This window comes from Pleurodeles waltl, chromosome 5 (assembly GCF_031143425.1).
Source record: "Pleurodeles waltl isolate 20211129_DDA chromosome 5, aPleWal1.hap1.20221129, whole genome shotgun sequence".
In the NCBI taxonomy this organism is placed as follows: Eukaryota; Metazoa; Chordata; class Amphibia; order Caudata; family Salamandridae; genus Pleurodeles; species Pleurodeles waltl.
Genome location: NC_090444.1, coordinates 86,049,399 through 86,337,756, shown reverse-complemented (window position 1 = coordinate 86,337,756; position 288,358 = coordinate 86,049,399). Strand labels below are relative to the sequence as shown.

The 288,358-nt window shown below is 45.3% G+C and overlaps 2 protein-coding genes across 3 annotated transcripts; one reads left to right on the top strand and one right to left on the bottom strand.

Moving 5' to 3' along the window:
- Positions 1-68,371: 68,371 nt before the first annotated feature.
- On the bottom strand, positions 68,372-171,775 carry HADHB (hydroxyacyl-CoA dehydrogenase trifunctional multienzyme complex subunit beta). Of its 2 annotated transcripts, none has more exons than XM_069233660.1 (16): positions 171,666-171,775; positions 170,282-170,359; positions 165,913-165,954; positions 151,725-151,824; positions 146,534-146,578; positions 145,533-145,632; positions 141,684-141,771; positions 138,979-139,166; positions 125,933-126,113; positions 121,647-121,768; positions 106,599-106,678; positions 106,473-106,520; positions 92,757-92,844; positions 90,205-90,279; positions 89,298-89,462; positions 68,372-68,848 (listed from the first exon to the last, which is right to left on the bottom strand). In XM_069233660.1, the coding sequence occupies exons 2-16, from the start codon at positions 170,349-170,351 to the stop codon at positions 68,813-68,815; spliced, it is 1,428 nt and encodes a 475-aa protein (XP_069089761.1). In that variant the 5' UTR covers positions 170,352-170,359; positions 171,666-171,775; the 3' UTR covers positions 68,372-68,812. The 2 variants fall into 2 exon arrangements, with proteins under 2 accessions (XP_069089761.1, XP_069089762.1); XM_069233661.1 differs by having other exon boundaries at positions 171,373-171,723.
- An 81-nt stretch (positions 171,776-171,856) lies between these two features.
- Positions 171,857-280,970, top strand: HADHA (hydroxyacyl-CoA dehydrogenase trifunctional multienzyme complex subunit alpha). Its single transcript, XM_069233659.1, has 20 exons — positions 171,857-172,067; positions 183,018-183,059; positions 183,164-183,234; positions 190,753-190,886; positions 194,183-194,321; positions 195,749-195,868; positions 197,036-197,138; positions 209,972-210,094; positions 228,064-228,182; positions 229,161-229,217; positions 242,379-242,488; positions 246,277-246,411; positions 246,589-246,760; positions 247,627-247,713; positions 249,136-249,276; positions 250,038-250,106; positions 266,347-266,542; positions 273,414-273,528; positions 274,166-274,311; positions 280,372-280,970. Exons 1-20 carry the CDS (start codon positions 172,025-172,027, stop codon positions 280,515-280,517), a joined length of 2,268 nt encoding a protein of 755 aa, XP_069089760.1. The 5' UTR covers positions 171,857-172,024; the 3' UTR covers positions 280,518-280,970.
- The last annotated feature ends 7,388 nt before the right edge of the window (positions 280,971-288,358 follow it).

The window sequence follows — 288,358 nt, the reverse complement described above, 5'->3', positions numbered from 1 at the left end:
TGATGTTTTATCATTCTCCTTCAACTGGGGCCTCTAAATTATCAGTGGATAGGTCCTATTCCATTTTTAGGTCTGGCCTGACAGCAAAGTGGCCTGACGACATACTGTTAATAGTTCTTTAAAATAAGCACAAAGTAGGATTTTGTTACAACCCAAGGAGTATTATTCTCTCACCTCATGCCATTGGCTATTTGGTGCATCATTTCACCTTCCAGGAAGTGCTTCCATTGCAATGCATAATTGGCTATTTCACACTTGAAAAGTATAGTCAGTCATCATGCTGTTTCTCGCATTCAATACTATGGCCCTCATTTTAACATTGGTGGAAAATTCCGCCTACCTCCACGGCGACGGCCTCCAAAAGTCCATCGTCGTTGCTACCTACCATCCACCATAATATAACCATAGCCGGACTTCCGCCAGAAGGCTGGCGGAATTCCGGCTACGGTCCTGGTGGCGGACGGCGGTAAGGTGGCGCACTGCCAGCAGCAGCGCCACACCAGGACAATGCCGCAGACCGTGTCATGACCCATGATACGGCCTGGCGGTGTTCCGCTGGCGTACGCTGCTGCTGGCAGCAGCGCTGCGTCCTGCCTCCTGCCGGAGGACCCCCTGCAAGCAGATAAATCGGGTTGGGGGTGTTGTGTGTGTGGGGGGGGGAATGTGTGTGTCTGTTTTTGTATGCGTACATGTGGGTGTGAGTTGTGTGGAATACATGTGTGAATGAATGAATGTGAGTGTACGTGTATGTTTTGTGTTGTGAATGCGTGTGTGCTTTACTGTATGTTAGTGTGTGTTGCGGAGTGTGTATGTATGTATGCATGCATGGGTGGATGTGGGTATGCGTGTGTGTGTATGAGTGTGTATGTGTGCACATGTAGGTGTGTGTATGTCGGGGCGGAAGGGGGAGGGTTAGGCTGGGGGAAGACTCAGGGAGGAGAGCGGGGGAGACCCCTATCAGTGCCACCAGTGCCAGGGAAGGAATTCCCTGGCACTGATAGTGCCTACCACCATGGCTTTTGTGGCAGTAAGATTGCCATGGAAACCATGGTGGTAGGCAGGGCCATAATCCTATGGGTGGGATTGTGACGGACACCTGGCTGGAGACCGAAGACTCCAGCCCGGCGGCTGCTACCGTCCTGGCAGACGGAGTGGTACAATGGCGGTTTAGCTTGAGCCAAACCGCCAATGTCATATTTTGGGGAAAGGTACCGGCAGCCTGTTGGCAGTAACTTTCCCCCAAAATACCGTCGCCCGCCAGGGTCGTAATGACCCCTTTTATGTCTTATATGCATTCTATATAGACATCTATCATTGTTGCTACTTTTTTCCAACCACTGACAAGGCAATAAGACAGGTTTTAATGGAATAAACAGCACTTGTACATTTAATTCACATTCTAACACCCCGCCTATCAGTTTCTAGGTGCCTTTGTCAATCCATATTCTTATATGAATTTGAAGGGTGCAAGGATTTTCTGCGCAAATATTAAAACGCAATTTTGATGATTTGACGAGTCTCTTCCTCAAAAAACATAGAACTGTATTTGAAGCACCCATCTGCATTCTGGTGCCATCAATCTGCTGCTTTGCTTTTTCTTGTGGTGGAGACTGCCATGTGCCTGAATGATAGATTTTTCAATATTATTTATTTTTCTAATGTTTGTAGGACATGATTAATCAGGAATGCATTAAGCAAGGTTTCTTATACTACTTCAATACTATTGAATACCTATTAAGGCAAAGGTTTCCTTCAAAAAGAAGGCTTCATCATGATGTACCAGATCGTTGCGCAACATGCAGGCAGTCGATATATACGTATTTTTTTGCCAATTTCATTATACAACATTCATTTTACTCCTTTTTTCTGAAGGTAAATATGTCTGCTTGGTAGTCTATAAGAACTTCCAGTGGGAAGAAAGCCAAGATATCAGCCTGCCCCTGCTTCCAGAAGAAATCATAAGAATCCCAGCACAGATAACGATCCAGTGCGCATCCTTCTCTGGAATGACTCTACAGTGCTGCATCAGAGACAGTGGGAAACTCTACAGCATCTCGTGGGATCCTGCTACTTCCTCCTCAGGTTTGTCCTGGAAAAGTATATGCCAAGACATTCTCTTAGATTGGGATCCTGCCTTAAAGGGATGCTGAATATATAAAACTACTTTAGGAAGTTGTCTCTGTATGTACTATTTCAAAGTAAGAAATAGTGTGCACAGAGTCCAAGGGTTCCCCTTAGAGGTAAGATAGTGGCAAAAAGAGATCATTCTAATGCTCTATTTTGTGGTAGCGTGGTCGAGCAGTAGGCTTATCAGAGGGTAGTGTTAAGCATTTTTTGTACACACACAGGCAATAAATGAGGAACACACACTCAGAGACAATTCCGGGCCAATAGGTTTTTATATAGAAAAATATATTTTCTAAGTTTATTTTAAGAACCACAAGTTCAAAATGTACAAGTAATACTTCAAATGAAAAGTATTTCACTTAGGTTCTCTAAGAACTTTGAATAATCACAATATCATGTACAGTCTTTGTAAAAATGGCAATAAGCTATTTTAAAAGTGGACACAGTGCAAAAATCAACAGTTCCTGGGGGAGGTAAGTAAAAGTTAGTTTTGCAGGTAAGTAAAACACTTACAATTGTCAAAGTTGGGTCCAAGGTAGCCCACCGTTGGGGGTTCAAGGCAACCCCAAAGTTACCACACCAGCAGCTCAGGGCCGGTCAGGTGCAGAGGTCAAAGAGGTGCCCAAAACACAGAGGCTTCAATGGAGAACAGGGGTACCCCGGTTCCAGTCTGCCAGCAGGTAAGTACCCGCGTCCTCGGGGGGCAGACCAGATGGGTTTTGTAGGGCACCGGGGGGGACACAAGCAGGCACAGAAAGTACACCCTCAGCTGCACAGGGGCGGCTGGGTGCTGAGTGCAAACAGGCGTCGGGTTTCAGATAGGAAGTAATGGGGAGACCCGGGGGTTTCTTCAACGATGCAGGCAGGCACAGGGGGGGCTTCTCGGGGTAGCCACCACCTGGGCTAGGCAGAGGGTCGCCTGGGGGTCGCTCCTGCACTGGAGTTCGGTTACTTCAGGTCCTGGGGGCTGCGGGTGCAGTGTTGGTTCCAGGCGTCGGGTCCCTTGTTACAGGCAGTCGCAGTCAGGGGGAGCCACAAACAGTTTGGAGCACACCTGCCTAACATCCCAGCAAATGATAAATGTAGTTTCCTCAAAAAACGAACTCTGTTAATTTTAAATATTTCACCTCTAAATAGGTGCAGCCTTTGCTGTGCGTCTCTGGACACATATATGTGTTTCTGGGTTAATCCCTTCTTCAGCAGAGAACAAATAAAGCACATTTGCGGGGTGCTGGAAATGCTGCCATTAATCATCCGGTTTCAATACCTCTTCACTGGCATGCTGGTGCCTGCTCCAGAGCTCGTCAGCCCAGTGGCTCAAGGGAGCCTTTTTAAAGTCACAAACAGTTTGGAGCACACCTGCCTAACATCCCAGCAAATGATCAGCCCCATTGCATCATGATAAATGTAGTTTCCTCAAAAAACGAACTCTGTTAATTTTAAATATTTCACCTCTAAATAGGTGCAGCCTTTGCTGTCAGTGCGGTCAGGGGGAGCCTCTGGATTTCCTCTGCAGGCGTCGCTGTGGGGGTGCAGGGGGGTCGTCTCTGGCTACTCACGGGCTCGCAGTCGCCGGGGAGTCCTCCCTGAAGTGCTGGTTTTCTGCAGGTCAAGCCGGGGCGTCGGGTGCAGAGTGGAAAGTCTTACGCTTCTGGCAGGAAACGTGAAGTCTTTAAAGTTGTTTCTTTGTTGCAAGAAAGTTGCAGATTGTTGAACAGGGCCGCTGTGCACGGGAGTTTCTTGGCCCTTGGTTGCAGGGCAGTTCTCTAAGGCTTCAGAGGTCGCTGGTCCCTGTTGGATGCGTCGCTGTTGCAGTTTTCTTCGAAGTTGGGAAACAGGCCAGTAGGGCTGGGGCCAAAGCAGTTGTCGTCTCCGTCTTCACTGCAGGGCTTCAGATCAGCAGTCCTTCTTCTTGTTAAGGTTGCAGGAATCTAGTTTGCTAGGTTCTGGGGAGCCCCTAAATACTGAATTTAGGGGGGTGTTTAGGTCTGGGAGGGCAGTAGCCAATGGCTACTCTCCTTGAGGGTGGCTACACCCTCTTTGTGCCTCCTCCCTGTGGGGAGGGGGGAACATCCCTAATCCTATTGGGGGAATCATCCATCCACAAGATGGAGGATTTCTAAAAGTAAGGGTCACCTCAGCTCAGGACACCTTTGGGGCTGTCCTGACTGGTGGGTGACTCCTCCTTGTTTTTCTAATGATCTCCTCCAGCCTTGCTGCCAAAAGTGGGGGCAGTGGCCGGAGGGGCGGGCATGTCCACTAGCTGGGATGCCCTGTGGTGCTGTAACAAAAGGGGTGAGCCTTTGAGGCTCACCGCCAGGTGTTACAGTTGAAGCAGGGGGTGGTGAAAAGCACCTCCACCCAGTACAGGCTTTGATCCTGGCCACAGAGTGACAAAGGCACTCTCCCCATGTGGCCAGCTACATGTCTGGTGTGTGGCAGGCTGGCAGAAACTAGTCAGCCTACACTGGAAATTGGGTATGTTTTCAGGGGGCATCTCTAAGATGCCCTCTGGGTGTATTTTTCAGTAAATTGCACACTAGCATCAGTGTGCATTTATTGTGCTGAGAAATTTGATACCAAACTTCCCAGTTTTCAGTGTAGCCATTGTGGTACTGTTGAGTTCGTGTTTGACAAAATCCCAGACCATATACTCTTATGGCTACCCTGCACTTACAATGTCTAAGGTTTTGCTTAAGAGAAACAATGAGGCAAATACCCTCTAACCCTTATAACCAGGGTGATGAACGTGTTTTGATTGCACGGTCAAAAACAAGGGGGAAGTAACCTAGACTTCAGCGGTAAATAGATAACGTGAGAAATCTCCGTGCACAGTTAATGTAACATCGAAAGGAATTTATTACATCATATATTTCTTTGAACTTGTTATTCCAGACATGTGCATGTAAATTTCCACTTACTCCACTGACGCCTGCCAGCTGGATGTTCAACCAGTAATCAATACCCGAGCCCATGATTGGTTTGGCGCTCATGGTTAGGTGGCCAACAAGTGATCCTGAGACTAGCGCTACACTTACAATTTGAACCCTATATAACATTGGCACTCCATGGTTCTACGACCACACACTTTCCATGGGGTAAGTTTAGACCCCCAGACCCTGGGACTTTTACAATTTGTGTAGATGCCCCTGACCACCTAGATGCTTTTTCACACACTGGAATTTGGGTGCTACCAGTCGGAATTTCGTTGTACCGATGATGACCCCTCTTTGACTCACCTCAAATACGGGGTCGAAACGTTGACATATCTCTAGGAGTGGATTATACGAATAAAAAATTATTTGTGAGACTCCAGGGCTTCCTGAATCGCGGGAGCTACTGTGAATTCCACCCAAAAAAAAGTCTGACCACTTCTCGCACTCATTATATATATCACCTTCACTCACCTGCACTACAGTACCTTCACTGTTTGTAGTAGGAGCACCTATCTAGACGTATGCAAATTTGATATATAGAATGACATGTTTAAAAGAAATTTACATGCAAATGTCTGGAATAACAAGTTCAAAGACATATATGATGTAATAAATTTATTTCGATGTTACATTAACTGTGCACGGAAATTTCTCAAGTTATCTATTTACAGCGAAAGTCTAGGTTACTTCCCCCTTGTTTTTGACACTGCAATAAAAAAAACATAAGGTTTTGCTTAGACACTGTAGAGGCATAGTGCTCACGCACCCATGCCCTCACCTGTGGTATAGTGCACCCTGCCTTAGGGCTGTAAGGCCTGCTAGAGGGGTGACTTACCTATGCCACAGGCAGTGTGAGGTTGGCATGGCACTCTGAGGGGAGTGCCTTGTCGACTTAGTCATTTTCTCCCCACCAGCACACTCAAGCTGTGAAGCAGTGTGCATGTGCTGACTGAGGGGTCCCTAGGGCATAAACCATGCTGCAGCCATTAGAGACCTTCCCTGGCATCAGGGCCCTTGGTACCAGGGGAACCAGTTACAAGGGACTTACCTGAGTGCCAGGGTTGTGCCAATTGTGGAGACAAAGGTACAGTTTAGGGAAGGAACACTGGTGCTGGGGCCTGGTTAGCAGGGTCCCAGCACACTTTCAAGCCAAAACGTAGCATCAGCAAAGGCAAAAAGTCAGGGGGGTAACCATGCCAAGGAGGCATTTCTTTAAAGCTACCCAACACATTGAGTTAGGCCTTAGACACATTGTAACAACTTGGGCAAAATGCAGATGAGGTTCTCCTGTGGCTACAACATTTTTTGTCTATTTTCTGCCCTCTTTGTAGATTGGACTCTAAGTTTTACTGGAATTTGTTTACCACAATTTTTATAGACTCATAATGAATGAATAAGAAAACTTCATTGCAAAATAAGGCCTGGCCTCCAGTGTGCAGTTCAATACATTAACAGACAAGTTTCAGCACATTGCATGATGCATGCCTCAGACAGTAAATTAAACACAGTAAGTTTCAGAAAGCATTGAACATTTCATTCCCCTTCCCCAAGAACCAAGAAGCTATATTACTGGGAGCACGCTGTTGGAATTTACCCTTTTTGCAGGGCCATCCCTAAACTTTTTGCCTCCTTCCTCCTATTTTTTCTGAACAGTTTTTGTTGGTGTTAGGGCTCTGGGAACTTTAAGATTGCTAACCAGTGCTAAAGTGCATGCATATGCTCTCTGTGTAAATTGTATTGTTGATTGGTTTATCCATGATTGGCTTCTTTGATTTACTAGTATGTCCCTAGTAAAGTGCACTAGAGGTGCCTAGGGCCTGCAAATCAAATGCTAATAGTGGGCCTGCAGCACTGGTTGTGCCACCCACATGAGTAGCTCTGTAAACATGTCTCAGACCTACCATTGCAGTGTCTGTGTGTTCAGTTAACCGGCCAATTCGACATGGCAAGTGTCTCCAACCCCCGGTGTGTGTCTGTGGCCTGGCCTGGGCGAGGCAGGATCTTGTGAAGAACAGAGACTTTCCTGTGAAGTAGGCCTACTTCAAAGGCAGAAAGGGTTATAAGTATTGGACCCAAAACCCCTGGAAAGGAGATTACTTCAAGGATTCAAGAGGAACCTCGGCCTGGAGAAGAGCTTAAGAGCTGAGGAAAAGTGTTGCCCCGGCCTGGGACTGTGCTGTGTTGGGTTTTCCTGAAGTTGTTGCTTCTGCCTGTGCAAAGCGACAGAGACTGGACTTTGTTGTGCATTCCTGCTTAGGAGGTATCTCCAAAGGCTTGGAGTAGAGCTTGCCTCCTGTTTTAGAGCCTCAGAGACAGCAAGGCTTCACCATCCAGTTCTGAGTCTGCCTGCTGTGAACTCTGACTTGCCGAAGGGTGCCATTCCAGTTCCTGGGCCCCTGGAAGTGAAATTCTGGAGAAAAACATCTGACGACACCAGACGACACCATGCGACTTCGTAAAGGTCGCCGCTGCCCCGAACCACAACACCGCCTGCCCCAAGGCCGTGGACCTCGCAGAAGTGTGACGACTCCAACGACCCTGTAGGCTTTGTGTCGCTGCAGCCACTGATCCTGCCCGACATAGTTGACTTTGGAGTGTCGTAAGTCCGACGTCCGTGACATCCGATGCCATCGCAGGGCCAGCGGCGTTGTGACGTCATTGCAACCGAATGAGGTTGGCCCACAGCACTATCACTTTGCCGGACTTCGTACCTGCCGGAACCAAGGGACCGACTTTGCAACCAATGCCGCTTCATCTCCACCGCTCTGCCATAAGGACCCGACACCGTTGCGCAATGCCTCTGTCCTTCTGCCCCGTAGCACCGGAACTGACGCTGCATCGGATCCAGCGACGCCGCTCTCCCTGACTCCATGCACCGGCCTGTTTTCTACTTGTTTGCTAAGGTACTGTACCTGGGGGTCGAACTACTCAGTAAACGGTGCAATTGGCGTTGCATTGTAGGAAACGACTCCGTCATGACACCGCTTAATACCAACTTGCAGTATTTGTGCCTCTAGGTACTATTTTTGTGCTTTTGAGTGTTAAATTCATATTTTTAACTGTGTATTGTGGATTTTTATTGCATTTGGTCTTGTTTATTTAGATAAAATAATAAATATTTTTCTAAACGTGTGTTGTGTCATTTTGTAGTGGTTCACTGTATTACTGTGTGTTTTTGTACAAATAATTAACACATCATCTCTAACGTTAAGCCTGCCTGCTCATGCCAAGCTACCAAGGGAGCTAGTGGGGGTTAACTGAGTGTGATTCTCCTTTACCCTGACTAGAGTGAGGGTCCTTGCTTGGACAGGGGGTAACCTGACTGCCAACCAAAGACCCAATTTCTAACACACACCATTTAAAACGTTCAGCCTAAAATTAAATTACGCATAGTTATTTTTTTTTAATATAGTCAGATTCTGCCAATCAGCTTTTCTTAATGCACTTCACTGAAACCGACACTGCCCATGCTGACTCTGCCCTTGCAAACTCCTACATTGACTCACCCCTTGCTAATTTCCAGACTCACCCCTGCAAACACTCAGATTGACTCGACTCTTGCAAATTGTACAGATTCTGTGTACACCCAACTCAGCTTTCTATTGCTGTTGCCTGCACTGACTCACCTCTTGCATTTGTCCACACTTACTCAGCTCTTTCTCTTGTTAATTCTGGCTCAACACATTACTTAGCGAGCGTAGGGGTTTGCTAATGTGACCCTGGTTACGTTGGGCCAGTAGGACCTGGCACAGAGGAAGATTGAAGTATTTATGGGTTTTCTATGTTATATCAGATGGTAACTTGGCTTTCTTTGGCTCTTCCAGACGCACTCAACGTAGATGGTCACTGGTGTCACTCTCTATCCCTGGATGCCTCACAGTGTCCTGAACACGATGTTATGTACCATTGTGGTTTTGAGAACAAGTTTGAAAGCGTACAAGCGGCAATCCCTGTCTCTGTGATACAACGTAAGTACAGCTTGCAGTAGTAATTTAGGATAGAAAGTTTTTTTTTCTTCTTACTCAGATAGGTTTGACATATAAAAACTACAAGTGCATACAATTATGCTCCAAATGATAGAAGTCATGAAAGGGACTCTGCCTAGAAGAAAAGTTGCACTTTCTCCACCACATGATGTCAAATTCAAGGTCTAGTCTAAAGTGTAAAGGAACCTAGTGGTCTTGAAGAAGAACCTTCACCCAAAGGGGCGGTGAAGGCAATCAGCAGCATAAACTGAAGTTGAATCTTGGGAGCTGTTTAGGGACAGGCAGATGAAGTCATGGTTATAAAAGCATAAGTCCAGCTAGAGAAAGAAGGTAGCATTTGTCCTGCTCTGAGGAACACAAGCGCATTTACTGCTTTTGGCGATGTTTCTATGTTCGCAGCACATGAGCGGTTCTGTCCCAGTGAGTACCACGACGGTGTATGGAATGCTACAAGAGCGAGTGATGAGGCGATGATTCCATGTCCTGATGGTAAGATGGGGAGCCTGTGCAGAAGTTGCTCCCTGGATGGAGTCTGGGGCCATGTGAGAAACCACTGCATGGATAAAGGACTCCTGGAATCGCTTCAACTTGCAGAGGTGTGAGTTGCATTTGCAGACATGTCTGTCTGTTGGCAGCAAGAAAAGATCAAGGACTGTCAGCACTCCAGGCAAAATAATATTTACTCTCTTATGTATTTGTTTGTTGTTTTTAAAATGTGCTATCTCAGTGATTCTCAACCTTTTGACTTCTGCAGACCCCCACCGAGTCATTATTGGAATCCAGGGACCCCAATACTGAGTCATTAATGGAAGCTGGGGGCCCCGGCCTAAACATTGTCGATGATTTGAAACTCAAAACAATACAAAACAAGCATTCATCGAACACATACACAAATAATAACACATTTTATTTAATTTGCAATCAAATAGAAATAAACAAAATTAATAGGAAGGTTGGAGCTTTTCTAAATTTAATTGAAGCCACCCATTGGCCAAACTATATTCTGTTTGACACACCTGCACCGCTCCCACAAATCAACCTAAGGATGCCAATTTAGTTTTTAGCCTCCAATTTCAAATTCCTTGATCTTTTCAGTGTGTTTTAAAAAACATTGTTGTACATTTAGCCACTTTATTTTGACACACTTTATTAATCAGTTAATATTACTTAATTTTCTAAGCAGTCGCGGACCCCCTGAGGAGGCTTTGCAGACCCCCAGGGGTCCCCAGACCACAAGTTGGGAACCACTTTGCTAGTGTGTAACCAGAGGCCTCTTCATACCTTTGATGATAACAATGAGACAGATTTTTGTGACAAAACTAAGGGGCCAATCGCAACCCTCAGATTCAGCAAAATACACGGTTTACAACCACAAAACCCCTTCACCTCCATTTTGCAAGTCAGCAATGATTTTCCAAATTGCAAAATGAGTTTAGAAATGATTACCGAATCGCAATTTGGAAGCGGTGTGTTAGGAGCATCTCTTCCGAAATGCTGCTTGGTATCCTATGTACCAATGATTTGCAACTGTAATTCCAATCGCAAATCATTGCTCAATTACTGATTCCCAAACTGAGTTGCTAACCGACTTGCAAAGGGGAAGGGGGCTTTTTAGGACTCCTTTGTGAACTGGGGTGGCAGCCTCAGGGGGAGTAGGTAGTGGTCCAGGGGACAACTGTCTTCTCTTATCAAAGATATCCAGAATGGAAAACTTTTTTGTTTTAAGCTTTTGTTTTTTAAAGTAGCCCTTGTTCCTTTAAGGAACGTGGGATGCTTTAAAAAACTAAAAGTCTTTTACTTAAATACAGTCACAAGGATGGTAGTTTTCTGTTTCTCAAAGTCCACCATCCATGTTATTACAGCCAATCACAGGGGATTCCGCATTAAATATTAATTAGGCATGTTGCTTTCCAACCTCCTGTGATTCATCATGTTGGAAGATGAGAACCAACATAGAAGCACAGAGACCAGGCTGCAAAATAAAACAGTGGTCACACAAAAATTCAATACGTCATTGGTCGCAAAAAAATCAGTACCTCATTTGTGAGCGCTTTTTGTGATCAGTGTTGTAGTATACCACATCCTGAACTCTAACTCACAAATGTGTGTGTGAGGGAGACGGGAAGAGAAGGCTAGAGAGAGTGTATTTCACAGACTGCACTATTCATATTCATATTTTGTCCTTCTGTGACAGGGACATTATTTATATAAACATCCAGCATATGGCACCCAGCCTGTCTGTTCATATGGAATTGTACACCGGTGTCAAAATCTCATTGGAAGCTTTTTCGACCCACTGGCCAGAATGGTGTCGATATAAACGTTTGCGATTGATGACGCTTCACATTCCAATAATAGAAAGTGCATAGCCCACTCCGGCATAGGTGAGCCCCAGCCACTCATAGATGACATATACGTAACCTAGAGAAGGGAGATATTACACATGTGTACAAACCAAGGCGTTGTGCGTCGGTCGCTTTAAGCCAAGCAAAACATTGGGTGAAGTAAAAGTCGCATTCTTCTTCTTCAATCAAAACTTTTTTTGATTTTAGTACAGGTTGCCATGTAAACCACAGAAAGCAGACATTCATATGAAGCAAATAGACAATGCTGCTGTCCAACTTGAATTCAGTTCAGCAAAGCTGTTGAAAAGCCAGATCTTCAATGCCTTCCTGAACTTAAATAAGGAAGGCGCAAGGTACCTCAGTCAAGGTAGCTCATTCCCGAGCTTTGCCGCTCTGACTGAAAAGGCTTTGTACCTGATCCAGCCTGTTGAATCTAGACACAACCAGCAGCTCATACAGCACAATGGCACATACTTCTAAAGTTTCTAAATCAAATATTCTGGAACACTGAGATGAAGGTCTTTGAACACAAAGCGGAGGCATTTAAAAAAAAGTGTTTTTCACTGGGAACCAGTACAAAGTTTTTAAACTCTCAATGGTGGAAGACAAGCGAGGGAGCCCCCAAGGCCAATGTTGCAGGGCATTTTGTATTCTTTGAAGCTTCTTAAGGAGACCTTCGTCCAGCTCTAAGAATAGAGAGTTCCAGTAGTCCAAGTGACTTCATATAGTCACCTGGATCACCACTTGGTGAGCAGATTTGGAAAGGAAGTGAGAATCTGTGTAGGCAGTTTTAGAAGCACAAGCCATCGCAGCCACCAACTACACCCTGCTGGGAGACCTCAAATTCCACCTTGAGAAACCACAAGACCCCAACACCGCATTCCTCCTAGACAACCTCCACAACATAGGACTCCGACAGGTTGTGACAGAGCCAACACACTCTGCAGGACACACCCTCGATCCCATCTTCACTACAGGAACCTCTGCTACCTTCAGCCACACCACAGAACTCCCATGGACAGATCACCTATGCATCCACTTCACCTTCAACACACCAACCATCAGCAGACCCCAACTCCACCATTGCACAGAAACTGGACAAGAATAACCGACGATCAGCTCACAGCTGCCCTCGCCGCCCCCACCATTGCACGCAACGATGACCCAAACCCGCTGCACACACCTACCACAACTGGATCACCGACTGCACCAACACCATAGCCCCGCTCAAAAAGAACAACAACACCCACGCAAAGAGAGCCAGCTGGTTCACCTCCGAACTCCAGGAATCAAGACGCACCTGTCGCCGCCTCGAGAAAATCTGGAGAAACACCAAATCCCCAGAAGCCCACAGCAACTTCAAAGCCGCCAACACCGCACACCACCAAGTCATCAGAAACACCAGAAAGAAGGCTATCCAAGACAGGATCTCCTCACAAGCAGACAACAGCAAGGAACTCTTCAGCATCATCAAAGAGCTCGCCCAACCCAACAGTGAATCAACCGACATCCCACCCTCACAGGACCTATGCGACAGACTCAACACCTACTTCCACCACAAAATCAAGACCATCTATGACAGTTTCAACAAGGACAATCCATGCGCAGACCCCCCCTTCCAACCCCTGATACCAGCAAACCCACAATCTCCACCTGGACACCTGGACACCCCTCTCCACCAAAGATACATTGAAAACCATGGAGTCCATTCAGTCTGGGGCCCCCACAGACCCATGCCCCCATCACATCTTCAACAGAGCTGCAGATACCATTGCCCCCAAGCTCCACCTCACAATCAACTGCTCACTAGCTGCTGCCCCCTTCCCCAATGACTGAAAACACGCCGAGATCAACCCCCGCCTCAAGAAACCCTCGGCTGACCCCACCAACCTCAAAAACATCAGGCCCATCTCCCTACTTCCATTTCCCAACAGCCAACCACGTTTTTAGAAAGCCACAACATCCTCGACATCTCCCAATCCGGATTCAGGTCAAACCACAGCACCGAAATGGCCCTCCTGTCCACAACAGACGACAACCTCTCCCTACTGGACAAGGGAGAGACAGCGGCACTCATCCTACTTGACCTCTCAGCAGCTTTCGACACTGTCTCCCATCACACCCTGATAAGAAGACTACACGAAGCCGGTATCAGAGACAAGGCCCTCGAATGGATCCAATCCTTCCTCTCCGGCAGAAGGCAATGAGTGAGACTTGCCCCCTTCCTTGCAGAACCCACACCCACCACCTGCGGAGTGCCCCAGGATCCTCCCTCAGCCCCACGCTGTTCAATGTCTACATGGCCCGCTAGCCATCATTGTCAGAAGCTATGGAATAAACATCATCTCCTACACCTACGACACCCAACTCATCCTCTCCCTCTCCAAAGAACCAGACAAGGCCAGACACAACTTCCACGAAGTCATGAAAGCAGTTGCCAACTGGAAGAGAGACAGCTGCCTTCAACTCAACACAAACAAGACCGAAGTACTCATCCTGGGCCCTCAACCCAACGCATGGAGCGAGTCCTGGTGGCCCCCCACCCTCGGAAACCTGCCCACCCTCACCAGCCAAGCCTGCAATCTCTGAATTATCCTTGACCCCGACCTTAGCATGAACCATCAGATCAACTCAGTCACCTCCACCTGCTTCCGCACCCTCTGCCTCCTATGCAAGACCTTCAAATGGATCCCCCTCGAGCATAGAAAGACCGTCACACACGCCCTCATCACCAGCAGACTGGACTACGACAACACACTGTATGCCGGAATCAACAAAAAACTCACCCTCAAATTGCAAAACATTCAGAACGCCACCACCAGATTGATCCTCAACCTACCCCGTCACTGTCAAATCTTGCAACACCTACGCCCACTGCAATGGCTCCCCATAGAGAAAAGAATCACTTTCATAATCCTCACCTACTCACACAAAGCCCTCCACAACACCGGACCTGCCTACCTTAACCAGCGACTCAACTTCCACGTACCCCACAGGACCCTACGCTCAGCCCAGCTCTCTCTCGCAGAAGTAATCCACATCCGGAAAACCAGAACAGGAGGATTCTCCTTCTCCTACCTCGCCGCCACCGGCTGGAACGCTCTACCCATCCACAGTAGACAAACCACCTCCCTCCCCAGCTTCACAAATGAACTGAGGACACAGCTTTTTTAATCCAACTCCGGTACACGCTACACTCCCCCTCCCTCCCCCCAGCGCCTTGAGACCCTAACGGGTGAGTAGCTGCACTTTATAAACACTGATTGATTGATTGAACCACTTAAATGCCTGTCCTCCATTGCGGATGTTCTGTAGCCTGGTCAAAATGATACAGTGAGATATTGTGTCAAATGCTGCAGACAGATCTAATAACACCAAGGCTGAACATTCTACCTTATCCGTAAGCATTAGAAGGGCAGCCACCCTGTATAATGGGTCCTTCTCTGTGCTAGGTAGTGGACAAAACCCTGCTTGAACCAAGTTAACTTAGTCATTCATTGGCTAGCCATTCCAACAGGTGATGATTGAGGTTTGTATGCAACCCTACTAGTATTGTTTTCTTTCCATGATTAGCCCAACAGCCTAACAGTGGACCTCAGCAAGTACAGTACATGTCATGATATGTTATCTGGTACTTAGAAAGCCCACAACTGCCACTGCTGGGGCATCGCTGCCCTCAAACCGTCTAGAGCCATCCCAAGCCGACCTGCATGTTTGGTTGCATAAGTGTGTGGTTGTAGTATACCCAATGTGAGACGAGTGGGTCAGGTGCTTGGAATTCTGGAACGTAGTCTGGTGGTGTCACTGCAGATGTGGTGCTGCTTGTATATGTGCTCATGTAAAAATGGTATGGGAAAGAGAAAGATCACACTTCGGGGAGCTTTACTTTCCCTCAAAGCTGTAGAGTTCTTGCCTGAAAGATGGATTATTCTGCTTCCTGTTGTGGTTCACAGGCTTCGTGTCTGATTGGTATTTTCTTGGTGGCTGCTTCATTATCACTCATGGCCCTCAATTTCAAAGAGTAAGGTATTTATGTCCTTCTGAAAAACGAGGTGGTTTTCTATTTTCCTCATCAGGGTGGGGAGGAAGTTCCATAGGTTACTCGCAAGCCAGGCTTAGCGGGGCAAACTAGCTCTAACGGGTTGTTGCAAACAAGACCTATCAATGTCTCTGTAAACAAGTGATTCACCTCTGCATCGGTACTCAGCCAAATCTTTATTTTTGATGCAGCAGGCATTCATCATTCTACTGCAGGATAAAAGTCTCAAGTTCAAGCATGAAAGGTTTGGACAGGTTTTAGTTGTAGAAGCACACAATATATGCTCCTTGTAAAGCCAATGACCAAGGCACATTCTGACTCAAATTTGGATGTATGTCAAAATATGGTCGACAAAAAGATCTGCATGAAACATTCTAGGCTCTAAAATATCAACCTGCACAACATCATCTGGGTGAGCATACATACGGAATGACAGCTTCACTGTTCTAACTTCACATCTGCTTACCTTGATGATATAATGCAGTCAATGTACTGGAGTGGATATTGTTGCACGGTGATATTTTTAAGTTAATATTTTGGTATCACATCTTCTAAAGGTGTTCTCACATGTAAACTACTGACCTTTCTCACAGGGTCTCGCTTCACACTCCTTCAGGCATTCCTAATCTGAAGGCTGTTTAAAGTCAGAAAAAACTAAAGTAACAAATCACTGTAAAAGTTTTCTTTCCTTTCTTGTCTCTCACTTTATCCCTTCGTTGGGTGCTAGTGGCTCCACTCTGGGATTGGAAACCCTCATAAGGAAATTCCATCATTAATCAAGAAGCTGAGAATCCATACCATGCCAGGAGATCTAACTTCACCCCGAGATCTCAACACCGCTATGGCGGCCTTGGAAACCATCACCCGCAGAGCGACAGACACCAGAGTGTGGCTCAACAGAAGCACTATTGATGTGAGTACCAGGAACTGCAACAGCACCCATTAAATGAGCCAAACTGTTGGAACCCTGCCACCTGGTCCCAGAAGTACAGGGTCTGAAAATCAACTCTAAATGAAATCAGAATAGCATTACTTCATACATGATGAGTGTAGTCTTTGCTCAATAATACTCAGATCCTCACTGGAAGGTTTTGGTTTTGCACTCATGATGGTAATGTGGGGCGAGTGCAGGGTAAAAAGCTTTCCCTCATTTGCATGGGGACCATGATGGGGCATTCGTTAAGCACAAGTACAGGGCCTCGGGTACTGAGAACATAGCTTCTCTCTGGCTCTGATAGGTTTGTTCAGAGAGGTTTGTCAGTATCCACTGGTTGAGTCTGTTAACATAAAGAAACATCATCATTGCTCTTGCCCAATGCCTCAATTTGTTGCCTACCCATTGCAATAAAAAAAGCACTTGAGGCCATTTCTCACAGAAGAAGCCTTAACTGTCTCACCTCAGACATTCGCTTGTGAAACATTTTGTTTACTTGCAGGGTGTTTAGAGCCCACCCATTGCTTCCAATGGTTGGCTTCATCGTCAATTCCATTGCTTCTCTTTGCTCAGCATGTACCGGCTTCACGTCCTCTATATGTGCATGTGCCTCTCATGGAGCATGGCAAAAGTACTGTTTCCTTACCCAGTGTCATTCCACTGCTCGCACTTTTAGAGGTACCTTTTTTTAGGTGCATCATTCCATAAGAGTGCATGTGTTTGCGAGCTGTCTCCCGAGGTATTATTGTTATCTTCCTCCCATCCCAATGCTTACCACTCCTGTTTTGTAGCTTGTCTGTCCCACTTATCCCCCTCCCCCATTGTTGTTTGGTGGCTCCATACCACCCACCACTCCCCCACTGGTTTGCTTGCATCTTCTCAACCCGCTCTGCTCCCAGGCTGTTGCTTGCTTGCTTCGTTACCACATTGTTGCCTACTTGTCCCAGGCCCCTCTCGCCCCACTTGTTTTGTTGCTTGCTTTCCTTGCCCCCTCCTGCATGGTTGTCCGCTTGCCCAGTCTCTCCTGCCTCTATCCTGCGTTGCTGCTTGCCCACCTTCCTCCAGTCCCCTACGCTGTTGTTGCTTGAATACCCTGTCCCTCCTGCCACTCTTGCATTGTTGCTTGCTTGCCCCATCCCTCCGGTCCCTGCATTGTTTTTATTTGCCTTGTCCCTCCTGCATTGTTGTAGCTTACCCCGTGCCTCCCACCTCCTCCTGCATGGTTACTGCTAGCCTCTCCAGTCCGCAACTTTCCTACTCTCCTCCCCTATTATTATTCGTTCTGATAGTTTTCCAGCACTTGATATACAAATGTTATATGTTCACAGGATTTCCTTGCTGTTGCCAGTCAAATCCTTGATGCTGATTCTGAAGATCTATGGTCTCCGGGAGTTACTCAGTCACCACTCACAGGACCTGCACTCTTACAGTCAGTTGAAAATATCACCAAACGTCTCCACCTTGATGAGGATAATATTGACATCACCCAACCAAATGTTGAGCTACAGGGTTCTGTCTTTGGTGTCAATACAGTTAGAGACTACAACAGAACATTTAGCACAAATCCAAAGATTTATGTACACATCAGTAAGAGTACATTGGCAGCTCTTCTGCAAAATGGAAATATCACATTGACCAGTGTGATATTAAAAAACCTTGAAAGAAAACTGCCTTCAAACTTTGGGGATAAAATGGCTAGCTCAGACTTCTTCGTCAACAGTCTTGTGTTAATCAACACCATAATGTCCAACAATTTAAGTGTCGGTGAGACAGATATTGAAATGATGTTTGGGCACAAAAACACATCAGAAGAAGACAGAAAGGAGGAGGCCCACCAGTGTGTATTCTGGAACCACAGTATGTTTGAAGGTAAAGGTGCATGGTCAGCTCAGGGGTGCCAAACGTTCCAACAAGGCACGAGCACTGTTTGCAGATGCAAGCACCTGACCTCTTTCTCCATCTTGTTGTCCATGGCTATCATAACCCCTGATGTTGGTCTAGAACTTCTCAGCAAATTTGGAACCTGTATCTCCATTTTAAGTTTAATCCTTGGCATCATAATAGACATAAGAGGGTGGAAATTAGCTGTGAGGAACAGACTATCTAATATCCGTTACATAACTTTGATCAATGTCTCTGTGTCTCTGCTCATAGCTGACTTGTGGTCCTTTGCATCGTTTTACATGACTAAGGGCCACAAGAGTAATCTCTGTGTGGCTGCGACATTCTTCAAACACCTCTTCCACCTTGCAATGTTCTTCTGGATGTTTCTTCAAGGGCTTATTTTATTTCACCAATTTCTATTTGTCTTCCACGAGCTACGAACACGATCCGTCGTACTCATCATGGTGACAGTTGGGTACCTGTGCCCACTTGCCATTGCTGTAGTTACACTTGGAATTTACTACCCTCGTAAGTCATACATCCAAGGTGGAGCTTGTTGGCTCAATGGAGAAAGTGGAGCCTCGTATGCATTTGTTGTGCCGGTACTGATCACTGTCCTGGTGAAAATGCTAATACTGCTGGTGGTTATCATGAAGTTGTTTAGACCACAATTGTCTGAGGAGCCTGAAGAAGAAGACAAAAAAACTTTGATGGCCATTCTGAAACCCCTTCTCATCTTCACAACAATTTTTGGCTTGACATGGGTTATTGGTCTTGTGACTATCATTATCTTAATCCCCAAGTTTTTCCTCTACCTGTTTACAATTCTAAATTCGTTCCAGGTTAGTCAAGTACTACTCTGATAATTTCTATTGTTTTTGCAGTGTCTACCTACTAGTGGAAGAATGAAGACTGTCTGGGCTTACACAAAACAGATAATGCAATTCATTGTTTAATTGATCATCATGTCTCTGAGTCTACTTCAAAGACGAGGTACATTTCAAATTCAAGTAGATAAGTTTTAGAAGATTGGCCTTTGCGTGCAGTAAATATTGCCCCAGATCAGGTACTGCGGAATGGGGCTGATGAGCCATTAGAGGGTGGAGGACCTTGAGTCGGGGTTGACCACTTCTCATACATTTTGAGGAGGTTCCCAGAGAGCTCTGGCCATGCACTTCACTGTCTGACTGAATCATCCCATGGTTGTTGGGTTAAGTGGGAGCACTTTTACAGAACCTAGAGATAGTTAGAACTGTTTGACAGGGGCTGAGTAGTACCAACACAAATCCTAAAAACTGAAAATCTGGAACAGGTAAGGTAGTATAACCATACCCCTAGCTCACATGCCATCATTAGAACCCCAAACAATATTTTAAAAATGTAGTACTACATTATAAAATCTATAATTTCTGTAAAGTCATAATAGTAATTAAGATGGGTAAAGAAACACCAATTATTTGTAGTCCATACAAATGGCAGGCTTGTGGTATGCACAGTATGAAAAACATAACAATTCAATTTTATGAATAAAAAGAATCACACTTACACATGGCCACTATGAAAAACAAAACATGTATTATACAGCCTCATATGAGGAGTCATTCATAGTAAATAAAAACAGAAAACCAGATCTGAACTTCGATTGCTTGATTTCAAATTACCTTCTTTTTCCATTCGGACATATGAATGACTGCATTCAACGTGTCAAAATGGGAGCAACACACACTCTTAAGATGCCGGTGCTATATGATTGCCCCCTTTTACACATGAAAGATTGTTTAACACTATATTGAGGTCAAAGATATAAACTGAAAGCAATTGGAAAATTATTTGGGGTGGGTGACTACCCACCTCAAAGACTAATCGCCACCCTTGTTAGGGTGAACCCTCAAAGTCACTAAATTAACGTGAATTCGGTCCTTGGTCAGAGAGCAGACAGGCTTAACTTACGGCAATGTGTAAAGTACTTATGTAGAACAGTAAAAATCCACACCCAAATTAGAAAATCAGAGTAAAATTTTGTAAACAAAATGACACCAAAATTACAAAAAAATCAATAAGATGAACTGAAGATATGAATGTTTAAAGTTTTAAGTAGAAATAGCGCCGCCAAAAGATCACAGAGCTATAATGATAGTGAATGATCGTTGTAGACTGGGACCTACATGGAATTTGAGGCTGACCACGATGGAGCCTGGGTCAAATACAACAAGCAGGTTAATTCTTGTCAAAGATTTTACCTTTTGACTTAGGGCCTGATTTATATTTCGTCAGAAGAGTCACTACGTCACAGCGGTGACGGATATCCCGACCACCGAAATGTAAATTCCACTATATTCTATAAGGCAGTGCTTTAAATGGAAAAATAGAAGTGCAGGTACTCTGTACCAGAGTACCTGCTTCTTTCTGAGAAGTGCCGGTGCTCTCCAATTAAAAGTATTACGTTTTTCTTGAGATATGCCGGTACTCTCCCTCTCAAAATAAAAAAGTGCCGGCACTCAGTACCGGAGAGTACCAGCCCATTTAAAGCACTGCTATAAGGGTTATATTTCTGTGGATGAGATACCTGTCACTGTTGTGCTGGAGTAACCCATCCGCTGAAATATAAATCAGGCCCTTAGTCTCTTAAGTCCCAATGAACTTCAGGAGTAGACCTCCAAAGCCCCCAGAACACCAGGAGAGGCGTTTGAAGCGGTTGTACGACTGAACACCGATTTCCTAAACAACTAGTGCCTTAACAACGAGGTCGGAACACCAACCTCGTTGCTACTACTAATGATTTTACCACGAATGCCTTAACAACGATTTTCGTTGTAAAGGCATTCCTGATAAAAGCATTACTAATAGGCACCATTGACCCTACATCCCTCGCCCCACCCCCACACCCCCCCCAAAACCAAAAACTCCCCACCCCCCCAACCCCGTCCCAAAACCTAAAACCCCCTTACCCCCTCCCCAAAAAACAAAAATGACCCACCCCCCCAACCCCGCCCCAAAACCTAAAACCCCCTGACCCCCCACCCCCTCCCCAAAACCAAAAACGCCCCACCCCCCAACCCTGCCCCAAAACCTAAAACCCCCTGACCCCCACCCCCTCCCCAAAACCAAAAACGCCCCACCCCAAAACCTAAAACCCCCTGACCCCCCACCCCCTCCCCAAAACCAAAAACGCCCCACCTCCCCAACCCCGACCCAAAACCTAAAACCCCCTGACCCCCCACCCCCTCCCCAAAACCAAAAACGCCCCACCCCCCCAACCCCGCCCCAAAACCTAAAACCCCCGACCACCCACCCCCTCCCCAAAACCAAAAACGCCCCACCTCCCCAACCCCACCCCAAAACCTAAAACCCCCTGACCCCCCACCCCCTCCCCAAAACCTAAAACCCCCCACTTACCTTAGTCGACCCCTTGTCACCTGCGTCCTCCTCCTTCACCAACTCCCTTCTTTGTACCTTAACCACGCATGTTCGTAGTTCAGAACATACGTAGTTAAGGCACAAAATAACGGAGTCGTGGTTAAAAAAAGCGTTGTTGCGCTTTCGTTAACCACGACTTCATTAAAAAGACTTCGTAATAAAGGATGTTTCCCGTTTGAAGCATCACAGGTTGTCAGGCAGAGGCCAACAACAGGGTTCAGTCTAGGTCCAGTTGCCACTGGTCAGGTCCAGTCTTTTAGGTCTCCTCTCAGGTCACAGTCAGCAGGTGTTGTCCTTTTCTTTTCTTCCACATGCCCACAAAGTGTTCTGAAGATGGTGCCAGGGGATGCAACATTTATGCATGGCATTATCTTGTGGGTGGGGATGACTCCTGACCCCACCCTAAACAATAGGGCGAAATTTCACAGGGGGAGACCTACCCACTTTTGTAACAGTTCTTGTCCATCCTACTGTAAACAATCCCACAGTGCCCCTCACTCCTAAAATTCAAAATGGTGAAATCCTTATCCCTTTGTGCAGAGCGTGTGTGCCCAACCACAGGAGTGGTCAGGGTAATGAGTGTCCTCCTCTGTGGTCACTCTAAACCAGTTCTGAGGAGCTCTTCTCCCACTGGAATTGGTGTCTGCTTCATTAGCTGAACAAGGGAAGAGAGCTGCCCAGGTGCCAGCTAACAGTTGCCTGTGAAAGGGAGGCCTCTTTGAAGAAAATTAAGTTCCTTGTTTCACCCCAACTGGCCCTCTGGCCAGGGGATCAAAAACATCTCCCCACACCCAGACCTTTGTCTCTGCTCTAGGAGCAATTTTCACACCTTATTCAGAGCCATTCACTAGCTGGCTGACAGTTAGAAGGTTCATTTAAATTAGCCATTAGGAGTTTCAGGCAGCGGATAGGTACCATTCTGAAAGTAACGTCTTCTTAATATGCATTAAGAATCTGACTTCGTAATTGAGCTTGGCATTTAATAAATATTTTTAAAAGTTATTAAATCATTTCTCTAGTTGGTCCCTACACTGAGATGGCAAAAATAATATTTAATTTAAGAACTGTGGACCATCACTGACCGGGGGTGGGCGGAGTGGATCAGCAGTGATGATTATGCTGGATCGCAGTGCTTCTTTTCATAGTCTCCCATACTATTCTGATCCAAAGGCTAAAAATGGCTGGTATTAAAGACACTGCTCTTAAGTGGATCCAGGATTTTCTTCGAAACAGAAGTTTTCAGGTTTATGAAGAACCCTTCTTCTCAACTATTTACTCGGCGGAATGGGGGGTTCCACAGGGCTCTTCTTTAAGTCCTACTTTATTTAACATTTATGTCCTTCCACTAGCAAGAATTGTGCATTCGCATGGCCTAGATCTTGTTTCTAATGCTGACGACACTCATCTGATCTTGGCCCTCCCCCCAGAATCTCAGCAGGCTTCCATTGAACTAAAAAACTGTCTGAAGGAAGTGACTGAATGGATGTCAGCTAGTAATTTCAACTGAACGGGGATAAGACAGAAGTGCTGGTGGTGGGCAAGAATCCCTCCTGCTGTTATTCGGCTCTGACCCCAGTGCCTTTGTCAGTGGCCAGTTCTCTCTAAGACAGTAAAGAGCCTAGATTTCTTGTTCTATAGCAAGCTGAACATGGAAACTCAGGCCAAAAAGCTGTCCTCATCCTATTTCGGACTACTGCGCACACTAAGGAGAACCTTGCAATGTCTACCTCCTGTCTCTAAAAGGATAGTCATTCAGGGACTGATCAATTCCCGGCTAGACTACGGTAATCAGGGCCGGCTTTAGTGCTGGTGGAGTCCTGTGTGACAGTCTTTTTTGGGACCCCCCCTCCCAATGGCCACCTCCTCGGACTCCCTTACTACCACCCAACAAATGTGCCCCTCATCTCTCCATAGCCCCCCTTTCTCATACATCCATTTCTTTTAAAGCGCTTGTAAAGGCTGGCTTTACTAATCCACTCAGCAATCCACATAAAATATAATTCAGTTTTTTGCAACAGGCAAATTAACCCTCTACGCTGCTTTATGGCAAATCAAAGCTGCCGCTAAACAAAACTCCCATTTCTCTCCCCAGCAGGAACATTAATCACAAGAGGTATCTTGACATTTTATTTGCTTCCTAAAGGCTGGATGCACAAGAAACTTTTGAGCACGTGCTTTTAATTTGCAAAGTTTGTAAGTTATTGCTAAACACAGCACCCCCTGAGGTCAGCACCCCCCCCAATCCAGGTCAGCACCCGGTGTGGCTGCACCGCTCTCACTGCCCTAAAGCTAGCCCTGACGGTAACACCTTGTTTCTGGGAACCCCTCATTATGTTATTCGGCAGTTACAGGTCATTCAAAATGCTGCAGCCTAGTCACTTTTTAATATCCAGAGATACCACTTAGCAGCCCCGGCGCTGGTGGCACCCCACTGGCTGCCAATACAGAAATGGATTCAGTTTAAGGTCCTATGTTTGGCCCACAGAGTCATGCTGGGCAAAGGTCCTCTTTTAATTCGAAAATTGCTCTGTCCATATGTGCCTAGAAGAGCACTACACTCTGAAAATTCTTTTTTACTGACTATCCCAAAAGTCGAGAGAGCTAGGGGTGGCGGTCGCTCGTTTGCTTTTTTGACCGTCAAGTTGTGGCATAAGCTTCCCTCAACCTAAGACATACACAGCCAGAACTTTCATTCAGAAAACTCCTAAACACCAACCTATTTAAATTTATGTTGCGTTAGGCAGTTTCTGTAGGTGTGGCTCTTAGCGCCAGGAGGCCTCTTGGGGTAGCTCTGTGCTATATAAAACACGGAGAATAGAATAGAATATTTCTTCCCAGTTTTTCTCTATGGGCCAGCCAGTCTTCCTACAGTGAAAATAGCTTTTGCAAGCTAGAGTCTATAATGGCATGTTAACATTAGATTTCTACACATCCTACTTTAAAATATCATGCACCCTGACTTGTCTACCAGGCTACCAGGCCTAGTTTGGGGTGACGTAATAATATTTTAAAGGAAGGATTAAAAGGGTTTATTTTGACAAGTCGCATTGTAGTTTTTTCACTGCTACAGTCGGGCTTCAATTTTAGGCCTGAAGCAATGTTTGCACTCCCACTGTAGTGGATGGCACAATAGTGCTGCAGTCCATTTGTAGCATTTCAATTCCATGTCCTGGGTACACTCTGCAACAAATACTAGGGATCTATTGGCAAATCATATATACCACTTATGAGTATGCTAATTCGACCATGTTTAAAGGGGGAGCACAAGCAATTTACCACTGGTTAGCAGAGGTAAACTATAGAGTTCTAAAGCCAGCAAAACAGAGGGACAAATTTGGGAGCAAATCACACAAAAGATGGCCATTTCCCTACATCAACCTGCAATAATTTTGCATCCAGCACTCCACCTACTATTAGATTAATAGGTTAAATATATGATCATTATCACTGCCAATTTGCCTATCAAGCATTATTAATTATTAGAACATTGGAATGTTGGCATGTCCATTGAAGACAATGGAGTGCTGCGGGCTTTTACTGGCCGGTAAAAGCCCGCAGCGCCAACATTCCAATGTTCGCTTTGTTCACAGCAACAGCTGTGAGCAAAGCCTCACGGAGCCCGAGGGGATTTTAATTGCACTTTATTTCTGTATTGCTGTAAGGTAGAGGAGGGACAAAAATTGTCATAAACTCATTCAGTGGACCGCGGGTCAAGAAGAAGATACTGGTCCAAATGTGGGAGCTGAGATATTTTACTCCTAATATCCCAGGGCCGGTGCTACTATGGATTGTGAGCAACTGGGCCGAGTAACCCTTCAGGACTTGACTCTCAGAGATAGCATGGGTCGAGCAATCCAAGGCTTCTCAGGGAGAGGTAGACACAGGGGGAACAACATGGGCTCACAACTCAAAAACATTCTATAGCAGCAATAAATGATTGTCCAGTCAAATACTTGCTTTTTTGAAAAAAGACACTTTCATATGCAAACACAAAGTAGAATACTACATTCAGAAACAATGCACACAGCCCCATGACGTCAGGTTTCTAGTGTTTTCATAGGTGGGTTCCTGAGTTCCACTCTCACTGAAGCACTACGCGGCAGGCACATTTACGCGGGGCCGTCCAGCTCGTAAACCCGCACCAACAGGACTTACACGACTGGAGTCTCCCAGTGCAATCTATCTCATGGGCGCTGAAGCTGCAGTGGCTGCCTCCAGTAATTCCTCACACATGGCCCTGCAGGAACAGCATTCGGGTGTCCTCAAGTTCCTCACGCAAACCTGCAGAGGCAGTGGCCTGCGGGCCCCTTGATGCTCCTCCGATAATGGTACGTTTCCTTGAGTCCTCCCCACAGGTGATGGGGGGGGATTTGATTCTCCTGCCACTAGTCTTCAGTCAGGGATTGGATCTGCACTGATCACCATGGATGAGCCATCTCCATCTCGATGATGTCTCATCCAGAGCATAGTCCTTGCCTTTCCCTGGTGGCCCCCGTCATATGAATCACCGTCCTTATACTGTACACAGGCTACGACCCGCTCAAGACAGCTGCAACCCTAGCAGCTGCCCCACCTGGCATACAAGGTCACTGCCTTTGTCTGCACACGGGCTGCGACCAAATCAGGACAATAGTGATCTTCACCGAGGCCCCAACTTCAAACCTGAACACGGACAACGTGATCGATGTCGCAACTCTCATGGCTCACTTCATTGCGCCCCACCTCTGTCATACACCGGTTACTCACACACGGTTGGTTACTGGCTTTAACCTGCACTCGGGCAATGACCTGACAGGGGCAGCAGCAGCCTCCTCACACCTCCCGACAGGGATCCAATCACTAGGCTTCCCCCTGGGCCCCGCTCCCTCCAAAGCTGTCCTCTTCCTCACAGGGCACACTGCTCTTGGCAGGCAGGTGGGCACGGGTGTTGCAGGCTGGAGGGGCAGGTAGTCTTGGATTCCCTGGGTGCTATCCACTCACCCAGCTGGGAGACTGGCAGGCCTTGGCACCTATTCCTAGTCACAGACAGAAGTCTTGCAGAGCTTCCCCTCCTCGCACAGCGTGACTTGCTGCTTGCCTTGAGCCCCCTTCTCATAGTCCATTTCCAGACACCAAATGTGATTTAGAGTCTGAGATATTCAAGTTTATGTTGGGGTTCTGCTTCCTGTTAAAGTGCCCTGCCCTTCCTCCAGAAAGCAGTCTGTCCCAGCAGGAGTGTCTCCAAATCTGATACCCCGACAACACAGGCCATGGGTGTGACTAGAGGTCCACGCCTGGATGTCAGCCACAGTGAAAGGTAATCCAGGGACCTCAGCCCTACTCTTTATGACACTCTTATCAGCTCTGTCTTCTTTCTGATGTGTGTCCAGGCCCCTTGCCAAAGACCTTTCTAAATCCTGAAGCCTGGCTCTCCAACTCAGCACCCAGGAATGCGACAATCCACAAATTTGTCTGGGGAGACTCCTCTGGCTCCTAATGTTCCTGCACTTAAGCCTAAGCCTTCCAACATAGATGCAGTGCAAAGCACTACACAACATATTCTATGTATTGTAGCATTCATAGGCACCCTTACACCCAGCACATCTACATAACACACATGCACTGCATCATTCCTACACTGTACCATTCTCAGGCACACATATATCCAGCACATGTCTAACATACAAGCACGGTGCAGCACTATACACCACATCAATATAGGCCAAGTGTGAGTTAAGAACACAGCAGCAGACATTTAGCTACATAGCCCTGTAGGCCTCACTCCAGTGACGTAAGTAAAAAAGGCTTGTTCACTTCTACTGATCACTACATGGTATGTTTTCACCACTGCGCTCATGCTCCTTAGCTCCTGGCAAAGGCCTTTCTCCACTATGGGGGGAGAGCTTTGGGCACCCCACCCAGTCCCAAAAAGGCAGCATTCTATGAGACAGGCCTTTGTCAAGGTGCACAGGCATGATCCATGTTCACGCATGACAACAACAATCAGTATCAGGGATCCAGACATCATTATAGTTTGGTCACTCAGGGCAGGGGGTGTGTCCATTACCATGCAAGTATTTTGTCGAAGGAGCTAAAAATACTTGCAGTTGCCCACGTTCAGGACTCAAGTCTATATAGGTAATTAGAGCCTTAGAGCATTTGAATGTTGAGAGCTCCATTGAAGAAAATAATGGGTGTTATAAGCCCAGACCTTCAACATTCCAATGTTTGTCTTCATGTTTCTCCCTTTACAATTTAGAACATTCTACACGTAGTGGGTGGAATGGTCTAAAAGCCTTATAGCCCTTCTGCCTTTGGCTAAACTGGATTTTAAAAGCCCTCGCCCTTGTTAAAGGTCCTCGCCTGTGGCTGAGGCCCATTACTCAGATTTAGGGCATATAACAACCAGTATAGCCCGCAGCAGCGGGCTATGAGGCTATAACAAATAAACAGAAGTAACTCCACTCATGTTTTGACCATACATAGCTGGATGAAGGATGTGGTGGGCAGGCACATGGATGGATGGGTAAATAACAATGTGACATCAGTGCGAGAAAGAAACCAATGAGTGTGAGGTTGTATGAATTAGTAAGTGTGAAGATTGATGGATGCATGGATGGTTACACAAAAGTGGAAGGGTCAGTGGACGAGTGAATGAGTGCGAAGATGGGTGAATTGGTGGGAGAACGGTGGGAGCTACAGATGAATCAATGGAATAATGGGAGTGTAAGGAACGACACACGGTTGGTAATGCTAGTTACAACTCCCTGAGTTTTGAAACTTTCTGGCTAGGATGTATTTTACTAGCCCTAGGCCATTAGACATTCCTAGGAGCGTCAGATAGGCTGTTTGTGCATGCACATAGAACACTACTCACTATCTACAAAGATGACGGTGCAGTGCATGAATTATATGAAGAGCTACATTTCTTACTTCATTTAACTAAATATTTAGTTGAAATCATACATTGATAAAAGACATTGATAAAAGATTAATAAGAGGTTTATTCACTGAGCACGTTGACTCTCCAATCTCATTCTCTATCAGCAGTCATACCAGAACTCTGGAAAAAAGATTCCATCAGTCATCCTACAGGGTTGGCATGTGCCAACTGATGAGGGGAAAGAAGGGGAAGGTTAAAACAAAATAACCGAGGAGCAATTTTACTAAGGAGTAAGGATAAAAAGGGAGGTAGTAATTACCAGGAATAAAATAAATTAAAACAGTTGCCCTTCACTCATTTTGAAAGCTAACATATTTAGAGCACAGCTTTGACACAGCCCTTCAAATGGTATTTATCTCACAGAGGCCAACATTGTCAACACAGGCAAATTAACACATGACATTTGCATAACCAAGCCTGCAGGATGAGGTGTATTTCTTTATGATGTTACTCTCTGTGTGATCTCATCATAATAAATGTGCACAACACTATAAAGTACTGACTTTCCTCGAAGAGCTATATGGTCACCTTCAGTAGAAGGCAGCACTTCGGTCAATTATAAGTTCTTGTGTTTTTCTATGTTGGAATATCAATTTTCATGAGATCATGTCATGAGACATTGCACAAGTCTGGGCTAAACATCAGTCTATCAATCAATCACTGGATTTGGCTTATCACCCCGGGGGTAGCCAGATGCTCAGGGTTGTTGCTGTGTGTCTAAGGTACTCCTCAAAGAGCCATGTCGTGAGCTTTTCCCGTGAGTTGAGGAGGGTGAGTTGAGGAGGGTGTGTGAGGTGCAAAGGTGGGGGGAGGGGGTCGTTCCAGTTCTTGGCAGCGAGGTAGGAGAAGGAGTGTCCTCTGTGAGAGTTGACAAACGGAGCTCCCTGGTTGGCTGGTGGAAGGAGAATCTGTGGTTGATTAGCTTGGGTCCGACGTTGTGGAGGGCTTTGTTTGCGATGGTGAGAACCTTGAATTTGCTTCTCATGCTGAGGCAGCCAGTGTAGACTTCTGAGGTTGGGGGGATGTGGGACCTTCTAGGGAGTTCTAGGACGAGTCTCACTGCTGCATTCTGGATGGTCTAGAGGCGGTGGAGAAGCTGGGCAGAAAGTCTGATGTAGAGGGCTCCTCTGTAGTCTAGTCTGCTGATGATGATGGCTTGGGTGACCGTCTTTCTGGTTTCAAAAGGGATCCATTTGAAGATGATGATGCCAAGGTTACGGGCGTGGTCAGTCGGTTTAGGGGGTTGTCCAAGCGTGGAGGGCCACCAGGAGTTGTCCCAAGGGGAGGGGTTGCTTCCAAAGATGATCTCCGTCTTGTCATGTTCAGTTTCAAGCAGTTGCATTTCATCCATTCAGCGATGTGTGTCATGGCATTGCTGAAGTTGTCTCTGGGGGAGGTGTGGTCTTCAGAAAGGGAGAGTATTAGTTGGATGTCATCGGCGTAAGAGATGATTTTGAGTCCATGGGAACAACCAGTCTCAGCTAACAATGTCACATAGGCGTTGAAAAGGGTGAGGCTGAGAGAGCATCCCTAGGGGGCGCGGCATATGTTGCTCTCAGGTTATGAGGTTAAGGGTGGGAGGCGGACCCTCTGATTGCAGCCTGTGATGAAAGCGTAAATCCATTTGAGGGTGTTACATTGGATTCCGATATGGTGGAGTTTTGCGGTGAGGGTGAAGTGGGAGATGGTGTTGAATGCAGCTGAGCGGTCTAGAGCGGTTTAGGGCTGCTGTCTCTCCATGATCAAGGAGGGGCCTGATGTCATCAGTTGCTGTGATAACAGCGGTCTCGGTGCTGTGGTTGGAGCAGAAACCGCATTGGGTGGAGTCAAGTAAGTTGTGTCTTTCCAGGTTTTTGGAGAACTGTTTGTTGATGGCTTTTTCCAGGATCTTGGCTGGGAAGAGGAACAGAGAGATGGGGCAATAATGTTTGAGTTTGCTGGGGTCGGCAGAAGGGTTCTTCAGGATTGGCTTGACCTCTGCTTGTTTCCATGCTTTGGGGGTGGTGCAGTCCTGATGGAGGTGTTAAAGATGGGAGAGAGGATGCTGCTGATTTCCTTCTGGCCCAGGTTGAAGATGTAATGTGGACATGGGTCGTTGGGTAAGCCGGAGTGCGTTGAAGTCATGAGGATGGCTATTTCCTGGATGGATAGTGGCTTTCAGTCCATGATGAGGTGGCAGGGGGAGTCCTCAGACAGTGTCAGTAGGTGTTCGATGCTGGTGGGTTGGGGGGGAAAGTTTCTGTAGATGGCTGTGATTTTGTCATGGAAGTAGTCAGCTGGTGAATTGCAGAGGGTCTGGGTGGGTTGAATTGTGTTTTTGGTGGCTGTTTGGCAGGAGAACTCTGACGATCTTGAAGAGTTCCTTCAGGTAGTTGGTGTTCTCCTCAATGCGGCTGGGTAGGACAACCTTTTTTGCTTCTCTGAGGTGGAAATGATATCTGTTCAGCGCATCTTTGAAGGTGGTGCGGTTTGCAGGGTCCCTTCTACGCCACAGTTTTTCTAGCCTTTTGCATTGTCTCTTGTGTGTGCGCATAGTTCAAGGGTGAACCACCTTGCTGGTTTGCCAGATCTTCTGGAGGCGGAGCTCCTTGCAGTGGCGACTTTTCTGGTACCATTAAGGATCCATTCAAAGAAATTGCTGGCATCTTGTTTGAGGTTGCCGAGGAGGATGGGTTTGCTGAACTGGAGGTTGGTGGTCCATTGGGTGTCTGTGACTTTTCCCCATCTGACGGACAGAGGGGGTGGGGGTGTGTTGGATGGCTCGGTCTGCTGGTTATAATGAAGTGTACCAGGTGGTGGTCGGTCCATGTGAGCCCCGTTGTGAGGGTGAACTTGAGTTTATCGCTGGCTGTGAAGATGGGGCCCAGGGTGTGGTCCGCAGTATTGAGGGGCTGGTTACTAGTTGTTTAAATCTGATGTTGCTTAGGTTGTCCAGGAAATTGGTGGTGTTGTGGTCACTGGGGTGGTCTAGATGGAAATTCTGGTCTCCTAGGAATAAGAAGTCTGTCAAGTCAATGGCTAGGGGGACGATGAGGTCAGCGATGGCCTTGCAGAATGTGGGGCAGGGTCCTGTGGTCTGACTTCAGAACACAGCTCTGTGATCTCAGTCCATTTAACAGGAAGGTCCCACATTGAGCTTGCATAACTGTCAGGGAAAAGCAGAAAAAACACAGAAGGAGACTGCACAGTGAAAAACACATAGGACAAGATTGATTTCCATATACAGCTACGGTACTTTGGGGCTTTCTTCTATGCCCCAACGTTAGTAGAACTATCTGACTAAATGGGTTAAACCTAGTGGAGCCATCACAATCACATCCATCCCTAGAAATCAGACATAACTTTTGAGATCTCGCTTAGGGCAGTTTCAGGTCTACAGACCAACTGAAACCCCTTCATTTTAGCACCTATAAGCATGTCCAGAAAACCTCATATGGGTGGACCCGGTGACTGGCACATGGAGTACATGAGTCACATGTACAGGTACAGTGTTATGGATTTAACAATCTCACCAAACTTCACTAACATGGTTGTATACCTGTTAATAGCAGCTGCATCTCAATTGCTTCATTGTCTCTATGGGTATGTCATAAATAAATGCTATAATACAACAAAACACAACAGTGAAACTCTTTCTTTCTCCTGTGCAGGGTGTATTTATTTTGGTTTTTGGCTTGCTAATGAGCGAAAAGGTAAGTCCCATCTGCTTCATCTTGGCATCTCTTAAATGGCCTTGTTTGTATGTAATTATGCACATGTTTCTGTTATAATGTGCAAGTGGATGTATTTATTTATTTTGTTTATAAACATTTTTATCAATATGTCAGAATCAAAGAGCCACAGAATCATCACATACAATCTCTTCATGATCTTAGAAATGTATAAACACCAGCATAACAATATGAGAACAATCCTAGAAAGTCTAGGTGCATGCCCCAGAAGAACGGTCATTAAACAAAAGTGGGAAACCAAGTCAAACAATGCCTACATGTACAATTACCAACCGGCAAGGGAGGAAGTTACAAAGTCCAGATTTGTAAAATAAGAAATAGCTACTTACTTTTCAAGGTAGATTGTAAAAAGTGTTACACACACCCACAGACCATAGGTTGAGCAGTAGAAGATGGTGCCTCACAGGTGGGCTCAGTGGGTAGCGAGGGCTGCACCAAAAGTGGGGCGGCAAAGTGGGGGCACAAGAAGCCACCCCTTATATCTAAGAAAAGCTATGTCAGGTAATTTAGTCTGTACATCAGTTGCTTATGGGCTACCATCATCACAATACATTCCATACAGTCCACAAGAGTAGGGGCCATAGGTCTCGACCAGTACTGAAGTATACACATCTTCCTGTTGCCAAGGCAGCAGAGAGACAACGTTTCTTGTGTCTAGTAATGGTACAGGCAGTTTGGCTGTCGTGCGATATGGTGAGGGACACTGATGGAGTGCAGTCCAGGTCGCAGGAGTCCATGAGAACTCCCCATGTCTGGGTCCAATAGGGCTGGAGCGTAGGTCAGGACCAGAGGATATGTAGAATATCACTGTGTGGATGGGCGCATCTTCATCAAGCAAAGGTTCACAACAATTTTGCATAGAAAAGTCTTTCTGGGGTTGAGTGCCAATGATGGAGGATTTTGAAGCAAGTGAATTTCGTCTGCGCCTCCCTAAGATCTCTGTCATGGTCAGCCTTGAGAAATGGTGGGTCGAGAGTAAGGAAGGTTGAGTCACTGTTGCCACTAGCGAAGGAGGAGACATTCCAGCTGGGCTGAAAACTGCTTGGTGAGTAGAAGATCATAGGGTCCCGTAAAAAAAAAATCTGTAATGACCCCAGTGAGTAAAATACGTATGTCAAGGTGAGGGAATGTGACGCCATTTACATGTCTTTTGTATCGAGCGGAAGCAGTGCCAAAGTTGTAAATATCTCCAGAATTGAGATCTTGATAGTCGATATGCCTCAAAGAGATCCACAAAGGACCTCATTAACTCATCTACCAATAAGTTGTCTGTCGCAGAGATATCGCTAAGACACCAGTCCTGCCATAGGAAGGCACTAGAGTCAATGGTCACGGCAGCGTTATGCCACAATTGGGCTTTGAGGTCCATAAATTCATCGTCTCAGAGAAGTCTGTGTCGCTGCACAGACCTTATGAATTTCCAGTAGAATAGAATTGTGTGGCTCCATTGATGACTTCAGGTCAGCATATAGAATCGACAGACTTTGTGTGCTCATTTTCTTCTCAAAGTAGTTCTCTCACCCACAATTATGTTGGATGCTTTATCCTAGAGTCTGCTGGCTAGACAAGAACGCCTTGTTCTGGGTGAATTCTGCTACCCTGTTTTTGATGTGGGAGTCTGTGCTCTTGTAAAAGGTATAGTGTCATATATGCTGTCTTCGATGGCAGGTCAATAGACCAAAACATACAGCCACATCAGATCTTGATCTTGACAAGCACTGTAACTGGAACGATTTAGGGATCATTTCTCCCCAAACCCAGCAGCAAATTGGCTTACATAATGAAAAGGATTTGTGAAATGCAATGAATGCAAAGCATGTAGAATGGGCCAAACGACAAAAATATACCTTAACAAGGATCAAGTTGGAATACCAATCAGACATAGAATCACTTGAGACATGAAATTTGTAATCTGAATTATTGAATGTCATTGTGGTCTAAAATATTGGGAATACTGTGTGCAAGCTCAAGAAAAGGATATTGGAGCACATCAGTGCTATTAAACATGGTGACCTCAGTTATGCAGTAGCAAAACACTTGCTAACACATCAGACAAAAGATTGGAAAATGCTCAGATATTATGGCCTAGACCACGTACCTGAACATGAAAAGGGAGGCGACAGAATGAGGAAACTTCAATAAGTAGAATCCAGATACATTATCCAACTGCACACCAAGATTCCTTTTGGTTTAAATAATGATGAGGAGCTTCATGTTCATTTATAGAAGAAAAGATCTTTAGTTTTTTTAATATGACACAATATTATATGACATCAAAACTGGTTACTGCTATCAGTTGATTATGGTGCTAAATAGAATGTTGTCACTGTTGAGAATTGGGAGAATTGCTGCCAATTGACCAAAAATGTTTTGTTGGTTTTTAAACGTATGCATGTACTAGTAGGGGGGGTTTGTTTGTGAAATTCATCGAATGGAGGACAACCCATAAATATCTAAGTGAGCATATGATTTTGGATCCATGAAATGGCTAGAGCTGAGTGCCGTAACTAATTGAAAATACGGGTACTAGACCATCCCTCTTTCTAAACGGACATATCTCTTTTCTGGACACTAATGCAAGGTTCCATTCCGTTGTGGCATACGATACATACGAGATGTCATCTGGAGCCAAATGTTTCTATTCAAAATTAGCCATAAGATTAGGACATCAATGATATTGTTGAAATACAATTGATATTGGGTTGTCCACTCAAGAAATAACTATGCTATCAACAATGCATATAAAAGAGATGCACAAGAAGCTATGATATTGCCCCCATTACTGCATATAGGGTGCCAGGTGAACTGTTGTGTGTTTTATACATTTTTCATTTTGTTTTACCACACTGGTTAATGTGAAACTACAGGTTCCATAAAGCCTCATAATGGGCAGCTTAGACAGATAGTATAAGGAGAGACAATATAGTAGGACTTGCCAACCGTGAACAAGACCATAAGGTCGAAATGCGTCGGTCAGTTGCCTTGATCTTTGCTTAATAAAAAATACTTTGGAGTTCAGAGTGTTGCACGGCTGTTTCTTTGTAAAGAAGATAAGGTGTGTGTATGAGTATATATATATGTATATACCTGTTTTCTGCCAGAAATTCACTCATTATGAAGTTGCAAGCTTTGCTTTTTGACAATTTTCATTGGTTGCTGGTGCATAGTGTTGAAAGTTTAGGAAACTCCGCCAAATGCACAGAGGTTCTGATTAACAAGAGCATTCTTTTTGTGCTGAAATTTCAACTCTGCATAGTTCTCTGCGCTTCGGTGCCTAATGAGAGAGGGCCCCGGAAAATCCCCAGATTCCCAAACATGGCTCTCCCTTTTCTGCATTGGCACCAAAGCTGCAGAACAGCCTCCATGAGAATATTTGAAAGAACTGGATCATATCTGTTTAAAGAAAAAAATGCCAAGTGTGCTTAGAAGCATGACGTAACAAATCATGCACACCATCAGAATGGTGATGCCACCACGTTTGCATCTAAACACTAGACCAGCCATAGTAGATGCCCAGGAAACCACACACACAGTTATGTGCCGCCATCTTAGTAGTAGATGGTAAACAAATGAAGTAGTACTTCTCATCCCACACCAGTGAACACTACATGGACACCCACATGGGGCTGGAAATTCTTGCTAATTTCTTTAGTTATACTTGTGTGTGCGTCCCATTTTTAAACTCTTCAGAGGATAAATAGCTGCAAGATGCATACAGTGCATAATTCCATTATATGACTCCTGTTTTATCTTTTAATTGTCCTCTTTCCCTCTTTCTCCTTTCCTAAGTATTGCTATAAATTACATATATTGCTTGCATGAAAACTAACTTTTCAAAATGGACGCACTCCCCGGTGGCTGATATAACCGCAACCACCCAGAAGAGTCTGCATATGCATATCAACATTCAGGCCTTCTTATGAATTATGTTTTTTTTTCCTGCAGGTGAAGGAAGCCCTGCTGAGGTGCTTCAGGCAACCCTCGCCTCCCATCCTTCTCCTGTCATTTGTCAGCGTGGTGAGTTTCTGTGGTACACTGGTCATCTTAAACGGTTTGTGATTAGCCTGGATTTTGTTGCCATATCAAAGCAGGCATCATGGTACCCAATTTTAACAGCACCCAGCACCACTATCATCAGGCTGTGGAAAGCTCTTGTGAAAGTGTGAGACATGCATGTCCTTGCCCAGGAAAGCTTTGACAGGCCTAGTGTGCCTGCTGCATGTTTCAAACAAGCATTTGCAATGCAATGGTCTTGCGTTTGCACAAGTTAGAGCTATTGCATGGTAAATTCATAACTGGACTTTTCTTGCCACGTACATTGAAAATGAAAGGAAAAATGAAAAGTACAACTGTTGACATAAGCGAGCCGTTTCAAAGTGCCACGGCCGCCACGAGCATGTTCGCAAAGGAGACACACAAAAGGAAAAAGAAGTTCGCTCGCAGTCAAACATGTCGGAAAAATGTGCATTCATCCATGTAAGAGGGTCGATGGCCAAGGTGGTAACAAAACCATCCCAAGGAGGGACAAACACAAAGCAAATATCAATGACAACAGAGTATTTTTGAAAGGCAAGCCCATGAACGAGTGATAGTGTTGGGAGTGCCATGGGCGTGGTTAAAAACCCACATAGATACCAACACGTCGGAAAAGCAGCGCTTGCACGCTGCTATGTTCGACCTAAAAATCCTGGATTATAACAGAGCGAGGAATGGCCGGATTTGTCCTGACTTGCCAAGGAACACACATGGTAAACAGGGACTTGGCAGGTTTTTTGAAAACGGGTGCATTAATCTTTGTTGTGTGCCTGCTATTGCCAGTGCCTCGTTGAAGGTTGTTTTACTTAATCTCAGAGTTCTCAGCATGTACATATAGTTTTATAGATCGAAGATGACGGCCATATGTGGCCTTGAGGAGGCTGGTATGTCGATGAACTTGGTCAAGATGGATGCTTGGATCTTTGTCTGAGCATAAGTAGGAGTTGTTGCAAGTGCTGGATCTAACAAACCTTGGGGCAGGATTGTGCTCGGGGCTCTTACTATATTCAGGTCAGTACATTGCAAGCAGATATCACTGCTGGGTCAACCAAGGGCCTACATCTACACTTGAGTTAACCGTGTGCTTCGAAGAATTGTATTCAATGCTATCAAAGGCTCGAGACAGGCCATCATTGCCTGTTACTGACTGAGGCCTGAATCTGAGGTGAATTTCATATTGATCATTCCCATGCAGGCATTACGGAATCTTATGCCAGGGCTGGACTCCAATGATACCCAACATGAGGGCAGTTCTAGGGCGCACACAGCTCATTCTACTGCTTAGGGCTGGAAGCCTCGGTGTGGTATTCAGACTGAGTGTGGAGTGTATTTTACTGTATGGAGCTCTTGCTGTATACCCCTGGCCTTTGCTGCCACTGTTGTGGCATTACGAAGCACAGCTGCCATCTCAGTGGCCAAGAGCATCAGGGATGTTGGCATTGAGAATGTGCAGTGGTGGAGATGCTCAGAGGACTGACCTGGGGACCAGCATGTGGGAGTGGAAAGGACCTCAGCGGGGCCATCTGCACAGGAGCTGGAGTACATGTGAAGCTGGGCTACAGTACTGCAGATACTGCAAGGTATGAAAGGTGCAGTCCCATGGAGAGGGCATTAAGCCTTGCTCCCATGACCTTGGGACTATTAACTGCAGTGGACACAGTCTGCACAACAATGGTCTTCCTGTGCCGCTATGGGTTCCTTGCACAAAGTAAACTCCACGCATATGTTCAAACACAGTTACCCTAATCCTCTTAACTATAAGATATATGTACAGCTAAGTTAAAACATAGAAAACCCCATCAGATCTGGGTCTCTTTTCTCTAACAGCTACCGTTGTAAACTGACTGCAAGTGTAAAACACTCAAAACACTTTCTTACACTGCATTCTCTACGTCATGGCTTACTTGCATAGAATAGACACACTAGCCTGTGACAGATTCCTTCTTTACACAAACGTCACCATATACCTCCACTCCAACAAGGTGATGGCAACACTCATTCCATAAACAAATACCTCACTGTGTGTCCCCTAGACACATATGAAAAATATCAGGAAATCATTCAACCCTTTTACCAGAAGAGTAACCTGGAACCCAGTGAGTATGGTATTTGGTACCCATGCACAATCAGGGTATTATACCACCCTTTAACATCCGTGGGTCTTGCAATTGACTCAATAAACGATATAGAAGTTCACACAACATGCTGCCCTGGAGCCCATTCACTCACTCAACATGCTGCCCTGCAACCCATTCACTCACACAACCTGCTGCCCTGCAACCCATTCACTCACTCAACATGCTACCCTGCAACCCATTCACTCACACAACATGCTGCCCTGCAACCCATTCACTCACTCAACATGCTGCCCTGCAACCCATTCACTCACTCAACATGCTGCCCTGCAACCCATTCACTCACTCAACATGCTGCCCTGCGGCCAATTCACTCAACTTTCTATCCTGCAGCCCATTCACTCAACATAATGTCCTGCGGCCCATTCACTCAACATGCTGTACTGCAACCCATTCACTCAACATGCTGCCCTGCAGCTCATTCAGTCAACATGCTGTCCGGCAACCTATTTATTCAATATGCCGCCCTTCATCCCATTCACTCAAAGTGTTGTCCTGCAGCCCATTTATGCAACATGCTGCCCTGCGACCCATTTACGCAACATGCTGCCCTGCAACCCATTCACTCACTCAACATGCTGCCCTGCGGCCAATTCACTCAACTTTCTATCCTGCAGCCCATTCACTCAACATAATGTCCTGCGGCCCATTCACTCAACATGCTGTACTGCAACCCATTCACTCAACATGCTGCCCTGCAGCTCATTCAGTCAACATGCTGTCCGGCAACCTATTTATTCAATATGCCGCCCTTCATCCCATTCACTCAAAGTGTTGTCCTGCAGCCCATTTATGCAACATGCTGCCCTGCGACCCATTTACGCAACATGCTGCCCTGAAGCCCATTCCCTCAACATGCTGCCCTGCAACCCATTCACTCAGCATTCTGCCGTTCAACCAATTCACTCACATGCTGCCCTGCGGCCCATTCGCTCAACATTCTGTCCTTCAGCCCATTCATTCAACATGCTGCCTTGCGGCCCATTCACTCAACATGCTGCCCTTCAACCCATTCACTCAACATGCTGCTCTACAACCCATTCACTCAACAGTCTGTCCTGCAACCCATTGAGTCAACATGCTGCTCTGCAGCCCATTCACTCAACTTGCAGCCCTGCAGCCCATTCAGTCAACATGCAGCCCTTCATCCCATTCACTCAAAGTGTTGTCCTGCAGCCCATTTATGCAACATGCTTCCCTGTGACACATTTATTCAACATGCTGCCCTGGGGCCCATTCACTCAACATGCTGTCCTGCACCCCATTCACTTGGCATGCTGTCCTCGGCCCATTCAGTCAACATGCTGTCCTGCAGCCCATTCACTCAACATGCTGCTCTGCAACCCATTTACTTTAAATGCTGCTCTGCAACCCATTCACTATACATGCTGTCCTGCAGCCCATTCACTCAACATGCTGCTCTGCAACCCATTCACTATACATGCTGTCCTGCAGCCCATTCACTCAACATGCTGCTCTGCAACCCATTCACTATACATGCTGTCCTGCAGCCCATTCTCTCAACATGCTGCTCTGCAAACCATGCACTCAAAATGCTGCCCATCAACCCATTCAGTCTACATGCTACTCTGCAGCCCATTTACTCATCATTCTATCATGCAGCCCATTCACTCAACATGCTGCCCTTCAGCCCATTCAGCAGGGTGTCTGACAACCCGTACAACATGCGGGTACCTAGCATCTAACTCACCAGAGTACTACACAACCCATCCAACACCAGAGCATCCCACAGCCCTTTCAGTATCTCAGTACTCTACAACACATTCACCAGCATCTCTAGTCACACAGTCAACATCCGAGTATCCAGGCAACTGAAAGGGACATACCTAGGGAAATTTTCAGTTGCAAAAGAAACTTGTTATATTAAAGTGATAAGATTATGAGACTGCCAATGCAATAGATGCTGAGATGGTGTGAAAACAAACTTTAGAGATCAAAATGTGAATGGAGGGTTGAAAGGGTGAGCAGGCATGAGACTGTGTTGAAAGGCTTAGCGCTCATACATGTGGAGGAAGCAGATGTTTTTGCAGTTCTGTGTCCAAGGGAGGCTTACGTGTGAACCCTAAAGTGACTGGACGTAGCATCCGTGAGAGAACCACGGCCAGGCCAGGCCAGGGCGGGGGGGCGGTGAAGTGGAGGCTACACAGGGGCTGGGGTTCGAGTGACAAAGCCCCATTGCTGATGCTCTGCGTGACCCTCAACAACCTGCTTCCACATGTAAGAGGAGTAATGTCCCCTGGAGGATAGTACTTCTGTGTAAGGCCTCAGACTGCCAAACCTGCGTAACATGAGAGATAGCTCTGCTGAGTCATCCGCCTGAGAAGTAGCTCTGCTGCCCGAGGGAGGCCTGAGCTTGTAACATCTGTGTTATATGGGGGGTAGCTCCGGGGTCTGAGTATGTTCTGTGTAGACTGAGAGATAGCACAGCTGTCTGAGGCCTGTATTTTCTCTGTAGACCAGGGGTTAGCTGTGCTGGCTGAAACCTCAACCTTGGTTTGTGCATTAGCTCTGCGGATGAGGCCTGTAATGCTTGAGACATCTGGCTTAGAGTTCTGTTGTCTGAAAGCGACCACCTGTAAGATATCTGATGTCTGAGGGACTGCTCGTCTGTGTGAGGCCTGAGCTTGTAAGATGTGTGTCACCATATTGCATCAATTCTTTGGTTTTCTTGTAAGAGGTTCATAGGGTGAATAGAGGATGGCAACCCCTGATAAAATGTGTCTTTTCCACACTACCTTTGATATCAGAGGCCCCTCAGAGGTACATACCAACAATAACCACTCGACCATCACAACATTACTGACCTGAATGATACTAATTTTAGCAACAACAGAAGAATGAAAGATTACACCATGCACACATGCCACAGACCAACAAAGTGCATGCCATTTCTGTATTCAGAATTGTGTCACAAATCTCTGCAACAGGTGCATTGATCGACTTGGAATCTTGCTGCAGAGTTGAGTGTGTTGTTTTAACTAACTAACTTGCACTGTACTCTGTCTCCTCACATCCTCCGTTGCCATAACTCTCCTCATATTCCAACAGTACAATTCATCTAGCAATAATGCCAAAATCGTCCACTTTCGGCACCTTCATTAATATCCAACAAGGTAATAACAACCCTTGCTCCAGTCATCATAATAATAATATATTAAATATGAATAATTTCCTGGCAATGACGGGAGCAAGGGTTGTAATTACCTTGTTGGATATTAAGGAAGGTGGAGGATTTTGGCATTCTTGCTAGATGGATTATATTGTTGGAATATGGCAAACTGAAATGGAAGGGACTGAATAGTCCTGAAGAAGTGCTCTTTCAAAGGACGAAACGTGTTGGCTATCTGCTATGTAATGAATATGTGCTGCCCTATAAAAAAAAAAAAAGAATAAAGAGAAGATTTCAATGGACTCAAACAAAAGAATTGGACTTTTGAATACGGTTTGTGTGGTGCATCATCATTTGTATTTCTTTAATGTTTTTCTTTTATAAGGAATGCATCTTGGCAGCAGGTGTGGGTATGAGTGCACACAATTTCCTATCTCCGAACTTTTTGATATATAAGGAAGAAGTAAGGGGTTAGGTGCATTGAGTTATAGCCCGCTGCCACCTGTTAGGATATCATTACACTCGGCACAACTGTTTCATTAGTCACCTAATTGGCGAGTGTAGCGTTAAATGCTGACCCTTCAGCTGTGCTAACTCTGGAACCGTGCAACCAAAGTGGGAAATCCAAGGTATCAAACAACTTGTTACATTAAGCGTGAGTTGTTTCTCAAGTCGAAATTAATGTAACTTGTTGCAGTGTGCAAGTTTAACGCTTCCACTTTGTTGCCTTTAAAACTCCTGTGCCTTCTCGAACACACATGAACCCTACTCCCCGAGACAACTTTCTGCCCTCTGGGACAGATATGCTATCTAGTCTCCGGAAAGAGAACAATGAAGGATTGCAGGCCAGGCAGGCATCACCTCCCTCCTGTAAGAAGCCACTCAGGTGTTACCCCGAAAAGGCAGGCTTCAAAAGTGAAGCCGTCTTTGAAGAGAAGATGTGGGACACCAGGAGGGAGGGCTGCCCCATTGCAGAGGTAGAAATGCGGGCACAGGGAGCAGAGTGCCAAACCAGTTTCCACAGGGCATGTACTCCTGAGGTCACCACACCCCAGGGGTGGCTGGGGAGCTCTGAACACCGATAGAGGGGTCTTATCATCTTGGGAAAGGGCAGAATGGAGCATCCTGGGATAGCCACAATCAAAAGGAATTGGTCACTAGTTGGAATAGCCCATTGTCTAACAACCACATCCTGCCCGGAGACCACTTTCCAAGCATAAACAGGGCACCCATGGCACCCAGACCTCAAAACCCGACTGACTTGGAAGAAGTACAGAGGAAGGGCTGCCGTGCTGCACTGAGGGACCAGCAAATAAAGGCTGCACTGACAGGGAGTGCACCTGTTGTTGCACCTGGTGTTGAGTATAGGGAGGGACTGTGCTTGCTGTGAAGCTGTCTTCAGAGCCCAGTCATTAAAGAGAACTCCAAGGGTCGGCAGACTGGCCTCCTGTTTGCAGCACAGGGACGCAACAGCTGAAGAAGCCTGCTGGGGCAAGTTTGAAGCCCAAACTCTTCTAGTCGCTACCACCGCCGCTGTGCAGCCCGAGGACCAAGATCCAATGTACAGAGTTACCCCGAGTTTGCTGAACTGGAGAGTACTGTCACAGAGTTGCTGGGACCCTCAGAAAGTGAGGTATCAACTGAGGAAGGATTGGGCTGTGGCTGCGACAGTGGGTGACTGGTAGTTCATTGGCGACTGGACTTCGACCAAATCGGAGAGGACTACTGGGACATCGACCCTGCAGCCAGGACATCCTCACCATCTTCGTGGACTGAGGAAGCCCTACAGGAAGACAGCATCTTTCATTCTTTGCATCAGGACCACTCCATAGGAATCCATTACAATAGTGATAGAGTGCCTGGAACCATTGAAGGACTGCTCCCCCTGTGAAAGTAACTGTTCTTGAGGATCTTGCTGGTCCCCTCTAACTCACTCCCTACTGGAGTTGTTCACCCAAGTACTTCTAACCCACCGCAGTGACACTTAACTAAGTTTTCTTTGAAAAAACTCAGTGTCAAATTTGTTGACTTTGCAAAGGCCTGTTTGCAGTTCAGTGAAGTTGGACGGATTTATTATTTTTTGCTATATCTATATCTACGGAAAACCAACAGTGGATCTTTCTCGTTCTAGTGTCTAAATTGTTATAAAAATGCAACCTATTTTTATAACATGGCATCTGATTTCTTTAGTGTCGTGCAGATTTCTTCTTCAATTATTTTCTTCAATTATTTTGATGCTGTTTTAATGCTTAACACTTGCTCCTCCCTGTAACCCTTGCTGCTCTGTGCCACAGCTACCCAGGATTGAGCCGAAGGCTGGGCAGATGAAACCCAAGGGCCCTAAAGGGGTTGGTAAGTGTATTACACAGCGAGGTTGCACAACCACACAATATAATACACCTCATGTCCTCACATAGTAAACCAGTTTCCAAAAAGTTCCCACATGATTAACGGCTAGGTGCAGGGTATGCCAAGGTATAGCTAAGCTATGCACCCCCGAAACAGGGTTTTGAGAAACAAGAGCAATTGTTCCTTCTGTGAAAACTAGACACTATGAGTAGCTGGGAAGGAGCAGATTTACTTCTTGTAAAAAGGGGGTGTGAGGTGTAGCGGCTGCCACCTCTGTTTTTTCTTAGGTACCCGATTATTGCCCTGACCACCTTTATTTTCCAGGTGCCATGTCACATATGCAATCAGTGCTCTTGTTAGTGATTTTCTCAGTGCAAATGTCAGGAACCACAAAGCGCTATTCGATGGATCAAGTTTCACAACTGGACTTAGTCAACAAAGCAATATATTTGTTAAATGTGAAGCACATTAGGCTCCACAAAGGTTAATGACTTACAGAAAGCAAAAATCAGATTAATATTGACTAATAATCAAAATATGAATGCATCAAAAATATGGAGTTCAAATCAAGCCAAAGTCTCATAAATCGGAGTACAAAGCAGCATGGACTTGCCTAAAAAAGATGGACAAAGGAAAGTCAGTTTTCTTGTTAATAAAGTGCTCTAAATCTCTTGCTCTGCTCCGAGCTGCATCGAAAACCAGTCTGAACTGTAATCTACTCTGGGCTAACTTAAACACACAATTGTAGCAGTTTACACACTTGCATAGAGTTCTCGTGAGATTATCCAATCACATTAAAGGAAGATTATACAATAATGTGCTTTTTAGGTCTTCAGGACTCCTCACAATATGGGCTTCACTCAGGGTCCTCCAAACTTACACAATCTGTAACAAGAGGAGATACAGGGACCAGCCTATACTCTGCAGGTGCCTCCATGAATGTACTACTCATTAAAACCTTCCATGAAAAGAAACCATTTATTCACATGGAAAAAGAGAAAAGAACATTACATTTGATAATTAGAACTCCAGCTTCACCTAGAAATAAAAATGTTCATGTGTCACACAGCAAGATAGCAAACAATGTTAGTGATTTTAGAATGCAGGCCTACATTAGGAATAGTCAAGCTAAATGTAAAGGGACCGAATTTACTCTACAGATTGCATTAGCATGTCTATGCATTAATATCATATTCATACAGAAAATTTTATATAAAAAAACACGTCACCACTCTAAGAGCCATTTTCACTTTAAGCAGGCCCAATTGAGTTACGCAGAAATGGAAGATCAAATAATGCAGCCCGGTTGACATAATTACGCGGCAAATTATTTTGCATATTATGGCACAATCTATATCAGTATTTTTGCGTTATTGTAAAAAGTACCTGTTAAACACCTGAACACAAAAATAAGCAACTAAAGTTGACTGGTTAGCCTTTAGAAAGGGTCTTCCAGTGTGCAAACCACTTGTTGTGTTTGTTTTGTAGTAACATTTGATCCCTTTAAGTTAGAAACATTATTTTGGTAAAATCTGGAAAATATGCAGCAAATGATGGAGTATGTGGCAAATGATGCAAACCCACAACTATGCAGAAAATGTCACAGCCACAAAATCACAGAACTCCAGTGGCTCTGCCTTGAAGACAGTGACCTACCTACATACACGACATGAGCCAAAAGTTGGTATGCATGGCTGCTAAAATTCTTCCGACATGCACTGGTGCCCATCACATGATCTGGACATAATGGGATGCATAAATGTCGTGTCACACAATGTCATGGATATATTTGGACTTGCCTGCGTTGACGGTGTTTGCAGATTTTGTGTTGAACTCAGTTTGTGTGCCTGTGTCTGCCAATGTATTTGGTGATTGTGCTCCCTTGCCTTCAGGTAACCCTCAAATATTTCTTCTTCTCTAGCCGCACCTCCGTGTTCCTTCGGGTCTCTGGACACCCCAGCAGGCTGCTCTTCCACCGACTGTGACCATGGGAAACACCACACACAAGGTAAGATACATGAGGGAAACAATAATTCACGCAGGAAAGTACCTTTGGGCAACGAGTTATAATTTGTTGACATAAGTATAACTACAACTGCTGAATTTCTATGGTTTTGTATGGGTAAAATGTCAACCTCACTATAACATCCCTGTAACTTTTTTTTTTTTAGTGAATAATATATATATTTGACACTTACCTGAAAATACTTACATTTTCATTATACAGGCACGCATAGTAAATGTATATGATTGGTAAAATTTTGCATGGTAGAGCCATGCATGGCAAACGCATTGTAATGGGTGCATAGTAAAAGTATTGCGTGCTAAGGGCTGCGTTGCAAAGGCTGTTTTTTTCCGCTAGAAGAATGCCCGCCAGCAGAGCGTCTGGATAGGTCTTTTCTAATGTGGCCCTTTTTCAGCATCTAGGGCAGATATATTTAAGTTGTCTTTAATCTTTAGCCAGTTGGCCAGAGAGATCCCAGCATGTCTAGAAAAGGACAAATCTGTGTACTTTTTTTCTTGTGTAGGATGTGTAATTCCCATGACAAGTATGGTATTTATAAGTGCTAAGAAAGGGTGGTAGAATGTGTGAAAATCTCAACTCTTGTGAAGATGCTCATCAGGAGATGCTTATTCTCACCATCTGCTTTGTAGTACAAATGAGCTTGCGTATGTTGTGATGATGACTGTCCGGCGTCTATCTCCATTCTATGTACATCCATTCTGTCCAATTTGCTTGGAAACTATTCTTTATGAGCATTTACATCTTCCAATAAAGACTCACAGTCCACAAGTACGTACAATGTCCAGCAGCAGGAGGGGCTCATAGGAGGACACAAGTAAAATACAATGTAATGCAAGGTGGAGCAGAAGCAACAACCTCAATGGTCAGGGGTCTCAGATCTGCGCGATACGTCTAGTCGACAAGTAATCCAGAGCCACAAAATGTACGAACACTATTAAAGCCACAAGAATCTGGGAGTCCTACAGTTCACTCCCAGAGGTAGTTTCAGCCAGTTGGTACATTCCTACAACCATTCTCCCTCCCAGCATGTCAATACCCAGGCCATCATTTTTCAGCAATCCGGGAAACCCAAATCACCCACCGCCAGCAGCCACAGGTGTAATATCTCCCTACACATGCATTATTCTCTATGAGCTCTAGGCAGAAACCCCCAAACTCTTGATCCATGTCCAAAGTCATCAATCGCCCAGCACGGGACATGTACCCTGGGCCAAGTAAATAGACGAATAGGATATGTCAGAAGAGCAGGAATACAGAAATATGGAAACCTAGAGAAATGCAGATGGGTGGAGGAAGATATGAAAGTACTCATGCTACAGTAAAGATGCCTGAGAGGGTGGGGGCAAGTAGGCAGTACAGGGCCTACGTTTATGCCATACCACATTCTGCCAGTAGTGTACTCAGAAGGAGGTTGTAAGGAGGGCTTCACATAGTGCATCAATCTAGCCATATATATTGTTCTGGATATGCAAATCTACAGTGTGCCTGGCTCATCTCCTGGTCAGGAAGGTACTGAGGGTCAACCGTGAAGTGATTCCAGATGCCGATCAAAACTTGTTGCAGTGGCCAGCAGTCTCATCCTGACAGAGTTGATGTGTTTCAGTGAGGATTTCACATCAAAAACAAACTGGCTATCTATAGGTGTTGTGTAATAGGTCGACGTGTTTGTGGGGGCAGATCCAGTACACCTGGGATGGTGTAGGGTGTAGTCGCACTATCAATTCCCCCTTTCCACCTCCTCCACACATGGTGCCCATACCTGCTTAAAACCTGGCATATGGTCTTACAGCCTGTGTATAAGGGAGAAGGCAATGTGGCCTAGCAGCCAGAGCTGATGACTTTGGAGCTTGGGAACCGGTTCGTGTTTTGGGCATCGGGTCAGCATCCTGCGATTCTGGGCAAATCACTTAAAATACCCGTGCCTAAATAAAACATAAATAAATAAGATTAGCTTTGTGTAGTCTGCCGGGTGTCCAGTACCAATGAAGTAGTATCCTTAAATAGATACAATTATGTCTAGTCACACATAAGCCTCTGTGATAGTGTTCTAAGGGGTCCCAAAACACCTGCTCCCGCTCACCAACAGTTGTCTGGCCGGGGAGGGGAGAGAAAGAATGTCAGGATATAGGATACAGCCTCCCTAATCAAATACTTATCACAACAAGGTAGTCTACAACCTATGTACAACAAGGAAATTCATTGGAATAGAGGAATTAAAAATTAAATCCATCCACAGAAAACCTCTTTAGGTTTTCTTTGTTGGTTGCATTTTATTTTTTCTTCCTCAATTCCAATGTATAACCTCTTTGGTTTTTCCTGTGGGTTGCATTCCCCCTTTTCTTCCTCGATTCCTTCAAATAACCTCTTTAGTTTTTCTGTGGACTGCATTTTATTTTTTCTTCTTCGATTCAAACGAATAACCTTGTTGAACATAGGTTCTAGGATACCTTGATGTGATAAGCATTAAACAGTCAGACCATTCTTCTTCCTGGATGTGGAGGTGCAGCTCCTCCTCCACCGGCTTGGCAAAAGAATGAGAGACAATCACTCCATACAAGTCTGACACTGCCTATCTATAGTTACCCCACCTCTGTACATGGTCGTGAATGGGGCAGTCCTGAACAACATTCGGTGGTTGTAGGAAGTTGGCTCTGTATGTGCTATTTCAAAGTAAGGAATAGCATGCACAGAGTCCAAGGGTTCCCCTTAGAGGTAAAATAGTGGTAAAAATAGATAATACTAATGCTCTATTTTTGTGGTAGTGTGGTCGAGCAGTAGGCTTATCCAAGGAGTAGTGTTAAGCATTTGTTGTACATACACATAGACAATAAATGAGGTACACACACTCAGAGACAAATCCAGCCAATAGGTTTTTGTATAGAAAAATATCTTTTCTTAGTTTATTTTAAGAACCACAGGTTCAATTTCTACAGGTAATATCTCATTCGAAAGGTATTGCAGGTAAGTACTTTAGGAACTTTAAATCATAAAAATTGCATGTATACTTTTCAAGTTATTGACAAATAGCTGTTTTAAAAGTGGACACTGCAATTTTCACAGTTCCTGGGGGAGGTAAGTTTTGGTTAGTTTTACCAGGTAAGTAAGACACTTACAGGGTTCAGTTCTTGGTCCAAGGTAGCCCACCGTTGGGGGTTCAGAGCAACCCCAAAGTCACCACACCAGCAGCTCAGGGCCGGTCAGGTGCAGAGTTCAAAGTGGTGCCCAAAACACATAGGCTAGAATGGAGAGAAGGGGGTGCCCCGGTTCCGGTCTGCTTGCAGGTAAGTACCCGCGTCCTCGGAGGGCAGACCAGGGGGGTTTTGTAGGGCACCGGGGGGGACACAAGCCCACACAGAAATTTCACCCTCAGCAGCGCGGGGGCGGCCGGGTGCAGTGTAGAAACAAGCGTCGGGTTGGTAATGGAAGTCAATGGGAGATCTAGGGATCTCTTCAGCGCTGCAGGCAGGCAAGGGGGGGGTTCCTCGGGGAAACCTCCACTTGGTCGAGGGAGAGGGACTCCTGGGGGTCACTCCTCCAGTGAAAGTCCGGTCCTTTAGGTCCTGGGGGCTGCGGGTGCAGGGTCTCTCCCAGGTGTCGGGACTTAGGATTCAAAGAGTCGCGGTCAGGGGAAGCCTCGGGATTCCCTCTGCAGGCGGCGCTGTGGGGGCTCAGGGGGGACAGGTTTTGGTACTCACAGTATCAGAGTAGTCCTGGGGTCCCTCCTGAGGTGTTGGATCTCCACCAGCCGAGTCGGGGTCGCCGGGTGCAGTGTTGCAAGTCTCACGCTTCTTGCGGGGAGCTTGCAGGGTTCTTTCAAAGCTGCTGGAAACAAAGTTGCAGCCTTTCTTGGAGCAGGTCCGCTGTCCTCGGGAGTTTCTTGTCTTTTCGAAGCAGGGGCAGTCCTCAGAGGATGTCGAGGTCGCTGGTCCCTTTGGAAGGCGTCGCTGGAGCAGGATCTTTGGAAGGCAGGAGACAGGCCGGTGAGTTTCTGGAGCCAAGGCAGTTGTCGTCTTCTGGTCTTCCTCTGCAGGGGTTTTCAGCTAGGCAGTCCTTCTTCTTGTAGTTGCAGGAATCTAATTTTCTAGGGTTCAGGGTAGCCCTTAAATACTAAATTTAAGGGCGTGTTTAGGTCTGGGGGGTTAGTAGCCAATGGCTACTAGCCCTGAGGGTGGGTACACCCTCTTTGTGCCTCCTCCCAAGGGGAGGGGGTCACAATCCTAACCCTATTGGGGGAATCCTCCATCTGCAAGATGGAGGATTTCTAAAAGTTAGAGTCACTTCAGCTCAGGACACCTTAGGGGTTGTCCTGACTGGCCAGTGACTCCTCCTTGTTGCTTTCTTTGTTCCCTCCAGCCTTGCCGCCAAAAGTGGGGGCCGTGGCCGGAGGGGGCGGGCAACTCCACTAAGCTGGAGTGCCCTGCTGGGCTGTGACAAAGGGGTGAGCCTTTGAGGCTCACCGCCAGGTGTCACAGCTCCTGCCTGGGGGAGGTGTTAGCATCTCCACCCAGTGCAGGCTTTGTTACTGGCCTCAGAGTGACAAAGGCACTCTCCCCATGGGGCCAGCAACATGTCTCTAGTGTGGCAGGCTGCTGGAACTAGTCAGCCTACACAGACAGTCGGTTAAGTTTCAGGGGGCACCTCTAAGGTGCCCTCTGTGGTGTATTTTACAATAAAATGTACACTGGCATCAGTGTGCATTTATTGTGCTGAGAAGTTTGATACCAAACTTCCCAGTTTTCAGTGTAGCCATTATGGTGCTGTGGAGTTCGTGTTTGACAGACTCCCAGACCATATACTCTTATGGCTACCCTGCACTTACAATGTCTAAGGTTTTGTTTAGACACTGTAGGGGTACCATGCTCATGCACTGGTACCCTCACCTATGGTATAGTGCACCCTGCCTTAGGGCTGTAAGGCCTGCTAGAGGGGTGTCTTACCTATACTGCATAGGCAGTGAGAGGCTGGCATGGCACCCTGAGGGGAGTGCCATGTCGACTTACTCATTTTGTTCTCACTAGCACACACAGGCTTGTAAGCAGTGTGTCTGTGCTGAGTGAGGGGTCTCTAGGGTGGCATAAGACATGCTGCAGCCCTTAGAGACCTTCCTTGGCATCAGGGCCCTTGGTACTAGAAGTACCAGTTACAAGGGACTTATCTGAATGCCAGGGTGTGCCAATTGTGGATACAATGGTACATTTTAGGTGAAGGAACACTGGTGCTGGGGCCTGGTTAGCAGGGTCCCAGCACACTTCTCAGTCAAGTCAGCATCAGTATCAGGCAAAAAGTGGGGGGTAACTGCAACAGGGAGCCATTTCTTTACAGTGGTGTACCATGTTTGGACATTAGACATTAACCAAGTTGGTTTGATTGCCAAACTGATCAGCACCAAACTCCTACTCATCCTGGATGGATTAGAATGGCTTGCTACTTTCCTGCATAAGACGGTGGTCTATCTCACAGATGTTCACAGACTTCCATTGTGTAGGACCATCTTTAATGTGGAGAGTTGTGTTCCACCACTGTGAGGCTTTGCTATGCATCCAAGGGTTTATTTGTAGGTGTCTATGAACAGGCAGCCACAATTGCGTGGTCAAGCACATGAAGGTCTAGCACATCCCCTTTCCCAGGTCCCTTCTGAAAGTGATAGCAGGTGGAATGCCTCCATGTCCATCAGATGAGAAAGCTGATGGGCTATATAAGTCACTGTGGGAGGCAGCTGTAGGCCTCCTGAATACTTCTCAGCATATAGCTTCATGGACTTCAGTGAATAGTGGTTGTTAGAAATGGGGTCTCTAGTTGGCAGTCGGTTTGCACCCTGTCCAAGTAGGGACCCTCACTCTAGTCAGGATAAGGGAGATACCCGCTCAGATAACCCCTGCTCACCCCCTTGGTAGCTTTGCACAAGCAGTCAGGCTTATCTCAGAAGCAATGTGTAAAGCATTTGCACATAACACACAGTAATAGGTGAAAACACTACAAAAGGACACCACACCAGTTTTAGCAAAATAGCTAATATTTATCGATATAAAACAAGACCAAATACGATAAAAAATCCAACATACAGTAATAAAAATATGAATGCTGCAAGATGTACTTAGAAATACAGTTCCTTGAAGTCGATAACTCCACCTGGGGCTATCACGGCGTCGTGAACAACAAAACCAAAAGTTCTGGCTTGCCTCGGCGTCGCGGACGAGCTGCGGTGTCGGGAAGACCCACAAACAGTACCTTGGATTCGCAGGGCGTCATGATCCTCGCAGTGAGCTCTGGAGAGCGGCATCGCTGCCGTCGGTGCAGGAGTCGTCGGGCCCTTAAAGTCACGCACCTCGGGGATCAAACTCCAGGCTGATGAAATCAGGTGCGCTGGTGGGGATGGCGTCGGGGATGCGGTGCGAAGCGGGACGATGCGATGTGCGGTGCCCACAGGTCATGGTGCAGGCAACGGCTCGGTGACGGCGTCCAGCAGCGTCGGTGAGACCAGGGCTGCGGTGTGAAGCGGGGCGGTGCAATGTGCGGTGTCCACAGGTCACGGTGCAGGCAGCGGCGGCGTCGTTGAGGAATCGCTGTCGTCTGTAGGCCCAAGCCAGCGGTGCGGGACGGGACGGTGCTTCGTGACCCTCACGAGCGGTGTCCACAGGCCACGGTGCAGGCAAGGATGCCTGGTGACGACACTGGAGCCGATGGTGCTGGCGTCGGTGGACCGGGGCTGCGGCTCGGGACGGGACGGTGCTTTGTGCTCCTCACGAGCGGTGTCCACAGGCCACGGTGTCGGTGTCAGCAGGAGCGACGTCGTCGGGGATGCCCAGGCTGCGGTGTGAGCAGGTGACGCCAGAGTGCGGGGCCCACAGCTCACGGTGCGAGCAGCAGCTCGGTGAAGTCATCCGATGACGGCATCGGTGAGACCAGGGTCGCGGTGCGAAGTGGGGCAATGCGACTCTGTGCGGCGTCACGAGGTCACGGTGCAGGCCAGCAGCGTCGTTGGCGGCGTCACAGTGGTTTCTCCTCTTGAGCAGCACAAAACACACAGTTCCCAGTGCTGCAGGTTGAGGATACTGAAGTCTTTGGTGCCCCTGAGACTTCCAACAGGAGGCAAGCTCTACTCCAAGCCCTTGGAGAATTTTCTCAAGCAGGACACACAGCAAAGTTCACTCTTTGCACTCTTTTCAGGCAGAAGCAGCAACTGCAGGCAAGTCCAGCAAAGCAACACAGCAAAGGGACAGTACTCCTCCTTCAACTCTTCTCCTGGGCAGAGGTTCCTCTTGATTCCCGAAAGATTCTAAAAGTCTGGGGTTTTGGGTCTGCTTCTTATACCCAGTTCTGCATTTGAAGTTTGCAAACTTCAAAGCAAAGTCTCAAGTGTTTGCAAGATCCTTCCTTGTCCAGGCCAGGCCCCAGACACTCACCAGGGGGTCGGAGACGGCATTGGGTGAGGGCAGGCACAGTCCTTTCAGGTGAGAGTGACCACTCCTCCCCTCCAGCACAGATGGCTAATCAAGATATGCAGGCTACACGCCAGCCCCCTTTGTGTCACTGTCTAAAGGAGAGGTGTGAACAGCCCAACTGTCAAACTGACCCTGACAGGGAATCCACAAACAGGCAGAATCACAGAATGGATTAAGCAAGAAAATGCCTACTTTCTAAAAGTGGCATTTTCAAACGCACAATCTTAAAATCAACTTTACTAAAAGATGTATTTTTAAATTGTGAGCTTAGAGACCCCAAACTCCACATGTCCATCTGCTCCCAAAGGGAATCTACACTTTAATCAGATTTAAAGGTAGCCCCCATGTTAACCAATGAGAGGGACAGGCCTTGCAACAGTGAAAAACGAATTTAGCAATATTTCACTGTCAAGACATATAAAACACATTACTATATGTCCTACCTTAACCATACACTGCACCCTGCCCTTGGGGCTACCTAGGGCCTACCTTAGGGGTGCCTTACATGTATGAAAGGGGAAGGTTTAGGCCTGGCAAGTGGGTACACTTGCCAAGTCGAAGTTACAGTCAAAACTGCACACACAGACACTGCAGTGGCAGGTCTGAGACATGATTACAGAGCTACTTATGTGGGTGGCACAACCAGTGCTGCAGGCCCACTAGTAGCATTTGATTTACAGGCCCTGGGCATCTCTAGTGCACGTTACGAGGGACTTACCAGTAAATCAAATATGCCAATCATGGATAAATCAATCAACTGTACAATTTCTATAGGGAGCAGTTGCACTTTAGCACTGATTAGCAGTGGTAAAGTGCGCAGAGACAATAAACCAGCACAAACAGACCTGAAAAAGTAGGAGGAAGAAGGCAAAAAGTTTGGGGATAACCCTGCAAAAAAGGGCCATTTCCAACAGTGGTCAAGAGAGGTGCAATGGGAGCAGAGTAACCAAGGAGTGACCAGCATTTTCACAGTTTTTGCCTTGTTGGGATAGCTGCAGCTAGGACAGCAGGTGCAGTTGTTCTCGGTTTTGGTGATCAAATGTTCAAAGTCACCCTCTATCATTGATCTAAGGCTTCAACTAACAAGGATGCTCACCTACCTGAGCTTTGACTGCTTCCACTGAAAAGGTGGGTAGTCCTCAATGGACACTATTGGATTGTGGGGAAAAACATTGTAAGAGCCTCATTTTTGTCCCAGTTCGCCTTATGTCCCATAAATTGGGAGAATTTGGTGACCAGAAGAAATAGGCAGGCTAAATACAATTCCACATCAGAAAGAGGGAACAGGATGTTCTCAACATGCAGGAAAAATGTGGAGGTCTCCACATCTGTGTGAATGTCCTTGATGCCATCATGGTTGCTGCCATCAGAGACTCTTGTGCCAACAAAAAAAAAAGCGGGGGGGGGGAGGAGGATAATGGATAAACCTGGTAAGCGTTTCTGGAGATGCTAAAAGTGTGTGAGAGAAAGCTGCCTAAATTAACCTAGGCAGTAGCATCAGAATAAAACTTCTTGTGACCTAATTAAGAGTTTGGCGGTCCAAGGACCACTAAACCCATGGTGGCGGTCGGACCACCGCACTCCTGGCGGTCCAACTGGCAGGTTACGACCTTGGTGGTCGGCCCACCAAGGGACCACAGCCAGGATCCTGGATCCCGTCAGGGTGGCAGCAGTCGGAGTCATGGTCAACGATGGCGGCACTGAACTCAGCGCCCCCATGCTGAACTAGAGTCCTCTTTCCACCAGCCTTTTCATGGCGGGGTCCCCATCATAAAAATGATGTCAGAAAGACAGTGCTGGCCCCCCTGCCATTCCCGTCCATTGGTAGAAGCCAGAAATTAGTCCATTCTCGAGCAGGTCTCCTGTAAGCACGATCGAAAGGTAAATTCCCCTCCCACTGAGTGTAGCAAGGGACACCCATCTACCAGTCCATGGTCCTGTAATATGTGGATCCCTAATGCTGTCACTGTGTGAGCCTAGTGGTCCAGAGCTGTCAAGGAAGGGATCACTAGCTAAGTTCCAGCCCCTCGTATTGGAGCACGTGGATCTGAATTTTGTCAGTACTTTAAAGAGATAGGATAAGAAAAGCATCTTAGATGTATTTGAGGCATAGCATAGCAAACACTAAGCCAATTATCTGGAGTCTCTTGCGAATACTTATCCTTCCAGGTCAATCCAAGTTTTAGTGAGCCTCACGGTTGTTGTTTTTTTTTTTCTCAAATAAGTATGATCACCCTACACTTCTTGGAGTTCAAAGACTAGGACCTCTGTGGAACTCCTGAGACAGGAGCAGTTCTTGGAGCAAAGTTATATCTGTGCCCTTGGAAGAGAGTTATGAAAGTATTTTTTTATGTTTAAAATAGTGCTCTACACCTTTGGCATTCAACAATACAATGGTGATGGATTTAGGGGTGAAGCCCATCTGAGTCCTGTCAAGACCTCAAGCAGGGTCGCCCAATGAGTCAGCAGAGAAGGAAAGGAAATAAAAGGGAGAGGTGGTCTATCTCAAAGATGCCCACCATCTCGCAGGACTTCCACTGTGGTGTGACATCTCTAGTGCAGAGAGATGTGCTGTGCCACGGCACCAAAGGGTGTATTTGTAGGTGTCTATGTACAGACAGCCACAATTGGACGGTCGAGGACATGAACGGTTTAGTTTGTTAAGGTGAGGTCACCTCATTTGCTCTTTGCATTTGTTAAAGCTCACAAAGCATTAAAACATCTTGCCTACAAATGCATTACAATGAAAGATAATCTCAGGTGTGTTTTCCAGTGCATGCACAGTTTCTGAAAACACATAGGATCGCCAGACCTGCGCTGGAGGTGTGACTGCTAGATTATGACCCTGGTGGTCGGACTGCCGCCTGGGCTGGGAACAGGGTTCCCGACAGCGGTCAGACTTGTAACAAGCCAGGGCGGCGCTGAACTCAGTGCCGTTTGGCTGATTACAATCCAACTTTCTGCCAGCCTTTTCATGGCAGGCGCCCCCTCCCCCCCCAGCCAGCACCGTCAGAATGCACACTGTTTGCTTTGCAGACAATGCACATTCCGAGGGTGCTGGTGGGCCCCTCTATGCTACGGTATAGGACTCAGCCCCCCTTAAGGGAGCAGACTTCTATATCTTAGCCCTGTTCCTGCCGGACTGACCAGTGGGAACACACTATTACAATGTATCTGCCAGTCAGCCCAGCGGGAACGTTGTAATAGGGCGGGGGGGATGCCACCGATATGACGGTGGCGTCCTCCCCGCAGCATTGGCATTCAGCTGGTCCGACCGCCAATGTTGTAGTGAGGCTCAAAGTCTTTTATCACATACTGAGCTCTTACAGACAAGTCATCGATATGTCTAGAGATTATACCCATCCTCAATTTCAAGCACATTTTGCTGTCATCTATATTGGACACATGCAATAATAGTTGTTGAATCCCTTCCTTCAATACTTTGCCAAATAGTGTGTCCTCTTTGGTTTAGAATTGTGTTTGCCTCGTGCTTCCTTAGTAAAGTGGCCATTGTTTTCCTTTATATAAAAAAAAATACATTTAAATGAAATGTTTTTATAAAGATATCCGAGTTCAGATAAATTGATAGTAGTCAACTTCTGATTAAGTTTACAGATCAATCTATTTCTCTATTTTCCCTATTTGCAAGGATCTTGTATATAATAAGAAAAGAAGTAGTTTAGTTTAATGGATTTATAGAGCTGATGGATACCCGAAGGCTTCCCAGCGCTAAGAGGAAGATTAAACTTTAAACAAGATCTATGCTGTGAACAGGAATGTCTTCAGCTTCTTCCAGAATACAGATTCTAATTTCTCTTGCCGGAGATCCAGAGGAAGCGAATTCCACAGATATGCAGCTTTGACTAAGAAAGAACTGCCTCCCCAGGTTACTTTCTTGAAACGTGGTATGGTCACCAAAGAGGAAGAAGAGGACCTAAGTGGTGCCCTCTGAGGGACATACGGCGGGATATTCTTCCTAAGAAACATGGGACCTTTATTATGAAGAGCTTTGTGTGTCATGCAGATAGCCTTGAAATTGATCCGATGCTTAATTGGGAGCCAGTGAAGAGAAGCCAATGCAGGTTTGGCTGATAGCCGTCTGGGTGTGTTCATGAGCAGGCGTGTGGCTCATTCTGCAGAACCTGCAGTCTCTTTATTACATAATTTGGAGAGCTGAGGAAAAGGGAGTTCCCATAGTCTAGGCGAGACAAAAATCAAAGCTTGAATGATAAGTCTTCTGGCAATAAAAGGGAAAATTTCAAGAATTTTCCTCAGGGATCTCAACATGCCGAAACAAGATGCAGCAAGATTTTTAGATTGACAGTCCATCCGAAGGCGCGAGTCCAGCCAGAAACCCAGACTTTTTATGTTTTCGTTAGGTGAAGGATGATTTTTTAAATCTTCAAGAACCAGAGAAGGAGATTTCAAAAGGGCTGGGTTTCCAACTATCATTATTTCAGATTTCTCATTGTTCAATTTAAGCTTAGAGATGGTCATCCATCTGGCGATATCTGCAAGACATGCAGATAGATTAGATTGAGAGGTGAGGCTGGTATTAGAAAGGGATACTAATACCAGCCTCACCTCTCAATCTAATCTATCTGCATGTCTTGTCTGCGCATGACACCAAGGAAAGACCATGGGGTTCCACAATTTTGGCTGGAGGAGCATGTAAACATTAAAAAGAGTGTGACTCAACGAAGAGCCCTGAGGGACCCCGGTGGTGAGAGGAAGCATATTGGAAAAGTATGTCCGCTCCAGAACTTGGAAGGTTCTTTTTTCCAAGAATGACTTGAACCATCTTAACATTGTACCCTCAATTCCTACAGCCAGGAGTCTTTGAAGTAATATATCATGATCCACCGTGTTGAAAGCAGCACTGAGATCAAGTAAAATGATGGCTGCAAGTCCGCCTGAATCCAATAGTTTCCTAGTATCTTTCACAACAGCTAGCAGTGCCGACTTAGTACTATGCTGTGGTCTAAATCCCATTTGTGAAGGGTGGAGAAGCTTGTGATCTTCCAGAAAGCCTGTTAATTGCTTATTGATATGTTTTTCCATTATCTTTGATACAATAGGAAGGAGGGTAATTGGCCTATAGTTCGAGAGGAGAGAGGGATCAAGCTTGAGTTTTTTTTAATAGAGGCTTAACTGCATGTTTCAGGAACTGTGGCACAGGACCAGAAGTTACGATCTGGTTCAGAATATCATTTAAAACTGGAGAAATTATGGCTGAGACCAAGGATCAAACATGCGGGTGAGTGGGGTCCAAAGGGGGATCCAGATTTTATAGTACACAGATAGTTGATGACTAAAGCTTCAGTTGTAGGCTGGAAGGAGGCAACGGTAGCTCTGAGGGGTTGAGAGTTGATCTTTGAATAACACTCTGTATTTTGGGAGTGGTTAGGCAGAAAGGTTAAATAAATATCAGCAATTTTTTGGGGGGGAAAAACAAAAAAATTTGCCAAATCATTACTATGGGCTATAGAAGCCTCCACCAGATTATCTACTGAGGGATCCTGAGTCAGTTCTTTGAGGATCTCTTTAGGAGAGTTGGCGGACTGCTCAATTTTAGATGTGTAGAATACCGCCTGGGCTGATTTAATTTCCCCACGGAATAGCCAGATTGCCTCCCTATATTGAATTTTAGAAGTGATGTAGTTCTTTCTCCACTTTCTTTCAAGTTGCTTACACTTCTTTTGTTGAAGCAATTGGGGTATGAGCCAAGGTTTAATCTTGTGACTGGCCTTCCTAATGACCATCTTTATGGGTAATACAGCATCTAAAGAGGTCGAAATTCAATTATTAAATTCTTCTATCATGCAGGAGCCAGATTCATTACAAGTGGGTTGTGATAAATATTAACATATTTAGCCAGTCTGTATGATTGAGTTTGGACCCTTGACGGAGAGACGCTTTTCTTGGAATATGATTTAGGGGGGAATGGGGAGAGGAGAAAGGAGAGAGGGGAAAGGAGAGCGTAAAAGACAGCAAATAGTAGCTTGTGAGTGCCCCAATATACATAATGATATAGTACCTTCTCTCATTTTTCATGAGGTCCGTCTGATCCGACAAAGTCACCATTATCAAAATGTGTTAACCTACATATTTGGGATGTTGATCTTTAAAAATCCTGATGAAATGTATACGTTAGCACGTGCAAAATTACAGAACCATAAGAAAACTATAATAGAGATGTAGGTAGACATCATGCGCAGCAAATCCTTTGACATACGATATGGGCTTTTTGTACACTTAAGATGTAATTAAAAGAAATAGTTTATTTTTTTTAATCATTTGGGTTAGGCTACTTGAAAGATGGCTTTACGCTGATAATTAGAATGATTCATGTACGCCACGAGTTGTATGTTTTGGATTCTCACGAGTGGTTGAAATCTATCATGCGGCTGTAAACTGAACAGCATATGTACTGACACCACACGGCTTTTTCTTTTACTATACTCATGAAAACATACAATATAATAGTCAAAGAATACAGAGTGGTGAATGGCATGTAACACAGGATACGAGAGGGATACAGTGATTTTAAACGAGTATAACATTCTTTCAGGATTAATTCCTTTAAAGGACGGTTTGACGTCAGTGTTCTCTTTTCAAAAACAGTTAAAAAATGTCTCTCATTGGAAATTTATTTTCACCTAGGAGTTAAATAGGTCTGTAGGGGTTATATATAATCCCCCAAAAAGTAAAATTTCAACGATCAAGGCACTTGTACTACTATTCTGGGACTTTAATTAACTGGTTCTGTATAGGGTTTTGGTTGAGTCTAAGTCGTAGTGATTTGTGCAATTCCTAGTTCGTTAATAGTTCTTGCTGGTTAAAGGAAAAATACTTTGACCCCTACTACGATTGGTGAATTATGTCAATGGATGGATGTGCCAAAGTTCTTCCATGTTTTTGTTGAGAAGGGTGGTTGGTTGTTCACTCCTAAGCCTACAAAGACTGTTTTGTAGACAGCATCGCTACCCAGGTATATGACTATAACAGGTTGTGTCCATCATGATATGCTTAAGCTAACATTATCTGAATGGTTCTGAGATGTATGCTTGTTAATCTTCTACAAGGAATTGCATTTTCCCCTAAACCTTTGCTTCTGTGCCATAAGATTAACATAAAAAATAATGATGCAAAAATATTGCAGCAAAAATACTGGGGCCCTAAAAATTTACATTACATAGGTAAGTGTTTTTAAAAAATAACTTACAAAAATCACATGTTAATACTATAAAATTTTAATTTAAACAAATACATATATAATACACAATGATTAGGGAATTTGTTTATTATTCCAAATACTAACAAACACTTAAAAAAAAAATCAATATCTATTTATAATATACATTGAATACAAAATTGCAACTATACAATATAACTACATCATTCAAATTACTAAAATATATATTAAGATAAAAGTTAAATAAAATAAAATACAATAAAAAATATACTGCAAAGTAAAATCACAAAAATATATAAAAATTAAAACTAAAATAAAAACATTAAAAACAAATTTAAATATCAATGTACAGAAATCTATGAACATAGATACAATTTTAACCAAAAGGAAAAACTATTAATCATTCCATGGCCAAAATAAAATATGTGGAATAATGCGGAATAATTATCAAACAAACTCCATTACAATAAAAATCAAAACAAAACATAACATAAATAAAACAAAATTAACATCAACTTCAACATAAAAATGTCAAACCTTGGGAAAAAAATAGGCAACTGTAGGGAAATTGTTGGACTTTGGAAGGTTGAAAGTTACTATTCCCACTTCAAGCTAAGCAACAGAAGATAAAGTGTTGGACTTCCGAGAGGTTTAATTTTATATTACCACTCCAGCCTAAGCAAAAATAACAAAAGTGTGGTAATGGGGGTGGGGGAATAATACGGATTTACTATTCCCACAGCAAGCTAAGTAACAGAAGAGACAGTGTTGGACTTGAGAGGGAGACAGAGGCAGATTTACTATTCCCACTCTAACCTAAACAACAGTAGGGAAAGCATTGGAGTTTGAAAATTGAAATAATAGATAAAATATTTACAATAAATACTGAACATTAAACAAACTAAGACACAATAAAATAAACCAATTAATCCAAACTATTAAATAACTTACATAATCTAATTATGTAATTAAAATAAAAATTACATTTACATTCATTACAAATGCATCAATTAAATAATTTACATATCTAATGAAGATCTGGACATGGGTTTTCAGTCCTGCAGTTTTCATTCAGGCAGATCAGCTCCTTTGCATCGGTCTAGATATACAATGTAGAGGTGCCACTCTAAACATTCCCGGTATCTCGCTACCACTTAGTAAGTACATATCACTAGCATTAGTGAATTCAGTTGGAATTTTAAATGTTTAATATTGTTCAATTTTTTTCTACACCGCAATCGCAAATAATGCCACCTTCTCCTTTTTTCTGGTTTTCTCTCACTCGGTTCCTCTTTTTTGTTTGCACATTTCTTTGGTCTGCGTTGCACCCTGCACATTTTTGGGGACTAACAAACTAACTTACATTTCAGACGCATTCTTTTCAATTGTGCCTTTTTAAAGAAATAATTGAATGTGACACTAATTACTACTGAATGATGTATGCACCTTGTAGTGGTTAATAGGGTTGCAGCTGATACTAACAATATGAAGTCCTTGACACATACCCCATTGACAGGACCATGTGTTGTCTTCACAGAAGAATCTTCACCAAAATCACACAAAAGCACACTGATGACTCCAGAACAGAAAAGCATGGTGCAGGACCTTCTGCAGATCATGGAAGCCACCAGACTCCAGATTGTTCTCAAGAAGAAAATTGAACAAGCATTCCCAAATAACCAATGTGACGTCAACGTACCACAAGAACACATCCTATGAGGTGGTTATGGGCAGACACAGGAAATGTGGATCTGTTTTATGGAAGCGCGGTAGATTCTGTTTTTTAGAATTTGATGTTGACTAAGCATTTAGACCAACTGTCTTCAACATAAGGGGATCATAATTTATACCAGATGTTCAGGATCCATATGAAATCAATTGTATACTATAAATTCAAATGGGAAATATACATAGCCGCTCGTAAACACCATTGGTCAACCCTGACATTCTGTATTTATGTTAGGATGTTGGGAATGCAAAGCGTCATGCAGTGGTTGCTCCAAATCTTCCAAGTCTATTTCATGCAATAGTTCCTCAACACTAGCTGAATTAGCTGTGCTCTTACAATATATTAAAATCGTGTATGCCCTCAATTACCAAAAGACTTAAAGGGAAGGATCCAGGAGAAGTTTAATGACCTGTATGTATAATCTGTTTTCATGTTCCCTTGTTTTCTCTTCTGTCCAAACTCTGCTCTCTTTATAGTTCCCCATTTGTTTTAGTGACAGTTGAGCTGCTATAACTAGCTTAATGTTTTGCTGCTTCTATTTGGAGGTCTTTCTGTCTGGGAATGAAGTTAAGTTGTTTTACAAGTTTTGTATAATGTTAGCATTCAAAATTAATAAATTTGCTTCTGAAAAAAGGCATGATGATGCCCACTGCCTGACTCGCCGGTGTTACAGGTATATGTCTCATTGCAGCTCTTATTTCAGTGTCAAGCAACCCCTCACCCTTGGCAGTTACCATTATCAAAGAAGATAAAATCCAGCAAACTCTTTTCATGTGTAATCCTGGGAAATGCCATTTTTTTTTTTTTTTTCAAACCTGGTAAGTAATTATCTATGACGTGCACGCCAACAATGTTACTTTGTTATTGCTTTTTTCAATGGTACACGCCAACAATGGTACTTTGTTATTGCTTTTACTGTGGTGCACGCCAACAATGGTTGTGTCAGGGGAAGCTGCTACTTTTCAATCTAATGTGCTCTTTTATAGCCAAGCAGATGCATCATTTTCTGTTATATTTTACTTATATAGCATATGCACACCAAGGTTTCTTGTCACTGTGGAGAATAACAAAACTTTTCAATTCCATATGAAATAACGCAATGAAAGAATGCACGGAGATCCAGAGGGCGTTGATTCAGCTCCATCACAGCAGCAACAGAGAACACTCATTGCTGAACTTCTCCCTACTGATGTACAACTTCAGTTTGACAATCTGGAAGAACACTCTTTCAATGAAGGAATCAGTTCTGAACTTGGGGGGGTATCTAGTGGAACAGCAAGTTCCCGACCTTTGGTCACACTTTCTGGTGGATACTCTAACCACAGACTCCTTCACCTTGGGACTTCTCCCAGGTGTCGGACTGCATCTGGAAATTTGGAATGGCTCCCAAATGCCAGCAGATCATACTATCTGACTCTGTGTTGACGCCACACCACCTATGGATGTGGTGACCGAGTCAGCTACATAGACGTGCCATTCTTGAATGCAGAGGACAGTTTACCACTCTTGTTTCTGTGCTTTCTCACGAGGGCCCACTGACAGTTGAAGATCAAGTGTGCCAAATCTAACTAGAGACATGTTACCATAAAAAGATAATTCCACAAAACGGGTAGAAGGGCCCATAGTGACAAATCTGCAGTTAGATGGAGCAACAACCAGAAAGAGCGTTACCAAAGGTACGTAACTTGTTCTTCTAATGGACACTTCTAACTGCAGATTCCTCACCTTGTGAATCAATACCAAAGCAGCACCTCCCAAAAGGTACACAGTCTGAGGAGTGGACTTACATCAGAAAGTTCTACAGGGCCAAGTGGGCAAAAGGACCCTCCCTTCGGACCTGTTAGTCAAGGCAGTAATACCGGGCTTAAGTGTGGAAGGATGCCCATCCATCAGGCAAGCAGTCGCATAACAATGTATTGCTTCTAATCAAGGCTGTACTGTCCATCCTGGCTCTCGTGGAATGAGCCAGAAGGCCCTCAAGATGCTTTTTCTGGGTCAAAGGTTAAAACATCTTGAAACACAAAACAATCCATCTTAAGGTCTATTTCTAGACCACCTTCCCTTTGTTTGCATTGGCAACCCTAACAAAAAGTTGATCGTCCAAATGTTGTTCCCTAGTTCTATCAATATAGAAGCTAACAGTCCATTTGAGATAAAACTGGCAGAGCCTTCTTACTCCTCCTTAGATGAATGGGCAGCAGGGCAAAATCACAGGGAGTACGATAGTCTGCCTCAAATGGAAGGGAAAAAGGATGAAGTGATGGACGGAATCCTGAACAATGTCAAACACTCACCCCAGTACAGAGATCTGGGCCTAAATCCATCCTTTTTTTGCTACCCATGCTATTCCAGCTTGGACCCAGCCATAAGCAAATCAGTCTTAACCATCGCTCCCCATGGGAACAGTCCAGCCCAAACTGCCAAGCCAGGTCCTCCCTTGACTGGAAACAAGCATCCTGGGACCGGCTTTGGGGTATCACCCCTCATCAGACAGGTTAGCTTGACTCCAGTGGCGTGGGAAGCATGGGACCCACACCGTGGCACACCCATCCCATTGAGGGCGACAAATGCAAAAAGCACAAGTGATGGACGGAATGTTGAACAATGTTAAGCATTCACCCCCAGTACAGAAATGTGGACCTAAATCCACCACTTTTGAGAGAAAAGACACCAAAGTACCAATTTGTAAGGACAGAACACAGTTTGGTGTGGTTGCACTGAAGGCACCTGCTGATCACAGATGCATCACATGGAAGTGACTGCAATAAGGAAGACAGTTTTAAGAGTCAGCAACCACATTGCAACTATTCATTGGTTCAATGGCCTGAACATCAAAAGTAAGAATCAAATTAAGGTCCCACTGTGGCTTAACAAAGACAGAAACATATAAACCCTTTACACACAAAAAACCCTCAACAGCTGAGCTGATCAGGCAAAGACAGTCACAAAGTAAGCCTCAGGTGCTCACAGCAAGGCTTACCGGGCCAAACCATAAAACAAAAGAAGATCAGATAATTTAGCTTGAAGAACTGTTGCTTCTTGCACCAGGTGTAAGAAATTGGGTTACTGGTTGGGAGGACTGAAAATACTACTCAGGAAGCAATTACAACCCATGTTAGGGTAAAACACAAAAGTCACTAAATTAACCTGTGCTTAATCCTCTGGTAACTTGGCAGAAAAGTAGTCCAGATTACCTTGGAGGCCCCGAGTAATGTATTTATGCACCACACAAATAGTAATGAAGTGAAAACATAAGAAAAATTCCAAATAAATTTAGAAAAATAGAGAACAATCAGTAATCCCAGTAAGTGAATATCCAGTCAAGTAGTCACTTTTATTAAAAAAAAAAAAAAAAAAGTAGTGTTTAAGGTATGTATTTTTAGAACCAGTGTGTAAAGTGTTTATGCAGCACTGGTAGAATTTAATTTACTAGCCCTGGGCATATAGTATACCATTTTACTAGGGATATAAAAGTAAAATAGGTACGCTTTTAGGTGTCAGTCAATATGACTATGTTTTAGTGGGTGAGCACAAGCGCTTTACCACTAGTTAGCAGTGGGTAAGAGTCCTAAGGCCAACAAAAACAGATTCAGCAAATTAGAAGGGGATAAGGCAAAACGTTTGGGGGAAGACCACCCAAAGGCTAACAGGTCTAACACACTGCTAACACGAGTCCTGGTGACATACCTGCCAATGTCTTCTAAAGCCCCCCCTTTCCCAGCTCCATTTCTCTAATGACATTAGTAATACCTTGGACTCGGATACATCATTTGTTCCTCAACGAATGCAGTCTCTGTCTACATTCCACCACTCGAGGCATCAGTGGTGTGCCCCTTTTCTTATTGCCTGCCACACCAGAACCAGTTAGCAGTGGTCAATGATACCAGGGGAACAGCATAGTATTCTATGCATGCAGGCTTCCACCTAACACACTGAAGAAGCAGCATCAAGTGTAAAGCCATGGCATGTTCCCTGAAAGCAAGAGAGACCTTTGAAGGTGGCAAAATGCATTACCACCTCTAGGTATAGCTGCCCACACAAAACTGACAAATTAAGCCAGTATTAAAGATCCGATTTAAGAGGAATCAGAGTTGTACAGTTGAATTAATTATGTTAATTATTTATTATGTCCACTGTAATTTGAGAGGCTCAGCAGGTTAATGCTATGTGGCGAGGAGTCAGAGAACCTCCCTAAACTCAGTCTTAGACGAATACACAAATTTGACTATCTGTTTAAAAATACGGAATGAGCCACATCACCATGAAGGCTGTCGAGATCAAGCAAAATTAACATGCTAAATGTGCTGACATGTCTTATAATAAACCTGTCATCCAAGACAGAGGTAAGCCCTCCGTTTAATGTGCCAGTATGAACATAAGGCGAGTAGAATGAAACATGTCAAACTGTGATCGCCAGACACTTGGGCAGAAAGCTATAGGCAAGGAACCATGACAGTCATTGGGGTGTAAATGCGAAATTCAGAACACCTAACTCCTTCATCCTTTCTAAATCCTTGGAAAAGCTTCCCCAGGCCAGGATGCTTAAGGATATGACACCCAGTTTCGCCCTCCCCAGTGGCCCCCATGCCCTAGCCCATTCACACCTTGAGCTATTTTCTTGCAGGGCCTCATGTACTCCAATGACAAGAACTTAAGAATAGTAGCCAGAGAAGTACTGCCACCTAAGCAACCATCAAACATAATGACACATGCGTACGGTAAACTATCTCTAGGCGATTTCTTGTCTAAGTTTTATGTTTTTTAGGAACAAAATTAGAGGATACTCCTGCAATCTAGTTGCAAATTCACAACAAGCCCTACTCCAATTGTACACACTATAGGGGGATGGAGTTAATACATTTTTAATTGCAATAAAGGATTAAAATATATTTTTCCACAAGAAATTGGCATGTGCACTCATGGCAAGCGATTCATCACAGTAGTAAATACCCAGATCACTAACCTACGAGCCACTTCAATTTTCTTAAGAAATAAAAGAACTAAAAGTGTGCTGAAATCAACTATTTGAAATAAGGACTCTGAGATTGAGGCTTTCTGAAGAGAGTTTCATAGTGGACTTGGATATCAACCATGCCAATGACAACTTGAGTGTCATCAGAATAAAACTGGCATTTGGGGTCCTACTTTAATGTCCTAAATCACAGTGGTTTAAAAACATCAACAAGAACTATCCTTGGGAGGCCCTATCCGCCTCCTCCTCTCCCCCCCAATCTCCAACACCAATTTACCTTTAGGAGATAGGAACTCATCCTTATTCTTGTTGAATGTTTGGATCAAAAAAAAAGTTCTAACCTACTCAATTACATCCCCTATGTTGTACACCCCCGCCATCAACTAGAAGTCTACTGCATCACCTGAGGCTGAAAGATGAGGGGGAGAGGCGGTCTGTGGGAGATTAACATCATATGGTAACGCATTCCAAGAAATACCTGATATTATCAACCACATCAAGAAGATACTCAATAGTTCAGCTTTATTCAGCCATTCTAAGACATGGCCTAAAGAAGAACTGTTGAGTATCTGTACTGTTTTCCATTTAAAAAAAGTGCAAGAGTGAAGGACAAATAATTTGAAGCAAGATCCATGCTTGAAAAGCACCTGAATGCTACTCGTTTTAGATGATATGTGACTAGCTATATCTTCTGCTGAGATACTGGGACAACTGCAGTGAGCTCTAAAAAATTAGTGCGAGATAGTTCTGCTCAAGTAATTTCAAAATGGACAATACATTTGAAGTTTGCCAAGCTGATCAGTCCTAATAGAGGAGACTTCGGTGGAAGGAGTGTCTGTAGTAGTAGAAGTTAACTACTTCGGGCAACCTGAAAAAGCACAAGTCAAGATCAGCGAAGGGCCATGCACCACATGAAAGTTACTTGTGTCATAAAGGAGGTAACAGTAGCAGGGTGCCTCTGGAGCACTTTAACCTTAGTTCCTTGTGTGAAATATTGAACTGCATATTCAAAAGGTTTCCAAGTAAAGAAAGACACATCAAAATAACTTTCTTTAATAAGACTCAGGAAGAGTTAGGGATAACAATTCCCGTCTCCAAGACACTGGATCTGAAAAACAAGTTCATGAGACTTGAGTGTTCTGCATAATGTGGAACATGGCAAGCATTAAGTGAGCCAAAAACATGAATTAAAAGTCTGTAGAAGCTAGACAATCTGAAGTCATCTTTTACAATGATATTGCTCCAAGCTCCTGTTCTAATGCGGTTTCTAAAATAAACCCCATATAAGTCTTTGGTAAACAAACTCTAGCAGCGCCACCAAAATGTTATTGAAGTGCTCAAATACTTTTTGCCACAAAACTGCGGACAAGGCAACTAGAATTATTTACAGGTCAAGAAAATGCTCTTAAGCACAGGAACCACACATTTTCAGTTTTATTAGTGCATTGAACTGGCTGCTGTTGACATATTCCATCCTCTCACTGGGGGTAAAGTTCCACAATCATTGCATGTCCCTGAAAATAAAGAAAAACAGAAAAAGAGCACGGTTACTAGACTATGGATGCAAAATGCAAGATTTAGCCAAACAAAACATTGAGAGTACTGAATACTAGATCTTACACTAGCAAAAAAATAATGGAAAGAAGAAATCATTAACCAAAGAACTGGACATACCCTCTTGGCCAGAGGGGCAATAAGTGAACCACAACTTAATATCCCCCCTTTGCAAGAGACACAGGGTTCATAACACAATAACATGAGAGTTGTGTGTCAGTGAGGGGAAAATTTACATTCCTACCCGATATATGGACAATATAATTCAAATCCGTAGCACACCACCATGACCGCTCCGGAGCAATTCTATTCATCCAACACTGACTGTATGTGCTTTTATGGAGTATTTATCTTAAGGAAATAACAAATCTAGCATTTACTGCTAAAGGTGCAGCAGCAGTTAACGAAACATTGTAAAAAATAATATTCAGTGCACATCATGCCAATACAGCAGTACTGGGTGCGATAAATACGCAGGTAGTCTACAGACATCACCAAAAGATGAACATGTGAACACCAACGTAGCTGATCATAAACTATACTGCAATGGGAACCAGTCATTAGGCACGTATTCTGAGCAGATCCCAAAACAACATAATGCACAGCGCTTCACTGCACATTAATTCTACTTTACCTAATGTTTTTAAAAAAAACTCATGGTTTTGGACAGAGGGGAAAGAATAACGCTTTATCTGAAAACTGCTTTTCAGACTCTGATCTAGCTTTGGCACACAACTGCGCGTGTATTCAGGACTAGGCTATTGCTTGTAGCTTTCCAGGAGATAACCAGTTGCTGCGAGCATTCCCCACAAAATGGAATATAATGTAGCACTCCCCCACAAGATGGAATATATTATAGCACTCCCCCACAAGATGGAATATAATGAAGCACTCCCCCACAAAATGGAATATATTATAGCACTCCCCGACAAGATGGAATATATTACAGCACTCCCCGACAAGATGGAATATAATGAAGCACTCCCCGACAAGATGGAATATAATGAAGCACTCCCCGACAAGATGGAATATATTGTAGCACTCCCCCACAAAATGGAATATAATGTAGCACTCCCCCACAAAATGGAATATAATGAAGCACTCCCCCACAAAATGGAATATAATGTAGCACTCCCCCACAAGATGGAATATAATGAAGCACTCCCCCACAAGATGGAATATAATGAAGCACTCCCCCACAAGATGGAATATATTATAGCACTCCCCGACAAGATGGAATATAATGAAGCACTCCCCCACAAGATGGAATATAATGTAGCACTCCCCCACAAGATGGAATATAATGAAGCACTCCCCCACAAGATGGAATATATTATAGCACTCCCCCACAAAATGGAATATAATGTAGCACTCCCCGACAAGATGGAATATATTGTAGCACTCCCCGACAAGATGGAATATAATGAAGCACTCCCCCACAAAATGGAATATAATGAAGCACTCCCCCACAAGATGGAATATATTATAGCACTCCCCGACAAGATGGAATATAATGAAGCACTCCCCGACAAGATGGAATATAATGAAGCACTCCCCCACAAGATGGAATATAATGAAGCACTCCCCCACAAGATGGAATATAATGTAGCACTCCCCTACAAGATGGAATATAATGAAGCACTCCCCCACAAGATGGAATATATTGTAGCACTCCCCGACAAGATGGAATATAATGAAGCACTCCCCCACAAGATGGAATATAATGAAGCACTCCCCCACAAGATGGAATATAATGAAGCACTCCCCCACAAGATGGAATATAATGTAGCACTCCCCTACAAGATGGAATATAATGAAGCACTCCCCCACAAGATGGAATATAATGTAGCACTCACCCCACAAGATGGAATATAATGTAGCACTCACCCCACAAGATGGAATTTAATGTAGCACTCACCCCACAAGATGGAATTTAATGTAGGACTCTCCACATAATGGCATATAATGTAGCACTCCCCACAAAATGGCATATAATGTAGCATGAAAATGAAGCCCAAAATAATCTAGACCCAATAGAGCAATGGTATTTTTGCTTATGTCTGGAAGATTAAAAACAGATGTTTCAAGGTATATAACATAACGGATGATAATATGAAACCGATCTAGAAACCCATAACGCACCTCGGCCAAGCACCCACCCATCGCACCCGCTCTGCAGCAGTATGTAAACAATCTGTGGCTTTAATATTTCAAAGACAAAGGAGGGGTACTGTAGATGGCGGTGGGAAATGCGTTCACGAGTAATCACAGCATTATGACTGCATGGCCGTCATGCTTTTTCTATTAAATGTTTCAGGCCACGACTGACGCTTCACTGGAAGTGTGCACTCCAGACGCAGCTCTCCTTTGCAGCATATTTTTTCAACACCAATCTACACATGTAAACATAAACCTACAATGGGCAGATGTGAGAGCTGCAAAAGTGATGGAAGAAATACAGACAAACAAATACATTTTTGAAATATTCTTTTCCTAACATCGTGCATTCACAGTCTACACGGGGGCACGGCACACGTGGAAAAAAGAATCAGGCGTATGCCTGGAAAGTCTGAGAAATGTTAACATCTCTTCCATACTTCAGCTACAACATCTATAGGGTAAGCACACCTGAGTGGGGGAGGGTCAGCTATTAAAGGCATATGCCACAGGTGTAGGATTTATAAAAGTAACTTGCGGACCAGGCCCAAAATAGTCATTACTTTTTCACTTAAATCCAATGTAAACACGTTCTACTCTATTGGATGAAAACTATAGGCAAGACTCTATAACCCGAAAGCAGCAAACACATCTACAATTCATTTGAGTTTGTAATGTCTTAAAACAATTAAGTAGGGCAGTACTGAAACGTCAATCAAAAACCCTCACACAACATAAGCACTAAGGAAACCAGTGCTTACTATCCAAGGGTTCTTGGATAGTAAGTGCCTGTATTTCGCTAACTCTTCGTAGAGAAGTGATGGCTATTAGAAAGGCTACTTTCCAAGTCAAGAATTGGATTTGACAAGAATGCATGGGTTCAAATGGTGGACCCATGAGTCGCGTTAGTACAATATTAAGATTCCACGAAGGTACTGGTGGTGTCCTTGGGGGTATGATTCTTTTTAGTCCCTCCATAAAGGCTTTGATAACTGGGATTCTAAAAAGCGATTTTGTATGTGTAATCTGCAAATAAGCAGATATTGCAGTGAGATGGATTTTAATGGAAGAAAAAGCAAGATTTGATTTTTGTTAGTGTAGTAAATAACTTACAATGTTTTGTATGGAGGCGTTTAGCGGCGTAATTTGATTAGCCTGGCAGTAGAAAACAAACCTTTTCCATTTATTAGCATAACAATGCCTTGTTGTGGGTTTTCTTGCTTGTTTAATGACCTCCATACACTCTTTTGAGAGGTTTAGATATCCAAATTGTAAGATTTCAGAAGCAAGATTGCTAGGTTGATCGATGCTGGATTCGGGTGTCTGATCTGTTGTTTGTGTTGTGTTAACAGATCTGGTCTGTTTGGTAGTTTGATGTGCGGTACTACCGAGAAGTCCATCAGTGGGGTGTACCACGGTTGGCGAGCCCACGTTGGTGCTATGAGTATTAGTTTGAGTTTGTTTTGACTCAGTTTGTTGACCAGAAAAGGAATGAGCGGGAGAGGGGGAAAATCGTAAGCAAATATCCCTGACCAGCTGATCCATAGAGCATTGCCCTTGGACTCAGGGTGTGGGTTTCTGGACGCGAAGTTTTGGCATTTTGCGTTTTCTTTTGTTGCAAACAGATCTATGTTTGGTGTCCCCCAGCGGTAGAAGTGATCTTTTAGAATTTGGGGATGTATTTCCCATTCGTGAGACTGTTGGTGATCTCGACTGAGATTGTCGGCTAACTGATTGTGAATGCCTGGTATATATTGTGCTATCAGGCGAATATTGTTGTGAATTGCCCAATGACACATTTTTTGCACTAGGATACACAGTTGTGACGAGTGCGTCCCTCCCTGTTTGTTTAAATAATACATTGTTGTCATATTGTCTGTCTTGACAAGAATATGTTTGCGGGCTAGAAGGGGCTGAAAGGCTTTTAGTGCTAGAAAGACTGCTAGCAGTTCTAAGTGATTTATGTGAAGTTGTTTTTGTTGACTGTCCCATTGACCTTGTATGCTGTGATTGTGGCAGTGTGCTCCCCACCCAATCATGGAGGAGTCTGTTGTGATAATGGAGTGAGGTACTGGGTCTTGAAAAGGCCGCCCTTTGTTTAAATTTACAGGGTTCCACCATTGAAGCAAAGAGTGTTTTTGGCAGTCTATCAACACTAGATCTTGGAGTTGATCCTGTGCCTGCGTCCATTGTTTTGCTAGGCACTGTTGTAAGGGCCGCATGTGTAGTCTTGCGTTTGGGACAATGGCTATGCATGAGGACATCATGCCTAGTAGTTTCATCACAAACCTGAACATGTATTGTTGGTTTGGTTGCATGCTTGATTTTATATATTTTGAAACGACTAGACTCTTTGTGGACTTGGAGTGGCAATTGCTCTTTGTGTGTTGAGTGTTGCTCCCAAGTATTGTTGTATTTGGGATGGTTGTATATGTGATTTTTGGTAATTTATAGAAAACCCTAGTTTGTGCAGAGTATCTATTACATATTGCGTGTGAATTGGACATTGTTGTTGAGTGTTGGCTTTTATTAACCAATCGTCTAGATACGGGAATACGTGCATGTGATTTCTCCTTATATGAGCTGCTACTACAGCTAGGCATTTTGTAAATACCCTGGGGGCCGTTGTTATTCCGAATGGCAACACTTTGAATTGGTAATTTTTGCCTTGTATTACAAACCTGAGGTATTTCCTGTGAGATGGATGGATGGGTATGTGAAAATACGCATCCTTTAGATCCAGTGTTGTCATGTATTCCCCTTGTTTTAGTAAAGTGACTACATCCTGTAGTGTTACCATGTAGAAATGATCTGATTTGATGAAGAGATTCAGTGTTCTGAAATCTAAAATAGGCCTTAACGTTTTGCCTTTCTTTGGGATGAGGAAATACAGGGAGTAAACCCCTGTTCCTCTCTGGTGATAAGGTACCAGTTCTATGGCTTCTTTTGCTAGTAGTGCTTGGACCTCTATTTGTAATAGTTCTAAGTGTTGTATTGACATTCTGTGCGTTCTTGGGGGAACATCTGGAGGGAATCTTGTGAACTCTATGCAGTAACCATGCTGGATAATTGATAGAACCCATGTGTCTGTGGTAATGTGTGTCCAATTGTGGTGGTATTTTGTTAATCTCCCCCCCACTGGTGATATGTGTTGGGGAAGTGTGACATCGAAGTCACTGCTTGCTACCAGGGGTCTGCTTGGCAGGCTGGAATTTCCCTCTTCCTCTTGGGAACTGTCCTCTGTAGGAACCACAAAACCCCCCCTCTCTGGTACTGAGACTGGTAAGTGGGTTTTGTTTGGGAGGTGGATGGTTCTGAGGGTTGCTATCTAAACCCTCCCATAAATTGTGGTTTCCTAAATGTTCACCTATATTGAGAGTAGAGCGCGCCCATGGCTTTGGCCGTGTCCGTTTTCATTTTTTCTATTGCGGCATCCACTTCTGGGCCGAATAGTTGATGTTGATTAAACGGCATATTCAATACTGCCTGCTGTATCTCTGGTTTAAACCCAGAACTTCGCAGCCATGCATGCCTTCTAATTGTTACTGCTGTATTTACAGTTCGTGCCGCTGTATCAGCAGAGTCTAGTGCAGAGCGGATCTGGTTGTTTGATATGGCCTGTCCTTCTTCAACCACTTGTTGGGCACGTTTTTGATGCTCTTTGGGGAGGTGCTGGATTATGTCTTGCATCTCGTCCCAGTGTGCTCGGTCGCATGACTGCAAATTAGCCTGTTTTCTTACAGCCCCCACAACCACTGAGTCCGGAGGGAGCTGTTGTGTAATAAACACAGGCCTTGGCGTGATGGCTCTCCCTTTTACTGGTTCTTGGAAAACCTGCTGTGCATGTTTAAGCATGCCCAGTAACATTGGCAGGCTTTGATACGATGCATGCGTGGATGCCAGAGTGTTAAACAGGAAGTCATCTTCCACTGGTTCTCAGTGCATTGTTACATTGTGAAATGTTGCTGCTCTGGCCAGTACCTGCGTGTAGGACGTACTGTCCTCTGGCGGCGAAGGTTTTGTTGGATAACACTCTGGACTGTTGTCTGAAACTGGTGGGTCGTATAGATCCCAGGGGTCTGCATCGTCTTGAGTCATCCCAGTATGTGGTTGACTGTGCCATTGGTGTACCCACTGGTGACAACTGTGGTGATTGAAGTGGGGACGTTTGTGGTAAGAATTGTGGGGGTGGTGACCTTTCTCTAACCACTTTGGCTTTTGGTTGTATCTCAGTCTCGTGAAAAGCCAGTTTTCTTTTGGACTTGAGCGGAGGGATGGTTTGTATCTTCCCAGTGTGTTTCTGGATTTCTAGCCTTTGCTGAGTTTGATCATGCTCTTCTAAATCCAGTTCCTGCTCAAATCTGTGCTTTTGTTTGAGCTGTAGAGAGAGCCCCTGCTCTTCCGTGTAGGACGTCTTTTTCGGCTCCAAAGCCGTTTTTTTCAGTATCGAAACCCCTATGGAGATTGTCGGTTTCGGTTCAGAGTGGCTTTTTCGAGGTTTACTCGACTCAATTACTCAATGCCGACTCTTTTCGGTGCCGGTTTCTCGACCGGAGTCGGAAGTCTTTGGCACTAATTTGGCCTTTTTCGGTGCCGATGTTACTTGGTCACCGTCTTTTCTGTGGGTTGAGCCATGGCCTTCCGGCAGTGGAGTCCCTGAGGCCTTTTGTTTCTTGACCTGACCTTGGGTGTAGGACGGGGCAGGTGTACCCACTTTTTGTGCCGCCGTCGGTGGTCGATCCCCGTCGGATTCATCCGAGTCCGAACCCTGGATGGATATCCGCATCTCTTCTTCTTTGGCGTCGAGATGTTGGGACTGTTTCGAATCCATCTGTAACCGTCTTGCGCGTCGATCTCTTAAGGTCTTCTTGGATCGAAACGCTCTGCAGGCCTCACAAGTATCCTCTCTGTGTTCGGGAGATAAACACAGGTTACAGACCCGATGCTGGTCTGTGTAAGGATACTTGGCGTGGCACTTCGGACAGAAACGGAAAGGGGTCCGGTCCATTAGTTCTTTGTCAGCGGGTGTGGTCGGCCCGACCAGGCCTTGGTTAAGTGCGGAAGTCCCGAAGGGCCGCCGAAGCGGTCTTGTTGTCGGTGCAGATGTGATGATACTAAAGCGGTCCCAAACGCAAACAATACTGGCGAATTTCAATGATTTTCTAAGTTTCCCCGATTCTAATTACGGAGCGAAGAGGAACACGTCCGAACCCGATGGCGGAAAGAAAACAATCTAAAATGGAGTCGACGCCCATGCGCAATGGAGCCGAAAGGGAGGAGTCACTCGGTCCGTGACTCGAAAAGACTTCTTCAAAGAAAAACAACTTGTAACACTCCGAGCCCAACACTAGATGGCAGGATAATGCACAGCATATACACACACACACACGGGCTCAATCACACCGCTGCTATGTAAAGAAGGAAAATGTTACTTACCCAGTAGACATCTGTTGCTGGCATGTAGTGTTGTAGATTCACATGATTTGCATAAGTCCGCCATCTAGTGTTGGGCTCAGAGTGTTACAAGTTGTTTTTCTTTGAAGAAGGTTTTCGAGTCACGAAATAGTGACTTCTCCTCTCGGTAATACTGCACATGTGCATCGAGTCCTTTGTGAGATTCTTTTCCCGCAGGCGGGTGAAGTAAAGAGTGTGAACATGTACATATAAATAGATATAAGAAATGAGATGTCCATGTAATGCAGTACCATATACTGTAAATATGTATATACAACGGCTACAGGGTTACCAGGGAGGAGGGAGGGAGCATGTGAATCAACAGCACTACATGCCACGAACAGATGTCTACTGAGTAACATTTTCCGTTCAATGGCATGTGCCGCTGTAGATACACATGCTTTGCATAGACTGCAAAGCAGTCCCCTCCAAAATAAGCAGTGGTCAGCCTATAAGGGTTGGTGTAGCCTGAAATAATGTTCCAAGTACTGCCTGCCCAACATTTGCTTGTTGGCGAGCTAACACATCTACACAATAGTGTTTAGTAAATGTGTGTGGTGTAGACCACGTAGCAGCTTTACATATGTCTGCTATGGATATATTGCCTAAAAATGCCATTGAAGCTCCTTTCTTTCTGGTGGAATGAGCTTTAGGAACTACGGTAACTGTCTTTTGGTTTTAATATAACAATTTATTTTTATTAAGTCCAAATACATTTGACTATCCATCTAGCTAATCCATTTTTAGAAATAGGATTACCCTTGTGAGGTTGTGCAAATGCAACAAAAAAGTTGTTTCGACTTTCTAAAGTCTTTTGTTCGGTCTACACAGTACATTAGAGCTCTTTTAACATCAAGTATGTGTAGGGCTCTTTTAGCAACTGAGTCTTGCTGTGGAAAGAAGACTGGAAAATCTACAGATTGGTTGATAGGAAAAGGTGAAACTACTTTTGGTCGGAATTTTGTGTTTGTTCTGGGAACTAGTTTGTCTTAGTGAAATTCAAGCTTTCACTTTAGAAGAAGCATTCTTTAAAATTCACAAACTCTCCTTAGAGAAGATATTGCTAGTAAGAAAACAACCTTCCATGACAAGAACTGTAAAGAACAAGAATGCATGGGTTCAAAGGGTGGGTCAGTAAGTCTTGTAAGTACAATGTTTAAGTTCCATGCAGGAGCTGGAGGAACTCTAGGTGGAATTACTCAACTCCTTCCATGAATGCTTTCATAACGGGGAATCAAAACAGGGAAACATGTTATTTAGTTTGAAGATAGACTGCTGTAACTGCTAAATGAAGTCTAATAGAGGAGTATGCCAAGTTTGCTTTTTGTAAGTGTAACAAATAGCATACAATATCCTGTATTGAAGCTTTAAGTGGGTCTATGTTTTTGGGTTGGCAATAGTACACAAAACACTTTCCACTTGGCAGGATAACATTGTCTAGTTGTGGGTTTGTGTGACTTTTAAAATATACATGCATTCAGATGGAAGTTTAAGGGAACCAAACTCTGTCACTTCAGAATACACATCGCAAGGTTGAGTGTGCTGGGATTGGGGTGTCTGATTTTTTCTTCACAAACCTTATTGCCGTTTTTAAACAGTAACAGGTATACATGAATACAGGGTAAAGCAATAATACACACTGTATTTCCATATACAATCCCAAAATATATGGCCATGGATAGGGCCATTGTCTCTTGTATATCTATTTTCTGCTACTGCGGAATAAACTACCCCAAGGTCCTCCCCCCTCCCTCCAAACAGCCAACTAGCAAGAGAAGTCCACCATCATCTATGTCGTGTCCGTTGGGATCACTTTTGGAACTCAGCGTTCCAGGGCTGCAGGGTATCGAGAGTTGTGCGATCAAGCCAGGCTGATTAGGACCATATGTAAAAGCGTGTAGAGGCTATCTTATGCTACCCCACATGCACCATGCATACAAGGCATAACAGACAGGGGAGGGAGTGGGGCGGGGAGCCACCTGTGTGGGTAGGCGCACATTCCTGGATTCCCATTCTTAGATGTCATGTTTAGGAGTGTATAGCAGCATCCTCCTGTGATTTCTCACTACATTTCTCCAAATACATATCCCGTTCCAGGGAGATAGACGTCTTACGCAGCCCTCTATATTCTTCCCTAAGCAACACTCCACTTTCAGCCAATCCCCCCACCCCCCCTAATCCCCCCCCCCCCCCCCAGCACCTCCACACGCCACTGTGCCACTAGCGAAGCGTGATGTCATGTTTAGCCAACAGTAGGGTCAAGTCTACAAAACATGTGGACACCCCTACTTTCCAAGGGCAGGGATAAAGATCAAGTATGCAGGCGTCTAGAGTCGGCCAGTGATTTTGCTCCGTTAAGTCCTTAAGTAACCTTGCTATCTCGGACCAGTATAGTTCCAACTAGGGCATCGCCACGGCATATGTAACAGATCAGCGACTTCCTGGTGACAGCAGGGGCACCCTGCTTCTGCACTCGGGAAACATTTTATTTATGTTGTGCAGGGTAAGATAAGCTCTGTGAAACATAGAAAAGTGGATGAATTTAAATCTGGAATTTTTCGATACAGCTTTAGGGGCTTTAAGCAGCATCGGTTAGTGTACGATCTAGGTCTGTCTCCCATTTTATGCAGAGTGCACGTAAAGATATCCCCAAGTGGCCCCTTGGCCTCTATATAGCCAGCGAATTAAATGGCTGCTGTGTCCTATTGTTTGTAATGCATTCAGGAATTCAGATGTAGTTGGTTTCTTACTCTCTGGAGCCCAAAATTGTCGTATGTAGCAAATCAGTCCTGCATGTATGAGGAATAGTTTGTCTGGTAACGTACGTACGTGTGTGTGTGTGTGTGTGTGTGTATATATATATATATATATACATATATATATACACATATATATATATATACACATATATATATATACACACATATATATACACACACATATGTACGTACGTTACCAGACACACTATTATATATATATATATATATATATATATATATATATATATATATATATATATATATATATATATATATATATAAAGTCTAGGTGCAACATTAGTGCCCTATCCGCAAACAACTTCGACACAGTCATTATTTGTGATTGCTCCCAAGGCTGTAATCTCTGCGCTGACAAGGTTCCCGTAGGAAGGGGGATACCTCTCAGTGGTATATTTAGAGCATAGAGAATGGGCATATGCGTATAGCACAGTGTCATTAGCCAATACACCATGGCCACCTGTAATACTATGGGGGCGTTGCGAGGTGCAGGGGTGCCCGGGAACAGCAACCCTTTGTAGCTGGCCATTTTGCACCTGAGGGGGCGTGAAGCCAGTCTCATGTAAGGTATATCCTGCTACTCAGTACGCCACCCATTGCAGTTGGGCTGCTATGCAATACGCCTTGGGGTCTGGGGCTCCCGTACCGCCACCCAGCATCAGCAGTTGCAATTTTTGCAAGCTTACCTTGTGACGCCTTGACCCCCATTCTAGTTCGGTTAGTAAAGTGTAAATATGTGCAGAACACCGGGGCTGGAACCACCACTGGCAAATTAATAAAATAAGAGGCGTTTAGGGAGGAGAACCATCTTTGCCAATGCTAGTCTGCCAGCTACAGAGAGGGGCAGTATAGCCCAAAAGGCTACTTGTTGCTTGAGGGAATTGACCGCCCGTAAGAGATTTCCCTCCAATATATCTTGTGGGTCCCTGTATATACAAATTTCCAAGTAACGAAAAGTATGTGTCGCCACCGGGATTCAGGCTCCACCCAACGCCAATGTCTCCTCCTTCAGCTCAGTCAGGAATGCAAAAGTGCAGGATTTGGTAGTGTTTATCTGCAGGCCGGATAATCTTCTGAGCTCGGAAAGACTGTCAGCCACACTGGACATATCCAGACATAGATCCCTGAAGTACAAAATCATATTGTCTGCATATAGAGCGGTAGCCTGGGTTGCCCCCTTTATTGGGATACCCCATTTCGGTGCACTCTGCCGCAGCATCTGCGCCAGGGGTTCAATTGCTAAGACAAATAGTAACAGTGATAATGGACAGCCCTGATGTGTTCCTCAAGAAATGGTATACAATTCTGATATGCACGCTCCTGTTTCCGCCCTCGCCATAGGCATGGAATATAACAGCTGCACCCATTTAGTGTAGGAGTCTGGTATCCTGTAATATGCGAGTGTGGCCACCATAAAGTCCCAGCTCAACATGTCAAATGCATGGCATATGTCTAAAGATAAGAAGCCGGCATGTGGGTACTGGCCACAGGAGCTCTCCATTATATAGAATAGACGGCGAATATTTAGTGAGGTCCTGCGTTGTGGCACAAAGACACTTTGATCTGTGTGCATGAAGTTTACTCAGGATTTTATACTCTGTATTCAAGAGGGACAGGGGTCTGCAAGAAGTCAATTCAAGGGGTGGTTTGCCTGGTTTCAACAATGATGCAACAATGGCCTGTCACGTTGTAGGGAATAGGTATCTCACCCCGTAGTGATTGCAGGTACAATTTTTCCAAATAGGTTTCGTAGAACTCAACAGGGAGTCCACCTGATCCCAGAGTTTTATTGCCGGCCATCGCCCTAATTGCTCCCCTAATACCTCCCACAGTGAGTTTACCAGTAAGCGCGTCACTATCTAATGGCATTAATTTGGGCAGGTGTGTCCTACCTAGATATGAGGTCAGTGTTGCAGTAGGTGGGGCGGCAGGGGCTGTGTAGAGGTCAGCATAGGAGTGGGGCATATTACGCACGCTAGTAATGTGCCGAATCTGTCAGCCTCAGAGTGTGTCCGTTGGACGTAGGTTCTGTAATTGATTAACCACAACGTTCCAGGCCCTCTGCATGCGCCACTCTCGCTTCTTGCGGTATCGCTGGGTCTGTCTCCCTACCCATACGGGTCACTGCCTGCTCCACACAGGACATTTTAATTCAACTCTCTTAAGAGCTACCAAAGCTTCATTACAGACACCCAAAAACATGCTAATGGAGGCTCCACAAATAACTACTTTAAAAGCCTCCCATTCGTATATTAGTGAGGTAGCTGTCCCTGTATTTTCAGCAAAGTAATTATTTCTAGTTTGTGCCAGGGCTTCTCGAAAGGGAGTATCCTCTAAATAAGTGCGTTGCAGCCTCCAGGTAGGTATAGGTGTTGGGGTTTTGCCCCACTGCAATGCTAATTCCATGGGGTTATGATCAGAATGAGTCTTTGCGAGGTAGGTTGTATGCACTATTTTGGGCAGTAGCTGTGGGGAAACACAGGAATCTATCTATGCATGTATGCAGCTTGTGCGGATGTGAGTAAAAGGAGTACTCCCAGAGTCCTCCATTTTGGGCACGCCAGGCATCCACTAGGGACCAACCCTCCACCCATTATTGTAGGTACGCTGCATTCAGTGTCATTGCCGCACCAGGTAGAGGAGGATGGGAACGATCCAATGACACATCCAGTAACGCATTAAAGTCTCCCCACAAAACCAAAGGGCACTGCTCCCAATCAGTAAGGACCATTGTTAAGTATGTCCTATAGGCTTCTTGGTCTGTAGGTGCGTATATACAACCTAGTACCAACGGTTCCCCATCCAGTGTGCCCTTGACAAGAACATATCTGCCCTGCATGTCTGAGTATCTCTTGAATCGTGAAGGGGACTCCCACCCTAATCCATATAGCAGCACCTCTGGATTATTCTGAATAAGACGTATGAAATAGTTGGCCCCTCCACTTTTTTGTAGTCGGTGAGCCTCAGTTGTCAGTAGATGCATTTCCTACACACACACACAAAAAAAAACAAAAAAACGATCTGCACATTTCTCCTATGTAACTGAGCTAGTATTCTATGCCTCTTATGTAATGCTCCCAATCCCCTTACATTCCAGGTTAGGATTTTATAGGGGGTCACATCTGATAGCACTGTACGGCACAGTGTCCTAGTACTATTAGATAACCTTCCTACCTCCCCTTGCTCGCACAATTCAACAGTGGAATCTGCATCGTGCCTTAAACAAGTAATAACCCAATTCTCGGTCCAGCGCCATGCAGCCGTTCGACCAAACCTGACACAGAACAACATTTTATTCAACAAACAACTGGTGTCTACGCACTTGTGGGGGTTGTGAGGAGCATTTAGTTTTACTATCTTTATGGAAAGCAGGCCAGGCCTGAGCCCCAAACCAATCGCTGCATGGTATGCCTTTGTGTGGCCCAAGACAGCCATTCTACCTATAGAGTCAGAACCACCGTCTTGTGATGTGCTGGAGCCGTTAGGATTAATATTGGTACGTAGCTGTGAAGATGATCTGAGCGCCTCCAGATGGCCCAACAGGGCTTGCTGCGAAGAGGGCACAAGACCGCAAGCACCACCCGGGGAGCCAGCCAGGTGAGGACGAGGGAGACATCGCCTCATCTGGGGGTGGGGGGGTGGGGGGGGAATCCCAGTTCCTGTCTCCAGACCTGTCAAGATTCAGGAAGGTTAGCTCTAGCCACTCGCTGGAGAATCAAAGAATATCGCCTTCTTATATTGAATTTGAAGCTTCGCTGGGAACAGCAAAGCATAGGTGATACCGGCTGTTTACAGATCGCACTTAATAGCCTGGAAGGAAGCTCGCCCCTGCTGGACCAACACTGTATAGTCTGGAAACAGTAAGACCTTTACATCATTTACCAGGATTGGGGAGTGCTCCCGGGCAGTGCATCTCGGTCTTTATTATTCAGGATTTTTGCTATTATGGGTCTAGGAGGTGTTCCAGGGTTTGATTTTTTAGTCTGAACTCGATGGCCCTCTCGACTATGAAGATAAGCGACAGACCCTCTGGGGCCACTGCAGTCCAGAGCCAGCTTTCTACGTATTGTGTTGGCATTTGGCCCTGTATCTCCTCCAGCAATCCCAGGATACAAATATTTCTAAAAGCACGGCCTTCAGCATCTTCTGCCTGCTCCTGGAGCATCTCCACCTGCTGAGTTAACTTACTGATTTGTGTGGCATGTTCCAAAATGGCAAGCTTAGTTTCATTTGTCTTGACCCGGTCTACTAATTTACGATGCTCTTCTTTGAGGAACGATACGTCAGTGGTGAGTGCTCCCATCCTCTGTTCAATGGCAAGTCGGGACTCACGTATTTCCTGGAGGATAAGGTCCAATTTGTCCTGCAACGGTGCATTACAGGGGGAGGGGGCAGGTATTTGGGAACACTGGACACCAAAACCTGGATTGAAGTGTCACCTCAAGGTGGGGAGCAGGAGGGTGCCCAGGAGTGTCGGGTTCCGGACTTCGCTTTTGTTTTCCCCATACTTATTAATAGTGGGGCCTATCTAGCACTCAACAAGGGATGCCAATGTGTACCAACAGAAGAAAGGTTTAGCCAGTCCCTCCTTTACATCACAGATTCTGCAAGCTGCAAATGCTGTCTTTCAGTCCTGGGTTCAATTGCTTCAAGCCGTAGTCCCCAAAACAGGGCAGCAAGCCCCACAAAAATCAGTCGATGGGTTTGCAGTTTGTACTTGTTATATTGCGTGCTATACCTTACATAATTTAATAAGTCCAGGTATGCTCCTGAAAGGGGAACACTCAGGCTGCCCCTCAAAGTCTACCACCGGACCGGCAGTCCAAAATAGCATACAGTCATGGAGTTCCAACTTCTAGCAAGGATTAGCCTGGCAGTACCTCGCGGTACATGCACTCGATGCCATTGTGAGCTCAGTAAGTCTCTATTCCTGAAATATACCCCAGATCCAGCGTCACCAGGCCGGCATGGGTCCCTCCGTCTGCTTCCCTTTCTCAGAGTGCCCCCATTCACCATTCATTCTGTGGCCTCAGTTCTACCGGGCCACTAGTTCGGCAGGTGCAGGCTCCCCGCTCAATATTCAAGCCACTCTGTCCCCACCATGTAGTGCTTCCAAGCTCGTTCACAAGATGGCCACCAGCCCTTATGGTATCACAGGCCTCCACGGTCCACAGTCAGCAGTCGCACCTCAGTTGGGGCCCAGATGTGAGGATCGCATTTCAGAAGAGGCTATCTACAGCATCCTGACACTGTGGCCTTAGAGGCAAGGACCTTTGGGCCGCTAAAGTGACTCCGGCCCACCCGCTCCCACTCACCTCCAGGCGCCCTTGAGCTGCAGGACACCGACTCCTTCCACGGGCTCAGCGTCGTCCGGGGCATCGCGGTGACTCCAACCTCACTCCGCCACCGACAAGCTCACGCCAGCCCCTGCCTTAGCCTTCAATCTCAGGGACTGCTCCTCTCGCCGTGCATAGACCGGGGACGTCGCGTCGATTCACCTTGTCACTGCTCAGCTAGGAAAGTCTCTGCCGCTCTGCTACACAGGACCTCCACACTCCCCGGTCAACATAGCTGCGATGGGGCTGCCGGCACACATGGAGGGAAGGATTATTAAGATTATATGGGGCTGGCCCGGGTGCTTCTCGGCGTCTGCCATCTTGGGCGGTTACCCACACCCAGTCTTGGGTTGTCTGATTTGACTTTTGTTTGGTGTCACAAGATCTGGTCTGTTTGGTAGCTCGTGATGAGGTACCACAGATAGACCCAGCACTATTGTGTACCAATGATGACCCGCCTATGTGGGGGACTATGAGAATCAAGATGATTGAGGTTTGTCTTATCTTTCTTACCAGTAATGGAATTAGTGGGAGAGGCCGAAAACCGTAAGCAGATATCCATGACCAGTTCCATCCATAAAGCATTGCCCTTGGATTGTGGGTGTGGGTACCTGGATGCGATGCTTAGGCATTTTGAGTTTTCTTTTGTGGCAAAAAGATCTATGTCTGGTGTTTCCCACACTTGAAAATATTTTCGAAATATTTGGGGGGGAATTTCCCATTCGTGGACTTGTTGCTGCGTCCTGCTTAAGAGGTCCGCTAGCTGATTGTTCATCCCTGGGAGATATTCTGCGACTATTTGAATGTGGTTGTGAATTGCCACCCTTCTAAATTGACTATGCTAAGCTGTATAATTGGGACGAATGTCCCCCATCACCTGTTTTTGCAGATAATACATTGTCATCATATTGTCTATGTGTATCAACACTACTTAGTATGAATTTTGTGTCAGAAAAGCTTTGAGTGCTAGGAATACTGCTAGTAATCCCAAGTAATTTTTGTGGTAGGTTTGTTGGATGGAGTCCCATTGTCCCTGTGTAGTAAGGTTGTTGAGATGAGCTTCCCAACCGGTCTGTGGTGCATCGGTTGTGATTGTGGTCTGAGGCACAGGGTCCTGAAAGCCCCCCCTTGATAGGTTGGTGTAATTCCACCATTGTAGAGAGTTGTAAGTCTGGCAGTCCAACAAAACTATATCCTGAAGTTGACCTTGTGGCTGAGACCACTGTTGTGAGAGGCACTGTTGTAATGGTCCCAAGTGCAGTCTTGCATCTGGAACTATGGCTATGCATGAGGCCATTATTCCTAATAGTTTCATCACCAATTTCACTGTGTAAGTCAGATGGTGATGCAGCTGAGTTATTAGATCTTGAAAGGCTTGAAACCTTAATAGATTTGGTCAGGCTAATCCTGATTGAGTATTTAAAATTGCTCCCAAATATGGCTGTATCTGTAATGGCTTTAGATGAGATTTGAGATAAATGATGGTGATTCCCAACTTGTGAAGAAGATCTATTGTGTATCGAGTGTGCTGTTGATATACTTGCCTTGTACTGGATTTTATTGGCCAGTCACCAGGTATGGGAAGACATGTATGTGTTATCTTCTGAGGAATGCTACACTACCGCTAAGCATTTGGTGAACACCCTTGGTGCTGTTACTCCGAATAGTACTATCCTGAATTGGTAGTGCTTTCCTGCGATGACAAATCTTAGGTACTTGCGATGTGCTGGATGTATGGGAATGTTGAAATATGCATCTGAGATCCAATGTGGTCATGTCATCTCCTTTTTTTAGTATTGGTATGACATCTTGTAGAGTAACCATGTGAAAGTGTTCTGAAAGAATGTATAGATTGGGATGTCTGAGATGTGGAATTGGCCTTAATGTGCTATTTTGTATGCATTAGGAAGTATAGTGAATATACTCCTGATCCCTGTTGGGATATGGGTACTAGATCTATGGCTCCTTTGAGTAGTAGTGACTGTACCTCCTCCTTCAGTAATTTGAGATGTCCCTGAGTAAGTCTGTGTGAATGAGGGGGAATGTTTGGTGGAGTGGTAACGAGTTCTAGGCAATAAACATATTGGATAATTGATAGACCCCATTTGTCTGTAGAGATGTTTTGCCATTGTGGATACATATTTACCAGTCTTCCTCCCACCCGAGATGTATGTGCTGTGGGGGTGTTGAGTGAGTCACTGTTTGGTTGCAATGGAGGAAGTTCTGGAATTGAATGACTTGCCTCTTCCTCCATTATTGGACCCTCTATATGAGCCTCAAAAGGAACCTCTTGAATAGAATTATACGGATTGTTTATGTTGGGAAGTGGATGCTCATTCTGGGGTTGCTTGCTTGAAGCCACCTCTGAATTGTGGCCTGCAAAAGATACTTCTAGTAGGTGTAGTATATAATGCCCCCATTGCCTTGGCTGTTTCCGAATCTTTCTTTAACTTTTCTATGGTTGTGTCCACTTCTGGCCCAAACAGATGCTCCTTGTTGAAAGGCATGTTTAAAACTGCCTGTTGAATTTCAGGTTTGAGGCCTGAACATCTGAGCCATGCAGGTCATCTAATAACTATGCTGATATTTATGTCCCTAGCTGCAGTGTCAGCTGCATCTGAAGCGCATCTAATGGCATTATTTGAGATTGTTTGTCTTGCGTAACTATCTGCTGTCCCCACTTCTGATGCTCTGGTGGAAGGATTTTAAAGCAACTCTTCCATCTCATCCCAGGGGGTCCTGTCATACCTAGCTAAAAGAGCTTGAGAGTTGGCGATTCTCCAGTGGTTCACTGCTTGTGAGGCAACCCCTTTTCCTACAGCATATAGCTTTTTGCTCTCCTTATCTGGAGGAGCATCCCCTGTTATCCCTTTTTCTTGCTGCCCCAACCACTATGGAGGCTGGTGGTAACTGAGCTCTTATGAAGACTGGGTCTGATGGAGCTGGTTTAGATTTTCTTTTAATCAACTCTAGGAGTGATAATCCTGGCCTTCACTGGTTCTTTAAAAATGTCTGTTGAATGCCCGAGCATCCGAGGTAGCATCGGGAGACATTGATACTCTTGATTAGTGGATGTGAGATTATTAAAGAGAAAATCATCCTCTATGGGGGTCAGTGTGCATCTGCACAATATGGTATGCAGCTGCTCTCGCTATGACCTGATTGTATGCTGTAGTGTCTTCTGGGGGAGAAGGTCTTGCAGGGTATAAATCTGGTTCACTGAAGGTAATGGGATGAGGGTAACATAGATGAGAATGTCAGCAGAGAGACTTGCATCTGGTATGTGGGTGATGGTGGTGGTGTGGAGGGAAGAAGAAGAGGATAATGTGGTGGCAAAGGTTGTCTCTGCTGCACCGTTTTTTCTCTCTCTTTGTCCTTTGGGACCTTATTTTGGTGGAGGTCCAGTATCTAGGGTCTCTTGAAAGGATAATTTTCTTTTTAGTGTTACTGGAGGAGAGGCAATTATCCTTCCTGTGCCCATTTGTATTTGTAATTTGCGCTGTAGAGCATCCATAACCTCTAGAATTGGCTGTATTTCTGAAGTTTCTTGTGTGGAAGTAGTGATTTTCCCATTTGGAGCTTTCGGTTCTTAAGTCTTAGGCGCTGTGTGTTTTATTCGGACCGAAATTATCAGCTCCGAAACAGATGTTTTTTTGGTTCCAAAATGGATGTTTGTAATTTTCGGCTCAACACCGAAACAGCTGGACCAGTCAGTTTTGCGGGTGCCGAAAGCACTTTGGTCTTCATTCTCGATGCCGAACCTGAAGGTCGGTCATCCGGGCTTGTTTTTCGGATCCGACCATTGCCCGAAGGCAGTGGAGAACCGACAACCAGTGCTGGAGACTTTTTCAATGTCATTAGGTGGTGTGACAGGGCAGGTGTACTCACGTACTGCGCTGGAGGTATAGGTTGACTGTCCGCATCAGAGTCGTGGTCGGAGTCAGAGTCTCTAATGGAACGCGTCATACTCTGTTCTTCCTCCTTTTGCGCGTTTTCCTCACTGAAAATGTCTGGTGTCCCCTCTATAGACTTGGTCGCCATTTCCATTCAACGAGCTCTTTGATGCCAGAGTGTCTTCTTCGATCTAAACGATCTGCAGGTGTGGCAAGTCTCCTCTCGTTGGTCAGGAGATAAGCAGAGACTGCACACCAAATGCTAGTTGGTGTACGGGAACTTGGCGTGACAGAGGACAGAATCGAAACAGAGTCCGTTCCATCAGCTCAACATGGAAGAGGGCCCTAAAGGGCAAAGCCCTTTTTAGGGGTGAACAGAAATCGACTGACAGTTTTAATCAGATAAACTATATATAGAAACACGATCAAAACAATTCCGACGGTATTATAGAAAGGAAGAAAAATTTCAGAACACCCAAACAGAGATCCAACAGAGCGAGAGGAAACAGGTTCGAAGCTGACGGCTGAGAGAAACCAATCTAACAAAGGACTCGATGCACACGCGCAGTATTACCGAGAGGAGTCACCTCTTGATCTCGTGACTCGAAAACCTTCTTCGAAGAAAAACAACTTGTAACACTCCGAGCCCAACACTAAGTGGCGGACTTATGCAAAGCATGTGTATCTACAGCTACATATGTCATCGAACACACTGTACCATCTAGCTTTGTTATTAGCATTACTGGCCCTTCACTTCAGGAAAATGAAACAGAAGGATAATCTGGCTATTACCTGTCCACCTGCAGCACAGGCAGTCACCAGACCATACTGGCCACCATCTTTCTTTAGCCTGTGAGCAGCTGCCATTACCAGCCTGCATCCAGTGGCACCAAAGGGGTGTCCCAGGGACAAGGAACCACCCCATGTATTGAACTTATCCATGGGTGGAGCTCCAACCTTGAAGAAAAATAAAAACAAAAACTCAGTAAGTTAACATTTATAACACACAACCTTCACCTTCACACAGAATGGGGGAAGAAAAAAAAAAAACACATTTTGGTTCAGTGCTCCTGGCTGAAATAAGCCTGCCCATTCATCAGGTTGAATCAGGGCTGGACTGGCCGTAGCGGGCAACAGGCGTTTTTCCGGGAGGCTGGAAGGATGGGAGCCGGTTTTCCAGTGGTAGGGGCCGGTTTTCCAGTGGTGCTGCAATATCGGCCCCCACTAGCAAAAGCAGCAGCAAGGGTGCCTTTGAACCTCCCTGACTCCCTGAACACCCCCGCCCCCCCACCCCTACAGGCCTGGTCCGACAATTGCCAGGGCAGCTTCGGGTTCCCAGTCCGGCCCTGGGTTGAATATAAGAAGAATAAATCAATACAGACTCTACGACAGAGAAAAAAGCCGTAGACAATACAGCAGAGTTTGCTGGTCATCTGCATATATACATATTACATCAATTTAAGCATCAATCGTTTGAAGACCTCATGAATTGTTACAAATTTACCACTAACCTACTTCACAAAACTATCTTCTCGATTCTTGGTCATTACTCTTCAATATCTTAAAAAAATTAGCTTCACAGAACTGGGATAGTGAAGGACAAGATCATATGTTTGCCCACTGTCACACACACAAAAACAATGTGGGCAATTCCCTCAATGTATATGCTAGACACATTGATCCCGTTTCTTGGTTTTACCTTGCTCTTCCTGCCCATGTACGTCTGTGCAAACCAATCAGAATCCATGGCTTTCAGGTTAGCCAAAATCTGCCCCTAAGATGAAAAGCAAGAACAGGTGAACAGTGACAAACGCATGGATTTTATCAACTGTCCAGTAAACAAAGGCATGACACCACACACATTCTGACATAAAGAGGTGTTTGTGGATATTATGTGTTCAGATATATTGTATACGACTCTGACAAGTCCAATTACCCTGTTTCTAAATAACAACCACCATCTTGGACTGAAAGGATTATCTTTCCAGGTGGTGCTATTCATGTTCAGTTTCTGTAGACATATCTCAATACAACATAGTGCCTGGATGGGAAGCTGACTTGTGTTTTCCAGGATGGGCTCACACCATAGAGGCTGCCCCCAGTAGGCTCTTCTGGCAGCTTGGCTTTGGTGGGTGACACAGAAGGTTGATCCTCGCAAGGGCACTCACTCTTCAGCAGGCAGGTAAGTCTTCCTTCTTTCAACAAGACTTCAGGCCAAAATCTTTACAGCCTGAAGGCACCAGTACCACACCTGGCTTTTCTGTATTTGTTCTCTCTAACACATATTGTTGTGTAGGTTCTTCTTGGTCATGTAGAAACAAAACTAGTCAAGGCAACCAGTAATTAACTTTCCCTGTTGGCCAGAGCAGGGTGACCAAGTGACCTTCAACTTTCAAATCGTTGCAATATCCTCAAATCCTGAACCACATGACCAGTTCATACCTCAGTCATGCAGCTCTGTTTGCCTTCTTCAGACCTGTTTAGGCTGGCTTAATGCCAAGGAATGGCTTCAGACAAAAGGCAATTTTTAAGTTATAAAGGTCTCAAACACAAAAGCAGTGCAAGACAGGTTTTGGTGTGGCAGGGATACAGTTATATCAAAAGGGCCTTGCTAGTTACCTCTCCACAGAAACAAGAATGTTGAGGAGATTGAGTGGAGGTGCACATACATGCTCTGGAGTCCGAGATGGACACTGATAGGCTCAGATAAAGGCACCCACCATCTTGTATGGTATAACAGAGGTGTAGTCCAATGGGCTTTACCATTCACCTATTCAGGCTCATACAAAACCACTTAAACTCAAATGCTTAGAGGCTGAATGGTGGCAATGCTCTGCTTAATAGCTTTTCATTCTCCACAATAGTAACTCTTTTGGGTATCTTAAACACCATCACACATCTCCTCTAAGCTGGAAAGAAATCTCATCACCCCAATCAGTGGCACTCCACTTGCACCCCTTGCTGGCCCACGCCATCTTCAAACCAAACAGCATCATTTAAAAAGCCATCATGGCCACACTTCAACTTTTCGTGTGGACAAGGCTCACCTTCTCAGGTGACTTTTGGCACACATGCAGCTAGCCCAGCATCAGACTGGAAACCAAGAAGTGTAAAAAAAGGAAAAAAAAAAAAAAGCCAAGGCAAAAGGCATTTTCTGTCTATCCATCCAGGGCCTTATCCAACATCTCTGCATCCATAAGCACTGCCGCAACACTCCTCCAATTTAGGAAAGAGTTGAAGACTCACCTATTTAAGGAACAATACATCACAATGCAGTAAGATTCTAATAACCATCTATCTCTTCTAGCACTTACAGACTTGTATGCTTGTATTTGACCCTGTGCATTACTTCCCTGCTGTCTTCTCAGCTAGGTTTGCAAATACCACATATACATAAACAAATCCATACTATGCAAGTCTATGACATTGTGATGGCAAACGACCTCCCAGTTGCACGTGGCTGCACAGACTTTACTTTCAGTGGGAGGACAGTAAGCAGTCCCCTACCCCAAGGGATCCAAGTAAAAAGGCAAATGACTGGCCCCTGATTACAGATTACATTTCTGTCATTGGTAGTTCATACATAGCCTGGTTAGAAAGGACAGTAGCTGAAATCACTAAGGATGCAAATTAGATGTTTTCCCACTATCAAAACTGAGCTCCGATGCTCAGAAGACGAGACAACACTAAAGTCATTAGAGGTCACAGAGCACATTTCTGATGACCTCCAGTGCATTTGTAATGCCCTTGAGTCCTTAGGGCTGTCCAGAAAACATACAAGGACAAGATAACATGGCTAAGAGCACAGCTTCATAATGCCATGCTAAGGTCTTTCATGCCAAAAGGGGAAGTTACACAACCCATCTTTAAACCGCAAGACAGAATTCACTGTGGTAGTAAACAAGATGGCACAAAGAGAACCTGCTGTTTTCTAGTTATCATAACCCAAATATGAAAGAGTGACTTAAGTTTTTCCAGCTCTATAGTCCACTTCTGTGATGTTTCTATAGCATGTCACTGTACAAACGAGGTACTCCACAACAGCTGTGGGGAAATAAAATCTCATATTATAAAGGGCTGAACTGATCACGATAGTTTTGTACTTAGTTGTGTATTAATTATTAAGTGAATAGCACATGTCTATGCAAGGCTGCCGTAGATGACAGCCCTGTACCAACAGGCATGCCAGGGTCACACCACACTTACATTAAATGAGAGGAATGTGTAAGAAACTTGCACTAGAACACTTACTGCAAAAGCTTCATGGACCTCAAAGGCATCAATGTCAGCCAAGGTCAGGCCTGCTTTCTCCAGAACTTTGGGAGTGGCATATGTTGGCCTAAACAAAACAGAAGTGTTAAGAATGCAAATGCTTCATTATTTTCTCAAGAAACCCCAAAACAAAAAGCAAGTGAAGCATAAACTGCTAAAGCCATGTCTAAGGTATAATCTGAGGTTCAGAAAAATACAAGGTTACTGGTGCAGCAGTAGCAAAGAAAGTACTTGCCGGAAACATTTTCAAATTGTCCTCAAAACTTCCTCTCTCAAGGGCATGTTCCATCAGACTGGTTTATAAAATCTTGAACAATTCCACCTTGGTGAGAATGAGTTTGAAGCTTAAAACAATACTTGACAACATAAATATGATGGCTATAATTTCAAAGTATTTATACTGTGAAGTCCTGTAATATCACACTTTCTTCCCTCTAAAAAAATATATACTTAACCAGGATGACGTCTAGTCAATTTACTTATTAAAAGCCACTGCAAATGGGATTTAAACTCTTCCCTGTATCCACTCCACTGCCTTGACACTCCCATTTTATTATTATGCATTTCGAAGACTGCCCCGGACTGCTGCCCTTTAGGCCTCCAGAAGATGAGGCTGTAGTCCATGATGGAAACCACTGAGTCCACAGTTAAGCAATATCCTAATTTACTTGAAATAAATGTGGAAAAATGATAGACTACCAAAGGCAAAGTTAGAAGGGTGTGTGCATATACACAAAACCATGGACACAAAGGCAAAGATTCCCCTTATTAAAATTAAATAATGAAAATAACGTTGTTTTAATATCCAGTCAGGTGGCAACTAAGACCATGTTTTAAATAGTCCAGATAATTTGAAGGGGCAATTTGGGAGCATGTTAGCTAGTGACAGACCTCAAAGCCTCCAACAGAAAAAAACAAACAGAAAACAAACAAACAGAAAAAAGGATACAGGACAGACTGGATTTATTTGTGGCCTTTTAACTCCGAAGGAGAACGTGAGAAGGGTTGTTGATACATAAATTCCATACTACGGTCGAAGGAGAAAGTATAAATAATTAATTCCCCAGGAATCCGGCTGTGACAGTAAGCATTACTTGGACAAAAGAATACAGCAGTCAATACAAAATGGAATTAAATGAGACTGTATGCTGTTTGCTTATTCAAAGAGACTAGATTGTTTTCTTATATTAAGGAAGATATACACAAAAGAGTCGAAGGTGGTAGCACCTTCTGTGACGGAGATAAAACCTTAAATATTTTCGTAGCATTTAAGCACTTGGTTTTGTGTAAAATGTGGTTCTACCTCTACAAATATAATAAGAGACTGCCCTTGTGTGATTCACGAGACCTTGGGAACTTGATTGACAGATTACTATAGAGTACACCAAAGTTCTTTGAACTACCAGCATTCTGAGCCAGCCAATAGGGCAGATGCACCAGACAGAATGCAACAATGTGCCATTGGCCCTAGTTTTTTTGTTGTTTTTTTAAAATATCAGGACCAATGGTTGAACAACTCTATAAAACGAGAATGTTAGGCTAAAACATCCGCAAAACAAATGTCCAGACATCAGTATAGCGAAAACTCACAATGGCAATATAGAGAGATTCTGGTGGCATAAACAAAGTTATAGGGAAGAGGGCCGCAGGTGGCATTGTGAATGGCATCTCAATGACAAGGGGGTGTGGGGTGTGGGGGGGGGGGGGGGTGCTGGATGCTGGGAGTACAGATGTCGCCATTGCCCCTGGGAGTACAAGACCTCGGCGGCCTATACCTAAAAACTGGGAGATCCAAGTCAAGATTTTTTGTTGTTGAATACACTCACTGGACCCTTGCACAGCCATTGCCTCAACCAATAAGGATTGGGAATGAAAATATCACTTACCCAGTGTACATCTTTTCGTGGCATTAGTCGCTGCAGATTCACATGTTGTGCACAGTCCGCCATCTGGTGTTGGGTCGGAGTGTTACAAGTTGTTTTTCTTCGAAGAAGTCTTTCGAGTCACGAGACCGAGGGACTCCTCCTCTTTGCTTCCATTGCGCATGGGCTCCATCTTAGATTGTTTTCCCCGCAGAGGGTGAGGTAGGAGTTGTGTATGTTAGTAATGGTGCCCATGCAATGGAATGAATAAGTATGTACCAAATAAGGTTTAAGTAATATATTTACAAATATACAAATGTTGAAGATAACTTCCAACGGCTACAGGCTCCCGGGGAGGCGGGTGGGCACATGTGAATCTGCAGCGACCAATGCCACGAACAGATGTACACTGGGTAAGTGACATTTTCAGTTCGATGGCATCTGTTGCTGCAGATACACATGTTGTGCATAGACTAGTAAGCAGTTATCTCCCCAAAAGCGGTGGCTCAGCCTGTAGGAGTGGAAGTAGTCTGAAACAAAGTTCTCAGTACGGCTTGACCTACTGTGGCTTGTTGTGCGGATAGCACGTCTACACAGTAGTGTTTAGTAAATGTGTGAGGCGTGGACCATGTGGCTGCCTTACATATTTCGTGCATTGGAATATTTCCTAGAAAGGCCATGGTAGCGCCTTTCTTTCTGGTTGAGTGTGCCCTTGGTGTAATGGGCAGTTGTCTCTTTGCTTTAAGATAGCAGGTTTGGATGCACTTAACTATCCATCTGGCTACACCCTGTTTTGATATTGGGTTTCCTGTATGAGGTTTTTGAAATGCAATAAACAGTTGTTTTGTTTTCCTAACCTCCTTTGTTCTGTCGATGTAGTACATTAACGCTCTTTTGACATCTAATGTATGTAGTGCCCTTTCAGCTACTGAGTCTGGCTGTGGGAAGAACACTGGTAGCTCTACCGTTTGATTTAAGTGGAACGGTGAAATAATCTTTGGTAGGAATTTAGGATTGGTTCTTAGTACTACCTTATTTTTGTGTATTTGGATAAAAGGTTCTTGTATTGTAAACGCCTGAATTTCACTTACTCTTCTTAGAGATGTGATGGCAATGAGAAATGCAACCTTCCAGGTTAAGAATTGTATTTCGCAAGAATGCATGGGTTCAAAAGGTGGTCCCATGAGTCTTGTCAAGACGATGTTAAGGTTCCATGAAGGAACAGGTGGTGTTCTTGGTGGTATTATTCTTCTTAGGCCTTCCATAAACGCTTTAATGACGGGTATCCTAAACAGTGAAGTTGAATGGGTAATCTGCAGGTATGCAGATATTGCTGCGAGGTGTATTTTAATGGAAGAGAAGGCTAGATTGACTTTTGTAAGGGTAGTAAGTATCCCACTACATCTTTTGGGGATGCGTGTAATGGATGAACTTGATTATTATGGCAGTAGCAAACGAACCTTTTCCATTTGCTTGCATAGCAGTGTCTAGTGGAAGGTCTTCTAGCTTGTTTTATGACTTCCATAGATTCTTGGGTGAGGTTTAAATGTCAGAATTCTATGATTTCAGGAGCCAGATTGCTAGATTGAGCGATGCTGGGTTTGGATGCCTGATCTGCTGTTTGTGTTGTGTTAACAGATCTGGCCTGCTGGGTAACTTGACGTGGGGTACTACTGACAGGTCTAGTAGTGTTGTGTACCAAGGTTGTCTTGCCCATGTTGGTGCTATTAATATGAGTTTGAGTTTGTTTTGACTCAATTTGTTTACTAGATATGGAAGGAGAGGGAGAGGGGGAAAAGCGTATGCAAATATCCCTGACCAGTTCATCCATAGGGCATTGCCTTGAGACTGTCTGTGTGGGTACCTGGATGCGAAGTTTTGGCATTTTGCGTTCTCTTTTGTTGCAAATAGGTCTATTTGCGGTGTACCCCAAATTTTGAAGTAAGTGTTTAGGATTTGGGGGTGAATCTCCCAATCGTGGACCTGTTGGTGATCTCGAGAGAGATTGTGTGCTAGTTGATTTTGGATCCCTGGAATAAACTGTGCTATTAGGCGAATGTGGTTGTGAATTGCCCATTGCCATATCTTTTGTGCTAGGAGACATAGCTGTGTCGAGTGTGTTCCCCCTTGTTTGTTTAGGTAATACATTGTTGTCATGTTGTCTGTTTTGACAAGAATGTATTTGTGGGTTATGATGGGTTGAAATGCTTTTAGCGCCAGGAATACTGCTAGTAATTCGAGGTGATTTATATGCAGTTTTGTTTGATGTACGTCCCATTGTCCTTGGATGCTGTGGTGATCGAGGTGTGCTCCCCACCCTGTCATGGAAGCATCTGTTGTTATTACGTATTGTGGCACTGGGTCTTGGAACGGCCGCCCTTTGTTTAAATTTGTACTGTTCCACCATAGAAGCGAGAGGTATGTTTGGCGGTCCATCAACACCAGATCTAGAAGGTGACCCTGTGCATGTGACCATTGTGATGCTAGGCGCTGTTGTAAGGGCCTCATGTGCAGTCTTGCGTTTGGGACAATGGCTATGCATGAGGACATCATGCCTAGGAGTTTTAAAACCACTTTTGCCTGTATTTTTTGTGTTGGATACATGGCCTGTATGACCTTGCGAAAACTTTGAACCCTTTGTGGACTTGGAGTGGCTAATCCTTTTGTTGTGTTGATTACCGCTCCTAAGTAGTGCTGTATTTTGCACGGCACAATGTGTGATTTTGTGTAGTTGAGGGAGAACCCGAGTTTGTAGAGGGTTTGTATGACATACTCTGTTGTGAACACTTTGTTAGAGAGTTGGTCTTGATTAGCCAATCGTCTAGATACGGGAATACGTGTATTTGCTGCCTTCTGATGTGTGCGGCTACTACTGCTAGGCATTTGGTAAATACTCTTGGTGCGGTGTTATACCGAACGGTAAGACTTTGAATTGATAATATATTCCCTTGAATACAAACCTTAGGTATTTCCTGTGCGAAGGATGTATTGGTATGTGGAAATGCGCGTCTTTGAGATCTAAGGTTGTCATGTAATCTTGTTGCTTTAGCAGTGGTAACACCTCCTGTAGCGTGACCATGTGAAAGTGGTCTGATTTGATGTAGGTGTTTAGTATTCTGAGATCTAAGATTGGCCTCAGTGTTTTGTCCTTTTTGGGTATTAGAAAGTACAGTGAATAGACTCCTGTGTTTATTTCTGTACATGGTACCAGTTCTATTGCTTCTTTTTGCAGTAATGCTTGAACTTCTATTTCTAGGAGGTTTAAATGCTGTTTTGACATTTTTTGTGTTTTTGGTGGGATATTTGGAGGGATTTGTAGAAATTCTATGCAATAACCATGTTGGATAATTGCTAAGACCCAAGTGTCTGTTATATTTACCCACGATTGATAAAACTGACTTAGTCTTCCCCCCACTGGTGTTATGTGGAGGGGTTGAGTGACTTGTAAGTCACTGTTTGGTTGTTGGGGTTTTGGGGCTTTGAAATTTTCCCCGGTTTCTCGGGAATTGTCCCCCTCTGTACTGGCCCCGAAAGCCTCCCCTTTGGTACTGTCCCTGGTAGGTAGACGGTGTTGATTGTGAGGTGCTGGCTTGTGTGGCCTGACCCCGAAACCCCCCTCTGAAGGTTGTTTTACGGAAGGTGCCAAAAGTGCCTCTGCCTTGCGGGGAATAGAGCGCGCCCATGGCCTTGGCTGTGTCAGTGTCCTTTTTTAGCTTCTCAATTGCCGTGTCAACCTCTGGTCCGAACAATTGTTGTTCGTTGAACGGCATATTGAGTACTGCTTGCTGTATTTCTGGTTTAAAGCCAGATATGCGTAACCATGCGTGCCTTCTGATGGTTACTGCAGTGTTTATTGTTCTTGCAGCTGTGTCCGCTGCATCCATAGAGGAGCGTATTTGGTTATTGGAGATGTTTTGTCCCTCCTCAACCACTTGTTTTGCCCGCTTTTGAAATTCTTTGGGTAGATGCTCGATGAGATGCTGCATCTCGTCCCAATGGGCTCTGTCATAACGCGCTAGAAGCGCCTGAGAGTTTGCGATGCGCCACTGGCTTGCAGCTTGTACAGCTACTCTTTTCCCAGCTGCGTCAAATTTTCGGCTTTCTTTATCCGGGGGTGGTGCATCGCCCGATGTGTGTGAATTGGCTCTTTTGCGAGCTGCTCCTACCACGACTGAGTCTGGTGGCAGTTGAGAGGTGATAAAAGCAGGGTCCGTGGGAGGTGCTTTATATTTTTTCTCCACCCTTGGAGTTATCGCTCTACTCTTGACAGGGTCTTTGAAGATCTGCTTCGCGTGCCTTAGCATTCCTGGAAGCATAGGCAGGCTTTGGTAGTTGCTATGGGTGGAGGAGAGGGTGTTAAAAAGGAAGTCATCCTCGACAGGTTCTGTGTGTAACGACACGTTGTGGAATTCTGCTGCCCTAGCTACCACCTGTGCATACGCTGTGCCGTCCTCGGGTGGTGAGGGCTTGGTAGGGTATGACTCTGGACTATTGTCTGATACTGGGGCGTCGTATAGGTCCCAAGCATCTTGGTCATCTTGGCTCATGGTGGTGTGAGCCGGTGAATGTGACGGAGTTTGTGCCGGTGATATCCGAGTTACAGGTGGAGGAGAGGGTGGCGGAGTTGCCTTCTTTGCCACCTTTGCTTGTGGTGTTAGTTGTTCCGTTTGGAACTCAAGTCTCCTTTTTCTCCTGATTGGTGGAAGAGTGCTAATCTTCCCTGTTCCACTCTGGATTAAGATCCTCTTTTGTGTATGGTCAACATCAGTGGTTTGTAACTCCTCTTCGAACCTGTGTTTACGCATTTGAGAGGACAATGATTGTTCCTCTGAATATGAGCTGGTAGTGGGTTCGGTTGCTGGTTGTTTTGGCACCGAAACTGTGTCTTTTTTTGTTTTCGGCTCCGAGGCGAATTTCTTCTTTTTCGGAGTCGAGCCTTCTTGGTGTCGATCATCCTCGGTGCCGCTGTCTCTGCGTCGAGAGCGTCGGCTCCGCTGTCTCGGCGTCGATCTTTTTCGGCAACACTTTCTCGGTCCCAAGAATGTTGCGTGCCTGTGTCTCGACCTGAGTCGGACGATCTGGGCACCAATTCGGCCTTTTTCGGTGCCGATGGACGGTCACCTTTATGGGTTGAGCCATGGCCAGTTGGCAGTAGCGTCCCCTGGGCCTTGTATGTTTTCTTGTGCTGTGTGCTTTTCGACGTCTTACTCACAGTTTCCTCAACGTCGAATTCCTCCGAGTCCGATTCATGGATGGAGAAGGCTTCCTCCTCTTCTCCTTGTTCCTCGAACTCTCGGTGTTCTGTCGGCGTGGACGCCATCGGTAATCTTCTGGCTCGACGGTCACGGAGCGTTTTTCGGGACCGGAACGCACAACAGGCCTCACAAGTTTCTTCTTTGTGCTCGGGTGACAGGCACAAGTTACAGACCAAATGTTGGTCTGTATATGGATATTTATTGTGGCATTTAGGACAGAATCGCAACGGGGTCCGTTCCATCGGTGTCGATGTTACACGCGGTCGGGCCGACCAGGCCCCGACAGGGGATCGAAATTACCCCGAAGGGCTACCGGAGCTCTTCACGATTCGGTGTCGATTCTAACTATCCTGATCCCGAGCGAAACAATACCGACGTAGTTTTCCGAAGTTTTGACTATCTTTCCGTCCCGAAACCCGGAGCGAAAAGGAACACGTCCGAACCCGAGGGCGGAAAAAAAAAACAATCTAAGATGGAGCCGACGCCCATGCGCAATGGAAGCAAAGAGGAGGAGTCCCTCGGTCTCGTGACTCGAAAGACTTCTTCGAAGAAAAACAACTTGTAACACTCCGACCCAACACCAGATGGCGGACTGTGCACAACATGTGTATCTGCAGCAACAGATGCCATCGAACCTAGGATTTAGGATTAATGGCCAACCAGGACTTTAAATACAAATCTATGGAAAAGTTAGCATTAGGACGATTATTGTAGAGTCAGCACAACCAGTGTTGTCAATGAGCCGCTCCTTTGGATCCATGATGGTATCTGGTAGGTCAAGGACAATGCAGGCTCAAAAGACTTCCAGGCTCAACAACTCATCAACCTACTGTCTCACGCATTTGCTGCTTGAAAGCACTTCTGGCCAACTGCACAGCAAAGTCTGCATGGCATTTTGGTGTCTCACACTCTTTTGAGATGTCCTCAATGCTGCTTTCAGTTAGCAGGGCCTTCCTGTTTGCCCCCCTGGTAAGGGGAGTGCTGACAAGTCACAACATAGAGCTTCCTCTGCTTCTAGGACATGGAGCAGCAAAAGGGCTTCACCAGAATCAAACTAAAGTCATGGGTTGGTTGGAGTACGGGGTTGGAAGAGGACAGCTTCAAGGAAGATCCCATCTCTGAAAAGTGTATTGTTTGGGCTGGTGCACATCAAAGTCGAGAATGTTTTAAAAATACTGGTCCTAAAACAACAGTACTTATCCAATGTTGCGGCCAAAGACAGGAAGCCACAGCCAGCCAAATAGTCAACGTAATATATTAAAATTCAAACACTTCTCCAATTAGGATGTTGTGAATTGCCAAGACCTTTCCAGTTTCTATCTGGAGATATTCAAGGACTAGTGCCAGCTGGTCACGTGCAAATCTGGATTCTATCTGTGCACTCTCAAACAAACCCCTTAGACTGCAAGGTGATGACTGGTGCAACACAGAAAGGTGGGGATAGGAGGCAAAGAAATTCAAAGTATAGGCAGAAGCTGCTGTGGAACCAATCAGCTACAGACTCCCTCAAACCTCTGGTGATTTGGAGTAGGAACTCCTTACAAAAGACATGCAGGTTGGAACCTCAGAGGACGATGAAGATGATTAGCAGGGAAACCACTGTTCTATCCAATGAAGTGCCCAACACACACACCATTTACCCTGCTGACACACACTTGCAACACACTAAGGAGCAGGGGTGAGGATGGTTTTGGAATATAAACCCCAGATCTTAGGACCTCACAGATTTAATATGGGAACATTGCATTATCATCTCTCCCACCCCCAAGGTTATAGGAAATAAGGTATATGCCCTTGTGATTAGAATCAGATGCAGACAACTACCAGCCTTTCATTAATATTGTGAGAAGAAAAACTGATGTGCCGCCTTAATAGCAGAACCTAGGTTTTACTGTCTAACATCAGATCAAAAACACGGATGCCCTTGAGTGGACTACAACTGACAAGTCCACAGGAAGAAAAAACAAAAGCTTTTCCAAAGCATGCAAGTACTTCTGTACCTAAAGGCAATCAGGATCGGCCTTTTTAGTGACATTGCATCTGTTCCCCTGCTAGCCATGCTCACCTTCTTCAAACTTTGCACCTGTGCATAACTCATTCAGCATCTGATAATGTTATATGGTAGCTCTACAAGGCAGCATTCATAACCAGCCACTGAACGATACCAGCATAATAGACAGCATCAATTCCTCTGGACATATTTTGCTTGAGAGATTGCAGGACAGGATGCTGACAGACTGTATGAAGTTGTGGGACAGCTTCCATAACATATGGAGGACACATTAAATGTCAGACGACTTACAAACTGTTCATTAACTTGCTAATAAATAGCATGACAATCCTAACCCAAAATGCACTGTAATATCTTTAATGTGAGTAGTGTGTTACTCGTTCTTCAAGCAATCCAGAGCCTGGTCACGGCTAGAAACTACTATATAAATGTAAAAACAAGGGTACAACTCCAGCTCCTAACACCAATAGCAAGCAGCTCTAGACCCTGTGACTGTAACAAAACAGTTTCAAAACGTGAAGGGTATACAGAGTTAGAGATACAAAAAGATGGCATCTTGCATGGATGATACATTCACTTGGCTAAGATTTAATTTTGATTGCTTTTAAGACAAATTCTGGTATGGACAGGTTACAGCACTACTGAAAGATCTATAGGGAACGATAAGACAAGATTCCTTTTTCACAACATGAAGGAAAATTTAGACCAATCACAAATAAAGAATGGTTAGATTAAATGCACACAATTTCATTGAAGGAATGTGTCACATAATTGCCAATTTCCCCCCTATAACAATTTCTGGATTTTGCTTCAATGGTTTGCCTGCATCTTGAGTTAAAAAGTTGTGTTTTTGTTTTAAAGTATAAGACAGTGCCATGTAAAACGATATACACTGTTGCTATGTAGGTGTAGTAAACCTTCCACCTGGACAGCAAAAGGTAGGACAACATGTTTTTTGGTAGCCTAGCTAGTAAGGAGAAAAAACACAAGAAGAAGCTGTCAGTAGAGTCAGAGGTTGTCCTATTTGTAGGAAGTTGGCTCTGTATGTGCTATTTCAAAGTAAGGAATAGCATGCACAGAGTCCAAGGGTTCCCCTTAGAGGTAAAATAGTGGTAAAAAGAGATAATACTAATGCTCTATTTTGTGGTAGTGTGGTCGAGCAGTAGGCTTATCCAAGGAGTAGTGTTAAGCATTTGTTGTACATACACATAGACAATAAATGAGGTACACACACTCAGAGACAAATCCAGCCAATAGGTTTTGTTATAGAAAAATATCTTTTCTTAGTTTATTTTAAGAACCACAGGTTCAAATTCTACATGTAATATCTCATTCGAAAGGTATTGCAGGTAAGTACTTTAGGAACTTTAAATCATAAAAATTGCATGTATACTTTACAAGTTATTGACAAATAGCTGTTTTAAAAGTGGACACTTAGTGCAATTTTCACAGTTCCTGGGGGAGGTAAGTTTTTGTTAGTTTTACCAGGTAAGTAAGACACTTACAGGGTTCAGTTCTTGGTCCAAGGTAGCCCACCGTTGGGGGTTCAGAGCAACCCCAAAGTCACCACACCAGCAGCTCAGGGCCGGTCAGGTGCAGAGTTCAAAGTGGTGCCCAAAACACATAGGCTAGAATGGAGAGAAGGGGGTGCCCCGGTTCCGGTCTGCTTGCAGGTAAGTACCCGCGTCTTCGGAGGGCAGACCAGGGGGGTTTTGTAGGGCACCGGGGGGGACACAAGCCCACACAGAAATTTCACCCTCAGCAGCGCGGGGGCGGCCGGGTGCAGTGTAGAAACAAGCGTCGGGTTCGCAATGTTAGTCTATGAGAGATCTCGGGATCTCTTCAGCGCTGCAGGCAGGCAAGGGGGGGGTTCCTCGGGGAAACCTCCACTTGGGCAAGGGAGAGGGACTCCTGGGGGTCACTTCTCCAGTGAACGTCCGGTCCTTCAGGTCCTGGGGGCTGCGGGTGCAGGGTCTCTCCCAGGCGTCGGGACTTAGGATTCAAAGAGTCGCGGTCAGGGGAAGCCTCGGGATTCCCTCTGCAGGCGGCGCTGTGGGGGCTCAGGGGGGACAGGTTTTGGTACTCACAGTATCAGAGTAGTCCTGGGGTCCCTCCTGAGGTGTTGGATCTCCACCAGCCGAGTCGGGGTCGCCGGGTGCAGTGTTGCAAGTCTCACGCTTCTTGCGGGGAGCTTGCAGGGTTCTTTCAAGGCTGCTGGAAACAAAGTTGCAGCCTTTCTTGGAGCAGGTCCGCTGTCCTCGGGAGTTTCTTGTCTTTTCGAAGCAGGGGCAGTCCTCAGAGGATGTCGAGGTCGCTGGTCCCTTTGGAAGGCGTCGCTGGAGCAGGATCTTTGGAAGGCAGGAGACAGGCCGGTGAGTTTCTGGGGCCAAGGCAGTAGTCGTCTTCTGGTCTTCCTCTGCAGGGGTTTTCAGCTAGGCAGTCCTTCTTCTTGTAGTTGCAGGAATCTGATTTTCTAGGGTTCAGGGTAGCCCTTAAATACTAAATTTAAGGGCGTGTTTAGGTCTGGGGGGTTAGTAGCCAATGGCTACTAGCCCTGAGGGTGGGTACACCCTCTTTGTGCCTCCTCCCAAGGGGAGGGGTCACAATCCTAACCCTATTGGGGGAATCCTCCATCTACAAGATGGAGGATTTCTAAAAGTTAGAGTCACCTCAGCTCAGGACACCTTAGGGGCTGTCCTGACTGGCCAGTGACTCCTCCTTGTTGCTTTCTTTGTTCCCTCCAGCCTTGCCGCCAAAAGTGGGGGCCGTGGCCGGAGGGGGCGGGCAACTCCACTAAGCTGGAGTGCCCTGCTGGGCTGTGACAAAGGGGTGAGCCTTTGAGGCTCACAGCCCGGTGTTACAGCTCCTGCCTGGGGGAGGTGTTAGCATCTCCACCCAGTGCAGGCTTTGTTACTGGCCTCAGAGTGACAAAGGCACTCTCCCCATGGGGCCAGCAACATGTCTCTAGTGTGGCAGGCTGCTGGAACTAGTCAGCCTACACAGATAGTCGGTTAAGTTTCAGGGGGCACCTCTAAGGTGCCCTCTGGAGTGTATTTTGCAATAAAATGTACACTGGCAACAGTGTGCATTTATTGTGCTGAGAAGTTTGATACCAAACTTCCCAGTTTTTAGTGTAGCCATTATGGTGCTGTGGAGTTCGTGTTTGACAAACTCCCAGACCATATACTCTTATGGCTACCCTGCACTTACAATGTCTAAGGTTTTGCTTAGACACTGTAGGGGCACAGTGCTCATGCACTGGTACCCTCACCTATGGTATAGTGCACCCTGCCTTAGGGCTGTAAGGCCTGCTAGAGGGGTGTCTTACCTATACTGCATAGGCAGTGAGAGGCTGGCATGGCACCCTGGGGGGAGTGCCATGTCGACTTACTCATTTTGTTCTCACTAGCACACACAAGCTGGTAAGCAGTGGGTCTGTGCTGAGTGAGGGGTCTCTAGGGTGGCATAATACATGCTGCAGCCCTTAGAGACCTTCCCTGGCAATAGGGCCCTTGGTACCAGAGGTACCAGTTACAAGGGACTTATCTGGATGCCAGGGTGTGCCAATTGTGGGATCAATGGTACATTTTAGGTGAAAGAACACTGGTGCTGGGGCCTGGTTAGCAGGGTCCCAGCACACTTCTCAGTCAAGTCAGCATCAGTATCAGGCAAAAAGTGGGGGGTAACTGCAACAGGGAGCCATTTCTTTACACTATTGCTTTGAACTTTTCCCGCCACCCTCGAGAATGTCCCCACAAGTGCTGGATGGTCCGCTCCTTTGGCCACCCAAACATACCCTATGCTCTTAAAAGGCTCATCTTCATGCAGTGTGAGCAACTCCTTGACCTCTGTCCAACCCAGAGATTATTGCTACCTCACCCACAGGCTGCCCCTACACCGATGCCCCTACTCCTGGAAGCACCTATCAGAAAGCAGCAATCCATCAAGAGGGGAGAGAGAGCAGGCAGTCTAAAGTACTAGCAGGAATCAGAAAGGTAGCTCAGCAGCAGAAGGCAAGTTTGGAAGAAACCAAGCACTGAAGCAGGTGTGCATGCCTGCATGTGTAAATCTTATCATAATGAGGGCATCCGTGCAAGTCACTCCAGCTATAATGCGGATGGCTGCATGATGATGGTAATTCGTGACATACTGGCGGCATGCATGGTATTGATGGAACCCCACCCAAGCTTAATGCTGCCATAATGTGGGGAGCTATGGCATGATGGGGCTAGGGCACACATGGAAGTTTGAATACAATTAAATTCCACCAGGCTCGGGGAACAGAACCAGTGCAAGTGAATGCATGTAGGATGTGCCTGGATGTACACGCATAGCTAACCCAGTCTCCAAAATCTAGAACAGATGCATTTTGCCAGGGCTTGAATTTTTGGACAGAGTATGTAGGAGGTGAAACATTCATTTTCAAATGCCGATTAAGATGGGAAACAAAATTACAAGATGGCCAATTACATAGCGGAAAATGCAGAAGTAATTACAAGTTCAAAGAATAATTAAATTAATGTTCAAAATAAAATGGAGGCAGGAGTAAAAATAGTGTCCCACTCACCCTAGCAAGAGCTGGTCCTTCGGGTCTTGAGAGACATATACAAAATCCCTGTATTAAAGAAACCATAATGTAAACCGAGGAAATGTCAGGATAATCAATCAAGAGTATATCACAGCCTCCACTTACCTTAAGTAGGCCTTTGGTTTGTATCCCATAGCAAGGGCCTTCTCCTCCGACATAAGAAGAACAGCTGATGCGCCATCGGTCTGAAAGAGCAACCAGAACAAACTGATCATGAAGGAATGGTGTAATGAAATTATAAAAACTAAGCCAGGGGAAGGGGTGTAAGGGATGGCAGGGACAGGGCGTAGTGGGTAGCAAGAAGAAATGCTTTTGTACACCTGAGATGGTCTATCACGTTGGACACAGCCTCTCACAGTAGGAGGGGCAGAGTCCTAGATCAATAAAGTCCTAGCAACACTATTTTTAAAAGCAAAATTGATGGGTCATAGGACTCTCATAGAATTGTTCCTTATGCAACTATGGGTCAAATCAAGGAACTCTGAGATTCCATCCTCTTATATCTTGGGTGCAGAAAAATATTTGTTATTATTCTGTTAACCTTCGAAAATATTTGCTTACTACCTAGTACACTAATACAAGACGATATATGTGTGGCCAAAGGCAACATGCAGACCACAGTAGGCAGTGAGCAAAATGAAATAAAGCAGACGGGTCAGCAGGTCCATATACGTACAATGGTATGGAAAAAGGAAACAATAGGGAATCAATGTGCTCAATTCATATGGCTATGGGGTTCACACCACCGGTCTCAAAGTAATCTTCTGAAAGACTGAACAATTACAAAACAGGAACAGAAAAAATAACTGATCTACACCCCCAAATCTGTTAAAACATCAAGGAAATTCGTACCAATAGAACCTGAAGGAACAATTTACATCCTTTGACTTCTAAAGCAAAGCAAGGAGCCAATATCCTAAACTTAAACTCAGAGGTTTTAGAGAACATCACGCCCCTAGGAAGGCCGATACTGATACAAAGAGAATGTCTGAATACCTAAGGCCTGTACAACACAGAGTGCAAAGACATACATAAGAGCAAACACTTTCAGCCATCTCCACTAGAGCACTACACCAACACAAAATTGTGGGGAGAAACTTAAACCGGTAAGGGACATTACATTTCTCTATTTCGTACTATACTTGTTGATTTTGGTTTCTTAAGTAGTGGACATGCGCATATTTGCTGGTGTCTGACTTATCTTTTGGACTGGACTGTGGGTCGCTCAACACCACACCACTTTCTCAAAAGCAAAAACAGGCACAAAAGCAATGAAAGAACCAGCACAGCTTCAAAGAGGAATGGCAATGTACTGTAGCCGGCAAGACTGACCTCCCCGAGTGCTTAGGAGTCAACCAATGTCAACGAGCTTAAGCTTTCCACAAGAGGGTTCTGTAACTACAAACACCCCTGCTTGTTCAGTTACACATGGAAATAATAAGTAGATTACAGGCCCACTTCATAACTTTGGACGGAGATAGAACCTATTGTTGAAGAGCGACTTGTTCTATTTTCTCTTTTGGGTGACACCATTGGGAGGGCATGAAACCATCACATTATCAATGTGTTTTTCCTGCAACTACTGTGGGATAAAGAGAAACAATTTTCTCATATAACACTATATGGTAATCGGGAGGGAGAAATAATTTTTCTGGGTGGAAATTGACCTCCCTTTTGAATGGTACACTTCTGTGCAATATGAATCCAACAATATTACCAGATATTGGACATGCTCTGATTTGTCGTAAATGACAGACAGACTCTCTGGGATATCTGTAGTCATTGTAGGAAGCTGGCTCTCTACATACTATCTCAAAGTGACAGATAGTGTGTACAGAGTCTAGCGGTTCCCCAAGAGGCTTGACAGAGGCAATAATAGAGAATACTAATGCTCTATTTGTGGTAGTGTGGTCGAGCAGTAGGCTTATCAACGGGTAGTGTTAAGCATTTGTTGTACACACACAGGTAATAAATGAGAACACACTCAATGACTTACTCCAGGCCAATAGGTTTTTATATAGAAAAATATTATTTTCCTAATTTATTTTAGAACCACAAGATTCAAATTACAGGTAAGTACATTAATTGTAAGGTACTTTGCATATGTATAGATAGAACTTTGAATCAAAACAGTAATATACACAGTTTGGCATAAAATAGCTTATGGCCATTTTAAAAGTGGACACTGCAAAAGTCAACAGTTCCTAGGGGAGGTAAGTACAGGTTAGTTTTTGAGGTAAGTAAAGCACTTACAAGTTCAGTCTCTGGGGCATAGGCAGCCCACCATTGGGGGTTTAAGTCAACCCCAAACACCCAACACCAGCAAGACAGGGCCGGTCAGGTGCAGAGGTCAAAAAGGGGCCCAAATAACAAAGGCACCTATGGAGACTAGGGGTGCTCCGGTTCCAGTCTGCTAGCAGGTAAGTACCTGCAACCTCGGGAGCAGACCAGGAGGGGTTTGTAGAGCACTGGAAAAGGGGGGGGTGGGGGAAGGGCGTTGGTTCTTCACAGGCCTGGGGGCTGCGGGTGTGTGCTTCTTCCAGGCGTCGGGTTTCTTTGTTACCGGGCAGTCGTGATCAGGGGGGTCCTCTGGATTCCCTCTGCAGGCGTAATCGTGGGGGTGCAGGGAGGTCAGCTTAGGGTGGACATGTCGTTGGAGTCACCTAGGGGTCCTCTCTGCGGCGTTGGTTTCTCAGGCCAGGGGTGTCCGGTGCAGAATGATGGGGACTCACGCTTCTGGAGTGAGGTGAGAGTCCCTTTAAAGATGTATTTTTCTTGTTGCTTCAGACTAGGCCGCTGTCCACAGAAGTTTCTTGGTCCTTTGGAGTTGCTGTTGCAGGTTCTTTGAATCAGGAGACAGACCGGTAGGGCTGGGGCCAAAGCAGTTGTCGTCTCCTTCTCTGTGGGGTTTTCAGGTCAGCAGTCCTACTTCTTTGTTAGGTCGTCAGGAATCTGAAATCCTGGGTTCAGGTCGCCCCTAAATACTGAATTTAGGGGTGAGTTAGGGTCACAGGAATAGGGATGTGCTCCCCTCCTTTGGGGAGGGAAGCACATCCCTATCCCTATTGGGCTAAATCCTCCAAAACAAGATGGAGGATTGTCCAAGGAGGGGGTCACTTCAGCTCTGGTCACCTTAGGGGTAGACCTGGCTGAGGGGGTGACTCCTTGTTTTTCTCATTATCTCCCCGGACTTGCTGCCAAAAGTGGGGGCTGTGTCCGGGACGGGCATCTCCACTAGCTGGAGTGCCCTGGGGCATTGTACCATGAAAACTGAGCCTTTGAGGCTCACTGCTAGGTGTTACAGTTCCTGCAAAGGGGGGGGGGGGGGGGGGAGGAGGTGTGAAGCACCTCCACCCAGTGCACACTTTGTTTCTGGCCCCAGAGAGCACAAAGGCTCTCACCCCAGGGGGGCAGAAACTAGTCTCTCAGTGGAGGGCTGGCACAGACCAGTCAGTCCTGCACTGAAGGATTGGGCAAATGAATAGGGCATCTCTAAGATGCCCTCTGTGAATTTTAAAATAAATCCAGCACTGGCATCAGTGTGGGTTTATTATTCTGAGACGTTTGATGCCAAACTTCCCAGCGTTCAGTGTAGCCATTATGGAACTGTGGAACTGTGGAGTTTGTTTTGACAAACTCCCAAACCATATACTTAATATGGCCAAATTGTACTTACAATGTCTAAGAATGGACGTAGACACTGCAGGGGCATATTGCTCATGCAGCTATGCCCTCACCTGTGGTATAGTGCATCTTGCCTTATGGCTTTAAGGCCTGCTAGAGGGGTGACTTACCTATGCCACAGGCAGTGTTTTGTGTGCATGGCATCCTGAGGGGGAGGCCATGTCGACTTTGCCTTTTTCTCCCCACCAACACACAGGTAATTGATAACGGGTAACTGCAAAAAGGAGCCATTTTCCTACAGTCATCCAAAGGTCTTGCATGATCTTTCCGTAGCTGTGAGACCTGAGCAACTACTAGGGCCAAACAGTAGACAAATTAGTTGGTGGCTCTCAAAGCCATACAAAAGGTCTCATATACCCACATGTCCAACGTAGGAAAGTGCCCCTTTTTGAAATGGTCACCTCCACCTTTTGCCTGGTACCTGATACAAATTTGACTGAAAGTGCACGGGGTTCCTGCTATCCAGGTCCCCAGTGCAGATCTCACCCTAAAAGCGCTCAATTGTCACCAATTGGCAATAACTTTGGCACCCCTGTAAGTCCCTAGTAAAGGATATAGGAAGCTGGCTTAGTTTATGGTGTACACCTATGGTGTGGCACCCTATACTGAGTCCAGGCAACCCTAAGTGATAGTTTTTAGGAGTCCAGATAGCAAAATCTCTCTAGGGGTAGCTGTGGTGAGCAGCTAAAGCTCATCAGGAGGAGTGTAAAGCACTTGCAATACCACCACAGTCGGTCAGTAACCAATTACAAGAAAGACCACCACCAGGTGTTGCAAAAATAAAGGTTTCTTTATTACAACACTACGGCTAAACTAACATTGGTATATCTCCACCTGGAGATATCAACACACAAAAATATACATTTAGTAACAGTCAGCAAAAGCATAATAATAAAAGAAGCCCGATTGGGGTGGGGAGGGGGTTCAAACCATGTACTAAAAAGTGGTAAGTACTAGGAATCCCACAAGCACCCAGGTGCAGAGCTGTTAAGGAGCCAGGTGGCCCACAGGATAACACAAGACTGTCACGGTTTCATTTTTATGGATTTGAGACTCTTCCCAATGGACCCCAAGGAAACCAGATGGCACAAAGAAGGTTGGAGAGTGACCTCACCCGTTGATACTCAAAAGACCGGAGTTCCTACACAAGAGAGCCCAGGTGCATAGGGGTGAAGTGGTGTCGGAAAACCTTGCTGGAGTCAATGGAAGCCTCAGTTGCGACCCGTGAACCAGGCCGGTGGAACCAAAAAGGTAGAGTCCAGTCAAAAAGAACCTGAAAAAGAAGGGAACAGATGTCCAGACCACTCGGAGATGTCAAAGCGATGTAGGTAGGCAATGCCCACCCTTTTGGAGGTGAAGTTCCTGCAGTACGGTGAAAGAAGTCCAGCTGCGGAGTCCAGGGGGATGCAGGAGATCTTTGGAGTCACCCACAAGCTTTCCCACGTAGGACGCTGGACTGCATAAGGGTCAGTGGCCAGGAGGGCCACCAACAAGCCTTGGCAAATGCAAATTGTGGTTGCAAGGAAGTTTGCAGATTTTGGAGGACCAGCAGGGTCCTAGTGACTCTACCCTTGGTGGGGAGTCAGGCCTTTAGCAGGAAGGAAATCCAGTCCGAGTTTGAGGAGCCCCCACGAGTGACCCACTGGCAGCAGGAACAGGGAGTCAGAAGGAGGCCCCAGCAGCACAACAAAGGAGTCTCACGTAGCAGGAGCTGCAGAGTGGAAGCTGATTCTGGAGTTTCAGAGTGATGGAGGCTGGGGCTTCTAGGACCTCAAAAATCTTCTTGGAAGAAGAGCCAGCAAGCCTTGGCAAGAGCAACAGTTGCAGTGCAAAGGGGTTCCATTCTGGTGGCTGCAGCAAGTGTCCAAAGTATCCCAAAATGGTCTGAAGATAAACTGGACCTGGAGAGGACTACAGAACCACCACCTGTGAGCAGAGCCTTTATGTTGTTCCTTGGAAATGCAGGATCCACCAACCGGTTGTCGTGGTCTTGAAGTGCCTGCAGATGCAGGGGAGCAACTCCTTTACTCCAAGGTAGATTCCTTATTGCTTCTTGGATGCAGGCAGAGTTTTTGTGACCCTGGAGGATGCACAGACATGGATGTTGCAGGAATCCTGCAGGAGCTGGAGAAACAATGTTGCGGTGGGAGCCCTTCCAGCTGGATACAGTCTTGTTTCAGTTCCAAAAGCAGTCCAGCAGTGGTTCCGGAGGCCAGGAGCAGAAGACGTCTTGCAGAGAGTTCTCTAAAGAGGCATGCTTGACGAATATGAGGACCTGCCCTTGGGGGAGCCCTTAATGAATCCTAAAATGGGGTTGGTCAATCTCTGAAGTGACCCCCCCTATCAGAGGTTAGCTATCTGGCCTAACTAGTCAGATGCTTCCAGGGGCCTCTGCATATGTTATTTTCAAGATGGCAGAATCAAATGGCTACCTGGCAGAGCTCTGTGCACCTCCTTAGGGGAGGAGCTAGACAGGGGAGTGGTCATTCCCCTGCCCTTTGTGTGGTTTCGTGCCAGAGCGGGAACCGGGGGTTCCTGAACTGGTGCAAACCGGAATTTGCAAGGAGGGCACCAAATGTGCCCTTCAAAGCAGTCTGGTAGCGCTCAGATGCCACTCCCACACACCGGCCCAGAGACACATATTTCAAAGGGAGAGGTGGCCACACCTCTCCCCTGCAGGAAATCCTTTGCTCTGCCTTCCTCACTTGAGTTAGGCTCAGCAGCAGGAAGTGGTCATACAGAGGGCGTAGCGACCATTGCAGTAAGAAGCTTACTGGCTACTACCCTACACTTCCCTAAACACCGCTTAATTCAGTATTTAGGGGAGCCCCTGGCACCAGGAAATCCGATCCTACTGACTTGAAGAAAAGAAGGACTCCAGAGACGCAAAAGGCAAGAACTGAAAACAAGTGACTGACTCGCCGCCAACCCTGCCGGCCTGCCTGCTGACTTCGACAATTGCGAGAAAGAAGCAGATGACCCTCCTCTGTCATCTGCTGGAGAAAAAAAAAGCCCAGGAGGACTGCCAGCATTGAACGCAGCACAAGGAACTCCTGTGGAGTAGGAGAGCTGCTTCCTTGCATCCTGCAGGCACCCCAAGAAGAACTGAGAGGACTCGGGACTGCCAGAATCAGACACTGGAAAGCACCACTGTACCCATGGCCCCCTAGCCAGAGTCAAAGTTGGCCAACTGTGTCAGCGTGGTCCCAAGACCCTCAAAAGACAAAGTCCCCCTTGGGTCTCCCCATTGTGACCTTCCCAACAACACGTGCAGCCTCTCTGTGCAGGCCCCCCACTACGGTGAGTGATCTGTAGAAACAAAATCAAACGCCTCAGGACACCTCTCACCCATCCGCCCTGGACGGAAGAGGAGCAAGGGTGTCATCACAATTCCCAGCCTCATGAGTCTGGAGGTCACTTGTTGGCTTGGTCAGAATGGTCCCCCAGTCCACGCCTTCAGCCTCTTTTTGCAGGACCCCTCTACCGCAACCCCTCCAGGGACAGAAACCACACACCTAACAACACCCCTGAAACTATCCATCCTGGCCCCAGGAGAAGAGGACCGAAGCTGTCCCATGCTCCTGAGCACCTCAAGATTTGAACCCTCTTGTTAGTTCACCTGGAATGGACCACCCAGTCAGTGTCTACAGTGACTTTTGGACCAGAGTGATCCCCACTGACTTCAACGGAGCACCAGATGCTAAACTACGCCTCTGCACCCAGCCGCCCCATGCCGCCTAAGAGGACCTGTTAGTGTGGCCTAGAACCCTGCCACATACTCACCTTAAGTCTGGAAGATTGGTCCTATAAGTCACTGGTGAGTCCCTGTTTGTCTGTTTTGTTTCTCCTCGATAGGATAACATTACAGCCTCAGAAAACTGCACTGTCGACTTTTCAAAACATTAAGGTTTCTTACCTGTAGGTGTAGTTTTGCTGCTTGAAGAATTTTCTGAATTCACATGCTGTGCATTATTTTGCCATGTAGAGGTTGGGTCAGGAGTTCTCCAGTTTTGCAGTCCTTTTGTTGGCATCAACAGAAATACTATCTGGTGTCCTCTAGTGATGTCGTTTACTTCCCCCGGAAGTTCCCAATTTTGGTCACCATCTTCAGATTTTTTTTATTTTTTTGTGTGCTTTTTATCCTTCCATCTTCCTGGTGGAGGTGAGTTGGTCGCTTGTGATTCCAGAAAATTCCTCAAGCTGCAAAAATTACACCTACAGGTAAGAATCTTTACGTGAATCTTTTGTGGATTCACACGCTGTGCATCTGACGATAAATCAGTTTATTTACTCCTGTAGTGGTTGGGTTGAAGATGGGCACTGATTTGAAAACAGGTGTCGTAGCACCTTCTGCCCCACCTGGGCTTCCTTGTTGATTATAATATCAATACAATGTTTTGTAAACATGTGTACTGATGACCATAGTTTTCTTGTAATGGAGAATTTGCTAAAAAGGCAATGGTGTTTTTAGTTACTGGTTTCCATATCTAACTGTCTAAAATTGACACAAATAGTTGTTGAGTCTTTCTCCAAGATTTTGTCCTTTCAATGTAGTATATGTCTGAACGTCTTGCATCTAATGTATGTAAAGTTCTTTCCTCTTGCGTTTTTGGATTTTGAAAGAAACTTGGTTTTTGTATAGACTGGTTCATGTGGAACTGTGACACCACCTTTGGTAGGAAATGCAGATGTTCTCATGACTATTCTGTTCTTGTGAATTTGAAAATACAGTTCCTGTATTGTAAGTACTTGTAACTCACTCTACATAGTTAGGTAATGACTACCAAAATAGCAGTCTTGAACGTTAGCATATGCAAGTTGGCCTTGTGTGAAGGCTCTTTTCATAAGCTAGGTTAGTACCACATTAACGTTCCATGATGGTGCTGGCATTTTTCTTGGTGGAGATAGCCTTTTTGCTCCTTCCAGGAATATTTTTTACTACTGGTGCTGTGAAGAAACGTCTTCCCACGTATCCTCTTGTATATGCCACTGTTGCTGCTAGATGCACCCTTAAGGATGCATAGGCAAGTCCTTCTTGCAAGAGGTGTGTCAGATATTTTAATACTGTTCTTGCTCTTGTGCTTTTCCCTGCTAATTCTTTCCTTACACACTAAAGTGAATATCTCTTACATTTTTCCCAAGTAACACTTTCTTGTTACTGGCTTTCTGGTCTCTTAATACTGCCATTGTCTTTTTAGGTAACCTTAAATGTCCAAATTTTAAGTCTCCAGGAGCCAAGCTGCTAGGTTTAAAGACTCGGGCTCGGGTGTAACACTTTTCCCCCTTCCATTGACAAAAGGTCCTGCTGTCTTGGTAGCCTTTGGACTCTTATTTTGGCTAATTGTATTATCTCTGAGTACCAAGTCTGTCTTGCCCAATGAGGGGCAATTAAAACGATTGTCATCTGAATTCTCTTGCATTTGTTGAGTACTCTGTGTAACAATGGAACTGGGGCACAAGCGTATGCAAATGTCCCTAGGCAGTTTATCGAAAGGGCATTCCCTAGAGACTGATGGTGCGGTTGTCTGGAGGCAAAGAACTGGCATTTCGTGTTCTGTGGGGCTGCAAACAGGTCTATTTTTGGAGTTCCCCACTTCTCAAATATTTTCTCTACTAGTGTTTTAGCTCCCATTCGTGTGAGCATGAGGCTTGACTGTCCAGCTTGTCTGTTCCCCTGAACTGAGCTTTGCCTTGCCCCCCAAAAAATCTTTTCTTGTTCTGGTGATGATTTTTCTATGTTTAATGAGAGCCCTATAGTGTGCAGTATCCTCATTACCTCCTGAATGTCGTTTGCATTTTTGATCCAAGTTTGCTCTGTCTAACCCTTCGTCGGGATACGGACACACATATTATTCACATTTTCCTGAGATGTGCAGCTACTGCTGCAAGGCACTTTGTTAACACTCTTGGTGCAGATTTTATTCCGAAGGCTAGTACTGTGAATTGAGCGAGTGTTTTGTCTACCAAAAATCTTAAGTATTTCTTGTGCCTTGCATTCACTTGAATGTGCAAATAAGCGTCTTTCAGATTTTTGGTTGCCATATAATCTTGTTCTTGTAGTACAACTTCCTGTAAAGTTTTCTATTTGAATTTCTGGGTTTTTATAAAAATGGTTTATGAACCAGAGGTCTAATATTGGGCGTGATGATCAGTCTACATTTGGAATTAGGAAATATGTTGAGTAATTTCCCTTGTTGATTTCTTGCTCTGGGACCAGTTTTCGTGCTTGTTTGACAAAACACTATGACCCTCTTTGAGAAGTCTAATTTCTTATTAAGTGTATCTGTGCCTTTGGTACCCTCGCTGGAGGGAATTTGATTAGTTCTTTGAAATATCTGAATTGAATGGTGTTTAAGATCCATTTGTCAGAAATGATATTCCTCCACTCCTGGAGGAAGTTTTTAAATCTTCCACCTACTGATGAATTGTTTCTTAGGTCTAATTGTATGTGTCCCTCGTTCACTGATGTTTTTTGCAAAAGTTCTTACTTCTTTATGTAGTCACTTGAGGTAGTCACTTGAGGTATTTGCACCTCTCTACTCGACCGACCTCTTCCTCTGGGTATTCCTCGAAAGGAGCTGCGCCCCTGTTGGTGATACCAGCTCTGCTGCATCGTGGTATTTTGGGTTCCACTCTGGAACCCTTGATGTGAGCTCCCTGCCTGGAAGCTACCTCTTGTGGCTGGCCATCTTGCCGCATGAACCTCTTCTTACTCCTCCCCGAAACTGTAGTGCTCCAAATGGACTTTGCTGTTTTGTTGTCTTTCTTTAGTCAATTTAAGCTTTCGTCCACTTAGCTCCTGAATAACTGTTGACCATTAAAGGGCGTGTTTATGATATTCATCTGGACGTCTGGCTTAAACCCAAAAAATCTTAGCCATGAGTGCCTTCTAAGTGTGATCATCATTATCATCTGTCGACTGGAAGTGTCCGCTGCATCTAATGCAAATTTTAAGCATGCATTGGTGGTATTCTTCCCACTTTCAATGAAATGGGCTGCTCTCTTTCTATATTGTTCTGGGAGGTGATTCAACAATTTGCCCTTCCACTCCCAATGTTGATGCGAATGCCTGTTGAGCACTGCATTCGAGTTCACAATGAGTCACTGATTTGCAGCACTACGCTCCATTCTGCGTCTCATGAGTTCCATCCTCTTGCTCTCCTTTACTGGTGTAGGCCCTTAGGTGTAGGGGATGTTGGCTCTTTTCCTAGCCGTTGATGTTATTATGGAGTCCGTAGGCACTGTGCCCTGCATGCAAGGCGGGTCCTTGGAGGACTATTTACATTTCTTTTCAGTCCTTGGAGTCACTACTCTACAAGTGGCTGGTTCTTTGAATGCTTCTCGTCCTTGGTCAAGAATATTTGGGAGCATTGGTAGAAATTGGCTTCTAGCCTGACTTGGCACCAATGTTTCAAGAAGGAAACAGGATTGAGGTTTATCCACCTGGAGTTGGACATTAAATCTGTCTCCCGCATTCTCTGCAACTAGATTGTACATGCAGATATCATGTGGTGGCGAGGGTTTAGATTGGTAAGATATGACCCCCTCTTCTGGTGAGTATGTCTCGACATCCTCCCATTGTTGTTCAATATATTCTCCTTCCTCTGAAGCCTGATACATCTCTGTCTGCTTTTGTTCCTCATCATAGAACATCTCTTCTTTCTCTTCCTGAGGTGCCGGCGTGAGCAGTGGCTGTATTTCTTCAACCTCCATCTCAGATGTGTGTCTTGGCATTGGGAATTTTTGGGGGATCCTGAATTCTTTGAGGCTTTCATCGAAAACCTTTTTTCTTTGATTAAGTGCTGACATTTTGGCCTTGAGCCTCTTTCTTTTGCAACTGAGCAGCCCGTTCTTTGGAGCTTGTGGTCTTGGTCTTAGACATCTAATCCTTTTTTGACGACGAATCAGTCTTTGAGCTTCGGTGACCTGTTCTTAATTGTTGCGTCTTCAACGTGGACGCCTTTCTCACCTCCGACATTATGTTTTTTTTTTTTTTTTTTAGTTTTACTCCCCGCGGAGTCCCCCTTGAGGGTTCCATGTGACTCTATCATGTGTGCTGCCTATGGCTGGAGTGTGTTTCAACACCGAGGCCCACTTGTGTGGTGAAGATTCTGTTTTCTTTGACTCAAGTCTTAGAGGAATGTCCTGTGTCCCTTACCTCTGACTTTAGGCTTTTCTTGTTTGCCTGGTATTCCATGTCAACGATCTCACAATCACCCTCCAATGCTTCGCCCTCTGCAGCGTTCTCATCACTCGACAGCCAGAAATCTTTGAGAGAAGGAGTCGACTTATGGCCTTGCAACACGTGGTGGACCATCCTCTGTTTTGCTCTTACTTTCAGGGTCTTTGCTGAGAACACAGAGCAGGCAATACAATCTTCGCTCGTATGACCTAGAGGAAGGAAGAGGTTACACACCAGGTACTTGTCCTTTTGTGCGTACTTGTGGTTGCAGTTCTTGCAAAAACTGGAACGCCGTGTTCTCCATTACTCTGACCAGGGCCCCCACCCCTAAATGGGCATTCTTACCACTCTGTTGCAGAATTCCCTTTTCCGCAGCTCACTCTTGATGATCTGTCCCCGTTAGACGAACTTCTCTACAAAAAACTTTTAAAAACTTTTTGTTGTGTCGAGACCTCTGTGCAACATCCAGATCCAACGGCGGAAAAAAAAAAAAAAAAAAAGAATCTGAAGATAGCAACCAAAGGTAGGAACATCTGGGAGAAGTAGAATGAAGTCACTAGGGGACACCAAATGGTATTTCCACCCACCAACAAACAAAAAGTTAAACAGAAGGACTACAAAACAGTGGGGAATTCAGGACCTAACCACTAGATGGCAGAAAAATGCACAGCATGTGAATCCAGAGAAGATTCACGCTGCAAAACTGTAATAATTTCTCTCAAAATGTACTTACCTGAGCGTATTGATTTTGGTGCCTAAACATATATAAAGATACTTTTTATTTTTGTAAATTGGTGTGGATCTCATAATTGAGTCGTGGGTGTAATTTATTGACTATGTGCCTACTGCAGATGTCTAACACTCCTCGCTGATAAGCTTAAGGCTGCTCGACCACACTACCCCCTAAAAGAGCACCATGAGATTGTTAGAGCAAGCCTCGGTCCACTGATAAGGGAACCCCTGGACTCTTTGCACACTACAGCTCACCTTTTACACTTCTTAAAGAGCCAGCTTCCGACACCCAATTAATCTATATTCTTGTTCTCCTGTGACTGGTTTCCTCTGCTCTTACAAAGGGTTGCAATACGAAGATACTCAAACAAGGTTACAGAAAACCTGTGACAAAAAGGATTAGTAGCTTTGATAGGGCATGAAGTGATAAGAGTTTCAAAGATCATCAAGGATCTAACTAAAGAGACAGAAAAAGAGATAGAGTCATCACATCCCAGCCAAGAATTGATGAAAACGTGGTGAATTCCATTAAGCAATAAAGCCCTAGACAAAGAAGCCATTTCGGAGGACAGTGAATAGCCTCCTCTTTTAGATTCTCGGGTAGAGTCCTTCAGTCACTCAATCACGCACTCTGTTCATTACTATAACAGACCAGTTATAAGGAAATGGCTACAACAGCCACGCTGACCAGCCATAGCCCTGCTTTAATCAGGACTGTAAGTTTCGTTCTTTCCGTCTGGTTGCTAGAGCTGTGTTAGTGATAAGGGAGTTTTGGTAACAGTCTTCGCATGGTAAAGGTTTTTCAATATTAGGGAATGTCAGAAAACTGTGACCTGGTTTGCAATCATGTAACAAAGGCCACTAGGCAACAAACCAACAGCATAGTTTTCAGTCACCTCACACTCAGAATGTGTGCAAAGAGATGACAAGCTGTCTGACTTTGTAGAGTAACTTGTAGTGGCACAGAGTTTAACATGCTTCAGTAGGAAGAGCTTTGCCATGAAGCATGATTTAAGGTGTTACTGGAGATATACCTCTATTTATGAATACCATAAATACCATTGGCTTAATATAGCCTTATAGGTCCATTGCCTATCCCGGTTGCTGAGGGCCCTGAACCAAAGTTATGGGCCCCAGGTGCAGGTGCGAGCCTTTTACGAGGAAGACGGCCTTTAACAACTGGTATAACCCAGGGCAGAAGGTCTAAAAGGCTATTAGAACGTTTCATCCACTAAGGGTAGAAAGTTCTAAATTAAAAAGGGAGAAACATGAAGACAAATATTGTAATGTTGGAGCTCCGAGATCACACCAGCCATCATAAGCACAGGGCTACTCCATTGTCTTCAATGGTCTCAATCATTCCAATGACCTCGTATAGCGGGCAGGCTATACTAGCTCCTAAAGGCCCACTCCAGCGTTAAAGGCCAGAGCCAAAAGCAAGCATCTTTAACAAGGTAGAGGGTCTTTAATGGCCAGTATAGCCCGCAACGGAGGACTACAAGGGTATTGAAGCACTGGCCTAGCAAAGCACTGCCTGGAATGTAAAGGAGAAAGCCCCCACCCCCCTGAGGCGGTTGTACAATTTATACATTTTAAATTCAGTGGCAACTCAGGCTGTGCGCTTGTAAATGAGAATGAATATAAAATATATGAGGGGTTCACCCGACATATTTACGGATATCGGGTATCACAACAAGAAGTTATCCCACAAGAGGAGGAGAGACGAGAGTATCCAATACAGAAAATGGCCTGCTTTTGAGCTCATGGGCGCTATAACAACCGGCATCCATACTTAATATAACTAGAAGAGAAACTACTACTGTGTGGATCATCACTGCAGATTGCAGAGTGCTCCCATTTCACATCTTGTATAGTAGGTCAGGCCTGGCCTGAACGACGATCAGTGAGACCTGTAAACTGTCACTTTCGTTTTATTCAGAGCAACACAAGTAACCAGTTTAGATCTTAGTCTGCAGATACAAGCTGTAACTCACCATCAGACTGAATCTGTTACCCTTCTAATTAATATACAGCTTGGGGCGAAAACATAAAAGCCATTCCCAGCTGTGCCTTTTAAACATTAAAGTGGGTGGAATAAAAAAGGCACGTGATTTCCTTGCTGCTTTCTGTTTATGGCCTTGCTTGTCAGCAGCTGGGTTGCCACTGTTCCAAGAACAGAGGCCGGTTGATTATTGCAGTTTCAAGTGTCTGCAATGACCTGGCTTTGATAGTAAATAGGACTTTAAAAAAAAAAGAGGTATGTATTCATTTGTGACTTCAATTACTTTTCTGCTTTTGTTTACTTTATTAGTCAGGGCTTGTTAACGTACCCTAGAACACATTTCAAAGCATTAAAAGTACTTTCTGTTTATATTTGCCGTTTTGAAGTACGTACATACCATACACAGAAACAAGTAAATCGTTTTTTAAACAGTTATAGATTGTTTGTCTTCAAAGGCACCATCAACATTTTAAAGACCATATCAAAAATAAAAAGCTGCGTATTTTTGTAAGACATCGATGTATTAAAACACGTGGTAGTGGTTGCACCTTACCAGGAAGGAGGAGTTTGCAGCGGTGACTGTCCCATGGGGTTTTATGAAAGCAGGCTTTAGTTTTCCCATCGCCTCCATGGAAGAAGGACGGATGCCATTATCGTTTATCACAGTATCTTTCCCTGTAAAAATAAACCAGTATGAAAATTCATGAGACAATAGTAAGGGAAAATTCTACATATGGAAACTACAAAATGTACATGGCAGAGAAATCACACACACGATAGAGAAGCAATGCATGAATCATATTCAATTCACAAAGTTAAAGAGATGAAAGTAAAATTAAAAATTGGCCTTATTATCTTCAAATTAGCAAACGTATGCCTTGAGGATAACCAGGTCATTGACCAGCATCAACCGCACCTGCAGTACAAATGGCGTACATTTGATTCTTCAAGTCACTACCCTCATAAAGACTAGCTAGTAGTGACTAGCAACTAGCTTAAGGCATAATTACTCAAGTCCTCTCCTAGAAAACTGAACAACAGTTTTTGCAATTAAGCAATATTGCATCCTAAATCATTCCCATCTCCATACTGCTAATAAGGTTTGATAAAGCAGGCCTAGCCGTAGCTGCTATAAAAATAAATACTCTTACAGTGTTGGGCATCTTGAACAACACTGCTATATCCCAACACACATCAAAAGTAACCCACTAGCAGTATTACCAATACAGCCCACCTTTAACAGAACAAATAACCCTGAAATGTATTTTTAGGGGCCTGGGTAGGTCTACTAATGAAATTTAAGCTGAATCAAACCTATAAGAAGCCCTTTAGGTACCGAGGCAACTCGGCACAGTAGCCACGTGTTAAGCAACAAAAAACTTTGTATTTCTTTGGCCCAGACAAAGCTCTGCCAATCCACCCTTTATGCAGTTGTTCTGCCAATACTGCACTATACTCCCACATGTCAGAGAAAGATTTTGAATGAGTTGTTTCACCTAATTGTAATTTCACTCATTCTTTTGCATCTGAAACTGGAAACCTTGCAGGTAGCAACCACAGCTTTATATTCCCTAAATTCCATAACTGCCACTTACAATATCCAGATATCACAGAGAGTAGCATAAACTACCTACAACATACATTCCTTAAGCCCAGCAAATATTACAAGTGGAGTGTCATTGGAGACAAAAATATCGAAGCTTTAAATAAAGGTTTACAGAAAAGCATTGGTCATCTGATGACCACTCATACTCAGTGATATCAGCTGGGTTGCTATGTTACGTTTTGAATTCTGGTAAATATGGGCCCTTAGACTACAAAAAGTGAACCAGTAGGTCATAAAAAAATGTGCAACTTCTGGGAAACATATGCAGCTAATGTGTGTGCAATCACTTTCTAATTCAACAATTCCAATAGCCAATTGTAAAAAGTTGGCTCTGTGTGTACTATTTCAAAGGAAGAGATAGTGTGCACAGAGTTCAAGGGTTCTCCTTAGAGGTAAGATAGTGGCACAATTATATAATTCTAATGCTCTATGTTGTGGTAATATTGTCTAGCAGTAGGCTTTATCAGAGGGTAGTGTTAAGCATTTGTTGTACACACACAGGCAATAAATGAGGAACACACACTCAAAGACTTTACTCCAGGCCAATAGCTTTTTATATAGAAAAATATATTTTCTTAATTTATTTTTCGAACCACAAGTTCAAGATTTGAAGTAAATACATAAAATGCAAGGTACTCCACACAGGCAAGTTAGGAACTTTGAATCAGAGCAATAACATATACAGTTTTTGTTAAAATGGCAATAAGCTAAAAGTAGACAGTGCAAAAATCAACAGTTCCTGGGGGAGGTAAGTATTGGTCAGATTGTGAGGTAAGTAAGACACTTACAAGTCTCAGTTCCTGGGCATAGGCAGCCCACCGTTGGGGGTTCAAGGCAACCCCAAAGTTACCACACCAGCAGCTCAGGGTCAGTCAGGTGCAGAGGTCAAAGAGGTGCCCAAAACACATAGGCGCCTATGGAGAACAGGGGTGCTCTGGTTCCAGTCTGCCAGCAGGTAAGTACCCGCGTCCTCGGGAGCAGACCAGGGGGAGGTTTGTAGAGCACTTTGGGGGGAGGGGAAGAGGAGACACAAGTAGGCACACAAAACACACCCTCAACGGCACAGGGGCAGCCGGGTTCAGTTTGCAAAGCAGGAGTCGGGTTTTAGATAGGTTTCAATGGAGGGACCCAGGGGTCAGTATAGCGGTGCAGGCAGGCACGGGGGGGGGAGAAAGTGAGGCTTCTCGGGACAGCCACCACCTGGGGTAGGCAGAGAGTCGCCTAGGGGTCACTCCTGCACTGAGGTTCGGTTCCTTCAGGTCCAGGGGGCTGTGGGTGCATTGCTTGGTCCAGACTTTGGGTCCCTTGTTACAGGCAGTCGCAGTCAGGGGGAGCCTCTGGATTCTCTCTGTAATCGTCGCTGTGTGGGTCAGGGAGGTCGTCTCGGGCTACTCACGGGGTCGCAGTCGCCAGGGAGTCCTCCCTGTGGTGTTGGTTCTCTGGATCTCGAGCCGGAGGCATCGGGTGCAGAGTGTGAAGTCTCACGCTTCCGGCAGAAAGAGTGAGGTCTTTGAAGTTGAAGAAAAGTTGCAAGTTTGTTGCAGATTGTTGAGCAGAGCCACTGCTCACGGGAGTTTCTTGGTCCTGGGGGTCAGGGCAGTTCTCTGAGGCTTCAGAGGTCGCTAGTCCCTGTTGGATGAGTCGCTGGTTGCAGGTTCTCGACTCAGGACACAGGCCGGTAGGACTGCAGCCAAAGCAGTTGTCGTTGTCCATCGTCTCTGCAGGCTTGTAGGTCAGCAGTCCTTCTTGTTAGTTCAGGTTGCAGGAATCTGATTTCCTGGGTTCAGGGTCGCCCCTAAATACTCAAATTAGGGGTGTGTCCTTGAGGGTGGTTACACCCTCCTTGTGCCTCCTCCCTGAGGGGAGGGGGGCACATCCCTATTCCTATTGGGGGAATCCTCAAAAATCAAGATGGAGGATTTCTAAAAGGAAGGGGTCACCTCAGCTCAGTACACCTTAGGGGCTGTCCTGACTGGTGGGTGGTGACTCCTTGTTTTTCTCATTATCACACTGGACTTGCCGCCAAAAGTGGGGGCTGTGTCCAGGGGGCGGGCATTTCCACTAGCTGGAGTGCCCTGGGGCATTGTAACACGAAGCCTAGCCTTTGAAGCTCACTGCTAGGTGTTACAGTTCCTGCAGGGGGAGGTGTAAAGCACCTCCACCCAGAGTAGGCTTTGTTTCTGGCCTCAGAGGGCACAAAAGCCCTCACCCCAGGGGGTCAGAAACTTGTCTCTCAGCAGCTGGCTGGCACAGACCAGTCAGTCCTGCACTTAAGGATTGGGTAAAATACAGGGGGCATCTCTAAGATGCCCTCTGTGTGCATTTTGTTAGTAAATCCAACACTGGCATCAGTTTGGGTTTATTATTCTGAGAAGCTTGATACCAAACTTCCCAGTATTCGGTGTAGCCATTTTTGGAGCTGTGGAGTTCATTTTGACAAACTCCCAGACCATATACTTAATATGGCCACCCTGTACTTACAATGTCTAAGAATAGACTTAGACACTGTAGGGGCATACTGCCCATGCAGCTATACCCTCACCTGTGGTATAGTGCACCCTGCCTTAGGGCTGTAAGGCCTGCTAGAGGGTGACGCATCTATGCAACAGGCAGTATTTTGTGGTTATGGCATCCTGAGGGGTATGCCATGTCGACTTTGCCTTTTTCTCCCCCACCAACACACACTCTGCAATGGCAATGTGCATGTGTTAGGTGAGGGGTCCCTTAGGGTGGTACAACACATGCTGCAGCCCTTAGGGACCTTCCCTGTTCACAGGGCCCTTGGTACCACTGGTACATTTTACAAGGGACTTATCTGGGTGCCAGGGGGGTGCCAACTGTGGAAATAATGGTACATTTGTAATGAAAGAACACTGATGCTGGGGCCTGGTTAGCAGGGTCCCAGCACACTTCTCAGTCAAGTCAGCATCAATATCAGGCAAAAAGTGGGGGGTAACTGCAACAGGAAGCCATTTTCCTACACCAATGAACAACATGTACTTCAACAAGAGTCAGGAAATACTACACCACTCACTAATTATGGCACTAAACAGGTATTCCAGTCTGAGAGATCTATCAATTCCATCTTACCCAATGCCCCACAAGTATAAACCCCAACAATTCCACTATTTAAAAGGAGTAAAACACATTGTCATTTTGCTTTTGTCTCAACCATTAATTCATCACTTCGCCAGAGAACAACTCCGATGATCAGGATAAAAATGCAGTCTTACCAGGCACTTTGTATGGTACGACATCTGAGAGCAGTCCCTCATCCTGAGCCTTCTTAGCCAAAGTGTGAGAACGCAGGGCATACTCATCCTGTTCCACTCGGGACACACCAAAAGCAGCAGCGAGGCGATCTGCAGAGTGCCCCATGGTCTCACTGGTAGAGAATTCAGCCACAGCAGGTAGCTGTAATGAAGTTTAAATCAGCATTTACAATACTGCTTAAAAATGACATATTGGCATTGCATTTTAACATTCCTGATCAAAGCAAAAACACCTCCTTGTAATAGCAAAATAACAGTGTAGGGACAAGAATGTCAGCTGTACACCATTCAAAGTTTCCCGGCCTTGAGTGCCCAACTGCGAGTTACCTGGTACCCTGTTTTTTTTTTTTTTTTTTACTTTTGGTCCTATCCTCATACTAATCTAGTGCGCGAGTAGCGCTCTAGGCCTGTCCTTTAACACAAGTGAGGTCTTGAATCTGTACCGTCACCTGAAGGGTCAAACCAGGTGTGTCTCCAATTTACAGACAGTGGATAACTGTCCCTGTTGTGGGTTAAGAATGTCCAGTGGTAGTGCGTGTCAATGTACCATGTTTTGTGAATCCAGAGTTGTGATTAGATGTTTTATCTGGGTCACTGGAGTGGAGGCCTAGAGGCCCATTCATGTCAAATTTCACTTCTATGCAATAACCCAGATCCTAACCTCAACCCCTAATCCTAGATCCTAACATCCAGAGTGTGTGATGTGCATATTTGTGGATGGGCCTGTGTGGTACTTGCACTTTGTGTATGTGGGAGCTAGAGTAATGGAGGTCTGTGGGATACCTTTGGAATCCCATGGCCGGTTCATGTGCATAAGATAACGGCGAGGTTCTTTTCTTAGGCAATGGAAGTGTATTGCTATGTTCCTAGAGGTTGGGAGGGGTGGGGTGGGAGGTGGGGGGCCTGAACTATGCAGTGTTAAGGGGGCAGAGTAGACAAGGCTGCTTTAGAATGAAAATGTCACTTACCCAGTGTACATCTGTTCGTGGCATCAGTCGCAGTAGATTCGCATGTTCTGCAATAGCTCGCCATCTGGTGTTGGGCCGGAGTGTTACAAGTTGTTTTTCTTCGAAGAAGTCTTTCGAGTCACGGGACCGAGTGACTCCTCCTTTCGTCTCCATTGCGCATGGGCGTCGACTCCATCTTCGATTGTTTTTCCCCGCAGAGGGTGAGGTAGGAGTTGAATTGTAGTAATAGTGCCCATGCAATGGAGTGACTAAGTATGCACCTATTTAAGGTTGAGATGATACATATATAAATAATTGAAGGTAACTTCCAAACTGCTACAGGCTCCCGGGGAGGCGGGTGGGCACATGCGAATCTACTGCGACTGATGCCACGAACAGATGTACACTGGGTAAGTGACATTTTCAGTTCGATGGCATCTGTCGCTGTAGATACGCATGTTCTGCATAGACTAGTAAGCAGTTATTTCCCCAAAAGCGGTGGATCAGCCTGTAGGAGTGGAAGTAGTTTGAAATAATGTCCTTAATACGGCTTGACCTACTGTGGCTTGTTGTGCGGATAACACGTCTACACAGTAGTGCTTGGTGAATGTGTGAGGCGTAGACCATGTGGCTGCCTTACATATTTCTTGCATTGGGATGTTTCCTAGAAAGGCCATGGTAGCACCTTTCTTTCTGGTTGAGTGTGCCCTTGGTGTAATGGGCAGCTGTCGTTTAGCTTTAAGGTAGCAGATTTGGATGCATTTAACTATCCATCTGGCTATACCTTGTTTTGAAATTGGGTTTCCTGCATGAGGTTTTTGAAATGCAATAAAGAGTTGTTTAGTCTTTCTGATGTTCTTTGTTCTGTCAATGTAATACATCAACGCTCTTTTGACATCTAATGTATGTAGTGCCCTTTCAGCTACGGTATCTGGCTGTGGAAAGAACACTGGAAGTTCCACTGTTTGATTTAGATGGAACGGTGAAATAACCTTTGGCAAAAATTTAGGATTGGTCCTTAGGACGACTTTATTTTTGTGTAGTTGTATAAAAGGTTCCTGTATAGTAAACGCCTGAATCTCGCTTACTCTTCTCAGGGAAGTAATGGCGATGAGAAATGCCACCTTCCAGGTTAGGAACTGTATATCGCAGGAGTGCATGGGTTCAAAAGGTGGACCCATAAGTCTAGTTAGGACAACATTTAGGTTCCATGAAGGAACAGGTAGTGTTCTTGGTGGTATAATTCTCCTAAGCCCCTCCATGAATGCTTTAATGACTGGTATTCTATATAGGGAAGTTGAATAGGTAGTCTGCAGGTATGCAGATATTGCTGCAAGGTGAATCTTAATGGAAGAGAAAGCTAGGTTAGATTTTTGTAAGTGAAGCAAGTAACCCACTACATGTTCTGGAGTTGTGTGTAATGGTTGTATTTGATTAATATGGCAGTAGCAAACAAACCTCTTCCATTTACTTGCATAGCAGTGCCTGGTGGATGGCCTTCTTGCTTGTTTTATGACTTTCATACATTCTTGGGTAAGTTGTAAGTGCCCGAATTCTAGGATTTCAGGAGCCAGATTGCTAGATTCAGCGATGCTGGATCTGGGTGTCTGATCTTTTGGTTGTGCTGTGTTAACAGATCTGGCCTGTTGGGCAATTTGATGCAGGGTACCACTGATAGGTCTAGCAGCGTTGTGTACCAGGGTTGCCTTGCCCAAGTTGGTGCTATCAATATGAGTTTGAGTTTGCTTTGACTGAGTTTGTTTACCAGGTAAGGAAGGAGAGGGAGAGGAGGAAAAGCGTAAGCAAATATCCCTGACCAGTTCATCCATAGGGCATTGCCTTGGGATTGTTTGTGTGGGTACCTGGATGCGAAGTTTTGGCATTTTGCGTTCTCCCTTGTCGCAAACAAGTCTATCTGAGGTGTTCCCCAGAGTTTGAAATAAGTGTTCAGAATTTGGGGGTGAATTTCCCATTCGTGGACCTGTTGGTGATCTCGAGAGAGATTGTCTGCGAGTTGATTTTGTATCCCTGGTATAAACTGTGCAATTAGGCGAATTTGGTTGTGAATTGCCCAATGCCAAATTTTTTGTGCTAGCAGGCTTAACTGCGTGGAGTGCGTCCCTCCCTGCTTGTTTAGATAATACATTGTTGTCATGTTGTCTGTTTTGACGAGAATGTATTTGTGAACTATTATTGGTTGGAAAGCTTTTAGTGCTTGAAAAACTGCTATAAGTTCTAGGTGATTGATATGCAGTTTTGTTTGATGTACGTTCCATTGTCCTTGTATGCCGTGTTGATCGAGGTGTGCTCCCCACCCTGTCATGGAAGCATCTGTTGTTATTACGTATTGTGGCACTGGGTCTTGGAAAGGCCGCCCCTTGTTTAAATTTATGTTGTTCCACCACAGAAGCGAGAGGTAAGTTTGGCGGTCTATTAACACCAGATCTAGAAGGTGACCCTGTGCTTGAGACCACTGTGATGCTAGGCATTGTTGTAAGGGCCTCATGTGCAGTCTTGCGTTTGGGACAATGGCTATGCATGATGACATCATGCCTAGGAGTTGTAATACCATCTTTGCCTGTATCTTTTGTGTTGGATACATGCGTTGTATGATGGTGTTGAAATTTTGAATTCTTTGTGGACTTGGAGTGGCTACTCCCTTTGATGTGTCTATTATGGCTCCCAGGTATTGTTGTACCTTGCGTGGCAGAATTTTGGATTTTGTGAAATTGACGGTGAACCCGAGTTTGAAGAGGGTTTGTATGATGTGATTTGTGTGATTTGAGCACTGTATGAACGAATGGGCCTTGATTAGCCAGTCGTCCAAATATGGGAACACATGTATTTGCTGCCTTCTTATGTGTGCAGCGACTACCGCTAGACATTTGGTAAAGACTCTTGGTGCGGTTGTTAATCCGAAAGGCAGTACCTTGAATTGGTAATGTATTCCTTTGAATACAAACCTTAGGTATTTCCTGTGCGATGGGTGTATTGGTATATGGAAATAAGCATCCTTGAGGTCTAAAGTTGCCATGTAGTCGTGTAGTTTTAGCAATGGCAATACTTCTTGTAGTGTGACCATGTGGAAGTGGTCTGATTTGATGAAAGTGTTCACTACTCTGAGGTCTAGGATTGGTCTCAGCGTTTTGTCCTTCTTTGGTATCAGAAAGTACAGTGAGTAAACTCCTGTGTTTATTTGTGTGTTTGGCACTAATTCGATTGCATTCTTTTGCAATAGTGCCTGCACTTCTATCTCCAGGAGATTGGAATGGTGTGTTGTTAAATTTTGTGCTTTTGGTGGTATGTTTGGAGGGAATTGTAGAAATTCTATGCAATAACCATGTTGGATAATTGCTAGAACCCAAGTGTCTGTAGTGATTTCCTCCCATGCTTTGTAATAATGACCTATTCTTCCCCCCGCTGGTGTTGTGTGGAGGGGGTGAGTGACATGTGAGTCATTGTTTAGTAGTAGGGGTTTTGGGGCTTTGAAATCTCCCTCTATTTCTAGGGAATTGCCCTCCTCTATATTGTCCCCGAAAACCTCCTCTATACTGTCCCTGGTAAGTGGACGGTGTTGCTTGTGAGGTGCTGGCTTGTGTGCTTTGACCCCGAAACCCCCCTCGAAAGGGCGTTTTACGGAATGTGCTGTAATTCCCTCTGCTCTGCGGGGAGTAGAGTGCGCCCATGGCTTTGGCAGTGTCCGTATCTTTTTTGAGTTTCTCAATCGCTGTGTCCACTTCTGGACCGAACAGTTCTTTTTCATTAAAAGGCATATTGAGAACTGCTTGTTGAATCTCTGGTTTAAATCCAGACGTTCGGAGCCATGCATGCCTTCTGATAGTTACAGATGTATTAATTGTCCGTGCAGCTGTATCTGCAGCGTCCATGGAGGAACGTATCTGGTTGTTGGAGATGGTCTGTCCCTCCTCAACCACTTGTTTTGCCCTATTTTGGAAGTCCTTGGGCAGATGTTCAATGAGATGTTGCATCTCGTCCCAGTGGGCTCTGTCATAGCGCGCAAGTAGTGCCTGGGAGTTCGCGATGCGCCACTGGTTTGCAGCTTGTGCTGCGACTCTCTTACCAGCTGCATCGAACTTGCGGCTTTCTTTATCTGGGGGTGGTGCATCTCCAGATGTGTGAGAGTTGGCCCTTTTCCTAGCTGCTCCTACAACAACAGAGTCTGGTGGCAGCTGTGTAGTGATGAAAACCGGGTCCGTAGGAGGCGGCTTATACTTTTTTTTCCACCCTTGGTGTGATTGCCCTACTTTTGACCGGCTCCTTAAATATGTCTTTTGCGTGCCGGAGCATACCAGGGAGCATAGGCAGGCTTTGGTAGGAGCTGTGGGTGGAGGAGAGTGTGTTGAACAAGAAATCATCCTCGACCTGTTCTGAGTGGAGGCTTACGTTATGAAATTGTGCTGCTCTAGCCACCACCTGAGAGTACGCGGTGCTGTCTTCTGGTGGAGATGGCTTTGTAGGGTATGCCTCCGGGCTGTTATCTGACACTGGGGCGTCGTATAGGTCCCATGCGTCCTGATCTTGGTCACCCTGGCTCATGGTGGTGTGAGCTGGGGAGTGAGATGGAGTTTGTGCTGGTGAAACGTTAATCACGGGCGGAGGAGAGGGTGGTGGTGTAACTCTTTTCACCACTTTTGGTTGTGGTGCTTGTTCCGTCTGGAACTCCAACCTTCTCTTTCTCCTAATGGGGGGAAGGGTGCTTATTTTTCCTGTCCCCTGCTGAATGAAGATACGCTTTTGCGTATGGTCCACATGAGTTGCTTGTAGCTCTTCCTCAAACCTATGCTTTTGCATTTGGGAGGTTAGCGAGTGCTCTTCTGTATAAGAGCCTGAAGCTGGGTCGCTTGCAGTTTGTTTCGGCGTCGAAACTTTGTCTGCGTGTTTTTTCGGCTCCGAGGTGACTTTTTTCCTTTTCGGGGCCGAAACCTCTCGGCGTCGATCTGTTTCGGTGCCGCTGTCTCGGCGTTGAGCCGTGTCCACACCGGCATCTCGGTGTCGAGGCTTGTCTCCAGCACTTTCTCGGTCCCGAGAAGGCTGCGTGCCGGTGTCTCGACCGGAGTCGGACGATCTCGGCACTGTTTGGGCCTTTTTCGGTGCCGACGGTCGGTCACCGAATTTATGGGTTGAGCCATGGCCTGGTGGCAGTGGCGTCCCCTGGGCCTTGTAAATGTTTCTTTGTGTGGCTTTCGACGTCTTACTCACGGTTTGTGTATCGTCGAATCCTTCGGAGTCTGAGTCTTGGATCGAGAAGGTACCTTCTTCTTCCTGTTCCTCGAACTCCCGTTGGGCTGTCGGTGCGGACGCCATTTGAAGTCTTCTGGCTCGACGGTCTCGGAGTGTTTTTCGGGACCGGAACGCACGACAGGCCTCGCAGGTGTCTTCGCTGTGCTCAGGTGACAGGCACAGGTTGCAGACCAAATGTTGGTCTGTGTAGGGGTATTTATTGTGGCATTTGGGGCAGAAGCGGAACGGGGTCCGTTCCATCGGCGTTCTTCAGCACGCGGTCGGGCCGACCAGGCCCCGACGGAGGATCGAAAAACTACCCCGAAGGGCACCGGAGCTCTTCGATCTTCGATGCGGTGTAGAATCTAAGTACGCCGATCCCGAACGCAACAATACCAACGAAAATCTTCCGAAATTAGCTAATTTTCCGTTCCGAAACTCGGAGCGACAGGAACACGTCCGAACCCGATGGCGGAAAAAAAACAATCGAAGATGGAGTCGACGCCCATGCGCAATGGAGACGAAAGGAGGAGTCACTCGGTCCCGTGACTCGAAAGACTTCTTCGAAGAAAAACAACTTGTAACACTCCGGCCCAACACCAGATGGCGAGCTATTGCAGAACATGCGTATCTACAGCGACAGATGCCATCGAACATTAGATTAGGCCTTCTGCTAAAAGGAGCTTCTGATTAGTCTTCCTATCACTGCCATATGGTTCCCGGTGTGGATGGAGGGTGTGAATGCAGTCTCTGCTGTCCAAGTTGAAAGGGACCCAGGTTAGGTAAGGCCAGCTTTTTGCCTCCTCCGAGATCACTGATCAGTGTTGTTGTTGATAGCAAGGTGTGGAAAACTCACACCTCTTTGTGCATCTGCTGTGGGTGCTCCAGGCTGGAAACTACTCTTGCTGTGAGAAGCCTTTACAAAGGCTGTGTCTGGAAAACAACCTGTAAAGGATACGTGAAAGAAGAACCACCTCAAACCATTTCTGAAAAGGCACATAGAAAATCCACAACCTTGTCTGCTTTAACTGACCAGGAGTGAAAGCTACTGACCCGTTTGTGGTTCCAGTTCTAGGTTCTCTTTAACCATGAAGGGAAGTGCTCTGTAGAGTATTCAGATGTCTACTGTGCAACTTAGAGATAGTATCTGTCCTACAGTCCGATTCCCAGAAATCAAGTCTTCCTAGAGAGAACCTATTCTTCTGACTGAAGTACCTATAAGCCAACCAGCATCAAAGGGAAGGAGCCTGCCAACCCAGCAAGAGGTTGGACTGTGAGAGAGCCAGGAGCAGCTCGACTCCGGTGGTGTCTGTTCACCAGATCAGGAAGACTGAGGAAGGCAATATTCGTGCCACGTAGGCATAGCCTCTCCCTACAAACTGCTCCAGTCAGGATCCCCAGTAAGAACCTTGTCTTGAGTGGCCAGTGCTGCTGCATCGAAGAACAATGCCAGATCTGACTGTGACACTGCATCTAAGAACTGTGGCCAGGCCAACAGTGTTACTACAGATAACTTGTGCATAAGGCGGATGAGCCAGAGGAGGACCATGCAGTTGTGATTATGAATTTCACAGCTCAATCCCTGCACCTTGCCCGGGTACAGGGCTCGTCGACAAGCCAGAGGCCTGCGTCACCACTGGAGCCTCGAAAAGTTTGCATGAACTCTGGACAGTAATCCCTGCTGTGGCCTTACCTGAATGCGAAGTAATATTCACCCGGCACGTCTCCTATTGGAAAAGGAAGCTAGGAACACACGTGATGTAGATACAGATGGCTGCCCAAAGAGGACTAACTGTGGTGAGAATTGGAATACGGGGACAGTTTGAGATAACTTAATATACAAACTATTAAAAGGTGTAATCAGCACCTGAGCATTAATACCTGCCCTAGAGAGCTCGAACCTAAGGGGAAGATGGGGGGGGGGGGGGTGGTGCAGGGGGGTGGGAGGACACCGGGGGAAAGCAACCCCCACCTCAACAGCTGGGTACCAGCGAGTTGTTCCTTCTTGCCCAGTGATCCTCTTGAATGAAGTCTGACAAAAAATCTTTGAGGTTAGCCACATGCTTAAAAAATACAATTTGTAATGAAGAAAGCTGCCACCAGCTACAATGATCTGCAAACATGTCAGAGCAGCTGTGTTTACTTAATGATTGACAATAGAGGGCATCAATTACTTCAGTAGTAGGGGCTCAGTGGAATTGCAACTGCCGTATGCCTAACTGGCATTGCGGATTTGCGACTTGAGGACCAAACCTAAAGCGGGTCATACATTTTTTTTTTGTAAATCTTCTTCTCATCAACTGCTATACATCTAAATATCTGAAAATCCGTAAATTCTTAATAAATGTCTTTACCATGTAAAGTTAAATGACCTAAAAACAGTTACGTACAGAAACAAATTCCATTAAACATATGAAACATTTACTATTACGTAAAAGTGCCATACTATAAGATTGAGGGTTCTCCAGGACTATCCCACCAGCAGCCTTGCCTGTCCTATAAGTTTCCTCCAGTGCAGTTGACCATCTGCAAATGTACTGATGAGGATCCATGTTTTATTGCGCTGTTCATTGGCACAGCTCCTGTAGGTAGATCGTGTGAATGTATTTCACAAAGTAAGGGTGAATAGCACTGTTGGCCTGTTGCAGAAGATTGCTTGACTCCTTGCAGATTTGTCTTTTTGTGGACAAAGCAAACTGCATGCTCCTTTCATAGGACCTCTCCATTAAACTGGAGGTATTTGGTTTGGTAAAAGTAGGTATCCACCAATTCATGTGAAATCTGCCTCGCCTCTTCTTGTATAACTGGCTATCAGCTAGCAACGGTGGGCGTTTGCGACACTTTGCCTGATGACAATCAACAACCATATCTTTATCATTTCAAAGTGGTGTGACTAGGACACTTTAGGGAAGCCTGTGAAGCACGGCAGGCAAAAAGGAAGGTATGCATCACCTTTGAAGAAGACCATGCGCAGACCGCCTCAGGCGTTCTGCTTCTGTGTCCTGGTTAGAGGGAACCTGGCCTGGCAGTTCAGGCTTAGACTGTTCCCATTGGAGCAGGATCAAGGCTGATTTGCATATGGCTGGGTCCACACTGAAGTGGCATGGTGTGCAAAATAACAATAGACTGGGGTGCAGCCCAAGTAATTACCAATGGCTGATATTAATTTAAGCAATCCATCCATCACTTTTTTGCATATTTTAGTGTGTTGCACTAAATGGGACGGGTATGCCCAGATTTGGGTCCATGCAAACTGTCACTGAACCAGGCTATAATTGGTTCATGAGACCTCACCAGGGCAAAACTAGCCCTGTGTTCCGGTTCAGGGAGGACCTGCCTGGCAGTTCGGACTGGACTGTTCCCACTGGAGCAGGGGCAAGACTGATTTGCATTTGGGTGGGTCTAAACTGAGGTGGCACTATGTGCAAAATAAGGATGGACTGGGATGAGACCCAGAGTAATTACGAGTGGCTGAAATAAATTCAAGCAATCCATCACTTTTTTATATACTTTAGTGTGTAACAGAAGTGGCATGAATAACGAGACTCTGGGGCAGCAAGTTGTGGATTGTTTGTAAAGTCAGTGGTCTTTTTCACTGGGACAAGAAAAATATTTCCAGGAACTGAACTGCCGATTGACTGGTTACGCTCTTAGTTTATATAGAGCGGTTTTACAAAATGCTTTAGGAAAGGCATGGGCATTTCCACTCAAGTAGGGGCATTACCAATACACAGCGTTCATTCTTTATGCTAATGATGCTATATTTGTGGCTCAAATCCTCTTAAGGTTTACAGTAGTCAATGGAGGTGACAGCAGGTAACAATGTTGAAAAAGTCTTAGTGAACATAATTAAAAGAAAAGTATTAGACTTGGAAGAAAAAACTAACTTTTTCTTTGATACTGAGGGCTTTATTATTATATTAAATATGCTACTAAGTTGTTCGGTAACATCACATGGTTGGTCATAAAGCCCACCTAAACAAACTGGATGCCACTGCTAGCTTGGTGTTTACAGAAGTAGTCCTGAAGTAGTAAAACTGTTAAAGAACTTAGCCTGTAAAGTGATGAGGTGCTATTTCAACACATCCATGCTGTGGTGCCAACCCTGTCGAGACTCCAGGTAGTAAGGCCCAAGAACACCAAGTAGTCTGTATTAGGGAAACCACACGCACCATGAGAACAACACATTTCCTGCATCGTCTGGAACATGGGTACTCGCAAACATTTTCCCAGGGGCCACAGAGTTTGGTCTTTAATGTGACCGAGGGCTGCACTGATGGCAGCAGGGTGGCGGTCGGGGGTTGGCAGTAAGGTGGGTGTAGGGGAAGCAAAGCATATACCTTTAGTGTCTGAATAGCACAACATGAAACCATAAACTTGGGAATAATCACTGCTTTTCCATTAAACCAAACTGTGGGATCCTAAGCAAATGTTTTATTATTTTACTTTCCCTGCTTTTTGTTCATTATCACGAACACCGCGCATGACTTCAGGATGTGTGGTGCACAAAACCTTCTTGTGTTTGATTTAATAAACTATAATATTCTTGTATAATTGAAACCTAGGCCACCCAAAGAGTGCACATAGCTGACTTGCCTCTTAGCTCACCAAAGGTATTGTTGTCGGGGTGGGGGATGGGTGAGTGACTGTTTCTAAATTCTGGTTAGAAAATTATAACTTTGAAAAAATTATTTTTCTTCAATGCAGTGATATAATCTGGTGTACTAAGGTGAAGTTTCTGCGTGTTAATGAAATACACTTTTAGAATTTTGAGCAGATGATCATGCTTTAAAATTTTTGCTTCGAATGTGTCTTTAAAAATCAAGGTGCTTCTGATGTTACGTTGTACAGAACACCCTCTGTTATCTCTTTTCTTTACCTTCAACTCACCTTAAATAAATGCTTGCCTGTTTATTTACATTTTTTTTTAAATGTTAGTACTGAGTCTAGTTAAGAGCAGCTCAGTGCTGCATGCAAAGGTCAGGAGGGCCGCATGCGCCCCCCGGGCCGTACTATGAGTATCACTGGTCTAGAAGATCCATAGAGCAAGAAGTAAGACCGGGACAATGGTGAGGATACTTCTTTGGGTGCCATGAGCAGAAAAGGCTGCACTGCCATTTTCCTTAAGAGTCTATTACTAGTACTGCTGAGATACTCAACACCATGAGGGTGAACTACCAGATAGAGGTTTAAAATAAAATCAGAAAATGATTTCCTGTTGTAATAATTTCTCTTGAGATAGCCGTCCCCAGCACTCTTAATCAGATAGCAGAATAAATGCATCTATTGCAAAGGAATTCATGACTATGTGGCCCCACTCTCAGACTGTATTGTATCAAACATGTTTCTGAATTTAAATGGCATATAAACCATTTGTAACAGGATAGACAAGTGAACCAAACATCTAAACTTTTGCACCACTTTCATGACACTGAAGATGATCACATCCCCAACTGTACTGAGACTTCAGAGATGCAAACGACATAGTATTTACTGGAATAGACTTTTTCAATTCAGTTGTAAAATTTCCGAAGGAACTTGTGTGCAACAAGATGAAGGACAAAACATTGAAGTGCTTAGAGAGGAGGTAAGAAGACCCGTCAACCTACATACACTTGTTTGAGGAGATAAAAAATGGTATGTTGATTTGTATAGTACACTAATCACCCGAGAGGGTATGTAGGTGCCAACCCAAAATAAACTGGTGACTATTAGACAATGATTTCAAACCTTTTTCTCAGCATTTTTAGCTTAAAGCTCAACAGAAATCGAACCTGAACTTGTATTCTAATGCCAGAAAACAGCGTGTGCCCATTTTGTCTGTCTAAATCAGCCATGGTCTGGAACTAGCCGAGGAAAAATTGTAATGTGTTGATTACTTTGGCCATCTACATATTTTTTTATAAAAGGCAGTTTCACAAACAGAAAAAATCCTGTTTGGACTGTGGTGGAAATGTTGGAAAGAATGCGATTTATAAAATTTAAACAAAAGTTTAACAAATCTCCTATGCGGTCAATGGACTGCTTTTTGCAGTCATTCCAAAGAGGATATGAAGTAATAGCTGGTTATCTCCAACAAATTCTATTGAAACAGCTGGTACATAAGAAAGGGCTACATCAAATGATACTCCAAGGAGAAAATGTTTTTATTAAAGTATCTCTAGATAGGATTCAGTGTTTTGAGTAAGTGAACTAGGTTGGGTTACTGGAGAACCACATATGCAATAAGCTACAGATGTTTCACAGGGGACACTGCTACACTTCACATCTGCTTCAGATAGTCTTTGAAGTTAATTCAGAAAGTATCCACACTTAAGCCACTTCCAGTGGTTAGTTTCCAGTGGTTAACTTAAATTAAGAACACAGACCATCCTCAAATTCAATTTTTCAAAAAATATATATTTCGTCTGTCACACTCCGTAACCCCACCCACCCCCAAATGAGTGCCTTTATTCCGAACACCTCTCAAATGAAAAAGTCAACTTCTGTATGACATTTCTTGAATTAATTCAAACTCAACATTAAATCCTATCTTCTCTCACCTCCTTCAGGTTGTACAACTTGAAGTATTTAAGGAATACTCAGCAGGACCATTGGATTAACAAGGTAAGTGGCAGAATTCTAAAAGGTATTATTTTACCAATCAATATTCAACAATTCATGTAATAGTCCAACCAAACCAAATGTGTTGTAAATATGACAAGTTTCTGTATAAAGCAGTCTATCTATGGCCGATGCAAATCTTCTGCTGTGGTGCAGGTGCTTGTACATAGTACGTTTTGTCTGAGGTTGCATTTAGAAAGTAGGTGGTAATCTTACCTCTGGTGCAAAGTAATCCGGGCGGATTTTGGAGAGAAGGGACAACCTCTGACCCATGGTCTTGGCCTTGTTGAGGTTCAGCAAGAACTTTCTCATCTTCCGGCTGTGGCGAATGGGCACGTCTGACATGAACTCCACCCCACCTGCTACCACCACATCACACTGGCCAGATGCAATCAGACCAATTCCTGAAGGGAGCAGTTACCAATGGTGAGTGGAACACGAAATAAGGTATAAACTGTAACTGTGCCAACCGCATAAGTGATAACCACAATGGGAAAAATTGTAAGTCAGGTTTTTCTTTTAACCAAACTACAAGGAATAATCAACTACCAGGGCAGAAACCATTTCATTTCACTTTGTCCAGTCGTGCTGCTGCAGCATGCCAAGTCGCCATAGAATGCTCTTACACATCTCACCTCTTCAGACCTAAAGTGCTAAGAGGTTCCATTTTGGGGCTTGATGGTAGAACTGTCAATATTTGATTAAACTTTTGCTTGGTTTTCTATCTAGCTTTTTTTATTGTACATTTTTAACAAAAACATGCTTTAACTTCATAAAACTGAGAATGGAGACCTAGCAAAATGATATACTTGTATGTAACTCTAGGTCCTTCTGGTTCATAATGCCTACAATACACATTATAGCACCTTGAATAAAATACTTGCCTTTGGTAACGGAATCAAAAACTTTTCAAGTATTCCCCTTCAAATTTGAAACAGAGTGCTATTGTGATAATTTAGGTACATAGCTTTAGTGGCCCACCCTTTACTTTTAAACTCTCTTTCTCTTAGCTAATGGGTGGAGGGTCCTAAGCTTGGCTAAATCAGAAAAAAAGCCATTGCCATTTTGTTTGAAGGCATAAGAGATTCTTATACCAGAATTAAAATAATCTCGGCTCAAGGTAGATGTTCTTTCTGGCAAAAAGGTACAAAAGGACAAGGCTTATGTTGTCAATGTAGCTTCTGGTCTATTTATCAACCTCACTTTAGACCAGCTGCGGTATTTCAGAATGAACCTTTTTGTGCAAATCGAGTGTGAGAACAGGAAAATCTCCTCCTGCAATGTCAGCAATTACATATTTAGAAGTCTCTGCTCTCCCGATTCTGATGTCTGTGGTCGGATCAGAGTACGCAGTTAGAGGCAACTATAAACTGGAGGCACAAGCCTGACATGGACATTCATCGAAGTCTTACAAAAACACGTGCAAGTCTTTCCTCAGAATCCTCTATACGCAGGAAAAATGTCCAAGGCATTTAGTCCAAATTCATCGATGAGAACATAAAGGAAGCCCCAAATTCAATACATTTTGATGTCATTCTCATATACAAGATACTGCAGAAGCAAACGTCCAAAACTGCTTCACGGGTCACTGGTGAATGCTGTGCCTTATTTTGTTTGTTGTGTTCTACTTGCCTGAACCTCGTGCTTTGCAACTCAAAAGCAGGAAATACAATCTTAAGATCTGATCAGCAATGTGAAACAATACAGGAAAAAACACACACAAGCATTCACCAAACAAATACACAAATGATTAAACGTTTTATAGAATAATTCACAAACAAGCACAAAAAGAAAATTACTATTTTATTTTGACTGGAAGATTGGAGCTTTTCTAAACTCAATTGAGGCCACTTATTTTCCATACTATGTTTAGTCTAATGCACTTGCACTTCTCACAAGTAAATCTGAGGATACTGACTATATTGTTAGCCTCCAATTTTAAATTCCGTCACATTTACAGAACGTTTAAAAATATTTATTTTTACGTAATGCTTCTTTATTTACATAAACGTTATTAAGCTGTTAATACTATCTAACTTTCCAAGCAGTCATGAATCCCCTGAATAGGCAACACTGACCCACAGGTGTCCTCAGATCACAGGTCAAGAACCACTGATGTTCACCATTTTAACAATGCTTCTGATCATACGGCAGTTCCTTGAACTGCCTGTGGATAGAAAACCACAGGTGACTAATGTATTGCAGGGAGAAGCTTTAGTTTTACACCCTTGTTTTGTAAACAGGCTTCTGCATTAATCCACAATCCATCTGAAATATAGGTCGGCAACTCATGTTAGTTCTGCTTAGTCTCTACCTTGCTTAAATGAAGTAATGCTTGTAGTTAAAACTACACTGGTAACTAAAGTGTGCACCGTATTACTTTTACCAAAATGAACTAGAATTATTTCCAATACTACACTGTTTCTATTTTGTATATGTAAACGAGGATAAAGTCAGTCTATGCTGTATATGTTTAGGGGGTCTTTACTATCTACTTCATAATTGGAAAATAATCTAGTGATTTATGTTCATTAGATCGCTCTGTCCACCCGAATTGCTTGATACGAATTAAAGCTCCTTTGGCAAGTGAAATCACTCTATTTTTAAAATTGAAGGAATCCTGGGAGTCCCGCAGGACCAACCGTCCAGATTGCACATCAAAGAATAAACAGTTACACTGAGAAGCTCTTTTTAATGTGAATGTTTAGAGGCCTTGTATTACAAAGAACATCTCATAAGAAAACAAACATTCAACTGAAATAAACATGAGTCACAAATCACAAAAAAAGTGAGATGCATCATATAGTAAGGTTAGCTAAATAACATTACTGAGTACTCAATATAAACAAATGTTGCCTATGGCTGTTTACATCACAGCCAAGTGACCTTAAATCAACTGGGAGACTGAATGATGAACGTACCAGTAGTCATTGCCTGGTTAGAAGAAATGCATGCCATAGTCACTGTATGGCATGGAGTCTTGTCAGAGAAGCCAGCTCCAAGGGCAGCCTACAGAAAGGTGTTACAAGCAAGATATAATTACAATGTGTTTCACAGATTCACAAAAAAAGCATCCTACTCCGCTGCTTTGCAAGACAGGCCCTTAGCCTATTCGATAAAAAGTCACGCCAGAAGCAGAACATTTGATTAAAGGACTCACAATTCAGTTTGCAAGCTGTGATCTCTTGTAACTCTTGCAGAAACGGGGGTCTTATATGTTCATTAAATAATACTTTACAATGCAAGGTGAAGTAAAAAAAAGAAATAAAAAAAAAAAGTCGTCAAAGTGAAAATAGAAAATTAAGGGCCTAATTTAGAGTTTGGTGGAGGGGGTTACTCTGTCACAAACGTGACAGATATCCTGCCCACTGTATCACGACCCCTTTGTAAACTATGAAGATCGTAATATGACAGGCGAAAATAACCTGTATGCCAAATCTAAATCAGGTCCCAAGTGTCTGATGGCCTTTTTGTTCACAAAATCAGTTTGTAACAGCAAAAAACTACCTTTTCACCTTCTAAAATAATTGTTTCACCATAATTTTGTTCCAATTGAAGTGAAAAAGTACAACACACTTAGCATGATGTGAATAAAGAAATGAAGGGACCGAAGAAAATTAGGCCTATAGGTACTACATCAAAAACAGATCATTGGGGGACAAAAAAAAAAAAAAAAAGCATGAATACACAAGAGTAAAAGCACATGAAAAAAAGATGCCAGTGTGAACAAATGGTTAAAAAAAAAAAAAAAAAAAAAAAAAAACACTTGATGGTTTCAAAACAAATTCTGATACGAAACTTACTCTATATAAAAGTATTTGTGAAAGCACCATTCAAGTTTCAGTTTGGCCAATATTCATATCATATCCACAGTTGAATAAATGTAGAACAGTCTGTTCTGTTTCGACAAACATCAGTTTTCTTTTGACAGTAACCATTACAGAGCAGAACTGAGATACAGTAATATTACGGAAGCACTGGTCTAGGGACCAACATTGTCTTATATCGTGGACTTTCTTTATGCCCGGGGATTAAAGGAAGAAGCTGCATAAATACTGAATGGGTCACATAGCTCTCAAGCTTCTACCCACCTACTGCTCATCTGGAGGTATGTGCTGCCTTACCAAAAACAGTCTAAGTAAAATGCAAGAAATCTATATGCCAGAATTGCTTTGCTAAACTTCGTTAATGCTCATTTACCAACAGGCCACTGAAAAGGTTGTTCTACTGAAATGATGACCAACTACACAAAGCAACATCAATCTGTCAAAGGAGACTCGCAAGGGTTTGGGTTAGTATGAAGATTCGACTGTCACCAAACAAAACAAAAAAAAAAAGCTTTACAAACCATCAGTACGGGTTAACAGAAGCCAAGTCAGGAATCTTTCGAGAAGGGAAAAGAGTTGCTACAATCAAGGGCAACAAAGGAAGAATCCATAATCTATATCCAGTACTCTAACAAAGAAATACAACTTTCTGCCCGTCAGGGCCCTCATGGACATATTGCTGCGACATTGCAGAAGATGTACATACTCTCCTATACAGTGACCGTCACTAGGTCAAGCAAAATTAAATGGCTTCTACTGTAACCACCATCAATTCCTTGCCTTATTCCCTAATAACGATAATCCGTTGGCTCCACAGGAAAGGGTGGTAAGGGTGAGTAAGGTAATGGATGGAGGGAGAAGGAGAGCTGGAGGCATCCTTCTTGCACGTGTTCTGTTACTTCTCAGACCTTTTTGCACTGAGCAGCCTGCATTGGACAGATAAAATATTCAATATGTGCTGCAACCAAAAGTGTTCCAGTTGGGACAGTTTTGTACATTCACTTTCCCCCAACTAATTCAGTTCTTTGATAAAGACATTTGTGATTGCCCAAGGTGGGCCCTATGTGAAAGAAACTTTAGGATTTTGAAAGATTACTGAAATAATACCTACAGGAACCGATGTAACCCTTGTGTAAATGTTGCCTGATAGAAGGCAAACACCACCCTTCATGATGCTTTTCGCAAATGTTGTCCAAAGTGTTTAAAGGTCACAGCCAAGCTTAGAAGCTCAATCAAAGGTGCACATTTCGACCTGATGTAGCATCATAGGGAGAGGATCTAAAATGCCACTGCAAAATGGGATTTATGACGTTCCAGTAACATGTTATTTTTGCTTTCCTAAACTTTACACAGAGATGGTATTCGAAAGAGCCAAACAGCCACGACCATTTCTAATCCTCCCATATCATCTCTCATATCTATCAGGAGGGGGTAACAGAAAATGAAGGGGCTTGGTTCGAAATAAAGCAGAAGATGGCTAAAAACCCGTTGGCCTTTCTCCATTTTGCAGCAAAACATACATTGTTCCGACCCTAGCTCTCTGGCATGCTAATCACTCACGAATTAAAATGCTTTTTATTAACCTCTAAATGCTTCCCAGTAAATAAATAAACCACAAAAGAATGCAGAACATTTGGAGTCAGTATATCTGGCAATCAGAAAAACAAAACTAGTATCAGGGAGTGGGGTAAAGGAGTTGTATAACTAAAAAGTCTTCTTACAGTCTAGATCTAACACACTGCACTACATTCACGCTACTGGAATGAAGCTGTAGCAAGAGGTTTCAAATCAGAATATTAGCTAGGAACTTCAATTTTAACTATTCTATTCGATGCAAAATGCAAATAGAACTGGTAGTTATAGGCATCTCACTGCAGATACATCTAAGGAAGGAAAGCTCAGGCAGGCAAAGGCACACTAACTTAACTGCAACATACCCCACCTACAGTTTATATTTTACATTCATACTCTCTGCAGAAGAAATGGGAATCCAGTTGAATAAATCAGACAGGATTTGATGAGTATTGAGTGGAAGGGGCAGGCAAGTATGTTGTCACAGAGAGGATCTGCCCACACACTGCTGTATTCTGAGAGAATAAGCAATCACCTGAGGGCAGGATTCTCTCCAACATCACATGACTAGACCATTTAAATGTACTTTACTTTGTCAAGCCTTCCGCCAGCTTTCTTCTTTATTTTTCGTTTAACATAGTGTTCAATCCCCCAGTCTATTCCATATCCACAATGAAAGTACCTCTAAACAACACCATGGTCACAGCTTTAGAAAGCAGATGTCAAAGCCGCATGACTCACTGTAAACACAACTTCCACTGAAGTCTCACCAGCAGTTCGACAATATACCTTTAAACAACTGATGTGAGTGAGGCCTGGAAGACAAGAGTTATTCATTACATTTTTACATCTCTAAATATCCCACTAAAAATCTGAATTTATTTCAGAGATGTGTAGGATGATGTAAATATTTTAAAGGAAAATTGTAGTCAATCAATCTTGATGCCAGGCAAGGACAACGCTTGATTTGTCAATGGCACACAAATCTGCTAGGTGCAATACCTATCCATTTGCATCGAGTGAGACGTAGTCATGGGTAAACCATACATAAGAAAAAAAAGAAAAAAAAATCCCGCTGCTATGTTTTGCTCCACTTCCCCCTACTCTAGCAGATTCCTTGCACTAGTTCAAAACAACCCAGTCTTCTAATACCTTCTTCTGCACCCCTCTGTGTTATCTTTCCCAGACATCAGTCACTCCTCTCAGCTAGATGGCAGAAGCACTGACTGTTCCGAAGAAGATCACTCTAAGGCTGGCAGATATGGGCAGCATACCCTCTTGCTTTCCACTGGTCACTACAGATGAGGGCACGTTTAGGAAGGAGATACAGTAAACGCACATCTTTGGTATACACATCAGTATTTCACCCACCTCGCGTGCAATATTGCTGGTTTTCACTTCCATTATGACAGTGCCATACACAATGTAATCCACTGCTTCCTTTGGAATGTCTGTGCGGTCTAGCAAACCTCTGATAATGGAAAGGGCAAAAAGAGAAACATTCATTTAACAGCAAAGAAAGACTTCCTTTCAGCTGGGAAGAGCAATTGATCATGCAAGCTACAACAAAATTTTGAGTTGGTGCAGGTTTTTTATTCACAGACCTGTAAAGAAACTAAAAAGTCTCTTGTAGGAGCCCCACAGTGAGTAAGAGAAATAAATATTAGGGTAATTGCAAATACAGTTGGCTACCTCACGGAGAACAGAAAAACTATGTAAAGCGCTTTGTTGCAGAACCTCACAGCGTATACTTGAAGACAGTAGTAGCAGGTTACAGTATCAACCTTCAGCAAGGCTAGGCTTTGTTTTTTTTAATATAGTGGAGTTTAGATTTGGAACAATAAAATCACTTCAGAAGGGCATAACATTTGTACTGTTCAGCACTGCCAGAAAAAAAAAAAAAGAACTACACGGTAAGACCACTTGACAAATGTGAAATCATTCATAGGTCACAGAGCAGTGACAATAATACTAGATGGGGCACATACACAGTTTTGGGGCACTCTCCTAAAGGGACACAGTAAAACCAGCAACTGGAGCCAAGAGGTAGAGTGTATAAAAAGGGAGTAGAACAGATATCACAAGGTCCTTTATATAAAGAGAGTAGAGTCAGTTTATAGGAAATTATTCACAAAATATCAGAGTACCCATGGAGAGGAGATGAATCTATAAAACATAGTTTAGCGCCCACATTCAACTCAGATCACAGTTTTGTGACCATTTCAAACAAACACAGCAGTAGTAACATAGGCTGAGAAAAAAAACTTGTACCCAGAGCATCAGAAACACCCTGAGCCAGGGCAGGAGTCTAACAGAGTACAACCTCAGCTGGCCGATTCTTCAGACACCCTTCCACACTTAAAAATACTTACTGCAGAGCTGTTCTTGCCAAATCATGAGGCATCAAGTCTGCATATCTGCAAGACGAAATATAAAAGCATCAACCAAATAAATACAACAGAGCAAGGACAGTATGCAAAGGCCACAGAACTGAAAAAAATGAATTAACCCATATGCGTGCGTGAATGCATATATGTTTACTATGAAAATGTTTGCTTTAACATGCGCTGTTGCATTTTATTAATCATTTGGTATATCATTTTCAGATCAACTTGAAGACCACTAAAGTCTTAGTATTCTTGCATATTTATGTCACTCAATGTTGTACAACGCACATCTACTGAGCTGTGTTAGTGAAGCGTAGCCTCGTTCTGAGGTTGGCACAACGAAGTGAGGGTGTTAGAAAGTAGTGGAGTCTGCTCTAATTAGTGTTACTTGTAACACAGAGTCAAGGACCTTTCCTATTCTTTCCCATAAGAAGGCACAAGTCCATTAATCGTTATCTTCTGAGTTTCTATTTCATCACATGGTCTCACTACTATTCACTTGCATTGAGAGGAAATGTATACAAACATGTAAAAAAAATTATTTATTGTTAGCATTACATTCTCCAACTGATCAAAGCTGAAGTTCTGGTCCGTTGAAACAGGCAACTGCCTTGCATTATTTTTGAGTGCTCTGTGGCTGTTCTGCATTAAATACATTAAACGTCATAGGTTATCCTGAGTTTTGCATTTATTTATTTATTTATTTTTTCACAGAAGAAACAGTGTGAGAATGCCATCTGCACAGCCAGACTGCATTGTCTTGGTGATTACAAACAGCTAGCACCATACTGTCTTGCCAGAAACCATAGGCAGCAATAAATCGCTGAAGTAATCAAATAAGAGGAGACCAACTTCCAGTAACAGTGGCAACAGCCAGTATCTGGATGCTTAAGAAAAACAACTGCTGGATGACGAACAGTCTTATTGTCAGGAGGCTAAGTGGCAGACGTCCTGCTAGAGGTCAGAACCCATACTGCAGTTCTGCAAGACTAAAGCTATTGAGCTAGTCTTCTTTCAATTATGTGTCATAATAGACAGGATCTGTCCTGTAGTGTCTCTTTGCTTTTACCTCTGTTTTTTGTCTGACTGTTGCTGAGACTCGGTTGTCTACTACTTACACATTCTAACTTTAATAAAGGTTTTGCAAACACTTAGAAGTGGGACTACTGTTATTTGTGATGTCTCCCGTCTATGTTGACAAGGCAGCTTCTTGCTGCCTAAAGGTATTAGTCAAGTTACAAAAAGTGCATAATTACACAGACTTCTCTGTGAATATGTCAACCACTGAAAGATCAATCAATCAGCAGATTTGTCTCAAGGCGCGGGGGAGCAGCAAGGGAACAGTCGTCGACGATCAGTTGGGGATCAGTCAAAGGGCCAGGTCTTGAGATCTTTCCTGAATTGCGAAAGGGTGAGAGATCTTCTGAGGTGGATGGGGAGGGAGTTCCAGGTCTTGGCGGCGAGGTGTGAGAAGGATCTTCCTCCGGCTGTGGTCTTCCGGATGCGTGGGATGGCGGTGAGGGCGAGGTCGGCGGAGCAGAGCTGTCTGGTGGGCGTGTTGAAGTGGAGTCTGCGGTGGAGGTATTCTGGTCCGACATTGTGAAGGGCTTTGTAGGAGTGCGTGAGAAGCTTGAATGTTATTATCTTGTCTACTGGGAGCCAGTGCAGGTCTCTCAGTAGGGCGGACGTGTGGCTGTGTCTGGGGGCGTTCTTGATGAGACGGGCAGAGGCGTTCTGGATGCATTGGAATCTTTTTCATACCTTGGTGGTGGTTCTGGCGTAGAGTGCATTGCAGTAGTCTAGGCGGCTGCTGACGAGGGCCTGGGTGACTTTTTTTTTTTTTATTCGGTTGGGATCCATTTGAAGATCTTCCGAAGCATGCGCATGGTGTGGAAGCAGGCGGAGGAGACTGCGCTGACTTGACGGCTCATTGAGAGTGCCGAGTCCAGGATGAAGCTGAGGCTGCGGTGTGGTCTGTAGGGGCCGTAGTGCTTCCAAGGACAGTGGACCACCACGAGTCGTCCCAGGCAGAGGAGTTGTTGCCGATGACGAGGACTTCTGTTTTGTCTGGATTTAGCTTGAGACCGCTATCCTTCATCCAGGCGGCGACTGCCTTCATCCCATTGTGGAGTTTGGCTTTGGCTGCGTGCTGATCGTGGGTGAGGGAGATGATTTAGCTGTGTGTCGTCGACATATGAGACGATGTTGAGCGCCTGGTGTCTGGCGATGGCTGGTAGTGAGGCCATGTAGAGGCTGAAGAGAGTGGGTCTCAAAGATGGCCCTGCAGCTGCACTTTGATCATATGCAGCAGAGTCTCTGGCAGTGCAGCTACTGGTGCTGCTCTCCATAGAAACTGTTGCATTAAAATCAAAGAGCAAATGTGAAGAATGACATAAAGGTGCCTAAGAGTCTCTAGGAATTACGAACGGGACCAATGTATCACGCTAGGATGACCTGCATGTGCGGGTGGTTAGGCTGAAACCATTTGTGTCTGGATAAAGATGAGACATATTTATGGATTTTACATGACTAAATTTATTAGTTTTTCAAATTATAGCCTATAGCACAATAACAATAAGTCCAGATAATATCCACGGTAACATTTTTGTGCAGCCAATATGCGCATGTTTGCAAGTGAAAAAACAAAAGGAGAATTATACTACAAGGTAAAGGAGGTAAAACATTATCAAAAAGAAAAATAAACAGTGGTAAATCAACGAACAACTTGTGAGTACTTCTTGTCAGGTGAAAAGGGTGGGGAGTCATACACTTAAACTAATTGATATCATTGAGTACATATACACACTTAGTGCAGGTGCCCGTTTGTATATCGCTACCAAACAGTGGTAAGAAGAAAATAATGAAACAAGTCAACTGCCTCTAGAATGAGGCTACCGGTAGCAGGGAGGCAAAAAAAAAAAAAAAAAAACACTTACCCCACTAGTGATATAGGCAGTAGGATGTTGAGAGATTCATGGCTGTTTTGCCGTATAGGCTGTAGCAACATCCGAATGAGTCAGAGAAGCATATTCTTCACGCTGTCTTTGTTGACGCACAATTGCTTTACATTGGGTCTCCGCCCTTAGATTGCATAGGATCCTTATGAAGCAAATACTTCTGTCGACGTGAATGTTTTTCACTTGTATATCTGACTAACGGTATCATATTTATTTTTGACCTAGGTGCTTAAATGCATGCTGTTTATTTGTTAGGAAGATTTATTTGTTCCCCCTTTTCTGTCCACTGTTTCCGTATTTTGCAGTTATGCCTTTTTAAGTTGGTCTGTCCACTCAAATCTCTGTGACAAGGGGCTATATTCAAATTGTGCAGTACAAAAACATATTTCAGTGTATTCCCTAACCCGACTTATTTCATTGCTTTCAGAGTCCAAATATTAAGGCTCAAACTAAGTAGAACGCTCCATTTTCTAGAGTTAGGACAGGGGCACAAATTCTTTCAAGATCACCTACTCACTCAACCGCTCCAAAAACAGTGCAAGGAATCACAAACATAGGCTTATCAGAGTTCCCAGAAAGTCTGATCACCGACCAAAACTGTTGCACAAGAAGAGGATGCATGAAAGCAGATATGATCTTTTCCAAGAATTGTTACCCATAGACACAGCTCTTCAAGGAGAAACTGCATCAAGGAGACACTGCATCACAAAAATCCTTCTTACACAAAAGTGGCCCATTACACCTTCATTTAAGGCAGAAGTAGCTATCGTTATAAACAGAAATAGTAACAGATTCACGCCTCTGACTACTTTGACAACGACAAAACACATGTAAATACATAAATACCTTGAAAAAATAAAATCTAATCTATGAGGTCAGAATTATTACTAAGGTCAGATTTATCGCTCACTAATGCTACAAATCCCAAGTCTTCTCTCACAAATCCTGAAAAAATAATCCTTCTAGATAAACCTGTACTTCTGAAGCAAATTCACCCTTAGATCAGACCTTACTGATACTTTTGATTCCCAGCTATTCCAACCCCCTCACCAACTATCCGGCTTTCACCCGCAGATCTGACAGCGACGAGTGACTAACAAGCCTACACCACTTTGTCTAGAAGGGCCAGAAATAGTCTGTCAAACTTTGTCTTTGCCACTTCAGGTGATACAGCCAACTCCAAAAGAACAGAGTAACTTATCACATAACTATGTGCCTCTCAATTATATGTAAGGCAACCTACAGGAAATCTGTAGAGAGATCAGATCCTTGTCTTTTGTCCTTTCCAACATGAGATGTGCATCTTAAGCTATTAGAAAAAATATAAACACAATCAATTCACTAGGTTATCGTCTAAGGGACCTAACTGCCCAGCTCCGCCTAATGCCCAATAATAACAAAGAAACATGCATAAGCAAACTCAGTACCCTCTTTCACAAGATGACGTTAAAACATTGTTAAGCATATGATACAGCCTAAACCGCAACTAGATCTTCCACAGGCCTCTTTACCATCCCAATAATTATAGGCTACAAAAAGTAAAAGTTCCACTCACAAAAACACAGACTTCATTCAACAATCTAACAGCGGTCTTAGTTTCCTCAGCCCAATATCAGCATATAATCCTTCTAAACAATGTTCTTCCTTTGAACTCGGAGCACAGGATCTCATTCAGGGACCTTTGCAAGTTGTCATTGGTTTCTTTACAACACAGAATGAGGAGTTACTGCATTACTTCACTATGGCTGGAAAAGGTACAAATTATACTCTCTCCCTCTCATAAGTCATGAACAAAAATCATTTCCACGTTTGATCTCATCAGCCAACTATGAACATATAACATTTTAGGAACAAACGTCAAATTAACAATTTATGATTTCTGGGACAGACAAGTCCCACAGGCCACACATAAAACTTATCGATATGATGATAAAGTATACTGTTCCACACCATAAGGTCTGTATTGCTCCCCAACTCCTGTGGTTATCTTAGTGTGTCACATCGATAAAAATACTTAGAATTTTCCAGTGTCAGCCTAGTGTCCTGACACAAAGTCAGGAATGTGTCAATATGCAGGGATTGCACGGAGACTGCAAAATATGTAATTTTACATAGACAGGGCTGAGGCAGAGTCAGCAGGCAGTACACACAATAGCGGAGCCAAAAAAAAAGGTGGAGTAAAAGCAACAATTAGGGCAGATGGAATTTTGTATACTTACGTTGTACCAGATAGTAGGAATGGTGTTCTGACACCCTCAACAACCACCACATTCTTCACTCCAGGCTTGGTAAGGGTTTTCTTGCTCTTTGTTTGCACAGCTGGAAGCAAGAAATAAGAAGGGTTACCGTACTACGTCCCAATTCATGTCTGGAATAATGATATTGTCAAAAAAGAAACTATCCCTAAAACACTGGTACTCTTAAAACACAAACAGGAATAGTATGTAGAGGTCACAAATAATGGCCATTAGGAGCGATGGGCAAGAGGAATTAACACCTATTTAGAGGTGGAGCACATAAGCTACAAGTATATGGAGTCACAACATTGCAAGTTACACCTGTCATAAACAACATACTGCTTGCTCGAGGCAAGTTTAGAGTTTGTAATTATTATGAAGAAATACTGAGCAGACCTTCTACAAAAGCAACCCTACAAAAGGGGGAGGAGAACTGAAAGATGGAAGCCATGAATGGTCTTGGGGGAAGACAGGAAACTAGACGAGATGCACGCTTTACAGCTAATACAGTAGGTGGTGCACTAGGGGCAGGGGTCAACAGCACAGTAGCGAAGGAAGAGCATACCAAGGTGCACCTTGCAAAACTGAATGCTACTAAGGATGCAAGTATGGGACACATCCTTGTCAGGCACCAGTTGTAGGAAGCTGGATCTTTATATGATATCTCAAAATGAGATATATTGTGCAAAGACTCCAAGGGCTGCCTTACTAGCGGACAGGGGCTTGCTCCATCAATCCCAAGGTGCTCTTTTCAGGAGGTAGTGCGGTCAAGAAGCCTTAGGCTTATCAGAAAAGAGTATTGGACATCTGCAAATACAGTCAATAAATGAGACACGACTCAAGAAGAAGATCCACACCAATTTACAAAAACAATAAGTATCTTTATATATGTTTAGGTTCCAGAATCAATATGATAGGTAAGTACATTTTGCAAGAAAATTCTTTACAGGTTTGAAAAGTCGACAGTGCAATTCTTAGAAGCTGCAATGTTATCCTAGGGAGATAAAACAAAAACGGAAAAATAGGTGCAGTACAGGGACTTACGGAACCAAACTCCTGGACTTAAGGTAGGTATTAGGCAAGGGTCAGGACCACACCAACAGGTCACACCAGGGAAAACTGGGGTTCCTAGGTGCAGAGGTGTAGTACAGCATCGGGTGCCCACTGTTAGTCAATGGGGATCGGTCCAATTGAAAAGAGGCTGCAGGTTTGTACAGGGCATCTAGGAGAGGAGAACCAACAGATAGGCTTTAATCTTGGAGTGCTCAGGGATGTAGGTGCACCTTTGGTCCTCTTTCACAGGCCAGGGGCGACAGGTGCAGAGGTGTCTTTTGGTGTTGGGTTTCCGCATCCAGGAGCAGTCGTGGTTGAGGGGGGCTGCGGTCAGAGGCTGCAGGAGGTGTTGGTGAGTCCACAGTGGGCAAGTTCAAGGCGGGCTTTGTCTCAGGAGGGCCAGGAACCACGTTGGCACCTTTGGTCCACTTCAGCTCAGGCTCTGCGTCTCGGGTGCAGTGGTGCTTTGTGGTGTCGCGTTTTCAGTGGTTCGGCATTCTCACAGTTCGTTCTTGGGTGCCTGCAGGTTGCAGGAGAGCAGCTCTGCTACTCCACGGTAGTTCTTGCATCTGTACTGAAGGCAGGCAGTCCTCTAGGTTCTTGGAGGCACAAAGCTGCAGGACAAGATGACTTTGGTGCAGATAGACGAGAGCAGGAGATAGGCCGGCAGGGCTGGGTCCAGCTCAGGTGCCTCTTCGGCTTTTGCGGCTATGAGGTGTTCTTCTTAGGTCGGCAGGAATCTGCTTTCCTGGTGCTTCCCTAAATACAGAGTTTAGGGGCTTTGGGGGAGTGTAGGGTAGTAGCCAAGGGGCTACTTGCCCCTGGGTCACTACACCCCTATATGACCACTTCCTGTGAGAAGCGGGCATAACCAATAACAAAATGGCAGATTCTAAAATGTGGTGTCCACATCAGGCAGCTCAACTTAGAGGTGGGACTGACCTGAGGGGTGGACACACTTCCCTGACTACTAACTTTCCTGCCTGTCCAGGTGCCAAATGGATCCTGGGGTATGGCATCTCTCCTGTGAGGGAAGCCAGATCTGCATATCAAGGGTGGTGGGCTTCTATGAAGCTTCCGGCCTGGGAACACAGATTTGTAGGTCATCCTGTTGGGTAGGGGGGGTGCAACATGCCTCCCAGACCAGGCTTTGTTGCTGCCCAAGTGAGAGCAAAAGCTCTCAGTTTAGAGAGGAAGACTTGTCTGGTGGTGACAGGCTGGCTAAAACTAGACAGACAGTCTGCACAATAGCAGCTGGTAGGTTTTCAGGGGGCACCTATAATGTGCCCTCTGGGTGCATGTATTAATAAATCCATCATTGGCATCAGTGAGGGTTTATTAATATGAGATGTTTGAAACCAAACATCCCAATTTTCAGTGAAGCCATCATGTACCTGGGGAACTCGTACTGACCAGTGTCCAGCACATGTACTTACTTAAAATGGCTTCCCTGTTCACTTACTATGTCAAAGAATCGACAAAGACAGAGCAGGGGCATATTTGCTGTGGCACAAATGCCCAGACGTGTAATATAATTCACCCAGCCTTAGGGCTATAAGGCCTGCTGTAGGGGTGACTTACATATATTCCATGCAGTGTCAGGGGACATGGCACACAGACTGTGTGGCAGGTCATGTTTTCACTTTTAGCTGCACCAAGACATGCAGTATGCAGTGGCAGTCTGCATGTGCTGGGTGAAGGGTCTCTAAGGTTGGAACATTATTTGCTGCAGCTCTTGGGGACATTGTTGGTACCCACGCCCAAGGTACCATGGATTCCATTTACTAGGGCTTATTGGGTAGTTGGGGGGGGGGAGTGAGGGTCAACGGTATTGCCAATTGGGAAACAACTGTACAGCTTTAGGGAAAGAGATATGATACTGGGGACCTAGTTAGCAGGAACCCAGTGCATTTTCAGTAAAAAGCATATCAATGACCTGGCAAAAAGTGGGGTTGACCATGTCAAAAAGGGGCATCTTCCTACACCCGTCATGAAGGCTGTCTCAGAGAGCAAGTGTATATAGACATATAATTACTTCTGTCTAATATTATGGGTATGCATATTCTTATAATACAGTACATTAGGGAAAAGAGATTGAGATTTCTAAGTGATGAATACTTCAGTGATCTTTAACCAAAGGAGCAGCTTGCCATAAATAGCTCCAGTAAGGGCTCTACCATCAGCAGGGGTGTGGAATTCCTATAGCCCGTATAGCCCGATGCCCAGGGCATATTGTTTGGCGTCAAGGAAAACAAGTTTTCGTGTTTATTTTGTCCTTGGAACAAGTAGGCCCAACCCCCTTCAGCACAAACCTTTGGCTGCCAGTTTACATTATGGATAAGGGAAGGGAATTGTCTGGATTGAGGTAATATTTGTGCCCATATGTTAATGCGGTTTGAACTTGTATTTATGGTTCATTAATGCAAAGCCTTTATTATTCGTGCAAGGACTGTAAATAAATGTTGGAAGCTTGAACTGCACTACTGACAGTGGCTCCAGTTTAAAAAAAGTGCACACGTTTGAAAAGTTTAACAATATGAAGCTATGTATAATGTTCTCTGATTAGATGCAAATATTTGCAGAAGCTTGAAAGCAAGATTCATGATTTTTTGCTTTCAAAATAAAATGTTCATTAAAAAAATGCAACTTTGCAAAATTACTGTGAAAGTTCAGATACCATTTATTTGCAGCATCATTTAGGAAAATGCATTGATGCATGGCAGTAATTCCCAAAAATATTCATAATGGATAAATCAGTGTAATCAGTTTCAACAAGAGAATGGGTAACATGAAAATAAACAAGCACTGGCAAAGCCAATAGGTCCGACACTGGTGGTCAGTCTTATGGCCAGGGCCACGCGAATTATGTGATTGTAAGGCCACGGCGATTTTCACATACTTATAGATTTGCCACCTTTGCCACATAATCTAGCATCTGCTGCATAATCTGCAGATTTTATCCACAAAAAAATTTCTAGCTCAAATGTTTCAAAAGTTACTACTGTGAAGACACGTGTTGCCACTTAGTGGAAGGCCCTTTGCAAAGCTGGATTGATGACTTTTCTTTTGCTTATTACTATATTTGGGTGTTAAACTGGTCTTGATGAGGTGCATCAAATGCCCAGAGTGTGTTACCAAGTTTAACAAGCATTGGAAAAGGCAACAGGTCTCGCCTATACAAGAGCTATTGGCTTTGTCTTGCCATGTCGGATACCAGTGTGGCTCCTGTTAAGCATGTCTAAAGGTTAGTGGCGTGGAGTGTCAGAGTGAGTTTGGGGGGGGGGGGAGGGGAGTAGAGTGTTATAGAGTGGCTCTGTCTGAATGTTGTAGAGTGAAGTAGGAGGATTAGGGTTTCGTAGAGTTGCGTAAAGGTGAGTAGGATTCAGGGGCAGAGACTGTCATGGAGTGTGGTGGAACAGGGTGGAGTCAGTTGAAGAGGATGGAGGTAGTGGGGTGTACTGGAGTAGAATGGGGTGGATTGGATTTGGTGGTTTGAGTGGAGTTGGATGGATCAGTATGGGCTGGAGTGGGGTGGATTGAAATGGGTGAGGTGGGTAGGACTGGGGTGGATTGGATGGGGTGGGTGGCTTGGACTGGAGTGATAGGGGTGGGATGGATTGGATTGCTGTGGTTTGGGGTTGGTGGATTGCGTGGAGTGGACGGACTAGATCGGAGTGGTGTGGACTGAACTGGAATGGGTGGACTGGATGAATTGGAGTGGATTGCGTTGGATTGGAGTGGGGTAAGCTGGGTGGATTGGAGAGCGGTGGACTGGACTGGGGTAGAGTGTGGTGGATTAGAGTGGAGTGAGATGGGTGGAGTGGAATGAAATGGGGTGGGGTGGATTGGATTGCAGTGCAGTGCTGTGGACTGGACTGGGGTGGACTGCACTGAGGTGAGGTAGATTGGATTGGCATGGGGTGAATTGGACTGCAGAGGGATGGACTGGAGTGTGGTGTACTGGAATGGGGTTTATCATATTGAGGTGGAGTGGAATGGCGTGAGGTAGATTGGATTAAGTTGGGTGGATTTGATTGAGTGTGGTGGATTGGATACGAGTGAGGTGGGGTAGATTAGAGTGGAGTGGATTGGACTGAATGGGGTGAATTGGATCGGTGTGGGGTGGACTGGATTGGTGTAGGATGGACTGATTGAAGAATGGTGTATTAAACTGAAGTGGGGACGATTAAGGCGATTTGGAGTAGTGTGGATTCGACTGGAGTAGGATGGATTAATGTGGACTGGATTGAACTGAGTGGGTGTATTAAAGTGGATTGTATTAGAGTGGGGTGAATTGTACTGGACGGAGGTGGATTGGGTAGCGATGGACTTGATTGGAGTAGGATGGGTTGGACTGGGGGTGGGATGATTGAAGTGGGATGGACTGGGGGTGGGATGATTGGAGTGGGATGGGGTGGGTTTGGTTGGAGAAGGGTGGGATGGTTTTTAGTAGGATGGATCGGAATGCAGTAGGGTAGACTGCCTGGGTTGGGGTGGAGTGGATTGCGGTGTGGTGGATTGGGTTGAGAAGTAATGGACTGGGCTGGATTGGACTGGTGTGGGGTGGACTGGTGTGGGGTGGATTGGAGTGGTGTGAATTGGGATAAAGTGGGTTGGATTGGGGTGAGGTGGATTGGAGTGGGGCAGATTTTTTTGGCATTGTAGTGGGGCAGCTTGGATTGGCGCAGGTTGTTTTGAACTGAAGTGGGGAGGATTGTTTTGGATTGGAGCAGATTGTATTAGGGTGGATTGGTTTGGTGTGGGGTTGATTAGATGGGGGTGGGGTGAATTGGGATGAGTGGGGTGATGTGGACTGGGCTGGGCATATTGTTTTGGATTGGAGTGGGGTAGACTGGTGTGTGATGCATTGGAGTGGGACAGATTGTTTTGGATAGCAGTGGGGCGGATTGGAGTGGGGCAGATTGTTTTGGATTGGGGCAGATAGAAGTGAGATTTGTTCCTGATTGGCGTTGGGCATATTTTTTTGGGATTGGAGTGGGACATATTGTTTTGGGTTAGAGTGGGGCAGATTGGATGGGGCAGTTTGTTTTGATTAAGTGGGTCAGATTGCTTTGGAGTGGTGCAGTTTGTTTTTGATTAGAGGGGACGAATTGGAGTGGGGCAGATTACACTGGGGTGGGTCTGGAGGATTGAAGTGGGGTGGGTTGGAGTGGATTTGAATGAGGTGGGGTGGACTGGTGTGAGGTAAAGTGGATTGAATTGGGGTGGACAATAGTGGTGCAGATTGGGTGGACTGGGATATACTGCATGATTATGTGTTAAAGCATCATTTCAGAGATTACATATAATGAAGAAACGCTGTCGCTTTGCAATATTTCGCACAAGTTAATTGTCATCTTTTGACAACAGCGCTCACAAGCAAAAACAAAAGAAAACATGAGCGGAAACTGAGAAAAGACGACTGGACAAAATAAATAAGTTTCTTTAAAAATAAAACTTTTCAATTTTGTTTGTCCTGCTGGGCATGTTTTTGCCATTCACAAGCCTTCTGTTTGGGGGGCACTAGAAGTTAATAAGAACAAATAGTACCTCGATCTTGTCGGGAGCAGCGGAGGCGCACTAATTAAGTTGAATCAATTAGTGCTTGATCCCTGCTCATCACAGAGGAATGTAAATGATACTAGGCGTGCCATGACGATTTACAAGGCTGTAAAGAAGAGTGCCACGCAAACCAACAAATGGTGAGCGACAGACGGGATCCAAGCCCTTTACTGAACACAAGAGTCTTGCAAGCGAGACGCATGCACTCGCAGGCTCAACCCTAAAAATGATGAGACTCACCTGCTGCGTAATTCCAGTGGCCCTCCTTATGGCTTTGTCAATGCAGGACTTATTTTGACATGGCTTTTGTAAAACATTTTTGTTGTGGGCAATGTCGGGCCCTCCCCATTGTAACAAATATTGGCACTAAGCAAATCCACACATTGCCATAGTAATTCCTGGCACTGAACAAAACTACTTTGTGTGCCGATATGCTCCTTGTGAATGAGCAGGCTGCCATCACTCACAGTGAGAGAGAGAGATATAATTTTAATAAAAACAAAACAGCTTGGTTAATGCCAGACCTAGTTAGGGGCCCAATTATTGAAGAAAATCACATAAGTGCACTCATGGAATATGTTGTTGCATTAGTGCAGATATCCGTATTTCATGAATTCACAAAATTTTACAGAAGTATTCTGGGAAATCGTACTCCTAGAAAAACAATTGTAAACTGTATTTTAGCATGAGTAAATATGTGTGTGTAGATTTGCTCATGCAAAAATCTGTTGAGCGTTTACAAGTCCACGTTCCCTCTAACCACTTTTTTTTCCAACCCTGGAAGAAGTTTTACTTCTGCCCTTGTCAGGAGTAAATTTCCAACCTTTCTCACTATTAGAGAAGAGCTGGAGAAAAACCTTAAAAACATGCAAGTTAGTACGTTTGGACAGACTCAAAGGGGCATTCCAAACCTGGAACCTTTGCTTACTGCTACTTCCAGCATCAGTATGTAGATCTACAGAATGGTGGCAAACTAAGGAAACTGCTAGGATGCAAGACCTAGTACAGCATTAGCCCTGGCATGCTCAGAGAGGCTAATATCAGAGCTCCTAAATACTGAGATTGTTGCCATGAGTTGTTTTGTTGTTTTAGTAGAATTATGAAGCAGCCTCTCCTGTGTACAAGTAGGTATTTTATTAAATTCCACACCCCTGCATCAGAAGCGACATTAACCATGAGGAGTCTTCTGTCACAGCAGGAAGTACCTCCTGTATGCAGTTTAATGGCTCTGTAGTTTTTCAAGTGGGGAAATGTATAACTAAGGTTGTTTATCACCTTGATGCTAGTGCACACATACGGGTCTTGGTAATCTCTAAACCAGGCCATTCTTGGATCTCTTGTTATTCTTCGTGGATTAGAGTAAAAATATATTGTTGAAATTATTTCTTCTCCAAGAAGATGAAAACTCTGGGTACCTAGTACTTTGAGCGAGAGGGGGGACGTTGTGGAAGAGAGTGTGTGTGAAAGGTAGAAGGTGTTTTGTTGACTGACTTGTTAGGCGAGGATCAGGTTCTCTGGTGTAGAGGAGGTAGAAGGGAGGGGCAGACAAATGTTTGAAGGTTTACAATTGTGGACACGGTTAAAGAATTAATTAGGACAGTTAACTGTTTATTGTATTGAGGCACAGGGTAGGCTGAAAGAGATGCAGCTGACCAGCTGGCAGATAAAGGACTATGGTACACAAAAAGGATGGATTCCTGCAACTGATGAGAAATACCCGAGTTAGCATGTATGTGTCAGGTTGAACAATTAAGGAAACACAGATAAATAGTATAGCAGGATACGACAAATAAGTAAGCTCTGCTAACCTCAAAGCTCAAAGCTCCACATAAATCAAATCTAAGCTCATACAGAAGCTTGTAACAAGCAAGTCCAGTCCAAATTAAATAGGTATAGTCCACGAGTATATTCACTGAAATAAACAGCGCATATAAACTAAAGCTTTCACTTCATTATATCAAAATACAACTGAAATACAAAAACATTTAAAAATAGCCACATATGCATTCACTTACATGCATATGAATGTTGTTCTACAGAAGTAGCTATATTTACAATTATATTTTTCCTGCATTTTGGAGTCCTAAAATACCCTACTATTAATGCACAAAATGTTTAGTCCTCAGCAGGACAACTCAGATGAAAGCTACAGGCTCTTCATCCAATCTATTAAATTTAAACAAAAAAACATAATTAACTACACATCAAACATTCTGCCAACTTCCAGAGTTATTTATAGTTTTCGGTTGACCTGTAAGTGACATATCTGTACAGTTTTAAACTGCTACTTTCGCAAGTAGGTACACAAAGCATTTCCTTGGCTGTTCCGTATCATACACAAAAAATCGTCTCAATATTGAGTTTTCACCTACTTACACTACACTAACAGATTAATTTCTTTCAATACCCCCTCTCCGCTTTACCATATACAGCAGTGCAGGAGCAGATTCACCCCAAGACTGGTCAAAGTTCTATTCTGTCATTTTTTGGGGGCTAACCAGTCCACATTTAAGATATCATTACTTTCCAACCTTAACTTCATATACATAGATAAGGAAATCACTTCCTGTCTACCTTTCTACCACGTTATGCTTCATGGATTTTCAAACAAATCTAACACTTATCACTTATAGCATCCTTTTCTTTGGTCTTAATCTATGGGATTCCGTTTTCTTGGGCCGCATCGTTCGAACAAGACTTTCAGTTAACTATTTTCCTCTTCATTGCCACCTCAAAGTAGGGGAGAACCACAGAGTAAACAGGATCATTACTAGAAAGGCAGGAAAGGTCCTGATTGATTGGGGTGGCAGTGAAGAAAAAAGTACTGAACTCCTGACAAAAGAAAATTCCTCTTCTCCTAGACCTGAGCTGGGACAGGCTAACAAGAAAACATGAAGTAAAGCAACTTATTAAAAAAAAAAATTGTGAGTGTTATGGAGACCAAGTTGTGGTACCTTGCAAAATAGTCAGACACGAGGCAACCTGAGATTTTCTAAACCTAATCTAGGGGATAATTGTTGTAGGGGATGATTTTCCATATACAAGCTCAATCTGAAATGTGACAGATGTCCGTGTTCTGCTCAGTTACACGATCTTGTGGTTCAGCAAAGCAGGAGTCAATATGAAGGGCTCTTGCTGTCTGACATGATTTAATTCCAGTAGGTAGTTACCAATCTTCTAGTACAATCGCAAACATTTGTTGGTAGTGCTGTCATCTATAAGCCACGACCTTCAGTGTGCGCCTGAGGCTCCAGACTTGGTTCTGTAGTGTGTAGCAGCATCTTATGCTTGAAGTGGATTCTGAATAGAGCATGAGGGATAGATTTACAGGCCGCCTAAACATATCAGTAGGGTAGGTTTTGGGGGCATTCAGATTAATACTGCTATTTTGAATTCAACGTGTGGAATTCTAATTATTCTATCTGGCAGCTTTCCAAGGCTTATATATCTGGACAGGGAACTAGCTACCCTACGTGCGGTGTTTTGGTTCGAGCCTACCCAGGTATGATACAAGCCTAGACAGGAGCACTGTTAATCCAGTGAAATACTGAGTCAGCAAAGGGAGGATGAAAGCCCAAACCCTTAGAAGTACTGTTAAGCAACAGGTGTCTACTTATACACACTTTATTAATTTTAATTTTCTAAGCAGTCGCAGACCCCCGATTAGGCCTTGTGGACCCCCAGGAGTCCCTGGACCACAGATTAAGAACTGCTGCCGTAGAGAGTAATAGTAGACACAATTCGGCCTCTTCCAGCATGGCTTGACAACTACCAACTAAGGTATAGGAGGGGAAGCCACGGCGTTTTAAATCACTACGAAAACTGTAATTTAAAGAAAGATGGATCGCTGGTTTGACAGGCAGTCTCAGACCTCTGGTGGAGGCGTTGAAGCCACGGAGTTTCATGAAGCTGCAAAGGCTGTACTCTATAGACAAATAGATTGTGGTCTCGGACCGCGGAAAACGACTAATAGTGTTGGCAACTACTATCAAGAAACAATCTTGAGGAATAATGTTGATAATCCTTGAACAAATAGGTGCTACCAATATAGAGAATGTTCCTGTCCCGATGATGACCTGTTATTGATTTATGTCTGTATAAAGGGTCAAAACGTCGACAAAAAATGATGTGGATTGATATAAAAATAATATAGTGACTTCGAGACTCCTGAATTGAAAGAGTCTTATGGAAGATCACTGCTTGTTTTTAACCACATTCTTGTATATATTGTATATAACACTGGCACTATATGCACTACAATATGCACTTTCACTGCGCCTTTATTTAGGAGCACCTAGGACTGAGTATCTAAAAACTATTTTAAAAAATCAGGGACATATTGTAGGAAGTTGGCTCTGTATGTGCTATTTCAAAGTAAGGAATAGCATGCACAGAGTCCAAGGGTTCCCCTTAGAGGTAAGATAGTGGCAAAAAGAGATAATACTAATGCTCTATTTTGTGGTAGTGTGGTCGAGCAGTAGGCTTATCCAAGGAGTAGTGTTAAGCATTTGTTGTACATACACATAGACAATAAATGAGGTACACACACTCAGAGACAAATCCAGCCAATAGGTTTTTATATAGAAAAATATCTTTTCTTAGTTTATTTTAAGAACCACAGGTTCAAATTCTACATGTAATATCTCATTCGAAAGGTATTGCAGGTAAGTACTTTAGGAACTTCAAATCATCAAAATTGCATGTATACTTTTCAAGTTATTCACAAATAGCTGTTTTAAAAGTGGACACAGTGCAATTTTCACAGTTCCTAGGGGAGGTAAGTATTTGTTAGGTTAACCAGGTAAGTAAGACACTTACAGGGCTTAGTTCTTGGTCCAAGGTAGCCCACCGTTGGGGGTTCAGAGCAACCCCAAAGTCACCACACCAGCAGCTCAGGGCCGGTCAGGTGCAGAGTTCAAAGTGGTGCCCAAAACACATAGGCTAGAATGGAGAGAAGGGGGTGCCCCGGTTCCGGTCTGCTTGCAGGTAAGTACCCGCGTCTTCGGAGGGCAGACCAGGGGGGTTTTGTAGGGCACCGGGGGGGACACAGGTCCACACAGAAATTTCACCCTCAGCGGCGCGGGGGCGGCCGGGTGCAGTGTAGAAACAAGCGTCGGGTTCGCAATGTTAGTCTATGAGAGATCTCGGGATCTCTTCAGCGCTGCAGGCAGGCAAGGGGGGGATTCCTCGGGGAAACCTCCACTTGGGCAAGGGAGAGGGACTCCTGGGGGTCACTTCTCCAGTGAAAGTCCGGTCCTTCAGGTCCTGGGGGCTGCGGGTGCAGGGTCTCTCCCAGGCGTCGGGACTTTGGGTTCAAAGAGTCGCGGTCAGGGGAAGCCTCGGGATTCCCTCTGCAGGCGGCGCTGTGGGGGCTCAGGGGGGACAGGTTTTGGTACTCACAGTATCAGAGTAGTCCTGGGGTCCCTCCTGAGGTGTCGGATCTCCACCAGCCGAGTCGGGGTCGCCGGGTGCAGTGTTGCAAGTCTCACGCTTCTTGCGGGGAGCTTGCAGGGTTCTTTAAAGCTGCTGGAAACAGAGTCGCAGCCTTTCTTGGAGCAGGTCCGCTGTCCTCGGGAGTTTCTTGTCTTTTCGAAGCAGGGGCAGTCCTCAGAGGATGTCGAGGTCGCTGGTCCCTTTGGAAGGCGTCGCTGGAGCAGGATCTTTGGAAGGCAGGAGACAGGCCGGTGAGTTTCTGGAGCCAAGGCAGTTGTCGTCTTCTGGTCTTCCTCTGCAGGGGTTTTCAGCTAGGCAGTCCTTCTTCTTGTAGTTGCAGGAATCTGAATCTTTAGGTTCAGGGAAGCCCTTAAATACTAAATTTAAGGGCGTGTTTAGGTCTGGGGGGTTAGTAGCCAATGGCTACTAGCCCTGAGGGTGGGTACACCCTCTTTGTGCCTCCTCCCAAGGGGAGGGGGTCACAATTCTAACCCTATTGGGGGAATCCTCCATCTGCAAGATGGAGGATTTCTAAAAGTTAGAGTCACTTCAGCTCAGGACACCTTAGGGGCTGTCCTGACTGGCTAGTGACTCCTCCTTGTTGCTTTCTTTGTTCCCTCCAGCCTTGCCGCCAAAAGTGGGGGCCGTGGCCGGAGGGGGCGGGCAACTCCACTAAGCTGGAGTGCCCTGCTGGGCTGTGACAAAGGGGTGAGCCTTTGAGGCTCACCGCCAGGTGTTACAGCTCCTGCCTGGGGGAGGTGTTAGCATCTCCACCCAGTGCAGGCTTTGTTACTGGCCTCAGAGTGACAAAGGCACTCTCCCCATGGGGCCAGCAACATGTCTCTGGTGTGGCAGGCTGCTGGAACTAGTCAGCCTACACAGACAGTCGGTTAAGTTTCAGGGGGCACCTCTAAGGTGCCCTCTGTGGTGTATTTTACAATAAACTGTACACTGGCATCAGTGTGCATTTATTGTGCTGAGAAGTTTGATACCAAACTTCCCAGTTTTCAGTGTAGCCATTATGGTGCTGTGGAGTTCGTGTAAAACAGACTCCCAGACCATATACTCTTATGGCTACCCTGCACTTACAATGTCTAAGGTTTTGTTTAGACACTGTAGGGGCACAGTGCTCATGCACTGGTACCCTCACCTATGGTATAGTGCACCCTGCCTTAGGGCTGTAAGGCCTGCTAGAGGGGTGTCTTACCTATGCTGCATAGGCAGTGAGAGGCTGGCATGGCACCCTGAGGGGAGTGCCATGTCGACTTACTCATTTTGTTCTCACTAGCACACACAGGCTTGTAAGCAGTGTGTCTGTGCTGAGTGAGGGGTCTCTAGGGTGGCATAAGACATGCTGCAGCCCTTAGAGACCTTTCTTGGCATCAGGGCCCTTGGTACTAGAAGTACCAGTTACAAGGGACTTATCTGAATGCCAGGGTGTGCCAATGGTGGATACAATGGTACATTTTAGGTGAAGGAACACTGGTGCTGGGGCCTGGTTAGCAGGGTCCCAGCACACTTCTCAGTCAAGTCAGCATCAGTATCAGGCAAAAAGTGGGGGGTAACTGCAACAGGGAGCCATTTCTTTACACATATCAAATGTTTTTGCAAAGAAATAAAATATGAATGAACTCAAGGATATCATATTGAGTGAAAAGGTTCCTTTGCTTGATAATTTAATTCTGCGGTGGAAGTCAAGGCAGATACTTCACCCTTCTTGACCAAAATTGTGTCTACTATTTCTCTACCCAGGTCCAAGGGTTATTGGGTTTTGCCTCATTTTGTAAAACAAAGCCGTAGAGAGTAAGCAGCCCAAACCCATGGAGGCACTGTCAAGCGATCAACGAAGCACTTTACAGAGCCAACACATGCAGGATAGAAGCCCAGATCCCTGAAGGCACTGTTAAGGCACCAGATAAAAATTGTTCATAGTCCGCACAGGAAGGCTAGAAGGCCAAGCCTCAGGAGGCATCCCACAAAATAATCTTAGTATAGACAACTTCCTCCGACAACCAGTGTACTGTGTGAATCACACATTACACAAGTTAAACATGCATTAAACCCAGAGAGGAAAAGCAGGCTGTTAATCGGTTGTAAGTTAGACAGGGAAAACTCAATTTACCAGGAGAGTTGAATGGAGAAGAGCAGCTCACAGATCGTGCACCTGGAACAGAGGAAAAGCAATGAGAATTTCTAAGGTGTGATACGTCAGTAGAAACAATGTATTTACAAAAACGAATGAATTGCTTTCACATCAAGAAACAAAACGTGTCCGGTAAACACAATCTCAAATAATGAGCAAAAAAGGGGTGTGGATTAACGGCTGAGGAGCCAGATTTGAAATGAAAAGAAATAGTCATAAGAATGACTAACTGGCAAACTCTCATTCACAAAGTAAACAAATATGTGGATTAGAATAAAATTGCAAACCAATGTTAAAGTCACATTATGAGTGAAAGGGACAAAGTATAGTGAGCACCTGGTAAGTAATGACTAATATTACACTTTTAATCAGACACCTAAATGTATCACAAAACTGAGCACTGAATTCTGTATTTTCGATCTTTAAAAACACTGCAGTTTTTTTTCCATTCTTCACACAGGAAACTAAATAGAATGTAAAAATCTTGCTGTACATGATCCACCTTAGAAATAACAGAGGGCTAGTTGCAGGCACTTAAGGCAACATAAGAGCAGCCTGAGGCTCAGAATAAAGAGGTGGCATAATTTAAAGGAAAAAAGGTTGCCAAAGCCAACTCTGAGTTAGAATAAATGAGCAACATGTGGAATAAAGGGGCTAAGCCCAACCTGATAGTCTGTTCTTCACTCAATCCTTGCTTAAAGACAAAATAATTAAAGATCCTTTTGCTGCGCTGTAGGAAAGTACCATCTTGCCTGGCATGTTACCCCCATTTTTCACTGTATATATATTGTTTTAGTTGTATGTGTCACTGGGACCCTGTTCTCCAGGGCCCCAGTGCTCATACGTGTGCCTGAATGTGTTACCTGTGTAGTGACTAACTGTCTCACTGAGGCTCTGCTAATCAGAACCTCAGTGGTTATGCTCTCTCATTTCTTTCCAAATTGTCACTAACAGGCTAGTGACCAATTTTACCAATTTACATTGGCTTACTGGAACACCCTTATAATTCCCTAGTATATGGTACTGAGGTACCCAGGTTATTGGGGTTCCAGGACATCCCTATGGGCTGCAGCATTTCTTTTGCCACCCATAGGGAGCTCAGACAATTCTTACACAGGCCTGCCACTGCAGCCTGAGTGAAATAACGTCCACGTTATTTCACAGCCATTTTACACTGCACTTAAGTAACTTATAAGTCACCTATATGTCTAACCTTTACCTGGTAAAGGTTAGGTGCAAAGTTACTTAGTGTGAGGGCACCCTGGCACTAGCCAAGGTGCCCCCACATTGTTCAGGGCCAATTCCCCAGACTTTGTGAGTGTGGGGACACCATTACACACGTGCACTACATATAGGTCAATACCTATATGTGGCTTCACAATGGTAACTCTGAATATGGCCATGTAACATGTCTAAGATCATGGAATTGCCCCCTCTATGCCATCCTGGCATTGTTGGCACAATTCCTTGATCCCAGTGGTCTGTAGCACAGACCCTGGTACTGCCAAACTGCCTTTCCTGGGGTTTCACTGCAGCTGCTGCTGCTGCCAATCCCTCAGACAGGTTTCTGCCCCCCTGGGGTCAAGCCAGGCTTCTCCCAGGATGGCAGAACAAAGGACTTCCTCTGATAGAGGGTGTTACACCCTCTCCCTTTGGAAAATGGTGTGAAGGCAGGGGAGGGGCAGCCTCCCCCAGCCTCTGGAAATGCTTTCATGGGCACAGATGTGCCCAATTCTGCATAAGCCAGCCTACACCGGTTCAGGGGACCCCTTAGCCCTGCTCTGGCGCGAAACTGGACAAAGGAAAGGGGAGTGACCACTCCCCTGACCTGCACCTCCCCTGGGAGGTGTCCAGAGCTCCTCCAGTGTGCTCCAGACCTCTGCCATCTTGGAAACAGAGGTGCTGCTGGCACACTGGACTGCTCTGAGTGGCCAGTGCCACCAGGTGACGTCAGAGACTCCTTCTGATAGGCTCCTTCAGGTGTTAGTAGCCTATCCTCTCTCCTAGGTAGCCAAACCCTCTTTTCTGGCTATTTAGGGTCTCTGTCTCTGGGGAAACTTTAGATAACGAATGCAAGAGCTCATCAGAGTTCCTCTGCATCTCTCTCCTCACCTTATGCCAAGGAATCGACTGCTGACCGCGCTCGAAGCCTGCAAAACTGCAACATAGTAGCAAAGACGACTACTGCAACTCTGTAACGCTGATCCTGTCGCCTTCTCGACTGTTTTCCTGGTGGTGCATGCTGTGGGGGTAGTCTGCCTCCTCTCTGCACTAGAAGCTCCGAAGAGATCCCCCGTGGGTCGACGGAATCTTCCCCCTGCTACCGCAGGCACCAAAAAGCTGCATTACCGGTCCCTTGGGTCTCCTCTCAGCACGACGAGCGAGGTCCCTTGAATCCAGCAACTCTGTCCAAGTGACTCCCACAGTCCAGTGACTCTTCAGTCCAAGTTTGGTGGAGGTAAGTCCTTGCCTCCCCACGCCAGACTGCATTGTTGGAAACCGCGTCTTTTTGCAACTACTCCGGCCCCTGTGCACTTCCGGCGGAAATCCTTTGTGCACAGCCAAGCCTGGGTCCACGGCACTCTAACCTGCATTGCACGACTTTCTAAGTTGGTCTCCGGCGATGTGGGACTCCTTTGTGTAACTTCGGGTGAGCACTGTTTCACGCATCCTCGTAGTGCCTGTTTCTGGCACTTCTCCGGGTGCTACCTGCTGCTGAGAGGGCTCCTTGTCTTGCTTGACGTCCCCTCTCTCTCCTGGTCCAATTTGCGACCTCCTGGGCCACAGCAGCATCCAAAAACGCTAACCGCACGATTTGCAGCTAGCAAGGCTTGTTGGCGTTCTTTTGGCGGGAAAACACTTCTGCACGACTCTCCACGGCGAGAGGGATCCGTCCATCAAAGGGGAAGTCTCTAGCCCTTTTCGTTCCTGCAGAAACCTCAGCTTCTTCTGTCCAGTAGAAGCTTCTTTGCATCCACTGCTGGCATTTCCTGGGCGTATGCCCATCTCTGACTTGCTTGTGACTTTTGGACTTGGTCCCCTTGTTCCACAGGTACCCTAGATTGGAAATCCACAGTTGTTGCATTGTTGGTTTGTGTCTTTCCTGCATTATTCCTCTATCACAACTTCTTTGTCTTTGGGGGAACTTTAGTGCACTTTGCACTCACTTTTCAGGGTCTTGGGGAGGGCTAATTTTCTAACTCTCACTATTTTCTAATAGTCCCAGCGACCCTCTACAAGGTCACATAGGTTTGGGGTCCATTCGTGGTTCGCATTCCACTTTTGGAGTATATGGTTTGTGTTGCCCCTATCCCTATGTGTCCCCATTGCATCCTATTGTAACTATACATTGTTTGCACTGTTTTCTAAGACTATACTGCATATTTTTGGTATTGTGTACATATATCTTGTGTATATTTCCTATCCTCTCACTGAGGGTACACTCTAAGATACTTTGGCATATTGTCATAAAAATAAAGTACCTTTATTTTTAGTATAACTGTGTATTGTGTTTTCTTATGATATTGTGCAAGTGACACTTGTGGTACTGTAGTAGCTTCACACGATTCCTAGTTCAGCCTAAGCTGCTCTGCTAAGCTACCATTATCTATCAGCCTAAGCTGCTAGACACCCTATACACTAATAAGGGATAACTGGGCCTGGTGCAAGGTGCAAGTACCCCTTGGTACTCACTACAAGCCAGTCCAGCCTCCTACATGCGCTTTTATGGGCGAATTGGGAGAGGTGTGAAGCAACATGAAAAGTGAAGAAGCAGGCATGTGAGGGCGAAGCAACAAATTGGAGAGAGCAAGAAAACACATGCAATCCCAAATATAGTACTTAAAGAAAATGAATAAAAGTAATTCCCAGAAAACCTACAAGTCATTGATAAAAAAAAAAAATGCTAAACAGACTATACTCTGGGGAAAGGACAAAGACAAGAATAGGTTGTAAAGCCATTGAGTAAGATGCAAATGAGACTGACAAGAAAACTAACAGATGAGCAACATGTTCAACCTGAGCCTACTCGAAGTATTGGTATTCGACAACAGACAGCTAAAATCTGGCTTGAGACAAGCTCTAATTAAGTCTTAAACATTCATAGATGAATTTATTTGTAGCATAAGTGTTATCGAAGGCATAAACACATCACTAATGGTCATTTTTTCTCTCATTTATACCCCTTTCAATTTGGAGGATGAAATCCTTAACAAGACTGAATAGCAGGTAGCTTCAACTTCAAGAAAGAAGCTTATAAGGAGCAATTCATTTCAGCAAAGTAGGATTTCACCTGACAAGGCAACAGGACTGAAAAAACATGACACTGTTAGGATGGAAAGATACTTACTGAAGCGTGCTGCCCATGATGCACTTGTGATGGGGAGGCTTCGGATAGAACGTGTCAACATAGAAGCCATTTTTAAACCTACAAAAAAGGTGGATGTGAAAAAGAATGTTATTTGACTATTGCTAAAAAAAATAAAAACTACAAATTCGGATTAATCTGGAAAGGCAGCAGGAACCGTCTAAACCCATGTACTTTGGGAAATGGAGAGACTAACACAACATGACTTCCATGAGACCATCACTTGTCAACATCAACGTTTCAAATATCTTTGGTTTTCCATTCCATGATGATGACAAGGTATCTTGGTGCTACTGACAGCTAACTGATGTTATCAAACTCATTGGTTTGCTCTCACAACGGTGAAATTCTGAATGAGCCAACTGAAATTTGAACATGCGCCAATGGAGTTAAGCACAGATCCCTGGAGTGGATGCATTAGTTCACTTAGTCACGATGCTTAACAGGGGTGGGGAATTGTATAAACTAAAGGATTGAGAGTAGTGCTTTAAATTAAAATATAGAAGTGAAGGTACCCAAATCGCCATGTCTGCTACTCGTGAGAAGTGATGGTACTCTCCCATTAAATGTTTTGCAGACCGGCTGAGCAGTGTAGGTACTCTCCCTTACAAATATAAGAAGTGTATGTACCTGCCCACTTAAAGCAGTGGTTGACAGTGTGCAGAGAAAACCCTTCTTGAGAATAATGCAACCACCTATGCCTCCCTGGAGTTCGTTATCACTAGGCTGTCAACCTAAAAACAATATAAAATCTCAGGTGCAGTTTCACATGCTTCTGAATACTCCCTAACAGGCATAGCTGGTATTTTTATGTTCCTATAGGTACAAGTATGTTTTAAAAAATCGTCTAAATTCGGCATTTTAACCCTCATTAGTACAGTACAGTTCATACAGTGAATGTTAGAAGAAAACACTTCAAAATGTGTCCTAGAGCTGCCCTAACGAATTAATGATAGTTAAAGTAAAGAAAGACAGACAGCCCAGGCTAACAAGGAGTTCAGTGCACTTCATACAAGGTTCTATCGAAGAAAAACAAACAGGCCTTCGCAGACTTTTCAAACGTAAACAAATACCCGGTATTTTTCTGGGGGAAGGCGACAACCCTCCCTCGGAGGGATCTCCGGGTTGCCCGGGCTCTGCCCGAGGGGACAGGTCTGCGCCAGGCCGCGGGGAGCGGAGTCTGCACCGCCCCTCCCCGCGGTCACCTTTCACCTAGTGCCGTTGGCAGCGAGCCCTGGAGAGGATGCAGAGTGTGTGGAGTGCCCTGCGGTGAGAGAGGGGAGATGCCGTCTCTCCAGAGGGGCCCGGCTACCGGGGCGTGGCCCGGCCCTGGGGCCCCTCTCTGGCCCCGGGGCCCCGCACTCACCCGCTCGCGGTGACTCCTGCCCGGTCAGTGCCTGTCCCTCTCTCCCCGCCTGACCTCCAGCTGCGGCGTGCGGAGGTGCTCAGGACCCGGACCCGCCCCGCCGGGCTGCCCTTGTCACTGCCTGATGCGAGCGCAGACCGCCCGCCCTGTACCTGGGGAGAAAGGGAGAGTGAGCAGTTGGGACCCGGTGAGGCTTCGGACACCGGACTGGAGATGTGCGGAAATGGGAGCCCGGGGGCGGCGTTGTAGTGCGGAGCTCGTCCCGGTGCAGGCGGCGCCGAGGACAGCCCGGGGTCCTTGTTGAATGGGAGCGTCAGGACCTGGCAGGCTCTGCCTGTTGCACTCACTCACCTCCAGGCATGGCCGCTCTTCGAGGCATCGGGGCTCTGCGGGGCTGCGCCGGTGAGAGCCAGAGGGGATATGATGGGGGCACAATCAGGAGAGGCGGCGGGGGGCTGCGCGGAACCGGAGGGGCATGAAGGGGAGTGGCAGGGAGGTGTGGTTCAGTGGCTGAATGAGGGGTGCACAGGAGGGAGGCCGGTTTGAAGGGTGCACAGGCTGCCTGCACCCTGAGAGGGAGGCCGGGCTGCCTAGACCCTTAGGGAGAGGCCGGGGCTCTGAATGGAGCGGGGCTACTAGACTTCTCACCGCCGAGGGGGGGAGGCAATTCAGGGTCAGGTTGTCAACTTTCAAATACTTAAAATAACGGGTGTCGAGTACAACACTCCCATGTTCTCTAAACCGCAAATAGTTGCTATGGGCAAAGTTATTAGAAAGCTGACATTGTGGTGCTTTGTGCTTCTGTGTGCCATGCTCCTGTGAGTGCTTGTCTCTTGCTAGCTGAGCTGGAAAACATGACAGGTCAATCACCAGATGTATGGAGAGTGGGAGGCCTGGTGTGGGGTGCAGGGGGTGTTGGGCAAACAACTCAACGTGCAGAAGAATGCAGGGTGCACACTGAAGACCGTAAGTACCGGGGGCGCTCTGCTTTATCCGTGACTTCAGTCTTTCAGAGTAGTCATTGACGTCTGTGGAAATATTGAATTTGTCTGAGTGGATTTAGGATGCTATGTAGAAATATATTTTGACCCTAGTCCTGAAGATCGTTGTGTAGGTTGATATTTGGGGTCGAAACAGCGACTTAAATAGTTTTGAACTGCACTTTATACAGATGTATACCGAAAGTGCACCTTTATAAAAATTGATGGTCTTAGCCAGAACTGTGGTTTCCTGTATTTTATGTTGTCCATCATTCTCACGTTTAGATTAGTTTCCTTATGAATAAGAACCAGATGCACATTTTAGCTATTCTGTTAACAAGGTTCAAAGAATACTAGGTTTCCCCTTGTTTTATTTATACTGAACATATCCCGTTCAGATTTCCACTCTGCCCCACCCCAATAATTCTGCAATTTACCTGTCACCTGATTGCATCTGCTGCTAGTTCCTCTACCCCCTCCTTGGTTAGTAACCTTCAAGGTCAAAGTTTGAATACCTCACCATCAGTGACTCGGCTCTCCTGGTGCCGCAATAGGACTGTGATATTCTTTTCACGCTGCCTCCCTTTTAACGTATCTTCATCAGCGTTTCTCAGAATTCTTTGTCAGGGTAATATGATTAAATGTTCTACACTCACTAAGCATGTTTTGTATATTAATGCACATATTGAGATCTTGTTATACTAATACCTCATGTTCATATGACTGGGTAAATCTGAAGCACATATTTATATGTATGGGTAGTTGTGTAGTCCTAGATTTTTAGGACCAGTGTGAAATTGTCAAACACCTGACCAATATTTAGAAAGAACTACTGACTATTGTCCGTATTGATGCACAGTCTCCACAACAGTAGATCATCCCCATCATATTTAAACAGATGCATGTAAACTCGGTGATATTCGTAGAGGTGATGGAAAGGCTCAGCCTCGTAATCTGAACCATATATATTTTGGAATACATGTTTTTTGCAAGAAAGACTGGTTCATGTGGCATTCACATGGATTCTTGCTGTATTCTTAAAGGCAGTTTTAAATCATGCTTTTTTGGATAGAAAGAGTGATTCATGTGGCATTGGCATTAGTAATGACACTTTTTATACATGCTTTTTGGGAAAGAAAGACTGATTCATGTGACATTAACATAGATTCTTACTGTATTCGTAAAGACACAGAACACCCTCCTCTCTTTTTCCTTTTGTACCAGTAGCTCATCAAGTTATGCAGTAGATGTGTTTACATACATTAACTACACTGCAGGTCACTCAGACTTGCCAGAGTACGTGGTGTAAGAGGTACACATTTCTGGGCACCTCAAAATTCTATAAACAGAAGAGTCTCTCATTTTTTATTAATGTAGTCTGTGTGTACCTGTCTTTGTACATCACTTTCACACTCTGAGTGGCCTTGTCAGTGCTTTATAAAACACCAAACAGGTAGTGAATGAAACTGCGCCCCAATTGTTGAGCTTGAGATATTTTGCCACTGATCCTGGCGTTCATCCTACTATTGCTTGGCAAACAGGGTCATACACAGCCCTTTCAACCAATGACGTTCAGAGAAGCAAGTGTTGGCAGTCATAGGCTTCTCGTAGACGTAGTGCAGGGGAAGGAGCTCAGCTGTCAACCAGAAAAACACAATTCCAATCCATGCTTATATTTTTTATAAAACAAAGAACAAACTGGACTAAAGTGGGGTGGCTTGGATCCCACTTTGCTACGCAGACAGAGGAAATTGATCCATTGACCCAGTCTTAAGAATCTGTTTGAGTTGGTTCTTTAATCAAGGGTCCATTTCAGACTGATCTTAGGACCCAGCCTCTGCCTTAAGTGATGCTCCTAGTAGCAGATATCACTGGGCTGTCTCCAAGCCGGAGCATCCGTACCTTGGGCACAATGAAGTGTGAGGTTTCTGCATCAGATGGCCAGCAGCCTTTCTGAAGCAGTAATCTGAGCTAGACAAAAGATTAGGGCTAACCTAGAAACATCAGCATCTTGCTCATCAGAATCTGCAGTTCCAACCTTCACCACTAATGTCCAAAAAAGGCAGCACACTAGAAGAACTAATCAACAACCTCTTGCTAATAAAGTCTTCATAAGATTTCTAAAGGTAGCTTTGACTTATCCTTTTCTGTTGAGTGCCTGGATGGGGTGTAGCCACCATTGCTGTAGGAGGTGCAGTGCACGGGGGCCCAGAGCCCAAAGGGGGCCCTTGAACCCGATAATAATTGTATTTTACCACATCACCAAGTCAACAGATCCAATTTCCTTGCCTGTACAGGGACCATGGCATCCTTGCTACACTACTGAGTGTCTGGATCTCCACCCATCAGCCATAAACATGCATGCCGTAAGTACGCTTCCACCCTCTATGGAAGCTGTCCTGATCCTGCATCTCGCGCCAGGCCAAACCAGGGGTATCCATAATGGATCCTACTGGTGTCAGTTCTCAGACTGAGAAAAAACCTAGTCTTATTATTGTACATGTACTGCACAACCTCAGCATACACACCATGTCAGCACTAGGTTCTGAGTTTCACATACTGAACTTTACACAGGGGCTGTCTGTAGGTCACCCTCTCACAGATGAAAATTGTCAAGACTTGGTACAGTGTTAGCGCCTCTGTACTTGCTAAATCCAGCACAGGGGTAGTAGTCCTTTGTCCACTATGGGTGCACGCTTGGTGCGTTTTCCGGGTCGCAGAACGGTTCAAGACCTTGCATTATCAGGGCCAGGCTTCCGCCTCTTTGCCCTCGGGGCACGGATTCATGTTACTGCAACATGGAGGGGACATTCCGGTCACAACAGAGATCCTTGTAGCAAGATTGTTTAGTTGAACTTTATGTGAACGTATGACTTAAACCTTGTGCGCTATTTTTAAGTGCACACCACCCGGGGTGTGGATGGAGTTTTGCGGATAAAGTTTCTCCATCGAGTGCAGGTGGAAATCACGGCTTTTTTTCTTTTCTGATAACTGCCTGGTTAAACAGAAGTGTGGGTGGTGAAGCGCCCACTGTGGGAATGATGCTTACTCCAGCCAGGAAGCGCCCGCAGTGTGTGGAGTCGCACCTAGCGCACGGGTATTCCTGCTTATGACGAGCCCCCTCCTGTAGAAGGCCCCCGCCTCGGCGCTGGGGGGATCTGCGCACCTGACGTGCCACCTGAGGGCGTCAGCGGCCTCTGGTCGCCGCCGCCGCCGCTCACGCGCCGCCTGGAATATGGGACAAAGGTCGCAGCCCGCCGGCTGGGGTGTGTGCCAGAGGTGACCGAGCCCGGGGCGCGCCCGGGACCCGCCCCCTCGCCACGCTGCTCCGCATTTTACCTTCTCTAGCTCCTTGCACTTATGTTTAACCTTGAGCCCAAGGCAGGCCCTTCCTGCACGCTGCATAGGTGTTGCAACCACCTCACACAGCCTCATCATGCTGCTCCACATTTTATCTTCTGTAGCTCCTTACATGTTTTTAACTTTCAGCCCAGGCAGCCCCTTCCTTCATGCTGCACACTGTCTGCTGCCCCCTCACCCAGACTCATCATGCTGCTCCACACTTTATCTTCTGTAGCTCCTTATATGTTTTTGACTTTCAGCCCAGGCAGCCCCTTCCTTCATGCTGCACAGGGGCTGCTGCCCCCTCACACAGCCTCATCATGCTGCTCCACATTTTATCTTCTGTAGCTCCTTACATGTTTTTAACTTTCAGCCCAGGCAGCCCCTTCCTTCATGCTGCACAGGGGCTGCTGCCCCCTCACACAGCCTCACCATGCTGCTCCGCATTTTACCCGCTTTAGGTCTTTACAGCCCGCCTTTAACCTAGGGCAGCCCCCAGCCCCTTCCTTCATGTTGCACACTCGCTGCTGCCCCCTCACACAGCCTCGCCATGCTGCTCCACACTTTATCTTCTGTAGCTCCTTACATGTTGTTGATTTGTCAGCCCGGGCAGCCCCTTCCTTCATGCTGCACACTCTCTGCTGTCCCCTCACCCAGACTCACCATGCTGCTCCACATTTTATCTTCTGTTGCTCCTTACATGTTTTTAACTTTCAGCCCAGGCAGCCCCTTCCTTCATGCTGCACACTCTCTGCTGCCCCCTCACCCAGACTCATCATGCTGCTCCACACTTTATCTTCTGTAGCTCCTTATATGTTTTGGACTTTCAGCCCAGGCAGCCCCTTCCTTCATGCTGCACAGGGGCTGCTGCCCCCTCACACAGCCTCACCATGCTGCACCGCATTTTACCCGCTTTAGGTCTTTACAGCCCGCCTTTAACCTAGGGCAGCCCGTTCCTTCATGTTGCACACTCGCTGCTGCCCCCTCACCCAGTCTCGCCCTGCTGCTCCGCATTTTATCTTCTGTAGCTCCTTGCATGTTTTTAACTTTCAGGGCAGTCCCATCCTTCATGCTGCACAGGGGCTGCTCTCCTGTACTCGGATTCCCTTGTTTTCAAGTTTCATGGTTTACCATCCTTATTTAGATGAGACCTCTTCTGTGCAGTCTGAGGCGGTGCCTTGATGCAGGTGCTTCAAGGTGAGGAGCTAATCTGGTTTAGCCGGTTTAGTGCATCTGCTGCAGTAATCTGTCTGGAACACACGAGGCATGATTGCATTCCAGTGGGACACCGCCGACCTTTCAAGGTCAACGGATTCAGGACTAATCTGGCCGCTATTTTAAGTACTACAAGTTTGTGGTACAGCGCCTCTTTTTAGTTCACAGGACCGATTTCCTGCATTGTGAAGAAGTTTGCAATCTTTTGGCAGTCACAGGGCTTCTGGCATCGTGCAGGACCACGTGAGCAAATTAGGTGTCCGGGGTACTGTGATTTTAGGTTTCAACTTCACTCGTAATTGAATTTGAAAGTATTCCTCTTTAGATGAATATATGGGAACTGTATTTCTCTCTTTTTTTTATGTGCATCACAGCCCCCCCACGCTATATAGTTTGAGCAAGCTAATTTTGTTTTCAGTGCCAACGTACTGTGACAGTTTTTGTGTCAAACACACTGACATAATCTTACTTTGATTTTTGTGTTCTTTTTTTGAATGTAATACGCTTTACTCTTTACATCTGAGGTGGCTACGAAGGAGAAACCTGTTTACAAACCAGCCTGCTCGCAGGACGTTTGTGGGACCATCTGAGGGGCACCTGAGGATAGGAAGCTGCTCGTGGGAGGGTGTCACCACCATACACAAGGTTTAATTACTAAGTAAATAGAAGACTGTCTGCCAAAGGCTAAAGGAAGGAGGGCATGTGCTTTCACAATATAGACTTTAACATCTGTGGTACAGTATGGGTGGGATCAGATCCCTTGGATAAGGTAGCGAGTCCGATTCGTGGTCGTGTGGTTTCTCAAGGTGGGCATCCATTCATAGTTCTGATCAGAGGAATGAGTGTGTGGATGAAGGGAGCTCGGTGGAGGCGGTCCACTTGAACATCACTAACCTTTCCAGCCGTCCCACAGTGAAAACTGGTGTTCATGATTGTAGCTCAGGTGATAAGTCAGTGAACTGAAGATGGTATGCAGCCGCCTTTCTTGCATCTTAACATGGGGTATTCCCCTTAACGCCCAACTGGTCACCTGCCTTACTTATTGAGAGTCCTGCAGACGATGCAGCATAATGTGCAGTGGTGCTCCTGGTCACCACAGTTAGAAGCAATAGAAATTACCAGTTTAAAAAGCTTTGTGCAGAGTCCTTCCCACGTGCGGAGTCGCCCAGTGGGCTATTACGAAATGGCTAAAGTCCATCTGTGCCCAGATTGTTTTGGGTGTTAATTGCAAATCCCAAATATTTTGGTATATCCATGCAAGGCTCTAATGCTCAGTCACCATGTTTTCAAAGAGCTCACAGGCCTGGCTCAAATCTTTAATGAGATAAATCATTCGAAGGGACATTTTGTGCTAATTTTAGATCCTTGTGTGTTAGTTGGATTTACCTAGTGCAGTACGGTAAGGCAGGGTCAGCACTCCACAGACCGTCCCGTTAACAGCATGAAGTGCCAGGCTTTGTTCTAGATAGCACCCCGTTCCGCTGTCCAGTGGGACCTTGAGGGAGAAGGTCCGAATCAGAAAGTTGTTAGTAGATTATGATCGGAACGTCTACTCTAGACGTTGACTATTGCTGAAGGTGCAATTACAATTTGTTAATGAAAATTAGTTTATTACTCTTCTCTCCAATTAGAATTGGGGGCTAAGATTTGCCCCCAGTCTTGAAGTTAAGTTGTTTCAAACTAGTTACCTAAAGCACAAATATGTCTCTGATGTAATTCAGAATGTGAACAGTCCTCTCTGTTTACAAAGTCGGATACCGAAGGTCATCTCTTTGCCATGTGATGAATTAATATGCAGGTTGTGCAAGTTGATCTTTTATTTATTTATTTTCTCGATTCTGTGTGTGGGAAGTCTGATAGGGGACCTCGTGCAGCTTCTCTAGTCTGATAGAGACTTCTAGATGCAGATTCCTCACATTTTTAATATTCCACAAGCATTAGGCTGGAAACTTTTTAGCCGCACCTAGGTGCACCGTCAGGTGGCGCCATGTGGCACAAGACTAATGCCTTTCTGCTTTGGAAATGACGTGGACCCCATGTAGGTGCCACCTCTTTGTGCTGACATCAGTTCCTTTCTACACCTCCAGATGCAAATCTGGAGCTCCCTTCATGTCTCTCAGAGACATTTACCTCAAAACTTTCCTCAGTGTGCAGAGTATATCACCCCAAAAACACCTAGAAATTTTCCTGGTTGCAAACCAAATGGTAGGCTCTTGGAACAATAGGGCGGACAAACTCCACTGTCTGCACCTAACAAATCATGAGTGGCAGTTACACACAGAGGTGGTGTAACGCCTCTTCTGCGTAGGGAGAGAACCTTCACTCAATCTGTTTTCCACCAGCAAGAACGTGCAATGTCGGGTCTTCTGCCCGTTGGAGTTTCCAAGGCGTCTCTCTCTCTGAGACAAGTTTCGCCTTGTGTAGAACTTGGGACTCCTGTATACCTTTCCACCCATAGCCCTCCTGTCCTGTGTTCTCAAGGAGATCAGGACTGACTGGGCCCAAATCATCCTAGTGGCTCTCGATTGGGCATGCAGAGTATGGTATCCAGAACTCCTGGGTTTGAGCATATGTCCTTCAATCAGGTCAGGCTGCCCTTCCGGAGGATCTGCTGTTGCAGCAACGGGACTTCGTTCTGCACTGAGGATTCACAATCTCCACCGTTATGATTGGAGATTAAGCGGCAACAGCTGAACACCTTCAACTTTCCTCCGGAGGTGGTTGATGCCATCTTGGCAGCCAGGTGTCCCTCTATGAAAACTGTATATGCCTGTCGTTGGGAGAAATTAGTGGCTTGGGCCAAATTTTCTCACGTTCTGTTATGTCATGTAATGCTCGGCAAGGCTTTGCTTTGGCCACATTTAAATGTTTTTTTGTTTTTTTTCAGCCTTCTTGTTATTGTCAGGTCATCTCTCATTGTTTAAAAGTCATTAGTTGTGATGCGATTTTTGAAAGGGCTACAACATGTTACGCCCTCCCCTCTATTGGCTCCAATGCCCCAGTTAGACGATAATCTGGTCCTCACTTATTTAATGTGTACTGCTTTCACGCTGATTCGCATCTGTCCCTTATGGCTCCTCACCGTTAAGATGGTGTTCTTTCACGCCATGCCGAGGTGATGGTGATAGTGAGCTTCAGGCTCTTTGTGTGAATCCACTATACACTAAGTTCTTCCCAGACAAACTGATTCTGTGGACGCAAGCATCATTTCTACCAAAAATTGTGATGCCTTGCCACATTGGTTAAACCATCACCCTGCTGGCTTTCTATGCTCCACCTCACTCTTCTAATGAGGAAGAGAGGCTCCATCTCTTGGATTCCAAAAGAGCGCTCATACCAAAGAATACTGGGTGTACGATCACCTCTTTGTGGGGTTCTTTGGAGCGAAAAATGCAAGGCAGCGCAGAAGAGACCCATCTCCAGCTGGGTTGCACTCTGTATTAATACTAGATATGCAGTGGTAAAAAAAGCAGCCTCCAGAAAGACGGGGGGAGGGGCGTTATTCTACCAGGGCGAAAGCTGCAACCACTGTGTTAGCACGCGCTGTCCCTGTCCTAGACTTTTGCCAGGCAGCTACGTGGTCGTCCCTCCATACGTTCACGAAGCATTGTTGTCTGTACAGAGAGGTACGCTGAGAGGTCCATTTTGCCTGCTTGCTTCTGCAGGATTTTCTGGTTTGAGTCCATTCCCAGAGCCATCTCCAAAAAATATACTGCTTTGGTATCTATTCAAAAGGTGAGGAATTTGCGTTTAGAAGTCTCTATTAGAAGAACAAGTTACTTACCTTCGGCAGCGCTCTTTCTGGTAGAGAATCTGGCTGCAGATTCCTCATCGATTCTCCTCGTTATGTGATTGAATGCTATCCATTAATAAGCTCCCAGGTTCAGGAACCTGCACACTAGTCGCAACGAATTAGCTATTGGGGCATCTGCAGGCGCAGACAGCCTTGAAAGCAACTGACATCAGTGCCCAAAGAATTAAGGGCCAGATGTATCAAGCGTTTTTGCATTCGCTAATGGTGCGAACGGCCGTTTGCGAATGCAAAAAATGCCTTTCAGTATGTATGAAAGGCATTCGCTATGCAATTTTAAGGAATCGCTAAAATAGCGATTCCTTAAAATTGCGAGCCCGTTTAGAGAATCGCAAATTGCTATTCTCTAAATAAGAAATCGCAAATAAGGAATCCCTATTTGCGATTTCTAAACCACATGCATCAAGCTTTTCCTTAATGCAAATTGGGCATTAAGGAATCGCAATTACCACCAAGTAAAACTTGGTGGTAACCATGTGCAAATTTTTAAAATGCATTAAAAATGCATTTTTAAAATTGACGTGTAACACACACATGCCCTGTTGGCATGTGTGCGCCTTACATGTCCAGAAATATGTTTTTGGGGTGCAGCAGAGGGGGCCTTAGGCCCCCAGCATCCTGGGGTTTTGCATTTCCTAAATTGCGAATTCCAGTTAGGAATTCGCAATTTTGGGAAATGCAAAAAATTCACAAATATGGGCCTACAGGCCCATAGGTGCGAATGGGCTCAGAATCGCTATTTGTGATTCAGTAATAGCATTTGTGATTTTTAAGAAATCGCTATTACCAAATCGCAAATATGATACACACCATTTTGTGAATCAGAAGTAGCGATTGCTTAAAAATCGCAATTAGAGAATCGCAAACTGGATTCTTCATACATCTGGCTCTAAGTTTTTAGAGATCAATAAGTATATGTGGGGAAAACACTTTTGGACTTACCTTGGACCATAAATTGGCTAGTACCGTGAATGAACCTAAAATTAAAGAATGACACATTTATAATTGTATGAATCAAGGGCATGAAATACCTTACAAAACTGAGGATCTGAAGGCTTAAGGGGAGAGACTCCACTGAAATGTTGTTGTATTTTCTATGATTCAAATAAAAATGCAACACCTGTTTAACTGCTTTAAAGATGGGGCTAAACAATTAACTTTAAGGCACAGTTCTCCTTTCTCTTTTTTTGAGTGTGTACCTTAATTTCAGCTTTTCTTTCTGTTTCATTTTAAATAATCCCTGCTGTTCTTTGAAGACATATTAGAACATTGGAATGTTGAGAGCTCTGTTCAGGGCAATGGAGTAGCTCCCGGCTTATAATGGCTTGTGTAAGCCTTCTGCTCCAACATTCAATGTTTGTCTCTCCTCCTCCCCTTTTAATTTAGTGCATTCTACTGTTAGTGGTTGGAATGTTCTAATAGCCTTATAGCCCTTCTGCTGACTGCTATACCAGTTGTTAAAGGCCCTCTCCCTTGTTATAGGCCTCTGGCGTGGGTGCAGGCCATTTAACAGCCGGTATAGCCTTCAGATTCGACTCTAATAGTACCTGGACAATGAGACTGAATGCTATTTACTGTATTATATTATATCTAAGTTTATGAACTACTGTAAACTTTGACTGCTAGACTTGCTAACCAGGAGTCGTCGTGCCCAAAGGGAGTGATGTGGGTTTACAATTGGGAAGGCAGTACTGTAGGTTGCCCTTGTCAAAGACAGTGTATAAAGGATACTGACTAATTGGCACTAATGGGCCTGGTTCTTCAGAAAACGCTTCATACTGCCCAAAGACATTGGTTTTTAGCCAGGCAGAAATTAAATTGGTTAATGTACCGAGGTGATGCCAGGAAATACTCATTGTTTATCTGCCCAGGCACTAGACACCAGAGTAGTGTCATTCACATGAGGCATTTGCCACTGGCGTTTTAAAATTTCTAGCTGTGCTTGTACTGCGCGCCTCAATCTTTCATGGGATGTTTTTTGAATTCACTACTTTTCTTTTGTAGGTTTCACCTGCCGAAAATTCTCCTCATCGTCTGCCGTCCTTTGTAAGTACCATAGTTGAAGTTGTGTGGGCTCCTGTGTTTGTTGATTACTTTGACCTCAGTAGCTGGTTCATGTTTTAGTGACACTGCCCTTTTTCCATCTTTAGCCAGAACACACGTCAACTATGAAGTCAAAGGAGATGTGGCCGTCGTCCGGTTCAATACGCCAAATTCCAAGGTATGGCTTCCGCACCTTTGTCCCGAGCTCTGAGTCCAGAAGGAAACTGACTTCCTCTGCTACCTATTCCGATAGTGGGCATGTGCACAGCCTCTCCAGTCTACGGGCTGCCTGTTGGCTATCCTTGTTCATCGAGTATTTTCTTGAACATTGTTCTGAAAGGGATTTTAATGGGATCTTCACCTTTTCAGCATCTGAGGTCGTTCAGTAACCTGTTCACTTGCCATTTCTACCTACATCAGACCCTTTCTCCGGTGCTATATGGATGTGTACCTTGCTTGCTAAATAGAGCATATCTGTCTGAATAGTTGTTGAGTGCTGCATATCAATGAGGTTTGGAGATGATTACAAGTAGTGCACATCAGGTGGGATTTCAGACATTGTCATTACACACATTTACATTTTTAGGCGCAGGGAGGACACTAGGTGATTTGACCAGACTACCTTAATTTTTGGATTAGTGCTAAAAGTTAGATTAGATCCCAGGTCTCCACGTAGTCACTTAAATATGTCATCTCCTCGTTCCAACTTTCACAGCAGTCATTCTGTTGTAATCCCCTACCCACCCCCCACTCGCTGAGTTGGATTTGTTAATCTAGGTTTACGTCATCACTGCTTTTTCATACACAATTATTGAGTCATTGATTTCCAGTTGTTTAGCATTTTTTTCTTGCTAGAACTTTAGCGCATCATCACTGTTGTTTGTAAACCTATTCTCTAATAGCACCTTTTAAAAAAATAAAAAAAATAAAAAAACATTTTTCGCTCAATGCTGCCAGCGCATGTTTTTGTATACACCAAGTTTCCTAATCTGCCTATTTTTTGCATGCCCTTGTGAAAACATGTACAGTGTACTTTAAAAGGTAAACACAGGTTTCTGAAGCTCAATTCTTTTCACTGTCTTCCATTTCTTCCCTTTGACCGTAACCCTCCACTGGTTTTTGAAGTACTATTTTTCTGTACCTGGCCAAAACTATACAATACTTAACTCAAATAGACTCTGCTGCTTTGTCATTCAATATTTGTTTCCTTTCCGTGTGTTTATTCAGATTGCCTGTGGGAAAAGCTTGAGATATGTTGCTGTATTGAGGAAAAGGCATAATCTGCAATAAAATAGATTGTTTTGTTGCTTGTGTTTATCGCTAATACAGCTTTATGTGGAGTATTGTATCTAGCTTTGAGGACAACGTCCTTGTAAACATTTCTGAGCTGGCGACTAATGCAAAGAATGGGTCCTATGAGTGCGTGGCCAAGAAATGTAGTCACACTCATTCTCGCTGTTAGTTGTCCCCTTGCCTTCCAACTTATGGCAGTAGGTTAAGTTCTGTGCCTTTTTTTAAATTGTTTTATTGATTTTCAAGAATAATAAATAGACAACGAGCGTCAGCTAGAGTAGTACACATCACCAACTTATTGCAGAGAAACACATTAGCAGTACACAAGATTCATCAAAGGAAATACGGCAGCGAATAGTAGCGGCTACACATGACATCACTGTATGGTGATATTGTTCAGGGATGTTGTGAACCTGCGGATGTATGGGATGAGGGGACAATACTAGGTCCAAGGGGCCACTTTCAAGGGTACAGAGATAGTCGCGAAAGGGCTGCCAAATGTCTATGGGCCGAGACGCAGAATTGCATAGTCATCACTGACTTTCTCACAATATGTCATAATCTTGAGCCACTCCGAGGAGGCGCGGATCCTACAACTGCCCCAATGAAGCGCAATCTCACACGTGGCCAACAGAAGAACCATGGAGGCCAGACGCCATGCCGAACACAGGACATCCCTGGTGTATCCCAAAAGGGCAATGAGAAGACTGGGGGCTATGTTGATATCCACCATGGCAGAAAAATGCCTGAAAACCGAGAACAAGTATCGAGCGATCTCAGCGCAAGACCAGGTTAGATGGGCAAAGTTCGCACACAGAGAGCGGCACTTAGGGCAACGGTCCGTCCTGTCGAGGTCAAATTTAGCAATATCAGACGGCGAAAGATAACGGCAGTGAAGAAATTTAAAATGTAGTAGTTTGTGTCTATAATTCACCGAAATGCACTGAGTCTTGGTGGAAGAGTAAGTCCACACCTTGTCAGTAAGAGGAGCGCCCTGCTCCTTCGCCCACACCTCCCGGACTCTAGTTGTTGTGTTTGGTTTCATGGAAAAGCTCAATTGAAACAGCCTGGAAACTGGGCAGTCCTCTCCCGCGTCTGTCACTATGTGTGTTATCGGAGGGAAGTCCCCAGGAGCTGATTGGTAGGATGGGAGAAGGGATCTAAGAGTATCATGCAATCACCGAAAAATAAAGAGGTCCATGTGAGAGACAGGCTGTTGGTGCTGACCAGTCACGAGCTGCAGAACATGGCCATCAGGAAATAAATCCCCCAATGTGTGCAAGTTATGACAGCGGAACTTGTCGCACCAGCTCTTCCCGGCCGAGGAGGAGCCGTGGGTTACTTTGCAGAGGAAGGGCTGCAGCAGAGTGGGGGGGGAAGGGGTGGAGGTCCACCACCCAACGTCCGGCGTAATCTGTTCCACACCCAGCAGTTCGTGGACATGGTTTGAATATCGTGGGGATCTAACGGGATGCCCTTTGGTAAAATTTGTGAATGGAGGAGCCCGTCCAATTCATCACTGGCCTCAGATACGGAACGCGGGCGTCCTGGTGGTACCACCGATATGTATATTGACTTTGAGCAGCGAGATAATAAAGGTAAAAGTTGGGGACGCCAAATCCCCCACGCTCAACAGGGAGCTTTAGAGTGTCCCAGCGGGCGAACACCCGCCCATAACAAGCGTAAAAGATGACCATGTAGGGCATGGAAAAACGCCATTGTCAGTGGTATAGGGATGTTCAGAAAATGATAGAAAAGGTGCGGGAGGACCACAATTGTGATGATGTCCACCAGCCCCGCCATGGACAGTAGGAGTTTAACCCACCGGGTCACCTGGGTATCGAGATCTGCCATTGCCGAGCTGTAATTGAGCTGCAGGATTTGGTTCTTGTCCCTGTGAAGTTGGATGCCTAGATACTTGGTGTCATCCGTGACCCATCGGAAAGGGTATTCCACAGATACGGGTTGGGCAGCATCAGTTGATGGGAAGAGCTCAGATTTGGCCCAATTTAATTTGCATGCCAAAAGCTTGCCAGAACTGTTAATTTCGTTCATTATGGGGACGAGATTGTCCACTGGGTGCTGAACAAATAGCAGAATATTGTCTGAGTAAAGAGAAAGCAATAGGGGGCCATCGACCAGTTGAAGACCTCTGTGTGCATGGTGGGCTTGCAACTAACAGACCAGTGGGTCCATTCCAGTAATAAAAAGGAGAGGAGACAGGGTGCACCCCTGTCGGGTACCTTGCGTGATGTTGAATGAATCAGTAAGCGAGCCATTTACCCAAATTCAGGACTCTGGGTTAGTATACAGCTGCATGATAAGGGATAGAAAATTAGGAGGGAGGGATACCAAGCCTATCCAGGACAGCTTTCAGAAAGAGCCACTCTAAGGAGTCGAAAGCCTTCTCGACGTCTAGAAGGGCCACAACTGCTGGGATGGTTGGAGCTATCCTATGTAAAACTACGACTATAGTGCGGAGATTGAGAGCAGCCGTCCGATGAGGGACAAAGCCGGATTGAACAGGCGATATGAGCTGTTCCATCAGTAGGGACAATCTAGTTGATAGAACATTGTCCAGTATTTTATTGTTGCGGTTTAGCAGCGAAAGGGGACAATAAGATGCACAACAGAGAGGGTCCTTGCCAGGCTTAAGTAATGAAGTAAGGACAGCCTCGCGGAGCGTTGGGTGGTAGCGTGCCTATGGACAAGGACTCGGTATACAATGCTAAAAGGTGAGGCGCCAGTTGGGTTTTATATGCTGCTTTGTAAAATGCCCCAGCTAGGTCGTCAGGGCCCGGTGCCTTGGAACCATCCAAGGCCTCTATATCCTGGATCACCTCATCAAGTGTGATTGGTTCACTAAGGAATTGGCGTTGGCCCTCCGTAAGCCAGACCAGAGCAATCTCGTCCAGATCAGGAGAAAGCGCAGAAGGGTCATCCGGTGTATAAAGTTGTGTATAATAGCACTGGAATTCGGCGAGGACACCAGGTCCATCCACAGTGAGGCTCATTTCCTCCACCCTCAGTTCGGGAACGTAGTTATGGAGTCGGTTAGGGTGCAGCAGTCGTGCAAGGGTTTGGCCCTGACATTTTCCCCCCTCACCATATCTGTGGGCTCTAGCATTCTTCCCCAAATATGCAAGCTCCCTGTCCGCAAGAACACGGAATTTCGTCAATAGTATGGAGCACTGATGCAGTCAGGGACTCCCGCCTGCAGTGGAGGCATTATCAATATCCCTCAGCTTATTCTCGACACTCTGCAACTGAGTGCGGCCGTCATGAAGGACACAAGTATGCTTAGAGGTGCAAACCACACGTATAGAAGCCTTGAAGGCCTCCCAAGACGTGGCCTGTGTGGCAACCGTGCTGGTATTCAATGTAAAGTATTCCTCTATTGATTTAAGGAACTCACCCCAAAACACCTGGTCTCCGAGGGCCTCCTCACAGAACCACCAGGGCTGCACCAGGCTGCTCTCATATGGTATTTGTAACATAACCTGGACAGGGCTATGGTCGGAAGAGTACATTATTCAATTTAAATCTTAAGTAAAAAGGGTGTTGTAAGGAAATGCCTCCTTGGCATGGTTGCCCCCTGACTTTTTGCCTTTGCTGATGCTATGTTTACAATTGAAAGTGTGCTGAGGCCTGCTAACCAGGCCCCAGCACCAGTGTTCTTTCCCTAACCTGTACTTTTGTATCCACAATTGGCAGACCCTGGCATCCAGATAAGTCCCTTGTAACTGGTACTTCTAGTACCAAGGGCCCTGATGCCAAGGAAGGTCTCTAAGGGCTGCAGCATGTCTTATGCCACCCTGGAGACCTCTCACTCAGCACAGACACACTGCTTGCCAGCTTGTGTGTGCTAGTGAGGACAAAACGAGTAAGTCGACATGGCACTCCCCTCAGGGTGCCATGCCAGCCTCTCACTGCCTATGCAGTATAGGTAAGACACCCCTCTAGCAGGCCTTACAGCCCTAAGGCAGGGTGCACTATACCATAGGTGAGGGTACCAGTGCATGAGCATGGTACCCCTACAGTGTCTAAACAAAACCGTAGACATTGTAAGTGCAGGGTAGCCATAAGAGTATATGGTCTGGGAGTTTGTCAAACACGAACTCCACAGCACCATAATGGCTACACTGAAAACTGGGAAGTTTGGTATCAAACTTCTCAGCACAATAAATGCACACTGATGCCAGTGTACATTTTATTGCAAAATACACCCCAGAGGGCACCTTAGAGGTGCCCCCTGAAACTTAACCGACTGTCTGTGTAGGCTGACTAGTTCCAGCAGCCTGCCACACCAGAGACATGTTGCTGGCCCCATGGGGAGAGTGCCTTTGTCACTCTGAGGCCAGTAACAAAGCCTGCACTGGGTGGAGATGCTAACACCTCCCCCAGGCAGGAGCTGTGACACCTGGCGGTGAGCCTCAAAGGCTCACCCCTTTGTCACAGCCCAGCAGGGCACTCCAGCTTAGTGGAGTTGCCCGCCCCCTCCGGCCACGGCCCCCACTTTTGGCGGCAAGGCTGGAGGGAACAAAGAAAGCAACAAGGAGGAGTCACTGGCCAGCCCCTAAGGTGTCCTGAGCTGAGGTGACTCTAACTTTTAGAAATCCTCCATCTTGCAGATGGAGGATTCCCCCAATAGGGTTAGGATTGTGACCCCCTCCCCTTGGGAGGAGGCACGAAGAGGGTGTACCCACCCTCAGGGCTAGAAGCCATTGGCTACTAACCCCCCAGAACTAAACACGCCCTTAAATTTAGTATTTAAGGGCTACCCTGAACCCTAGAAAATTAGATTCCTGCAACAACAAGAAGGACTGCCCAGCTGAAAACCCCTGCAGAGGAAGACCAGAAGACAACAACTGCCTTGGCTCCAGAAACTCACCGGCCTGTCTCCTGCCTTCCAAAGAACTCTGCTCCAGCGACGCCTTCCAAGGGACCAGCGACCTCTGACTCCTCTGAGGACTGCCCTGCTTCGAAAAAGACAAGAAACTCCAGAGGACAGCGGACCTGCTCCAAAAAGACTGCAACTTTGTTTCAAGGAGCAGCTTTAAAGACCCTGCAACCCCCCGCAAGAAGCGTGAGACTTGCAACACTGCACCCGGCGACCCCGACTCGGCTGGTGGAGAACCAACACCTCAGGGAGGACCCCCAGACTACTCTACGACTGTGAGTACCAAAACCTGTCCCCCGTGAGCCCCCACAGCGCCGCCTGCAGAGGGAATCCCGAGGCTTCCCCTGACCGCGACTCTCTGAAACCTAAGTCCCGACGCCTGGAAAGGACCCTGCACCCGCAGCCCCCAGGACCTGAAGGACCGGACTTTCACTGGAGAAGTGACCCCCAGGAGTCCCTCTCCCTTGCCCAAGTGGAGGTTTCCCCGAGGAAGCCCCCCCTTGCCTGCCTGCAGCGCTGAAGAGATCCGTTGATCTCTCATAGACTAACATTGCGAACCCGACGCTTGTTTCTACACTGCACCCGGCCGCCCCCGCGTTGCTGAGGGTGAAATTTCTGTGTGGGCTTGTGTCCCCCCCGGTGCCCTACAAAACCCCCCTGGTCTGCCCTCCGAAGACGCGGGTACTTACCTGCAAGCAGACCGGAACCGGGGCACCCCCTTCTCTCCATTCTAGCCTATGCGTTTTGGGCACCACTTTGAACTCTGCACCTGACCGGCCCTGAGCTGCTGGTGTGGTGACTTTGGGGTTGCTGTGAACCCCCAACGGTGGGCTACCTTGGACCAAGAACTGAACCCTGTAAGTGTCTTACTTACCTGGTAAAACTAACAAAAACTTACCTCCCCCAGGAACTGTGAAAATTGCACTAAGTGTCCACTTTTGAAATAGCTATTTGTCAATAACTTGAAAAGTATACATGCAATTGAAATGATTCAAAGTTCCTAATGTACTTACCTGCAATACCTTTCAAACAAGATATTACATGTTAAATTTGAACCTGTGGTTCTTAAAATAAACTAAGAAAATATATTTTTCTATAACAAAACCTATTGGCTGGATTTGTCTCTGAGTGTGTGTACCTCATTTATTGTCTATGTGTATGTACAACAAATGCTTAACACTACTCCTTGGATAAGCCTACTGCTCGACCACACTACCACAAAATAGAGCATTAGTATTATCTATTTTTACCACTATTTTACCTCTAAGGGGAACCCTTGGACTCTGTGTATGCTATTCCTTACTTTGAAATAGCACATACAGAGCCAACTTCCTACAGGTGTGTAGAGCTTACACTAGAGAACACAAGTGCTTTGTATGAATGGTGTTTTTTTTTTTTTTTTTTGCCTTGGTTATGAGCTATGTGTTTTTTGTTGTGATTGTATACTTGGAATGTTCTAAGTATCCACAATGTTGCCCTTATTTCGTCCTCTGACACCTGCAGGTGAACACTCTATCAAAACAGATGCAGTCTGAGTTTAGTGAAATTATGAACGAAGTGTGGGCAAACGATGCCGTCCGAAGTGCCGTCCTCATCTCTTCGAAGCCTGGTTGCTTTATTGCTGGGGCAGATATCAAGTGAGTGCTGTTGACATAAGGACATGTCCGACCTTGGCTTTATCCTTCTTTACAAACAACAACAGATATGAGGGCAAGGCCCGAAATGTTTTATTATTTCCCAGTTTTATATACAATACAACATTCTGCAGAACCGGTTTCAATTTAAATCCTTTGAATGATGATACTGCCCAGATTTTTATACCTCCTGCAAAACTTCCCATACCCGGTTCCCCGAAAATGGTTTATAGAGATGGACACAGTGACACGACAATTCCTGTGGCATGGTCCCCGAGCCAAACTGGCCCTCACCACCTGTCAAAGAGACTCCTACGATGGAGGACTAGGGATGTCCAATATATACTTTTACCACCTGGCAATGCAATTATTGGTGATCAACGACTGGGTGGGAGGTGGCTGGACGGACCCCGCTTATAGACTCGAGCTCCAGACAATGGGCTACCCCGGGATCTTCAACACACTATACGGTGGTCCTATTCCCCGAGACGTCACGAGGGTGGTACTGATGGGTTGGCGCGCGGCCCAGAGGGTGATGGGCTGGTGGAGTCGTCTCACTCAGCAGACCCCCCTGTGGCAAGGGAGACACTTACCGGAGGTCTCAACACTAGAGGGATTCCGGAAATGGGACAACATAGGAATATCTACCCTCGGAGACGTCTGGGCAGGGTCACACATGCAATCTTTTGAGGAGATCCAGCAGATCTACTCACTAAACAATACCCAGTTCCACAAATACTTACAACTTAGACACGCAGTATCGGTATATATCCGAACAGGAGACGACATCCCTGAGTATAGCCCCATGGAGGGTAAGATCCTGATGGGAAGCCTGGGCAAGAAAGGAGTCTCACTACTTGCTAACACCGCTCCCCCCTTCTTGTGAGTCTACAACAGAAATGGAAGGGATGGGTGGGCCCCATGGAGAAGGAGGACTGGAGGGACGCACTGATGGCCCCCAGAACCCTGACCATGACGTCCAGACTTCGGGTACTCCAAACCTTTTACCTACACACAGCCTACCTTACTCCTGACAGACTATTCAAAGCAGGCCTGCGATCTTCAGCCGACTGCCCCCGATGTTCCCGCCCAGACACTGACTTTTTCCATATGGTCTGGTCCTGCCCGGTTATAGCTACTTACTGGAGGGCAATCACAAGAGAGGTTCGAGAAGTCCTACATGTGGAGCTAGAGGCTACACCCGTGTCGCTCCTTTTGGGGGCTATGGGTGGGATGGGGCTGGGGAGGGCAGATCGTATTTTTCTTGGAGTGTCCTGCTTGGTGGCAAAGAGAGACATTTTGGTGGAGTGGTGGAGTGGAAGTCCCACACAGCGCCCACTGTAGCTAAGTGGCGGCGAGGTGTAGACTGGTGTGCTCTGTGCGAAAAGCCAATATATGAAGCCAGGGGATGCCTGAACAAATATAACAAGATATGGGGTAAATGGAATGAAAAGTAGTCGACCTGATACACCAGAGGGAGAGACTTTCTACGCATACACGCTCCCGCTGGGGGCTTTCTGATGGGCATAGACAACATAGTTTTATGTATCTGCTATAGCCAGAATGCGCAGAAGAGGATGTTTAATCTAACAGTAATATTAGTGTTGTGCAAGCGCCACTCAAACAGCAGAGTCTGGGGCTACTGTGTACTAGTAATTACTAATGATGGTGCTATTGGAGCCAATGATTCACTTCAACCGTCCCAAAGCACCCACGGGTGCCCCCCCTTATTTTTCTTTTTTTTTTTTCCTTCTCTTCTCCTTTGGGTGTTGTGTTGCTCTGTATTTGCTATTGTTTCTTTCCAAAATCAATAAAAATCTTTATAAAAAAAAAAAATCCTTTGCAGCCCCCAACCTGTGTTTTATGGAAATAATGTGCTTTTCAAGCTAAATGTTGCTTCTGGTACTTCAGGGTGCCATTTTGGTGCAATGGAAGTAAAATAAAGCTTTGATATCTACTAGTTGCTTTATTTATTGTTTTAACTAAGGTCTGTATTGCTCCTTTAGTGTGGAACAATGTGGTATGAGCACTTCTAACTTCATCCGATTTTTAGTTTACTTTGGTACTTGTAGTGGAACCGGATCAGTTCATGAGTCATAGAGTTCATGGTAATTCATAGCATGATGGGAGTACAGCCCCATCTTTCTGCCGTCCTTCATTTGGGTTGAACACCCCCTTAACCACTTCTGTGCTTTAATGTCTCTAAGTTGCTGCAGTGAATGTGTTTTGACTCCCATGGCATGCAGTGTGTGCAAGGGTCATTAACATGCCTGCTTCTCTTTCCTCTTCCACCCCACACTATTTCTTCTTTACATGGTTTTTGAATGGGTTTCCCATACACTGCTGAGCTCTACTTTAGGGAGTCTCTCCACCCAGGCCTGCCAACTTGAATAAAATTCTCACCTTGTGAGAGGTGGTAGAGGGGCCTTGGAGGAGACTGGGTCTAGAGAAGAGGCAGGACCTAGAGTCATTTGGTATCTTACTCTGCATGAAAGGGCTGCAGACGGGAGGAGCCTTGGAAAGGGAGCATGGCATCATGATGCTCACTACCAGAGAGGACTCCTTACCCTCCATGTGGGGGAAAAAAAAATCCAAATGCTTGGAGGCTTCCGCTGATGTTCTGGGGAGCGCTTTAAACCACTTGCGTGGACATAGTTCCGCAGAGTCCAAAAGGAGTGGGAAACCCACTCTCTGTAGCACTTCCAGCTCGTATTGTCTTACTGCATGTGTTGTCGGCTCTTCATCAGGTGACCATGTGGAAGGAGCCTATATTGTGTGGTACACAGTGCTGCTATGCGAGTTTGCAGGCCTGTCCAACCCATCCATGCTCCGAGGACCGCTACATGATCTTATCACCTTGGGTTCCTTTTTCCTCTCCTCAATTCAGGTGATACATTTCCACCAGAAGAGTCCTTTTTCTCTTATCTTACAAATTATCCTTTTTATCTGACTGCTGTAAAGCATCTTCATTTCGGAAAGATTTTCTGGCCCTTGTTTTGAAAAAGTCCTGACAGTCTAACTTGTGACCAAGCACCTATAGTAACAGTTTAGTTTGCGGTGTGTGTTTTTCAACCCCCCTAGCCAATTCGCTTTATTTCACTGGCTTTATTTAAAATACTTACTTAAAGGATTTGTGAAATGTAAAACATGCCTTTACCCCCCCTCCTCCCCCATTCCCCCTCCCCACTTCCCCATTCCCCCCCACCCCCCTACAAAGAGTGTGTGCATTTGAAAGAATTCTAATGGTTTATTTTCTATCCTGTTGTTCATTGTCCTCTTATTCCTCTTGTTGCTTGCAGCATGATTGAAGCTTGCAAAAGCCCAGAGGAAGTCACTGCGCTGTCACACGACGGGCAGAAGATGTTTGACAAGCTGGAAAAGTCCACTAAGCCCATTGTGGCTGCCATTGGCGGCTCCTGTCTTGGAGGAGGTCTTGAGGTACTTTTGTACTATTTTGTTGTTTTCTACTACTTATGAACGTGCTTCTGGAAGACTGTGGCAGAGTTTTTAAATCAGTTTACGTTTTGATGTTTATAAGTTCAAAGAAATGTCAACAAACCTTCCCAATAACATACAGCTTTACTGATAAAACTATGTAGTGTATTAATAATCTGTAAAAACTGGGTTTCAGGAAACCCATTTCATTTCATTTGCAAATCACTAAGTAAAGTGTTCATATTTGTTTTCATCCTATTAAAATATTTTTTTCATCACACTGAAGAACAAGATATGGTCTTTCACAGCTACTGACATGTATTTTGAAATGTTTGTACAGTTGACTTCGTTATTTAAATGGTTTTTGTTAGGAAAACCCAAATAGCCTTTCCTTTCACAGTTTTTAAAGCGGGTCAGACAGGTCACCTTATAAAATCCTGGAAAACGCAGTCAGGATGGAAAAAGACAAACTGACTTTTGACCTCTGTCTCTGAACACAGAGCAAATGTAACAAGAACATGATTTCAAGGCATCTTTTTCACTTTCTAACTGAACAGAACATCTGTCCTTTGTCAACTTGCCAGAAGGGGCGAGCAGGCCCTAATAATAGCTCGACCTAATAAAAAATGACTCACCATAGCGAGTGGTAGAGTAGATTTTTCGAGCCCTGTAAAGGATTTTATGGCTGTTGGGATTTCTATCAGAGAGGATGGATTGGAGTTTTAGTAGGAGAGAAATGCGAGTCCTATTTCACGCAAGATAAGAAAAGGACATGGCTCAGAAGTTCCACTGTCTCATACGGCATCTGTAAGACTTCTGCTTTTCAATCGGAGAGCTGCTGGAGGGAAAGTGTTGCAGTGTGGAAGGCTTAAAATACGGGGAAGAAGCGCACAGCCTTAACACATTTCTTAACTAATATGACAAAATGGAGCAAACTTGCATGTACAGCTATGTATCATGTGCAGATTGCTAGATGGAAATAGCATGTTGGTACGCTAGAGTCTCCGAATGAAGCAGATATGAAAAGTTTGCATATTGCATTTGTTAGACTCGCCTCTTGCCAAACCCCCTTCCCTCCCCAGTTGTCTTAGTGATGATCTGGAGAGTCTTTCTATGATGTGGGTAGTCTGATTAACTTGTATGAAAAAGACTCAACAGTCCATTATTAGACTCTAGTTCCTTTCCAGATGACTGTGCACAGTAGTACCCTGAGCTGCATAGTGGGAAGGGTCCTAAGGTGACCAGCTTTAAGGACAAGTTCTTCATTTCAGTAGAGCGCAGTGATGTTTTCAGACTTCCGTCTGTTCTCTCTCTCTGCAATAGTCCTACCTAGTATATAGACTTGAAGCCATGTCAAACTCTTCGATTTGTGGTATTGTAACCCTTGGGTGCCTGTTGATGGAACTGATGGACTTGAATCTGTATTCCAGGTTGCTATCGCTTGCCAGTACAGGGTAGCAACAAAGGACCGAAAGACTATGCTAGGTACGCCTGAGGTAATGCTTGGATTGCTACCTGGAGCAGGAGGCACCCAGAGGTTACCGAAGATGGTAAGTTGTGACCTACTTTTGGCTTTTGAAGTTGTGAATGCTCTCTTTTCCCCTCTACAGAGAAGCACCTACCCAATGGTCATAGCTCATTCAAAAAAGCAAAGTGAAGATTTATTTACATTTTAGGTATTTTCATGCTAACCATGCAGTTACGTAAATGTGATAGAAAACAATTTAGAAATTAAATATATTATATTTATAGAGGATATTGGAGATTATGCCATATTCCAAGCAGTCCCTGTCTGATGAGTTAGATTTGAAAAAGATTGGAATGAGGAGAAATGAAGGGACACTGAGACTGGGATGGTAGGATTTGGGTAAAATCGGCAGCAAAGGACCCCAAAAAAACATAGGTAAGAATGCTGCTAGTGATGGTGATTTGGTCCAATCCTGATGATTTACAATCCTGAATTTATTTATCCTAGTATTGATTGCTCCTTCCTAGTGATGTAAGATATAGGAGCATCTTTTTCCTGGATTTTGCTGATTTGGATCATGTGACAGTAGATGAGATTACAATGTTGATTCAACTGTATTTAAATTGTAGTCCTATATAACATTTGAGATTACCCACAGCTGATATGTTTACTATAGCACTTAACCTTGGTACTTCGGTAAAGGCACAGGTCAGTTACCTGAAATCATCAAGTACAATTTGTATTACATTTTCATCTACTGCAGGTTCACATGAAAACTAATTTATGCTTATGTTTTGCCATGATTAAAAGTGGCATTAAATTAACTAGTTGAAATAGCTGCATGGGGTATAAAATCTATGTATAAGGAATCAACCCTGATGGTAGAACGTGAAGTAAAAGGGTACATTTTGTACCCTAATTCTTCTTTCCTTTAGTGTAAACCGTAAAGCCCTGTGTCATAAGCCAGCGTTGGGTTCTAAAGAGCTGCTGAATAATCTATTGTTCAATACCAAGGAGAGTCATACGGTTCATGGTAATTCATAGTAGTGATAGGAGTACAGCGCCATCTCTCTGCCATCCTTCATTTGTGTTGAGACCCCCCCTTAACCACTTCTGTGCTTTAATGTCTCTAAGTTGCTGCAGTGAATGTGTTTTGAGTCCATTTGCAGGCAGTGTGTGTAAGGGTCCTTAACATGCCTGCTTCTCTTCCCTCTTACACCCCCACACTGTTTCTTCTTTACCTATTCAGGTGGGACTGCCAAGTGCCTTTGACATGATGCTGACTGGTAGAAACATTCGTGCTGACAAAGCCAAGAAGATGGGCCTTGTGGACCAATTGGTTGACCCTCTAGGTAAGAATCTTTTGAAGGCGAGTTGCCCAAAATGTTAAATTTGTATCTTTTATTAGGAGTTTTTGGCTTGGCACTGGTCTACGTGATAAAATCCCTCAAGTTACATGCTTGTCTCCGAGGTTTGACTCCTGAATTCCATCCACATTATCTCAAGTTTCATTGTACATAGCATGTGTTTAGCCATAGATCAGCTCTATCTCCACGCCTTAACTGTCATCTACTGGTGTAGGTGGTGGCTTGGTTACTTTGGAGCCCATACCCTGAAATTTATTTTTGAAAAAAATGACTGGGCGTAAAGAAACTGTTTGTATCTGAAGTGTTCATCATTGGTTGTTTTAGCTTCTGCTGCTTAACGGGGGGAGTTAGATTGAGGGGCCAGGTAAGATAATTTGCACCCAGTGTTTCCCCGGGGAGGCTGATTGCCACAGGATGCCATTTTGATAGTCTGCACCTTGACCCCTAAATTCCCAACTGTCTTTCTGTCCCCCTAGGGCCTAGAGCACCCTCATCACCATTGCAAGCAAGATGAAATTTGGATTCTTTCAGGCATAGTTTTGACATATGGGCCAGTAGAGAGGGGGTCAATCCCAATTTCCCTTCGGCTGACCAATGGTATACGGCTGTACTAGTCAGCTGTGGGGTCAGCCGGCAACCAGTGAACCATATGAAAATTGGGCATTTATGAAAACTACAGCTCCTGACAAATCTAGGGTGGGATGACTTGTCTGGAACCCAGTTTTTTTTTCTTACCCTAAATGACATGCAGACTTCAAACTTTGGCCAATATCCCACATTTTCCTTATGTTTCTGTGAGGAAATGCTCCAAAATCTCCGAGGACCCACAAAATTCAGAACACCTGGTTTTCCCATACTTCAGCCAATAAAAACAATACCCAACTTGTGTGGATGGATCTGTCGCTTAAGAGGGGAACAGTTAAACTTTGGAAGTCAATGTTGTCTTAACACAGTCCATGTATTAGTCAATGTTGTCTTAACACGGCCAATGGGTTATTCAGATCTAGTTTCAGGTAGAGGGCTCAGCCATACAAGTAGAGCACTGTTTTTTTTTGTTTTTTTTTTTATCTGGAGAAGTGTGGTAACACTATGTGTTTGTAATTTTGTGGATACCCACATATTCAACTTTCACAACAAAGTAGAGAAAATCAAAAACAACTTCGTTTTCCACACTGCAAACATGCCAGCATGAATGGGGGCATTACCATCAATAGAACTTACATACAGTTAACACCAGTAGCAATCTCTATGGGGAATGACTGACTGCCTTTCTCATCTGAAACGTCTTCACTACTCTCTTACTTCATTAAGTGAGCATTCCTGTGCACAAGCTTCCCTTGTTAAGGGCAGACACAGAAAAGGTGATTGATTGCCTGTTTTGGGCTACACCCCTGCTTCAGCAGAACCACAGCAAACACTTGCACGGTTAGACCTCCTTATGTGCCTAGTCCAGCCCCTCTCACTACTCATCACCTTCAGATCATACCCCGACCTGGGCTACACAAACGCATACTGCATCCTCGCAGTACATAGACTCAACCTTGTGTCAGAGGCTCTGGAATAACTTTTCGTTTAGGCATGCTGCCGTCCACGTAATGTCACTGGAGTATTGGGGGTTGTGAAAAATGAATTAATTACACAAAGAATAAGAGCCATGCCTATTAAACGGGGAACCAGTCGGGGAGCAGGTGCGTCTAGTGATGCATTTTGCAGCACATTGTCACTAATCTATGACTACAGCATTGTATGGTACAGTACTACCACTTACAGAGAACACATTTCCATTGAAATGGCCACTACATATGCACCAGACATACAGTTTTACTGCTAAGTGTAAATGGTGTACATACTATAACATGTGAAAATGTGATCTTTCTGTGCATATTTATCATTTGCGCATCACACAAGCAGTGTCTTAGTTTGTTTTGATCCAATTCAAATCTTTACTTTCATCACGTCCGAATTACAAAAAAAAAGTGCCTCATTTGTACTTTCATTGCTGAAGTATTTTAAAATGTGTACATTTAATTTACAAGCATTTAAATGTTGTGTGTTGGAAAACTTCCATGTACTCACTTCTGTAGCAAGGTTCCCATGTAGTTCACATTACAAAATCCCCTCACTTTCTAATCCGTGTTGGAAAAAGTAAACACCAGTTCTATTTTAAATAAGAACCAATTTATTAGAAGACTGTGTCTGATGTTTGACCTCTGTCTCTGAACTCACGACAAATGCAACAATATAAACCAAGAATGTGAAATTATCTATATGGCTCATTTTCCTTCCGAATACCTTCAAGTTTATTTTGTGGGTGTTGCAGCACCCCTTTTCTCCCCCGACCTCTGCTTCTAACACTTGTGCTGTGTTCATATCCAGTGAGTCACCACACCTTCGATTTACTGAACACACACTACAGCCCATGCCCAGTTTTGCATGCTTTACCGGCCTCCTCATGTGTAACAACCCTGAGGCACTGTTGATCACAGAAATCTCACCCACATGCCCTAGTCACCCTTGTACTCACAGGTGCCGTTGTGGTGACTGCACACATAAGATGAGGAGTTCTTGTCGCCATCCAGGATTCCTCCAGTTTCTAGCCCTTGACTAGCAAGTAAGACAACTCCATGAAGCTCCTTAAGTGCCACTTCCCTATCTCTTTAACTCAGCCCACCACATTCTACCTCATCTACAGGCCTCTTGGACAGAACAGGGACTTCACAGGCAAATTTTCAGAACTCCTCACCACTTTATACATCTGGTTCACCCACAACACCTTCTTCAACAAGGTCAACCTACCAGAAAACTCAAGTATAAAAAAATGAGAAGCTCTTCAACCTCATTGACATAGAAGTAAAAGGGAAGCCATTTTAAATACATGTGCTGGAGACTGATCAGTAGGAGTTCCCCAGCTACACGATAGCTTCACTGAAAATAGGGAGTTTTGGTATCCAACATCTCATATTAATAAACCTTCAGTGATGGATTAATACATGCACCCAGAAGGGCACCTTAGAGGTACTCCCTGCAAACCTACCAACTGCTGGTGGGCTCACTGACTAGTTCTAGACAGCCTGCCATCAACAGACAAGATTCTGACTCCCAAGGGTAAGAGCCTTTACTCTCTGGAGGTCAGAAACAAAGCCTGCTCTGGCAGGGATTTTACACACCCCTCCCGAAAGGATGACCTGCAATTCTGCATTCCAAGGCAGGAAGCTTCAAAGATGCCCACCGCCTCTAGTATGCAGATCTGGCCTTCCTCAAAGGAAGATGCCACACCCCAGGGCCCATCTGGCACCTGGGCAGGTGGACAAAGTAGCTATGCAGGAGGCAAGTTGCATTTCTAGGTTAGACACACCCCTAGGGTGACCAGCCTGAACAGAACACAGCCTCAGGAATTCCGCGCGTCTTGTGTGTGGTAGTATTAGGAATTCTGGGACAGGATGATGCCCACTCCCCAAAGGAAGTGGTCATATAGGGGGTGTAGTGACCCCCTATATGACTCTTCACTCCTAGTGCCCCCTAAATTGAGTACTTAGGGGACCCCCCTGAAACCAGAACCTCAGATCTTTGCTGGACCCAAAAGGAGTGGTCTAGAAGCTAAAAAACCGACGCCGGACATAACCGTTCCACCTGAGCCAACTAGCTCATGTTGAAGTGGGCCAGCGGTGTCAGCGTGGTTCTCAGGCCCTCCAGAGACAAAGCCCAATCTTGAGTAGACTTCCCAGTGGCATCTGCAGCCTCTTTCTGCAGGACCCCCTTCACCACGACCACCTCCAGTGATGGAGACCCAACGGTCCACTGCACCTCTGCACACAGACGCCCTGGACCGAGGAGAAGAGTACCACTGGTGCCCCTACGTCCCCCAGTCTTTGGAGAACCAAGCCCACCTCTTGGTTCTGTAGGACTGGACCCCCAATCCATGCCTGCAGCCTGTTTCTGAGGGCCCCCTCTACTGTGACTGCCCCCAGTGACGGTAAGCCCAATGGTCCAAACCACCCCTGCACCCGGCCGTCCTGGACCGAGGAGAACAGGACCACTGGTGTCCCTGTGTCCCCCGAGCATCGCAAGACTTGAACCCCCTTGGTGGTTTGCCCGGACTGAACCCTCAGTCCACCCCTGCAGCAAGTTTGTGACTGGACCGATCCTCATAGACTTACTCAGGGCACCGGATGCTGAACTGCACCACTGCACGGGCCGCCCAAGGTGACCTGTGGGTGGGGCCTTGGACCTTGCCCCTACTTGCCTTAAGTCCAGGAGATAGGTCACGTACGTTGCTGTATTATACCTGTATGCAGGGCTTGTTCTTCCCCCATAGGATAACATTGCTGCATCTGAAAAATGCACTGTCCACTTTTGCTAAATCTAAAAATTAATAACTCACCGTACTCTCCGGATTCCAGTGCTCTTGGTATCTAAATGTATATAAAATGTTATTTTTATTAATTGGTGTCTGATTTCTTTATAGAGCGTGTCTCACTGCCTGTGTGGGTGCCTTAGACGCTTAGCACTATGCTCTGATATGCCTAACTGCTCACCCACTCTACCACAAAACAGAGCATTTAGGATGTCATTTGTGCCTCTGTGTTACCTTTGGGATTTGTTTGGACTCTTTGCACAGTGTACCTCTTTTTGGTCTACTATATAAAGAGCCAGCTTCCTACACCCGCATTACTGATGTTCCATTGCACAACACTCGGAAAACTGATCCGAGTGTTCGTATATCACCCAAAGCCTAGTACTCTATTGATTCCGTCAGTGGGTCTGCCAGCAGAAGAACTGATTTCAAGACTAGCAAGCACTGCATATTCCCCTGCCTAACCCTCACATTCCACTCTCCACAGACCAGTGCTGTGCCATCAACATCTTAAATGAAAACACACCAAGCCTGCTTTCTGTAACACCAACCCGTTTGTTCTGCAACCCACAAAACCCTTGTTCTCCTACCCCTCTTACATCATTAACTTCCTCAAAGCCAGTGCTTATGATGATGTCTTACCCATGTCCTTCAACAAAGCTCTCTTCCTTCCACCAATTTGCCACCCTCTGTGCTTTCTTCACTCAAGACATCTTCAAGTAGTTCTCAAGACAGGCTAGATTCTCCCACCACTGAAGAAACATGCACAAACTCCCGATTACCTCACAGTATCGGGTTACTTATCCTTCAACTAGATCAAAAAAGAGTCTACACAAAACTCCCAAGATTGCTGTAGTGTCAACCTTCTCTTCCATGACTGCCCAGCTCCAGATCACGCTGCAGGCCAGATAGCTGCTGTCCATGTCATAGAAGGAGCCTTTGTGACTACACATAAAGACGACCTCTGCCTCCTGATAATGCTGGACTTCTCAGCTGCCTTCAACATGGTCTACGATCTGCCCTCACCCACAGCCTGAAGTCTCAAATCCAGTTCACTGGCAGTGTCCTTCACTACTTCTCCTTCTACTTATTCAACCCATTCACGTGACCACCTCCCGGTCCCAGAAGTGTCCTGTCACCTGCCAAATTCTCCAGCCTTCAATATTGTGCTTGTCCTCTTCAACTTCTACAACAAACTGTTGGGACTCTACTTGTTGGTAACAACATCAGAATTGACCTCTATGCCAGTGATGCACAACTTTGCTTGAAAGTCTAGTGAGCTCCTCGATGACTACCGGCATCTCATCCAGGCATGGAGGTTTCCACCTACCTGAAGCAAAACCCCACTAAGAAAGAATTCCTGCTGTTTGCCAGAAACAACAAGCAGCAACTAGTCCACACCTGGCTCAGTTCCTAACTTTCATCCAGCTCTTGTCACTTTGATGTACCTGAACACCAACCTCACACCCCCAGGGAACACATCACATCACTTTCTCAACAGCTCTCAAGGTAGAAAGTAAAACCACTCCTTCCAGAAAGTGACTTTAGAACTAATGTTCAAGGTGTCGTACTTTTGTAGTTGCCAATTGAATGGTGGCATGTCCTGCACTACAGCATTCCCAACCGAAAGGGCCCCCCTCAAGGGCGTTCTACACGTGGCAGCAATTCTCATGAAGGGCCTTAAGAAATCTGAGCACATCACCCTCACCCTGACAGAACTCTATTGTCTCCCCTTTAATGTCTGCAGTATTTTCAAAACCAGTTGCTTAACCTTGCTTTATTAGCTAGATTTGGCTGAGCACAGGGTCTGCAGGATGCGGCCACTGCCGGTGAGTGAACGGGGCTGCAAAGGGGTAGGAGGATGCAGCTTGAGGGACTAAAAGGACCCAGGAGGAGAATGGCCAGCCAGGGGAGAATCGGGACTGCAGTGAGTGAGCTGCTGGAAGGGGACACAAAAGGGTGAAGGAGACAGAGGATTTGGCTCGGGGGAGAGGACCATGAGGGCTTATGTCTATACAAGCATTGTGGAACGGGCCTCCCACCCCAACTTAATTGACGCAGGCAAGGGCCTGCTTTGCTACACTGCTTCTTCCTCCCTAGTGAGGCTGTCTGGTGAAGATGGCATCGTCCTCTGCCTACGTGTGCTCTGATCACAGTACAAGCACACCAGAGGCAAATGCATCAACTGGGGGGCCTGGAGGACCATCCACAGGTAAAGCTCAGACAGCACAAGCTTGGAGGTGCTGTACCAGCACTTTTTATCATAACTAATGGCAAGGGGGCCAGGGCCTACATTTTCCACCTGTTGTTCTGGGTTCACATATATGCCAACATTTTAGAGGAGGAAAGTGGGAGATATATATTTAAAAAAAAAAAAAAATGTGGATAATGTATTTTTCGCAGGACTTCTTTTGAAGCAGAGTCATTTTTGGCTTGAAAAATCGTGAGTCTCCTACCCAAATCTGGTCTATCGGCAGGTGTGAGTTGTACCTATTGACCCTTCACCCCCAAATAGAACTTTCAACTGTACACGTCTTACCTCCGTGTCACTACGCAACCTATTCTTGACTCACACTGGATTCTTCACTATTTGGCGGGCCAAATTTAAATGCAACACAGCCTGCTCTCAATGAGTCTCCCATTTACTAAGTTGCGTGTGAGGTGAGTTACTGGTCTCAAACCAGTGACCAGAGAGTGGCTCTTCACTCCAGTGAAAATCAGCACATTTTTCTTTTTCTTTTCATAATTCTGCAGGCAGAACAACAGGTTTGGGGTGGCTTACTTTTTCAAGCACCCCTCTATTCAGTTGTGCGGACACAGTCTTTGTGTGGGGTGATGCTCCTCACAGGAGGGTAGTCTCCAGCCTGGGATACCCACAACAGAGCCATGAAGAGGTGTGAACTCTGCTCCTGGCTATGCACAGACACAAGATAGTGATCAGGAAAGAGACGAGTGGTTTTACCTAAAATACCCTTCCACTCTGAACAACAGGCTGCAGCCCCTTCATGCCCATCATCTATCAAGTCGCAGCGTTACAGGAACAGCCTAATAGAATTTCTATAGCAGTCTTTTCTCCTTTGTCCTCACTTCACTGTCTGGGTTTCCTCCCTACTGCATCCTCATACACTTCCACTGTCTGGGAAAACAACCTCAACCCCATATTGTGCACAGGAACAGGCCCGGGATGTTGAAAATGGAACCCACAGGCCTTCATCACTCTGATTGCCTTATACATAAAATGCATATACTACAATAGCCACGTGCACTAACACGCAGGACATACACTTGCATAGGAGTAGGTGACAAAACAAGGTATAAATCTGACCGCACATTGGTGAGACACTCACAACCAGTGCCAAATAACTCATTTTTAATGACTGAGTGAAAAACCGTTAATTACAGAATAATGAGGGGAAATCTTTAAATGAGACCTTTTCTTTTTTCTGCTCCGAATCCCCTTGTGCAGTGTACAGACCCTGTGCCAAGGCTGGGATACTACAGACTATGTTTAAAAGGGCTGCCCTGGGCCTGGCACACAACAGGCTAGGGCTCTTAATGTTTAAATGATATGTACCCTTAGAATCCTGTTGAAGCTGCATGCCCTGGATATGGAGCACTATGCATAATGTTTACATCCTTGCATTCTCCGCGGTAATGTTATCATATGGGGAATAGGGTCAATTAGCAACAACTTACAGGACTGTTCTCCTAGACTTAAAGTGAGTATAGGGCAAGGTCCAAGGCAGCACCAACAGGTCACCTTTCATTTCGGCATCGGGTGTGGTGTTCACTTCAGTGGTAATCAGTCCTGGAAAAAAGAAGCTGCAAGCAAGGACTGGGGGGCAGTCCGGCTCAACCCAAAAGGAGGCTCAGGTCTTGGGCACACAGGGATCCGTCAGTCCACTCGAACTCTGATCTGGGGGATGTAGGAAACTGGGTTTTTGTTGCAGTAGCCCCAAAAACTTTTTGCCTGGTATTTCATGCAACCTTGACTGGAGTGCACTGGGCTCCTGCTAAGCAAGTCCCCAGTACTAGTTTTCATTCCCCAAAATAAGGTAACTGGCCAATTGATCCCCAGTTGGCAAGGCCTTTAGCATCACTCCAAGCCCCTGGTAAGTGGTACCCATGGTACCTAGGGGCATAGGTACTAAAGAGGGAACCTAAGAGCTGCAGCATATCTTGGAAGTGGGCTCATAGGGGGTGTAGTCATCCTAAAGGTAGGTAGCCCATTGGCTACTACCTGTCACTCTCTGTAACGCCCCTAAATACAATACTTAGGTGGCACCCCTGATGCCAGCAAATCAGATTCGATGGACACATAGAAGTAGTAGCAAAGAAGAGTGCTGACACGAGAACAGAGGAGTAACGACTATCTTGGCCCAAACCCTGCCAGCCTGCCTGCTGTCCCCAGCAGTCGTGGAGAAACCTACTCAGCCTGCCGTTGTGCAAACTCCCAAGAAACTTGGATGGCTGCCAGTGCTTTGCAAATCGCCAGAGACCTCCCTTGGAGTAGAGAAGCTACTGCCCCGAAGCCCCAGGCACTAAAGAAGCAAGGTCCACTTACCGGGGCTACTGATGCTGCAGCTACCTAGGAAGAGGTCGCCGTGCTCCCACAGGTCAGCTTCATCCTTCCTCAAAGTGTAGGGACGCCAGGACCAAGACGGCACCAATACCTGGGCTACTGGATCCCTTGCAGCAACCAAGGCTTGTTGTGTCCAGCCTTGACACCAATGCCGAGGAAGACCGACCTGTATGTCGAGAGACTTCAGGGACAGTGAGACCCACATCGAGTGACTCAGCTGTCCTGTTTGCCCCTTTTCTGCAGAACCAAGACAAAGAGTGACTGCCGACACCTCAAAGTACCTCTGCACCCACGCCTCACAGCCTGCGTCTGAGGGAGATAGCGGTGCAGCGAGGTCCTGAGACCTTCAGAGGCTGAACCTCCCTTGGGTTTGCCCAGACTGGACTTCCAGAGCCAGCCTGCAACCTCTTTGTATAGGCCCCTCAACCCTATGCTGTAAAGCACCTCTGCACCTGGATGCCCAAGTGCCTCCCAATGTGACCTGTTGGTGCTACCTTGGACTTTGCCCCATACGTACCTTAACTCCAGAACAGTCCTGTCAGTTGTTGCTAAGTGCCCGAATGCAGTATGTTTCTTTCCCCATAGGATAACGTTGCAGCACCCAACGATGAAAAGCACCTCTGCACCTGTACGCTTCAGTACCTGTTGGTGCTGCCTTGGATCTTCACCCATGCTCACCTTAAGTCCAGGAGAATAGTCCCCTAAGTCACTGACTAATACCAAAATGCAGTGTGTTTTTCCACCTTAGGACATTACCACTCCAGAAACCGCAGTGTGATTTTTTTTTTTTTTTTTTTTTTTTTTTTTTTAAACCAAAATTCATAACTCAGTGTACCCGATTCAGATGATCTTGGTATCTAAATTTTTATACAAATTTGTGGTGTTTTTATAAATTGGTGTCAGATTTCTTTATTGATTGTGTGTCTCGCTTACTGCCTTTGTGTGTGCAATATATGCTTAGCATTACCTTCTGATTACTCTCCCACAATACCACAAAATAGAGCATTTAAGTTATCATTTTTGCATCTGTCAGCCAATTGGGTTCTGCCTGGACTCTTTACACAGTGCATTAATTAATTGCTGCTTCTTCATCTTCCATGCTGCATATCGTCTCATTCCTGGCACCGGCAACTGAGAGCACATCAAAGGTGTGCTGGCTAATACTGCTAGCCTGCATATTCTTGCAAGCACTCTACAGCATTTTTGTAAGGCTCTCACCACCTACTGAACTATATATAGCTCACAACATGACTTCTATGACTCACAAAGTCTTACAATTACTGTTCCCCACAGGAAATGGTCATAAGTTGGTAACTTGGATTATAGGTCCTTGATGGAAATGACTAAAGTGGAGCTGTCATGGGCCAAACTGAAATGGAAACACAGTAGACGTGGAGTTGAGTGGCAAGGAACGGGAGAGGGTCTTTGCGTGTCTACATACAGGAGTTCTCTACAAATGGGAGACTCAAATAGACTAATTTCACTTAACTACATATGACTTGAATGCCCCCACCCAAACCCCCGCCACCCCCACCAGTAGACTAAATTCGATTTTTAGGAAAGAAGATGTCACTTGCTTCACATTTGCACACCACAGCACACATTTCTATGACGTGGTTTGGGTGTGCCTGGCTGTTCAGTCATTTTCAGTGAGGGGATGGGGCACTCAAAAGCTAAAGAGGCATTTTGATAAGAAAGGGTGGAATTCCCCCTGAGGCACGCATGTTTGGTTTGCACCTAAGCTCAGAAAGGCTGGAAACGGATTCAGAGGTCTATCTATAGCACTATCTAAAAGATGTGTAGCTATGAATTGGGCAGATGGCATGGTGATGTAACCAGGTGGGAGAAGTCTTGCACTGTGAAGACCGATGGCCCATCTGTAGGATAAGATCCACTGGAAAGTGCTGGGGCACTAGTACAAGATTGGTCAAATGAGTGAGAATAACTGCCATTGACCGACCCCTCCCTCCAACTTTTTGCTATCTCTTAACAAAGGCTTGTCCACGACCTATTGCGAAATTTGTCTTAACCTAAGGAATAATAGTTGTGTTTGGCTGTTAGTTTAACTAACTAGTTTATTTTTGCTATGCATAAACTGCGTCTATTTCTTTGCCTTGCCTCGTTGAGTAAGCCATGCATGCCTTTATTAAAGTCTTTGGTTTCTGCGAACTGGCCATGCATAAAAGCATTGGAGTGAAATCTGAGTACATTTGAATGATGTAACTGAAAAATCTTTATGTCATTGTGGGAGAACTGAAAGCCAATAAACAAATTATTGTTTTGAAAAAAATGTTATTTCTGTTCTGGGACCTCATGGAAGCAAGCAGCATTGTATTGCTTGCATTTAATAAATGTGCAAATAGTAAATGTGCCTACTGAGCATAAGGAATGGTCAGCAGAAGACTTTTTGATTGTAGTTGTAGAAAAGGAAACTGGGCAAGCTGTGGATTTAGTGCACAATTCATTACAGTTGCAGAATGAGCCACGTGGAGAAAGGGTCGTGGCTGGGATTAAAGCGAAAACTGAAACCAGACGGGAGGAGGGGCCATCACACGAAGCTGTGCATTTAGTGCACAATTCATTGCATTTGGAGAACGAGCCACGAGGAGACAGGATCCCGGCTGGCGTTAAAGGGAAAACCAAATCCAGACGGTACTACGTAGGAGGGGCCATCACACGCTGTGACAGAAGGATGCGTGATGTAGTTTGCTGGCCAACAAAAATGTACTCTTAGTGAAATCCCCTGGGCGGGAACTTAGCACACAAAAGGAGGGACATTAAGCAAAATGCACCAGCAAAAAGGGAGCATTTAGGACCAGCACACCAAGAACAGATGGCAGTAGTGGGCGTGGTTAAAAGCTCATATTCAGTACATGTCTTGCAGACAGCGCTGCCAAGCTCCATCTAACAATGAGCAGTTAAAACACCAGCACCTGCTCAAACTAATGAGACAAAATCTTCTCCAGACTGCACACAAAATGCAGCAACATTCATCTTTCATACCGTTAGTTATTTAGGAAAATTCGGATCACTCAAGCCATACTCTACAAAAAATCAAGCTGGAGTTAGGCTAATCAAGGTGAGCAAGATGGCCCTGACCAATATTGGAGAAATCCTTCTCCTTTGTATGGTTATTTGTTTTGTAGAAGGTCTGTGAATAATACACTTTCACTTTGCCTTTTTGATGAGTGTTCCCTTTGATTTAAATGAGTCCAAGAGGGCTGAACAGCCCAGCCTCACAATTCCAGGTTGGCAAATTCATTCTAGCCTGCTCTCAAAGAAGTGTGCTGAACCAAACTTTTTTCTTTGACTGTAATGTGAGACCAAACTGTTGGCCATTTCCTTTGTTACAGTTGGGAAGCATCCAATGTTGCACACTTGTGTATTGTAAATCTCGACCTTGAACACTGGGCTTACTTAAGAAGACTTGAAGTGACCTTTGATTGCAGCAGACCATTATGTCCTTTGTAAATGGGTTGTGAAATCTTTTGTCGTTTTATTACAGTTCTGAAGTCCAAGCTAGTTTTGCTCCTTCAATAAACAAACGTAGACGTTTTGGTTTTGTAGTGTTTTGAAAAAATATATAAAATACCCATGCTAGCACTTTATTAGTTTTTAATCTTTACTGGATTTTCTAGTTATTATTCACCATGGGGAGCAGGAGACAGCTATTTTTCCTAAGGCCTTTTGTGATGAAAAGGAGTAATTTGGCCTAGATATACTCCTCACAAGCTGCTCAGTGGTTACAGCGCGCTTCCTGGCCACTAATTAAATTAGAAAGTGGCTCACTCTAGAAGCGTCCCAGATTAAGAATTCTTGTTCCAGTTTGCTGTTGTTGAATCAGTGTATGGTGATGTAACTGGTCTCTTTTGCTGTTCCCAGGCCCCGGATTAAAGAGCCCCGAAGAGAGAACAATTGAATATCTGGAGGAGGTCGCCATCCAGTACGCGAAAGGCATTGTCAACAAGACCGTTTCTATCAAGAAGGAGAAGGGCCTGGTACAGAGTAAGTCTTACTGATGCATGTTTGTTTATCCACACAAAGCCTTCAGCATGGACATTGATTAACCAACATTTCAGGGGGATGGGAAAGGCCTCTCTCACCCTTTGACCATAATGCAGTCACAGGAAGTAACCTTGTATAACCTATGACCCCAAATCTGCTTAGCAAGTCATGTCACATTACCTTAACCCTGATGACATCCCAATTTATGCTGAACTTCCATAATAACTGCATGATTAATATAACAACATAGAAAAATGCCAGTTTTAGCTTTATAGCAAACGAGAGAGCCAGACCTCTACTCGGTGGGCTGAATGGGCTTCTCCTCGTGACTACATTTAGGAAAAAATGGATCAAATACTGTCTTTTGTGCACAATTTTCATATGGATTTGCTAAAAAGCCACAAGCTGTGAAAAAGGCCTCCTTAAATATTCATGTTCTGTCATGGTATGCTAAGCCAATGAAACCGGACGCTCCCTAGGAGTTGATTCCCATTTTTTTCCAACATGAGCTATAGTTTCCCCATATGTCAGAAATTACTTCCATTGTGCGTGAGCCAGACGTTTGCTATTAATGCCGTCCATAAGCCCTGGGTCACCTTTATGTTAAAAAAATGCATTTAGTATGTCAGGCCCAACATTTTGTCATGGATGCCCCCTTCCCACATGCCACGGTTGTCCACCCTTGTGGCAAGTATTACCCCTAGTATGCCAGTATCCTTATATTACCATGGGTGCACAGTAAGCCACACCTTACCTCCATTATGCTAGTACCGTTATGTTACTGTGAATGCACAGTATGCCAAGAGTTATCACCTGTGCACCACAGACAGTATTTTGTCGCCGGTGCCTGCCGCGCTGAGAACTGCCTCTGGTATTCCTGTACCAGTATTTTGCCAAGGGTGCCTCTAGAAGCCAAGATTGGCTTTCAGTATGCCAGGGCCAGCAACAGACTTGCAAACATAACACCCCACTCTTACACATGCGTTCTTACATTCAGTCACTCATTTATTTGTGATCACTTGCACTCATTCTCATTCACTCATTCTCGCTCATTCGCAGCCACTCACTCAATTTCACTGACGCACTCATACCTTCAGTTGCTTTCACTCATACTCTCACCTCATTCTACCTCTGACTCCCTCATTGTCACTTTCATTCACTCACTGTTACTCATACTCATATGTTCTCACTTGCACTTACTCTTACTCTCATTCTCACTCTCTAACACTCTCACACATTCATTCTCACCCACTCTTACTCACTTCCCGTCACACCTACACTGACTTACCCATGCTCACTGATAGTCAATCACATGCATTCTCACTCAATTCCTCTCACTGATTCTCACCCACTCACTCATGCTGTCTGTCTTATACAAACACACGCTCGCCTGCAAGCATGCATTCAAGACCTTTAAAAGCATTATTTTGGGGCGTCAAGATGGCGGTCGCACTCTGAGAGTGCTCTGGACCCCTCCGTCATCCGCCCGAGATTTCCACGACTTAGCGACCTAATGGTGCCGTGCCGACCATCCCTGCGATCTCCCCGTCCCGTGGGGGTCCTGATGTGGTGAGTGGCGGCGAAGCAGAGCCCCGTTCACGCGACGCGGCCAGAGTGAGAAAATGGCCGTCGGAGCCGGAACCTCCCGGGAGGGCTGACTTGGAGCTGCCTGCTCCTTGACGCAACTGCCCTGGACCGGGGGTGCAGCGGTGGCTGGGAGGAAGCCGGCGCTGGGCCCTGGAGCGTGGGCCCTGGTGGATTGAAGGGACGGTGCTGCCCCGAGCTGCAAACGGGGCTCCCAGTGTCACGGGCGGCGCCGCGCGCCTGCCTGGCGGCGCCGGCTGTAGGAGCTGCGGCGTCCGAGCCGCTTTGAAGACATGATCTCCACCGGATCCGCCCGGGCGGCGAAGGAGCCGCGATGGGAACACCCACTGCGGTTGGGGCCCCCCGGGCTTCCAAGTGAGGTGAGCAGTGTGCGGCAAGCCGCAAGAGCGATAGTGGAGCTGGGACCCGGGCTCCGGGACGCTCCAAGGGGGGGACCCCCTGGGACTTGCCTGAACAGAGACAGACACAATATCCTTGTGACGAGGCCCCCCTGGCCCCCTGATTGAAGAAAACTCCGGTGCCTAAGGGTCCACGGTGGGCCACAGGTGGGGCCTACTGCAGAGTGCCTCAGAGGTGTTAATCGAGCCGAACAACAAGATCAAAATCCTTGGGCCCCATCAGCTTGCGCGGTCGCAGCGCAGTTAACGCATACCCATCAACAACAGCCGTGGGACCAGCAGCCAGGCTGGAGCGGTGGCGGACCTACTACCGGGGCGCCGCGCCCTTAACTCACGCCTCAACGAACCTGAGCCGGTGGCCACTCGACGTGGCCCCGGGCACACCGGGGTAGGCCCCCGGGGGTTCCCCCCGCTGCACCGACGACTCGGCTTTCCCAGGGGAAGGAGTGGACTTGCGTCCTTTGCGTTCCATATAAAAGACCGCGACCACACATACCTGCCCGCCACAAAAAAGCCCTGCTGAGACACGACTTGGAACACCCCAAGAAGTTATATAACTGACCCCTGTCTCTTACGCCAAAATGGGGAAAGGCAAACAAACAGCCCCCGGCCTCCCAGCAAAAGATCGACCAGTTCACGACGCCGGCGGGTTCCCGGGGAGGAGGAGACACGGCTGGTGGAGGTCCCGCGCCGGATGGAGTGAATGCCATCCTCCATGCAATCCAATCATCGCAAGTAGCCGTAGAGACCAAAATCGGGGAAGTGCGAGAGGACATGGGCCTTATTCGTCAGGACCTCAGAAATGCGGTGAGTCGGGTCACCGATGTGGAAGCCCGCGTCTCCCAGACTGAAGACGAATTATCCGATCTTAGAACCAGGGTAGCCCAGTTACAAACTCGAACTAGTGAGCTGCACCGCCGCGCAGAGGATGCGGAAAACCGATCAAGGCGCAACAACCTGCGCTTTGTGGGATTCCCTGAGGGCGTGGAGGAAGATAAGGCCTCCGAATTTCTGGAGCAGTGGATTAAGACCTGGATGCCAGATCAAATTCTTTCACCTTGGTTCGCAGTTGAGCGCGCACACAGGGCCCTTGCCTTGAACGGGCGGCCCTAAACGTCCAATGATTGCACGCTTCTTTAACTTTAAAGACCGAGACAATATCCTTAAAGAAGCCAGACGCACCGAAGACCTCCAATGGGAGAATCATAAAATCCTGATCTTCCCAGACTACACCCGTGAAGTTCAGACCCGTCGCCGATCGTATGAGCAGGTAAAGCAAAAGCTCAGAGCAATGCAGCTCTCATACATGCTCCTCTTCCCCGCGAGACTTAAGGTCCTCATGGCCGGAAAAGCGTACTTTTTCGAATCTCCTGAGAATGCGTGGGACTGGCTAACGGAGGAAGGCCTCGGAGCCCGGAGGGGTCCCCTGATACCAGTCGGGGGGACCTCCCATGAGGACCCCCCCCTTGGGGAAACCCCGGAGGAGCCGGAGGCGCACCAGATCCCGTAGAGGGTAGCAGAGGGACTCGGGAACTCCCATTAACGACGGGATGGCTCGTGACTCCGTTACACCGACCGAGAAAACCCCGGCTGGACCCCCGGGACACAACACAAGCCACGGACGACAACCGTCTGAGCCAGTCCCCGGTGCTCGGCTGATTTTAACCATTTGAACCATTGGGTCCCTATTGGGATACAGTAGGAGATCCTGGGTGCCGGCGCGCGACCGGAGACCTTGGAGGAGCCACTGCGGTTGGCGCTACTATTCCTCAGAGCATCCCGCGCTAAACTTGAACTATGTCCGCTAAATTGCAATTGATCCGACTAAATGGAGGGGTCCACCACTCCACCACTCCACCCAACGACAGTCCTTCTGGCTGTCAGGTTCTGGTTGGGTATTTGGGCGACAGATGCTTCCAGGGAGGGAGTATGGGGAGGGGGGCGGTTGGGGGGTAAAGAGTTTAAAATGGGTTTAGATAGTAAAATGTTGATTAGTTTTCTTTATTATTTTAGTATTTCATTGTTGTGTTTAAAACAGTCGTCCACAGACAGGCACTCAAAACCATGTAACACCCATGCAAACCACGCACAGCCCTCACTGACCCAGATTATTTCATGGAATGTAAATGGCCTACTAGATAAGATCAAGAGATCCGCAGTATTCAATACCCTCCGCAGATACTCCCCCTCAGTGGTCCTACTACAAGAAACCCACCTCCTTGGGACCAAGTGCCCCATGCTTGCACGGGGAGGGTACGACAGAGTGTTTCATGCGGGCTTCTCTAGAGGATCCAGGGGGGTGGCCATTCTGCTCCACCGCTCACTACCCATGGTGGTTACAGCCACACAATCGGACCCCCAGGGCAGATTTGTAGTAGTTAATGGGATTCTTCACGGGTCACCGATAAACCTTGTATGTGCGTACGGGCCTCCGGCAGGACTTGACGCATTCCTACTTTCGCTCCGCCATGTGGCAGCGGGTCTCCCCCAGGGTATCACCCTGCTGGGAGGGGACTTCAATGCCGTCCTCAACCCTAGTCTGGACGTTTCCGGCGAAATTACTGCTAGTAAATCCGCCCGGGCCTCGAGTCTTAACAGCTGGGCTGAGAGCCTCGGCCTGTGCGAGGTATGGAGAATCTGGCATCCTAGGGAACGCCGCTATACACATACCTCGGCTGCTCACTCGACACAGTCCAGAATTGACCTAGTATTTATGCCCGCCCTAGACATTACCAGCGTTACGGGTGCGGAGTTGCTGCCCCGCGGGGTCTCAGATCATGCACCAGTGCTCGTCCGTCTGGGCGGTACGGACCCCACTAGACGCCCGATGTGGCGCCTGAACGCATGGTTCCTACAGGACAACGACTATACCCAGGAAATCAGAAATCACCTCGCCCAATATTTCGAGCTGAACGTGGGATCGGTCCGATCTCCAGGTACAATATGGGCAGCCTACAAGGCCACTCTCAGAGGACAAGCCAAATACCTCCTGCGTTCACGCGAGCGGGCCAGAGATTCACAACTGGTTGAGTTGGAGGCCAAGGCGCTAACCCTGGAACGCCAACAAGCGACCTCAGCGTCGGCCTCTATTTTAAGACAGCTCACTATGGTTAGAGAAGAAATTAAGCGCATAACACTAGAATCAGCAAAACATATCTGGAGGGCCTCGGCAGCACGAATATATGGCTGGGGGGACAAAAACGGGAAAATCCTACACTGGCTGGCCACCCGCCCTCTAGCCAACAGGGTCATACCTGAAATTGCGGAGGATTCAGGTTTGCTTTCCAAAACACCCATTGAAATCGCGCAAAGGTTTGCTTCCTACTACTCGAGCTTATACGCAGAACACCCTCGACCCAGTGCCGAGAGAGAGTCCCCCCTCCTAAACGACATAACTCTCCCAAGAATTCCCCTTGCGATAAGGGACAGACTAGATGAATCCATCGACCTCGCGGAGGTTACAAACGCGATCGCTAGCCTGGCGCCGGGCAGGACCCCGGGACCGGATGGATTCCCTGTGGAGCTATACAATAGATGCGGCGACATTCTGGGCCCCCACTTGCTCAATATGTACGAAGAAGCCGAAAGGCAGGGTTGCTTCCCCAATGAGATCGACCAAGCCACAATTGTAGTGATCCCCAAGACCCAACCCCCGTCGCGATACTGCTCGGCATACCGGCACATTTCACTTTTGAATACAGAGATCAAAGTGCTGTCCACGATCCTTGCATCCAGACTGAGGGAGGTGATGCCCACTCTGGTTCACCCTGACCAATGCGGTTTTATGCCTACCCGAAGTACCCGACATTGTATTAGACGATTACATCTGGCACTAGCACACCACAGGACCTTGTCACACACCCCCCTGGCGTTACTCCTGCTCGACTTTGAAAAAGCCTTTGACACGGTGGATTGGTCCTTCCTAGACCAAGTGCTGCAAGGCAATGGGCTCGGGCCTAAATTCCGAGGCCTGGTGAGGCTCCTCTATTCTAACCCGACGGCCCGGGTACAAGTGAATGGAGTGGTCTCCGACCCGTTTCCCATTGGTCGCGGCACCCGACAAGGATGCCCGCTATCCCCCCTGCTCTTCGCACTAACAATAGAGCCCCTGGCAATACTGCTACGGGAAGACCCCTTGATCGAGGGCTGGTCCTGGCCCGCCTGCCCAGAGGACCGAATAGCGTTATACGCAGACGACGTCCTACTGTACATTTCTAACCCTGCTAAAAGCGGTCCCCGCGTCCTACAAATTCTGAGCCTCTTTGCAGAGGCCTCGGGTCTGATCCTAAACCCCAATAAGTCCCTTTTGGTCCCCCTACATCGTTCCCGGGACTGCGTGGACTGGCAGCACAACATCCCAGTGCGAAGGAACAGTTTTAAGTATTTGGGAATACATATCTCGTTACTCCCTGAGCTGACATGGGAGCTCAACATGACGCCGCTAACTAAAAGAATTAGAACTGACCTCCAGCGCTGGAAGACTCTTCCCCTTAAATCTGCTTGGCAGAATAGCACTCTACAAGATGATGATCCTCCCCAGAGTCCTCTATTTATTGCAAAACTTCCCACACCCCATCCCTAAGAGATGGTTTAGTGAGATGGATTCACTGGCACGTCAATTCATGTGGAACGACACCCGCCCACGCCTAGCGCTCAAAACCTGTCAAAGAGATGTTTACGACGGGGGACTGGGCATGTCTAACATTCATTATTATCTCCTTGCGATGCACCTGCTCGTGATCAACGACTGGGTTGGGGGCGGGTGGTCGGACCCGGCGTATCGGTTGGAACTCCGATCGCTGGGCTACCCGCGGATCTTTGACACCCTATATGGGGGCCCGATCTCCCGGGACATCCCGGAAGTGACCAAGGTGATTTTGTTGGGTTGGCGAATGGCCCAGAAACTGTTGGGGTGGTGGGGGCGCCTTACCCAGCGGACCCCACTATGGCACGGGAAGCACCTAAAAGAAGTGGTGAACCTGGAGGGTTTCCAGAAATGGGACAATATAGGAATCTCCACTCTGGGCGATGTTTGGGAAGGGTCGTACATGCGATCATTTGGGTAGCTGAATCCTGGTTGGGAGTAGATCATTTGGGGACCTACAGAGACTCTTCTCCCTAAATAGGACACAATTTCATAAGTATCTCCAGCTCCGGCACGCCCTACTAGTACACATGCAGGTAGGAAATAACATACCCGAATATAGCCCCATGGAGGCGAAGGTACTGATGGGGAACCTGGGTAGGGGTGGTGTTTCCCAGGTTTACCGTTCTTTGATCGCTCACTCTGCCAGCTCCCTAGGGGGGCCCGCCAGAGATGTGAGGGATGGGTGGGCCCTATGGAAGAGATGTATTGGAACGAAGCACTGATGGCCCCCCGTACCCTATCAATGGCCACCTGCTTCTGGTTAATACAGACCTTTTACCTCCCCATAGCATACCTCACTCCCTCCAGACTACACCGGGCGGGCCTCCAACCCACAGCGGAGTGCCCGCGATGCATGAGCCCCGCAGCCGACTTCTTTCACATGGTATGGACGTGCCCAGTTATAGTGACCTACTGGGGAGAGGTCTTACAGGAGATCTCGGGAGCCCTACAGGGAAACATAGAAAGGGACCCACTGCCCCTCCTATTGGGGATCATGGGAGACATCGGGCTGAGAACATCAGACCGAACCTTCCTCGGGGTGGCATGTCTGGTGGCTAAGAGGGATATAATGGCAGATTGGAAAACCAGAGGTGCCCCAGCACTGGCTAAATGGAGGCGGGGGATGGACTGGTGTGCACAACGTGAAAAATTGGTATACGAGGCCAGGGGTTGCCCGAATAAATATGACAGGATATGGGGGAAGTGGGAGGCCGCAGTGAATACCTAGGTAGTGTTTGACCTTACTTATATTGTGATGCCTGGGAGCTGGGAATCGGGACTGACCAATGTTCGGCGCCACGTTGGCTCCTTGTTAAAATGTTTGTACCATTGATCTTTTTCCTTCCTGAAAATTAATAAAATGTCTTTATCAAAAAAAAAAAAAAGCATTATTTTACATCCCTCGGCTGCAAGCAAAAGTCTTGATCCAGCTCCTGGTGCTCTATTTATTATTAGATTAATAGTGAATAGCAGATTAGTATTCACTTTTATTGTAATAAAAGATGCGCTGGGTTTTTGGCACTGATTTTGCCACCTCTGAGGATTGCAAAGATAGTGCCAGGAGTATCCGCTGCAACCCCCTAAATGATGTCCCTGGCATTCATAGAGGTTGAAGGAGATTTCTGGTCTGTTAGGCCAAGAACTATGTTGAGATCCAGTGTTCATCAAACGGGATACCAAACCCAAGCGATATTTAGTTTGTTCTATATTTTGCAACCCAAAGCGGAACACAGGAATAAAGAAGCTCTTGCCAGCCTCCAGTTCCTGCCAGCCTCTGAGTAACTGCCCCCCGAACCTTCCGCTGATCGTTCCAATCATTGGCATTCTCGGTATGCGTTGCATGCACAGAATTCCTCAAGTACAACACACTACTATCTTAACAATGCGGTGCTCATCCTGTTATTCAGACCTTTAAGGGGCAGAAATTGGGTATTTGTCTCAGAGACACTGGTGCAAATAATATTGAGTAATCTAAGAGCAGGTGCCCCAGACTCATCATACATTAACACGTTTGCCAGTGTCATAGGCTTCAGATTTTAAAGGGAACTTTAAAGTACATATCTCCATAATGTCAGTGCTTTTTATTTTCCAGCTACTTTTGTTGTAAAATATTACACTATGATGTTATTAACAGCCGTATTACATTTCTTGTGACTGTCACTGCTGTCCACCAATGGTCAGACATGTTACCCGGTCAACACAAATTCCCTCCCTCCCCTCAGGCTCTAAGAATCTGAGTGCTCAAGGTGCAGACCAGGTGTAGAGGACCAGGGGTAAATGGTGAGAAACAAAATAATTGTGTGGTTCAGTTTCGCAGCAGTGAGAAGGGGTATTAGTGTTGGTTTGCGCAGTGCACTCCCTTGGATTCTGCAAATCCCATTCAATTTCATGTAAAAATATCGATCCATATAAGATTGGTAAAATGGAAACTTGAATTATCTATTACCAGAACTTGGTATTAAGGGGTCGTGGGATGCATACACTGTACTAGCTTCATATCGCAAAGAATTAAATTTGTACACTGTAGGAGCTTGATAAAAAGATAGGGACTTTATAAAACAAGTGTAAAGGTGCAATTATTTTGTCATCAATTACAAAGCTACAGCTATGGCAATAAATAACTCCACCAATGAGTCCCTGGTGCAACATATTCATACCTCCCATGCCAGCTCAACCTTCATGAATGGCACATTCCTCTCAGTACACTTGTTTATATGCAGCACTGGGTTTTCCATTGTTCACATATTAGCGACTGACCATGTAATGCAACATATATTGTTACATTTGTATGTGCTCTGACCCCTAAACACATGTAGAGTTGGCTAATCCTTGAGTGGCATATTTAATTTACCTCTAAGTCCCTAGTACACAGTAGTCCGTGTACCCAGGGCCACTGGTATGTAATAGTGGCAACCCCAAGCAGCCCACCGGCAGCCCTTTTGGGGCAGCGCGAGAGAAAGAGGGCAGCCCTCCAGAGGAGCCAACTCCTTAACCAAGTGACTCCTCTTACCCCCACATAACACCAGTGGGGGACAGAATAGAGTCCTTCCTTAAGAAATGGAGGGGGGTCTTATCAAACACGTGGATACTCAACATCATCCAACATGCATACTGCATAGAACATAAAGAAATTGCCAAGGTCAGACCAAAGAAAAGATCACTCTAAAGAAGAGAGACGCTGCCTACAGTGCGAGATGCAGGATCTCTTAGAAAATAAGGCAAGAGAGCGATTGGCCACAGCAGAAATCAACCAAGGAAACTACTCTGAATAATTGCTTGTCCCTAAACCAGACAAGTCTCTAAGACAAATTCTGGACCTCCGCTTCTTAAACAGGTTCATACAAATGCAAAAATGTAAAATCGCAAAACCACAGGTGGTCATTCCACAGCTGCTGGAAAATTATTACATGGCAACCATAGACCTAAAACACACCTACCTGCAAATCCGCATGAACCGCAAGCACAAAAGGTACTTGCGGCTCATCTTCAACTAAAACCACTACCAATTCAGAGTGCTTCACTTCAGAAACAAGTCAGCACCCATGATTTTCACAAAGTGCATATTCATAGACACCCTTCACAGACTAAGGTTCACAATCAACTTAGAAAAGCCATCAACATAGCTGGAAAGAGAGAACACTCTTCTTGGGAGTGAAGTGGATATGAGAGCCTTCCCTATCTCCAAGAGGATTTGGGCAATCGCACCGCATGCTCACTGACGGGGACTGTGGGGAAAATGATGGACATGATTTCCTCGGGCATTCCTCTGAAACCACATGCAAGATTACACAAGACCTCCAAGAGTAGATTCAAAACAGGTGATCACAGGGAACGGGTCGTTAGAAGGATATAGTGGTTGTAACGCAGGGAGTGCAGGAAAAGATGACACAATGGAACATGGCTGACAGTGGTCTAAACCTTCACCCAACCAACTCCAACTGTGACGATCACCAAGGACATGTCCCGCAGGGGAGCACGCATGAGGAAACTAAAGAATAGAGGGCTATGGAAAGCCGAGGAAGCAATCCACTGCATAAATGTATTTGAACTAAAAACAGTTTTCCTGAACCTTTTAGACATGGTTGAAAGGGAAGACCATGCTAATCCACAATGTTCTATCTGAACAAGGAAGGAGGGACAAGGTCATGTGTGCTGTCAAAACTAACTCAGGAAATATGGCCATTCAGAGACCATAACTACATGAATTTTAGAAAACAATTGAAAACATATCTCTCTTCTTCAGTTTTCTGCTATTCGATCCCACTCTCTGTACTCCAATTAGCACTGACCGCTCTGGGAAGCCCATCTGGTAGTCATGCGCTATATAAAATCAGTTCAATAGCATAGAGAGGAATAACCTTAACAACCATGCATCTTCCAGGAGTAGAAAAACGAAAAGCAGACAGACTAAGCAGGCAGGCATCCATATCCCATCCAGTGGGGCACCCCAGAGATCTACCTGTTTGTACTATCAGAAACCGAAAAATGCCAAGACTTCATGCCCAGGCACCCGCACCGCCATTTCCAGGGGAATACCGTGTTGATAAGTCGGTCAGGGAAATTTGCCTTGCCACAAATTCCCCTCATTCCTTTAGTGAGTAACAAGTGCAAACAGTCTTGAATGACGCTGATCCTAATTGCCCATTGTGAGCAAGACACGTGGTTCTCTGACCTCATGGAAATGGCACAAAGAAGTATAAAGAGGATACCAGCAAACCACAACCTCCTCTCCATGCAGGGAGGAAAAGTCCACAACCCAGAGTCAAGCACCCTGAGTCTAGCAGCCTGGCCCTGATGACAAAGTTTGGACACTTTAACCTTTCAAAGCGATTTATGGACATCCTAACAGAGGCTAGAATGCCACGTTCTACTCAGCAACATGGCAGATATATGTCCTGTGGCGCAGAGACAAAGAATAGAACAGAGGACGCCACAGTGATCCAATACCGTACGCAGCTGCTAGATAATAGTCGAACATATGTTTTACTAAAAGTACACTTGATGGCAGTACTACCCTGCACAAGAGGACACCTAGGAAGAAGCCTCTTCACAACACCAGTGATTAAAAGGTTTCTAAAAGGAGCAAAAAGAATAGCTCCACCTAGATCAGTGGCAACACCAATGTGAAACCTCAGTCTGGTACGAACACAATTAATGAAGGCACCCCTTGAACCGATACACAAGTCAGAACTGCAGTTTCCAACCATGATGACTACCTTCCCAGTCACAATCATGGGCACTAAAAATCCAAGAGCCATCCCTGCAAATACACAAGGATAGGGTGGTCATTCAGCTCTACCCACACTTCCTCCCCAATGCCACATCACAGTTCCACGTTAACCAAACTATCCAGCTTCTAGGTATGTTCCACTAACCAAAGGCACAAGCTGAGAGAACACTACTTATGATGGACGTATGCAGGGCTTTGATGTACTACCTAGAAAGGACAAGGGACATCAGAATGGAGAGACAGTTCTTCTTATCTTTAGCCAGCTCAAGCAAAGGATCACTAGTGATGAAGGAAATTTTCACCAGATAAACAGTGCAAACAAATCCAGTTATGCTTCCAGAAAGAGGATACACACTTGAAGGCAAGGACGAAAGTGCATTCCACAAGGGAAAAAAGGAGCCACCTTGGAATTCCTAGTAAGCATGCCAATAAATGACATGTGTATGGCAGCCACATTGTTATCAGTTCACACCTTCACTAGGCACTATTGTGTGGACATTCAAGTGAACAAGGAGTCACAAGTGGATTAGAAAGTACTGAAGCATCTGTTTGTAAGCACAACCTTCTTTTATTCCAAGAATGACTAGAAACTGCTACAAAATCAATGCATAGCATGTGAATTCAGAAAAGGGTTTATTCTGCAGAACGAAATGGTTGCTTACCAGTAAAAGTAGTTCAGCAGCTTGTATAATTTTCTAGATTTACATGCAACCCTCCACCACACTATAAAATTAGGTCAAACAAAGAGGGTTAGCTCCTGAAATACCTTAAGACACGAAGCTGATAGTCGCCAAAGGGGAAAAATCAATCTGAAGATGGCTACCACGCACGAGGGCTTCTGGGGCGCCCGTCTGACGTCATGCATCATGGGAAGACGGACATGGCAGCTAGTGGCCACAGATGTCCAGAAAAAAAACAAAAGAAAAGAGGATTAAGAAGATGATTTTGGACACATCCACTAGATGGTAGCATAACGCACAGCACGTGAATACAGAAAATTCTTACAGCTGCAGAACTGCTCCTACTGGTAAGTAACCATTTAACTCTGTCTTGTTGGATTTTGGCGGAGCATGGCACTGTGGAATTGTTAGGGCCAAACCCCCAGCAAATAGGTGGAGTTGCCCCTGGGAAATTTTTTCCCAATTGGTTAGCGAGTCACCCCCACCCACAGGCTAGTGCCAGGCTTGAATGTGGCACCCTGGATACCTTCTATAGAACATGACTGGACCTGCTGAGCCCTGGACTGCACCTACTGAAGCGTATGGGCAGAGATACCAATGGCTGGACTTGCTCCTTCTTGTATCTTAGACTGAAAAATGGTCTCCATGGCTAGTGGGCTGTCTTGTTAAGCTTCAGGAATGCAAAAGCTGCAAGAAGCCCAAGAGACTGCTGGGCCCAGCTGACCATTTCCAACTGTATTTGCCCCGTACCCTGACAGTATTTGGCCAGCAAGGGACTTATGGCCAAAGCCTGCTCTCTTGATCTGCTGAGGATTTCGAATTCTGAAAAAGTTTCTAAGTCAGAAAGTAAAACTTTCCATTGGACCAAATTTGCTGCCTGTGTCTGACACACGCTGCAGCTTTAACTTTTGACTTTGACCCCGTGTAGCACGACCAGATACCAGAGTTCGGGTCATTGCACTCTCGGCTGCTAGAAACATCTAAAACTTTGAAAACTTGTATCTTCAGTTACGTACATCTGATTTGTCATCTTGATGTCTATTTGCTCATTAAATCTTTTACTATTTTTGTCAATTAGTGTGGGTTTTTTATTGTGTTATGTTGTTTTTCTACTTATTAACTGTTTTGGTACTGAAATGCTTTACACATTTCTTCTAATCTAAGCCTGTCTGGTCTGTGGTACCGCTGCCAAAGGTTGAGCGTAGGTTTACATTATTGAGACCCAACTGGACGTAGTAAGGAATAGTAACATTAGAGACTTCCATCCACTTCAGTTTATAATCCACTTTCTCACGCTAGGTCTATGGAATGGTTCCTTGTTTGTGAATGAACTCTTATAGTATGTCGGATTTTTAAGAAGGTTGGCCCTAAAAAGCCAACAGATAATAGATTCATTGCCCTTTTAGATGCTTAAGCCACAATATTAACATGAGGCACATTGAAAAAGAATGGGCATCAGCTGCTGCCCACAGACAGAATGCAGTTCTGCCATAGTTACAGAACATGAGGTACTATAATGGCCCTGACGATAGTACCACACGAGATGGCACACAGACAGAAGAAATCCTTGTACATTTACTTTATAAATTTGTTCTCTGCGTTCGTTTGGGTGGACCATAAAATGCTAAGGCAGAATCCTCAAAAGTAGGGCTTAAACATTTATTACGATCTAAAAAATCCTGTACTACAAAACCTGGGTTAGAATAAGATTGGACAAACCTGGGTCATATATCTGAAAAGATCAAGAGAAAGAGAGGCTTCAAGCAGGGATGTAGGAGGACCCCACTTTATTCTGCACATATGGCAAATTTATGGCATAGAATCTCAGATGTTTCCTCCAAACTTGAGAAACCAGCACCTCTATCTACTTCAAAATGCAGATAAGTCCACACAGGACCCCACTTGTAGGAGTCCAGATGGCACTGGATCCTTTGATATATACTTGGGAGAATAGTCTGCAAATCAATGTAATAAAAACAAAGGTGGTAGTTTACAGCAGAAAATAGTGCTCGAAACAATATCGACTCCAGCTTTAACCCACGGCAGAATAGCTTTTCCTGGCATAGAGGGAAAATACTACATACATATCGGAATGTGGATTAATATGTGAGATGGGCAAGTGTCCATCGCAGAGGATAGGGCCACCACCTGCTAGATGTCACGCAAATTAACTATATTAAACCTGTGCTCAGTCTCTGGTAATTTGACACAGAACAACCGAGCTTAAATCAAAGGCAATGTGTAAAGTATTTAAGCAGTTCATAAACAGAAGAAAAAAAAAAGCAGCGATATGAATTATTTAAAGAGTAAAGTACAAATAGTTGCCACAAAGCGCCAATGATATTGTATGGAAGCTGTAGAATAGGACCCAGGCACCATTTGAGGCAGATTGTGATAGAACCCTGGTCAGACACAGCAAGTGGATTGGTCCCGGTGAGAGTTTAGAAGTCCATAAGTTTGAAAATATTTTAAGTCCCAATGCAGAAAGGAACTTAGTCACTTTTTGAGAAGAAAAATCCTCCTCAACAGGCAGCTGCTGAAATTTTAGCCATTGCCATGGAACCAAAGGTCAGATCCTTACAGCAGGTTGGTCTCTCTGGAACTTTGGAAATTTCTCGCTGAATGTAACAGGAATGTAACATGGACTTAGTCGTTTTTTGGGAGGTGATGGGAGCCTTGATCAGGACAAAGCTGAAATTCAGTCTGAAGCTGTGGAACAGTTAGTCTGATACATTTTCTAGCAACCGCCCCCCTGATAAACTTTTTCAGAAGTTTGCAAACTTTCATCTGGTGCCCAAACAGCCACAGGAGTACACTGCTTAGGCCTCTGGGGAAAACTGGTGGAGACTCCAAATGTGTCAGGCAGAGGCCAACAGCAAAGTCTAGTTCAGGTCCCATTGCTACTGGCCAGCTGGGCATTTCCACCAGTAGACGTTTTGCAGCTGATTGTGTCCATGTAGCACACAGGTCAACCACCTTACCCATGAAGTCCACTTCTTTGTCTTGGATACACAAGGAAGCAGGTCCAGTCTGGCAGGGCTGCTCTCAGGTCATAGACAGCAGATCCAGACCTGTACTTTTTCTTCGCATGTCTGGAGAATGTTCTGAGGATGTGTTTTGGGGGTACATTTATGCCTTGCACCACATAGTGGATAGGATGACTTTTGGGCACTCTTTAACTAATGGGGTAAATGTTAATAGAGGCAACCCTACCCAACGTTTCAGCAAGTCTGTTTGCCCTACTGCAAACAACCCCACAGTGCCCCTCACTCTCAGAATCTAAAATAGGAAGCCCTTCTCTCCTTGTGCAGAGCCTGTGTGCCCACCTGTCGAAGTGGCTATGGCAATGAGCTTCTCCCTCCTCTGTGGTCACTCACAACTGGTTCTAGGGGTGGCTTTCCTCCCACTGGGTTTGTTGCCATCCTGTCTAGGGGTACAGAACCTGGGGCCTTTTATAAATGTCACCTAATATTTACTTGCGACATGGAAGGCCCCTTTGAAGTAAATTAAGTTCCTGGGCTCACCTCCAACTGGTCTTCCTGCCGGGGGAGATAACTCCCCACTCCCATGTCATTGTCTCTGCTGTGTGAGCAGTTGTCACACCTCCTTCATACCCAAGTCTGGCTAAGTGGTTGGAGAGCTAATGCAAATTAACCCCCAGCAGCTTCAGGCATGGTCAAGGTAATGTTCTAAAAGTTATATTTCCCTTACAGTTAATAAAAATGTGACTTTACCATTAGATTGGATTTTTATTAAATATAACAATGAATCTTTGAACAAAGCCTGTAGTTGGTATAGGTCAAAATTTATAAATTAAAGTGTAAAATCAATGTACCAATTACAACATGACCAATGACAGTGTTGTTTTGGGTAGAGGGAACATGGCATTTCTTATGTCACACATATTCCATTCGCAAATACTATGCACTCTACCTTGACAGCAGAAAGATGTGCTTAGGGGTGACTTATTTAACATTTAGAATCAGGTTTTCCTACTTGTCAAAAGAATGATTTTTGACCTGTCTTGGCAGCATGGTTCATGCTTCTGCTGTCCGGCTACTCTGGCTAGGCCTGAAGCTATGTATTCACTCCCTTTGTAGGGGTTAGCAAAATGGGTGCTGCAGTCCACAGGTGGCATTTGGCATTCCATGCCATGGGTGGACCATATAGTATGGCCTTACTGGAAACTAAAATGTGCAAATCAGGTTTCAATCCAACAACACGTTTTTATAGTCAGAGCACATATACCGGGTACTGGATACTAATGTCCCAGTGTTAGAGTTCAAGATTACCAGTAGGTGAGTAACCACAAGAAATCAAGAATTTAAGTGACCATTCAAAAAGGGGTCACTTTGCAACAGTACATTGCAATGTAATTGCATACAATTAACTCTGGGCTAACCAGATCCACAAACATGCCTAACTAAGGCTGAAGAGTCAGAATACACAGTGCGAGAGATATTTGATGTACCTTTATAAAATACCAACAGTTGTCACTATAAACATCGAAAGCACTCGTGGGCTGAGACAGCAATTTTCATAGAGGATTAAAGCTCCAATTGTAAGATTTCTTACAGTGAAGCAAAGCACTTCCTTGGAATGTATAAAGATGGGAATTAGGACTCCAGTTCATTCGTGGGCTTTAAATGTATAGTCAAGGACCCAATTAAATAGGCATTGTTTAACCATGATATTTATCCATTGGCGAATGACAGAGTTACTAAATAGGTTATGAGGTCTTAGACTGCCCCAGAGACCCCAACTGTATACTATTTTTCTCTTTTGGAGAACATTAAAGGGGCTCATTAATATCAGCATTTGTTTCGGTGACAAGCTTTAGCGTGATGTTTTAGTGTGATAGTACAGTATATACATCCCCGTGCCCCATTGCACAACTTGTTATTACAAGGTGCAGGGATGGGGCTTGATACTGTGGGGCATTGGAGTGTATACACTGTAGGACCTTCATATTACTGGGTACCAAAATGTGCATTGTAGGAGCTTATCCATGCAGGGCACTGGAACATGTACCTTGTAGGAATTTGGTATTATTTGTACATTGGAATGTATGTAATGGAGTAGCTTGGTGTACAAAGACACGTTTTAGTTCCTAATAATAACAAGCATCTATAGGACCCACCTTCAAATGCCTCGAATACCAAGGCCCTACAGTGCTTGCATCCCAGTGCTCCAGTAATAACGTGTTCTGTGAGTACTTGGTATTGCTAGACATCTGAATATGAGCTTGCTATAGGAGGAAACTGGAATGTTTGCACTGTAAGGCTTCATACTGCAGGGCAGCACTTTGTGCACACTATAAGATGGTAATATTGAACACTATAAGGTATGTGCTGTTTGAGCTTGGCAATACTTAACAGACTAATTCCGGCACTGCTTTTCATCTCCAGAGCTCACAGATTATGCCCTGGGCATCCCATTTGTCCGGCAGCAGGTCTACAAATCTGTTGAGTCCAAGGTGAAGAAGCAGACCAAAGGACTGTACCCGGCTCCCCTGAAAATCATTGAGGTACGTCAGTAGCTTCATGTTTACTCACAAAGTCTCAGTTGAGTTAGAATGATGGCGCCAGGCAGACTCTACTGCCGGTCTCCTTGCCACCACCTAGCAGTAAGAAAGGGAAGCACATAATCGTGATTTGTCTACTCCCGGGCACAGATTTGGAATGGTAGTGTGTGAAACACGTCAAGGGCAGTTTTCAGAAGAGTTCAAACGTTGGTGAACTTCATTACGAGCAGCAGTAGTTGAATGTTAAACGCTCTAGCACGACTGAGTTCTCACTACTCCACACATTGTACCTCTGCGCCAGCCATCTGTGATGAATTTCTGATGCTGCCTGCTAGGATTTCTCCCTGGGGAATGGGTTCTGTTTTTTGGCTCCAGCCCTGTTTGTTTCCTAATTTGGGCTGTCAAAGGCTTTTCCTTTGTATTCGGTCTTTCTTGTCCTTCTCCGAGGTGTCAGAAAAGCAGTGTAATGCACGCCGGCACTACAGAATGTGTCCTTGCATCGCATCCCGGCTGCACTACTCCTGGCTGCCTTGAGGAGCTTCTGTCCTGGCTCTCCTTCCTGGTAATGCAGTTATTTTCTAGCCTCCTGGAGCGGGCCTGTGGGGGACAGATACTCCCTAATCGGTGCTCAACATAAACAAGATACCTTTGTAAGATGGTCATCAGTTGTGACACTGCAGTGGAAAGGGATACATGCCTCTGTTTCATACCTGCTGCTCTTTGCCCAGTGCCTGAGCATCTGAAATGCAACTTTTCTGACAATCCTGTACGCTGGCTGTGAGCTGTAGGCTACTGATTAACCCTTATGTAGAGGCCAAAGAAGGGCATACAGTAGCCAAAGCTGAGCCCTGGGATGAGAATACACTGTTTATTATTTTTTAAATTGCAGATGTTGGTGCCACATCTCCAGTTCTGAAAGTGGCGGTATTAGAATGGTATTTAGACTTATGCAGATGTTCACATTTTCCCCTGTCTTGCTAGGTTGTGAAGGCTGGACTCGAACATGGATCGGAGGCTGGTTATCTGGCAGAAAGACAGGTATGAACCCACTCTGCATCAGTGCAACTCTAATTCATTTGGGATTTTTTTTTTGCAATGTAAAACAAACATGTTCTCTATAGATGCACTAGGTCTTGCCTGAGAACAAAGTAGTAGAGTTTGTCGCAGGCCACAATCACATCTTACTGAAATACATTGTTTGCCATTTGTATGATGCTTTCCGACCACTTACGAGTGCCAAAGCATTTTCTGAATTGTCAAGTATGTAATTGCTCCCAGTTGTGCCAGGTGTGGTTGAGTGTTGGTTTAGATGTCTTTGTGAAAAAAATATTGGTCCAACATCTATTTTAGGCTCTGAGTTGGCCCAAACGTATATTAAGATATTCCTTCTGTTTGCACTCACAATTGAGGACTTCACCCACAGATCTTCATTTCGTCCTTTGCTGGTGAAGTGTTCATTATCTGCCAGTCAAGATCTTTATAGTTTTGACATACATGTTAGACCAGCAGCATTGGGGTGAACTTTACTGTCAGCACATGGTAGGTAACAGCGTAGTCCTATTCTGTAACACACTGGCCTCTGAGCTAGAATCGAAAATCAGTGTATTTCCCCCTTGTCTTGATTTCCAACATGTTGCTTATTATCACTTTCATGTTGTAGGAAGTTGGCTCTGTATGTGCTATTTCAAAGTAAGGAATAGCATGCACAGAGTCCAAGGGTTCCCCTTAGAGGTAAAATAGTGGTAAAAATAGATAATACTAATGCTCTATTTTGTGGTAGTGTGGTCGAGCAGTAGGCTTATCCAAGGAGTAGTGTTAAGCATTTGTTGTACATACACATAGACAATAAATGAGGTACACACACTCAGAGACAAATCCAGCCAATAGGTTTTTATATAGAAAAATATCTTTTCTTAGTTTATTTTAAGAACCACAGGTTCAAATTCTACATGTAATATCTCATTCGAAAGGTATTGCAGGTAAGTACTTTAGGAACTTCAAATCATAAAAATTGCATGTATACTTTTCAAGTTATTCCCAAATAGCTGTTTTAAAAGTGGACACTTAGTGCAATTTTCACAGTTCCTGGGGGAGGTAAGTTTTGGTTAGTTTTACCAGGTAAGTAGGACACTTACAGGGTTCAGTTCTTGGTCCAAGGTAGCCCACCGTTGGGGGTTCAGAGCAACCCCAAAGTCACCACACCAGCAGCTCAGGGCCGGTCAAGTGCAGAGTTCAAAGTGGTGCCCAAAACACATAGGCTAGAATGGAGAGAAGGGGGTGCCCCGGTTCCGGTCTGCTTGCAGGTAAGTACCCGCGTCTTCGGAGGGCAGACCAGGGGGGTTTTGTAGGGCACCGGGGGGGACACAAGCCCACACAGAAATTTCACCCTCAGCAGCGCGGGGGCGGCCGGGTGCAGTGTAGAAACAAGCGTCGGGTTTTCAATGTTAGTCTATGAGAGATCTCGGGATCTCTTCAGCGCTGCAGGCAGGCAAGGGGGGGATTCCTCGGGGAAACCTCCACTTGGGCAAGGGAGAGGGACTCCTGGGGGTCACTTCTCCAGTGAAAGTCCGGTCCTTCAGGTCCTGGGGGCTGCGGGTGCAGGGTCTCTCCCAGGCGTCGGGACTTTAGATTCAAAGAGTCGCGGTCAGGGGAAGCCTCGGGATTCCCTCTGCAGGCGGCGCTGTGGGGGCTCAGGGGGGACAGGTTTTGGTACTCACAGTATCAGAGTAGTCCTGGGGTCCCTCCTGAGGTGTCGGATCTCCACCAGCCGAGTCGGGGTCGCCGGGTGCAGTGTTGCAAGTCTCACGCTTCTTGCGGGGAGCTTGCAGGGTTCTTTAAAGCTGCTGGAAACAAAGTTGCAGCTTTTCTTGGAGCAGGTCCGCTGTCCTCGGGAGTTTCTTGTCTTTTCGAAGCAGGGGCAGTCCTCAGAGGATGTCGAGGTCGCTGGTCCCTTCGGAAGGCGTCGCTGGAGCAGGATCTTTGGAAGGCAGGAGACAGGCCGGTGAGTTTCTGGAGCCAAGGCAGTTGTCGTCTTCTGGTCTTCCGCTGCAGGGGTTTTCAGCTGGGCAGTCCTTCTTCTTGTTGCAGGAATCTAATTTTCTAGGGTTCAGGGTAGCCCTTAAATACTGAATTTAAGGGCGTGTTTAGGTCTGGGGGGTTAGTAGCCAATGGCTACTAGCCCTGAGGGTGGGTACACCCTCTTTGTGCCTCCTCCCAAGGGGAGGGGGTCACAATCCTAACCCTATTGGGGGAATCCTCCATCTGCAAGATGGAGGATTTCTAAAAGTTAGAGTCACTTCAGCTCAGGACACCTTAGGGGCTGTCCTGACGGGTCAGTGACTCCTCCTTGTTATTCTCATTATTTTCTCCGGCCTTGCCGCCAAAAGTGGGGCCTGGCCGGAGGGGGCGGGCAACTCCACTAGCTGGAGTGTCCTGCTGGGTTGGCACAAAGGAGGTGAGCCTTTGAGGCTCACCGCCAGGTGTGACAATTCCTGCCTGGGAGAGGTGTTAGCATCTCCACCCAGTGCAGGCTTTGTTACTGGCCTCAGAGTGACAAAGGCACTCTCCCCATGGGGCCAGCAACATGTCTCGGTTTGTGGCAGGCTGCTAAAACTAGTCAGCCTACACAGATAGTCGGTTAAGTTTCAGGGGGCACCTCTAAGGTGCCCTCTGGGGTGTATTTTACAATAAAATGTACACTGGCATCAGTGTGCATTTATTGTGCTGAGAAGTTTGATACCAAACTTCCCAGTTTTCAGTGTAGCCATTATGGTGCTGTGGAGTTCGTGTTTGACAGACTCCCAGACCATATACTCTTATGGCTACCCTGCACTTACAATGTCTAAGGTTTTGTTTAGACACTGTAGGGGTACCATGCTCATGCACTGGTACCCTCACCTATGGTATAGTGCACCCTGCCTTAGGGCTGTAAGGCCTGCTAGAGGGGTGTCTTACCTATACTGCATAGGCAGTGAGAGGCTGGCATGGCACCCTGAGGGGAGTGCCATGTCGACTTACTCGTTTTGTCCTCACTAGCACACACAAGCTGGCAAGCAGTGTGTCTGTGCTGAGTGAGAGGTTTCCAGGGTGGCATAAGACATGCTGCAGCCCTTAGAGACCTTCCTTGGCATCAGGGCCCTTGGTACTAGAAGTACCAGTTACAAGGGACTTATCTGGATGCCAGGGTCTGCCAATTGTGGATACAAAAGTACAGGTTAGGGAAAGAACACTGGTGCTGGGGCCTGGTTAGCAGGCCTCAGCACACTTTCAATTGTAAACATAGCATCAGCAAAGGCAAAAAGTCAGGGGGCAACCATGCCAAGGAGGCATTTCCTTACACAACCCCCCCCCAAACGAAAGAGGATGAGACTAACCTTTCCCAAGAGAGTCTTCATTTTCTAAGTGGAAGAACCTGGAAAGGCCATCTGCATTGGCATGGGCAGTCCCAGGTCTGTGTTCCACTATAAAGTCCATTCCCTGTAGGGAGATGGACCACCTCAACAGTTTAGGATTTTCACCTTTCATTTGCATCAGCCATTTGAGAGGTCTGTGGTCAGTCTGAACTAGGAAGTGAGTCCCAAAGAGGTATGGTCTCAGCTTCTTCAGGGACCAAACCACAGCAAAGGCCTCCCTCTCAATGGCACTCCAACGCTGCTCCCTGGGGAGTAACCTCCTGCTAATGAAAGCAACAGGCTGGTCAAGGCCATCATCATTTGTTTGGGACAAAACTGCCCCTATCCCATGTTCAGAGGCATCAGTCTGCACAATGAACTGCTTAGAATAATCTGGAGCTTTGAGAACTGGTGCTGAGCACATTGCTTGTTTCAGGGTGTCAAAGGCCTGTTGGCAGTCCACAGTCCAGTTCACTTTCTTGGGCATTTTCTTGGAGGTGAGTTCAGTGAGGGCTGTCACAATGGATCCATATCCCTTCACAAACCTCCTGTAATACCCAGTCAAGCCAAGGAATGCCCTGACTTGAGTCTGGGTTTTTGGAGCTACCCAGTCCAGAATAGTCTGGATCTTGGGTTGGAGTGGCTGAACTTGGCCTCCACCTACAAGGTGTCCCAAGTAAACCACAGTTCCCTGCCCTATCTGGCATTTGGATGCCTTGATAGAGAGGCCTGCAGATTGCAGAGCCTTCAAAACCTTCCTCAGGTGGACCAGGTGATCCTGCCAGGTGGAGCTAAAGACAGCAATATCATCAAGATAAGCTGTGCTAAAGGACTCCAAGCCAGCAAGGACTTGATTCACCAACCTTTGGAAGGTGGCAGGGGCATTCTTTAAACCAAAGGGCATAACAGTAAACTGATAATGCCCATCAGGTGTGGAGAATGCTGTCTTTTCTTTTGCTCCAGGTGCCATTTTTATTTGCCAGTACCCTGCTGTCAAGTCAAAGGTACTTAGAAATTTGGCAGCACCTAATTTATCAATGAGCTCATCAGCTCTTGGAATTGGATGGGCATCTGTCTTGGTGACAGAATTGAGCCCTCTGTAGTCCACACAAAACCTCATCTCTTTCTTTCCATCTGTGGTGTGAGGTTTGGGGACTAAGACCACTGGGCTAGCCCAGGGGCTGTCAGAGCGCTCAATTACTCCCAATTCCAGCATCTTGTGGACTTCCACCTTGATGCTTTCCTTAACATGGTCAGACTGTCTGAAGATTTTGTTCTTGACAGGCATGCTGTCTCCTGTGTCCACATCATGGGTACACAGGTGTGTCTGACCAGGGGTTAAGGAGAAGAGTTCAGGAAACTGTTGTAGGACTCTCCTACAATCAGCTTGCTGTTGGCCAGAGAGGGTGTCTGAGTAGATCACTCCATCTACTGTACCATCTTTTGGGTCTGATGACAGAAGATCAGGGAGAGGTTCACTCTCTGCCTCCTGATCCTCATCGGTTACCATCAACAGATTGACATCAGCCCTGTCGTGGAAGAGCTTAAGGCGGTTTACATGGATCACCCTTTTGGGGCTCCTGCTTGTGCCCAGGTCCACCAAGTAGGTGACCTGACTCTTCCTCTCTAGTACTGGGTAAGGGCCACTCCATTTGTCCTGGAGTGCCCTGGGAGCCACAGGCTCCAGAACCCAGACTTTCTGCCCTGGTTGGAACTCAACCAGTGCAGCCTTTTGGTCATACCAAAACTTCTGGAGCTGTTGGCTGGCCTCAAGGTTTTTGGTTGCCTTTTCCATGTACTCTGCCATTCTAGAGCGAAGGCCAAGTACATAGTCCACTATGTCCTGTTTAGGCTCATGGAGAGGTCTCTCCCAGCCTTCTTTAACAAGGGCAAGTGGTCCCCTTACAGGATGACCAAACAGAAGTTCAAAGGGTGAGAACCCTACTCCCTTCTGTGGTACCTCCCTGTAAGCGAAAAGCAGACATGGCAGGAGGACATCCCATCTCCTTTTGAGTTTTTCTGGGAGCCCCATGATCATGCCTTTTAATGTCTTGTTGAATCTCTCAACTAAGCCATTAGTTTGTGGATGGTAAGGTGTAGTGAATTTATAAGTCACTCCACACTCATTCCACATGTGCTTTAGGTATGCTGACATGAAGTTGGTACCTCTGTCAGACACCACCTCCTTAGGGAAACCCACCCTGGTAAAGATACCAATGAGGGCCTTGGCTACTGCAGGGGCAGTAGTCGACCTAAGGGGAATAGCTTCAGGATACCTGGTAGCATGATCCACTACTACCAGGATATACATATTTCCTGAGGCTGTGGGAGGTTCCAGTGGACCAACTATGTCCACACCCACTCTTTCAAAGGGCACCCCCACCACTGGAAGTGGAATGAGGGGGGCCTTTGGGTGCCCACCTGTCTTACCACTGGCTTGACAGGTGGGGCAGGAGAGGCAAAACTCCTTAACCATGTTGGACATATTGGGCCAGTAGAAGTGGTTGACTAACCTCTCCCACGTCTTGGTTTGTCCCAAATGTCCAGCAAGGGGAATGTCATGGGCCAATGTTAGGATGAACTCTCTGAACAGCTGAGGCACTACCACTCTCCTAGTGGCACCAGGTTTGGGGTCTCTGGCCTCAGTGTACAGGAGCCCATCTTCCCAATAGACCCTATGTGTTCCATTTTCCTTGCCTTTGGACTCTTCAGCAGCTTGCTGCCTAAGGTCTTCAAGAGAGGGACAGGTTTCTTGTCCCTTACACAGCTCCTCCCTTGAGGGTCCCCCTGGGCCCAAGAGCTCAACCTGATAAGGTTCAAGCTCCAAAGGCTCAGTTCCCTCAGAGGGCAGAACTTCTTCCTGAGAAGAGAGGTTCCCTTTCTTTTGCTGTGTTGCAGTTGGTTTCCCAACTGACTTTCCTTTTCTCTTGGTAGGCTGGGCCATTCTTCCAGACTCCAGCTCTACTTGTTCACCCTGTGCCTTGCACTGTGCTCTGGTTTTCACACACACCAGTTCAGGGATACCCAGCATTGCTGCATGGGTTTTTAGTTCTACCTCAGCCCATGCTGAGGACTCCAGGTCATTTCCAAGCAGACAGTCCACTGGGATATTTGAGGAGACCACCACCTGTTTCAGGCCATTGACCCCTCCCCATTCTAAAGTAACCATTGCCATGGGATGTACTTTTCTCTGATTGTCAGCGTTGGTGACTGTGTAAGTTTTTCCAGTCAGGTATTGGCCAGGGGAAACCAGTTTCTCTGTCACCATGGTGACACTGGCACCTGTATCCCTCAGGCCCTCTATTCTAGTCCCATTAATTAAGAGTTGCTGTCTGTATTTTTGCATGTTAGGCGGCCAGACAGCTAGTGTGGCTAAATCCACCCCACCCTCAGAAACTAGAGTAGCTTCAGTGTGGACCCTGATTTGCTCTGGGCACACTGTTGATCCCACTTGGAGACTAGCCATACCAGTGTTACCTGGATGGGAGTTTGGAGTGGAACCTTTCTTGGGACAGGCCTTGTCTCCAGTTTGGTGTCCATGCTGTTTACAGCTATGACACCAGGCCTTTTTGGGATCAAAGTTTTTACCCTTGTACCCATTGTTTTGTGAAGAGGCTCTGGGCCCACCCTCCTGTGCAGGTTTTTGGGGGCCTGTAGAAGACTCTTTACTATTTTTAGTTTTGGTTGTCTCATCACCCTTCTGCTGGGGAGTCTTTGTGACCCCTTTCTTTTGGTCACCCCCTGTTGAAGTCTTGGACACCCTTGTCTTGACCCAATGGTCCGCCTTCTTTCCCAATTCTTGGGGAGAAATTGGTCCTAGGTCTACCAGATGCTGATGCAGTTTATCATTGAAACAATTACTTAACAGGTGTTCTTTCACAAATAAATTGTACAGCCCATCATAATTACTTACACCACTGCCTTGAATCCAACCATCTAGTGTTTTCACTGAGTAGTCAACAAAGTCAACCCAGGTCTGGCTCGAGGATTTTTGAGCCCCCCTGAACCTAATCCTGTACTCCTCAGTGGAGAATCCAAAGCCCTCAATCAGGGTACCCTTCATGAGGTCATAAGATTCTGCATCTTGTCCAGAGAGTGTGAGGAGTCTATCCCTACACTTTCCTGTGAACATTTCCCAAAGGAGAGCACCCCAGTGAGATTTGTTCACTTTTCTGGTTACACAAGCCCTCTCAAAAGCTGTGAACCATTTGGTGATGTCATCACCATCTTCATATTTAGTTACAATCCCTTTGGGGATTTTCAACATGTCAGGAGAATCTCTGACCCTATTTATATTGCTGCCACCATTGATGGGTCCTAGGCCCATCTCTTGTCTTTCCCTCTCTATGGCTAGGATCTGTCTTTCCAAAGCCAATCTTTTGGCCATCCTGGCTAACTGGATGTCCTCTTCACTGGAGTTATCCTCAGTGATTTCAGAGTTGTTGGTCCCTCCTGTGAGGGAACCAGCATCTCTGACTATTATTTGTGGAGTCAGGGCTTGAGAAGCCCTGCTCTCCCTAAGTAGGACTGGAGGGGGGGAATTTCCCTCCAAGTCACTATCTTCATCCTCTGAGTTGCCATCCTCAGAGGGGTTGGCCTTTTCAAACTCTGCCAAAAGCTCCTGGAGCTGTACTTTGGTAGGTTTGGGGCCCATTGCTATTTTCTTTAGTTTACAGAGTGACCTTAGCTCTCTCATCTGTAGATGGAGGTAAGGTGTGGTGTCGAGTTCCACCACATTCACATCTGTGCTAGACATTATGCTTCTAAAAGTTGGAATACTTTTTAAGAAACTAAAACTGGTTCTAGAATCTAATTCAAACTTTTAACAAACTTTTAAACTCTAAAAGAAATGCTAGACAGGATCTAACACAAGGCCCTAGCAGGTCTTTTAAGAATTTAGAAAACTTTTCAAATTGCAAAAATCAATTTCTAATGACAATTTTGGAATTTGTCGTGTGATCAGGTATTGGCTGAGTAGTCCAGCAAATGCAAAGTCTTGTACCCCACCGCTGATCCACCAATGTAGGAAGTTGGCTCTGTATGTGCTATTTCAAAGTAAGGAATAGCATGCACAGAGTCCAAGGGTTCCCCTTAGAGGTAAAATAGTGGTAAAAATAGATAATACTAATGCTCTATTTTGTGGTAGTGTGGTCGAGCAGTAGGCTTATCCAAGGAGTAGTGTTAAGCATTTGTTGTACATACACATAGACAATAAATGAGGTACACACACTCAGAGACAAATCCAGCCAATAGGTTTTTATATAGAAAAATATCTTTTCTTAGTTTATTTTAAGAACCACAGGTTCAAATTCTACATGTAATATCTCATTCGAAAGGTATTGCAGGTAAGTACTTTAGGAACTTCAAATCATAAAAATTGCATGTATACTTTTCAAGTTATTCCCAAATAGCTGTTTTAAAAGTGGACACTTAGTGCAATTTTCACAGTTCCTGGGGGAGGTAAGTTTTGGTTAGTTTTACCAGGTAAGTAGGACACTTACAGGGTTCAGTTCTTGGTCCAAGGTAGCCCACCGTTGGGGGTTCAGAGCAACCCCAAAGTCACCACACCAGCAGCTCAGGGCCGGTCAAGTGCAGAGTTCAAAGTGGTGCCCAAAACACATAGGCTAGAATGGAGAGAAGGGGGTGCCCCGGTTCCGGTCTGCTTGCAGGTAAGTACCCGCGTCTTCGGAGGGCAGACCAGGGGGGTTTTGTAGGGCACCGGGGGGGACACAAGCCCACACAGAAATTTCACCCTCAGCAGCGCGGGGGCGGCCGGGTGCAGTGTAGAAACAAGCGTCGGGTTTTCAATGTTAGTCTATGAGAGATCTCGGGATCTCTTCAGCGCTGCAGGCAGGCAAGGGGGGGATTCCTCGGGGAAACCTCCACTTGGGCAAGGGAGAGGGACTCCTGGGGGTCACTTCTCCAGTGAAAGTCCGGTCCTTCAGGTCCTGGGGGCTGCGGGTGCAGGGTCTCTCCCAGGCGTCGGGACTTTAGATTCAAAGAGTCGCGGTCAGGGGAAGCCTCGGGATTCCCTCTGCAGGCGGCGCTGTGGGGGCTCAGGGGGGACAGGTTTTGGTACTCACAGTATCAGAGTAGTCCTGGGGTCCCTCCTGAGGTGTCGGATCTCCACCAGCCGAGTCGGGGTCGCCGGGTGCAGTGTTGCAAGTCTCACGCTTCTTGCGGGGAGCTTGCAGGGTTCTTTAAAGCTGCTGGAAACAAAGTTGCAGCTTTTCTTGGAGCAGGTCCGCTGTCCTCGGGAGTTTCTTGTCTTTTCGAAGCAGGGGCAGTCCTCAGAGGATGTCGAGGTCGCTGGTCCCTTCGGAAGGCGTCGCTGGAGCAGGATCTTTGGAAGGCAGGAGACAGGCCGGTGAGTTTCTGGAGCCAAGGCAGTTGTCGTCTTCTGGTCTTCCGCTGCAGGGGTTTTCAGCTGGGCAGTCCTTCTTCTTGTTGCAGGAATCTAATTTTCTAGGGTTCAGGGTAGCCCTTAAATACTGAATTTAAGGGCGTGTTTAGGTCTGGGGGGTTAGTAGCCAATGGCTACTAGCCCTGAGGGTGGGTACACCCTCTTTGTGCCTCCTCCCAAGGGGAGGGGGTCACAATCCTAACCCTATTGGGGGAATCCTCCATCTGCAAGATGGAGGATTTCTAAAAGTTAGAGTCACTTCAGCTCAGGACACCTTAGGGGCTGTCCTGACGGGTCAGTGACTCCTCCTTGTTATTCTCATTATTTTCTCCGGCCTTGCCGCCAAAAGTGGGGCCTGGCCGGAGGGGGCGGGCAACTCCACTAGCTGGAGTGTCCTGCTGGGTTGGCACAAAGGAGGTGAGCCTTTGAGGCTCACCGCCAGGTGTGACAATTCCTGCCTGGGAGAGGTGTTAGCATCTCCACCCAGTGCAGGCTTTGTTACTGGCCTCAGAGTGACAAAGGCACTCTCCCCATGGGGCCAGCAACATGTCTCGGTTTGTGGCAGGCTGCTAAAACTAGTCAGCCTACACAGATAGTCGGTTAAGTTTCAGGGGGCACCTCTAAGGTGCCCTCTGGGGTGTATTTTACAATAAAATGTACACTGGCATCAGTGTGCATTTATTGTGCTGAGAAGTTTGATACCAAACTTCCCAGTTTTCAGTGTAGCCATTATGGTGCTGTGGAGTTCGTGTTTGACAGACTCCCAGACCATATACTCTTATGGCTACCCTGCACTTACAATGTCTAAGGTTTTGTTTAGACACTGTAGGGGTACCATGCTCATGCACTGGTACCCTCACCTATGGTATAGTGCACCCTGCCTTAGGGCTGTAAGGCCTGCTAGAGGGGTGTCTTACCTATACTGCATAGGCAGTGAGAGGCTGGCATGGCACCCTGAGGGGAGTGCCATGTCGACTTACTCGTTTTGTCCTCACTAGCACACACAAGCTGGCAAGCAGTGTGTCTGTGCTGAGTGAGAGGTTTCCAGGGTGGCATAAGACATGCTGCAGCCCTTAGAGACCTTCCTTGGCATCAGGGCCCTTGGTACTAGAAGTACCAGTTACAAGGGACTTATCTGGATGCCAGGGTCTGCCAATTGTGGATACAAAAGTACAGGTTAGGGAAAGAACACTGGTGCTGGGGCCTGGTTAGCAGGCCTCAGCACACTTTCAATTGTAAACATAGCATCAGCAAAGGCAAAAAGTCAGGGGGCAACCATGCCAAGGAGGCATTTCCTTACACATGTTATCCTTGTGATCGCTCTTTCAGGTGCCTGCTGTGTTGCATCACTCTTGAAAAATAGCTAGTTCAGGATCTAAGCTAGTCTTCTGTCTTTGGGTGAAATATTGTTGCCAGTTCCCCTGTCTGGAGGCTGCGCCTTCCTTAGGAATGGAACACCACTGCTTCTGACAACAAAATGGCCACAGATTAGATGGCGGATCTGGACCTGCATTATCCCTGCCCCTTATCATTTACATCGTTAAGTGTTAGGAAAGAAGTGCCAAACACCCACTGAGAAGTTTTCTTCTGTTAGTGTGTGGTGTTTGAAAGTCAGTGACTGAGTTTGAAGTCCACAAAAACTACATTGCATTTTGTTCATCTTCCTCTCTGCAACCCGATCCTGCTCCTTCTGACCACTTGGGCCTGGGTAACATTTGCAAGACCCAGCAAGATGGTGCTTTCCTGCTGAATGGTAGGACAGCGATTTATTAGTAAGAATTGAGGAGCGTTAATGTTATTTTATCTAAACCAGCTCATAAAATGCCATCTTGTTAATTGCCTTGATAATGAGGAGGGATGCAGGCTTCAGATTTTCGAGCCCTCTATTGGGCTTCTCACATGCAGTATGTAGTGCCTTGGTTCCGGGAGGATGGCACTGATCCAGTGGGAGACATACTGACACGCTTGGCCCTCCCACTGGAGCTGTTGGCACTGCCCCTGGTCCCTAGGAAAAATAGGGTCACACTACCACTACAAGTTAGGACTCTCCTGGAGGTCTGGGAACGGGATCTAGAAGGAAGGAACGATCTATATATTTATATGCAGAATCTGATACCATGGCGCACGGGTGTCAGCCCACAGATACCGTCATTCCTGAGCGCCAGAGAAGGAGGAAGTATGCCACTGAATATAAGTGCGTTATACGAGGACAGACAGTTGATCAGTTGTGTCTTTCTGTACTTCATGGGAAGTGGGAGGCGGAGCCTTCCTGGCATACGCTGGTATGGCAGCGGCAATATGCAAAACTTGGGAGGGGTTCCCTCGAGCCGTAGACACACGTGATAAACTGCACACTCCTGGATCTGGGGGACAGTGGCAAACTTATTACATAGCTTTATGGGTTGCTTCTGCCTAACACAGTTGCCGAATGGAAAGGTTGAGGATCCAATAGGAGGGTGATCTAGAGACAGCTAGGGGAGCGCGAGTGGCTGACAGTGCTGGGCAGGTGTCGAGAAGTAACACAAAATGCTTGCCTGAGACTGATACACTACAAATGCGTACACGGGGACTATGTTACACTGCAATGGCTGCACAGGCTAGACCCTTCCAAACCGGAGCAGTGCCAAAAGTGCAAGACAGTGCATATGTGGTGGACATGCTCATGGGTGGGCGTCTTTTGGAAGGAAGTGGTCGATAAACAAAGTCCTGACCGAATTAATGATTCTGCCGACGGTTCAGCTGGGGCTGGTACTGCGATCCAGGCATGCCAAGCGCATGGTTAAAGAAATAGAATTGGGGCTGGCGATGGCCAAATGTGTTGCTCTGAGTGGATGGCAAACAAGATACCCCCCCCCCGCCCCCAAAGCTCTGGAATTAGGAATTTGCCAAATGGGCACAAGCGAAGTGTGGGGTTTGCCACAAACTAATATGTAGCAGTATGAACCAGGGAGGCCTAGCTGAATGGGATATGGTGGAGGTACGCTTACAGGGAGAACTGCAGAGACAGATATACAAGACTTCACGGTTGATTGATGGGTTGAGTGGGGAACTGAAATGAACGGATTCACAATGCTTATGTTCTAAACTGAAATGTTGGATGTGTTGTCCATGTGCCACATATTACCAGAATGTAACTGCTACAACTTGCTCCTGGTTGGGGGCAAGGAGGGACAATAATCTAATTGTAGTTGTGTATTTACCTTATTTTGAAATCAATAAAAGAAATATGCAAAAAAAGAAAATGCTTTCCTATTTAGTATAAATAAGATATTTGTATTCTGGTTAAGGGGCACCATTTGCCTGTAGTAGTGGACTGCTCATAAGCACACGGTTGAACTGAAGGACAGTGTTTCACAATGAAATGAGAATGTGTGGAAAACTTGGAATCCTTTTCTCCTCTTCCAGAAATTCGGAGAGCTTGCCATGACAAGTGAGTCAAAAGCGCTGATTGGACTTTACCATGGCCAGGTTTTGTGCAAGAAAAACAAGTTTGGTGATCCTCAAAAAGAGGTCAAGTAAGTTCCATTGATGCTGCTTCCATATCTAAAATGTGCTGCTGTCCAAAGCATGTGGGGTAACAGCAGAAAAAGTGCTTGTTTGAAGGTAGAGTTGTACAGAACATTTACAGGTGCAGTGAGGGTGAAGTGTGAGTGCGGGTGCCGGCAGTATTTCTAGTCTATAGCCTTCAATAAAATTATGTTGTAGATATTTTTCCTCATTTTCAGTGAACACGTGAGTTCTTCTTCCCACTCCTCTTCCTGCTAAGACTTTATTAACACACAAACCTCTAATTACCTCCACTACAAAGTTTTAATCAGTTTGGCCTTTACAGGAAGTGCTAGAATTTAGAAGAGCCTACAGCATCTTGGAGGTTCGAGTTGGATGGAGTTGGTGTTGGAGAAAACTTTGAAGTGTGCAATTAAATGGAAAATGAGTTTTCTTTTTGTTCAGTCAGGATGAACTTGTGTTGCCTGAGGACAGGATAACATATGATGCAAATGTGAGCACATTCGTAGTCGAATGCAAGCGTCTTTAAAGATTGTGGAGTTTAACTGGGTGGCACAAGGAGTGATGTGTACTCCTAGTTTAGGGAACTGTCCTAGTTAGGAGCTGTTAACATGAATGGGGACTAGGAAGTGTTTCCCCATATTTGTAAAGGCTTTTTTTCCTGCTACAAATTTTGGATCTGCCATGAATGGGAAGGTGGGGTGAGCTTGAGATGAATTGTTGGGGTTGAAGTGAGTGTCCAGGCTACAAAGTATTTGTTTAAAAAAAAAAAAAGAAAAAAAAAGACTGCCCCTTCCATTTATTTTGGGCCTTTCGGGAATACTGTTACATGTCTGTGAAGCCTAGTAGGCATAGGCCTCTTACTTGGAGCCTTTTTAAAAGGTTCCAGCTGAGCACTAAATGTGTAGTAGAAATGTTTGTAGATCGTCATTCAGTTTTACAAGAAAATATGCGAAGATTAATTTATTGAAGTAGCTATTCCCAGTTCATTCAAGATGGCTACCTTAGGGCTACAACGTTTTTGAAGAATCAGTGCATATGGTGCAGCTGAGAAAGTGGAAAGTGCAAGTGGGGAAAAAACTGCAACATTTAACAAGGATGGAGAGTGTTGCTGCAAAGTTGTCAAAGAATATGAATATATATGTTAGTATTTGGGCAGTAGGAAATAGCTGGCTTGATTTAGTTTTGCACCATAATGGACTTTTGTCTAGCCTGCACTTGATGCCTTCTCTAGCATAATGTTGCCTTGTCTGGTGGTTTGGTGTTAGAAGGCCAGAGTTTGCCTAATGTCAACTGGTTTGCATTCATGTCAGGAAGTTTCATTCTGAAGGGTCAGCTACTTGCCACATTTGTAAGATTTTCTGCCATATGGATCAACTCTTTGGTAACTTAAGAAGCCTTCAACTGCGCCGTGGAAAAGGAGCTGTATCTTGGCACCTACATAGATCTTGTAATAAACTCCTGAGCATCTGTTCAATTACCTCATAAGAATGAAGAGCTTTATCATCTCTCCTGGGATTCAGTTCTTCTACATGCAGATAGCAAACATCTTTAGCATATTGTCTAGTCATGCTGCCATAACACTGACATGGACACTCTTGACACGAAAGACTTAGGTCATATGTATTTGTGGGGTAGGCAAGGTAAATGCAGTTACTTGGATCATTTGGTCCTAGTCTCATGCTTATTTTCTACTGTGTTGCTGTGGATTGATTTTTTTATGTAATTAAAGCTGTATTAATCATGATATATTGTAAGGAAATGCCTCCTTGGCATGGTTACCCCCTAACTTTTTGCCTTTGCTGATGCTAAGTTTTGATTGAAAATATCCTGGGACCCTGCTAACCAGGCCGCAGCACCAGTGTTCTTTCCCTAAACTGTACCTTTGTCTCCACCATTGGCACAACCCTGGCACTCAGGTAAGTCCCTTGTAACTGGTACCCCTGGTACCAAGGGCCCTGATGCCAGAGAAGGTCTCTAAGGGCTGCAGCATATCTTATGCCACTCTGGGGACCCCTAACTCAGCACAGACACACTGCTTGCCAGCTTGTGTGTGCTGGTGGGGCGAAAAAGAGTAAGTCGAAATGGCACTCCCCTCGGAGTGCCATGCCAACCTCACACTGCCTGTGGCATAGGTAAGTCACCCCTCTAGCAGGCCTTACAGCCCTAAGGCAGGGTGCACTATACCACAGGTGAGGGCATATGTGCATGAGCACTATGCCCCTACAGTGTCTAAGCAAAACCTTAGACATTGAAAGTGCAGGGTAGCCATAAGAGTATATGTTCTGGGAGTTTGTCAGATACGAACTCCACAGTTCCATAATGGCTACACTGAAATCTGGGAAGTTTGGTATCAAACTTCTCAGCACAATAAATGCACACTGATGCCAGTGTGCAATTTATTGTAACATACACCCAGAGAGCATCTTAGACATTCCCCCTGACTACCAATCCGACTTCTAGTGCAGGCTGACCAGTTTCTGCCAGCCTGCCACACACCAGACATGTTGCTGGCCACACGGGGAGAGTGCCTTTGTCACTCTGTGGCCAGGAACAAAGCCTGTACTGGGTGTAGGTGCTTCCCACCTCCCTCTGCAGGAACCGTAACACCTGGCGGTGAGCCTCAAAGGCTCATCCCTTTTGTTACAGTGCACCAGGGCATCCCAGCTAGTGGAGATGCCCGCCCCTCCGGCCACTGCCCCCACTTTTGGTGGCAAGGCTAGAGGCGATAATGAGAAAAACAAGGAGGAGTCACCCACCAGTCAAGGGAGCCTCTAAGGTGTCCTGAGCTGAGGTGACCCCTGCCTTTAGAAATCCTCCATCTTGAGTTTGGAAGATTCCCCCAATAGGATTAGGGATGTGCCCCCCTCCCCACCGGGAGGAGGCACAAAGAGGGTGTAGCCACCCTCAAGGACAAGTAGCCATTGGCTACTGCCCTCCCAGACCTAAACACACCCCTAAATTCAGTATTTAGGGCCACCCCAGATCCCAGGAAATCAGATTCCTGCAATCTGAAGAAACAAGGAGGACTGCTGACCTACAAGCCTGCAGAGAAGACGGACGGCGACAACTGCTTTGGCCCCAGCCCTACCGGCCTGTCCCCAGCTTCGAAAACCTGCAACCAGCGACGCATTTGACAGGGACCAGCGACCTCTGAAGCCTCGGAGGACTGCCCTGGTCTAAAGGACCAAGAAACTGCTGTGAGCAGCGGCCCTGCTCAAAACCAGCTACTTCTTTGCAACAAAGTTTATTTGATGTGCTGCCTTGCTGTACTGTTGACCTGTTGAATGAAAATTCAATATAATTTGTTTTTCAAAAAAAGAAAAAAAAATAGTAGGCTAAACTGTTTGGGTGATCATCAGCTACATCGAACCATGTTGGTTATTTTTATCTTTAGATTAAGTGGCACCTGAAAAGCTGAGTAACATGCATGGCATATTCAAATATAAAATGTAGATCACTGCTTGTAGTGTAATAAATGCAGCCAAGAACATTGCACCTTCATGAGAGATGTCCTGAGAGTAAATGGTGTGTTAAGTTCCAGATTTGTTTGTCACCGCAATGTCTAAGGTTTTAAGACATGGCTCGGCAGTGACCACTAAGTAAGCAGGTAGCTTTTGCAATACTTTAACAAATGTATCCAATGGGTGAAGTGCGTATGACTGGTAGTTGTGGGAAGAATATCTCTGTCATTGTTGAGTTAAATAAAGAGATATCAGCAGATCACCTACAAATGAGGGGTCTGATGTAAATTGTTACTGACTTGAATCATAATGACAGCTTCTTGTGCACGCAGGACACTGGCCATCCTGGGAGCAGGCCTCATGGGTGCCGGAGTTGCACAGGTCTCTGTTGATAAGGGTCTTAAGACCATTTTGAAAGACACCACCCTACCGGGGTTGAGCAGAGGGCAGCAGCAGGTCTACAAAGGGTGAGTATTGATTGCACTGCTACCTCTCCTTCAAACTATCAATTTTCCACTAGTTTTGCATCTATTTTGTCCCTCGTTCTCTCCATCTCCACTCGCTCCCCACTGTCATAGTGTAAATGTCCGTATACACCAAATGAGTAAATCTGTAAAATTTGTTGTTACCATTCATTTACGCAGACTTAACGACAAAGTGAGGAAAAGGAACCTGACATCATTTGAGCGCGACAGCATTATTAGCCACCTTACGGGACAACTAGATTACAGGGGATTCGAGAAAGCTGAGATGGTAATCGAGGCAGTGTTTGAAGACCTCAAAATCAAGCACAAAGTGCTGCAGGAGGTGGAAGCAGTGAGTGCCATTTTCACATGATCTTTATTTGACAAATAGTTACTCACTTCCAAGTTCATATACCTTAATGTGGATTTGTTCAGCTATCATGCATTGGGGATGGTGGAGAATGTGGTTGGTGTCTCGGGGGGCTAACATTTTTACACAACAGAACATAATAATGTACTGAAAATGTAGGCCTTTTTAGAAGCTTACAGCACTAGATCTGAATTTCCCTTGCACCGTGTTCGAATGTATGCAATATTGGGCCCTCAAACTAACATGAAAAGGGTAAAAACGTTAATTATTTTCAAAACAATATTTTGGAGGAAACCATTGTTGATAATAAACAGGTTATTTTATTGCACAATATGGTATGTTGAAGACTACTGTGTCTGGGATCTCGGGCGTGTACCTTGCCCCAAACATTCTAGGACCTAAGTTAGAGCAGTAATTTATCTAGACAGTCTATTAGAACCACTGCAGTATTTGTATTTACACCAGACAGTATAAACATACCATACAGTGATCAGTATTAAACCTTGGATCAGTGGCAAGAATATTGCCCTCAATACTCAAGGATTGAAGTAACAGTAGTCCCATAATAATAATGTTTGAAAAAAATTGGCTCTGTAATGTCAACCAAAAGCAGACGTATTTGCTGATGGAACATCTTCAGCCTAAAAGCCATTGTAACCATTTCTGCTCAATAAAACATCTAATATTTGTGTCCAAGACCCAATGTACACCAAGTCAAGCATAGTGTAGAGTCTAATAAATACTAGTCTATGCAATTAGTCCAGGACAACAGTAACATTGGTGTTTTAAAGGCTTTGAAAAGTGTTGTGCATTGTACTGGCCCTTAAGTTGTCCTATTTTTTCCGTAGGTGGTTTCCCCTCACTGCATATTTGCCAGCAACACGTCGGCTCTCCCAATTGGCCAGATTGCTTCACTCAGCAAAAGACCTGATAAGGTGGGTTTTCCTTTCTGTAACATGGGTTTGTATAGGAAGTGGACCATGAAAATAGTTCAGAACATGTTCAAACAGTCTTGTGTGACAGTCCAACCTGGTGTTTCCCTTTTATTCCTTTTGATCTTGACAATTGGGCTATTGTAAATGAATGAAAGTAAAAAATAGTTCATCTTGTCTAGTTTTCAGAATATATTCATGCACTGCCCTTAGGAGACTTCTTCGTTTCAGTAGTCTAGTTCAGTGGTTCCCAACCTGCGGTCCGGGGATCCGTGGGGGGTGGGGGATAGTATTCCAATAATGATTCAGTGGGGGTCCCTAGGTTCCAGTAATGATAAAGAAGGGGTCCAAAGAAGTCAAAAGGTTGGGAACCACTGGTCTAGTTTCTTCAGAACCACACCTTACAAGTATCTGGTCTGTGTTTAACACCTCATGTTTTAGATGAAGAGGCTGAAATTAAACTCTTTGTAAACTCTGCAACTGCTCTCAGGAGCTCACTTTAGCTTCCACTCAATGAAATAACAAAAATAAATTGGAAATCTGTTGTCTTACACGCCAGCAGGTGCATTGTGAGAGACTGGTTGATAGCGCCAGCGAGATTGTGTATCATTTTCTCTTGTTCTGCGCCAGAGTTCATGACCTGCTTTGTTAAAATGAATGAGTCCTAGGCTGTAATCCACATGGACAGTGAAGGATGGGCTCCCACGCATAACGGAATGATATGTTACCCGCAGAGAGCACAGAAATTACTTCTTTGTTCTGCCCCATCCCCCACTTCACTCACTTCCCCTTCCTGTGTTGTCTCCCTTCCTTCCCTTACTGTGTTGTCTCCCTTCCTTCCCTTAGTGTGTTGTCTCCCTTCCTTCCCTTAGTGTGTTGTCTCCCTTCCTTCCCTTAGTGTGTTGTCTCCCTTCCTTCCCTTAGTGTGTTGCCTCACTTCCTTCCCTTAGTGTGTTGCCTCACTTCCTTCCCTTAGTGTGTTGCCTCACTTCCTTCCCTTAGTGTGTTGCCTCACTTCCTTCCCTTAGTGTGTTGCCTCCCTTCCTTCCCTTAGTGTGTTGTCTCCCTTCCTTCCCTTAGTGTGTTGTCTCCCTTCCTTCTCTTAGTGTGTTGTCTCCCTTCCTTCCCTTAGTGTGTTGTCCCACTTCCTTCCCTTACTCTGTTGTCTCCCTTCCTTCCCTTACTCTGTTGTCTCCCTTACTGTGTTGTCTCCCTCCCCTCCCCTCCCTTCCCTTACTGTGTTGTCTCCCTCCCTGGGGCCTTGTTTTGACATTATGGCTATCTGTGCCTGCTTGTCACCTGTGTTAATATGTTTCTGAGATGCCCCTTTCTTGGGAACATCCCTGTGCACTGTACTGCATTTTGTGATCTGATGCATTAGTCACTCTCAGTAGCCCTGATTTGTACATAATTTCACACCTGCAGGTCATCGGGATGCACTACTTTTCACCGGTGGACAAAATGCAGCTGCTGGAAATCATCACCACAGACAAAACGTCTCCTGACACTGCTGCATCTGCGGTGTCTGTTGGCTTGAAACAGGGAAAGGTCATCATTGTTGTTAAGGTAAGTGTAGTCACTAGTTTGGTGCAATAATATCCTAAGGCTTCCGGTATCCTTCGAGACAGTGTAGGGTTCTACTCTGCAGGTCCACAATGTGTTTCCACAGCATAGGAACCATTTTTAGATTCACTAGAATTAATTATAATCTCCAAGAGAAAAGAGACTAGTCACAGCTCCTGAACCTGGACGACCAAGCGAGAGGTTCAGTATTGGTAAATGTCTCTTCTGCCTTGCTCTGTGCAGTTCTCCCCGTTAATTTCTTATCCTCCTGCTTTCAAACTCCAGGCTTTGAGTGGGGATTGGCAAGTACCAGAGTGTGTTAGGAAAGGTAGTTTAAACCAGGATTAAATGAACCATAGGCCATCCACTTGTTCACAATAGAGTCTACCTGCTGCAGTATTATCCTGGGATGGATTCCTAACAGTTTCATCCCTCTTCCCCCTTACTTAAGTAACCCAGATAGTATTAATCCAGCTGATGGCACATTCCAATGTGTCTTCATGAAAGTAATGTGCAAGGACATAGCCGTCTGCACACAACAAACTATGAGAATAGGTTTTGAAACAGTGGTCAGTCAGATCAATGTCACCACTATACTAAAACCCCAGTGCTGCTCGGTGCTGTTAGTGAGTAGGCCCTAGATGTAGATGTGGACTTTACGTATTTGATCATCATTTCAATGGACCGTGTAGGTGCAGAAACCTGGATTCTAGCTTTGTGTGAGCTGCCATGATTACTTATAAATATATATTTATTTCTTTTAGGACGGACCAGGATTTTACACCACCAGGTGTTTGGGGCCCATGATGGCTGAGGTTGTCAGAGTTTTCCAGGTTTGTACTGGGATTTTTTCATAGTGCAGATACACGCTGTTTCTTTGCAATTGATTCAGTCTCTATATTTTTTTAGGGTTGAGCCTGCGTCGCATGCGCTCGCGCATGTGTATCGCTAGCGAGACGCTTTAGGGATTAGAAAAGGGCTCGGAGCCGTGTCAACGTCACGTCAGTGTCTTTCATTGGCAAGTTGGCTTGCCTGTTAGAATCCACTTCTTTTGATTAGTGGAAGGCACGCATACGTCATGCCTATTCCGGTGTTTAGCCCTCCTCGAGCGCAGCAACCAAGTACAGAAAACATGCGAGGCTCGCTGGGTTTGTGGACTACTTTTTCTCTGTTTTCGCAGCGCGATCTCGCTGGGCAGAAGTCCAGCGCTTCGCATACTATCGACCTTGTTACTCAGTTAATTGCACTTTTGCCAATACTTTTATTAGTGTGAACTGTAGCAGCGCGATCGTGCTGTTTTTTTTTTATTTTTTTTTTTTAACGCATGCAGATCATCTCTGGCATTAATGCCTGCCCTCCCCCATTGATAGTCATTGGCTCCCAGGAGAGCGGCAGCAAGCCCTTGTGGCTGGAGTCAGACCGCCATGGAGTTAAGTCTCAGCCTGACATCGAATTCACACCCCTCAGCTACCTGGCACCTCTACGCCCCCACCAGCAGCGACAAGAATATTTTCCCTGATGTACACAAGCGCCCCTGCGCTCTGGCCTGCTTATTAGCCTTTAGATGTGAAGATATGTGTGCGGCGTGCGCTCAAACTTTTTTTAAACGTTTCAAAACAGCTTCTATAAAAGCCAAAAACATTCATTTTGTATAATTCAAACTTTTGTCCGCAAATACTCCAGCAGTCAGTTCACACGTGCACCCTCGGCCGGTCTCATTTACCCACTACTCTGTGGTGACCATGTTTGGAGTTATTTTTTTTATTCCATAACAAGAACAATAGAAGATTGCCTCCGCAGCAACCACAAACGCTCTTCAAATTGGAAATGCTATTCTTATTTCACACATTCATGTGCAAGCATTTAGAAGCCACTGACACCATTTTTAGTAACAACGTGTGTGTAAGTAGGTCACACTCAGTCTCTCTCACACTCTTTGTTCCCCTCTTTGTAACCCCGCTGACTTTTCCTCTCTCTCTGCCCGTTCTTTCTCCATCTCCACTCTCTCTCTCCCTCTCTCATTCACTCTCTGTATGTCTCTCATCTCTCTCTCAGCCATTACTCTTTCTCCATCTCCCCTCTCTCTCTCTCCGTCTCTCCTCCTCTCTCTCATTCACTCTCTGTATGTCTCTCATCTCTCTCTCTCAGCCATTTCTCTCTCCTTCACCCCTCCCCCCCCTTACCTCCCCTCACCCTCTGTATGTCTTCTCTCTCTCAGGCCTTTCTCTCCCTTCCCCACCCCCCACCTCCCCACCTCCAACCCTTTCCCTCTGTTCTCCTCTTTGTCACCCCACTCGCTCTTCACCTCTCTCTCTGTCTCTCTCTCTCCTCCCCTCGCACTTCTCTTGTTTCTCTGTCTCTCTCTCCTACCTTATCTCTCCCTCTCCCCCTGTCGTTTTGTCTTGCACTCTTTCACTCTCACTGCCTTTTTCTTTCTTCCTCTGTAATATTTTGTCACACCAAATTCACACGCTAATAACGACAAATCACTTGTCTGTAGGCATATATTGCTGTCATTGTTAAAGACATGGAGTTAAAGAATAGATAAAAACAAACCAGGAATTAATACCACAGCAAAAAAAAAGAATAAAACCCGCAAAACAAACAGTATATAGATAAGCACATTATATTATATTAGTAGCATAACGGAAGCACCCGTACACTAGAAAAGTGTCCCAACAGAAGCAATGTGGTTTCGTTGGTGGGAGGGGACACCTGGGAGTTGATTGGGGCCTAAGAGAAGGGGGGAATGGGAGCCAGGGCGAACAACAACAGCTGTTTCTAAGACGGATGACACGCACGTTGAAGAAAAAGAAGTCAGGGAAACCCAAATGTAAAGTTGTTGGATGGTCACAAAGCAAAAGCATATGAAAAGGATAGCGTAACTGGTGTAACAAGAATGAATAAACACAAATCACCACACAACCATACAGGTGCAATTCCTAATATCACAGTGGTGACAGCTGTGCACTTTATATTTAAGAAAGGGAGCAGAGATGTTTGCACTGCACCATGGATTGGCGGAGGGTGGACAGAGAAGCCACGGAGACTGCTGTGAGCCACAGTTACTAGTACAGTCAAGTTTTTTAGGGTCGAGCGCAAAGCGATTTGTCCCATGCTGTAATCTCTCTTTGGGCTTCTAACCACGCCCATGTCACGTCAGTCACTTTCATTGGTTTGTGGGTTTGCCTTTTAAAATCCGCTTGCTTTCATTTGTGAAAGGCTTGCATATGTCATGCCTTTTTCGGTGTTTAGCCCTCCTACACAGCACCGGTAAACTACTAAAAACTTACGAGCCTCGATGTTTTCCGCATGGTGTCCGGACTACTTTATCAATTTATTGTTTTTTTTCTGTACAACGCTAATAGCTCTAACTCGAACAAATGTGAGACCCGTTGCATTGAAAATGCTTGTTATTGATTTGTTGAGGGCAGCTTACATCACCATAGAGGTGTATTACCCAAGGACATAAAGGCACGAGGGTAGATAGTTAAGTGGGATCAGAGCATACATAGTAGTCTTCGTGAAACGCTGAGAAGTGATCAGTTTTTCAGATGTTCTGTGGAAGAGCTATCAGAGATGAGAGGCCAAGACTGCAAGCGTAGCCTCCAGGCTGAGAATTGCAATTATGGGAGGTTTGCGTTAGCTTGCTAGAAGACAATGAGTTCCCTATAAATGAGTAACTTTAAGGCAAGAAAAAAAAGGCCCTGTTAGTAAACAGCCTAGTACAGCACACAAAGAAAGTGCAGCAGGATCCAAGTCTGTGAAGCCGCCGCAGAAGGGCCACAGCTCTGAATGATTCTCTGGAGTCTGTGGATTAGAGACCGGGTCAGGGGTCGAGGGAGGCTACAGATGTGGTCTGGTACACAGAGGGTAACTTTACTGAAACATGGACCTCTTTTGGGGTGATTCAAGTCGTTCAGCTTTTTTCCTTTTAAATAAAATCAGAGCTGTTTTATTGTTATTTCGGCCTGTTTTTGGATTTGTATGTTCTGGGGAAGCGTTTTGAGTTGGTGTTGACAATTGATTTATGGAGTGAAGGGGACCAAACTGTTCAGAAATTGGGGAAAAAACTATATCACAGAAGTATGCTGTTTATCGGGGAGCTAGGAATTGAGGAAAGAAAGGAATTCATAGTGCTGATGTGTGGAAGTGAATGAATAATGGGGGATAAAGATGAGGAACTGCGCAGAGTTTGAGTGAGGTGGGTAGGTACAAGCTCCACCAAGGGGAAAGTTGAAAATCTCTCTGTCAATGGAGGTGAATTTGTAGGAGAAAAAAATTGTTTGCAGACATTGGAGACAATGATGTGAGGAGGCAAGAGGCTGGAGAGCTGCTGAGTCGGGGGACTTTGTGGATCCATGAGTTCTAGTTGGCTCGCTTGGTAGAGAATACTTTTTTTTTAATATGCATCATAAGATAAAGAGTTTTGAAATATATGAAATAGCTTTATGCTATGAGCATTCCAGAGTTAAGTTATCCCATGGCCTGGGTGGTTTAAGGGAGAAATAATTGGCAAAGGATTTTGGTGGTGTTTGAGGGGGCCACCCTTACTATATTAATTTAAAGAGGTCATGCAGAAGATGATGTAAGAGGAAAGCCCTAGTCAAAAGCAGATGTGGTTAATGGTGAAGCAAGAGTATTTAAAAAGAGACTGAGTGACCTTATTGGAGATAATGAGGTCACAGGAAAAAGTAATTGGCGATTCTGCTGTGACTCTGGATAAAGTATTAAATGAAGGAGACAAGTTTGTGATGTGCCTGGGGAGAGGACAGTTGTGAATTTAAGGCATTGCGACTGGTCGAATTTTGGACATCTATTGTAAAAGCAGGGGGTATCCTTTCAGAGTGGAGGTATTGTGCCGAGTGCTTGCCTGCCGCATGCATGAGTGCTCTGGAACATTTGGGCGGAATAAAGTTAAACTATCCAAGCTGTGGTCTGTTCTGCAGTGGCAGTCAATCTGCCTGTCCTTGTCTTCCGTCTCAGATTTGTGAATTGAAAGCCCGAGTGCTTCTTTGCTGACTGGGTTATAGTAAATCAGTTCTTAGCTCTTCTTTGGAACTGGACTGGTGGGGAGCTGCAGTTTAACATAATGAAAGCAAAGTGTTTGACTTTTATTTAATGGTGGTAGTTCATTTTAGCACTGTTTCTATTCCTGATGATGGGTGTGGTCTCAGGATAGTTGAATGGTTGTATTCTGTGCCTGTCATTTTAATGTATTGTATTCTCATATAGAAGGCTTTGCACTGTAAGGCAGATGCATCTCTCTACTAAATGTGTGCATATTCTTCTTTTTCCCTGCCTAATTGTAGTGTAGAATATCTTTGAGCATTACAAGCGTTTAGCCTTAGTGTTCTGGACAAGTACAGAGCTTTCCTGAACACTTAACCCCACAAAGTTTCAGATTAAAGTAGGAAATGATCACATTAGCAGCACAGGCTGATGCAACAGTCCTTTACAGTACTTACCCGAACAAGGAAGTATACAGAGAAGATGGCACTTGAAGCGTTCAGACTCAGTTATTTCATTCCCTACAGTATTCCACATGCACGGAGATAGGGTTTTCCTTTGAAGCTTTCGGTCCTGCTCTTTTGTTGTAGATATTTTTAACACTGATGTCCAATGAGGACACAAGGAAAAACATGAAGTATTCACAATGATTGTGTTCATTATAATCAAAAGCAGGTGAGTTCTGATCAGTCACTTTGTAGAATTCAGTTTAGCATGAGAAAAACATGTCCTCTCCTGCCAGTGTTGTAGGGAATGAGCACTGGTAGCAAGCCTGATGTTAGTTGGTTCTGCATAGCCTTCTGTGCCTGGTGAAATAACTAACTGGACACAATGAAGTTGGTTTTCAGCATAATAAAGAGGTCATGAAATAATGCAGTGTATTCAACATATATAATGAATGATAATTTTAGAATGGGTGCTTCTCTGTAGATCACAATCACTTGGATCACATCAGTACTTGAGCTATCACATCACATATTTATTCTTACATCAGTCACATATAAAGAACAATGTCCACATACTGGAATCAGTGCACTGTTCATACTGTATGACTGTCTGATGAACATAAGCTACTAATTAAACCAAACTGATGAGGCACTGTGGTTGCAGAAGTGGATTGTGCCATAGGAGTGCACAATAAAAGATGAAGTTTCACCCTGAAAAAATTCATTGAACAAAACATGTTTGCTGTTTTAAAGAAATATGAGCAATTAATCAATAAAGAAGTGATCTGATAACCTGGGGACTAATGTGACCTAAGTGATTGGGATCTATTGAGTGCCTCCTATTCTGAAATTGTTTGTATTTCTGCACTTGTGACAGCAGCATCTTTAGCAGCTGGCTGCTGTTTGAGGTGGAGCCCCTGTGTTTAACATTGGAACTTGAGAGTGCAGCCATGTGACCCATAACTGTTTGTGATTCCATATATAACGAAAGATGCGGGATGCCAAACTCATGACATTATGGAGTGGCTAGACTAATAGTATGTGGGCAAGTCCAATATTTATTTAAAGGTTTGGCTATAATCTACAGATTTCTTTACTCACTACTCTCTGCAAACAGAGCACTGCTGGAAAGATGCACAATTGTAAGAATGTCCCTAATTTGTGTTGTGGTTCCTTCATTTTTTTCCTGTCTGGTTTTGCTGGCTTTAGAGCTACCGCTTTAGTTTCTTCTAACTGATGTTTTCAGCTTTCCTGTAAGGCCCTGGTAAATGGTGTGGAAAATGTACCAGTTGCATGGACGTTAACCCCTTTACTGCTGAGGATACCCCTGTGTTGAGATTTTGATGATGTTTTGACAGTTTCCACTTAACCGATCATAACTTTTGTTCCACCAAAGGTACACAGGCCAAATTTGTGTCCTTTTTTCCACACATGATTGGGAATCTAAGAGTATCCAGTGTGTTTGGATTTCCTTAGAGTGCACCATGAAAATAGCCAAAATGTAGCACAACGTTAGTGGTGGGTTGAAAATGGGGAAAAGTGTTGTGCAAGAAAGTGTGTGTTGTTTTTTTTTTTCTCTTAAAGATGGCATCTGCAAAAAAGTATTTTTTTGCGTGGTTGGCCCATTTATGTGGACTGATGCTGCTGTGTTTGTAACTCTGTGCATTAGCGCACTGCTAGCCAGTCCCTAGGATATGTGTTTTGATGGTTAAAACCTGATAAAACTGGCTAATTCCCAATTGCCAAATTAAATTTTTTGTGAGGTTCTAGTATAGGGTGCAAAAAAATATAGCAAGGCCATGGAAGTTAATTTCCACCTGTGGACTGCACCACTAGTCTAGCAGAGAAATCATGGATTCAGGCCTACATGTGTAGCCTGACTACTGCAGGTATTAAACCTGTCTGCAGAACTGTCAATCCTGTTTGACAGGAGGAAACCCTGCTTTTAAACATTGTCTCCCCTAAGTAGGCCTTGCTGTCAACAAGGTATAGTGCCTAGTGTTTTAAAGTGAAACATGTTAGAAGTTACGGTTGACATGCTGCTACTGTGACTCGTCATCTAAAGCTGTTGTCACTGTATGAGGTTCTTACTTGCTCCATAAGAAATGCTACAGTACAGTTAAAATATTTTCAGTATCTTTTGCTTAGAAGTTTCTAATCTGTTCATTTTAATATTGATTTAAAGTCAACTTCAATAATGAAGTTGGATTCTTGATAAGTAAACAGTCACTTTTGGAAAGTTATACTTTTTTCCAGCTTAATTTCTAGTGCGCTAATTAGTGTGCAGTTGGCCCTGTCAGTGCTACCTTTGATGGAGCATGAAATGCTGGTCTCAAAGCACAGACAATGGCTTTGCCCTGACAGACTGGCCTCAATGACATTTGTGACACAACATAACCCAGCAATGGCAGCTGAGTAGGTTCCAGGAAATTCACTAACTTGAAAGAGACCAGAGGGTGGTCGGCACATTTATAGTTTAGTGATCAGGGAAGCATGGAGTAGAGGAGTCTTTTAATCCTACAATACACTTTAACCACCCTTGCTCTAATGTAAGTGGACGAGTGAGCTGACCACAGAACCAGTTTGGTTTAGTTGAGTATGATAAGCCTAACTGCTCGACCAGACCACCCCAAGAGAACATTTGGGGTGTCATTTGTGCCTGTGAAATACCACTGGGGTTTGCCTAGACTCTTTGCACAGTGTACCTCATTTTGGTCCACTATATAAAGAGCCAGCTTCCTACATTGGTGGTACAGCGGTGGGATAGAATACTTTGCGTGTTCTGTACCACTCTCAGTATTATAATTTCACTAAAGAGTCCACAATTGACTTTAGTTACCCAAAAATATTTTTCAAAATGTTTTTTTGTTATTCTTCCAAATGTCTAATCTGGTCTGTTAGGTCCTTGGTCAAGTCCCCCAGTCCTTGTTGTTAGAGATCTAAAAAGTTATAAGGTAGTTAGGCCTTAAATACTGTTTTGGATTTTTGTTTAAGATTCTAAAAAGGTCCCTGCTATTTTATAAATCATGTCTGAGGCAGCAGCTTCCTCCCAGGAGCTCAACCTGTGCCCCTACAAAAACCTGAAATGTGCTCAACTTAAGGACCCCTGCCAATCATGGAAGCTTGCCATGGGTCCTAAACCCACAAAATCCCACCTGCAGCAGTTGTTAGCAGGAAATGACAAGGCCATGGCAGAAAAAGAATCCCCATTTGGGAACAGGAGGTTGAGGAGGAGGATGATTCTCTCAGGACTCCCTCTGATAGTAATAAGGATGATTCTCTCAGGACTCCCTCTGATAGTAATACTACTGGAGGTACTTCTGATAGTACCCCAAGGGATGGAGACAGTGGAGATGCTGAACTCCAAAAAACTGGCTAGGAGGATAGAGTTAGGAAAGGATTGAGCTGGGTTTAGAACCTATCTCTGGTGGCAGCAACAACTTAAATGGGTGAAAGGAACCAAAGGAATTGTCCCAAAATATGAGAAAGGTGGTGATATCACCAACTGGTTCTCTGCCTTTGAGAGGGCTTGTCGAATGAAGAAAATCAACCAAAAGTACTGTGGATCTCTACTCTAGGAGCTGTTTTCAGGCAAATGCAGGGATAGCATCTGTCCCTTCAGTAGTCCAGGTCCTATGACCTCATGAAGGATACCCTGATTGAGAGCTTTGGACTCCCTACTGAGGAATAAAGAGTCAGGTTGAGGGAGACTTCGAAGACCCAGAGTTAATCCTGGGTTGATTTTGTAGACTTTTCAGTGAAAACAGTAGGTGGTTGTTTAAAAGGAAGTCAGGTGCACAAATATGATGGGCTTTATAATTTAATTATGAAGGAACATCTGTTAAGTAACTGTACTTCTGAAAAAATGCATCGATACTTGGTGGACCTGTCTCTCCCCAGCAGTTGGGTCTGAAGGCTGATCATAGGGTTAAAACTAGAGTGTCCAAGAAAAGTCAGGGATGGGTTGACCAAAAGAAAGGGTCAGGGAAGCCCCCAAAAGAGAAGAAGGCGGACCTCTCTAAAAAGAAAAGAAAAGGAGTCCTCTGAAGGCCCCCAAAAAACTGTTCAAGAGGGTGGGCCCCAACACTCCCCACAAAACAAAAGTGGGTACCATGGGAAAAATTAGGATGCCACAAAGGCTTGGCGTTTTTACTTTAAGCAGACAGGGCACCAAACCAAGGACACTTACTGCCCTAAAAGCAAACCCACTAGTGTGCCCCCAGGGGGTTGCCAGTGTTGCATTTGAGGATGATTCCTTAGATGAGGAACCCCTTGTAGCTTTTAACTGCAAAATGTGACCCAAGGTTGGAGATTCTAGAGGGGAGCAAACACTTCCTCCACCTACTGGCGAATGGAATCCCAATCACTGCCCTGAGAGATATCTGTGCCAGTCACACCATTGTGCATGACAGGCTGGTACTGTCAACCTTTAGCCAAAGTTCAGTGAGCCAAGGATATTCTGCACCAGTAAGGAAGAACTCCAAAGTTGGCAATGGTGAAGCCCAACCTGACCCACAAGAAGTCCTGACTAGTCAGACAACTCTTAAGCATGAGATGGTGGCTCCTCAGCTAACAGAAGAGAGAGTGGAAGAAGGGTGTTTACCACAGGAAGTAGTAACTCTGCCCCCCCTCAGCAGACAGGCCCCCTGAACCCAAAGAAGCCTATAAGTTAGCCCCTACATCTGTTAGTGAAGAGCTAAAGGTGTGGGTCTGGGCACTGACAGCTGTCAGTGGCCTCTGCAGGGTGTTAGCCTTTATGGCCCGCACTGTCCTTGGCATGGCTGTCTGACCCCCATGCCAAATGGCAAGCTAGGCCCCCTATCTGTTGTGATGGGGTTGCTGAAGTTGTGGGTAACCTCTTTGGGTAAGCTAGGGAGTGCCCTGGCTAAGATAGGGTTAGCATAGGTGGACACAGCTGGTCCTAGAAGGAGAATGGATGAGGAAACTAAAAGGGCAGACAAAGAGCATTTTAAAGGGGGTCCTAATACTGACCTGGACAGTAAGATGTAAGGCACAGTAGGCCCTGCAACCATCCAGCCTGTTTCCTTAATCTTTCTTGCCTGACAGACTAGGAAGACTCCCAGTTGATGGCCGAGTCTCCTGGCCTGTTGGCTCAGGGTGGTGGTTGGAGGGCTGGAGGAAGCTTGGTTCAGGTTGCAGTACCCCCCTCCCTCTCCACCACCACATGAACACACACTTATTGCCTGGTTTTTGATGCAACTTTGGCTGAAGTGCACTGGGTTCCTGCTAACCAGGTCCCCAGTGCCAGTGTTCCTTCCTCAAAACAAGACACCTGGTCGCTTGATCTCCAAGTGACCAGCCCCTTTAGCACCTCTGTAAGTCCCTAGTAAGTGGTACCCCTGGTACCTATTGCAAAGGTACTCTAAGAGCAGCAGCACAACTTGTCCCACTCTAAGAGACCCAGCACCAACCTCATGCAGACTACCATTGCAGGCTGCGTGACATGGTGCTCCCATTTGTAAGTCACTCTTACAGCAGGCCTTATAGCCCTAAGGCAGGGTGCATTATATTACATAGGTGGGCATGTCTGCAAGAGCAGATATTCCCCTGCTATGTCTTTGTCCAAAGCCATTTTAAGTACATGTGCTGGACACTACTTGATGGCTTCAGTGAAACTAGGGATGTTGGCTCTCAAACATCTTGTATTAACAAACCCTCACTGATTCCAGTGATGGATTTATTAATACATGTACCCAGACGGCACCTTAGAGGTGCCCCATGAATACGTACCAACAGCTTGTGGGCTCACTGACTAATTCTAGCCAGCCTGCCACCAACAGACTCAAGTCTGAACCCCAAGGGTGAGAGCCTTTGCTTACTGGAGGTCAGAAATAAAGCCTTCTTTGGGAGGGGTGTTAACACACCCCTCCCAACAGGATGACCCACAAATCTGCATTCCAAGGCAGGAGGCTTTAAAGAAGCTCTCTGCTTTTAGTATGCAGAACTGGCGCTTCTCAGAGGAGGATGCCGCCCCATGGCCCGTTTGGCACCTGGGCTAGCGGGAGAATTAGCTATGTAGGAGGTGTGTTGCATTTCCAGCTGGACACACCCCTAGGGTGACCACCCTGAAGCGAGCACAGCCCTAGGAATTTTGTTATCTTGTTTGTGGTGGTATTAGGAATGCAGTGATGCCCACTCCCCAAAGGAAGTGGTCATCTAGGGGGTGTTGTGACCCTGAGGGTCAGTAGCCCATTGGCTACTACCCTTCACTCCCCCTTAATGGAGTATTTAGGGGAGCCCCTGATACCAGGACTTAGATCTTCACTGCACACAAAAGGAGTGGACAAGAAGCCTACTGAGCCTGAGAACCGAGGAGCACGACTGACTTGGCGCCAACACCGCTAGCCTGCCTGATTCACCCAACCCTCGAGGAGCAACTGATCTGTCCTTCCGCTGCAGCCTCCAAGACACTGGCAGAGCTGCTAGTGCTTCACAGATCACCAAGAAGAACTCCCTTGGAGCAGAGGCGCTGCTTCCCTGCATTTGCAGACAACCCAGGAAAGAACTTTGAGGACCCCCCACCAAAACCCGACGCAGTTTATCACCTCTGCACCTGAGCCGCCTAGCCAAAGCTGAGGTGGGCCAACAGTGTCAACGTGGTCCCCACGCCCTCCAGAAATGAAGCCCGCCTTGAGTTTGCCTACTGTGGACTTCACAACTGCATCTGCAGCCTGTTTCTACGGACCCCCCTGCAACCGCGAGTGAGCAGGAGACAACGACCCGACGCCTCAGGACATCTCAGCACCAAGGAGAAGAGAACCACAGATGTCCCCAAGTCTCCCAGCCTCAGAGACCGGAGTCCACTTCTTGGCTTGGTCAGACTTTGACCCCCAGTACACACTTGCAGACTTTATGCAGGCCCCCCCTGCAACCGAGAGGAGCCTCCTGAGGGGACTTGTTGGTGTGGCCTTGGACCCTGTCCCGTACTCAACTTAAGTCCTGGAGAACAGTCCCGTAAGTCTCTGTGAAGTGTCCAAATGTAGTATGTGTTTTTCCCCGTAGGATAGCATTACTGCACCCACAAATTGCACTGCCAACTTTTAAAAACTGTAAAAATTCATATCTCGAAAAGTACTCACCTGAGTCTGATGTACTTGGTATCTAAATTTATATAAAAGTGTGTGTTATTTTTATAAATTGGTGTTGGATTTCTTTGAGTGTGCCTTACTTACTTACTGTTTGAGTGTGTGCCTTACATGCTTAGAAATACCCTCTGATATGCCTAACTGCTCGACCACACTACCCCAAAAGAGAGTATTTGGGATGTAATTTGTGCCTCTGTGATACATTTGTGCAGACAGATGCCTTTGAGCACCAGATAGAAGCAGGTCTATCCCAGAGCAGCGATGATGGCCAGGACCAGCCTGCTGGTTTTATTACCAGGAGGTTAGTCCCTAGAGAATAGGGTTGCCACCTTTCTGCAGATCTACATACTAGGGCTGGAGGAAGCAGTAAGCGAAAGTTCCAGGGCTGGAATGCCTTTGAGTCTGCAAACCTACTAACTTGCATGTTTTAAGGATTTTCACCAGCTCTTCTATAATTTTTTCCCATAATGAGAAAGGTTGGAAGCTTAATCCTGACAATGGCAGAAGTAGAGGTTCTTCCAGGGTTGGGGAAAAAAAGTGGTTGGAGTGAAAGTGAGCTTGTAAATGCTCAATATATTTTCACATGAGCAAATCTACACATGCATACTTGCTTGTGCTAAAATACAGTTAACAAATTTTCTAGGAGTAAGATTTCCTGCTCTACTTCTGTAGGTTCTTGTGCATTCATGAAAGCCACTAATTGTGTACCATGGGTGCACTTTGTGACTTTTCTAAAGAATCGGGTCCCTAATGAGGTCTGGCGTTAAGAAAATCATTTTGTTTTTATTAAACTTCTATTTCTCTATCTATCAGCTGGCTTTATTGTGAATGATCACATTCTGCTCTTCCACAAGGAGCATATTGCCACACAAAGTAGTTTTGTTCAGTGCCGGGAACTACTGTGGCAATCAGTGGCGTAACAAAACTGAAGGGGGCCCCCTGCAAAGAATATGGAGGGGGCCACCTTCTAGACTCACTCAGGGTAGGTGCTCTGCTGAGGGGGCCACCTGTAGGTGGGGGCTGCAGGGCCTTTGTTACGCCACTGGTGGCAATGTGTGCTTTTTGAGAACAAAAGCTTTTTTTCTTTTTGCCAGTGTTTGTTAGAATGGTGAGGGCTGACAGCCCCCACAACAATAAAGTGTTACAAAAACCATGTCAAAACAAGACATGCATTGACACAACCAAAAAACTCACAAATATGTCGGACCGGTTGGCTTTGCCAGTGCTTGTTTATTTTCATGCTTCCTATAATCTTGTCGAAATTGGTTACACTGATTTTCCATTTGGAATATTTTTGGGAAATACTAGAATGCATCACCACATTTTACTACATGACGCTTCCGAGAAATAGCACCTAAAATTGCATGGTAGTGAAACATTTATTTCCTGAACATTTTATTTTGAAAGCAAAGAATCATGACTTTTGCTTACAAGCTTCTGAAAACATTTGGATCTAATCAGAGAGCATTCTGGGACCATTATACTTAACGTCATATTGTTAAACTTTTCAAACGAGTGCACACTTTTTTTTTTTTTTTTTTTTTACTGGAACCACAGTCAGTAGTGCAGTTTTATCTTAAAATGTTTAGTTACAGTGCTCACCCTAACAATGAAGGATTTTTATTAATGAACCATAAATACAAGTTCGAACAGCATTAAAAAAGGGGGCACTCATTACCTCATCAGCAGACAGTTCCCTTCTGTGTAAACTGGCAGCCAAAGGGTTTGTGCTGCAGGCGGCTGGGCCTACTTGTCCCAAGGACAAGGTCGTCGGGTGATAGGAATTTCACATCCCTGCAGTGCTATTTCCTTAAAACAAGGTAAAGTAATCTAATTGTGTACAACTGGCTCACACATTAGCACCCCTGTAAGTTCCTAGTAAATGGTACCCCTGGCACTTGGGGCATAGGTACTAAAGAGGTCCCTAAGGGCTGCAGCATGTATTATGCAACCCGAACAGGGGCCCTACAAATTGCATGAAGACTGCCATTGCAGGCTGCATGACATGGTGCATACTATGAGTGAAAACACAACATGGCACACTCATTGTGTGCCATGCCAGAGTCACTGTGTATAATATATGTAAGTCACCCCTACAGCAGGCCTTGGAGCCCTAAGGCAGGGTGCATTATATTTTATGTGAGGAAACATCTTCATGAGCAGATATGCCCCTGTGTTTAGTTTGATTACTAGATATTGCAAGTGAACAGGGACACCCTCTTAAGTATGTACTGGACACTGGTCATTACGAGTTAACCAGATACATAACTGCTTCACTAAAACCCATGGTGTTTGGTATCAAACACTTCATCTTAAAAAAATCCATACTGATACCAGCATTGGATTTATTATGACCTGCACCCAGAGGGCACCTTAGAGGTGACCCCTGAAAACCTACTAGTCCTGGCTGACTGGTATCGACCAGCCTGCCACCACAGACGAGTTTCTGGCCTCCTGGAGGTGTGAGTCCACGCTCTGAGGCCAGAAACTATGCCTTCTCTGGAGGAAGGTGTTATCACCTCCAGCATACCAAGTCCAGGGACTTCAAAGTCTCTGCTGCCTTTGATTTGCGACCTCTGCTTCCCCCAGACCTGGGAGATGCCACTTCCTGCCGTGAGGCCCATTTGTTACCACGACCGGCAAGAAATTAGCTATACAAGTACGCATGCTGCCCTACCAGGCTAGTCACACCCCTAAGGTGGGCTGCCTGATGTGTTCCATGAAGAAAGGGTTCCACCATCTAGTTTTTGGTGGAACGAGGGTCATATAGGGGGTGCAGTTACCCCAGGGGTAAGTAGCCTACTGGCTACTACCCTACACTTCCCTGAATGACCCTAAACTGAGTATTTAGGTGGCCCCGTGACAACATGAACTCAGATTTGACTGACTTAAGAAGAAGAGGACAAAGAAGAGCAGACCAACGCAAGAACTGTGGACAAGCCAAGGACTTTTGGCGCCAAACCCTGCCTACCTGCTGCTGTCCTGACAATCGCAAGAATCCTGCAGGTGTACATCCTCCAAAAGCCTTGGAAGGCTGCCAGCACTTCACCAACTAGCCTGCATCTCCCTTGGAGTGGAGGAGCCACTTCTGCATCTCCAGGCACTGACCACAGTTGCCTGGTACTACGTTTTGCTGGCCATTGGGCCCACTGTGGGAGCAGCTTGCCAGAAGGAGTCTGTTGTGTGACCAGTAGACCAGCCCTGACGCTTCTATCAAGCCTTGAGACACTGCCCCCTTCAGGGACCTAACAGGACCAATACCTGAGATCAACCTGCCCACCTAGGTATGATGGAACCGACGAGGCTGGCCACGAAAGTGGCCCTGTTTGTGTCTTTTTTTGCCCCCTCTGCAGGTCTGTCCAAGAACCGTGAGCACCTTTGATGCATAGCAGCAGCCAACCAAAACTCTCTGCACCCAAGATCCCTGGCTTGATTCATGAACATCGACTGTGCCCCTATGTCCCAGGACCCTCACGAACTGAGCCTCCCATTGGGAACTCCCAGACTTGTCCCCCAAGTCCCCCTGTGCAGCCTGTTTCTAGCTGGCTCCCCTTCTTCGCCAACAGTGCAGTGCAGAAGGTTCCTGACTCATCTAGCTCCTCTGCACCCGGACACTCCAGGGAAGGTAGGCCCGGACTGCTGGAGGCTCACTTGACCTTGATCCCAGAAATACAGTTGCAAGTACTTGTATGCGGTATGTTTCTTTCCCCATAGGAAAACATTACTGCGTGAAAGCGCATTTGTGTGACATTTTTGTCTCACTTTAAAAATTGAAATCTCGAACAATGCTTGCCTAATACTGAAGATCTTGGTGGCTAAAATAAAATTAAAAAAATGTAAATCACTTTTTAAAAATAAAATTGGTCTCATGTTTCTTCTTGAGTGTGTGTCTCATTGTATGGCTCTCTGTGTTCAACAAATGCTTAGCACTACCCTATGATAAGCCTAAACGGCTCCCCCACACTATCACAAAGGAGAGCATTCAGGGGTATTATTTTAAGCCCTGTAAGCCAATAGGGGTCGTCTGTACTATCTGCATAGTGTACACCTACATTGGTACACTGCATAGATAGCCAGCTTCCTACACCAAGGAAGAATTTCAATTTCCTAAATAGAACAATGCCATATAGTGCAGAAATATCAATGTGTCTACTTAATTACCGTCCCTATTACATTTTGTTTGCATTGTAAAAAATTGACGTTCTAGGGTCAGATTTTGGTTGTTAATTAAAACACTTGTAAGGTGCTATCTAAGCACCTTTGTTGGAATAGATGAGTAAAGGCTGACAGCTGTTAAAGTAGTATGTGACTTCTTACTAAAATGGCGGGTAATGAAATGCAATTGGTGGTTCCCAGTTGTTGAGTAAACTGATTACGCCCACAGATCAGGGAGGTGCTTGGACTGTATTTGATGTTGTACATGTAACAGCTAATGAAATCTACCTTAAAGCTCCCCATAAGGTGTAACTTTTTGGGAGTGTTAATTCATGATCTCTCTTTCCCGTGCACAGGAGGGAGTAGACCCTAAAAAGCTGGATGCTCTTAGCACAGGCTTTGGTTTTCCTGTGGGTGCCGCAACTCTGGCAGACGAGGTTGGCATTGACGTTGCTGCTCATGTGGCTGAAGATCTTGGGAAAGCGTTTGGGGAGCGCTTTGGTGGAGGCAACGTGGAGCTATTGAAAGCCATGGTGGCCAAAGGGTTTTTAGGTGAGTACCCACTCTCCCAGAGTGGAAATAGTTCCAGACTGAAATCGGTGTACGTTTTCATTGTCTGCCTGCTTCTGTCTTGCAGCGTCGCTCAGAGCACATTACACATGTGTTCATTTACTCTTGTGGGTAAACTGGTGTTTAGTGGTTGACTAAATGCTTCAAAAGTTTTGTAATGAAAACTTAGAGCTTTGTCACTCTGCATGCATGCATACACAACTGGTTCTCCCCTTCTCCCTCTTGAATATTGTGGATCTGGAACCTTCTGACTTACTAAATGATTTCCATACAGGTCCCAGTCCCAGATACTCTTTTACATCCTTGATTACTGTTTTGCTAAACTTTTTTTTCTCTTCTTCCTTTTGCTCTTTAGCTTGTGCTTGACACTCCAGCAGCAGTTAATCCACTTAACTACTGCATCTCTGTTTTTGGGGAACAGTCATGTGAGGAACTATGGTGCTGTGTGTTACCTTTCATGTCTGGTTTTCATGTGCATTAACGGTGGAATGATACCAGATAGGACGTTGGATTTCATAATTAAAAAGTAGTTAGCATCTGAATGCAGTGTCTTCGGCCAAGCAAGGCACCTCACTCAAACTGCCGGTGGTGAGGAGAGGTCTCTATCCATGTGGAGGTTACCCCCACTGGTTTCTATGCAGTTGGTGCAAATAACCCCAGCACAGTGAAAGCACAGATTTGTGCAGTCAGCATTCACCTCGAAAATAACAGAAACCCTTTCAGCTTGATATGGGTGGACTCCAAGCGCATGGGATAGGAAGACCTTCTGGAGACCAAACAGACCTTTGCTCCAGTCATGGCATTGCACCTTCGAGTGGCGATCTTCTTGTTGTCTAGCTTGGGGGGGGCTCTAAGCTCCTGTAGGATTAACCCAGTCTCTATTTATGGGAATAATACTACAGGGATATAGCACTGATAACTGATGGAAATCTCCCTCCCTGGGCAAGGGTCACGTATCCAAGTCTCCAGTTTGGTGGCTCTGGAGACTTGCACTGCAAAGAAACTTCAGCTTATCCTGTTGGTGATTTTTTTTTTTTGTAGCCTCAGACAGTAGATTCATCTCTAGATGACTCCTCTTTTGGCCCCATAGTTAAAGTACATTTCATTCCTATGCTGATTGAGGGGCAGCTGATCACCAAGTTTGTGAGCAGCAAGACTTGCTGCAAATCAGTACGGGAGGCTAGCATCACCAAATGTTCAAGCATGTCACCAGCCAGATCTCCCCCACTCCTGGAACACTGGAGGTGGAAAAATATGCAGAAACACAGATAGAGCATTTTCTCACTTAGCCCTGCTTGTGGCAATTTGTTTTTGGTGGTCTTGCCAACACCGGAGACACACAATCCATATCTTGGAGGAGCAGAGCTTGCACTGACCTCTCCAGTTCACCACAGGTGTGTAGTGCTGGGTAAAGGGTAGGTGCCAGCAATTTGGTTCCTCAAGACTTTCTCTTCTGGATTCTCATTGTTTTGTCCCCCCCTCTAATGAAAAGTGAGCTCTATGGCAGGCCGTTCGGACTTAGCAGACGGATATAAATAGGAGTAGTTAAATTACTAGTTACCCAACCGCCCAACCTCCCTTTGGATCCAAGTGTCCATTTACCTTCACTTCCTGTGCAGCTCCCAGCGACTGCCGTTCAGCTCAACCTGTCTATCCCAATACTTCAGTCCTGACCCTGCTGCCAGTCACGGACCTGCTGTTGAATGCTCCAGCATAGCCATTAGGGATGGGTAAGGCTCCAATCACCCTATACTTCTCTTTGACCCCCACAATAGGGAGTGCTTGGGCAATATTGAGATCACGCATGTTTATAATCGAGTAGGTACTAATTCGTCTATGGTCAACAATTTAGATAATCCCTGAAGACCTGAATGAGGGTGCTTTGACTCTGGCAACCAATGCATTTCTGCCAAAGTTCACACTGGTCTTTGAGCCTCTGCCCTCAAACAGGTTTGAATTTGGAGGAGGCCGTTCTGTGAACAGGCAATCTTAACGCCAGTGGGCAATAAACACTACATTTCCACGAAAGCCTATTCCTAGTCTCTGGTAGTCTGCCAATGCGTCTGTTTGTGATGGCTGTTTCCCTCCACTCAAAAGTGTTGTTTTCCAACATGAATGAGAAATGAACTGTCATCATATGGGGTGAAATTTTAAATCCTTGTGGTCTCCCCCGAGACAACTCAACCGCATCATGCCAAGGAAGGTGGTGCACTTGTGTATCTTCATCCCAGATAGGCTTTAAGTTTCTACTTCACCTTTCCGCATTTCATAAAGCAGCACATATGCCATAATACAGTTTATTTCAGAATAAAAATGCAAAATATGTCCTATTTTATTTTTTACCAAGCTTTAAATCTCAGTCTCCTCCATGGGCATCCTAGATAAGAGTTCATGGTTTTGCATTAAATTGGATATATTTTTTACATACTGTATTGAAAGGTTGGCACTTTGAGTGCGACATAATCTCACCCTCTGTGCTCAAAAGTGTATGGTGAAAGTGTTCAAAGAATCACAGCTCTGGTCGCCGAAAGAAATGCTATGCATAAAAAAATGTTTTTGTCTTTATACAAACAATTATTATAGCATAGCACGTCATAATTATTTGAAACTTGAAGGTACCAAATGTAGTATGATTACTTGAAGATATTAAATCAAGGTGGTGATTCAGCAGGGTGCGCACCTGATTTGTGTTTCACCATTAGAAGCTTTAAATGGATTTATAGTGGAATAGGTTTTTGTTTGATAATGCTGTTGCCCCCCGGACATTCACCTGGTTCTAGCTAAATTGATGCATGTACTCCTTTTAGCCCTTGATCTCATGTGAAATAAAGCCCCTCACCTGGAAGACTTCATTGGTGACTACGATGTCAAGCAGGTGCGTAAAGGAGAAGCAAGCAACTTGTGGTTCAGAACCATAGAATGTATTCCAGGTCGTCTTGAGGACTAGTCCGCACCCCTTCCACAGAGGTCCTTTCAGAGTTCCATTTGAAGATGCTCATCCTTTCTACCATCTTTTTGCATCCACATATTTTCTTGGCTGAGGAGACCTTACTCTGCCTCGACAGAAGTAGTGATCTGTCAACTAATAGTTTGTGAACTTTTGAGGAGATAATACTTGTTGAGTGGCTGCTAAAGCCACCGTTGTGGATGGATTATGTCTTATATCGTGTTTTGCTGCACTTGCATAGGGGGAACATCAGTCCTTTTCCTGAGGACATTCCATCATGGCTAATACTGAATTGGTGCCATACTCCTGGCACGTACTTAATGTGGAGAGACTGTCACACATGCGTTTACGTTCTTGGTAAGTTTGACCAATGCTTTCTTGCAGTCTTTTTTTCTTGGGTATAGGCTGCCTGCTGGTGTCCTAACCTCTAACCTTCTCCCTTTCTTGTTTTTCTTTTTTGTTTATGCTCACAGTGCACTGAGGCCTGCTAATAAAACCTCATTGTCCGTGCTCTTTCCTTAAAAACAAGGTATGTTTACAATTGGCACAGGACTTTAGTACCCATGTAAGTCCCTGGTAGATGGTACCCCTGGTACCTAGGGCATTACTAAAGAGGGTCCCTAGGGGCTGCAGCATAGCTTATGGCACCCTTAGGGACCCACACACATATTGCAGACTGCAGGTTAGGGTGCAAACCCTGAGTGAAAACACAACTTGGCACACATTGTGTGCCATGCCAAAGTGAATGCATATATTATATGTAAGTCACCCCCATAGCAGGCTTTAAGAGCCCTACAGCAGGGTGCACTATAATACATGTGAGGATTATCTGCATGAGCAGATATGCTCCTGTGATATCTAGTTCCGTTCCTAGACATTGCAAGTGACCGGACAGCTATCTTAAAACATGTACTGGACACTGGTCAGCACGAGTGACCCATCTACATGATGGCTGCACGAAAAATGGTGGTGTTCAGTATCAAACACCTCGGTTTAATAAATCCATACTGATGCCAGTATTGGATTTAGTATGACATGCACCCATAGGGCACATTGGAGGCGCCCCCTGAAACCCACTAGTCATTTAGAATGCTGGCTGACTAGTTTCGACCATCCTGCCACCACAGACTAGTTTCTGACCCTCTGGAGGGGAGAGCCTCTGCTCAGAGGTCAGAAACGATGCCTGCTCTGGCAGGAGGTGTTATCACCTCCAGCAGGATGGCTAGTGAATCTGCATACCAAGGTCAGGGACTTGAAAGTCTCTGCCGCCTTTGGTATCTAACCCCAGCTTCCCCCGGACCTGGAAAATGCCACCCCCTGCCTTGAGGCCCATTTGGCACCAGGACAGGTGAGAAAATTAGGTGTGCAGGAGACGTGTTGCACTGCTAGGATGGACACAACTCAAGGGTGACCAGCCTGAAGTGAACATGAAATCCGTGTGGTGGAATTGGGAATTCCGGGATAGGATGATACCCACTGCCCAAGGCAAGTGGTCATCTAGGGGGTGAAGCGGTCACAGGTATAAGTAGCCCATTGGCTATTACCCTTCACGCCCCTAAATTGAGTAATCAGGGGACCTCCGATGCCAGGCCTTCACATTTGCTGGACTAAAGAAGAAGAGCCGTGGAAAGCAAGAAGTGAGGAGCAGCAACCGACTTGGCCCCAAGCCCGCCGGCCTGCCTGCTGCCCTCGACAATTGCGCCAAGGACTATTCGTTCTGCAGCTGTACTGCCTCCAAAAGCCTGGAGGGGCTGCCAGCACTGCAAGAAGTAACCAGGATCTCCCGTGGAGTAGCAGAACTACTTCTCTGCACCCTTCAGGCACCGTTCACAAAGTTCAGTACTCTGTTCTGTTGGCCTTCGGACTAATGAGAGAACAGCTAGCCAAGAGAAGACTGTTTTGAGCCCAGGAGGTCAGCCCCTCCAGTTCATCGAAGTCCTGAGATGCTGACCCTACCCAGAGGCTCACTGCACCTACCTGCGGTACTGGACCCCTTGCAGCAACCAAGGCTTGTTGGCGGTCCAATCCAGATTCCAAGAGCACCCAATCAAACCTACCATAGAGGGACGTCTAAATCCATAGCGCCATTCAGGAACGTGGCCCAAATACCTTGTTTCCCCTCTTCACCAGGTCACTAAGACCCAGAGCAAGTCTCTGACTGCTGGGAGAAGCCCCCTCAAAGCACCTCTGCGCCCGAGCCCCACAGTCCGAGTCAGAGGGAGTCGACGGTGCCAACGGAGTCCTGAGATCCTTTGGAGCTGAGCCCATCCTTGGGTTTGGCAGGACTGGACTCCGAGTCGCTGTCTGCAGCCTCATTCTCCAGGTCCCCCTCCAACCGTGAGTATCTCCTGCATCAGAATCAAATGCCAAAAGGCACCACAGCGCTTGAGCCTCATAGCACAAGAAGAAGTGGACCAATGGTGTCTCTGCATGCCTGAGGATCTCGAGGGTCAAGCCCCCTTGTGAGTTCCCCCGGACTGGTCTCCCAGGCACTGCTTGCAGCATCTTTCTGACTGGACCATTCTCCATTGAAGTGAATGGGATACCCCACAGCTCTGCACCCGGATGCCCCAGAGCCCCCTGAGGTGACCTGTTGGAGTCCTTGGACCTTGCCCCATACTCACCTCAAGTCCAAAAGAACAGTCCTGTAAGTTGTTGCCAAGTGCCCGTATGCAGTGTCTGTTTCTTTTCCATAGGATAACATTAGGGCACTGGAGGCTGAAAAGCACCTCTGCACCTGGACGTCTCTGTGCCTCCCAAAGTAATCTGTTGGTGCTGCTTTGGACTTGGCCCCATACTTACCTTAACTCCAGAAGAACAGCCCTGTAAGTCGTTAAGTGCCTGAATGCAGTATACATCTTTTCCCCATAGGATAACATTACCTTTCCAGAAATTGCACTGTCAACTTTTGAAACTTATAAAAAGTCATATCTCAAAGGATTTACCCAGTTCTTATGATCTTGGTATCTAAATTTGTATGAAAAGAAATGTTGTTTTTATAAACTGGTGTAAGATTTCTTTTTTGAGTGCGTCTTGCTTACTGGCTCTGTGTGTCCAATAAATGCTTAACAGTGTTCTGTAATAAGCCTAATTGCTGACCCACCCTACCACAAAAAAGAGCTTTTAGGGTTATTATTTTAACCCCTGTTAGCCAATAAGGGTCACCCTGGACTATCTGTATAGTGTCCCCTTACATTGGTACACTATGTACCAAGGCAGCTTCCTACATTCCTCACCCTTCCACTGACCCCGCATGCTACTGTTGGCTCCTTGTTACAAGAAAGGAGACTGGCTAAAGTGTGCATCTACATAGCAAAGGCTGCTATGGGCTATGCATTATGCGCACATGCATGTGCCGTATTGATGCACACAGCTATGAGTGAAAATCTTTTGAAGCAATTTCTTGTCATGCAACAGTATTGCAGAATACCCACAAAGTTTATAATGTGTAAGAACATATGAGGTATCCTTTAGATTAGTTCATGAATGTAGGTTGAAACTTGTTTGCTGAGGATCCTGAAGGCAAGGGTGTAACTTCTTCAGTGGTAACTGTGTCCTTAATTTTAGCACAGTCTTCAAAGCGATAGTGGAAATCTTTGTTTTCCCACTTCCCTGTCCATCTGAATCTTTGATGCATTTAAATCTGTCGTGCAGCAGAAGATGACTCTGTTGTGAAACACTGAAATAGATCAGATGACGGACTCCATTCACAAGCAAATCTTTGGACAAATATTAACTGAGAAAGGTGTGCTCTTTCCATTTTTGTTCACAGGGCTTGAATTGGAGGTGGGTGAGTCTGAAGATAAATCCAAAACATAAAGCAAATCACTTTTATTGCTAAAAGTCTTTTTTTATTTTTATACCTTCTATGGTATTTTTTTATTTATTTATTTTTAACCACCCTAGGTCGCAAATCTGGGAAAGGATTTTACGTGTACCAGCAGGGCTCGAAGAGCAGGCCTTTGAACTCTGGCACCGATGAGATTCTTGAGAAGTTCAAGCTGTCGGCCAGACCTGATGTGTAAGTCAATAAGCCTGTGCCAACAGCAAGCATTATGTTATGCTCAGATCCTCTCCTTCCATGTTTACATGTCATTGTATCTCTTAACTTCTCTGACTTCAGTATTCTTCCTTTCGAAAACAAATCCTGTCTCGCTCTTTCTTAAGCTTTTCAGTAGCGCTTAAGCTGCTTATAGAAACTGGACTGCCACTCGTCAGTGTAGCTATGTGCAGTAGATCAGATCACAGCAACACACCAGAGAGGTGACCAGTGTACCTTTTTTGTAGTCCAAGTGGCTGGTGTCCTTATGTTGGTTCAACCTTGGGTGGAGGATACTTTCGAGCTTGATCAGTTTTGTTACAACAATGAATAGGTGTGTTCCTTGGGAAATGTTTGAGTCACAGAACCAGTTGCCCTGCGGAGACTATCCCTGAAGAGAAGAGGCATTGGTTTTAAAATTTGGACTTAGAAGTGATACATTGTTATGCTAGTGACCTTCAGAATTTCTCGCTTGTTGTTGGCTACCTATGTGAAATGGAGATGTGTCTTAGGTTTCTCCATAGCCTGCCGCTCCTTTTTAGTTTGATCCTGCATAACCTCAGTGAAAAAATTGTGATTTTTTTAACTTTTTTTTTTTTTTTTTAAATCCTTATTCCAGCTCTACAGACCAGGACATCCAGCTTCGGCTTGTGACAAGGTTTGTGAATGAAGCAGTAATGTGCCTGCAGGAGGGGATTCTCAGTAACCCAGTGGAAGGAGACATCGGAGCAGTGTTCGGTCTTGGCTTTCCACCATGTCTTGGAGGTATGTCTGGTCCTTCATGCACTCTTTCCTCATGCCTTTGAGTTCTCTCTTCTTAATTGTTGCACATTGTGGGCCTTTCAACTGATTTTTCATTGTGTAATGCTCAGCAGACTTTCAAGAAATTCAATTCATTGTAGAAGTACGGTGTTTTTTCACCCAACACGTCTACTCATTTTATCAGGCTTGGAAAGATTAGAGGCAGAGTGAACCTGCCGAGATTTGAACAAATGACCTTTAGGATTGTCAAAGATCTCCGCTGTCGATGTATAGGTGCCTTGTGCTGACTGGCTGTAATGTGTGAGGACATGGCGTAACAATATTTCCAACTATAACATACCTCATAGGGTCTCAACAATTAGTGGATCTGTGACATAAGGTACCAAATAATCAACTGGGATACAAAGGAATGTGCAGTTAAATAATATCATATGTATTATTTATATTGAATAGGAGTCCCCCACTCATGGAGAAAACTAGGCAGCGAATCTTAACATGTGGTGAGGTCCAGGAATCTGCACTTATGATAATGTTTTTTTCCTAGTCCATTTTATTGTATTCTTGTTGCGTGCCACTATATTAGGATTACTCGCCTATAATCTGTTGTGGAGGGAATATGTAGGTGAAAAGTGAAATTGACATATTTTACCCTGGTTTTGACAGTGCAGCTGTGAAAATGAGCTATTTCTAACAATATATGTAACATAGATTGGGCTTTGGGTCCGCCCCTTACAACCATTGGCTTTATTCAGCCATAGCTTGACAGTTTGTAAACCAGATCTTGCCTCAGCCCAGGGACATCTTTATCTCACCTAATGATGGCTTTTGTTTGAGTGTATACACTGGCTTCCAACCATGTGTGTGCATTGAACTGCATGAATGATTACTTTACAGCTGTAGCCCTCTATGTCCGCTACTTCTTGCTCTCTCTCATATGTCTTGGTTTAATGTGCTAGAGTTGTATATGTTGGCACATTAAATCTAGACCTACTTTCTTCATCGATGCTTGTTTGATCCTGCCTACAGACCGCTTCAGCTGTTTGTGGGAGACCTCACGTTACCAATACTTTAGCATCTATACTATATTAAAGAATATACATTCAGAGAGTGGGCTTTTGGTCAGCCCTCGTCCGCTTTTGGCTCTCATGACAAGTTAGTATTGATTGGTTGAGCAGTCCTTGAAGGTAGTAGCGTTTCATGATAGGCTACATAGCATTTCTCTCCCTCTCTCTCTGCCTTCGCCAGGCTGTTGCCATCTTCATTCATGATAGTTGCTTTTCCAGTGTTTGATGAATTGGGTTGCAAGCGTCCGGCCATCTTGGAGTGTGATTATTTTTGTATGCTTTCAAGTACTGAAGTATAGAAAGAAACATTTTAAGATGACTGGCTGTCACTGTTGGCTTTGCAGGTATTTGCAACACATGTATGAACTTTAGCAAAGACAGTACCACCAGCACTGGTGAAGCGAGACCTTTTGCCTATGCCTATATGTGTTAAGTAGTGCTGTTATGTTGGTTCCTGAAGGGGTAAAACAGCTGAGATGTAAGAAATGGGTACGTTTCTGTATGTTACTAAGATCCTGTAGAGGGTCACCCCATCTTTATTGGCAAAGCCACATGAGTGATGCATCACACTCCCCCATGCATGGTGGTAGAGGTGCAGAACAGTTGTAGAATGGTAGTAGTAGTAGCCAAGTAGATATCTAGCTCGCCATAATTTACTTAGCTAGTGTAAGGACTGGGTGTAGCAGATGTGCTTAGATTACTGTAGAGGTACAGATGGGGATGCAGTTTGCATCCCCATCTGTACCTCTACACTGCACTGTTGTGCAAAAGGAGCCTGTGAAGTAGTGCAGGCCCTATGAGACTGCTGACTGGGCTTTCCGAGGGTTTAGGTGGATTAAAATACACTACTTGGAGAAGGACTCAGTTAAGAATGTTATCTGCCCCTCGGAGGAGTGTCTGCTGCCACTTAACGTATGATTGTCTTCCAACCCAACTATACAATGTGCAGCTCTGTTGCTTCCTAAGTTGGTTTGCACTATAAAAATAATAATACATTCTTATAATTTGGAAGTACTTGGAGGCAATTCAGTTAGCTGTGTTCACTACATAAGTGAATTAATACATTCATGTGAAGTCCTCCTCGGTGCACCTGCTCACCCACATGCACAGGCGTTCAGCCTTTCCTTCCCTAGTTAATTTATCTCTCTCGCAAGATGGAACGCACCGGTTGAAGTAGGTCGATCTCTGTTGTATGAAAAGTGGAGAATAGAGAGGTTACTAGAGTGGGACCATCCCATGTCCTAAGGTAAAACACTTGTAGTCGATTTGTCTATTAAAAAAAAAAATACTCATATTAGAAAGCATATTGTTGGATTCCCAAATATGACAAGATTGGCATGTTCAACAATACATCCACAGCCCAGGGCTCGACAAATCCACTCGCATTGGCGAGTCTTATTTGATCAGGTCGAGCTATTTTTAATACTTACTCATCCCTTCTGGTGAGTTGACACTGAACAGGTGTTCTGTTCACTTGAAAAGTGGAGGGGCAATAAAAGATGCCTTTAAATCTTGTTCTTATGTCACATTTGCTCTGTGTTCACAGACGGAGGTCAAAAGTCAGTTTTTCTTACAATTAATTTTCCTTCTGACTGCAGAGTTCTAGGACTTTGTAAGGTGAACTGGGTGACCTGCTGCCTAGAATGTAAAATAAAAGAATGTAGGGTGTCAGGTTTTTCCTAACACACAACATTTAAATGACTAAGTCAACTGTGCGAACATTTCAAAATATATTTCAGTAGTTGTGAAAACCCTTTTTTATATTTTTGTTTGATGAAAAAAATATTTTAATAGGATGAAAACAAATCAGAATACTTAACGTGTTGATGTGCAAAGGATGTTTTCTGAAACCCAATTTTCAAAGATTGGTAATACACTATATAGTTTTATCTGTAAAGCTGCAAGTTAGTGGAGAAGTTTTTAGACATTTATTGGAAAGTTACTGTGTGTAGATGACAATATGTTACCACATCATGGTGTAGTAATATATTTATTAAAATTGAGTATTTAAACAAACTGAGAAACACTCCTGCCCTGATGGCAATGTTGTTAGTATACTAAAAGACGTCCTAGGTTATGTGGGGTATACCTCATGGGTATGTGGGCTAGATTCTTGTGATGCATGCAGCAAACTTTAGTCTACTTAAACAAGAGGTTTTTTTATACTGCAGAAATGGTGAGCTCACATATTTGAAGGTGGAATCATATGTGAGAATGAAGAAATAGGCGACTCTGTAAACTATTTGCCTAGGATCACACAATTTGAGACCCTTTTATGGGTCAAGTACATTACAGTTAGGTCGAGTAGATTATGTAAGATACTCGACCTGCAGGTCTAGTAAAATTGTTATCATTTTTCGAGCCCTGACAGCCTATTGCAGCCTACATTGTACCGGCATGATGGTTGTTGCTACTGTGTACCTTTCATTCTTAAGTTTTGAGCAACATCTGACTAGACTGAGCATTGACTATGAGATGCAGAAAATTCAGGGGTTGGTCATCTGAGTGATGCTTTTAGGGGTGCGATCATCAACACAGATCCTCATCACAGTGTTGGTGCTCATATGCCAAGTATGACAGTTATGACCAGTGGCAGCCCATAAATGCACAAGTGAGTTAGAGCTCAAAGTAGTTCAGTTGGCACTAAAAGCATGCATGAAACAACTTTCCAACGAGAGGATTGTATATTGCACAGACATTACTAACGTACTGTGTTCAGCAGCAGGGAAGGGGCTCTTCCTCCTCAACTCTCGGTAATGGCACAGAATATCTTCCAGGCTTTGGAGAACCACCTAACGGATCTCTTGATCAAAAACCATCTGGGTATTCACAGATGGCAGATGAACACTCATATTCTGCAATACTTCCAAAGTGGATGGCCCTTCACGTCTGTTTACCAGTCGTGGTAATCATCAACCATAGCTCATGTTTATTGTTAGATATGTCCGTCTATCTATTTTGCAAACTTCCCCATCCAACAAATTTAGCAGCAACAGGGACTGCTTTCCCATCCCAATTCGAAATCTCTCAATTTGGCCCTTAAAATCTTAAAGTGAGGTTACTTACAACTTAGAGAATGCATTCATGTTCTCAAGGAAGCATGCTACCATACTATAAAGGGCTTGTAGAGCAGCAAAAAGGAGGTGATTTGTACACTATTGCAGTTCTATGTATCATGACCTGTTAGAGGTTAATCCAGTACCTACTTTGCTATCATCTAACTTTAAAGAAGTGAGGATTGGCTTGTATATGGATGAAGGTGCGTTTAGTGGTGGTGTCTGCTTACCTCAGGAACGGACAGTACCGATCTATTTTATAATTCTAGTCGTAAAGGCTTTTATGGAGGGACAAAAAAAAAGGTTATTCTTCCCTTAGTCATATTGATTCCCTTTTAAAACCTAAGTGTAATATTGACATTATTAATGGTATCGCCCTTTGAATGAACGCATACTTGGTCACAGCAGCATCACATGAGGGTGGAGGTGTTCCTAGCAGCAGTAACTTATCTTTCCTAGCAACAATAACTTATCTTTGCACACCTAGTGAGGGTAAGGCTCTGTCCATTGAGCAACACTGCTTACAGATACACAAAGACAGGGTGGTATTGCATACTTGCCCACGTTTTCTATCCAAACTTGTTTCCCTTTTTCATACCGGTTAATTCCTTTGGGTTACTTAAATTTGAGTTTTTTCCAGTACACAACTTGTGCAGAATGGTCTTTAAACCTGGTAGAATCCATGTGTTACATTTATCATATTCATCCTCCTAGTAAAAGAAAACTTTGTGTAAGTATTAGTCCACCACATTCAGGAAACTCAATTTGGAGAGATTGTTTGATGGGTGTCTTCAAATGTGTTATGCTTGAGCAAAACAGTTACTCCTCACCCGCTCTAGATGTACAATTGGGTTCACAGTGGCTTTTCCGGAAAAAACTTAATAATGGCTGACTTATCCAAAGTTACTACATGAGTATCTGTTGGATGAATCACAAGCCATAACTGTAGACACACATGAGGCTCAGAAATTTGCCACTGTTTGTACTATACTCTTTGTTACTATTTCCACTGGTTGTTTGCCTGTACCTAATTGGTGTTTAGCTTCTATGCTGTAGTAGATTTACGTGATCTGCTCACCTCCCTGGCTGCAGATGCATAGCTGTATGATGTTTAACAAATTGCTTTCATGCATTTTGTAATAACATTCTTACTAACTCACTGCCATTGTGCTTGGGAAAATGTAACAAAATCTAAGGTGAAGTCTGGGTCCTGATGCATTGTGGGTTTCTGCTAGGGGGATCATAAGTTATTTGATCCACACATGGAACCGAAAAAAACTTTGAGGAAAAAAGTGTAATCTAAGCACGAGATTAGATTACAGGAGCGTGCACAGCACCCGAATGTACAACACTACAAGCTCAAACTGATTGTTAAAGGTAACTTGTGATTTCCATTTGAAAGGGTCCTCTTGTATTCTTATTTTTCCCTCTCCAAGGCTCCATGGAAGTCGTAGCTATACATCTTCCTTGTACCTGGAGAGGAATCAGCCAAAGAACTTCTATTAACATATTCAGTTTGGAAAGCCTTCTTTAATGGGTTATGTAAGGGAAATCTAACATGAGTTCTATTTAACTCTGGAGCTGCTCTCACCACTAAATCCTTGTATTCACAGACGGACCTACCAGTGGTTTCGTGATAGCTAGTGACCTCTAGTGGTGGTAAAGTATTAGTACCCTTCTAAAAGCAGCCCTCGTGACTTCCCAGGGATAACCATCCATTGAATCAGCAGTGCAAGACATACAGATGGTGTAATGCTGGACTCCCGTCCTCTTCCTACTTGCATTAATATGCTGTACCATACTTAAAAATGTGCATTACCTTTACATGCATGTGTGGCGGAGCCCATCATAGTGCATGTCGCCTGTACCGTCAAAGCAAATATTCTTTCTCTTGTAAATGTTGTGGAAGCCTTACCTTAAACACCCTATTTTGTCCTTCTTAGGTCCATTCCGATATGTAGACTCCTATGGGGCCAAAGGTCTTGTCGAGAAAATGAGAAAGTATGAGGCTGTCTATGGAAGTCAGTTCACACCGTGCCAGTTGCTCATCGACCACGCCAACAACCCAAGCAAGAAATTCCATCATTAAATCCATACGTGGAAGCGAATTCCATTGGAGATGCACTAAAAATCCCTAGGGCCAAGGCTAGCATCTGGCCTCTAGAGAAAGTGTTTGTAAAATTATTCTTGAAACCCAGTTCACAGGGTGGTAGGACAATGAATGTCAGATGACCTCGGTCAAAGACTGGTAGTCCAAATGTGCCTTAGTTATATTATGCAACTTGGCACTGATTTACACAGCTATTAACAAAGCTTTTCTGAAAGTTTAATTTTGCACTTAATGTTGTCTAATTGGGAGTAGTATATTCCCTTCATTTCCTGCATCGTTGTCCGCTCGCTCCACGTGTTCTAGAATGGGGACAAGTGACGAGGTGTCAAGAAAACGTTGGCAGCTCATGCTGACCTGCAATGCGGTTTCATACAGTACATGAATTGTCACTCATGCAAACGTTTGTAATAATAAAAGATATTTTCAGCTGTCTTTTTTGTTCACTCCATTGTCCTTTGGCCGAGTTTGTGACCGCCAGGCTTGGTATATGACTGTTATTTCTTTGTATGTATGTCGCTGTTTATAGCATTGATCGTTGAATAATACAAGGTAGAGGTAAAATAATTGTTCTTTGTGTGTAATGATGTAAGAATTTCATGGCTAAGTTCAATGGGCAATAAAGTCACCCACCCTTTGAAAAAGACTGCACTATTAGAACCAAGTGCTTGGTGTCTGCTATGTTCTAACTTAATAGTACTACCTTAATTTTTCCCGCATTTTTTTCTCCATGGTTTCTGATTATTGGCATAAAGACGCTTAAGAAATTTGGTTATTAATAGAGCGAGGTAAATAGCCATGTCAAGTAATAATCCTAATCCTTGTCAAGGTGACCCACAAAAATCCCTAAATAGACCTGAGCTCAACCGCCTGGTAGCTGTGACATAGAGCAGGCAGGCTTGTCTTGGAGGCAGTGTTTATACTCTTTGTACTGTGCTAAAACAGTAATAAAGTTGTAATGCAAAAAAATAAAATTCCCCAAAAAGGTTTTAATTTTTTTTTCAATATAATAAACAAAATGACACCAACATGACAAATATTCAGTAAGGGGAATTGGATATAATTGTTAATGTTTTAAGTAAAAATAGCCCCAAAAGCACAAAGTGCTAATGATAGTCAATGGTCATGGTGGACCAGGACCTCTGTGCAATTTCACACAAACTGCAATGGAAAGTGGATCGGATACACAAATACAAGTTTAGTCCTTCTCTATCCACCACAACAGTATACATGTAAAACCCCACCTCAGACCTCAGGTGGGCTTCACTGGGTGTCTGGCAGAAGCAAACAGCAGAGTCCAGTTGCCACTGGTAAGCTGGGCAGTTGCTAGAGACAACTCTTGTAGCTTGCTGTATCCCTACAGCTTGAAGAGGAGGTCAACCTTTTGACCCTTGGATTCCACATTTTTGTCCTGAGTACAAGAGGGAGAGTAGGTCAAGTCTTTTAGGTCTCACACAGCCTGCTCTGTTTTCTTCTCATCTTCCACAGGTCCAGGCGTGTTCTGAAGTGGGTGCCTGGATTTGCCATCATTATGCCTTGCATGAATTAGTACGTTTTGTGTTGCTAAAGTTGTCCTAAGTGGGAAGGGTATGCCCAGACGGGGGTCCCTTGCTCACTGTGCCACTGGTTTCAAGCTAGCCTGGCTGATGAAGGGTGATACCCTGAAACCGGTTCCAGGATGCTTGTTTCCGGTCCAGGGAGGACCTGGCCTGCCAGTTTGGGCTGGACTGTTCCCATGGGGAACAGGGTCAAGACTGATTTGCATATGGCTGGGTCCAAACTGGGGTGGCATGGTGAACAAAAGAACGATGGATTAAACCCAGATCTGTGACTGGGGGGTGAGTGTTTGAAAAGTTTCAACACTCCGTCCATCATCCTTTTGTGTTGCTGAATTAGTAAGTAACCTGACCAATGGGATAAAGGTTCTCAGGGCTGGGCATTTTCAGGATGGCGAAAGTATTCAGCCACATTGAATCTGTTGAGAGTATGCCGTGATGATCCTGCTGTCCTCCCACATCTAACACTAAAATCCAGTTTGAAGCAGGTCCTGTACCTACAACAAACTGGGCGACAGAAGTCTGGAAGAACAAAAGTTGAGTTTTCAGCAACCAGAAAGATACACAAGAATTGTTTTGGCACCCTGTTTCTCTCATTTGAAACTTGTCCCAAGCAGATACAGGATGGTCACAGCCCACCTCTGTATTCTAACTGTTTCAGAGGGGCTATCTTTGCTCATTTAGTCAGCCTTTTTACCCCTGGGAGGCATTTCAGACCCATTCACACCTATTCAAATGCTAATTACTGACTGGTAGACATGAGAGATCAAAATCCAGAGTAGCCTCCTGGGACTTCAGGCAGGGAAACGATAACTCTAAAAGTTACTTTTCCTTAATATAGATTAAAAATCTGACTTTCACCATACTTTTTTTTAGTAACTGTTAGAATAATTGTTTACTTTTCTAGCTAGTCTCATTCAGAAGACACAGTATTAGTTCAGGATACACAATATTACTATTTAATATTGTATCCCAGTGTTTTCCTATGGAACATCCAACTTAGATACAGTGAAAATACCTTTGGAGCCTTTTTTTACTGTAAGGATGCGTGTACCATTAAACTTGTACATGTCCTAACTGTAAATACCATGCAATTTGCCTTATGGTCAATAAGGCCTACCTAGGGGCAACGTACAAATTTAAATGAAGGTTTGGACTTGTCAAAAGGGGTAGTTTTGACAGGTTGAATATGCAGTTTTAGACTGCAACCGCCATCCTACAAATGGTAGGCTGCGGTCACGTTTGCATTGTCACTGTAGTGGATGACGCAATGGCTGCTGCAGTCCAGTAGCGACATTTAACTTACAGGCCATGGGTACACTTTCTACCATATACTAGGGACTTAACTGTAAGTTAAATATGGCAATTAGGAGTATCGTAATGTTATCGCGTTGAAAGGAAGAGCACGAGCGCTCTATACGGTTTGCCCCTGCTAATCAGTGATAGTTCTGCAGTGAGGAAAAATATAGGGTCCAGCAAAACGTGAAAAATCTGTTATAAGCACACAGAAAGGACAGATTTTCTATAGAAGCATTTCATAAAGTTTTTTTTTCAAATTTAGCCTGCTGGAATGCTGAAGGCATTGTGGTGTGGGCTTCTAGAGTCCTCCCATAGATGGTCACAGTAGAGCTCCAGTGGATGACTCAACCACAGGTTATTTCCGATCCCATTTAATATTAGTCTCTACTACCCTGCTAGTACAGGAGCTGCTCTCATCCTTGCTGTCCGTTATGTAATTTAGTAACACTTTATAGACTCAAATACGTAATATTTCCTCTTGGTAACAAAGTGTTACAGACTGCAAGAGAGGATGCGTCTCCCACCTATAGCTACTTCATAGTCACATCTTTGGTTGTAGGAATTGGAATATACAGCCCACCACACTAAAGGCATACACACCAACTCTTGTGAGTTAAATGCCCAGAGATGCTCAGGTTTACACTGCTTGAACATTTTTTCAAAAAATGTCTTGGGGTTTAAAAAAAATTAATATAGAACACAAATGTGGATAATGCCTGTCTAGTTCTGGTTAGACAAGATTTTCCATTGAGAAGTCGTTTTTTATCTTCCTCATATCTATTGCAGTATGCTATGAATCTGTACAAAACCTCTCCCAAAAAAGATCGTCCACTTTGGATTCTTTGAGACAAGTGTCATGCAAGATCTGTGAAGAGGACCTAAAAAGGGGAGAGAGGGCCAGTAGTGAGATTTCCCATTTTAGCTCCCACAGGATTCTTAGTTCCTAAGTACCTAAACATTGTCTGCACATAATCACACCAGACCTGGAATGAAAGTAGAACTGTACTCAAGGAAATTACTTTGCTTGGTTTAGTGAACTGCTGTTCAGTAGTTTTCAATAAATACGTGTTTAAGTGTTGCAGACTAGGCATGAAGAGATTACACTGAAGAAGATATCTGGACTGTTAATTCTTAGAATTGTGCTAACCCTGTTTTGCGGACCTCTGTGGGCCAGTATTTAAAATATATTCTAATATGATAGAAAGAGGGAGCTTTCTCTTAAATCATCCTTTCTGGGTCTTTGAACCCAAAATGTTGTCCCTGGAACTGAAGCTGTCTGATTAGGTGTCCGCAACATTTGAAGCAAATGTTACAACCGCCATTACAGGACACAATAAAAATGTCCACAGGTGTTCATGGGTTCTGGGGTTGGGTTTACAGGTCCTGAGATTCTCTAATTCTTACTAGGGGCTGTGAACCCAGTGCAAGCTCTATAGAAAAGAGACCATGAACGCAGTGGACCCCTTATTGACTCAAATTGGTCCATTTTTAGGGCTCTGCAAATCGAAAACCAGGCTTGTGGACCCCACAAAAGGCCCAACATAGGTCCATTCGTTAATGTCAAAAAAGGGTTTGTGAATCCTAAAAAAATTTATATTAAAATATAGGGTGGTAGTTATATTTTATATGAGGAAGGGGAGTGGTCAAGATGGCGGCCCCGGTGGTCGCTTAAAACAAAGCTCTGCTACGGGCCTGCTATAATATCCTGTTCGGCGCTCCCGAGATGCTGATAGCAGCACAGATTGAGTAGCGGAACCGCCCGGAGTGGACAGACGCGGAGAGGAGCGGATGAGCCAGCCGCGTGAACCTCTGACTCATGAGAGGCCTTTGCCCGACACTGAGGCCCGGAGCTCACGTGTTTGAGAGGCGTGGCTGGGCGGCGGCTCGGACCGCACCGGAACCGGACTGACTGTGCACTGACGGGCGCAGTGGTTGGCCGGTGGGCAAGTCGGGCTGGCGATCCCTTAGGAGCCCTTCGCCCCCCGCGCGTCACGCTGTGCCGCGGATTGGAGGAGCTGCGTCCCGAGTGAGAGGAGGGGTCGTGGTGCGATTTACTGACCGCAAGAAAGGTTGCTTGACTTAATTGCCTAAAGAAAGGATCCCCCTTGCTTGCCGACGCAACAACACGCTGCCTGCTGGAGGAAGGAGCATAATTGCATGACACCCAGCTAAATGGCAGAGTGCAGACTCGCACCATCCAGATAATAGCGGCCAAAATAATTGACATGGAAGTAATGGGAGTGTAAAAGCTGTTTATAGGGTTGTGTGATGAGAAGACCCGCGCAACACAATAACATTGCAGCTGGCTTGTCTTGCTTAATAATTTCTGCTGTTAATCGACAAAGCAGCGGTTCCTGGTGATTGTTTTGACCTCCAGTGGTGATTGCGGCTGCTCCCAATTAATTAACTCCATACCGACTGGGCTATATGACGATCGTCGGTAGCGGACTCCATCGCCCTTTCTGCCGCAGTACGGCAAGTAACACATGCACTGGATGAACAATTTAGTCAATAGGGGCGTGGACCTGAGCGGATAGTATGACAAGGAAATCTAAGGCCCAAGAACGCCCTGTCCCCGCAGCTCTCTCTGCAGGGCCTCCAGCGGCGCATAGTCTGCAGTCCATAGAAACCACGCTACAATCCCACTAGGGCCAATTTGAAAGAATCCTACAGGCGATTATGGACACTAAATCATCACTTGAAAACAGAATAGACACGGTATCCCAGGATCTTAGTTTGCTCAGAGTGGATCATCGCAATCAGGCAGAGAGGGTCGGAACGGCGGAGACTGCGCTAGGTGCCGTGGACCCTCTGGCTTCAGAAAACCAGAAGCAAATCCAACGTTTGGACTTCGAAGTACAGGCCCTCCGGAGGTGTGCGGAAGACGCAGAGGGCAGGTCGCGCCATAATAATGTCAGTTTTCTGGGATTTCCTGAGAGAACGGAAGGGCAAAATTCAGAGCTGTTCCTAGAGCAATGGCTGATCAAGAAGGTGCTAAATGGGGTCCCATCAAAGTTCTTTTCAGTGGAAAGAGCACACAGAGTTCCGGGGAGACAACCGGCTCCGGGCCTGCCACCCAGGCTGCTGATTGCTCGCTTCCTCAATTATAGAGATCGCAACACAATACTCCAATACTTTCGTAGTAAAGGCCCGATTGGTTACGAAGGGTCTTCTATAACTGCTTATCCGGACTTTACTCAAGAACTGCAGCCTCAACGTTACTCTTACATGAAAATTAAACAACGTCTCCGAGAACACAACATTAAATATGCTTTGATGTTCCCCGCTAAACTTAGGCTGATGACCGCACTCATGTTTTCACCACACCGGCCGACGCCTGGATGTGGATGAACGCCGAGGGCATAGCACAAGAAGAAGGAGATGGCGGTGGGTGGTTGACCCCGCCGGCACGCAAGAGGGTCAGGAAATGGTCAAAGGCGCAGCCCACGAAAAAACAAGCGGCAGCCGAGAGGGCAAAGGCAGTGCAGGATGCATCGTTGCACACACACAGTCCTTTCGGAGTGCTTCATGACACCCTGAGTGAGCACACGGAGTCGGAATCCGGCAGATCCGACTCGACTATTATGGCAGCGCTAAAAGGGCTGGTGTTCACACCCAGAACTGCGGATGAGCTGTGATACTCGTAAGACTTCCTTCTCAATCCTGGTCCGGTAACTAGGGGACATGGGATCGACCGGTTTTGGAATCAAACTGCCTCTGAGCGTTGGCACCAGACCGATATCCTTTTTTTTAAAATATGTTGATTGGGGTCTTGTGCGATAATGTGTCTGTAATCCTCGTGAGCGCCGATATGTTTATTTTCATTTTTCCTTTTGTTTCAATGTTGGGGGCCCCTTATAAGAGCTTCCATCAATGGTTACCATGGTCCCCCAGTTGGTATCCATATGGAGACAGTTCTCTGACATATGTAGTGCGATGTGTTATTTGCTAATGTTGAGGGCAGTTAGAGGATTGCGACTATGCCACTGTTTTTGGGGGTTTAAAGGGGATTTGGGAGGGAGGGTGGGTGGGAATATGTTTATTATGTTTAACTGGATCGCAATGTATATCTTCACAGCTGCTGGTTAATTGCTTTCTTCAGAAATGTAGTTACATAATTCTAAGGGTAGGTGAGACCTGCAACGTAGCACACATAAAAATACTGTATACTCTGAGATGGTTCACTGAGTACTATACAATATGCAGGAGTATAATTTGATTACATGGAATGTGCGAGGTGTGGCCGTGCAGGGTAAGAGACACCGAATACATGCCTATCTTAAGCGCCCGGGAATACACTTTGCCATTTTACAGGAAACACTTTTGCTGGAAGCTGACTTACAGGCACTGAGGAAGTGTTGGCAGGGTCAGATTTTTGGCACATCATTCTCGACCTATGCGAGAGGAGTACTGGTGTGGATTGCACCATGGGTGCCATATATCCAGCACGCACACAAGATAGATGAGGGAGGTAGATATGTAGTGTTAGAGGGGCAGCTGGATGGCAGACAATTCACGATAATAGGGAATTATGCCCCCAATGGCGCGCTGTCTGAATTCCTTCAAAAAATTACCCCAGCGCTGCTGATGGACCCCACTGCGCCTGCCGTTTGGGGGTGGGGACTTTAACTGCATCTCAGATGTATCGTTGGATCGCTCGACACTGCCTCCACCAGGGGCGGCGAGCAGGCATGGCTTTAGTCTGCTGGCGGCCTGGGCGAGAGACATAGGACTACACAATCTATGGCGTGTTGGCCACCCGGCACACAGGGAGTACTCGTTTTACTCTGCGCCTCACATACACAAATAGATATTCTGTGGGGGACCCCAGCTATATGTTCACTAGTTAAAGACTGGTTATTTGACTAGGACACTCTGATCACTCCCTGTTGTTGGTGACGCAGCGGTGGGGAAGGAGACACCCTGCGATCCCTGCTTGGCGATTACAGGGGGAGGCACTACTGGATC

What these genes read in the sequence shown, in the direction of transcription:
- HADHA (XM_069233659.1), top strand. Translation starts at nt 172,025, where the DNA reads ATGGCCGCTCTTCGAGGCATCGGGGCTCTGCGGGGCTGCGCCG. An exon ending in CCCAGAGGTTACCGAAGATG is followed by an intron (nt 195,869 to 197,035) that starts GTAAGTTGTGAC and finishes TTACCTATTCAG; the next exon opens with GTGGGACTGCCAAGTGCCTT. An exon ending in GATCCTCAAAAAGAGGTCAA is followed by an intron (nt 242,489 to 246,276) that starts GTAAGTTCCATT and finishes TTGTGCACGCAG; the next exon opens with GACACTGGCCATCCTGGGAG.
- HADHB (XM_069233660.1), bottom strand. Translation starts at nt 170,351, where the DNA reads ATGGCTTCTATGTTGACACGTTCTATCCGAAGCCTCCCCATCACAAGT. An exon ending in CTGCAAACTCCTCCTTCCTG is followed by an intron (nt 106,679 to 121,646) that starts GTAAGGTGCAAC and finishes TTGCTCTTTCAG; the next exon opens with ACCGATGGCGCATCAGCTGT. An exon ending in AGGTCCATGAAGCTTTTGCA is followed by an intron (nt 90,280 to 92,756) that starts GTAAGTGTTCTA and finishes TTTTCATCTTAG; the next exon opens with GGGCAGATTTTGGCTAACCT.